Source organism: Dromaius novaehollandiae, chromosome 1 (genome assembly GCF_036370855.1).
Source record: "Dromaius novaehollandiae isolate bDroNov1 chromosome 1, bDroNov1.hap1, whole genome shotgun sequence".
Classification (NCBI taxonomy): Eukaryota; Metazoa; Chordata; class Aves; order Casuariiformes; family Dromaiidae; genus Dromaius; species Dromaius novaehollandiae.
The window spans coordinates 14036889-14325246 of record NC_088098.1 but is presented as its reverse complement, the minus strand read 5'-3'; the positions used below and the strand labels follow the sequence as shown (position 1 = coordinate 14325246).

At 36.7% G+C, this 288358-nt stretch overlaps 1 protein-coding gene and 1 long non-coding RNA gene across 5 annotated transcripts; both read right to left on the bottom strand.

The window, feature by feature from the left end:
* Positions 1 to 68984: 68984 nt before the first annotated feature.
* Positions 68985 to 74840, bottom strand: LOC135327462 (uncharacterized). Its single transcript, XR_010387612.1, has 3 exons — positions 74800 to 74840; positions 74196 to 74337; positions 68985 to 74022 (listed from the first exon to the last, which is right to left on the bottom strand). It is a non-coding gene; the product is annotated as an uncharacterized LOC135327462 (long non-coding RNA).
* Positions 74841 to 76976: 2136 nt separating this feature from the next.
* Positions 76977 to 270318, bottom strand: TBC1D22A (TBC1 domain family member 22A). Of its 4 annotated transcripts, XM_026095358.2 has the most exons (13): positions 270062 to 270313; positions 267016 to 267072; positions 264401 to 264741; positions 263133 to 263312; positions 237432 to 237502; positions 231977 to 232105; positions 230899 to 230961; positions 220103 to 220217; positions 192092 to 192201; positions 177790 to 177865; positions 156945 to 157072; positions 123465 to 123560; positions 76977 to 80280 (listed from the first exon to the last, which is right to left on the bottom strand). In XM_026095358.2, exons 1-13 carry the CDS (start codon positions 270121 to 270123, stop codon positions 80152 to 80154), a joined length of 1557 nt encoding a protein of 518 aa, XP_025951143.2. In that variant the 5' UTR covers positions 270124 to 270313; the 3' UTR covers positions 76977 to 80151. The 4 variants fall into 4 exon arrangements, with proteins under 4 accessions (XP_025951143.2, XP_025951145.2, XP_064362216.1 ...); XM_026095360.2 differs by lacking the exon at positions 123465 to 123560 and having other exon boundaries at positions 270062 to 270315; XM_064506146.1 differs by lacking the exons at positions 76977 to 80280; positions 123465 to 123560; positions 156945 to 157072 and adding an exon at positions 174350 to 174737 and having other exon boundaries at positions 270062 to 270317.
* Between the last annotated feature and the right edge of the window lie 18040 nt (positions 270319 to 288358).

Genomic DNA, 288358 nt, shown 5'->3' with positions numbered 1-288358 from the left:
CTAGACAATACACCGTGCATACAGAGGACGTTAGAACCTTTTATCAGTCGAGAATATGCAGGGAGAAAAAATAAAGTGTGTTTTGAAATGGAACAGAGTTTCATGTATGTGAGAAAAGATTAGCCCCTCTAACCAGTGTGCTCCTTTAGCAAAGAAGTTATCACTTACGCTAAGTGGCCCATTGATTAGGAGCATATTGTGGTAATAGCGATACAGGAAATTGTCTTGGCATCAGTTGAGTTTTCTGCTTACACATTCCATATTTTCTCTTTGATAGTAGAGAAGAAACACATAACATGCATTTCAGGACACCTTTTGCCCAATGTAGTACAGTACTTCCTACAAATCTTTATAGGTCGTCTAAGTCATTACTATCACTCTACCACGTCATAGTATTTTCAGCTATTGAATGTTAAACTGCAACTTCACAGACAAAAAGAGTTGATTCTACTTAAGAGATATTGTTCTTAGTTGAGACAACTCTTCTCTACTCATTTATTTAGGTGGAAAACTATTGTGACTTAATAAAATTCATTCAACTACTTCCATGAAAGCCCTGAGAATAAATACCGCTACATCCTTAACTCTCCTAACAGCAAGCCATTCCGAAGTTTAGGAATGCTTCATGATGGCTTAATTATTCTTGGCTTTGTCCTGAGCTACAAACTAACAAACTATCAGCTGACAGCCCTGAGATTTGTGGGATATGTTATAGTTGCTTTGCGCAGATATTCATCCATCCACATTTGGTAAACTTCAAAGCATTGTGCAATGTTAAAAATGATCTCTATTGACTTCCTCTCATTACTCAAGCCATGAGGCGTTTAAGATTTCCAAGATTTGTTGTGATACAGCATTGTACTTGCAGCTCTACCATCCTAGGGGGATTTTACCCTCATTTGTCTGCATGCACAGCTTTCTCATTTCTATACATAAAAATATTGTCTTTAGCTGTCCTAAAAAATAAATATTTAACAGAAATGAGATATGTACTGTAACTCTTTATCCTAGGGAATCCTGAAGTGTTTAATACATTTCAGTGAGTTCTATGTAGCATAATGGATGAGTTTCATTTAGATATAAAGTGGCATTGTAGCTGCCCGTGTTTTCCTTCAAAATTGCTTTTGAAAAAGCAGTCTCCTAACAGCAATGTCTGCTTCATACTTTACAAATATCTTCTTTTGCAAAGATATTATGTAGTTTAATTTTACATTTGCAAAGCAATGAACACTGTAGACACATACAATCTGACTAATTTAATACAAAGGCATATCAGTGACATTAAAATCTTTGGAACCTGGTATTAAATGTTATTTTAAAAAATACACTGACAAAAATATTAAATTTCCTAGAACAAATACAGCTGCTTCACAGATAAATGATACTAAAACACTGAAGATATACTGCAGTCCAAAGTGCTTTAAAGCTAACACTAAACAAGAACTGTTCACTATAATCTGTCTCAGATTCCACTGCCATGTTTATTTTGCCTCAAGCACAGTAATTTTCAACTTTTTTAATAATCACGATGTCCTTTTTGAAACTTCCTCTCCTCTGACTTCTACCTGCTCAGTGTGAGAGTCTTATTTGCTAGGTGGGAAATGAAGGATATTCATCATCCCACGACACCAGCTGAAGGGATCCTGGCCCCTTTTCTGGGAGCTGCTGGCTACAAATATCTCAGGGCACATTCTCAAGAAACATTTGTGTAATTGCTCCAGGATATCATACTGTTTATTATTTTTCAAACAAAATGTCAGTTATAATCATCCAGAATATTATCAAGCTGTCATGTTTGTAACACGTTGTGATAATAAACATTTTCATATTACCATCCCTAAAAAGTGGTGCCCTTAGTGTTTGAGTGAAGTAATAGTACTATTTTATTCTTTGAAATCTCCATAGTATTTATTGTCTGCTTTTTTGTAACTCAGATCAAATACATTTTATATAAATTAAACACTTAAGTATGTTGTGGAAGAGGCTGATATTTGCTTTTATTTTATCTGGTAAACAATTTTTTTTTTAATTGCAGACTGATCATTTGTTTCCTCAAATGATGCAGCCACGTGGGAAGAATACTTAAAACCTCATCAATGTCCTGAAAACGTGCAGCAGAAATATTACTGTTTCTGAGAGAGAAAGAGAAGAAACATCATAAAACAAACTGTCTACACTCTGGAAGTATTTTCAAAGCACTGTAAGGCACTCAGGAGGAAGAAGATTTTGATTGCAGATACTTGCTTTGCCAACAAATCTTTCAGGAGCAAAACCCAACCAATTAAAACCCCAAGCCATATTCTTACCTATGCTAAGTCACTTTTCACTAGCTTTCATTTTGCTAGGTCCCAGATGTTTTTCTTAAATAGCTATCCTGTTCAGTCACACCCTTTAACGTATCCTTCCAAATGCCCAGAAGTATCCCCACTACGTCAGGTACTGGCTGTATTCTTATCATGCGTCCTTCTTGTAAATTAGTTCCATTTGATACCGATGTTTTCCCAGGCATTTACTTCTGAAAGCATACAGGACATTTTCCAGTGGATCTTCAGATTTCACATCTGTATAGAAAAACTGAAATAACATTTTAGCTGAAGATTTATAGTTTAGTCTTTAAGTGGTAGATTTTCACTGATCAAATCTCCCTCTAACACGAGCAATCATTGCAGCTGCTGCTGTATCAGCTCATGACTTCAATTTCCTTCTGGATATCCTCACTGGCACATACCCACTTGGCAGGGCATACAGATTAATCAATTCAGCTCTTAGTCTTTTGCATTGTAATATAATGCTTGAGCTGGGATGTGCTGGGTTCTCACCAGATTTCCTTTCATAACTAGTCTTATCTTGCTTAAGATGCTGGACAGCCTTTTGGTCTTTGCCAGTGTGTCAACAAAATGTGCAACATCTAGTGTATTGTTGCAGTGCCTTTAGCTGTCCAAGTTTTCTTGTAACAAAGTTAGTGGCAAGTCCAAACAAGAAAATTATGTCTCCCTCACTTCTGTGTCCACAGTCTCAACTATAATGTCCTCAGTTAATGAACTCCATTTACTGCCCACTGCAGTTTTGGCCCTTGAACAACAGTGAGAAGTCATAACATAGAGCAGCTCCATCTCTGCTTCCAAATATGCCAGAACTAGCCTTAGGAATATATTACTTTTACATTTCTTCAGCTGTACCTGAAAGACAATGACTAATGCTGAAAATTGAGCAGTATATGCTGTACTATTTAAACAAAGCTAAAAAAGTTGCGCCTATCAGTGTTAAATGTAAAACCGGCCACAATATGCTATGGCCAATGTTTTTTTTCTCCTTAGAAGCTTCAGCTCTTTATCATGATCATCACATATGCTTATGTGTTTTAATTCCAGGCTTCTTTATGGCATAAGCAGGGTTATAAATAATGTTGCTTTGGCTTTCTGAGTGCTGTTTTAATAGATTGCTGACAATCAGCTATTACTCTGACCCTTTTATGGAAAAAAACAGAAATAGTGTTCTGAAGAGCAAGAGCAGAATGTTCACTTCCAGCTTTATTTTAAAGTGTATTTTGTTTTGAAACAAAGGAATAACTCCACGCACCAGTATGGGGCCAGCCAGCTGGAAAGCGGCTTTGTAGAGAAGGCCATGGGGGTTCTAGTGAACACCAAACTGACCCTGAACCAGCAATGCACCCTCGTGGCACAGGCAGCCAACAGCCTCCTGGGCTGCCTTAGGCAGAGTGTTGCCAGCAGGTCGAGGGAGGTGATCCTTCCCCTCTGCTTGGCACTGGTGAGGCCACATCTAGAGTGCTGTGTCCAGTGCTGGGCTCCGCAGTACAAGAGAGATATGGACATACTGGGGCAGGTCCAGCAGAGGACCACAAAGATGATTATGAGACAGGAGCATCTGTCACACGAGGAGAGGCTGCAAGAGCTGGGATTGTTTCACCCGGAAAAGAGAAGGTTAAGGGGATCTTATCAATATGTATAAATAGCTGATGTCATGGTGTAAAGAAGATGGAACCAGATTCTTCTCAGTGGGACCCAGTGACAAGAGACAATGAGCACAAATGGAAATAACGGAAATTACACTTAAAGTAAGAAAAAACTTTTTGGTGTGAGTGTGGTCAAACACTGGAACAGGTTGCCCAAAGAGGTCAGAGATCCTTCGAGATATTGAAAACCCCACTGGACAGTGTCCTGAGCAACCTGCTTCAGTTTACCCTGCTTTGAGCAGGGAGTTGGACTAAATGATCTCAACAGATGCCTGACAATCTCTGCGATTCTGTACTTTATAACATGCCGAGTATAATACGTGTGCAATCACTGACTTCTAATGAATACTAATTTGTTGTTTGCACTATAAAGTTGTTGTGTGAGGTAGGAAGACAGGGAAAGCAATGTGTCATTTTCTTCTTGGAACTCCTGAAACTATTAGTTTGAAGATGTTTCTTATTAAAGTGTATTCTTTTTCATAAACTACATTTTTCTAATTGACAGAGAGGGTATAGTGCCAAGTTTGCATAAATGGAAAGAATAATGAATCTGAATTTCAATCCTCTGGCTTACAACCTTACACAAAGATGTGCATTGCATGTATAAGCTTCTACTGAAAATCATATCTTTCTTTTCTTGTGGAACCATCTTCTGTCTTCTCATGGACATGTTCACCTGGGTATTTCAGTGCCCTGAAGTGGCTCTATAATTGTCATTATGTACCAAATCCCCAAAGCCTAAAATTGAATATGGACTTTCACATAAGTGCATGGATAAGTACAGGATACAATTTAGTAGAATATATCACTGTACTATGAAATACAGTGCCTCGTTTAGCACAAAGAGCAAATTCTAGTCTGAGATGCACCGGTGTAACCCTGCATCAATAGGCTTTCTTCAAACATCTAGACAGGTAAAAAAGAATAGAATTTTGCCCTAATGTTTATTTTATTTCTCTGTTTCCAATTTAGCTGCATATTATAGTCTTCCTCTCTGCTTCAACTGTACAAGGTTTGGGGGGGGCTTTTTTGGATTCAATAATATTTTTTGTGAAAAAAAGGGCTAGAAAATAATATTTTCTATGAAGCTAACTTCATAAAAGACAACTAAAACAGGGAGAAAACAATACTGGCTTTCTTGGTGAAATGCTTTATGTACATCTACTGCAGATGTAATTATACCATATTACTATACAAATTACCTTGATATCTGTAGGAAGTTTTGTGCCTGATAAAACAAAGGTCAAAAAATAAATATTATACTGCTACTGAGCAAACTTTTTGACCAGCTCAGTTCCTTGGTCTTCATAAACAAAAGAGACTAATAATTTTCTCTTCCATAATTTCTTCTTCCTCTTATTCATCCCTCTGTAATTTGATCTACTCAATATAGTTTTACATATACATCATTTTAATAGCACATTATTCATCATGGAAATATCTGCTTATGCTATGTCTTATAGTGCAACATATCATCACATGGCTTTACCTCAGGGATTTTCATTCTTATTATTTCCATACTTCACCAGTTTTTACACTGTGGATGCCATTGTGGTCTGAAAGCCTGTCACTGACAACGGGAACAAACATTTCAGCACCAGAGGCTGGATGGGCTGTAGCAAGACCCCCCATTTAAATAAAGTGTCTTGGAACTTTTCTTTGTCTTTTTGTAAGGTTTTCAGCTACAAGCAGTTTATCTTTTTGTCTCTCTACCATCTCTTGCAATAACGTCACTACGATGATTTCTTCATATCTCTTTTTCTAGATATTAAGACAACATTTTTGCTCTGTAAAGGACTATTAACTACATTTCATAATAATCTTTTCCTAAGCACCATTAATATAATTAACAGCCTGTTAAGCAAAGAATTATACCTTCAGCATTAAATAATAAATTGTAAGTTCACAGCTGGTAGGAGACCCTTTCAAGAGAAGCACTGCTCAAGAATACAACAACCAGAACTGTGAAAATCTGCTCAGTGATGGAAAACATTCAGCACCCATTAGAGAAGGACAAATGTCTTACTTAAATTGCTCTAAAAATGTACTTGAAAATATATCATGCTAAGCATCTGCACTTCCATCTGATGTTAGAGCTCTATCAGAATTGGTTAATTGTTCTTTTAAAGGATACTTCTTCAAAGGACATCATTTTGCTACAGTAACTATATATTGGGTCATTAACTGTCTTTCAGCAACAATTGTGTGATATTATGGTGAACTACTTGGAGAAACTTTAAAGCAGTGAACAAAGATCTTGCTGGACATTACCAAGAAGGTAAGGCAAAAGCTATCATGTCCATCCATCCTGAGGTATCTCCCTCTTAGTAAATCATTTGCTAATTGCTAGTAGCATCCTACAAGTTTCCTTAACATTGTTGTAGTGAGTGAGATAGCAAAGGGCTGTAATTCTCATGAGGGGTTTGTCATGCAAGTCTTAAGTTTATGAACTTTAATTTCCTCCACCCCCCATTTTAAAACACTTGCCACACTGCTATAACATATCAAGACTGAAGGAACATAGCTCAAGACTCTTTTCCACACACCCGGTGCCTTTTCTTATTTGTCTGAGAAAAGAACTGCCATTAGACCAAATTAAATCAAATCATGTGACGTCCCTCACTCAGCCCTTTCCTCAAGAGCTACCACAACAAAAGTTGCTGTGTCAAACTTCAGAATTCAGTACAGAAACAAGAAGCATAATCCCATCATTACAGGAACCATTAACAAACTGTTGACTACTAACACCATTTTAGAAAAGTCTAGGGGGCTACATGACTGTCAGAATGATTGCTACCACATCATCACAATGAGCTGCAGCAAGACAAATAATCAATACAGCTTTGTGAATTTGAGAGGAAGAATAGCACTGTCCATTGTGAGCTATCCAGTAGACTGAACACCCTAACACTTCTCCTGCAAGATATGAGTTGAACAAGTTATACATATCAAAAAATAATTTGCCTTTAACCATCCTTAACTTTTCCCAATCATTAAAACAATCAATTCCTATGTCAATCCAGAAATAATTTGTTTTGCATGAAAACTTTTTTCTGCTTCTCTCCTGAGCTGTCATGTTTCCCTGTTGTATGCCTTTCATTTCTTTAGTCTGGTTAAGCAGCAAGCAAGCAAGCAAAATTACTAGATTTGTTGGGGGTTGTTTGTTTTTTGCGGTCACCCAGTGTATGGGCAATTGAATGATGAATGCACAGAACAGCAACAAAATAAAGGTAGAAAAATAGAAAATGCTGCTTTGCGGTTTTAATTAATGACTTTTCTTTGGCAGTCACATGTTGGGCAACTGAATGCAATCATTTTGCTAAAAGGATGGGAAGGAACAAGACCATCTTCTGCTTCTAACCTCACATCAGACACCCTTACCCATGTCCTGCACTCCCAGTGCTGCTGTCATGGGCTACTTATCCACTTTTCCCACAGACACTTTCACCCTTTCGTCACTGCTGCTTGCTGGGAGTGGACCAAAATTTTAGCTTCTAACCTGCAAGTCCCTCTGCAAGTGTCACCTCTGCTCTGACTGTCACAGACTCTGCACGTGTGACGGCTCCTGGCACAGCTGAGCTCATTCCTGATTACAGCCCCCAGCACCATCATGAAAGCAAACATAACGCAGCCATGAACTGTAAACATCAATCCAGTAAGCGCAGTGCAGACAGCCAATACAAGATCGTAATTTACCTTAAATTTGGTCTCCAGTGTTTAAAAAAAAACACAGGAGAGATACAGAAAGCAAAAAACACCATAGAGAGAGGCAGAGTTTAGCAAGGTTCCCAATGTGCTGCAGAGCGAGCAGCATTGCATATCACTAGGACCTTGGATTTCCTAATAACTTCTTTGAAAGTCTTGCAGATCCTGGCTGTACATGTTCCCTGACGGTTGCAAGCTCATATAAAACTCCATCTTTGTGAGTTAAGCTTCCACTGTCCCCCAGCTCTTAAAAAGCAAGGAGAGGTTTTAATACTTAAAGGGATTCAATGAAGTAAAATCACTTTCCCCTGCTTCCACATTTCTTTGCCTGAAAATCCCAGACATTTGCTACACTTTCAGAAATCCTTCTTTAGAATTAGAAATGAAGGATGGGAAGGAATAAAAGGCCTAAGAACAAGTGACTGTTTCTGCTCAGACACACTGATGCCAGGTGGAAACCCTGAGAGGCTGGACCTAGTCTCACATGTCCTTGCATGGACTCCACTCAGTCCAACATGGAATGCCATAACAAAGGATTTGGGACACATCTCCTGAGACAGAAGGCCATGCAGCAAGAAAGTCTTATGGACAAGGAAAAGCTCAGGGTGAAATTTGTGTGTTGAGTTTTTTTGAGAACTTTTCTCCTTATATCCATCTCCATCTTCCTTATATGCAATTGTGTTAGAATTAACACATGTCCAATTCCATCTCTATGTATGCCAAACAGACAATTTAGCCTACATTTTTAGCATAACAAAATGAATATACACTTCTCCAATATCTGCCTTGTAACTACAAGAGCACCTGTTTTCAAAGATTTGCATCACAAATATTATTCTTTCACTTCAGTCCACCCTTCTTCCCTAAAGACAAATAATTGGATCTAACATGGAAAAGAATTTGAACATAAACCAGAGTTCATGCACACAGGGGAAATCATGAAGGAAACCAAAGAAAGGCTGACCATAGTGAATAAATAGCTCTTTGATACATGCTACAGAATGAAACAGATATATCGGCTAGTTTGTTAATACTTGTTGTCCAGGTAAATACAATGTATGTTTAAAAACGAAACTGTACTGAGGACAAAATATGATTTGCCATTAACTTTCAGCAAATCTGTCTGTGCAACCTGTGTTAAAATATTCTCATGCATCTTGACCTATAGTGATGCTTCAAAGTGGTCTATAAATCATTATTTCTTGATCATGGTACTATGGCTAAACCTTCCAGTTCACTGATATTATCAGTTACTGAGATTGGGGTCAGCTCCAGAGCAGAAGACTCTCACTGAAAACAATTCCCATCTGAACTGGGTAATGCACAAAGATCCTGAGAGGCTTTAATGATCAAAACCAACACCCCGGGCTGCACTTGGAGAGGCAGCAAGTCATTTAGGGTCTGATATACAAAGAAAAGATGTGGACTGTGCCAAAGAAAATAATATCCAGGCAGACCTATCCACTGACATGACAGCAGCTCTCGGTCTCCTTCCACACAACACGCTAACACAGAGCAGGCTGAAAAACTCCCTCACCCTTCGGTATCACACAGTTCCCTGCAGCAATGAACAGCTCCCATGACCCTGTACCACTCTTCTTTGGTCTGCCCTTTCAGCGGGAGAGGAGAGAAGTGAGGCCACATTTGCCCTAGAGAAGTCCCAGGCACTTTCTGTGGGGAGGAGGTGGTGCAATCCCTCTCCTTGTGCAGGTGAAGATCCCAGAGCAGAGGGACAGAGCCTAGCAGCAGCAATGATTCGGGATGGCAGCTCAGTCACGCACTGCCCTGACACCACCATGGGCCTCCGTGCAAAGCCTTGGAGGAAGGGGCACACTGTGCAGCGGCCCTGCTGGGAGTCTTACAGGTCTCAGTACTTCTGCTAAACCCCTAGACTCTGGGAATTCAGGCAGTTATGTCAAAATTTTAGCCTTACTATAAAAAAAAAGAAAAAGAAAAGGATTTGAACTTGTTGTCCTTTATACTTCTACAGTTCAAACACCAGTTTTCAAATATTTTAAAACTGCATGATTTGGGGAGCCTAACTCAGGTTTCTGAACATTAGGGTGTGCACATGGTAGACAACACAGCAGTGGGCTAGCTGCAGGAAAATTTGTGCTGATATTACTGAAACAGAAAATTCATTTGTGTAGAGGCAGTGCTAGGATGCTGTTAGAAGACCCAGAGGGCCGTGACAGACCAGTAAGTGTGGTTTAAGGCATTATCGCCCCATCTGTCGACCCCCGCCTTTTTCTCTCAAAAGTCAATGTTCCCGTATCACAGGCCTCAGAGGCGAAGGTACCTGCTTCGCAGCAGAGAGCTCACAGTCTGAGTTCATCAATGCTTCAAGCCGCTCACCCGCCGCAGCTCTGGGATGGAACACGTCTGCTTCTGTCACCCGGCGCTGGGGTAGTAACTTCCAGCAGCGAGGGGCAGAGGACAGCTGAGGGTGAAAACACTTTGAATCATGGCTGCTCAGTCTGACAGAGTCCATCTGTCAAAACCCAAAGTGAGAAAGAGAGAGAGATTACACAGGAACTGTTGTTGTTTTAAGGGGATATGTAAAGTAACACTTTCCTGGGAAAAATTATGTAATTAAGCCAGTTACTGTGCTTGGTATTTGTGCACGGTACTTGTAGCAGCACATTCAATTAAAATTAAATAATAGAAAATAAATCTCAGCTAGAGCACTGCCTGGATAAGTGCCCAAGCAGGAAGTAGAGTTGTATTGTCTGAACGATTTATGTTTATGAGCAATTCATGAAACAGATTTTCTGCTGATCCTGCACTTTTCACTGATAATTACAGAACATTTTGGGGGTGAGAAGGTGCCATTCTAACTGAAACAAATTTTCGACTCCAAACAAACAGGAGGTAGAAATAACCCTGTACCTTATCAAATTTTTAAGGGGAGAATAGTGTTTAAAAATTCATTGTCTGCTTCTCATTTGTTCTGAGGTCTCTTTACACTTTTCTTGTATCACAAATAGGATTTAAAATATATAAATATTAAATCTACACAGCTTTTGAAGTCCCTACCCATTGTCAGAACAGACTAAAGAGAGCACTGCACAAATCATGGCTTTCATTGTTAGTGTGCTGTCTTAAACAGCAGTGGTCGATGTAACCTAGAACCTCACACATGCTTTCCAGTTTTTCCACAGGCTTTTTAATTAAACCTGGGCAAGTCACATAATCTTTCATTGCCTCATCCCTGGGAAATAAAAGGTGACTATACCTTATCTTATCAGGATACTGAGAGCAGAAGATAAAAGGGAGGTCACATCTTCACATACGCATCCCACATGGTCACAGGTCACACATGGTTATATCTATACCAGTGAACTAAACAGGACCAGGACACAGGCCAAGTGCTGGCCTGCAACTCTCAATACTGTTAAACTGTCAGTCCCTAATGCAGTTCTGGCTTAAGGCAGCTTTATTCTCTCAAACAATGCTTAGGAATGGTTCAGAGGTGAGGAAGGGCAGGGACCTCTCTCAGCTGGCAGTCTAGGCACCACAACTCCTGTTTTATGGGAGCAGGGAAGTGAGAGAGCTTCTGCCCAGACACAATTCATGCAGTGTCAATTGGCCTCAAGATGAGAGACCTGCCCTGCCTATTTTATTTCCTAGTATAGACAGAGCCTGTAAGAACCTCTAATAAAAGGACATAGCTTCTGGTTACAGACAATATAAAAGGGAATCAATGGTAAGAGTCAAGCACATACTGTTGTTTGTCAATTTGACCTGTAATTAGATCCATATAGACAGATTCTTGGCTGAAGTCTTCAAGACAAGAGCAATGTTTTGCAAGTACAGCATAGTCTTTTCAGAGTCTGATTCTGTTGATACACGCTTTTTAAATGATTTTCTGTAAGACTAGATTCAAGGTCACTGAACTCAAACTCAGCAGCACAAGCCCATCTCTCTAGCACTGTATGTACTGCTTTGAGGACGTCTCCTGTTTGCACACTGGTGTGAGTCAGGCAAGCCAGACTGCTAAGAGATCCTTTTGAGGGACCCAAACCCCAACTGAGAAATTATCCAGGAAATGGACCTTTGGAAGAACTGTTGGTGAAAGACACAGTTGTGTAACAAAGCACTTCTCCAACAGAGGAATAGCAAAACTGGTTTAACAATGTTCTGATGGAAAATTTTGGCCTACTTAAATCAAAATTTTGGCCTACTTAAATCAAAGCATTTTTGCAGAAATGTTTCCACCTGATTTTACAAAAATAGTCTACTGGTTCCTTTTTGATGCAGCTGAAACTTTTCACTTTGAGAAATCCAAAGCATTCCTCCTGACTGTTAGTAATACTGTGTTTTCTGCATTGAATCATAGAGCTGGCAAGCTGGGAGTCACTTCAAGACAGACAGGTCTGTTTCTCTGCTTTTTAGGTAGGATCGACTATAAATACAGCATCCCTGGCAGATCTTTGTCTAATCTAGCCTCACAGAAGTCCATTACCTGTTCCAGAGTTTCATACTGCTTACCAATTAAATGATTATTCCTAATATGTGACATAAATTTATTTCATCATTTTGGAAATCTTATCCATATAGAAAAATATCTTATGTCCTTCCCCTCCACCTGAATATATGCAGTATAGTAGGATAAATAACATGAAATCAAGGTATTTGGTCCTTATTGAAACAAAGCACCTATCTGTTATAAAATATTCCCTAAACAATTTTTCAGAATCTTTTTCACAAGCAAGATTACAGTTTCACATGTTTGTTTCAATTTGGCACTAACAGAAATACAGAATTTCCAGCAGAACGGCCATCCTCACTTCCAGCTTATCTCTCATGTTTAAGCATGCAGGACTGCCTCTGTGCAAGTCTGCAAAGGGGAGCAGAGGCCATAGGGCACTTCTTCCGCTTTGTCTCTGAGCTGAGCACAGCCTTGGGGCGAGCTCTCAAATCTGGCATGGAGTGAGCAAGGAAATAAGGTCAGGAAGGGACCAGAGGAAGAGAAAAGGTTAAAGAAAATCATTCAAATATTGCTTAAATCCTGAAGACCTTATTCCCTTGCCAAAAACAGAATCAGTGAGAACAGCAGGGAACTCCCTGCAAATAGTCCTGAGTCTTGGCATGGGGAGAAAATTTGCTATTTACATGCATGTAGTCTAGAACATATCTGCCTCTTCCTTTTTGAGTATCCATTGGGAGTGCAACATTTCCCAAAATAGTGAAAATAGAGTGTTGAGTGAAATGACATAATAAATTCCAGCCATTGATTTTTATATAAGGAATCATCTTTATGTAAAGCATAATGTATCATCCGAAGTATCTCTCACTCAGTAATACATGTTATTCCTTGGTGATGGCAAGGAAGAAGTTGTCCAGGACATTCATCGACACTGTCACTGTGTCATTTTTCTTGTCTGCTGTGAAACCTGACTGTGAGGGATCTCAGATACTGGTTGAGGGAAAAACTGTGGGAGATGGTTGTTACAGGAGCTCATTCAATTGTGTGTGCTCTAGTCTTCTACTCCTATATGTGCTCAGACACAATTTATCTGTAGCAATCAAATAAAAGCAAACAGGGAGTTTTGGGGTCAGGATACTAATAGGGTTTTTGTAACTGGCACTTCTAAACAAGGTTGATGGAGCACTATGTGTATCATAAATAGGTTAGAGACCTGCCTTATGAAGCAATGCATAAAGGAACAATAGAATTTGTAATGAGTTGGGGCCCTGAGCTTTAGAGACGAGCAATGCCTCTTTGCCAATGCCCGACCCCCAGCTCAGGCTGAGGTGCTGACCGCGAGCAGACTCTGAGGGAAGACTGCCATCTGCTGAACCACGGCTTTTCACTGAGCTCGCCCACCCAAACGCAGCTTACTCAGCTTGGGAATCCTGCAAGCTCGAGCCTGCAGCCTAACACACCAGTGCAAGGCATGGGACATGCCGTTTCCCCTCTCCAGCCTTCTTTAAATATAACCTGAGTAGTTGAAATCTATAAAATGTCAGGTACATCAAGGTACAGAAACAGAAATCAGATCCCTCTTATATTTCCTGTTCTATAAAATAATTTCTTATTTATAGATTAGGGGGGAAAAAAACAGATAAACATACCTGTCATGGTTGGATTATTCTGAGAGTGATTAATTCAAAATGTAAATGTCCACATTTCTCAGCACCACTGCAAAGGAATGATCCTTCTTAATAAAGAACAAGAAATTGATCTCTCCTCTTCTAAGACTAGAAAGCATTACATCTGCTAAGCAATGTCCCTATTCATCAGAACAGTAACCTGCTGCTACATTATCTGGGCCGCAAGGGTGCTACAGTATTTTTTCATTCCATTATAATAAATTAGCTGCTTGGCTATTAACGTGCTTCATGTTTAAGAAAGATAGTCACCAACTCCTAACGAATCACAGCTAGTCTGTTATGTAAACTGTCTCAGAGTTCATTTAATTACTGCAGTGGCCAAGAGTTTAAATGAAACTTCCTCCGTCAGATATGCCCTATCAACACAGAGTGGAATCAATAAGGCTCATTTGAAGCAATTTACCTACCATCTTCTATATTACAGGCAGTGTTTGTATTCATCCAGGCAGTCTTAGTTTATCATATGTCCCTGAAATATTTTCCTGTTGATGCTCAGATGAATGAACAGCATCAAAACAATCTGAATCTGCTTATCTCTGAGGGAATTTCAAACCTGGGGATGGGAGGTCTATGGGGTGGAATTATGTAGGTCAACAAGGGCCACAGAGAAACCTTTGCATCAAGAAATAAGCAATTTCAGATTTACAGAAATCTCTGGAAAAGAAGAATGATACAGCTGTATAATGATAATACTGTAATGTATAACATATGTAACTAACTGAGTATTACAAATGATGTTTGAAACTCAAATTGACTCGTCCACTTCATATACAGTTTGGTTGCCAAACCTTGTATCGATAAGATGGAGTGGAGCAGACAAGGAAATAGCTGCTCCTGCCTGTAATAAGGAAACAAGTACAGGAGAATTGTTTCAGTACCACAGAGACACTGCCAAGAGGGTCTCATTACATTGTATTAATGTATGCATAACAATTACAGTGAGTCTTTTTGTTTGATTGTTCCAGCTGTTGAATACAATGTGACATTTCTGCCTACACTGCTGTATTCATGTCTACCGCTGAGGATAAAGGTCTTTTTGAAACAGCCACTAAGTTCAGCTAGAAAAAACTCCTGCCTTCATATCTCAAGCCAGCATCTGCATTATGCAGTTAAGAGGCTGTGGTAACTTGACTTTTTTCCTGTGAGATTTCAAATGAGATCTACTGTCTTATTTGGGGCTGTTTTTCATACCTTTCACTTTTATTTTACTATGAAAGTAGAGTTTTTTTTCTCGGACTCCTTCAAAAACCTAAACATGCAAAGGGTTGACTAATAATTTTGATCAGAATGTACTCTATAGTAGATCTCAATGTTGCAAAAAGATCAGTGCAAAAACATCTTCCTCCTGCCTAGGACAGCAACCTAGAAAATGGAAATGTCATTCAGAGGGAGATTTGCCAGACCTCCTCCCTCCTCCTGCTTGGTTTGCGTGAACTGGCTTCTTTTTGAACCAGGAAAGAAGACTGAGTAAATGTATTTATAGGGCTTGACTTCCTGGCAAATTTAGATGGAGGAGAACAGCACAATTTATCAGTAAGATTATCCTTGGTCTGCAACAATGAGATGTTTGCTAGGTAAAAATATTGATGGCATAAAAGGTGTGGTTGATTGAGAGGTTTAATGGTAAGACCCTTCCAGTTGCCATGATGGGACTTGGCAGCCCAGAAGCTCCAATGCATCTGATAGCATGGGCAAGACAGATGTGGAAAACTAACTGCTTGCTTATATGGAACTGGTTTCCTTGCCAAAAACCTAAGAGAGAATGAAAAGAAAGCAAAGGGTGCAAAAGCTCAAGTCCTGTGAGATGCTGACTGCCCGTTCCTCCACTCAATTCACTGTGAGTTATGGATGCTCAGCAGTTTGTGTTCGTGTCTTTTGCTACAGTTCATGTGTGAAATATTAAAAAAGAAAAAAAATCTTTCTCTGCCAGTGGTATCAGTCCAGCACCTTTCCTGAGTATGAAATTTGCTTGAAAAAACAATCACAAAACACCTACTGTTCAGCAGTGCCTATACACAGTGGGGTGGAACGAGAAGAGCGTCAGCTTTAATTTTAAATATGTTTGATTTTCACTCCTCGTATCATATTTTTGTGGCTATTTCTATATGATCACTTTCATATTTCCTGTGGTAGTGCCCTGATTTTTAATTTCTTTATTTCTCATTAGGGTACATGAAAGTTGATACAGTCAGTTCATAATGTCAGAGATTTGCAAATAAATAAGTATTTATGGACTTCAAAAATTAAATTATGCAAATGTAATTCAAGAAATTGTGAAGAGATGTATTATTCTTCTCACTGTATTATGTGCATCCTCTTTTAAAGAATTCTTTTCAACTGATATTATGGGCTTGATAGAGCATAACACTTCCACTGGAACCATCACAGTTTAATTATGTGATACCATGTGTATTCGAAGTATTTTTAAAATGGGTAGAATTTGCAACAAAAATCCATATCAAAACAGCTATTTGACCTGTGCAATAACCAGTTTTCAAAGTTATATAGCAATCCTATCCAGAAAACATCAAAATGTGCTAGAAAAAAAAGACTCACCATATGTGCATATTGCACTTAAAGCAAAAAAAGTGACGCAGTACATTCAGGGGCCAAACGTCATCTGCCCCACAGTCCTTGTTATTCTGAAAGAAACCCTGGTTACCAGCAGGCTGAATTCCATTGAATTCCATAAGAAGATCACTCATTTTTCACAGGGAAAGAGGAATTTTAACTAGCAGAAATATGAATTTTAAAAACTGGTATGTCTGACATTTTAGAAAGAAGTGTGGACTGTTTTCAAAACAGCTTGTCTTCAGAACAGGTGCAGTGGTGATGCCAATTCATGCCAAGACTGAAGGATTTGGGGAAAAGTTCTGAGTGGGGAATACTTTTTCCCCTTTATATGAAGTCACAAGTACCTGAAACCTGTATTTCTAATTAGAGAAACCGATACCACCATAAGTACAAAAACTACTTTTTGGCTAGAAATCTAATCATGCTGCCCATAGCCTTCAGAAGATATAGCAGACAGCATTTGTAAAAACAGTTAATAACTGTCTGACTTCAACCTTAAGTGGGTCTGCTTTTCAAAAGAAATCAGAGACGCTGTCAGTTTTACCATTTCCAGCAAAGAAGCTGAGAATAGGCAAAGCAACCTATTACTCTGGAAAATGCAGGCCATTATATATATATATATATTTTTATATATATATATATATATATATATATGTCTCCTAAAAATGTAATTCAGTAAAAGAAACAAAATATTAGCACGTCAAAGCCATGCAGCAAGGACTGGGGAACTGGTGCAGGGTGAATCATGCACAACTCTGCGTTGTTACGGCAGAGCTGGTGGCTGGAGCTGGTAAAGGCAATGCCTTCCCTCTCCCAGGGCAGCTGCAGGGGCCTCTGGCTACTCTGAACTGTGGCAGGGTAATAGGCTGGGGGTGCCAGGCTGTGGCCCTCGCTGCTTCTTACAAACCAGAAAGTGACACTGGAAGTGCTGCAGCAAGAGAGATTTATGAATTTCTTCAGGGCACAGATCCTGTTACCCATCTCTCTTCTCTTGGTTTGTGGTAGCTGTCCTGGCAGAAGTGTAATTTTTCATATAGCCACCTCCATTTTGATACAGCTTCTAAAAGGCACAAATTAGACCTATATCCATAATGGATAAAACAAAAGTAGACCTTCATAATCAGATAATGGATGCTGGGATAATCACAGTGCTCAATTATACAGCAGAACATAAAATGCCTAATGCTGCAAGAAGTTTCAATATTAAAGTATGGCTGTTACGAATGAACTGGACTTCTTGAAACTTCTCACTCTATGTAAAAGTAGCAATGCTGTATTCATAGCTAAGATGATACTTCCGTCAAATCGCCTCCTTTCAGTTAGCTATAACATGAATTAATTGCAAAATTCTTTTAACGGTTATTTATTCAGTTAGCTTTCAGCCACAGGAAAATTTTACAGTAGTGTTCCTCCCTCTTTTTTTATTTCATCGTGCATGTTATTATATTCATGAATTTTGGACTGGAAGAGGCACAGAGAGTTCAAAATGTTGACGTTCACCTGAATATCAGCATCTGTGGTGGTAGTGAATAGGAAGCTCTGGGCAGGATATCTAAGAAAGAAAATGTGATGGTTTCGACTGATGAAAGATGAGTTATCTGCTAAATCTCACTGCGGTGGGTTCCAGAGCCTCAGCAGTTCGTTATATTCGTGGCACCAGGGGTTACTTTCCATACACCAGTCTGTGGAAAGCAGTATGTACGGGTGGCTCAGGTGCTCAGTGTGATGTTGGCTCCGACTGCCTGCCCAGGAAGATTTCCCTGGGGATGCTGCACTGTACCTGGAGACCAAGCTCACTCTCCCCCTGCCAGCGCTGTTCAGGAGCAAGAGCTGACAAAGGCGTAAAGCAAAAAGCTTAAACTTCTGATGTAAGACTTACTGGGATTTGTTTGCCAGTGCTCTGAAGTGCCGTATTTGCAGCAGGCATCACAGAGGTGTCAAGGCTTGTTTCCTAGGAATCCTGTGCAAGATGAGGGATTCAGATGGACTTTTATGATCATAAATCATAAAAGGTACAGAAATGGGTGCAGGATTTTTCACTGATTCTTTTTTCTGTATTGCTGAACTACCTGAAATGCAGCTCTTTGATCATCTGTTAGAGCCTGAACACTTCTGGAAATAACATGTGAAAATATTTTACATTTTCACATATCAGTCGTTGTAGGAGAAAATTTTGAAGAAACTTTTCCCTAAAGTGATATGCAGAATGGGGTCCATCTCACCTAAATATGGCCATCTAAAATTTAGGCCTCTACTTTAAGCAAAGGTGTAAGCTCACTCTATAACCAATGCAAAGACAGAAGAACCTCCAGACAGAGATTTTCCCATCCTAAATTAGTTGGCAAAGCTGTCTAGTGCAGTGTGAGGTCATATTCCATATTAGGAGCTGAAGTGGGCACTAGAGGATTTATATTCTGCTCTAAAGTTTTGGCAAGGTACAAATTCTTAACCATAAGAACAAATAAGCAGGGCCAGCTGGAAACATTCCCATTTAATATTTTAATATGAATTTCCCCAAGACAAAATGTTTCACAGCAGCTTAAGAATTTTGAAAGATGTTTATTTGAAAAGAAACATTAGGAGGAAAAAGGGATTTTGAGATGCCTTCCAATAGTACAATTATTAGGCTGTGTGATAAAAAGCTCATCTGATCAGCACAGTCTATCCTGTCTCCTTATTAAACGCAATTTCTAGCTATTTTGCCGGGTGAGGAACTGTCTGCTCTGTGTCTAAGTGTGTGTGGAGGTCCAAAGGCCAGCAACTGCAGTGGGACCATGGGTCACAGGGCCCGTCTGTCTGCAGTGCCAGCAACTGGAGGCGGTGAGGGTATGCAGGGCAGTGGGTGATCGCTAGCAAGTATCAACCGGACTTGCCAGCGAGTAGGGTGAGTGGCCTTGGAGCCAGACGTGTGTGTGTCCCTGTGGTGAGACCATGGGAGGAGCTGGCTACCGAAGGGACCAGGGGTCCTGGCCGACTACTGGAAAGACCATGGAGTCTGGGGTCAGACTGAGAGACCTGCTTGCGTGCGTGTCTCTGAGTGAGACAGCTGGAGGAACTGGCTACCAGAGAGACAAGGGGGTGCAGGCCAACAGAGAGACCGTGGGGACTGGGGTGAGACCGTCTGCATGTCTACGCAGGAGGCAACTGGGAGAGCAAGGATCCAGGACCAGCTCCTGGGCAGAGACTGTGTCTAAGCCATTTACTGGAGGTGTCCACACCACATGTCTGTATGTGTGTAAGGGTCTGTGCCAGCCACCGGTGCAGGGCTGCGGGCCTCCTATGTCTGGGTCTCAGCAACGGGGGAGACTGGCGATCCAGGGGCAGCTACTGCATAGACAATATTTAGGGATATTTTTAGGGATATCGAAAAGTAAACTAGAAATTAACATTTTCAGTTCTATTCAAACAAGACACTTCAACTGACTCAAACATAACCTGTGGAATTTTCTGTCAAGTATTTCCACGTTTTTCTATATGGGTTTTTTTCTCCTGTTTTGAAGCAGAAAAGAAATAAAAACAGAGGCATAGTATTCCCTAGGATACAAAAAATCTACTTGTATTTATTGCCTTTGTCAAAACTTACCAGTAAAGTGACAGATTCTAAAGTATTTGCATCAGGAATAGAAAATGTCTGAATGCCTTTCGGAAAATAGAAGTTTGAGGACTAATTCAGAAATCGCACAGGGAAATTTTATGGCCTCAGTAACACCACAGAACAGGTTAAATGATCATGATGTTCCCTTCTGGCCTTGAAATGTATTAACTTACTCACATTTTTCCTGTTGATAGGTTCAGTGATACTTTCCAACTACACAGCTATCTGTGGATATTATATGGTAGGTGCATATAATTACTTCCATCTTACAGCAGCAAAAGCTGAGATTCAGAGGAGTTAAGTGACACGATCAGCATGCAAGAGTGCACTAGAACCCACATTAGACCTTAGATTTATTGACTAGCCATCCTATGTGTAGTCCATCAGCCTCCCAATCTCTGACAAGTTAGTTAAGTCCAGTGTTCCTTTTTCTCCCCTTCACTAAAATAAGGGCAATAACACCTTCTTATTTCTATTTACCTATAAAATGCTGTCAAAGGTGATTTCAGCTCATGTGGAATTCCTTAAGCTAGATTGAAGCAAGCTACCTGGGGCAACGTTAGCTGTGTAGCTGCATGTATCTCATTGCAAAATAATCACTTTAACACTTAAACAGCAGATTTTATAGCCTCGCTGCCATACCTAGTACCTGGCATGAAACCTGTACCACCTACCCGTACCGGGGTGGCTAGTTTAAAGCTAGCAGAGATAGTCTGAGGGGAGCTGAGCTGTGGCTGTCCACTGTCAGAGTGTACACGCATCCCAAATGCAGCTGTGAAGATCCGCTGCATGCTTTTTCATTTTATGTGCAGTTGGCAGCTCTGCTCAGAAACTCATGGATTCTTCAGGAGGTGCTATCATCATTTGCTTAGGCACCAATTGTATCTCTGATTGTCATGCTGGGTAAAAGTATTTACATTTTAAATGATGCATACTCATACAATATTCAGTATGCATAACAAATAATTATGACAAACAGTCTTCCTAATAAATAGCAGAGAGCAAAAACTCCTTGGAATTTATAATCTGAGAAATAAAGTTAATTGGATTTTAATACTTAATTAAGTCATTAAAAATTGAAGAACACTTTCTATAGCACATTTAAAAAATATATTTCATGTGTAAACTCTTGAAAGCAACTAAAAAAAACATGAAATGGAAACAACCTGCACTGACTCAGATTTTTACTCCCGAGCTGAATTCAGGGGATGGTGACAATGAGCTGTTTTACACCTCAGCTCTGCACTTTTCTCCATTTTACTCAATATCTACAGAAGTTTTAGGAAAAGCTGGTAGGATAATATACACAGCATTGATAGTACTATACAGGTGACAACTAGTACTGTGGGCAATTCTTTCAATCAGCTCTCCCAGTGGCAGCAGTGAAGCAGTTTCAGCAGTGAAGATGCTGAAATCAAAAGAACTGAGAAAGTATTATTAAAGAACTTGTCTCCTTCATAGCAAACCCACATATGAGGGGTATCTGCCCACAGAAAATGCATTTATCACACTGCCTTGGATTGTGTGACAAGTAGCACATCTGTAAAAATGTCTTTCCATCTTCCAGATAGGAGATTGTCCATCACTGCATTTTACATAAACCTAGCATGTTCTTCAGTCTGCTGAAATCCTACCAGGCACCTTAAATCACCCAGACAGCAAGCCTACCTACTAGATTCCCTTTTTACACTTGTCAGGTCCTTCTCTACTTTATCTCAGCTGTGCTTGCCCAGAAGTGCCTTTTTAGGGGAATGAGTCTTTTTTATTTAATTGGTGCTTATATGCAGATGAACAAGCACTTGGCTCCTGCCAAAATACCCCAGAGAACCCAAACAGTTAGAGATGGTCAGAGCTATGACTAACTTTACATCACATCCCAGTGACCACTTGCCTAATAATCTAATTGTAAGATTATCACACCCCTTTTCCAAGGTCAACAATGTTAGTTTGCTTATTCCATCCTTACACAGAAATCATTGTGTACCCCTGGTTATTTTTTCTGGGATTTTTTTCTTTCCTTTTTTTTGGGGGGGGGGGGGGGAACATTCTACAACTGATATTCTCTGCTAATGAAATCCTGAGATCTTTTTCAGTATATACACACACACTTTCTACATATAGAAAAGGAACACATTGAGATTTCTGTAATGACAGCAAACACAAAAGCAACTAACTTATTCTTTGCTTTTATTTTTGTTCTCTTATTTTGATTTCTTTTTTCATTTTGTTTTCTAATTTGTCTTATTTATATTGTGCTCAGATATTACAGAGATGTGGCACTTGGATATATGAGAGAAGGAAGAGAAAATCCAGGCTGGAGGAGGAGGAAAGAGATTTCTTGGTTGTTAAAACAACATTTAAAACATTTTAATATATTGCAAATTTTTCTTCAGTGAAGCAAGCCTGGGCTTTGCAAATTAACAGTGCAGTGAAGGATTCCACAGGGAGAGAGAATTAACGTGGAAGAATTTTGCATTTAAGCCAGAATTTTGTTATCTGTAAGAACATATGAAATTATCACGTATTAGACTGAAGATCTGCATACAAGTTATGCTGAGGATGCAGGGGGGAGCAATGGCACAAAAGGTTTTGGCAAGCCCTAGCATCTTGGGAAGAATGATAGCATACACATCTGACAGAACTAGCACATACATCTTAGCACAGAAACTTCAGTTGCTTTTTGTGGCCAGGATTCTTGCCAGTTGTCTCTTCCTTTAGCCACAGGAAAGAAAAAATCTTCGGTGTTACAATGTTTGTTGAATGAGGCACATAATTCCGTCTTTCACTGTACTCCTTTTCTCATAAGAAGCATAAGCTATTCTCAGAGTTCCCAGCTGAATGCAGCTCTGAGCTTGTGGAAAGGATTACAGAGCTTTATTTGAATAAAAGCTAGTAGTCACTTTTTTGTGTCTGTTATGATTGCTGAAATCACAATGTGTTCCTTTTTATGTATGGAGTAGGTTTATGCAACCATACACTGAAAAGGATTTCTCTGCCCTTGGCAAAGAAGAATATCAGCTGGAGCACCTCCTAAGGCCACGCAATTGAAGTACACCTGTCCTTAGACGCCGTAATCTTCCTCCAGTTCCGTAAAACATGTGGCCTACGTTTCCACATGTGCATAAACTAATGACAGGTGACTCAGATTCCAAATTACAGCTGTGGAAGCCAAGCCCTGGGCACCAACCCATTCTAATGCAAGCATGCCAAAATGACATTATATACCTGAGCCAAAATGGGATAAAAGACCCTTGAAAATACTAATAATTCTGACTTAATCAATGATTATTGCTCTTTTCAAGTGGAATTCAAAATTTGTGCAGTTGCTTTGATTTTCACTTTGTGTTATATCAAACACTGTTTTTGCTGTTACAGAGAACGTGCCATACTGCATTAACACTTCAAGTGCATAAGTACATTTTAAAAATTGGGAAAATGTATCTTTAACATGAGGAAAGGAACTAATTAATTCATTGCTATACTATCTTGGGAAGCTAAAGGCAATTCACATATGTCTGTGTCACTATAATAGTTTCAACTGAACTAATGATCCTTCTCCTAACCTTTTTTCAAGGTTGTATCAAACCCCTGGGTGCAACACCAAGCTTGCAGAATTCAGGTGAAGATGATACTGAGAGCTGAGATTCATGGAATAATCATTTCTTTCAGAAATTGTAGTTCTGTAGTGGATGGGTAGATTTAACTCAATAGGGCATTCCACAATAAGATATTTTTATTAAAACCTCTCTCCTTTTCTTGTCATGCCTTTTAATTAAGTCTGAAGCCTTGCATGGCTGTAATCAATGTACACTAAATAAGTAAGCAGGCAGCTGTGAATAAAACTGAAGGAAAGAAAGGATGTCATGGGTTTCTAAACAAAGATGTGACAGATTTACTGGAGGGAAAAGAAAATTGAAAGAGCAGAAAGAAAGATTATAACCCACTAGGATTCTCTGATGTTACATTCTTCTTTTCTTCCACTTCCATTCTACTAGAGCATGGGATGGATGCCAGAGATGCATCAAACTGTCCAAGTATAATTTAAGTAGTCAGGGAACAGATGTGCACAACAGTTTCTGGTCAATGTAGGGATTTTATTACCTGCCCACAAGCACTACCCACTGTGAAAACTGAATTTCTTGAAGATGCACTATATTAGATTATATCAACTTACATGTATTCAATAAGGTTGAATGACCCTAATCAACTATAATGTAATACAGTATCTCCTTCCTTCTCCATAATCCTCCCTCTCTCCAAGATTGAATAGAAGATACTTACACTGCCCAGCACTACAATGTGTTCTTCATATGCTCAGATACTTTAGGAATTTGACTTTGAATGTTAGCTACTTCCTACAGAGTGAACAGGTGGGAGGATGCTGGAAACTGAAGGCGAGCAACAGTTCTCTTTCCCTTTTCCCTTGCATGTACAGCAAAGGTCACTACTCTAACCCAGCTCTTACAGTTTCACATGAAGAATACAGTGTACCAGCTCCAGAAATCTGCCAAGGCTTTTTTCTCCTTGGTTTTTTTTTTTTTTTTTTCCCAAGAAAAGTAAGAAAATGGTCATTTCTCCAAGCTGACCATCAAAGTACACTGTTTCTTTAAATTTGAGAAGAAAAAGTGACCAGACAGTTAGGTGGGAGGCAAATGTCAGGTTTTATACATTAAACCCAATATATTGACATGATTGGAACATGTAACAGACACTAGAAATTACTTGAACATAGGAAAGGGTGACTGGAAAAATGCCAGTCAGTGAACCAAGTATATGACCTCAGCAGCATCAAATATTTACTATGCCTTAAGGAATAAGCTTATATAGCAAGGATTGAGCCTACGTATATGCAGCCTTGCTAGCTTTACACAAGGCAGTGCCAGTGAAATAGCTGTAGCTGAGTGGACCTTTGTATTTGACGTTTTTTTCCCAACTTCTCTGTAGAGTGGTCAGGAATACAGTAGAGGGAAAATATTTGCCTCTTTTCGATCTGTGGAAAAAAGCTATATATTAGAAAGCTTTGCAATCCTTATATATCTTTCACTGAGAATGTGCCATCATGGCTGCACTGCCAGCAGGACCAAAGTGAGGCAATTTTAAGCTAGCTAAGGTCTGTCCGAAAACGCTGCAATACAGCGTAGCCTCAGCCTTCGTTGTGGGTGGCCGAATACGAGTCTCTAGTGCCATAATATATAGACTTGGTGCGGCTGGCAGTGTATTTGACCTGTTTGTTTTCAACAGTTTCTTTAAGAAAGTGTTCCCTGATTGGGTTAATCAGAACTCTTGGGAGGAGACGAAAGGTTGCATGTTTCCTTGGAGAGATTTTGTGCATATTCGGGAAGAAAAGGTTCGAGAGACTGTAGGCTACGACGCATGTAAGAATCGCAGCACGGACAGACCTCAGATGTGATGGAAAGGAATTTCCTAGGACCAAAGGGGGCTGAGCAGATTCATATAGGCCAGAATTACAGTGTTAACTGCAGTAAAGCTTAGATGCAAGAACTCATTAGTAAGGATACAGTGGGCAGGGGAAGAGCTGTATGCAAACTTTATTTTTTTCTTTAACTCCCACTCTATGTTCCTTATTTCTTTTGAGCTTTTTTATTTAAAAAGTTAAATTCTATTTAAATAACAAAACTTTAATTAGTTTAAAAACTTTTTGCTCCTCTTTGAACATCTGACTTGGAGACATTCTGGGCATATTGACCTCACAGCTGTGGCCAGCTTGGGATACCATCTTGGCTATCAAAGAACAGCCAAACAAAATTAGGCTAATTGTCTGTCTAGGAATACAGCATTTCTCTGTAGAGTGGTCAGGAATACAGTAGAGGGAAAATATTTCCCTCTTTCACTTCTCTTTAGTATTCTATAGTTTTTTCAAACTATGAAAGAAAACTGTGTATTAGAAAGCTTTGCAGTCCTTATATATCTTTCACTGTAGTAAAGAGAAAGGCTATATACTTGTTACATGATTATCAAATTGCATATATGTATGCAATGTCTCTTTTGTAAGTCCATGATTTTGAACAGAAGGCCAACAATGTCCTTTGTCATGAGGGGGCATGCTGTACATACACCCATTCACATCTAATAGGTCACTTAAGTCCAGAAACAACAGTTCTAGTGGCTTCTCCAAGCACTGTCCCATCACCCAAGCCCTCTATGAAGTAACAAAATAAACAAGGTACACAGGTACTTTGGTACCTACGTACAAGGCACTTTTGCTATGTTTTCAGTGTTAAACAAGTAAAAATGAGGCACTATGTTCTTAAACAAGTGTTCCTGAAGTGAGTTGGAAAGACAAAATGAGGAGAACACTAAGTAGGCAATTCTTCTGTTCTACACAAAAAACTCCTCAAATGGACTGGCTAGGTAGCTAAGAAGAAAAAGAAAAAGAAAAAGAAATACAAAATGCTGAGCAGGATCCTTCTTTGCCTGCTTAAAATTCACTAACACTCAGAGGTTGTGTAAATGGTTCCACACTGTCTGGCAGCTATGAGGAGAAAAACAAAATATCATTTGCAGGTACTGTACTTCTCACATTTGAATAATGTACCACTGTGCACTAATTGTCATAACACGCAGTACAATATACAAAGAATTAAAAGTGCAGTATGTTCCCTCTTGTTCATATTTATGCTACACAGTTCAGGAATACACTTACACTGTGTGCAATTCATATTCTGTGCATTGCATGGCTGTGTAAATTATAGGTCATATATGAGATAGAGTGTGGGTTACACAGGAATGACATACATTCCACAACGCAACCTCGCATGACTGGAAGTGTACCATGGATGATAAGCACAGCAACTCTTTCTTCTTCCACCAAGCCGGTCACCACTTCAGCACTCTCTGGTCTCACAGCCTCCCACGCAGCCTTCAGTCCAGCACCTGAGCTTCGTACAGGTATGAGAGTCAGGCAGGGTGTTCAGGAATTCCTTTTAGGTAGCATGACAGGTCTCTTTGCTCAGCCCATAGGTATTTTGGGTCATCATTTTTGGGCTAACTCTCCTCACTCACTGTACTGGGTGCCTGGGCAGCTAACATGCCTGAAAGAACTGAATGAAAATCACTTAAGCCCAAGTTCCCCACTGGTGTTAATCAGAGCACTTCCACCAACTTGGGTGCAGTTACAATAGCTTTATACCATATAGCATCTGATTTTTTTTTTTTTTTTTTTTTTTTTTTTGCTTATTGTAGTCTGTAAAGATGGTGTTGTGTGAGACTGATAATTTTTTTAAGTTTTCTGTAAGGCAGACACATACTTCATTTTAATTGTCATTACTTTAAATTTCACATTAGTTTAGCTACCCACTTTCAGCTATCAACAAGATTGTTTTCCTCTCACCCAATCTGTGCATCTTTTGTCAGCCTCTGCCATCCTTTTTAGTTCCAGTCAGGTCAGAAAAAATGTAAAAGGCCTCCTAAAAATTTTCTCTCATTTCCTTAGAGAATATTTAACTACTAAATCTGCATAATTCATAGGTCCAAAAGAAATGTTTGTGCTTTTATTTAATTTTTCAAAACTGAATTATTCCTTCTTAACCAAGTTCGCTAGACAGCGCTGAGTAATAAAGTATTCTGGGCATCCAAAGAACAGCCAAGTTTAACACAGGCAATGACAAACAATATTGTATACAGCCCAAAAGTCTGGGTAAAAAATATATCTGGAAACTTTTATTTGAAAACATAAATCCTCTCCTCACAGTGTTTTAAACATTTTAGTTTTTATCACCAATGAAAAAGCTGAAATGTTAGTAGACCCGTTTATAATAATACCCTCCATTGGTTTGTATCTTTCAGTTGTGAGATTTGAAAAAAAAAATACATAGAATAATAAACAAAGGCACAGACAAACTGTGATATAACTATCACTGCACAGGGAATGCATGAAGGAGCAAAGACACAGCCCAGCTCTTGAGTCCCACATATCCAACTACTAGCATTGCTATAAATACAGAAAGATTTCTAAACCTCTGGAAAGTCAGGAATATAAATATGAATCACAATGGGAAACACCTTCTAAAAACATGCAGCTCCCTGTTTCTCTCTGTCCCGTACTTCTCTGATAAGCAGCTGAAGACCCCAAGAAGCAGGGGTGGATTTTCCCTATAAGTAATGGGGAAAGGGAAGCAAGAGCCCCAGTATATCTGCACCTGTATTATGTTCTGCTCTGACCTTGGGAAGAGTGTTTCTCTAATTGCTTTGCTGGTCATCGGTAGCACCAGGAACGAGCCAGGTAGGACGCAACCATGGCCTTCACACTGCTACGCCTATGGCCACATGCGTAAAACTCCCTGGGGTGCTGTTGTTGAAGCCAGCAGGAATGGCAGCACTGCCCACCGTTTCCCTGCAAATACAAGCCTACTCCCACACTGCTATCGACAGGAAATGTGGGATGGGAGGTAGAGGGCATTGCTCCTAGGCTAGAAACGGTGATGACCAGGACCCTGGCAGGATTTGGTCCTGTCATAGTTTTAGAAACTAGATGGCAGTGAATTATTCCTCACAACCTCTTTAAGCAGCTTCCACAATTCTTTTTTTTTTTATTGCAGTCTCTATCACACGGAGTTAGTTTGGGGAGAAACTCCTGCAGATTTTTTTTTTTTTTCCTGGTTGATTTCCCATACAGCTTCTTTTCCCTAAGGCATCATTAAGACTTACACACCTAGACAAGTTAGCATGTGTCAGCTAGTCTGGGGTGGTTTTCCACACATATCTTCTCAGCCCACGTCCAGGCAATTAGTTATTTTAACCTTCTTTCTCTGAAAGTTTACATTATGGAAAATGTCTTGCACTATCAGTTGGAGAAATGCATACAGTAACATCTTATCCAGCAGACTCTTTTGCCTTCTGTTATCCCAGTTTCTCTCTCTGCTTTTCTTTCTCTCCCCCACTACCTCCTAACTTCATGCCTACTCCCACTCTTTTCTCATCCCTCATCCATCTTATCTTATGCCCCTTCCTTTAGCTCAGTAGGGTTTTTCCTTCATTAAATGTGCATGCTACCAGGCAGACTCAGTCACAGTGAAGCTGGCATTTTACAAGGCCCCACCTCTGCCTTCTGTACATCTTCATTATATTGAGAAATTAATTATCTTGTTAGTTACATTATTACATTTTACGTTGACAAGTAAATCTTATTATAAAAGTGTAATGATACAATAAGAGATATTTTATTCATGCATTTAGCCCTCTCTCACTGACACTTAATTATATCTACTGCTGCATGGTGATCTAAAACATTAATTTGGCAAATCAACTAAAATCCTCCATAATAGACTGATTTTCTAGCCTGCTTTTAAGGTTCTAGTTTACCATATACTGAAATTACTTTAAACATGTGTCCAGCGAACCTTGGAAGAGCAAAAGAGAGCAATGAAAAAAAAATCTGTAAAGGGAGTATTTCTTCAAGAACTGCAGAGAAGAGCAAATCTGATCTAACATGTAGGATGAGAGGCTGCTCCTCAATTTTTCAGACCAAGTTTTGTGCTAGGGGATCTACCTTCACATGCATGCGAGCATGCCCACACACACGCACATGCTGGCCAGGAGGATTGTGCAGAGAGCCAGCCACCCTGCACCGAGGAGCTCGGGGGCCCTTGGGATCTGGCGTATAGCATCCAGGTTGTTCCTTTCAGGGAAGCAGCATCCAGCCTCCAGTCAGGCTCCTGACAGCTCCCTGCCAGCCTTGAGGCAGACAGCACCAGAGCCCTTCTCAGCTCCTGAAAGGAAAAGCCATAGGTTAGCCTCCTTGCCACCCAACCACGCATCCCTTATCTCCTCGTAGGAGTAGACGGGGTAGCCAGAGATTGCACAGAGCGCCAAGGCCAGACATCCTGCAGGCAAATCAGCCCTGGGGTCCACTTCTTCAATGGTCTGTTCTGCTCAGTGTCTTTGCTTCAGGAGTAACAGACTCCTGTACTTGACATTTCAGCTTGAGGAAAATAACTAGTTCAGTTCCTGAGAGTCAAAGTATCAAGTTAGGCAATTGGTAAGCAGCATTTTGTTCCAACGGAGTTGTGGAAAAAAATCTTTAAAAACTCTAATATGAATAGAACATAAATTCTATCAATAATAAATCGAGAGAATTTTATATAGTCATCATGATCTATTTTTAGAGAATTATATATAACAAGCTTGTTCTTGAATCCAGCAGGTTTGAAAAACATATTTTTATTAGATGCTAATAAAAAACATTTTTGCTTAGTAACTAAGAGACATATAATAGTGCCACAACTCAGAAATATCCGCCATTATCCCCAGTAATTTGCAAAATCAATACCTTACTGCATGAGCTACAGAATATGTCCTTGAGGGAACAATAAATTGAATTTACCTGGGAGCAGTGGTGAATATCACCCCAAACTTTCCTGGAACCTCATTTGTCACATATGATTTACCACTCTTTTTTCATTTCATAATGCAAGTGTCACCTGTTGGTCTCATCTTCCTGTAGAAAGCAAATTGCTTTGATGAAGGCCAATTTTATGATTTGGATAAAAAAGGCACAGATTGGTCATGATATTTCAATTAAGTGGGAAAAAGTCCTACATGAATGCCATGAACAGTATCCTTCCTGATAGCAGAGTATCTTAATGCATTGGCCCCAGATGGGAAATGTTTTCATCTCTTTGAGTTTTGCTTTAGGGATACTACAATGTAAGTCAGCTGAGAGGACTTAGTACAAAGCAGTGTTTCAGCTCTCCTTGCATAGACTTTAGAGAACAGCTTTGTATTGCCAATTATGCTATTATAGAATATCTAGAATTTTCCCTTCCCCTTCACCTTGTCTTCTCCAACTAAGAACTGATTTTGTCAGATATTGTATAAACTGCAGAATAAAAGCCTCCATGAATTACAGTCCAATTAACACAATATGCAAACAGTGAAAAGGGATGGAGTCAGAAGATTGGAGAAAATCCTCTGGTTATTATCTTAGACTATGAACATTACCAAATGTGGTGTTTGGAGAGAAGAGACGTGAGATAAAGGCAATAGATAAATGATTTTATAAAGGCTTGATGGCAGGAAATAAAGAGCACCATTGTCTGCAGAAGTGCTGAAAAGAGTAGTAGAAATTGTCAAGAATAAGGGGCAACCACAGGAAAAAGCATGAAGGAGAAGCTATGAAGGTCCTTCAGGATAAGCACCAGGAATGCACCATGACCGGGGTTGAAGGTTCAGTTTCGTGGATACTGACATTACAAGCTTATTTTTTTCTTTAAAAGAGAAGAACTGACATACAATCTCCTTGTCAGGTTTCTAGCTTTGTAGTTAGGGAAACAAAAATGTAAGTTTCCTGAGAAATTAATACAGTGAAATTGGTTTGCTTTTGCAGACAGCTCAAAGAGATTTGAACTCTGCTACATGCATGATACAAAAGTCAACTTCACTCACCCTCAAGGTTCCTCAAAATCCTCTCAGATAACATTAATTTTAGTAAACTAAGCACTCTGTGTAAAACCAGCACAGATATTTACTGTTCACGTATGTCTGGTGTGTAGAGCTGCCACATGTGATGTAAATGATCACGTTCAATAAAAAGCCTAACTACTCCTTCTCCTCCTCACCCACCAAAATTCTCTTGGGTGGAAAAATCAGATGTCCTCCAAAATGTCAAAGTGTTGCGCTATAATGATATTATAACAATAAATCTCTCTAATACCTTGTGCCACAAGATTTTTTTTTTTTTTTTGCTTTCTTCCTACATAAGTAATTTTTTTATTAAACACTCTTGACCATCACATAGTAATCTTTCTCTGAGAATGAACCACTGCTAATTCAACCACAGATCTTTGGGCCTTTTATGTCCTTTGACTACGAGCTGAGATGTCTTCACCAGAGCAAAGAAAATTTGAAAGATTTGTTTGAGTGTTTGTGTCAATAAAATTGAAGGCTAACATATGAAAAAGACTGAAGCAGCTACTGTCTCTCATATTTTAGTTCAATATTTCAATCTCTTCTGTTGTGAAGGTGTTAAATCTTTTCCTTTGATCACGATTTGTGAAGATTTCATTTACCACTTGCACAGGTATTTTTCATGATTCCAGAGCAAACAGAACTGTCCCTATGCTGTGGCCCTGCTGCAGTCTTCTGAGCTACAGTTTTGTTCAGTTGTGCCCAAGATACCCTTGTGGCTAATTGTCCAGGCACAGCGAGGGCCGGCTGCTCCCGACAGACAGGCGAGCCGGGAGCCGAGGGTAACCCCAGTGCCGGGTGCAGTCCCACAGGATCTGGTCACGGCGGGCAGAGCCAGGGGCTGGTAATGGGGTGCAGACGTGGCAAGCAATGAACCAGGCCTGGGGGCCGTCACCGAGACAAGATACCTACAGCACAGGGCCGAGGTCCATCCTGGGACCAGGCCAGAGACAGGGCTGGAGACTGGCACCCCTATGGCATCAGTGGGGCAGGGCTTGGGGCAAGGGCTGAGCTGAAATAGGGTCCTGGGCCATGGGCAGGGGATCTTACATGAGGCCAGTCGGGACGGTCAGGCCTGTTGGGGCACTCTGGGCCCTGACACTAACAATTTCAAAGGCTTTGCTTTCTGCAGAAGCAGCGTGTTTACCTGACAGGAGTATATATGTAGAGCTTTATGCACTTGAATCATCTTCTCTCCTAAAGGATGTTGTTTCCTGGTCACTTCCTGGGAGAATTAAAATTCATGAAGCTATCTAAGGCATTAATGTTAAGATTAAAGCCACTTCCACTTTTGGTCAACAGCTCAACTGCTCAAACTGCATTTGCAAAAGCAGGTACAGCACTGTGGAAGTCAGCAGTGGCTTAGGCAAATGATGCATAGAGCCACACTGACCCACTTCAACTTTCAGGTGCCCACTTAGGACCTGGTTTCAGTGACAGGTGCGGTGAGAAAAGAGAGGGGAGGAAGAGCACAGCATGAACTGGTGAAGCAATGTGGCAAGCCTGTTTGAAAACCAAGAGAGTGAGTGATCAGATGGCATTGGAAGAAGAAAACGAGAATAAAAAGGGATGACCTGAACAGTAGCTAGAAAAGGTGGAGAGGCAGGGCCTTGACTGACTGGTGAGAACCAGGTGACAAAGGGTATTGCAGCCTCAGAGACACAGAATTTCAGCAAGTGTCAAAGCACAGGGGCATCTTCAGAGGGTGGGACATGAAATGGAAAAGCACTGTGGTTTGTGAAGGGCTCTCGTCAGCACTCATCCCAGCAGATGCTCATAGCTCTCCGGATGCAAGAAGAAATTGGATTGCCCCTGCACAGCTAGACTGACACTTTTTATCTATCGTCCCCTGTAAGCACCCAGCGCCGTACCTCAGAACATTAGGCCAATACAGCTACAGCCTCCAAGGGGAGCAGGATTTTCACATAATTCAGCAGTTATGGAAGGACTCCATCCTACTCATATATATCCATATATCAGTGGCATGACGTGAAAACTTATTTTTTCCTGCCAAATAAAGCATATAATAACATGCCAGGTCTTACACTGATGATTAAGCCAGTTATTTGATCCATGGTAGTCTCACCTGGTTCAAGAGACTTTAATCATAAAACTCTTAAAAGTATATATTGAAAGGATATCTTAGGCCCTTTGTTAGTAAGGAAACAAAATGTAGATAGCATATATCCTAATGGCAAAACACAAACTGCAAGCAACTTCTGTTTACTTGTATTAAAAATGTTTAATTGTTTTAATAACAGGCTCCCTGACAAACTTCTCATTTGGATCTATTATCTTCCTCATTAGAATTCCACCGGCAGGGTGAGTACAAGGGCTGCTTATTATGCAGGAGTTCATTATCAAAATCTACCACAGATTGATTATCAATAAAGTGTTTTTCATTTCCTTAGGTTCATCACCACAGCACTCCTTTATTTATTATCCTTCCATTCTCTTTTCTTTATCTAATCAACCTGTGCTGAATCAACTACTAAGCACTCAAGAATAAATGGTTTCTTCAGTCTCATAAACACTAAAAGTCCATATGAGCTATTATTCAGACCAAATGTGTTATTGTTCCCCTAAAGATCCAATGTTCCTTTCATTTTTAAATACCCATGTATCAACAGTGTAATGATACCAAATTATGAGCAAATGCTTTTTCTGAAAGATATAGAAAACATGCTTCAAATACAGAGAAGCGCTTGCCCTTCTGATCTAGGAAGTCAGAATCAGTATGTGCACACTGGCACCCTCTTTCTCACTAATCCTGGAGAGCAAATATTCCTTGTGCTGAATTTCCACTCAACACATAGGAAACACTCGGGAGAGCAGGGCCCAAGAAGCTGCCTGATGCGAGCGGGAGTTCACTAACGAGATCGCCAAGGTTCAGCTGTCTGCAGCTGGTCTCTCCGGGTGCCTCTCTGATTAACAAGGCTTTGTTATAAAACAACACGTGGCATCTGAAGCTCCTGCTCATTTGCAATCAGTAAAACTGAATTACTCCAACCTCCTCCAGGGCTGTGACTGGTAGGAAAAAAGAGGAAAAAAAAAAAAAGGGCAATGTTTGAGCACCATCTTTTGTACATGAAAGTTGTCAAAGTTCATATAAATAAATTGTAGAAAGAAGCAGCTCTAGGCACTCTTTCAGTGGTTTAAAGGAAAACCAGAGAGCATTCTGTGCTACTACACACAATGAACACTACGTGCATCGCTTGTTCAGGCTCAGCACGCAAGATGAAACTGAGATGGCTGAAAAACTTGACTCGCTCTAACACAGCTGATTTATTTGACAAGGTAGTCACTTCCTTTGGGCCTTGTAGGTGGAGACGAAAAAAAGAGCTATATACTTCTCCCTACAAAGAAAAGGGGAAAAATCTAATTTCTGACCTATGGTTTCCAGGTAAGCTAGTTTTATTTACCTAACTTGTAATACAGTGTGCAGCACAAAATTATTTAGAGGGTTTTTTTAATATTTTGATCTTACAAATGATAAGAGTTTAATGATTCAAATGATTTAACTGCTAATGGGACTGTTCAAAATGCGAAGTGTGGAGAGTCATAAGCTGACAGTGGGCTTACACAGGGGTAAGTCTGGGGACGAGATTTCAAGGGGCTAGGAGACAAACTCCCTGAAGTTTCCTACCTGGCAGTCAGAGCGCTGTGACGGCTGGTTTGCCGGGGCCCTGCCTGCAGAAGGGACAGTCTGCCGAGCCGATGGGCCTGGGCTGATGCAGACTGACAGCTCTGCCGGCTGGCGAACGCAGCACACGGGAGCCATCTCTTCAAGCTGATGCAAGTGTCACTTAGCTTGGACTTGTGAGTGAAGCTTTAAAATGCCTGGGATAGCTGCATCAGCATGCCCGCCCTACACAAGATGGCCAGTTAGGAACTGGAGCAGTATGGCTGTAGGTTTGATGCCATGCTAGAGATTTACTCTTCTGTTTATAAACAACAGTATACAGTCCATGTGTTTTATTCAAAAAAAAGAGACACAGACACCCAGTCCTCCAGGGTCTGTTTATGAATGGGGGAGGAAAGAAAAAGCTATAAAGAGGCTGACTTAAAGGTTAAGTTCCTAAAATCTGTGAGAAACACATCTGGGAGCAGTACTGGATCTATCCATGGTATTCATTTAAGAAAACTTTTTACATCTTACATCTCAGCAATTCTCTCATCCCTAAGACAGGAATTTTAAGGAGACGAAGCTATTGCCTTCCTAAAAGCTATTTAAAGCTATCAGTCTGAAGCTATCTCTCTAAAGCTATCTTTTTAAAACTCTCTACTGCTGCTGTCTCATTCCCTGCCCCACGGTGGAGCTTCACCAGAACTGTCCCTGCAGTGATGACCTGGGTGTTTTCCTGCTGCAGGTTTAAAGAAATAACTTTCCTATCTAGCTGAGAAACTGTTCTTTTAATTTTAGAAATATAAGAGATTTTCTTTGATTTCTGAGCAGACTAGTATGACATTCAGCAAATACTATTACACAAGGGTAAGTGGAATCAGTACAAATCAGTGAAGAAAGGGGTTGGAGGAGCTGGTTGATTTTAGGTTTATGAGCTAAAGGTGAGCTGCAAAACCAGATGGAGTGGGTGAAAGTTTGGGATTATTTAATGTTCTTAGGAAAAATACAAAAGACAAGAGAGTGACATAAAAATAGAAAAACAGGGAAATAAAGGATCCCATTTCAGGCAAAGAACATAAAACCATTTTTTTTCTGGCTGTTTTGATTTTATTTAGGTAAATCATTGTTGGGGGGGTGTTGTAAGCAGATGTTTTCTCAACATTGAAACCAGTTTTCTCATACAATATGCAAATAACCTACACAATATTGTTCAGCCAAAATGTTGATGAAATTTAACCAGGATTAAATGCTCCTGCATAAAGAGAAAATACACAGTTTATACTAGCGGAAATAAGAACTGTAAACTATATAATCTGAAGCCTGAGGGCTCAAACTGATCAACACTAGAAGCCAAGGAGGATTTATGTCCCCTTATATAATACTGTATTCCTGTCTAGGTATTCTGTGAGCTTTTTCTGCCCTTTTTGACAAGCTAGTAGGCTTGATGAATCATTATTTGTTTTCTGATTTGCCAATTCCCATGTTCTTATAAAGAAAATAACATATGACAAGGTCAAGAATAGGAACACAATTATAAAAGAAGCTTGACAGATCGGATAAAACTTCTGGGGTCTAAAAAGGAAAAGCAAATAAGGAGTTTGAGAATGGACATTCATGTGACTACTAGGAATGCAAGTAGAAATAGACAGCTCCAGTCCCGGAAAGACACAGTTGTCAATGATTTGTCAGCATCAGAGAGAAAAAAAAAAAAAAGAGGGCAGAAGTAGGCAATGCTACCTGGTAGCAATCTAAGACATGAACTCTGAGGCGTGAGCTGTTTTAAAAAAGGCTGAATTTAAATGAAAGAAGAAAGGTGGGGTGCACTGCCTCTGAGGAGCTGGTCTGGTGTCTGAGGACAGAGCTGAAGCCAGTGTTCCAGCAGGTGCAGGGCTCTTCTGGAAAAGAAAGACTGGGATGAGTGGATTTGAAATGGGGAAAAATGGTCAGAAACGAAAGATTAGGAACCTGTTTCAGGTAAGCAAAAAAGTCTTCTTGAGTGAAATCAATTTGCAACTGAAGAAAAAATTAAGATGAACTGAGAAACATCAGGTTTTTGGACCAGGAGGAAAAACAGTTTAATAAAATTTAAATGGCACTAATACAGATTACAGAACATGAAAAAAGATTTGGGCCAACAGTGGGAGATGGGAGTACAGCAACAAGATGTAGAAGCAAGAAGGGAGCAGAGGCGAAAAGAGATGGTATTGCAGTCCACGTGCTAAAGTGGGACAGCAATTTTAATTTTTTGGTTTAATTTGCTATTTAATTTTTTGTTTTGTAGTTAGTGTTTTTCACGTTCCTTTGAAAAGTCTGTGGCTGGGTAGGAAGGCTGTTTGCCTTGACCACTGGACTTTGGCAGAAGAGGAATATTTCAGAGGGAGGGATGGTTGTTCCTTCTTTGCTCTCCTGCATCTTTTTTGAGCTGAGCAAGCTCAGTTGCTGACAGAGCCGGACAGCTGCAGAGGGACAGACACGGCCAACAGGGACCTGCAAAGAAGCAGAAGCTGGAGGAGAGGAGCAGTAAACAAACACGTAGTCAGCCCAAGGTTGAAGAAAAGAGAGTTTCCCAGGGGCCCAGCAGGACAGTGGAATTTGTTCCAAACCAGAAAGCTACTAAAATTTGCTAGACTGAAAACCTGCCCAACCCAGTACAGCAGGTAGATGGTAGAGATGGTAGAGATTGCTAGATCAATTAGAAGTTTTTGTCCTTAAACAAAACTGGGATCTAACCCTTAGCTAGATATTTAGTCTACACTAATTTTGTCTTAGTTACTGCTACAGAGGAGCCACTTTGAAGCATTGCCTTCATCTATATTTTCCTTAGAGAAAAACGGCCTGATTTTGCATGATTCATTGAGATGAGTAGTCCCACTGATTTCAGCAGGAATGCTTGGGTGAATAAATGTCTCAGAGACTAGGATTAAGTTTTAAGGAGAGGGGAGCAGTGGAGAGAGAGATGAGAAAATAAAAGCAGCTGTAATGGTGTTTCTGCGTGTTGAAAATGGCAGTTCCTACGGGGGCACTGCCCCGGCAGCAGTGAAAGGGAGGGACAAGAGCTGTCCTGAAGCAACAAAGGTCATGAGTCCTTCCCAGCCTGGAATTCCAGAAGAAAATCTGTAATTTTCTACACAATCCTGTGTAGGAAGATCACTGAGCTTTGCCCTGAGCTGTAAGTGGTATCCCATTCCCATTAGCAGAATGGGAAAAAAAAAAAAAGAAGAAGGCGGCTTAATTTCTAATTCCTCTACATGAGAGTTACTGCCAGCATGCATGTCCTGGCTCACAAGCCTGTCGTCCCGCAAGGCACCTGACCCCAGGGCCTGAACCTCTTACTCAGAGATGCAGCTTTGAGAAAGCCTCTCTCAGTCAAACGCAAAACGTCTCAACCATGATGTGACGGTATTATTATAGACGGCACTATGAAGCCTAAACTTCATTTGCTGGACCATTGCAAACTAACACACTTTTTCAAAAGCCCCCCTGTACACTCACGAGCTGGTGGTCACACCAGGGACACTACAGTAAGCTGATGCTTACTGGGTATGGAGGCAAACAGAAGTTCAGGCTCCTGGCACATCGTGGGGTGATGCACCAGCCGCGCAAGTGAAACAAGTAGAGGCTGTTTTCTGTGTTGAAACACAGTGTGGACACTTGTTAGCCTACACCGCAGCCTCTTAGCAGCCTGACCAGGAAGAAAGCCATTTAAGGACAGCAGGCTGCTATTTGCTGAAATGGGATGTTTCCAGCTCTATTTTGGCATGGATGCTGTTTAGCAAAGAATTGTGACCAGTGGATTGAAGATATACAGTAGACTATGATGCTAGGAAAAGTGGTGTATTAAACTACATGTGCATTGCATCAGCAGCTGTCTGTCTTCATATTATTGGGCCTTCCTGTGTCTGTTGGTGATTTTTTTTTAGCTGAGCAGTTATAAACACAGGGAGTAAAATTTAAAAAGGTACACCTGTATTGCACCAATAAAACTGGCAATTTTGTACCTAACAGGCCATACAAATGCACTCTCATGCTTTTGAGGATTTTCTGAGCACAAACATTATTATGGACCTAACTGAGACTGAAGTAATAAATGGCACAGCCTGGAGCTGTGGTTATCTATTTATATTAATAATCTTTCTTTCTTGAAAGCTGTATCCAACCTGTGACATGATTTCAAGGTAAAATTAAAAAAAAAATGTGTTTCTTCAAGTGGAGTTTGGGTTGATGCAGCCAGAGTTTTATGTCTGAAAGCTAGTTTAAATCCCCTACTGCAGTCTGAATTTCCAGGGAAACACTCTGCTTTGAACCTAAGATTTTTTCAGCTGGAGAATGGAATGAAGGAAGCTATAATAAATTGTTTCTACCCTATTAAGAGCTAAGAATCTATCAAGAAGCTGCAGCATGGGCCTTTCTTTTAAATTATGTAACATGCCATCTTTAAATATAAAGAAAAACTTTGTTCATGACTTGTCTTTCTGCCGTGAAAATGTGCAGTATTGCTGGAGTTCCAAGACACATAATTACCCACTGCAGGCCACAAGTTCACAAGTGCTTTAAGATGCCATTTGCCTTCACTGCCACTAAGAAAAATATCCTGCGGCTTCCTCCACTTCTCCCACCTGCTGTTGTGCCTCTCTTCCTCTGGCACGAGGCTACACGCAGCCCAGTGGCAGACCCGCGCAGGGAACTGATACAAGCTAAAGCAGAATTGAGGGGGGAGAAGGGAGAAAAAGCTCACTGGGCTTTTTTTGCATGACCAGTTTTACAGCACAAGGGTGAAGGTGATAAGCAATAAGGTCAGGAACAAGCCGGTGGGGAAGAGGATACCGCAAGACTGCTGCTTTGAGTGCCAGTGCTCTCTCATGCCTCCATACATGGCTTTAGGGCCTGCAGTGACATATTCCCTCTAGGATACATTCAGCACCCTCCTCTTTCCCTTCACCCCTGAAAAATCCTCAGAGGGTGGGGGCTTGCTGGGGTCCTCATGGTGCAATGTTGGCCTCAAGCATTTGTGGATTCTACCAAAACCACAGTGAAACTATATGCCCTTCAAAGTTTTCTCTTGTACACTGAAAACAAGCCTATTTGCTTTAGGAAAGGAAAATACCAGTTGTTTGGCATTTGATGGAAGTTAAGTCTGTCCTTCTCTCTTCTCCTGCAAGAGCAATTGGGAAATTACAAAGTAACTCCAGCCCAGTGGAAGACCTGTATGCAGTGTGGACACAGCCTACGTTGCATCCTATGCTTCCACAGCTAAAGCAATACCACATCCTAATTTCCAGTCTGTTCAGAAAACTTATTAAGTGAATATTTTGTGGATGATACTTATCACATTGTCTCCCATCCCTGCACATCAGAGCAACAGCACTCCTAAGGACTTATATGTCTAAGGAGGCAAAGCAGGATTACTATTTTGATAAATGTGCCATTTTACATAATTTTTTAATGGAGATGAGTTCAGAAAAGAGTGTCTTATTCTTCTACAAGATGAAATAGAAGGGGGAGGAAATATTCATCAAAAGCTGATAGGTGATGACATGCCTGTTTTGAAGTGGGCATTACCTGAGGAGAAAGACGGTGGTGGCATCTGGCCTTTGTTTCTTCAAGAGGGAGGAGGAAAAAGTGTTCAGTGAAGTAGAAAACCTGCACAGTGACTTCATTATGTCAGGTCAGTCATCCAGTTAGATGGACTAGGATAGTTAGTTCCAACAAGCCTTCTGACTAAACAGGTAAAGAAAGAGGTTACTCACCCTTGCAGGTCTTTTGAAAATGGCTGCAGGCATCTTGGATGCTTTTATGGACAGCTAAAGAGGGCAGACATCCTTGCTGGTCACATATAGTTAGGCAACTTGTTGCCTGGAAACACATCCTGATGGTTTAAGCACTATAGAGAGTCAATTAAAAAGCTGTCTTTGTTCCAAATTATAAGTATTCTCTTGTTTTCATCCTCTGAGTTTTTTTTAAGGCAACTGCTTTGTATTTTGTACATTATCTGTAAATGGACATTAAACAGATGAATTCCCTTAATGCTTCCCTTAGTAAATGGAAAAGATAGTAGGAATGGGTATTTGAAACAGCACAGCTAACTCAGCAGAGGTGTAAAGGAGTGAGTATCCTTTTGTCCATCTTTCTTGCCTTGATTGATGGAGTAGCAAAAAGATGTGGGATAAGGAAGAGATCACTTTTAAAGTGCCTGAAAGGTAAAAATGAGGAAAATAAAATAGCAGTGGAAAGCTATTAAGGGATGTGGCTGTGGGCAGCGCACTTGTGTTTGCATAATGGCTGTCCTTCAGACAGCATAGTCAGCATACTTGGCTCTTTATAGAACATCAGAGACTCTAAGGCTCAATTTAAAATAAAACTTGATCAAACACTATATGTAATCTATGCCTACCCTGAAGTGAAGGGGAGTACTCCTGAGGAATGAGCTATAGGCTGCTTCTGAATTACAAGTACTTTAGCCCAGATCACAAAGAGACAAGGTGCTCAGCCTCACAACCCAGTTTTTAGGAACCTGGCTCCCTATTTGAAGAAATGCCTCAGGAAAGGATCACAAATAAACCTGCCAAAGGGGAAGCCATTTATCTAGCCCAGAAGAGACAGGACTGTTTTTCCCTTTGCTCTCTCCTCCCTCCTTTCCATCTCCTCCGATCTGGAAGAGCCTGCCTGAGATACTCACTATCCAGGGGTAAATCTTTCTTCCCTTAAAGCAGTAGGCTTCAGCCAGCTCTTTTATGCAGTTGCTTAGTGTTTAACTCTCACCTAGGATGTGTGCCATTTAATTCCCTTCCTCTCTGCATATTCTGAAACACTGTAATTTCAGAACTGCCTCCCCAAAGGACACTCCAGACTGCTAGCCCAGGCTGAGGACACTCTCTGTCTCTCTTGCTAAAGATGGGTCACTGCAGCCATGGTTGCAAAATTAACTGGGGCACAAAGCAAGAACACAACAGCGACCCTGGATTACTACCTTCACACCAAGGGAATCTGCCAGGAAGGAAATGCCCTGCATTTCAGATCCCACTGTAAGCATTTTATAACCCAGCTAGCATTTTCTTCAAATGCTACATAATGTTATCAACAGCCTTCAGAACAGGACTGAGACTCAGGCTTTTCTTTTCCCCTCTTTCAAGTGAGGATCCCCATTTCTGATACAGGCCGTATGCTGAGAGCATGTCTAATGCATCAAACATCCATAGTAAGACAGATGGTACAGCATCTACTTTGTGAAACTTGAAAGGACTCAGGTGTAACACAGATGCCAAAAATACTCAATATTGTCAAATATAAGGCATCTGGGAGCACACAGAGGCAAAGTTTCATGTTCCTATACTATATAGGGTTGTGCAACAGCTGAGCAAAATGCTTTGGGATTTAGGCATCAAATTCTACTTACGTCCTTCAGAGGGAAATAGGATTTGATCCTCAAAGCTGCGAGTGGAATTATGGTTTGATACACTGTCACTTCTCCATCTGGAGCCTGCCATTATGACTTCCTTTGGGAATTCAATTTTTTAACATGTGGAAATGCAACTATAGAAGAATTAAACTCAGTTAATTTGCAGGATTAGAAATCAGTCACACGAGGCAGCCGTTTGTGGGGAACAGGTAGGTGTAACGCAGCCTTCAAAGTAATAGAAAAGCCTATAAACTAGCTGCAATATAGAGAAATGAATTAGTACCTGTTAGCTTATCATCTGACTTAACATTCACCCTTGGTGAGACACATGAACAGATTTGGGTGTTCCCTCACTCTGTACTGCAAAGTCCTATGCCTTGGGGCATGGGCCCCCTTTTCTGCACGAACAAGGAAATGGTATCTGGAATTGCTGAGACGCAGCATCATGAGTGATTTGTGACAAGAGGTCAGCTGGCTAGCCAAAAGGAAATGCTGAAGTGAAACCTTTACCTTAAATTCTTCATTCATGGAGCTATTACTGCCAAAAGGGCTTCCAGTGCCTGCAAACTTTGCTAGGGATTGGTACTTTGATCAGTCTTGAGAAACAGATCATTGTTTCACCTGTGGGGCTTTTTTGGTTGGTTGGTTCCGTGGGTGGGTTTTTTTAATAGGACACAGACTGCACAACCCCTCCAGGCAGCCCATTCCCCTTCCTAAATGTCCTCATGGGGAAAAAGGTTTTCCTTATGTCCGGTCTGAACCTCTCTTGTTTCATCTTGTGCCCATTGTCACTCCTTCACCCAGCACACACCCCTATCCAGAGCTCAGCTCCGGCTCCTCGATGACCCCCACCATAGTGCTGGGGGCTGCTGTTCAGTCCTCCCAAAGCTGCCTCTTCCCCTGCTGCACCAGCCCAGCTCCCTCAGCCTCTCCTCGCACGGCAAGTGCTCCAGCCCCGACCACTGACCATCGTGGTGGCCTTCCACTGAACTCGCCCCAGTTTTCCAAAGTCTTTCTAATACTGGGAGCCCAAAACTGGGCACAGTATTCTGGATGCAGTTCTTTTACATTTGTGCTTCCTCTCTTCTCTCCAGTACCCCCGCTCTATAATGCAAGTATTTGGGGGGGGAAAAAAACCACCTCCTCTGTGGTGCCCCCTTCCATTTGTGGAGCAGGCTCCAAAGCCACATCTCAGAGCTCCTGAAAGGGTCCCAAATAACAGGTTCACTAGGATGGGAAGATATGCACTCTGCATTACAGCTGGCCCATACAGCCAGGAATATAAGATTAAAGACTGTGCCTGACTTTTGTCTCCCAGTCATTCAGGAAAGAGGGAAGAAGGTGTTGTTTTTTTCCCCCCACTGCATTTCTTTGTTTTAGCTTGAACAGCTATTTCACGGAGTTGAGGTTTACTATTTCTCATCCAGTATAGTTTTGAAAGTCATGGCTTTTCTGGCTGTTTTACGTGGCTCTAAGCCTTAAGTTTCCTCGCTGAGATGAAATTAATTTTCCAACTATTGATCTTACCTTTTAAAATTTTTACTCTCTCTTTGAAGTTGCAGCCAAACGGAAATATTCCTGCCACTGAATGTGATTTCCTCACATGAAAGTTAAGCTCAGAGCATGCTGGTATGTAAAGGTAATGAAATCATGTCATCATTCGAGAAAAATCAAAGCCCTTACCATGTAACCTTATGAAAGAAGTCTCTGTTTTTCCTGTATAATAGTGGGCCAAAGTCTGTATTCTTGGCCTAGGTGTGGTACTACTTAGATGATGATAAACATATTCTGATTTCACATAACTTCTTAATGATTTTGTTTACTCTCTTACAGTCATTTTCAGCAGATTAATGATTGTTTTCTTTCTAGAGAAGATGATTCAGTAATAATCCTTTTGGGCCAGAGTGAAAAACTTACTGGATAGAATTGCTAATGTTTAGGTGAAATATTGCACAGGACAGAATTACAAATGAATGCCACATACACAGAGCTGAAAAGCCTGGAATTCACCTGATGGACTAGTTTGTACATTTACTCTGCTGTGGATGTGGGGAAAGCATTTAGAATCAGGCAGTGATCATTAGTTGACTATTAGACTAAGAGGTAAGAAATGTTGACTTTGTGGACCCGCAGGAACTTGTAATTAACTTTCTTCTATCCTGTATCAGTGTAACCATAATTATAAATTCATAAACAAGCTTACTGACCAAACTAGGTGGTGCAAATTGTTTCCCTGCACAGCAGCTCAGTAGCAGAGAGAGTGCTCTTCACAGAACTGAAGGAACGAGCAAGCGTAAAAGAAATTTTTCTAGAAAGGATTTTTTGGAGCTCTATTTTACTGTAGCTAGGACAACCTCTGCTTCTTACGGAACAGCCATAGCCACACAGACTTTTTAGATACCTAGCTTGATCCAGGCAGCCTGATCCAGGACCTCTGAGCTGGATACTTTACTGTCTCTATAACCAGTGGGGAGCATTAGGCATCCTAGTGCCCTCCAAAGAGCAGCTCAGATCAAAGGCAGCCCATTGAGGGCAGAGGATGCCTGGTCCCTCTGAAGACTCCTGTACAATAAATGAGATTGCCCTCCAGAGCCTGATGGTGTCGAAGGATGGGCACTGTGGTGTCTGAAGAGTATCTGCCTGTGATAGACACCCCGGATTCATAGAGCCTGGTCCGCAGCTGTGGACGGATGCCCTCTGCATCGTCGTCCCATGTCTAAGGAGCTCGGGGAAGGGAGAGTAGTGGCTTCCAGCCCTCCTAGCTTTCCAGGGGCTGAAGCTTCTGCTCCCTGCTGGGAGCCTCCACCCTAGGCCAGCAGCAGGACAAGGCAAGGGCCTTGCAGTCTACCCCTGCAACCAAAGCAATGACAGCATGCAGCTCAGACTGAGCAGCTGAGGGGGCAGAAAGTGAACGAGCAAGGGAGAGCCCTGCTTGTCACTTGTAAAAAGGGAGGCCCAGATTCGGGTGAAATTGTGCTCCACTAAAGAGCTCCTCACCCCTTCTGATCCCCGAGGCCAATGGCTGCAGGAATCATGCACATGACACTGAATAAAATTTCTCCATGAATTCCCAGTTAGCAGAACTTTGCAGAAGTACCCTAAAGGCAGGAATGCTGGGTAATCTGTAGTACCCACTGGATTTCAGTTTTCAGCTATCAGTTTTACATGGAAGGCATTCAGATTCTCCAGGGATGGAAAGCAATATAAAACAAACAAAGAAATTGTCTTTATCACTTCCTAAGCACATTAATTGCTGTAATGTTACTACAGCTGTTAATCCTCCCTTTAATAATGAAAAAGCCTGTCTCAAAACCTGTCTGACTTTTGTCTGTAAACTATCGCACTACAATGCTCTGGCCATCCTTTGATCTTAAACACAATGGGACTTTGAAAAGCAACAGACTGTCCATTCTTGCCTCAGAAGCTTCCTCTCTGATCACAGCGTTTCTGCCTGTAAAACCTCACTCCTATGCTGCCCTTGCAAACAAAGGTCCTGCCTTCTTTCCCTGTCTCTTCACACCTTCCATGACCTATTTCCCATCAAAACTTTTCAGAATGGTAACTAAGAAAAATTTGCAATTTTCCTTCATTTCACTTTTTTTCTTTCCTCTTTTGATGTCATTTTGGTGACATGTTGAACTCCTGACTCTCCTCTCAGCACTCCCTTCCCTCCCTCCGGCTCAGTGCTTACCAGCCCCTCCCCGCCTTGCTGCCTCCCCTAGTCTTTATGCTGTTTGGTTTATGATCTGAATGAATATAACTGCTCTGTTTAGGAAATAAAAAGATCACTTTTTCTTTTGAAGCACTTCCAGTGCTCATCGTACTTCCTCTTATTTCATTCCCTCTACAAAAGCCATTGTTAAACCCTTTTCTTTTCCAAAGTATACAGCTTTTTTGATTCAAAAATCATCACTTCAGTGCCTTTTCTTGAGAACTCTTTTTATCAGCGCTGGTATCTCTTGTCAACTCCTATCACATTTTCAATCTCCCTTTCTCTCAATAAAATCCCTGAAGATGTATGTCTTATTTTTCTTACCTTTCTTCTCCTCAGTGCTCATTCCAAGCAGGTTCCAGTGTTGCGCACAGTAAAGTTGCTGCTATCCTTCATATTTTTGGAGAAACTATTCATTTTGCCTTCTGAACATTAGTACATTGAAATTTGTTTCATGTCAGCTGTTCAGATTGATAAATGTGATTTTTGGCTCTGCAGAAACAAGCAATCTTGCAAGTAGCTGCATTCACCTTCCACTAATCTTTGGACACAGTTTATGGTCTCCCCCCTTTAAAAATGTCCTTATTGTGATTATTCCTCATATTTGTATGTTATTTCATCTCCATACTGGAGATTTAGCACCATTCCAGCCTGTAACTTATTTTTGTACTGCTGTCACGAAGCTTTTAGAGCTTAGCTGTGTGGGATACTAAGCGTAATGCTGCTTCAGAGCACTTAAACATCCACCAACTGCTTAGCATATGTGCAGTCCATTCAGACCGTAATGACCTGCTCACATGTTTAAATTTCAGTAGAGATTAAGTTCTTAGGTGGACCAGAGTTAATGGGCTCAGACTCACAGAAGTGAGTCTTATGTTTTCCTCTAACACACAGAGAAGCACGGCACAGAGCTGCTTGCTCTGATGCAGAGCAGAAAGTGTACATTTCAGTAAAACAGGACATGATACTCGCAGGAGGAGAAATATCCACCTGTCTATCAGCACTTTAAAAAGCAGCAGTCCATAGATGTACCAAGCCACCTTACCTGTCTTCTGTTGGATAATTCGCCCATGTCATTCAACTACCAACTCAGATGATACTCTCAAAATTAAACTAGACTTCCTATGCTACTGTTGTAACAATTTTCACATACATCCTAGCTTGCTTTTCAGTACAGTGGTCTGTTCCTTCTACAGAGGAAAATACAAGAGAAAATGCAGACTGAAATGTAACTTTGGAAATGAATAGAGTCCAAGTAATTATTAAACCTGATATAGGAATATATTATAGCTAGGAAAAGCATACCAGAGAAATTGGAATAAATTGGAAACTGGAAGGAGGGAAGACATTAAAAGGAAACTGGACAGAGGGAGGACGTTAAAGGGCATAGAAACTTACAGTGCAAGGGTCAAACTTACTGATGTGAATATCCAACAAATTCAAAAGTTATCCTACCACACATGATAAATGGTTAAAAGAATTTTATCAGTAAATAAAAATAATTATGTATCTCCCACAATGCTGTCTCATTTTCTGTTTACAAAAGCAGGTGGTTAATTCCCCTTGAATGTCAACTTAACGTACAAACTTGACAAGGAGTGATTGAGCTGTAGTAAGTTATTCCTAAACCAAGTCTTCTTCCACATTAATTTTATCTAATTGAATTTACTATTTTAAATATCTCTCCAAATTTCATGGGTACTTTATATTTTTATTCTTGATCAAGATATTAAACTTACTTTCTAAAATATGTTTCTTTACTTAAAATGTAAAACAAAAAAGAGAACCATGGAGATTCTAAAATTATTTATTCTCACTATCTTTCAAATAATCCACTATCTTGCAAAGAGTATGTAACAAAAGCTAAATCTAATCTTTGAAAATATGTGCGCAGTTTTACAACACTTCCAAAACACCAAAGCAACTGACTATTGGGTATGAATAATACATTTACATAAAAGATAATATTCTAGAAGATGATAGTATAAGATGAGTTTTTGGCTATTATTTTTAATCCTTTGTAAGTTTCTAAAAGGAATGGAAGGCAAAGTATTTATTGTAGATTTAAAGAATTAAGATACAGATAGACTAAGGCACTGGATTACTGACCACTATTGGTTAAAATGCCCAAGTTAAAATATAATTCCTCTACGGCCATGCAGTCGTCACTGACCTGGAGTTAGTGAAGACATCTGCATCTCTTAAGTCGCCATAAGTAAAATGTCCTAAGCACCTGGTGTTTTTATATATAAGAAAGTTAGAAATCTGACATGCGCATCTAACTCCAGGAAAATATTTGTAGCTGTGACTTCAGACTGCGAGAGCTTGAGTGGGCTCAGGGTCCAAAGTCACATGCGGTGTTGCAGAAAGTGTGGAGGTGCTTAAGATCCCTCTTCATCATGTGAGGGCTGTGAGCTTTTTTGAAGGTTTCTAAGAATCATGTTGAGAGCTTTGGCACAGAGCTCACAGCTGAGTGAGGGTGATAAGGGCCTGAAACTGTCCTCTGAGGACTTAGGCCCCATGCTCCAAACACGTGTGGCTCCAGTAAGGCTCACAAGTTCAAAGCTAAACATAGGATGACAAATTTGTCGGTCCAGGGCCTCCAACCATCTTCTGGAAAGAGCTGTGAATGTTCAGCTGAGTAGCAGCCGTGGCCCCGCCATCCCACACAGCTGCAGAGTTTGCAAGAGAAGCTGAAGCAGCTTGTTATAAAATGCTTCAAGCAAAACTAAACAGAGAAAATCATTGTAAGGAGAAAAGGGGAACACTTCAAACACAGCCTAAAATGATTATTCTGCAAATAAGTAGTGGCTTCGATCTCAGAAAAAATACCTATTTGCATAATGTCAGACATAGTACAGAGCATTGCATATTTGGACATGTAAAATAAGGAGAGCAAGGCCTTTGGAGTCACACACAGGAGAAACACAGCAAGGCTTAGCATTTCCCCCGGGCTGTCCTTGTGAAAGCTGCCTCCTTCCTGCAACCGACCCTTCAGCCCTACCAGCAGAGACACAGGGAGAAGGGTGCCCAGCGCACCTCCAGAGGGTTTCCTTTGCCTCTCCCCCAGGTCCTGCCAGGGCTGGCTGCAGACCTGCTGGCCTCTCCCTGGGGGCAGCAGTCCCTACGGCCACAGCAACATGGGTGCAAGCACAGGCCCACTGCCCAGGCGCCCTCCCTTGCCACAGTTGCTTCCTTCAGCTTCTATTTTCAGCAGGAAAAGTGGGGACTAAGTTGCTCGCATTTGAGAGCAGTTCAGGGAATATTTCACCAAGTTTCTTTGAAAACAAAAATTAGCTGAGATAATGATGTAAATAGAGACCAGTCAGACTGGATGACTTATTCCATCTTTCTTTGCAGCCACATTAATTTCTTGGTTCAGTGTGCAGCAGGCTTCGAAAATAGCCAGGTGTTCCCTGGAGGGAGCAAGGGTTTGGGTTTTGTAGCATACTCGAACGCAGTGATATCTCCAGCTCCTCTGTGCCACCCACGCTCGAAATCCTGGGAGCTGCGAGAAGGTGATGGTCCTTCCCTGGGCTGCAGGCGATGCCAGCACTACAGTGCTGTGGGCTGCTGCGGGGACGAGAGCCCCAGCCATGGCTCCGTTATCTTGGCCGGTGCCTCCCAGGGAAGGGGGGCCCCGCTCCCTGTGCTACCCAGCTCAGCATCCTTCCCACGTAGGATCTTACGTGGGAACAGGGAATGCTTCAGCCTCTTTGATCGCAAAGGGACTTTTTCTTCTCCTGAGAACTGTCCATCACAGGAAGAGTTTTACCACAGAGTTATCACTCTTTTACAAAACTGTGACTGTACTGATATTATATTTCCTTTCATTGGATGCTATCACTTGTGAAACCACCAGGAATGCAGGCTGAGCTTTTTTAGGGGTTGTCAAATCCAGCGGCCTGATAGAGGTGAGGCTGCACAGCTCTGTTCCCAGACCCAGCCAGCAGCAAGGCTGAGCATGTATTCCCAACAGGCACACAGACACTATATACACAATATGTGCAATATAACCATATATGCACTAGCCATAAAAATTAACACTGATAGAAACACAGAAATCAACACTCACACATGCACAAGCAGCACCAATTGCCTCATCCTGTTCCACTCTCTGGCTGATCAAGATCAAGGTCCATTAATGGGAAGCCTATATACACCTATATACAATGTGGATCCCCCTGTAGCTGGGCTTGGACAGCCTACGCAGCATCTGGCCCCTGGATCTCCAGTCTCTCCAGTCACAGGCACCTGGACATGCAAGAGCCAGAGGCCCGCAGTCCCGCTCCAGCTGTTGGTACAGACCCCATTGCTCACATGCATGCGCGTGTGCACACATGCACACACACACACACACACACAAACACACACACACACAAACACACACACACACACACACACACACACACACACACACACACGCTATGGATCCTTCCAGTAACTGGGCTTAGACACTCAGTCTACCCGGTCACTGGCCCTTGGATCCTCACAGTCTCCCCAGTAGCTGTCTTGGACCTCCTGGTCCCTCCAGTAGCTGACCCTCAGACCCTCTGGTCTCTCCAGACTTACGTCCACTTCAATACCTGGCTCACGAACCTCTCATCCTTCTCCCCAGCTAGTCTGGCTTGATATTCACTAGTGATTACACACAGACAAATGCACCCACACGAGGTACACGCACTCTGGTCTCTCCAGTTTCTGGCACTGCAGAAACAAGGCACCATGACCCATGGTCACACTCCAGTTGCTGGCACTTAGACCTCCACACACACACACACACACACACACACACACACACACACACACACACACACACACACACACACACGGGATAGAGTCCCTCACCTAGGAAAAGAGTTAGAAATGGAGTTTAATAAGGAGACAGGACAGATTGCTGTGATCAGGTGCAGGGCATAGCTGGACGAGCATCCTGACCAGCCCCGTTTACCTGCAACGAGCCCCTTTTTATCCCCACATCCCTCTATTTTCCCATGCTTGTTCCTCCCCAAACCACCTGGATCCCTCCTTTTCAATGTTCTCCAAAACATGTCATAATAAGTCTTGTACTAGCCCCAAATGCTCTTCCCTGCATCCCAGAGAGAGTCCCATACCCAAGGTGGTGACCACCTCCAGGGAGCTGCTCCAGTTAGTTCACAGTGATGAGTGATGCATGTCCCCCAGCCCGGCGGAGCTGGGGCTCTCCTGGGACAGCCCTGGGGCTGGGGCAGGGGCTCTGTCTCTGACAGGGTTACCAGGGTGCCCCCACTGCCATTGTGCCTCTCTGCTCCCCCGTGTGTGTGGACATGAGCTTTTTATCACATAACCTAACAAACTTGAATAGGTATCTGTACTTTGTGCTGAAATGAGAATTTCTGCCTCCGAAACGGCAATAATTGGGTGGATATTTCATTACTTCTGATAGTGGTGTGATCAGTGAAAACATGCATCTTTTAGGAATTTCTTCATGTATCTGCACTGTAGAATAGTCATTACTTGCTTTAGATGGGTTGAGATTTATCAGAAGGGATTAAGGAAAAGAATATGCTGGTTTTTACAGCTGTTGCCTAATGTCTCCGTTTTCTACTGTACCTGGTCATGTACTCCCAAACGAGAAAGAGCTTCTCTTTCAGGGCAACTGAAGACCTTGGTGATGAGATATATAAAGATGCTCTGCACTTTTTAGTATTCTACTTCAGACATGTTCCCTGCCAATTCTTCTATTTCCATTTATTCCACTTTTTCAAAGAAAAGAACATAAATTATTAACAAAAGACAGTAAGTCAAAAAAAATTTTTTGAATTGTTCCTGCTGGAATTGGTGAAGTTACACCAGAGATGAACTGCCAGAGATGAGCAATTTTTTTTTTTTAATCTACTTTGTATTAATGAAAATGCATATGCAAATTGTTAATCAAATCATTTCGGAAGCGGTATGTTAGTGTTCAGTGGTAGTTCTAGCTCATTACTCTGAGGCCATAATCAACTTGCAGGTTCTTGTCTTTCTTGCCATTGTAAATAGCCTGAAAGCACTAATAATTCTACAACATAGAGAAAAATAATAGTCTTCATGTATTTACAGTACAGATTTTGTTTCATCAGCTAATACCTGTTCAGGCTGTAATATGCTATTGCTCTTTAATCAACTTACCTGAAAAATGTATTAGTAAAAACATTAGCATGATTACTGAGGAAAACATTTTGTGAAGCTAAAAACACACTCTGAAATACAAAATTACATACTATGTCTCTCAACTTACTGAATCCAGTGGGACTTAATCTAGCTCCAGTAAAGTCAGCAGCAAAATTTCTGGCAAACTTAGAGGGAAAACGATCTCTACCATTAGTATTATCCGCTTCCTTTTCCTTTTCATCTGTATGCTGGAAAATACTGAGTTGGTTTCTGATTATATTATATTAAGCTTTAATAATAAATTAGGTGTTTTAGTTACAGAAATAGAAATATGAAGAGCAATTTGAAACAAAAAAAAAAAGATTCTTTTTTGCCAGCAGAGCTGGAAGGTAATTACTGCTGGAGTAAATTTTTTGTAAAAGACACTAGGAGAGAAAGAGCCTTCCAGAGTCACAAGTGGCAACTGCACACCAAACCCTCTTGGAATTTCCGTGGCCGCTGAACACTATCAGTACTTGTGTGAAAATCCCCTTGTTGAGGTATTTCAGTAGCTCTCATTAGCACTAAGATAGGTTATAACCTATTGAGCAAAATAAAACACTAGAATGACAGTAGCAATATTACATACGCAGCAATTGACACCTGTGATTCTGTGAAAGTCTAATGACTAAAAAATCCCACCATTACTATAGTGAAGTTAGCAAAGTCTGTAGGAAGCATGCCTGTAGACAAGTTTTAATTGATTATAAAGTGGCATCTCCTATGACTTTGTTGTGTCCTGAAGCAAATAAGAGTACTTAAAACACAGTGTAAAGTGTGTGCTTAAAGCCATGTCCTGCTAGTGCCTCCAGTGGAAGAAGATGACACTGACAAGGGGAAGCACCAGTAAAAATGCTGTGTTGTAGATACAAACTTCAGATGTTACACAGTAGGAAGCCATATGTGGTTCTGAAATGCAGTGATATATTAGATTACAAGAGTTAGTGCAGTTTAAGTAATGGAAAACATGCAGCAGCACATTCTGCAGTTATGAATCATTTTTCTATCATAACGATCATTTTTATTAGATACAATGCTAATTAAGCCTCTTTGCAGTTACTTCAGTTCATCTCATTATTAGCAGAAAATATATTACATTGTGAACTAGAGCCTTCCTCTTTCTCCTGCGGTGATCTCATGGAGATGCATTCATAATGAAGGACTCGAAGTGCCCGTTTTAGTAGCAACCTTCTTCAGTGAGCTTTCAGTGAGCATAGAGCTGTATAGGGAGTTTACTGGGCTCACATTGGATTTCCTTAGCTTCTGAAGCTGATAGCTGATATGCTTACAAGGCACAGGAAAATTGGGAAGAATGGGATAAAATATGAAGCATAGGAACCAGTGATGGTTCCTAGATTGCCATGAGCATTTTTAGAAGCACCTTCGGTGGGTGCTGGTGGACCTAAGGGAGGAGGAGTGCCACAGCCCACTCAGATTTCCTTCATGACTCGAAACACTAGCCGGTCACAGAGCGCCATGCAAATCAGACATGACCTGACACAGAATGATCATGCCACTCAGAGGGCTCACAAACTGAGATCAGTGCTTGTGCACCGGTTCTACAGGAATAACAGATCAACATCAGTTTTGGTATTCCACGTAGCACAGGGGAATAGCCCTGAATCATGCTTTTTTTCACAGGAAAGTCAGCCTGGCAAATGTACCTTATGCCATATCACACAGTCAGTGAATTTATAAGCTTGCCAATAACAATAAATCAGCTGCATCAAAGCTCTATAATAAAGAGATGGGCTCATTTTCCTTTTACTGTAAAATATTTTGTACATATTTGTATTTATTTAGTTCTTGTCTACTTTTGAAAGGTTGTCAGGAAGCTTGTTAGTAATTGACTTTGGAGCTAGGAAGTGGGAGGAGGTGTGGAACACTAGACTATCTCCTGTTATCTGGGAGGATTTAACACACATTTGGGATGATTCATCTCCCACCTCAAGTTTAACTGCTTGCAGGCATGTCCATTGTGGACATCGTCAGGACGTTCATGAGTTCAGCTTAGGAAGGTGAGAAAGAAAAGGGATTATAAATTTCAGTAGCTCAAAGAGGTGAAGGGACGAAAGAAGGTAACTATAGCTGGGAAATATCCTTAGTACACCTGGTGGGCTGAATCCCAGGGCTGTCAGGGATAGGCTGGTTACTAATAAGCAAGCAAGGAAGGGAATGAGTTAGTCATGCTGGTTCAGCAACAGGATAGTCTCTATAGGTGAAACAAATAGCCAGAATCAGACTCAAATGTATTCAGAAGAGGATGGGAAGGATCTGTGTCTGCCTACGAGCCTTTGATTTTTAACTGCAATTTTCTTCCCGCAGAGCTCTATCTTCTGTATTTTGTAGCAAGATATGTTCTCAGACCTCAAAGTCAGAATGGACGTTACCTCTTTCAGTCCATAAAATTTCACTAACTTCCTTCTGCATGGAACAATAACTGCTTTTCACTAAAACTGTGTCTTCTAGATAAACTTCAAAAGATGAACAATTCAGCACTCTGAGAGTTTGTTGTAAGAGTTAATCACTCCTACTGTCAGAGATCTGAGCTCTGTTTCCTACCTGAACTTATCTAGCTTTAGTTCCAAAGCACTGGTTCCTCATAGGCCTTTCTGTGGTAGTTCAGAGAGCTCTTTATTTTTCCTAGGAGGTACCTGCACACTCTAAGCAAGTCAATTCACTGTCCTTTCTGATAACCATAGAGAGCTCTTACAACCTGATGTTATTAAACATATTCTCCAGCCTCTAATCACATTTGAAGCTCTTTTCTGCAGCCATTTCAATTTTTCAATGGTTGTTGTAAAACAAGAGCATCAGAAGTATTCCATTATTTGTCTTGTCAATGCCCTAGCACTATTCATACACATTTGATGAATTTACAAAAAGAAATCCCCTTCTCAGCTTCACTTTTGTTAGGCTAAAGAAGCTGAACTCTTGTCTTCTAAGGCAGACTTTCCATTCCTCCTTCCTACTAGCTGTTTTCTGCACCTATTCAATCCTGAAATCTCCTTTCTTGGACAGGAATGACTAGAAATACACACAATCCTCTTCCACACTATCTTTCCCCCATCACAGTGCTTTTTGTTCTGATTGCCTGGAAGTCTTCATTTTTTCAAAAGCTGTTAAATTTGTGCATCTGGACCACATATCTTTTCCCAGTCTGAACTTTACATTAGTCCCTCTGTCTTTAGAATGTCTTTTTCAGTCATTCCATTGTTGTCCATATCTGCTACCTGGTATCCAGTGATAACCAGCAAGCAATCCAAGTGGGCTGAATGCACCAGTATGCCATGCTGGCACTTCAAACTGATATGCTAGAGAATTAATGAGACAGAATAGGGTTCTGCAGGGATTTAAGAATTCCCATTTCAACTGTCATTTACAGCTAAACAGAAACACATTCCTACCTCCAAAAAAATACCCAATGGTCACATTTATTCTGTCTTTCAGAAAACATGAACTAATTCTTGCTGTTTAGCTCAGTTATTAGACCTCAAAAGTCTAAAGATTTGAGCTTCACAGCCCTCAGACACAAAGAAACCTCTACCTCAGAGATTCACAGCTGCACCCAGGCAAAGAAAAGTAGTAGGAAAAAAGACTAAAAAATACACAAATAGTTTATTCCTTGCAGCAGCTTTTTCCAGTCCTCAGCATCTGAGGCAGTCTACTTGTTATTCATGGAATTAGTGCTCTGGGATGCGGTTGTTGCATAGTCAAGGTCATTTTGAAATGTGTGTGTCACCAGTAGGGGCACGCTCAAGCATCAGTGGTGCAGAGTTGAGATCATTTAGTGTGACTTCCCGGAGTGCACACATTAAGGAATCAATTTGGCTTTTGGCCTCGCTGCATTTAACTGACTAGTAGCTACTTACACAAACAATAAGAGCATCAGCCATTAAAAAGAATGTTGAGTTCCACTGTATTTTATTGGAGCAAAGTTTAAAGTCCTGCCAAAAAAAAGGGAGGGGCAAGAAGACATTGTTCTACTATTTCTGATGACTCTACTCTTCTAGACAAAGAGCATATAATAAATACAGTAAACCCATGTTTGAACTGAATGCTTCCCTAATTATTAACAGTAAACTAACATGTTCTGAAGGACTGTCAGAAAAAAACATCTCATTAAAGAAATGGAAGTTGAAATCTTATATGACTTAATGTCTCTGATGCCTGTTCCAAATTAATGCTTGAAGTGTCATGCTCAGCAAGTAAAGGGGCACACTCTTGAACCTATATTTTCAAATATCCTATAATATGACTTTGAAAGAACCCCTACTGTGGGACTCAGTGCAAAACCAGCAGCTGAGATCAATACACAGACTCAGAACTGTGCAATCCTGATAGCCCATTAAAGCAATTCCAAAATCAATGGAGTATTTAACAAGGTGCCAACGTAACTCCATTGATAACAAAATAGTGAGCCTGCTTTGTGTAACATGCTTGTGATAGATTTTTGCAGTGTTTTCTATTTCTGTGTATTCTTGAGGAAAGCAAAGGTGCTCCTGATACCTGGTAAATAGTGGTCTTCTTTCTGCAGGTCATCCTAAATAACAATGCCTCCCCCACTGTGTACGTGGCACGGCATCACAACCCAAGTGCAAATATTGTAATAACACCATTCTGCTAGACTCACCCAGAAACCAAGCCAGCCCTATCTATCAGTAGTTCAGATAGGCAACTCATTACCAAAAAGCTGTTGTTCTAATATGCTGACATCAGATATACCATAGCTACAGAAGGCATTGCTCAGAGCAACTTCTTCAACTGCAGCCACTTAGTTAAACTCCCGTTGAAGGAGCTATATGGGAAATTCCTCAAAGGTCACTTCTAACTTAATGTAGGCAGTAAAGTGGCCCCCTCTTAACATCCAGAATATGAAGCAGATGCCATGGCAGCAATACTGATAGAAGATTTCTTATCCACATGGAAGCGTGTGACCAGTAACCACTACGGTTTTGGCCCAAAGTGAGAAAGGTGATGAAGGAGCTGGAATGACATTACTTTAATCAACCATCTCAGTCATCCAATTTCAGCCAGTGATTAGATGCCGGTTCTTCCATAGCAAAGCCAGTATAAGAAGTTCCTGTTTCTGTTCGTTTATTCTTCTCCCTCACTGCAGTTTACTGCACCCCTCCATTGCTCACCTAGCTGTGGGGAACACACTCTAAATTGGACAAGAGACATGATATGAGCCTGAAAAAAAATCAGTAACTAGCAATCAAAAATAATTAACCTTGATCCTATTGCAGAGGTGGTTTAGATCATGGTAAACAAACAGCTGCATTGGTGCAATTACGCTGTGTGCCTTACAATGCAGCCTGGGTGTGGAAAGGCTTACACCACAAGAGAAAGTCTACATGGAAATATATCCTGAAAAAGCATGTGATGAGCAACCCCTCAGCCTGCAGTGCCCTCATATCTGGAGTGTTCAGCAGCCTACCGTCTCTTCCACCTTGTTCAACTGCTATAAAAAGCTGGAGTATACACTACAGTATAAATTAAAATGCCAGCAGTATACTGATGGACTGGGGAAATGTTGGGTTCACACTTAGGAAAAGCAGAATCTTTATTAAGTGGTCTAACCTATGGAAATTGTTGCCCCAAAGTGTGGTGTCTGCACACAGGAATTAAAGGTTGAAGAGAGAGAACAGAGAAGAAGAATAACAAAAAAGTGAAATTAGGAAGTCACTGGAAAAGGTAGGCACAACTTGCAACTGTTATTTCAGGCTTTTTATCTCAAGAAATCGACAGCAAAGCAGCAAGCTAAAAGGATAAAGCACTTGGGCTCTATATCCCAGTTCCAATCAATATCTGAAGCTGTGGTATTGTGCACCGCTCACTAACACAGAGATGCTTTACTCCTGTTCTGCTCTTTCATCTTCCTTTCCCCCTCTCCTTTTCCCCTGATCCTGATCATTTGTATCTGCTCCCTACCTTTTGCCAAGTCTGGTGTTCATCATGAACCTTTTTGAGATGTTTTAAATTCACTAATCCAGCAATTTATTATTTGGGGGGGGTAGGCACGGAGTAAGTTAAATTGGAGCACAGGGGGATCCGATGAGTGCTAAAACCAGCACAAAATAAGCAGTGAAAGTGCGTATGTAGAAACCACAGGAGAAAGTAATGGTGGGAGGGCAGGATACCATCCCATTTAATTTCTCATTAAATTGGCTCATAGGATGGGTCATGATGCTTCAGGAAAACATACAGAGGCTACCTAAACTCAGGTTCTTTTCAATAGATGTCCTCAAGGTGTTTTCAATGGGATAAGATGCTGAAGGTCATTCAAGGTAATATTGAATTATGGTCAAATTCTTTGGGTAGTCATTTCAAGAATCTGAACTTACCTACTGCCTGACAATAGTTATAAAGGCAAGGCACCTCTGAAAATCAAACTGCTTTTTTATGGTTGATAACATTAAATATTAGTATATTCTTAAAGTCTGACATTAAAATACTTCTTTAAGACTGTTTTAATACAACATAACCATATACAATGATCAATCAAATAGCTTTACAATGAAAAGATTTACTTGACCTTTTTATCATGTGGAGGTTTGCTTGAAATTGGAGCCTTGCTGTGTCTTTTTTATGTAATTGAACATTTTCACAAGTGACTTCTTCATACCTCTTAATTAAAAGGTGTAAGAGCTTTTTATTTAAACAGTGCAAATTCATCAAAATAAATAGCAACACAAATTGTCACTGAATTGTTGCACCTGTGTTTCCTTGTCACTTACTTATAGATCTGGAAAATAATGAAGATGACATTTTACTCTTCTTAACTGGTGCCATTGCAGATTGCCAGCCACGCTCCACTTATTCTCCTTTAGGACAACAAAAGAAGCAGTTTGTTTGGAATAATACTGCAGTTAGCATCTACAGCCCTGGAACTTTAAAGCCTATGAATAACCAAATTATTGTTTTACCTGTTCTTTGCCAATAAAAGTGTCCCTGCCTGTACATACCTTTTCTTCTCCAGAGCCCTAACAACTGTCTGCCAAAGGTATATCTCCTCAAATGAAATAATCCACTATCCTCTTTCTTGGAAACTATGTTAGTTGAAGTTATCATTATCTTTCCTATTATGATATTATTTCATTTCATAGCAAATTCATTTTATTGTCTTTATTTATTAGCATTTATTTATTGTTTTATGATTCTTCAACCTTCACATATTGCCTGCACCATAGCCTGGTGCAGTAAGTCCGTGACGAAACATGAATTGAATTTTTTGTGGCTGTAGGAAGAACTGTGTGTTTTGTTGGCTGCACTAACTGGGTGATTCTATGGGGACACCCTCACTGTCACTGCAGGATTTGAAGTGACAGGTGTTTAGGTGTGATGCAGATTCATCCTCTCATGACTGCACTGCCGAACAGCATGAAGGCAAATCCAAAGCTTCCAACAGCCTGTAAAACTCTGATAATCCTGCTAAGATTTACTGCAACTGTACAAGAAAGAGACAGGAGTGAGCCGTGAGATTAGATAAAAAAGAAGCTTTTTTTTGAGATAAGCAAGTCCACTCTGAAGGAAGAAAGTCTGTAATTCACCTTAAGCACCATCCAAAGAGAAACTAATTCCTTTCAAATGCAGGGTCAGGTTTTATGTGGAGCCATCTTGACCTGTAATCACTCTGGCTATGAATAAATATATGCACTGTGAGAAACCGTGGAGTGAAGATAAAATATAGTCACAAACACATCTAGTCAAACTCTCCTGGAGGTCTGTGGAAAGACTGCCATTGATTTTGATGAGATTTGGATAATGTCCATAATTCTGTCACTCAGCACAGGCACTTTTATTCAGGATATTTGGGTTTTCTGACTGTCAGAAAAAATGCAGCTCACATTAACATCAGCAGAAACCAAAAAGGCATGGTACTTCTGAAAATTAAGCTAGAAAATCTTTCAGAAAGAGGGTATGTTACCTCCAAATGAGTCCTTCTCGACTGGTGATGAACATCAGTTTAAGTGCTAGCTCATATGGGAGAAGGGTTTTCAGCACAGCTGGAAAAAGCATGCAGAGAATTTGTTAAGCTGGAAGTTACTACTTTTGTCCTTCCATGAGTGGCACTTTGTTTAGCATACGAATTCTGGAGCATTTATTGATGACAGCTGTTACTAACCAGTGGATCTGATTCCTAAAGTGGAGGGAATAAAAAATACATAATTCTGGTTTGCAAAGGTCAGCACATTAACAAAAGAGTTCCCTATTTCAGTGATTTCTATAGCTACCAACATAATGTCACAAATAGCTGTTTCCCAGACACATCAGCTATAAAACTGAATCCATTTCACAGTCTTAAGATCAATGGGCTAGGTTCTTGCTGGTGCATGACAAATAGGGTAATAAAAATTTTTAAATCATACTTCTGATTGCTCGAGCAAGAGAAAAGAAGAAAGGGAAAAAGGAAATCTCATTCTTCACTATTTGAAGTATTTGAGTTTCAACTTTTGACTAGACAGAGTTTATAAGAAAGTTGTGGGGCTTTTGAAGAGAGGCTAGAGGCCTCTATTTAAAGCAGATCAAACAAGAAAGTCATACTGATCCGCTCTGACCATAACATTTTTGGACAGCAGACCAATAGTTGAGCACAAAGTTGGCACTCTGTGTAGCTGATAATTTTCTGTTACAAAAGTTTGTGTCAGAAAATGTTCATAAAATGAAAGCAAAATCCATCAGGGAAACAAGTCGACATCTGTTACTCTTTCCAATGGATAGAAGCGAGAACCCAGTGGACCCTTATCTGTTGGGCTGTTTCCACTGGACTTTTTTATGATTTTCAGCTATTTTACCTTTACCAACAGCAGGAGGGACTCCTGCAGGGCTGTACACCCCAGCCACTCCACCACTCTGTTTGAATCACACAGCCCGGGGAGGCAGGTGTGCTGGGGGACCCCCACCGAGCAGCTCTGAAGCCAGGTCCCAGCTGGGCCATGCAGGACCAGGCGCTCAGCTCAGTGCAATGCCAAGCATCCCTCGGTATTGGCATCGCTCATTCCTTTGTCATTCACACTGCATGCCACAGAGCTTTCCTGGCTAGTGCTGGCCACTGAAGGCTACTTCTTTTTCTTGGACCTCTGCACTGTCACTGCTGAGAATAAGTACAGAGACCTGGGTCTGCTGAGGAGGAGCCAGTTCTGCTGACCTGAAAACGACAGTGCCCTGCAGTTTTGCCAGTAACTCTGAAACTACTCATAGTAAAAGGCAGGAAAAGCCAAAAGCAAATCCCTATACCAAATCCAAAGAAAGCAACTCAGCTGTCTGTAGAAACAGTTGGATAGAAATGAAAGGAAATGAAGCATGCCTCACACGTGGCTACTCTGCTTGCACGGCCCAGCTGAGAAGTTGCCAGACACTCCCAGCCCTTCTGTTGAGGACACTTTCATCATCCAAACTCCTGTCCTCAGTTTGTACTCTTGGAAGAAGATGGGGACTTAGGAAGTGCTGTTTTCACTCATAACCCAGTTCCATCTTTGGGTGTTACTCAGATTCAGAACCCTCCCTGATTTATTGTTCAAGCAGAAAGTATCTCTACCTTCCCTACACAAAACCATTTCCTGTTACAGCCACGTTGGAAATGTGAAGCCTCAGGAGGGTCTCATTGTGGTGGCCATTGTTATCAGAAGCAACCCTGTTTAGCTAAGCCTATAATAAAATGTTAACTCATTTTAAGAGCTTTTCCATGGATGGTAGGCAAAGACCAGAATAAACTTTTTCATATGTAAACTTTATGTTCTACATATACTTCCATCTTATTAATCACATTTGACAGAATGTCATGACCAGAATTGATACATGCAGTTTATTACTGACTTTCAGCTTAGGCAGGACAGTAAACACTTCCGAGATTACAATGCATTTGGGGATTCTTATATCATCCCCTCCCCTACAAACTTGTCTTTGAAGGGTACTACAATAATCAGGTAAAATTGCTGAAGATAAAGGAAAGCATCTTTTGCTTTGAAAACAGCATGCTTTCAAATTGCTGGTATGAAATATTGCAATATTTCAGTGGCATGTTTTTTACTTTTTAGCTTTAAGTTTTTCTCACAGTTCTGAAAACAGTTTTTCAAAAGATCAAAAATGACTGCAGGATGTCAATTAAATTTCCTGGACAGTGAAGGTAGACACTCAAAAGTTGGGGTTTTCAGGAAGCGCCTCTCAAATTACACACATGTATAAATGATGCAGCTAACTCAAGGCATGGAGGACAGCAATTTTGTGGCCACACTGCATGAATTAGTTGAGAGAAGAAACCTTTCAGTCATGTACACTGGGAAATTACTGTCTTTGTTTTCTCACAAGGTACAGAGATCCCTGCATTGTTTGCCACCAAAAAATTATATTTACAGACTATTTAGGAGGAGTAATGTACTTTAATTCATGAAATTTAGAGGAGCTGAAAGGTTTCTTTTTAAACAGCATTCTCTGTTGGCTGAAAGTTTTTACTGCAGACCGTAAGACATAGAAGTAAATGTATTCTGTCTCCAGAGCCTGAAAGCTAAAGTGGCAGTGCTGACATACGTAATGGTGATAATACAATGAAACTAGTCCGCTGTTCTTCTAATATGAGCTTAGAGATGTCAGGGCTGGTACTCTTCAGAGTAATAACATTGTACATTATTAAAGATAAGATCTCAACAGCTGCTTAATGTTAATATAAGACCCCAAATATATTCTGAGAGGCTCTGTGTCAGTCCAATATATGCACTCCAATATTAACCTGCAGTATAATTACCACCTTCTCTTACACTTTGAGAGTTTATTTCCTGTTTTGTCAGGCAATCATTAATCTCTTCTCTTAAAAAATAAAAGGACTGTTCAGAAATAACTCGTAAAAGCTACCCGCAGTTCTCCATATTTGTATTCGAAGGAAAGGAAAATTATTTTAGAGTCAGCTGCACCTCTATCCCTTTTCTAGTCTCTGCATTCATGCCCCTAGTCTTTACTTTTCCTTGAGTAGAATTCCACTATTCTTGCATCGTGAGACTGAGCACTACTGGAAACAGCTGTGAGTAGACTCATAAGTGCCTAATGCAGGATCTGAGCTTACATTGTAGCTGTTCACACACTCTGTGCTAGCATATGCTATAAGCAGCTATAAATTGTGTACAGATGTGTGCTGGAATTCCAGTGCAGCCAAACTAACAACACTGAATAACATCTCATATGCTTTGTAATTATACATAATGAATGTGCTGTCATATAACAGATTCTGTGTTTGTGGCAGGATTTATCCAATGGCTTTCACAGCAAGCAAAAAGAATTACTGTGTGACTTTTTAAACAAGATTTCTAATACAAGATATATGTGAATCGATGAGAGGAGACTGATTTCCAGGGAACTTTTTATATAGCAGGCTCTGTTTAAATGAACACACTAGCCAGGACTCACAAAAGATTGATTTAGGGCAGGTTTTGAAAGGCTGAAGACAAAAATATTCAAATATAATTAAAAAGAGTAAGTATGTAAGTATTGTCCTAATTGGAAAAATGAAGTAACAATGAATAGAGCGAAACAAAATAAAGGGAATGGGGGGAGCAAATAGAGAAAAGCCACTGTAAAGGCCAAGATGAAAATCCTTAAAGCACCTTTCCAGTGGTTGTTAATAATCTCTGCTGTCCTCTTGTGCAAAATTGCTGATTTGCATTTCTGTCAAATGAAGATTAGTGTGTTGCTATCTGGGTAGAACAAAGGCTGGGTATGGCTAATACCTTCATTTTCTGTTGCATGGAGAGGATGGGCAGTACTCCACGTTGCCCACTTGCCAGCTATGCCCTTTGCATGGGTCCAACACAATGGGAACACCTTCATCTCCTCCCTGCTGAGCAGTGGCAAACACGAGCAGATAAAGGCAGCCTGCCTAGAACAAAATAACACTTCTCTTCAAGCAGTGTGAACAATGTTGTAGAGAAAAAAGCAATAAAAAAGCCTGAACACACTCTTAAAATGTGAATGTAGATTAGCTGATAGAAGATCAGACTTCTGTGGTCTCTCCCTTTCCAAGCCTGAGTCTGAGCACGTGTTTTAAGCTGATCTAAATCAGGGTTGGTCTAGTCTTACCATCCTGCCCATTTCCAGCTATTCATGCCAGAAATCCCTCTATGGCACAGGCACTCATCTGATTGCACAGTGAACTGGTTTAAGGAGCTGAACAGCTGAAAACTTCTCATGAAATGAAGTGATTAGCTTTCAGTCAGGTCAGTTCCTGGAACAGGGTCAGCACGAAGTCAGAGAGATGCCAGGACTAATGCAAGAGAGGTGGCAGAGGCACGCAGCCTTGGTCCACAGGGAAACCAGGCAGGGCTACAATACGCTAGTCCTAGCCTGTCTTACGCTGCCATGGAAGCATACCCTCACTCCTCTCAGCAGGCATCACAAGCTGCTTTGCAGCCCCAGAGACACATGTGCATCCCTTTCAGGTAATAGAGGGAGAAGTTTTTCTTAAACTGAGATCTTTTGTGTTTCCACTTCCCCAAGTGGTCATCCTAGTCCAAAGAAGACTTGTAGGCTTAATGAGAATACTATTCAGTAGACAGTACTTGAAAATCATTAGTGAATAGAATCATTAGTTCTGACAGAGCTACAGCTTTCAAGATTCATCCTGCATCTGAGGGAGATTCGCTACATCAAAGTTAAAAAAATATTAATAAGAGAAATGAAAATAATTCCATTACAGTTTGACTTTACCTTGCATTTTTGTTATTCAGCTTAACATTTGGTATAGCTCTTATGCTTGCATTACACATTCGAGTGCATTTCTCCAGACATATAGTATTTGCATCATTTGGCAGAGAACATGAAAACCTAAATGATGATCAGACTTTCTAGACTGTGCTATTAAAGGGTCTGTTAATGGAAAACACATGCAGTTAAATCATATCATATTAAATCAGCAACATTCTTAGCCCTGAAGCATGGCATCTTATTATTTATTGACTGTTTATTCTTGACTCTTTGCACTTCTCCTATCTCATGAGGCCGATTAGCTACTTATCTGATGGTTATGTTTTGATGTCTTAACATCCTTTGGCTTAAGCTGTGCAGGTCATTTTGCCTTTATCCAAACTTGTGGTTCTCCTTGGTACCCTCAGAGTCTATCTTACGGTACTGCTACCACTCAACCCTGGCTGGTCTCCAGTCTTTCTCTGCTGCTAACAAAATGCTGAATACTCTCAGTCCTTATCTAGGAGAGACAGCTGCAGTTGTTCTTCCTAACTCAATTTCAACTGTACATTTCTGAAAGATTAAGTGCTATATACAAATTTAAAGTGAATCTTTTTGAAAAAATAACAATTAAAAACATTTAAAAGCTTAGAAGAAATAACACTAGGAAGGACTGTGCCTCAAAAATCCCAAGTACTATTAGCATCTCAACCTACAGATTGCACCTGTTAATGAGGAAACCTGAGCAAAACAGTTTTCTGCTGTGCAGTCCCACTGCCTTTATTTTGCATTGGATGCTATGCTCTTTACCTGAGACTTTTCATAAAGTGGACTATATTTCACCACGTTATGTGGAAATGTTTCCTGATTTTCTGGAAGGACTGGTCTGAATTACATGACATGCAATAATACATAGTGATGGTAAGGGTTGGCAAAACTCTGCTACCACTTAAGCAGCTCCAGTCCAGGATAAACTGTAGCAGGGGAGGAGGACTCAGTGACAAATTATGATTGGAGGAATTTTTGTAAGAGACAGAGTCTTTCATCTAAGTCCCTTAAACTTTACCTTAACAGAGTGTACTTGGTTTGGGCAATTTTGTAGCAACATGTAGCACTTAATAGGCTCATTCAGGAAAGCAGTGTAGTGGTGCAGCACACTCTTAAAAGGCCTGTGAGCCTCAAACATCAGCAGTGGTCTAGCACAGTGAAAGAATTGGGCTGCAAAATGACAGGCCAAAGAGCCTGGCATCAGCTTTCATAGCAGAATCAGTATAGTAGACTTGGTATTAAGTAGACAGTATACAGGGTAACTTGGCAAGAAAGTAAAATATGAAGTTAGTGTATCATATATGGACAATAATTCTGGCTTGAACAAAAAGATTTTTGATCAGATATTGGTTCTGGCCATTTTGATATTTTTTAGAGAAAAACAACATTGGACAAGTTGGTCTCTGTCCCAAAGGATTCACATTGCAAAGACATGATTAACTACAGTGCTAGGACTTTAGCTGTAAGACTTACCATGCCCCACTGCATTCCCAACCAGTATTCCCCTACTTAACAGATAAGGAATTAGTTTGGTGATTAAATTATTTCCATCAGATGCTCTCCTCTTTTAGCAATGCTGGTTGTCCTTTGTTATTTTATTGACCTCCATTTTCCAAGCCATTGCATTTCCAAACAGCAGTCTTCAGAAGCATTATCCCATTAAGAAAACAATTAGTCTGTACATTTTAACGTATCTGGAGCCTTACTGGGATTGGGTTGCATTTCTTCGGCTGTCAGCTTGTTTCGAGAGTTTTTTCTTGTCTTTGCTGCCATTTTAACTGATTGCTCTGGTTTATTAGGAGACGCACTGCTGTAGTTCCTAGGAGCAATGCTCATGTGCTGGACCTTTCTGCTATGTGAGGTGGTTTGCTTGCAGAAGAACAAGCAAGTTCAAACCAGAAGAACTGACACAAGCACTGTAGTGGAACTTGTAGGGCTAAGCTGTGTCTCTGTACAGACTGTGGCATGCTTTTCCCTCTGCAGCAGGGAGACAGCATTGCCTCGTGCAAAAAAGGAGCATGGCTCTTACCTTTCTTCTTCATAACACCGTTGGCCAGTATCTATCTTTGTACCCTAGGAACCACAGACACTTTAATTGGGACTCATTCTTACAATATGCATGTGCTCTTTTTGTCTCCTTCCCTTTCAATATTGAATCAAGTTTCAGACACAAAATCTGGCCCTGTGGCATTATTCAAGGTGAACAGCTGAAGGATTCAGATAGTCACTCTCTGAATGAGCTTGCAGAGGTTAAGTAGCCAGATTAGGAAAGTACAGGTGGGAACGCGATAAATCCCATGATCAGAGGCATTTACAACATGCTGTGGGACACTGCTTTGTGCTGTTTGTTGCTTGAGGCTGGGATTTTCAAATCCCAGTCTTTGTTGTTTTCCCAGCTTTGTTTGCTCAAGGCAAAGTGACTGTCGAATACCTCACATAGAGGACCCTACTTCTAACTGGGACATCTAGTAATATAAATCTTAAATGAGACACAATACTAATAGCAATGTATGCAGAATTATGTCATTCTGTTCTTGTTGTTGCGGTTATTTCACTATTTCTACCAGATGGCGGATGCTTTCAGTATACAATTTTCCAATAAAGAGTTTCAGCCCATATGCCACAGCGTAGCATGGTGTACACTGAAGGCCACATTTTGCCAGCTTTGAGTATTGTCTTGTAAGATCTGACCACTCCCTAAACAGGAATAGAAATGGCATGCTAGATTTTCCTCGTTCTGAAAACAGCATCATGGCAGGTTAAACAAATTTATTCTGACTGACTGTGACACTGAAGGAAAAGAAGTAGTTTCTGAAGACTGGCTTGTAATGTAACTCTCCCTGTATGGCATAAGATTGTGTGGACTGTGGTTATTTTTACCATCATTATGTTAGAGCTGGAGATTCGATCACTAAAGTCTGCTTTTGTATGCTCAGAAACAGAGAGTGCCTGCTCAAGGAACTGACTGATAAGAGTGCCGCTTCTGGCTCTTTGCAATTGTAGGATAAATGCGCCCTCCCGTGTACCAGCTCCGAAGTGTTTTCAGACATAGCATTTGCAGACCAGAGACACCCCTTTAGAGATCTGGCAATTTCTTTAAAACAACATTTTGTCAGATAGCAAGCCTGCCAAAACTCTGTTTCAATCATCCCGAATTTATCGATAAAGATTTTAATCTGGAAGAAATGTGGATGCTTAGATTTGCTAAACAGATAGCAATGAATATAGTGGGGCTGGCTCCCCCCACCCGGCTTTTCTGCTTATGCAGTGAACCCAAGTCAAAAGAAACAAATGAGTACATTCCCCAGCAGGTTTTGCTACCCCCAAGGACAGCCTGATAAGATTTTGTACATCCACCTTTCACAAAGGCAGTAAATATCTCTCGAAGAGAGCAGGTAGAGAAAGAAATATTTCAAAGTAACAGTCATTTCACATAAACTTCTTTGAAGAAGTGTAGCACCAGAAGTACATGCATAATTTCAGGGAACCACTACACTTTAGCTAGTATCACTGTGAAATCTTTTATTATATATATTTTTTGATTTCAGCACCATCCTCCCCTCATGAATTCACCATGGAACATTGAATCAAAATAGTGACCATCAGTATTTGTGTCCAACAATGTAATATACTGCATTTTTCAAGAGTTTTTGTGTCTTCCTGAAATATTGGAGCCTAACTGTGAAAGAGTGTTTTTGTTCATAAGGAAAAGCTCCTGGAGATAATTCTAGTTCAAACAGCAGAAGAGTTATGCCAGCTTTTTCTTTATATTTTCCCACAGAAATGGCAGGGAGTGGGAGGGGAAGATATTCATATTGCTGATTTTCATTTAGCTGACTAGTCTATCTCAGCTCTTAGAAAGTCTCTTTCACACAGTGATTTAGAGCAGGAAGTGGATTAGATGCTGTCAATTTGTCTATGTGTTTTTGTCTCTTCATGGTCTCTGGAAGAGGAGCTGATTTATTTAGGCAGCAAGCTGGTTCCTTAAAATTGGGTGGAGTGAATAATATTTTATTGGGTGACAAAATAGCTGTCTCAAAGGATACTTTGCCTTGTCTCTTTTTTTGTACTGCTATGCAGGCAGGAGCAAAACGATGCCATTTTAGGGGGGTGTAAGGTGGGAGATGTATTGGACTGTTTTCCTGAATTACCCAGTCATATGCATTTATGTCTTTTCTTGCCTTTTGGTACCTTTTTTTTTTTTCTCTTATTATTTCTTACTAATTTTTTGCTTCCCGAAAAAAAGAGTTGTATTTTTGTGGTTTTCAGGCTCTTTCTCCTCATCTCTTATTGTAGGTGGGAGATTCCAGATGTATTTTGCTTCCATTGATCTATTTTGCCTAGTCACCATACATTTTCTCATACTTCCTCTCCTTCTGCATTAATTCCCTTCGTGTTGTCTTAACTGTCAGTTTCTCTATTATTCCTTGTTCATGGAAAGATTTTCATAGCTTAGAGCTACTTCATTTCTCTAGAGAGGAAATTAATTTGCACTTTAAACATAAGCAACACTTAGTCTCCATTCAGAAACTGGCAGCTCTTATGCTGTGGGCTGCCTCAGATCTATCAGTATTTTTTCTTACCCCAATTTCTTATTATCCTTTAATAAGAAACAATCTCAGTACTTAAACCTGATTTCAGATTCCTTAAATTATACTCCCTTTCACTCAGTCCAACCATGAAAGACACCCACCAATTACTTCTGAAGTTAAAATCACTTGCTTTTCAATAAGCTAGAAGTTGATGCTGTATCACTTCCTCCTTCTGCAGCTCCTGTTAGTAAGTTTAGCCTTAAAAAATATAAGGAAACAAAAGTTTATAAAGAAGACTCTATGAAAGTGGAGACTGAAGTCTGTGCTATTAGTGAACACTCAAATACATTTACTGAGTACAATATAAAGTTACCACATAATATAAAGGACTAGTAAGATGCTTTTACAGTTCTAGCATTTAAAGTCCAATATTAAAGTCCAATATGGGATTTTATGGAAATTCCAAAAGCACATAGACATATTTCCCAGGAGATTTTTTGAACTGGGTTTAAAACAGCTGGTACTATTTATTAGTCATCAGTACTTGTCCAAGATACACATACCCATACAAAATGGGCCTCAGGATCCCAAACCAATACTGTTTGAAACCAAACTTCTATTTATTATAATTGTATTAACGTATTCTGCACAGGTACTGGCTGGATCCCTTGGTCAATTTCCATGCAATTACAGTGCATATTCCCTCCAAGCCATCACTTTCCTCCAAGCACTTGTCTCTAAAGCTTGGATGAAAGCTGGGGTTGTCTTGCCTGTCAGAAAGGAGTCTAACAACTAAATGAAAAGCTCGGAGCAGTTTAAGGAAGTGCAGGCAGTCATCCAGAATGAAAACATGTATTTTGATAACAGCCCTGCTCAGTCAGTCCTGGTGCAGTTTCCCCAAGATCTCCTGGATAATCTGAAATTGAAAGAGCACCACTGTTACCTTACGGAAACTTTCTACCCCAACCCCTCACAAGAAGGTTTTATGAAATAATATCAGCACATGCGAGCAGCAAGACAAAAGATCCACGTTACTGCTGTAGTGGAGCACTAACGATTCAGGTGGGCCAGTTGCCTCGCTGTGGGGCAGAGAAGGGGCCGGCTGCAGACGAGAGGCCGGTGCTGGCACCAGCCGCCTCCTAAACCCGACGCGACCCGAAGAGCAACTGTCATCCAAGACAGGAAGTGCTGTGTGCCCCGCCCCCAACTTCTGGCAGAAGTTCCGCCCCCAGCAGTCACATGTCTCACTCACCTGGAAGTCCTGCTGGTCACGTGACTGTGTACTTCCCCCTCTTTTTGCCCCTGGGGGTCACCATCTTGTTCGGGTTACAGCCCACGTGGCTGCCCTGTGATTGGCTGGCAGGACCAGCCCCACCTTCTGGTTTACCCGGAAGTACATTTTTGCTGCCTTGATGTGTTACCAGGGTTGGAGAAGAGCTAGAGGCACAGCTTCCGCAGAGCTGGGAGCCAGGCCTGCGGGTGTGAGCCCTCTCAACCCTCTGAGGGTTTGGAAAAGGGGATGTGTTAGGAATGAAAGAGTCTGCTCAAAAAGCGAGACAACATCAGGGTGGCTAGAACAAAAGAGAGATCTGAGAAAGGTTATGAGCAGATGCTCAGGGATAACATTTTCTGAAATTGTCGGAAGGGGACAGGTGCATCTCTTAATAGACAATGGTCATGAAGCAATCAAGGGGACATTTTACCCTGAAGAACTTCAAAAAGTGAATCCTGATGAGGACAGACACTACAAAATTGAGAAGATGATTGCTGCAAAAAGGTAAAGGAAGAAACAGCTGCTGGTGAAGTGGTATGGCTGGACCCAGAAAGTTAACATTTGGATAGAAGTTTCCAAGTCCAGGACAGCTAGTGATTCGGAGTGAAGCAAAGGAAAAAGAGTGGACAGAAGTTTCTACACCATGCTGCCCAGCAATGCCAGCGCCAGAATCTTTCCACAAAACCAGCTCCAACTTCCCCATATGGCTGGTGAGGCTCCAGGAGCTCTCAGGCAAGCAGGAGGTGGGGCTGACAAAAACACAGCACCCACATAGCTGAAGTAACATCAGCAAAGAGGCTGTCTTGAGATAGTGCTGCAGGGTAAGGCATGGCAATATACTTTGTAGAAAGGCTATTACCCATCCCTGCCCATACTGATGGAACATATGAACCATCTTATTAACCCCCACAACAAAGCTGCCATTAACTCTCCAGCAGTTGGCCTGATGTACAACCCTGTCATAAGGAAAACAAAGCTTAAAATGGATGAGTATCCTTACACTCTTAAAACTGGGGATCTAGCACATATTTTGAGGGCTTCTCCGGGGGCTGCTGCTAGGAAATTTCCCTTTGTGGCAGACATCCCCAGAGGGTTTAACTCACACTGCTTCTACATGGATCTTGTAGAGCCTCTTGGGGACTTTTTAGGTGTCGTTATTGCAGTGTTCCAGCCGGTGGGAATAATAATGAGATCATTATGGTGACATATGATAAGCTGCACTACATGCTGGTAAACCACCAGCACATGATCAGCACTGAAATAAAGACTGACCAGGGCAAGCACGTCTCATTTCACTTTGGAAGGTGATTGTGAAGCAGCATCAGAAGTCTCTTAATCCACGCCAAAAAGGCGGTATTATGACAAGAATTAGAATTATGGGGATCCGACCCAGCCTTGTACATGAATTATTAGAGCCCAGGATGGCAACAAACTGTCTCATTTCACAACAATAGAGTAACTCTTAAAGCTGTTTCTCCTGTGGATCAATAACAAGTTGCTGGCGGGTTGCTCATTTCTTTTTGTTTGTTTGGGTGGGTTTTTTTGAAAGAATGCATTCAGTTATGAAATAACCAGATCATGTTATTGCAGATCTACAGTTTCCATTTTCCAGAGTACTATGCCTGTATATGAAGTGAACACAGTTTCACATTAGCTTGTGGTCTGTGGCTCTGAGCAGGGAGGCAAAATCTCCTTTGGACATCTCTAAGTCCTGACTCCCTGGTGGATAACACCACCCTATCTGTTAGTTCCCTGCAGCATTCGGCAGTTTCCTCCAGGACATCTAGACATGCATGGGCCATTCTGTGAGGCAGGATCTTCATCTTCCTCTCTGTCTGGAAAACAGATTATACAGTTTGGATGCTACTTAAATAGGAAGAGTAAACTCTAACATTACTATTACTTTTAGTTAGATGGAATGGTAGATTGTCTTCTTTAAATTTTACTTAGCAGCCTATAGTATTTATTCACATAACAAGTGTTAGGATGCCAGTGCAAAGATCCCATTTTAAAATAAAGTAATTTGTCAACATTTCTTTTTTCACTCACTTCAGTATGCAAGCAAGGGCACTAAGTTTTATCCCTGGCTGTGCTACAGGGCTATAGTTTATTCACAGCATGAATGATAGCAAATAAAAACAGCAAGCTAATGGGCTGAGCTGCTATCTAGCTGGAGCTAAAGCATAGCTAAGTAAGGTTGATGTTACAGTACAGCAGCTGCAACAAACAAGTCAATATGTGTCCTTCAGATTATAGCTTATTTGGTATTTGTGTACTATCAAATTTGAGCTTCAGGTGTAAATTTTTGAAAGGCATTTGACAGAATTAATGCCTGATTCTTTCCAATTGTATGTACAGAAATGTTGCTTCAAATTAAAATTGTTAGCAGCTGCTGGACTTCAGAATACGAAAATGTAGTTTGAGTAATACTCCGTAAAATGAAGGGTCAGTTTCATAGACTTAAAAGTAACAATTTTTCTTTAGTTTATATGCAATCGCTGGACAATGTTGGAGATTTTTAGTCCGATGTTTGTGTTACTCTTAGGAGGAATTTCAGAACAGTTTAAATCTATGTAAGGATCTAACCTTTTGCTTTTCTTCATGATGGTGTATTATTCCACTTCCAGATCTATGATTTATTTATGGAAAATTCAGTCTAAGGATATTTCTTTCAAATCTGGGAGAGATTCAAATCACTTGGATATTGACAATGTCGACATCTAAATATGAGCTTATCGCCCCAGACTCCTGTTAGTGTCAGTGGAGGACAGAAAGTTTTAAGGTGCAGCTCATTGACATAGTTCAGAAGTCTACCTAGGGGAGAATTACACCCACAAATACCTGTTCCTCCCCACTGACTATAAAAGAAGCGTAAATGACATGCTCAGACGTAATGTCGACATTTGTGACAGACCGTAGACCTAGAAAGGTAACTTGCATAAACATGACAAAGTGATTACTTAACTAGCAGCATTAACTCATCCTGTCCACATACATCCTCCTGTTGGGTCAATTTTTGTCACTTACCTCTCCTCTTGTGAAATACTTTTTGGATTGGGGTGTCCTTTGCTGGCTACAGTTACCTGTCGGATGAATTGATCTGACAGCATAGTCTGTATTTTACTTTTAGAGTATTTCCATTAAGAAAACAAGTTACCACAAACATGCAGATTCTTGGTGGGGAAAGATGGTCTTTGATCTTATTCTGTCAGAGAAAACAGATGTAGTATTAGACAGCATGATTTGAATTATTAAACTTTTTATCACAGGGGATTACTGTGCACATCCAACAACTATCTTTTACCTTTGAAACATTTATATAAAGTTTCCTGAGTTGCCTCCATACTCAGAATATAAAGGCTGCCTTAGTGCTCTTACCTGAATGCGAGCATGCTTGCCACCCAGCTTTTGGTGACAGCAAAATGGTCACAAAGAAATGTATCCCTTTTGGTGACAGAGAAATGTTCCTCTTTTTCAAACTTGCAGAAAATTTTCCACCGATGCAATAATGGTAAAATATCTGGGGAAACATATATTAACAGCATGTTTTCTTTATTGATATGCCAATTTCATTCACTCCTGCATGCAAAAGCAGAGTTTTATATTTGCTTGAGATCTTATATTCTATAAGGTAGCAGCAAATCCTCACTGACGTCTTAGGAGAAATTCATATAGGACTACGTTTTTTCTCCAGATACATAATCTATTGTTAAGTTGAGCCTACAAGTGCCTCTACAAGCATTGCTTTGAGCTGGAGTTACTGACTTTGTTTTTAGACCAAGAGAGATGAAAAATTCCCAAGTCTGTTGAGTTGCCTTAGTTGTTAAAATGACATTTTATGAGCAAGATAGCCATCTAACTATCTATAATTCTGGACACCTTGTTACCTCATGTGAGCTCTCATGACAACTACGTATTTTGTGAGTATTTTTGATGCTGCTAAAATAGCGAAGGGAATTGATCACATGGAAGTCCTTCATACCGGTAGCAGGAACTGTTCACTGGAAATCTCAGGACCTTCTGTAGGAAGACAGAAATTTGTGAAAATAAATATTCTGAATTTCAAAAGCTGTGTGTCAGAGTCAGCAGCCTGAATTTGAGGATGAAGTTGTCCAAATACTCTGAGAGGTGCATTGCCAGGAAATCTGTTTCCTGTCTGGAAATTGGAAATTAATGGCAATAAACCTCTTTATTCTCCCCCCCGCCCCCCGAATTCAGAAAGGTCTTCATTCTCACATGAGGGATCTCTGAATAGGCATGGATAAGTGACGGTGGGATGAGAAATATCTGGAATAAAGTAGATTTGGTGCTCTCCAAAATTCAGATGTCACAGAAATGAAATCTGTGAGAAATGAAATTCTGGATGCTTCTAGCTAATTCTGTATCAGGAACAAAATGACTCTCCGTTTTGCAGTTCAAGCTTATAAGCTTATGCCTAAAGCTTAAGTTCCAAAGGATCTCAGTCTGCACTGGTGGCAAACTCAGGCATTAAAATTCTATGCTGAGGAAGCCTGTACACAAGCATACATCTGGAAACCCAGTTCAAACAACAATGCTCTACTGACAGGACACATTAATTCTCATTTAGAGGCTTGCAGGGAATTCTTTTGGCCAAACAAATCTAAGTTTCACAGCACTTGTCTTTGAGAGGCTTTTCATAGTATCTCTCTCAGTCTCTCATATCTTGCATGTCTCTTGACTTGACTGCGGTGTACATAAAAAAGCTTTTGAAACATTAGAAGGTTCTTTGACACAGTGCCATAGCAATTTATTTATTCCACTACTGCCTCAACTATACTCAGCTTAAGGAATCATATGCGATGCCAGATCTTAGCTTTAACTTACAAAAATGCTAACAATCTGGAATTAAATTGTTCAGGGACTTCACTCTCCATCATACACTGATTAGAAGCACTGGAGTTGAAGTTTTTTCACATATACGAGTAGAAGCTGATGGCAGGGTGTTCTCTGTGAGCAACTGTTGGACTGGGAGCTTTACTACCTCCTCTACTTTTCCCCATCTCCAAAGAATTTGGAGGAATTGATTGTTCCAGGCATCCTACAAAGCATTTTTTTCCCTCTCCCTTGTTTTCAAGGAGGAAGTGATCTGAACTGTGGGTCAGATTTCTGCAAAGTCCTTTTTGTTACACTTCACATTTAAATCTCTGGGATGCTTGCCCAGAATATGAGATATATTCAGAACTACTATACTTTTGTATGTGCAAATGAAGAAACAAATAGCTTTCAGCTATGTCTCCCAACACATGCCTTGTGAAACCCTCAGGACCTTTATTCCATCCTCCTTAATTTCTGCAGCTTTTCAAAAAGTCATTTAAGATCTCTTTCTTTGTAGATTGTCTGCAGGATCTGCAGATGGAGAAACACAAATTCCATTCAGGGTGAGAAACCAGCATGATTACAATTTGTTGTCACTCAGGCATGTAACAAAAAGATTGCCCGTGGCATTCTTTTGTCTCTTTTTTTTCCCTTGAAAGCCGTGCATATTGTTTAACTGTTCTGCTTTTGAACTACTAAGAGAAGTTATTAATTTTGCCATCCCTATCACGAAGCTTGTTATATTCTTTCACCAGCCCCTTCTCTTGATCTTAAATCATTGGAACTCTCCCTCCAGCTTCCTTGACGTAAGGATCTTGATCCTCTCCATACATGTAAAACATCATTCCTTGCTTGTTGATCTGCTTAAATCATTCTCCAGTTTCCAGATCTTATCAACCCTTTCACTGACTTTTACTGTTTCCCCACATTGAGCTGAAGTTTCTTCTTCTCACCTCCCAAGCCTACAAAACTCTGGACTTCCTCATTTGTTTGCTTTTCCCTTATTTCATACACTCCCCCCAGTTAATTCTGCTGTTTGGTCAAATTCTTCCTCATTCGCTTTTCATGGAAGATGCTCAGTACCTTGTATGTGTATGGTGTATGCAGAGACATGCCTCTGTAAGTTGTCTGCCTTACTAACTTGCAAAAGCTACAAGGACAGAGAGTTGCAGAAACGCAACTGAGAACAGAGCTTTTCCCATTGTGTTTGCTCATGTGATATAGGGTATAAAGACTGTAAAAAAATAAGCACACCTAAAACACACTTTGATGTAGTATGGAATGTGTTTGATGAAAACAATAAAAAAGCTTTTCCACTCTATATAGCACTTCATAAATATGTATTTATTTCCTCATCTTTCATCACTTTTACAGTTTTAGCCAGTGTCTCAGTGTTAGTATTTGTCAGAAGCATACAACTGAACTTTGCATACTTTTATTCTATAGTTCTGAAATTAAAAACAAATTCATGGGCCTTTCTATATGGAACCGAGCCAAAAAATAAGGTAACTAATTCCTTGTAATGAATTACAGACTTACATAAGATTTCAGACTTACATTTCTATCCTATCCCATGTATTGTATTTACATATTTGACTAATTTATTTACATTTTTCAAATACTGTAGTCATAAATCTGTTTATATTGTATATTGTTATTTTAATTTTTATTAGAGAAATTCTTCAACACACATTTAGGACACTATAACTTTCAGTATTTCACATCAGTTCTATGAAATTACTGGCTGGATTCACTAGTGATGTGTCAAGATGCCTCCTTCGTAAGAAAATACATTTTACAAAGGAATTTCATAATACTCAGAATCTTGAATTTTGACAAAATAAGTGCATGGGATGTAATAATGATAAAGTTATATCTTTTTCTCTGTAATATTTTGTTTGGAATAACTTTTTACCTGAGATGTAGAATTGTTAAAGTATAAGTTTTTTTTAATAAAATGAAATGATTTTATGTAAATTTTAAAGTATTGAAAATTTCAAATTTTACATAAATGTTGGCCTTCTATTTACTGAAAACGATTTCTATTTGTATAGATATATAAATATCATTTATATACCTATATCATTTTCTAGAGAATTCTATACATATATATTAATAAACATTGTTATTATATTAGGAAACATCCCACTATCCTTAAAAAGCAATGTGCTCAAGTACAATATTCAACTTCTGACACAGACACAGTAGTAAGCGTGACATCTTTTGGTAACATGGTAATACTTTCTTCCAAGGGAAGTAAGAGGTACCTGTTGAATTTGGAAGACATGGCAGTCAACTTAAGTGGACCCGGTGAAGGAAACTTTATGTATCCAGTCTCATAAATGTTACGCAGAAGCATCTGACACAGCATATGACTCTGGGTCAACTTTTTATGTTACACGTAACTACCTAAATAACATCTTAATAAAAAAAATTACAGAAAACCCTTAGAACATTGTACATTTAATGCTATGTGTCTTCTCTCTAGTCACAATAATATGCATTTCTATTAACAAATGATTGAAGATACTAAGTTTAACTAAAGCAAATGGTCATAAATTTCAGATTTCTTTTATTCTGTTATTGGTAGATACTCCGTTAGGCACAACATGACATTCTTTGTAAACATAAAGATAAATCTTGATACATTAGACCATAAATGGAAGTTACAGAAAAGAGTATACTGACATTTAAGAAACACAGAGCCACTACACACTGTAGGCACAAACGCAGTAATCTAGGAGGCCTGAACTTCTATACACTGGAACTAAGGACTCCAGCTGACTTCAGCAGAACAGAAACGTATCCTAGTCACCGAACCCTCCTGCTTCTGAATTAAGTTGGTATTTTCCAGCCTACTAATGATTTTATATCATTCTAAAATACAGCTCTCATATAATCACGTTGGTAAAAATGTATTCTATTTACCCTGAAACACCTAAGTAACTTATTAAAAATTTGGTGTCAAGAACTTAGGCCCCTAAAACAAGTAATGTAACTAACATATCTAGAAAGCTTTTTTAAAAAAATACGTAGATACATATTTTTTAAGGACTTGAAAATAATCTTCCAATAACATATCATAAGAGAAAATCTCTTGACGATCTTTTATTTCCCAAACTTAAAAGTGCACTACACTTTTGGTGCAACATTGTGCAACTCTAGAATTGAACTGAAGAATAACAGTTCTGAGCTCCCAGTATATTGCCTATTGCAACTTTCACCCTTAATAACCTATATATAGGGTAGGCACAAATTAACATGAGTTTATTTACATCCAACAGAGCAACATCAGAATCCGTATCTGAAAAGATTTCTTGAAAATAAATAGTGCACTTAAATTATGTAAGTTTTAAGAAATTATTCAGAATCTCATGATTATTGAAGAAATATTAATTTCACTCTGTAAAGTCACAGAGGATTTTTATCCTAATGACACAAGTGATCTTAGTATATAGTTACTGTTATTGTTATTAGGAACTATCTTCTTGTTTCCTCTGAATAATATGAGAAAAAGCTATTAAACAAATAAGCTTAGGACAGATGTATTCATTTTCCTTTTCTAAAATGCTAGAAATGGAGAATAAGGCAACAATTGAGATCAAAATGCATCTTGCTTTGTAAACCAAGCTTCTTAATATAAGTCTCTTAAAAGTGAACTTTCATACTGAAAAATTGTAAAGCCTTTAAGAAAAGGCTTTAATTATTTTAGCAAGACCTCATCTTTTATTTCATTCAATATTTTTAAAAAGACCCTCCAAAATATATACAGAGGGATTTATTTTAGCATTAGAGATGCATCTTAAGCTTTAAGTAACTCCTTTGTAAGGCAACAAAGCTTCTGAGGCATTCTACAAGACTTAGTAATGTTTAGAAAATGTTCTAATTTTGTCACCAGTTCCCATTGCAACCTTCTATTTTCTCATACTACAGAAGTATTCTAACTTCATTCCATAGAAAAAGAAAAGATGTCATGAGAATCAAAATGTCTTCTGAGACATAAGTAGATCTCAAAACACAGGCCTTGCTGTCTCAAATGGTCTTCATGACTGCAAAATTCCTTTTTTTCCCCACTCAAAATAAATAATTCTTATCACTGGCCAATACTGGCTGATAAAGTTATTACAGATGACACCAAAATAATCATATAATCATTTTGTAAAGCAATTTAAGTCTCAAGTACATATAATAATTGCTAGACAGAAATTACAGACTGTAATTCTCTCAATTACAGAAGGGGAAAAAACAAGAAATTATGTAGTAGACAAATGAACTCTGTTTTCACGTTGATCAAGAAAGTTCACTTTTAAGTTCATTCAATGTTTGATATCCTGCTGTGTCCATTTCTTTGGTATCCTGTTCTTATTTTGTAAATTTTAACAGAACTTTAATGGTCATCTTAATTCAAATGAGAGAAGAATGAACTGAAAGTGCAACCAGAATAACTGATGCCATAATACTGCAGAACATGTTGGTCTTAATTTCTGGTTCTATATATTCATTTCTTGTAATGATTGGGGGCATCCGCAAATGCAAACTTTAGTCTGTAGGCCTCTGCCAGGAGTACACTAATTTCTTCGTTTCCCCAGTGTATTGTGGGCAAATTCTGTAAAAAGATCAGCAATTCCTAGTTGGAGAGAAAAAAATGAAAAGGAAAATGTATTTTTTTCAAATATCAGTGTCACATCAAAGTAATACACCATAAGCAATCATTCATGTAGTACCTCCATATCCCAAAGACATCTGAGATCCCATTAGGTTAAGTGATTTTCCTATAACTTTTACAGAAGTACTTGCTATTAAAGTTCAGAAACCAGCTATTAATTGTACCTGAACTACAGTTATTTTCTAGTGCCCAGAAAAATTAAAAAAGTGAGTGAATCCACTTGTTTGGTACATATGAGAAGTGAAAGAAAGCTATACTGCCCCAAAGTGAAGCAGGTGCATTCTGTTTACCTGCATTTGCCCTTGTGTGATTATTCCCCTACAGGAGCCACCGATCATGGATGGATACTCCTTCTCTACGGTAGTCAGACACACAAGTCTGCCTACGTGACACATACAACCACATCACAGAACCACACATATCAGACTTTTTAAAGGAAAATAGTGTTACCACACTCATTTTATAACTGGCAATTGAGATACCCATAAGAACTGAGTCACATGGAACTATGCCAGAAACTGAATTCTGAGCTCTGTAAATCCAATCCATCGCTTTGACACAGGACCACTCTTCTTCTAGCTTTGCCACATGACTGACTTCCTATCCCAACCACGGTCTTCAAGTTTTCACATACCTATTGTTTTGTGCATAGCTCTCTTAAAATTCTGCATGTATCTTCCATGTTTAAGATCTTTAACCTACTTTCAGTTTGTAAAATCTGTAACTCAGATTACTTCAATATTCCTATGCTAGCTATGAACGTGAGATATACCAAACCTACATCTCTTCTTAAAGAAGTTGTAAAATACTCATTCTATTTTTAATTCTATATATGTTTCTATAACCTCTTTATTGGATGAGTGATAAGCAGAGAGCTACAGATAAATAAAGTTGCTAACTACACTGCATGTCAATATCAAAATCTAGTATTAGGTAACCCAGGTCAGACCACTGCATGAATGGAAGTGTTACAATTTTTTTCTCTAATTAGTCTTTTGACATGCAAACATGAAGATCTGACTTTCTGGTGCCGCTGCCTCCTAGGTATGCCACGTATATAGTACAGCAAATAATCATTAGTTATTAGCAGTTCAAATTAGTTCAGTTTATTTCAACATTAATTATGTAGCAATACAGATTAAATTTCATTACTAAAAGCAATTGCAGGTGATAATTTGAACTTTAAAAAGGTGCTAAAATGTGAACTCTTGCTTTCATAGGGCATGCATTTTATTGTAGCAATGTGGTATCAGCAGGCATACAAATGCCCTGATTACCAAAACTTGAGGACCTTATAGATCTGTGTTCAACTGTGACCCCCTGGACCAAGTCCCACTGATTCCACTTTAAAAGACCCTTCGAAAGGTTTGCTTGAAAAACGTTTACTTTCTATCCCATCACTAAATGATCAAAAGAACATTATAACTACCTTCTTTTGTTTTCATTTATCCAAAATATTTTTATCCTCCAGAGTAGGGAGTTATACAATTGGATACATGCTCAAAATCATGATCACTCACTCTGTCTGAGATTTTTCCAGTGACAAAAATTGCCCAATCACTTTAGATACTTTCATCTTCCCTGATATTCTCTGGAGGAGTCTCTGACATTGATGAAGAGATAAGCTGCTTTTCTACTTACACATGAAAATATATTAAATAAATTATGAATTCAGACAGTTGCAGTCAATTTCCATCTCAATTCCCAGTCTTGGTTTCCCTCTCTTCAGGTTTCTTGTCCCAAAATATTTTCCTACAGATCAATTTTTCCTCCTTCATGTATTAGGTTTAGGTAAAAATTTGTTTCCAAACTGCCTAAGCCCAGCGACAGAGGTAAGGAAGAGCCCACAGGGACAGGCCCTGAGTGCTCAGTTCTGATGCCTGGACAAAAATCCACAACCTGCAGCAGCACAGAGCTTCCAATCCTCATCTGTAGGGTAAAACATGTCAATTTTGAATGGAGTCTTGAAAGATTAACTACTAGAAATTCTCTCCTGAGTTCATGCAACTAAAAACTTAATAAAGCTTGTAATTGAACAAATTTGGGAAGTTTAATTTTTTTAAAATAAAAGCCCATAAACCCTCAAATGTCACCCAAAAACCACCATGAGCAAACATCAAGTTCATGCTTCAAAATTGCCAAGAAAAGATCACCCAGAGATTCCTTACGTCATGCTTTTAACTGTTTTAGCAAAAGCTTTCCTTAAAATTTAAGCTCTGGCAAAACAGCAAAAGGGAAGTTTTTGGATCAGTATCATCACAGCAAACTGAATATGGAATTTTATGATAGGATTTGTAAGACAATCTTAGAAATGTGCAACTGTTAAGCCTACTTGTACATTTTAGGTGCTCTATCTTTGTAGAAAAAATGCAGAAAGATATGTGAGCATATGCATATATACTACTGTATATTTCTGGATGAATACTCATATGTTTGCTAAGATTTGTTCTGAGTAGCAAGAATGAATAAGCAGGAATCTAATTAAAAACACAACTATTATCCTGCTATAAATCAGAATCCTGTGATATCACATATAACCACATGAATTCTTATTCTCATATTCCTTGTTTCATCCCTGGTCCCCCCATTTGCACTTGCTCTGATGGAAGACAGCTGTAGAAGCGCTTAATAAGGATTCTGTGATTTCTGGAAACAGTGAGCAATGGAGAGGAACATGGAATAGGGTTTTTTTGTGCGTGTGAGATGCAATTATTTTGGCTTCACCTATTTCATGGTATTACTATACTGAACCTTGTAAGATGAAGCAAGAAAGGACAGAAGTTAAGCAGTATTGTATATGTAATCATGAATAATAATTAGCAATACAGAAGCATCAAAATATCTCTACTACTTGAGAGAGCATATTTTTAATGAAGTGTTAACTGCCAAATTTCCCCCCCCTTTTTTTCATTTCTATCTGCTTATTTGACAGTTATGCTGATAACTGTACTTAATAAATCAGCAGTGTGGAATAGGAGGGCTGTGTAAAGGGACGATAAATGCCCACCTCTATCAAAATTATTATTATTTTTTTTTTATGAAGTAACTTGCTATCAGTTCTACAACATAGTAGCTAAATTCAGTTAGTACTAACACAGTTCTGTGAAATTAGCAGTTTTAATGTTTACAGTGCCTAGACTTTGCTTGGCCAGACTTCTGGTGCAAACTGGTACAGCTGATTTGTATCACTTGAGTAGTGTTTGGTTTTCTTTTGGGCTCCTGTTAAAATAAATGTAGACCTAACCAGTGGTCCAGCCCTTGGAGGACTGTGAGCTTTCTACCAGATCTCAGCACTCATACTTTGTAGAACATCACCTCATCAGATGTTGCAACAAACACCTACCAGTATAAAAGGTACTGTTAATCTGCTCAACAGCTACTGAATTAGAGCTGAACCATTTCAGAATGAGATTACAGTGCAAGAGTCTACTTCAGTCACATATTTGTCCATTATGCCAACTTGTTTCTATGGCAATTGTACATGTTTTTGAAGCTAGAAAATGTTGCTACAGACTCCTGAAACACAGAAAATTCTTGTAGATAAATGACTTCTGCTTATACATTCAGTTTTGAAGGCAAGGTGATCATACTGGTTATGCCTATCAGAAAATGATTACCATACTATAGTTTAATCTCTTAAAACCTTCTTCATAGCAGTCACTTTCACAAACATCTGACTGCTCAAAAAAAAAAAACTATTATAACCAGTCATCCATATTTATTCTGTTATATTTACCTTTTCAAAAGCACTGAAGGTGCATTATCTTACAAATCAACAGACCACATTTTCTAAAAAAAATTGAGTTTTACAGGTTTGTTTTGAAATGACCTATGGAGAACCAGACAAAATACATGATTTTCCTTCCAGGACACAAAGTGCAATAGAGGAAGAAATCAGGTGTTCCACACTTAAGGCTGGAAAACTCAAACTATTAGACTTTGCTTTTTGTGGCATATGAAGAACATCACCTCACGGAAGTTCACCTTTAATATTCACAACTATATGAAATTTAACAAGCAGCTCAAACAGAAAATTGGGCTTTTGCTAAGAATTAATTTAATATCTCTATGATTGCTTCCAAACTTACTCGTAATTTTCATCAGAATTTGGTATATAAATAAATGGCAGAGTAATTCATCAAGTGTCCAATTCATTTCTCATTGAAATGGGCATTTTGCCCACTGTTATCAAGGGAAAAGGACGATGCCTTAACTGCTCAACAAAGTAAGATTGGTACTGACTGCTGAATATGTGTTATAAATCCAAGTGAAGTAACAGGCCAGCACCAAGACACATTGCTTGAGTGATTTACTAAAGATGAAGCTTATCTTCCTGTGATCTATTACTTTACAGAGCTTCAAAACTGGTTCAGAGAAAAATTAATCTTACAGCTTGATAAAAATAAAAAGTAGAACTGGAAAAAACCTTCCTAAATAAAATTTTGTTATCTTTATCTGGTGAACATATTACTGCTGCATTTACTGTCTGAACATGCAGCAGTCTTAGAAACAAAACCAAAAAGCTCCCAAACCTGAGTCTTCATTGGAAGAAACGTAACAAACATGCTAATCAATATTTACAAGAGCACATGACAAGTCAATCTAAAACCGTTCAATTTAGCATTTTACATTTATGAAAGAGCACAGGTGACTACATGAACAGTGACTAAGGAGTATTAATTTATTTTTGATTATTATTGCCCTTTTTTTGCCAACAGATAAAGTAGGAGCCACTAAAATCCATGTGTAAATAAGGTATCCTTGCTAGCTGATTTAGTTCATTTTCCTGTCTACATACAGCATTAAAATATATGAAGCGATCTTTGGAGTATGATGAATCATGCACTTGAACTAAGAAAAAATTAATTGGTGATAAACTGTTTAATATATTTTAGAACAAGAAAAGTTTAAAAAGCAGTATTTTAAAAATGTTCCCACAAGATTAACATTTTCTGCATAATTTAAATGATACTGTGATGTCGCCTGGCTGGGGAATCTGTCAAATACTTCTTAGGTTCACTGAAATTATTCACCAAGGCTAAAAAAAGTATCTTGATGTTCTTTATACGTTTAATACAGTTAGCACAAATCATATCGTGTATTTTAGCGGCCTCATTGATTCCATTTTTCATAAGAAGAATCTGATAAGCATACAGAACAAATACCGCTTTTTTTTTTTAAATGAGAAGAATTGCACTGTTCTACTCTCACATCTGTTCCCATTGATCCTTACTTGTAGAGCCCATTATGTTGCAGAAATTCAGCACTTCTGAAAAATTAACTGTTAAAGGGGCAATATTTAAATACGGCTAGTAGGGGCCTAAAATACAAGAAACAACCCTGTCTTCTTAGGAGACTATGTCAGAAGAAATGATGGACCTATTACTTCATTTCACAGTTTAAAAATAAATTACTTAAAGTCCACATGTAAGTGTTTATTCATTTAAGTATCTTTCTATTACATAACAACATTATTTTACATAATATTTTACATAATATTATGAAAATATTATGTAAAATAATATTTAAATCTTCTTTAACAGCTACCAAAATTTAGTCATAATTTTGTGGTGATAGACTGTTTAAAAAAAAGTCAAAATTTACACCTGTGAAATGATACAGGACAACCAATATCAACATAAGGCTTTTCAACTGCATGACTTCCACATATTTTTTCTCCAGCAGTGTCTAGGAGATTATTCTTTAATGATCTTAACTTTCGTAAGACTGAGCTACGAGAATGACCATCTGTCATAACTTACACACAGGTGAACTGGCGACCTCGGGAGCCAAAAACATGAGCTAATGGACTGAGGTTCAGATGACTTGGGTCACCTGAAAGGCCCCAGATGGAGAACTGCAGCACGCACTCGTTGGTGGGTGACACCTGCAGCCTCTGTTGCGTTACATATGTAACGTTCACAAATAATAATGAACCACAAGAGTTAACTGAAAATACTAGTTGTAATGTAACTTAGCAAAGTCACAACAATAATTTTGACAATAATGCCACCTAGCCTTCACACAGAGCTTTTGAAATGTAAGGTGTTTTGGAAAGTTGCTCAGTATTCTTACTTCACTCCCATATAAAAATAAGGACAGCATGAAGTATCTTGCCCAAGGGCAGTCAGTAGATCATTAGCAGAGCTGCGGTTCCCAAAATCCCAGTCCAATGTTTGTTTATGCTTTGGCTGCATCTACAACAGATACAGAGTAGTCTAAATTACAGCCTTTGTATTTTGTGAATTGAGTATTCTAGTTTCACTGCACTCTTACTGTGCTAAATATCCATATTCATATCCTGTACTAAAGTCTATCTGTGTGAACTAGCCTGCCAGCACCAATTCAGTTCAATCTATATGCAGCACTGCTCTCTCATGATACAGTGTAAAAAGAGAAACAGACCCATTTCCAACCTTACTTCCTCCATGCCATTTAGGCAGTGACAGGCTTCTTCTGTACTGCAGAAGAATCATACATATTTGAAGTATATGCAAGCAATAGTTAATTCCTGACCTGTGGAATAACTTTGCTTTTATATATATATATGTATGTATGTATATATATGTATATAAAATTACTTACAAATTAATACTTGTTTCTTTTCACCTCTTTTTAAAATTTGTAAGAAAAACTTCCCAAGGGGTAAAAACATTAACATAGTAGGGAATGAAATGACAATCTGATTTCTTCTTTGCATCAGTCTTGACTGTCCAGATCTACTTTCAGACTTCACAAGTCTCCACGCCTAGGAGCAACATCTAGGGGAAAGAGGTATCACACATAGTAGAGAAGGATCAAGTTAGGTTCTGCTTAGGTAAGCTGGATATACACAGGTCTACAGGACTGGATGGGTCCTTTCCCAGAAAGACCCAGCAACATTATTGCACCAGGCTCCTGAGTTAAAGACAAATGCCACATGTTTGTATCATCCAGTTCAAAGGCAAGTGAGAAGCAGCCAGGGACTGGGCCCCACAACAAGGAGATGGACATCTAGGTCCAAACTTCTAAGGGTGGAGGAGGAGACATCTGTCATTCTGAGCCTAAGAACTGCAGCTCCCAATAGAAATGGTGGTGAACAACAATACAGAAAAAAGGTGTGCTGCATACAAGCTGTAAACTAGCTGATTTCTTCTACTTATCACTGTGCCTCATGTCTATCTTCCATCTCCATGCCCCTTCCCCTAGACCAGTTTTCTCTTTTCTTCTCTTTCCCCTCTCCCAACACAGGATTTTCCAAAAAGATGTAGGGTTGGCAACTATCCCATTAAGCCATACCTCAGCAAGAAACTAGGCATCTGAAATATCCTGGCAAAACCGGATGCAATGAACAGATTCTCCTTCTACTAAGCTTCTAGCAGGGGCAAAATGCCATCAAGTACTACAGCTATTAATATACATAAACCATTGTTGAACAGAGAAGCGCAGAGCACGTCAGTCTTCCCAGGTAAGGTTTGTTGCAGTGCTGTAGAACATCGCTGGACACTCTTCTATGGGAAGCAAACGGATGCTTTTCTGTATAGATCCCATTGAACTACAGAAATATCTATCTAAATGATTTCAATACACATTCCACTCAATAACCTGCTGACACATACTCCATTCATACCATTATTGTACTGACAGTTATTATTCTTGTTAATTAGTAAAAGGAAATGTCTACAATTGAAGAAATTGTTATTTAATCATTTAGTCCATTTCACAAAATAATAAAGGTATGTTCCGTACCAAGGGAAAGGAAGCATTGTTTATTTGGAGCAAAAGGTGATTTGGGGTTGGTGTAGCAGTGTTGTGCGGTCATGCTACAGCTTAACTATATACCAAACTGATTACTTAGTATGTTACTATGTATGGCAGAAAATAAAACAACTTGGGCATTTCAATATCCCCTTTAAGAGATTTCTCTTTTATGTTGATATATTCACAATTCTGAAATAATTCTCCATCACTTTTGACTATCAACAACTTACATACAACTTCACTTCTTACACTTCCACTATTTTATGTGCAATTGGCATGGTTCTATGTACATATTTTTGTAAAATATGCTAAAGTATGCTAAAGCACTTACTAGCGGCTATATAGTGCCATACATGAACTTTAAAAATGTCATTTTCCTTAGGTAAGTATTCAAGAACTATCCTAATCTCCATATAATCAAGAAAAGATAGTAGTAGACTTGCTAAAAATGCTGTGATACAGAAGTATGAAAAGTAAAAGGTCTACGTTTTGAGCAACATGGTAATAACACAAGATCTGAGAGTAACACTGCCTTCTAAGCAATGGCTGGTGTCAGATGTAAAATTATTGACATATTTCATCCAAGATCCAATATCTAAAAGAAAATACCACACTACCACACTACCAGATAATGTATCTCAAAAATAAGATATTTCCAAAGCCCTTATTCTTGAACTTCCTTGGTTTCCATCAAAATCAAAATGGTCAAGGTCTGTTCCTTGTAATCCCCATACAGTTCAATGCTTACCATATTTTAATCATACAGTTTGCATAAAATTTGGCAATAATACTGGTTATTTGGTAATATCTATAGATATTTATCTTCTCTCCCTATCCCTGACCCCACATGTCAATTCTCAAGCAGAACTACAGAATAAATAACAGATTGATATTTAATAACAAGGAAAAAAGTTATTCTAATGAGCAGAGCACATAAAGCACTCTGCTGTGATAATCAAAACAATTTGCTTTATATATTTGAAAATTCGGTTCAGACTTTTTGTCTGTGCATGTGTCTGTTCAATTGCAGTTTTCTGCAAAATGAAGAAACATTCAGAACAGAGTGTAAAGAACAGAACATAAAACCAGTGATAGAACAGTGTTTGTATTTCTAGCTAATACAGAAATGACAATAACTAAAGTTAGAATCAAACTAGAACACATTGAGGAAATTACGAGAGTTAGGTTTTTAATGTCTAAATTGAGAGCTGGTGTACTAATTTTATTTAAAAAGGTAGTCCTAAAATGTAGCATTTTTCTACAAGAATTATTAATCCTTCCTGCTGCTAGATGCAATGTAATTATGGTCTGAATACTTCTGGTCTACAAGAGCTCTATTTTGCACTAGTAGGCAGAACCTGCAATCTTACAGTATTTTATCATCATGACCTTCGCAATATTATAGTTTAGGACTGCAAATAACTAAATGAAAGGTAAGTTAACTTTATATGTAATCTTTGATTATTTAATAAAGAATTTGTAATAGCTCTATTTTGAATGAGAGCTGCATCTGTTACACATTACACACACACATAAGGTATATTACAGAACACCACAAAATTTATGCTGGCAATTTGATTAAACTGCTTCTTAATGAGAATTATTTGCACCTTCAAAAGTTGTGCTTGAACTTTTAGAACATACCATTTATTTTTAAAGAGCTAATAAGTGCAATACTCCTAAATTTAGAGAAAATATGGAGACAAGCTAAGGAAGAAACTAATTATTGCCAGAAACATTACCAATTTGTCTTATTAAATAATTGAAAATGGAAAGAAACAAATGCATATATGCATACATTCAAATTTTTGAAGTGCTGTTATGATTTTATGGGGAATTGTATAATGTGATGCCAGAGATAGCCTGGACTGGACTTAATGATTCAAAAACTTTTTTCCAACCATGTTTAACCATTATACAGACAACAGAAATACCTACTATAGGAATGATTTAATTCCCATTTCCCTCATAAAAGTCTTTTTCACTTGCTCGTACTTGAGATTGTGAAGAGCGAAAGGAAAAGGTGCCACAGATGGCCAGTATCAAGTGAGCATCCCTGAAGGACAGTCCCTCCCCTGGGCTGGACAGCCAAGGAGAAAGGCAGAAGTGCCAGAGCTATTGCCCGGCTGAGACCCTTTAGCTGCTGCAGTTGCCAGGGTGGTGACGTGCTGTGCAATGCTGACCTTTAATCATCTTCCCTGATAGTCATGATGAAGTAATATCCACTGCTCTGGGACTCTGCTAGGCTCAACCCAACTCCTCCTTCCGCCTGCTATCAAAGGAGTGACAAATGCATTGACTGGTAACAGGAAAATCCAAATCTCAGTGCGCGTTGCAGAGCACAGCTGACCTTGTTTAGCTGCCTTCGAGCTATGTTTTCTTTCTCTCTGCCCCTTGCTGTTGACATGTAACACACCAAATAAGTAGAGCTCTAACTCTGCCATGAGCTCTCTTTTCTTTCTTGAGTAGCATTTTTCTTTTTTCAATACACTCAGCAATATTCCCTGGGCTCTTGCCACTTCTTGTTTCTCCAGCTGTCCTATCCTACTACGCAGAGTTGCATATAATGAGCTGTATTTCTGGACCGCTGTGCATATTATTAATTAGCTATGTCTTGGAGTCGGGGCAAACATTTCTTTCCTATTGGGCACAGCTGGAGTTAAGAAAACTAAGATCTGGGAATCTAATATTAAAGAGAGGGTAGGAAAAGGTAATTTACTGAAGTTTAAGAAACACTTGCTGCAGATAAAGGTTAAGAGGCCTAACTGGAGCTGGATTCTCCTGCGGTAGAGCGGATCATTTGTGTTGCTTCCCGAGTTCGGAAAGCTACGTGACACGGGGTATGTGCAGCGCTGGTAGTGCTAGCTGAGATAATACAAAACCGTCTTGTTTGGTTTGTGGAAGCAGTATTACCTTCCTTGTTCACACAATTCCAAAAATTGTGGGTGAACTTAAACTTTGATAAGAAGATGGAGAAACACTGGTTTATCTATGTTATAGTAGAAGAATTTAAGCCTGAACTGGACACAGTTAAACGCCTAAGCTGGAGTGAACATGTTTTTCCTGTATCTAATGTTAGTCTTAAACGGTTGCAATTTGCTCCTGAAAATCTACCACATGGTCTTTCAGCTCAGCTGCATGCTCTAAGCAAAACAATCTTGCTATCAAAAATAATAAATACATGTTTATGCTTAAATATATGTCTATAGTATACATATCTAAATGGAGCCTTTCTACCAATCTTGAAATACTTCGAGGTTTCAACAACATGGTATATTTGAATGATTTAGGAGATTTATATTTTTGGCATGCTATAAATCAGTGACACTTAAGAACTCCCATTTTGAATGTGCAAGTTCACATACCGTGCCATCACTGGGGACCGTTCACATACCCCATCACTGTGGTGGGGGGAGGGAATCAATACTTGCTGAAATATTGAACATTTACCTTATTAAATTCAATGCCAAATTTGATTTGTTCTTGTACATTTCTTTATTGCTGATTACCTAAACTATGCATCCAGAATTTCTTCAAAAGACTCTTAAATTTTCTTTTCAAAGAACTGCCTATTAAACCATCATTCTTATCTATCTTAATTTAAACCTTTCTTTCGTACACCATGTCCTTTTAACCAATGGATCAAAGCATATAGAACACAGAACGGTATGAAACTAACCATAGACAAAAAGATTATTTAATGCTCTAACTAGATCTGTTGGATCTTAAAATGAATACTTAAAAAAAAAATTCTAAACAGGCTAAAAGTCAATTTCTCCTGTCACCAGCTTACACTCAGCCACTCAACTGCATAGTGATTCTCAAAAAAATGTATATTTTTTATTCTTCAAACACTAAATTTAGCCTTTAAGCATCATCAATCCTTCTATTCTTTCCCAATCTGAACTAGGAATTGTGCAGTTTAACCTGTTACTCATCTTTAAAATTACTGGTGATCCAAGATACACAGCCACAGACATCCCCAACTCACTGCTGAAATGCATTAGCTAATTCAATCTTCTACAGGCGATTTCCTTGACAGTACTGTTATTAGTTTGAAAATCTTCTCAAGTTCTCACAGAAATTCCTGCTAAAAATAGAGAAATAGCAATAGCTAGATAAGGCTTAGCTGCCACATTCTGAAATTGGTCAACAAGTAGGGCTGACAGCTCTCGAAAAGGTGAAAAATAGAAGGTGACGCTTTAACTGAACAATCTCCTGTTAATCTTCTGATAATATATGGAAATATACTATTCTTATAATTAACTTCATATTTTTAAGAGCTCTTCTTTTAAGAAGAAAGAACTTCACAGAAATGCAGCTGAACATGCTGAGAACAAAAGCTTATGAGAAGTTGATGGTCTGATCATTTCCCTTTCATGTTTTTCTTTTCATGACTGCTGACAAAGATTCCTGGATTCAGCATATTTAGAACACTAAAACAGCAATTAAAGTCCTGTTTCATCCTGTATGGAAGTCTTAGGCAAGTCATTAGCATCCTTAATTGTTAATCATAAAATATGTGGTTTTAAAAACCTGTTAGAGAAGTTGTCCTTACATTAGCAGAAGAGAAGATTTACATCTTCTTTTGTAAGGGTTTGCAGTTAACTTGATTCATGTGAAAATATATACATTCGTATGCTGTAAAAGTACGCTAAAGGATCGCATCTTATCTGATATAGTAGGTAGCCTGATGTTCCTCTTCTCAAATGAAAACAAAAACAAAAACATAAGTAATCTGCACTTTAGATCTTAAAAGAGTTGCTCTCTGCAAGGTTATAGACAAGGTTAAGGACATGGACTTAAAGACAAAGCAAGCATTGCCACAGAAATTAAAGATGTTCAATTCCATAAACAAACATTTTTATAATAGCTTTTCATTCTGAATTGCCTCAAAATGCTTCAAAATTATACGCATGCAAAATAGAAGTTCAGCCACAGATACAGAATACTCAGTACTGAAGGAAGAAGAGGAAGTCATCTTATTCAAACACTGAGGTATATCCATACCTCAGTCAGTCAATCAAACAAAAACTGCACTGGGTTTTTCCTTAATTTTTAACTACAATTTAAAAAAATCTCATATGAAACTTAAATATCCCTGGAAATGTCCAGGAAGATTTCACTGATTTCAAGTACACCGCAACTGGCTCCAGCACAAAGCAAAATGGTCCTGAACCACTCTGATTAGACTTTTTCGTTTTATGAAATATTGCTGGTATTTGGAGATGTGTATTTCTTATATACCAAAATATAAATTATAGCAAATGTTAAAAAGAGAAAGCCTTAGTTTATCACTTGTCAGTAGGCCCATGCAAAAAGCAGCAAATCAAGGAAAACAGATGTAAACATCCAGAGTAGATCAGAAGTCTACCTACTAAAAACAAAACAAAATAAAAAGAACCCAAAACTCAACCCCCCAAAGCCCCAAATCCACCCAAGCTTCCAACCTGCTGTACATATCAAGACTGCAACAATCACAGCAGATCTTTCTATTTCTGAAATGAATTGCCATGAGTAAGCTCCTATATTCTATTGATTTTCCTATAGTCTAACAAGAAAAACATATTTGTATAGCAGATTCAAATTTGAAAATTTACAATTCTGTCTCTCCACAAAGTCCATATGCTAACCACTCTTCTTAGTTTGGTTTTCCTGACCATAATTTGCCAATACATCTTAAATAGGACAGTTTGCACAGCTCCTTGCTTACATACATTGCCCTCTCTGTAATGATTTTTAAATCTAAATATCACAGTCAGAAGAGTTAAAAGGACAGCAAACAGAAAAAAGAAAATGACAAGATATCAACTGAATGTAATGAACCACATGGAGAAGAAAACATCAAAAATAGTACATATTTCAGACTTAAAGCAATTAGTATGTTTTAACAAATAGGTATTTCACACTGTAAATTGACCCGAGTAAAATCTCATCTTGTTTTAAGAGAAAACATATGTTAAGGAATGCTGATACAAAATTGCCTGTATATGCAACTTAACAAGTATTTCACAATGCATAGTGGACACTTAAGCTAGTATATTTTAGAACTAATAAAAAGCCCTAAACAAATTCAAGCAGACTATTGTCAGGATCCTGGGAATACAGGATCGAAACAGGCTATTTCCATCATGTTGCTCAATCACCCATACCACAGGAAGCCGTGTAATAGGTGTTTTGTTCTGAATAATAAGAAACCATTCCCCACCTACAATGGCAAAAATCACAAAATATTTATACAGTTGCTGCAAACTTAAAGATATTAATAGAGAAGACCAACACTTCATGGGTGGGGAGAGGAGAAGCAAACCACCTTCATGAAGGTGATACCACAGCAAAAGCGAAGGACAGATCAAGAATGTGCCCAAAGTCCTATGTCTTTACACTGGCAGGGAATCTGATACCTGAAAATTTCCAACGAAACCTGGGAAGCCTCACAAAAATCAATAACTAATCCAACAGTTCACATCGAGAATAAGCTTCCCTGATGAGCAAGGCACACTGGCACCAGAGCACAAGATAGGGGCTCATCCAAACTGCACAGATTCTCTCAATATACAAACACAAACAAATAACAAACAAACAAAAACACCCTTTCTGTTTCTTGATACTTTAGAGAAAAACACATCAAAATGCTTTTCCTTTGTAGCTGTTAGAATGAACAGTGCATCACGGGAGAAAAATGCCAGGTCAGCCTCCACAGACAACCTGACTAAAGCATTAATTCAAATAACACAGTATAGCTGTACAATATAAACTAAATAATAAAATTCATCTAAAACAGTATAAATACTATGCAACAAACATGATTCACAACTCAAGATGCCGTTCAGTCTCTGGGGACAAACAAGAAAGCCAAGCCCATTAATCCTACTATATCATACAATACCTCACATAAATGTATCAAGCTTTGTCTTAAAATATTTACTGTCCCTTATCTCCTGATATTCTATGTGGAAGGTGCTCCCAAACTTCACTTTAGCTAATGTTTTATAAATTAAAGTGGAACAATTTGCATCTCCTTAATCTTGCACCAAAATTACATTGTAACTTAAATCTCCACCCCCATTATTTACTGAGCCAAATGCATTCAATATAAGATATAGATATACCCCTAAGATATACCCCTCTAAAGCTTTGTTTTACATGGTTAAATATGTCATGTTCTTTCAATCCTCTCTCTGCTAGGGCATGTTCTTCGTTACCCAATCTACTGTTGCTTTTTTTTTAAAAAATATAATACTGAAGAGATTACAGAAAAGCATGCTCCCTTTGCCAAGCACATTATTCTCATGCAAGTCCCAGAGAACTGCAATTTTTTCAGAAGCATATGGACAAAAAAAACATATTATTGAGATAATGTAAAAACAAAAATTCTAAATGCAATATATGAAGGCCAGAAAAAGCACATAAACATCCTAAAACCCTAGGATTCTAAGATAATTAAAATACTAACACATTTTACTTGCATAATATTGGCATGCCTTTCTTACATATCAATGTACTTGTAAAAATAGTCATCTAAACGTTCAGCTTTGGCCTCACTAGAATTTGATATCAAATTTCAATGCAAGACAAAAAACCTCAAATTTCACTGAAAATATGCGTTTGCAAACCAACAGCTGAATGCAAAATTTATTCTTCTCTTATCTACAAAGAAACAGCCTCTAGACACAAACATGAGAAAAAAACTGAATGTTTTTTCAGTTCTGTGTATGACAATGGGCTAGGATAATCCTGTCCTACTGCTGATGTTAAGACTTCCAGATTAAAGTCCTAAAAGAGCTTATCCATGAGTACCTTTCTTTTGGTAATTCTACTCCATACATGTAAGGAAATAATCAAGGTTACACTTTAAAGCTTTATAAAAGTCTACATCACAAAAGCAGTGGGCCCTGTTGCAGTATCAGTTACCGACAGAATGGTTTGGCACACAAGGTGCTCAGGCGTTTGTAAAGCAACTCCAGACCTTCCCTCAAAGATCAGGCAAGGCAAAATGCTTAATTTTCCACTGTGCAAAGATGAATCTTCGTAAAAACCCAGAAAATCAATATGAAAAAAAGAAATACTGTTTTCATAACAATCATTTTAGCATGTGGCAGCATTAAATAAACTAAATTTTAATAGCAGTTTGTAGTATTTTTCTTAACTCTAGGGTTCTCAAGCCCATGCGGTTTCGTAAAAATTCAAACAGCATTAAAAAGGGTTTGTGGCCTTCATAGATACAGAGAAAAGCCGTGAAAAAATGTGAAAAAAGTGAAATCTAAAGACTCACAACCATAAATAAAAAAAAAAAAACACAGTTAAGGAAAATAAATCAGAACTGATTTTCTATGGAGAACTGGGCTTTTGACAAAATTAAATGTTTTACAAAAACTTCGTCTTGTGCACAAAATGTCATTTTGTTTCAACAAACAAACACGACTAAAAGGTGTTTAAGGGTTTAACCAAAACAGTAATAACATTTCTAATGGAAACTACTTCAGTGGTTTATTATGTGGTATAATCTAAATGTCTGATGGGCTGCTATGCCCACAGTGACTACATCTCTTATCTGTTCCTCAGGAGGCAGATGAGAGGAGGAATTCCTCTATTTATCACAGTAAACTCCAAGAGCACAGATTGGAAGAAGTAGCCTTTTCTTACAGAGGAGAATAAAGATATAAGTACATGAAATATAACTTTCAGAGGTGTATTACTGGTGCCAATTTTGATTTACTTTAATAGGGCATCCCTGCCAGCTGGCAGTTCAGAGGCTGCTATATGCTACGTTCTGTCATCTTTTCTTTGGGGGTGGCAATCTTTAAGATAGGACATGATAGACAGCAAAAGCTATTAGTGATTTCAGATGTCCCTTTTTAATCTGCTCTCCCATACAAATCAGCACCTGAAACCAAACATAAGTGTAACACCTGTGATGAATAAAAATTAACACAAAGCTCTGAGAAACCATTGCCTAAGGACAGAATGCAACCATTTACTCAGCTCACAGCAAGCAAATGCAACTGTGCAAAAAATGAATTAGGAGGGGACAAACTGCACCTCCTAATATATTTGCAAGGGGATATCTAAAGCAAAAAAATACTATATAGAGCAAATGAGTTATCTTGTGCAAAGATCTTCCTCTTTATGGCAGTTGAGAGCACTAACCAGGACGTTATGACAATAGTCAATCTGTTATAATGGCATTTCTGGAAGGATTTTAAACCTAATTTGTTTACAAGTAGATGACAAAACAATGGGCATTTTAATTCTTGTTATTTTTACTGTCTTGCTGTCGCAATGTGACAATTTTGTTGTAAGATAACAAAATCTACATGTACCAGCATTTAGCAAACCATAAGAGAGTATGGACTAGTGAAAGAAATAAAATTAATCCTCCTCCATCTGCTTGTCTCAAAGAAAGGCATGTGTCACTTCATCCTATTATTCAGCTCATACTCCAAAAGCTTTTAGTTTCTTTTTGTTCTCTTATCAGTAGTTTTGATTGAGTTTGGTAGTCAAGTGTACCAGCTCCTGTGATTTTAGTCTTCTCCAGGGTTACACTCTGATAAGGCCAATAACTGACATTGTTATGCAGCAGTTTCTGCTGAAGAAATAAACAGGGAAAGAAAACAGTTTTCTTTGTAGAGAGATGTCTCCAGTGACAGCTGTGAATTACTAACTAAATGGAAGCTCTGCCAGTGCATTTAGTTTAGCAGGTCACTTAAATTGCTCAGGAAGAGGAACAGTTTTTCTTTGTTCATGAAAATGCTTTTTATATTGAAATAGAGAGAGCACATAGATCCCTTTGTGGTATTTACTGAAAATAAATAAAAACGTTGTTTCATGAGAGAAAAATACCTTGTATTAATCAGAAAGAGCTTTTTCTGGAAACTTACAGGCCAGCAAAATCAGATTTTCATCATGTGGAGGATTTGATTTAAAACTCTGATAGCCTCAGCAAGGCTTACGGCAACCCTCTCCAGATCACGCACGCCAGGGGTCATATTCTTCCCTTCTTTTTAGCAGGGGTTGGACGAAACAGAACTCTTGACAACGCGTGCAGATGAGAGGGGACCTGAATTGTGGGCGGTGTTCCTCGTCATCTGGAAACGACATTGCCAGCCCTGTATGGGATTTGGTCTCAGGATCCTGAGACCCTTAAAGTTCTGAACCATTATGTTATTATATGTGGTGACAAAAAATGATGCAGTGATTACTCAGCAACTCTTGGTGCCTTTTTAGACAAAACAGTATTTTTTCTCTGCAACATGGCTTTATAGAGATCCACCATTTTAGACTTGTATTTTACAAAGGGAATATCACTTACTGATAGGCTTAAGAAACACACACTAAGTAACACAAAGGAAGTCATCTGAAGAACAAAATAACCAAAATTGCGAAGAGGCCGACCCTGGCTAAACTGGCACAGAAAGACATAACCTCTTTCCTTTTCTGGGATACTCATGTTATGATCAGCAGCTTGAGAAGACAGTACAATTTCTGAAATGAAGCGGTAAGAATTATGAAATGAAAACTGAGGTTCCAACACTGTGCTGGGGAGCCAGTAAGGATAACTGAAAGTTATTTGATGGGCTACAGCTAGGCAGCAAAATGTTTAAGAGGTAATTGTGTGAATGCAAAAAGATTTTACACATTTTAGATACGATGACTGTCATTGCAAAGTTGCATTTTAAGGCCAGTCCACTGTCTAATCGCTTAGGCAATTATATGCATTTCAGAGGCTCTTTATATCTAACACATGATAGCAACTAGATATTTTAGTGGGAGTATTATTTGTCAGATACATAACAGAAATTTGTGGCCGATTCCTAGAGTCACAGATGTTAAAGTCAGGAAAGATAATTACTTATCATGGTCTGACCTCTTCTGTAGATAATAGGAACAAAACCTAAATCCATTTGATTGTGTATAGAGATTAACAGTTTCTGGTTGGAGAAGGCACATTTTTTGGAAAGGCACTGATCTGAACTCTTAAGAGATGCAGAAAGCCCTGACTTATTCTGCTACTGTGTTAGGATTGTTAACTGCCCTTCACTATAGGCGTCTGTTTCTCTTGAATTAGTCTGGCTTCAGCTTGTTATCCTTCCCTCAGCTAAATTAAGGCAGTATCATATCTTTTTCCCGTCAAATTTCTCATATATTAATCAATTCACCTACTGATTTTCTTTTTGACAAATTAAATATATTGAGCACTTAAATCTTTCCAATGCTTCTTGACCATCCTTTTCAAGCCTTCCCTACTTTAAGTTTGGATATCAGAACTAGATGCAGTATCACTACATACAAAGGCAAAATAAGCTCTTCTATTCATAGATCTAAGGATCACATCACTCCCACGGCCCAGCATCATTCTGAGCGCTCATATTGAGATAACTGCCAGCAGCGACCCCTAAGATCTTTTCAGAAGCCATGCATCCTAGGAGACGGTCTCTCACTGCAGACGTATGACCTACTCTACTTGTCCTATATGTGTAAACATTTTTCATTTGGCTGTATCAAAATGCAGCTTGCTTGAAGAGGTCAATTTAACAAGTGATTCAAGATAGCTCTATATAACTGCTCTGTCCTCCCCCCTTTGACAGACTGGTAAATCTGGGCCATCCACAGATTTCCATCATCAGCTATTTTATGGCTACTTTCAAATACTAGTGAAAATGCCGAATAGCATTATGCCAACTACTGACTCCCACAGAAACTCGCAAGAAAAACATCCATTTGAACATGATTACCTAAAAAAAGATTGCTTTAGTCCTCCAGTCACTAAGCCATTTTTGTTGATACTGTTAAATGCTATTTAAAAGTCCAAAACAATATAGACCAGAGTATGAAATCATTAGCTTGCACATTTACCAACCAACATCAACAAAATACATAATAACACCAAAAAACAAAAAACAATTTTGTTGCCTTCTCTGTTATCAAACACAGATTCACTTTTCAGGAGTAAATATAGAAATAAAGCTTTTTGGAATGAATTAGAAAAAAATGTTTCATACTTTCTTATTAACTGGAAGTAATAATTAGGCAACTAACTGGATAAATAACAATAATTAGAAAAATATCGGTTAGGTAAATCTAATAGAAAATATTTATACCTATAATTAAAACTATATTTTTATTATCTTCATGAACATCGCAATATTATTTTCTTCCCACATACTGTTCTGATAGCTAAATAAAAATCTTCTGAGATAGGAACAACTTGCATGTTAAGAGCTTACCATTAAAAACCCATAATAGAAAATGAAGATAAAGCTCTTTTGTAGACAATATAAACATCTGTGTACAATAATGCTTACCATTAAGGGAACAAACTCAACACTAAAAAGACTTCTGATAAGCTACAAGAGATATAGATAGCATTAGCAAAAAGTAGATGAGTATTTGAAGTCTTCATAAGAGTAAGAATAAGTATCTATAACTAAGTATCTAAAATATATAAAATAATAATTTGAAATGAGCATGCAAGTGGATTTCTTTCTGAAAATTAAAGAAAACATCAATAAGAGTAGTAAAATGTCAAATTCTTTCATTACAATTTTATATTCATGGCCTACAATATATCACTTACTGGTAAGTGATCATGCTGCCACAAGGGAAATGATAACCCACTCAGCAAGACTGCAACAGGACAAGACAGCATCCTTGCAGCATCAGTGAAGCATGAGCTCAGTCTGCCTATGACGACTGGCACCACTGCAGCCCCAAAGCTACCTCATTTACTTCCTAACATTGTCAAGATAGCAAAGTTGCAGTACAGATTTGGAAAGCTGCAACAGTCCACTGCTGATTCATGCTGTTAAATCATGCTGTTATTACACTATATTTATGCTGCTATCACACTACTTTATTATGGGAGTCTTCATTATGGTCAGAGCCAGCGCAGATGAACTGTGTCAAGAAGAAACAACGCTTTCTTGTCTGTATTCAAATATATAAAGTCTACACTGCTGGTTAAATCAATTCCAGCAGTAAAGAAAAGTTAAGAGTTTCAGACATAGTCACACACAATTCTACTTCAGTGATTAAATAAAGTTACAGGTATTTTTTGCCAAATGAAAGATTTAGCTGTTAATCACATGAAGATGATATTTAAGTTAACACTGTATCAGGGTTTTTTTTTCTTTCAATCCAAAGAGTCTATATTTATCTGTGTTGTTTGTATCTTCAGGAATATTGTGGCATGGATATTTTTCTAGTGATTCTTATGGAGCCTCTTCAGCAATTCAATCTAGCAACTAGCATCAAATGACTTGAAAATGATTTCCAGGAACCTGAACAGCAGGGAAGGATAATTAATCATTCCCTTTCATAATTTCACCCTCTGGAGTATTGGCAAAAGCCCTTCTCATATACTAGGGAACCCAAAAATCATAAAAGGAGATAAACGATTTTATCTGCATAGTCAAAACTTTGAAGGCTTTATATTTTAAAGCCTGATCTGATGTCGAATCAGTGGACTAGAACATTTCTAAAGAAAATACATTCTATCAATCAGGGCATAGCATCTCAGCACCTTCATAAATACAGACAAAACAAACAAGGGGTAGATGATACATCATAAAACTTGAAACATTAAAAAAAATATTAGCAGTATAGAACATTTTAAAACTGGTAAGCCTTAGTATAATACTCTGTGCTGTCCCTAATTTGACTTCTAGCAAAGTATCAAAATCCTTAACTTGAATGAGCTCATGCTTTTTTTTCAGAATGAGCAGGCCAGGAAAAAGACATATTAAAGCTTGCTGGAGCATCGGTTGCATACATGACCCATTCACAGTATGGACACGTAACTGCAGCTACTTCTAGCGAATGCTGCAATTGCAGCTGTTTTTTCAAAGATTTGGACAATTACACTGTCCCATCTCTCCTCTCCCCTCTTTGCATCCAAGCTAAAAAATCTCTTATATTACACTAACATAATTACTATAACATTTAGTATTAGCTTCCAGTAACATTACCAACTACACGTAAGTGAATATAACAGTAATAGGGAACGCTACGCCATTGTGTCACCGCTCTCACAAAAAACAAGCTGACACACGTATCCTTTAGGAAGATAAATGCATGATAATCACTCAACTAATGTAATCCTATGTTTGCACTAAGTGCTACCACTTCATATTACAGACTGGGAAGTTAGGAAGCACAAACACTACTGGACTGATTTTTTTTTTTTTATTTTCCTTGCACTTTTCCCTTCATAGATATAAGCTAACTAGGAGGTGGAAGACCCACTGTTTTCAGTATGCATTTCTACCAATTTCTGTTGAACTCCTTTGCTCTTTAGTAGGTTTATAAAGCAGTCAGGAACGTCAGCAATGAGAAGGCAGAGAATTCGACTGAGTTTTTAGATATTCTGTGTTTAGAGAGATGAACTTCTTTCCTTCCTCTGTGAAAATAATAGTTGACTACATACTATGATCTTAACAAAACTGTATCATTAATATGTGGTAACTTTTCAACACAAAACTAAAACTTAGAGATTGACCCACAAAAATACGATGAATTAGAATAAGAAATAAGAGCTCAGAGATCACTTTCCAATTCCTCCTTATTCCAACCACTGAACAGTACTGTGCATTGACCACAATTGGTCAACTGGAGCTTAAGAAAGCCCCTACTGAAAATATTATATTTAGATGTCTAATTTTGACCAAATCTTTATATAAATTCAGTTAGTCATGTCATAGAGTATAATTTTGTATACTGAATAACTCTTGCTGAATATATAGACTTAGTCACTCTGAAATAGATTGGGACCTTTTCCAATCTGTTTAAATTTATGATATCTGTAAAATTACTTCATATATTTTTAGATCATGTCATTATTCCTTAAGTTAAATCTATATTTATTCTGCGTCTAGCATTCTCCCCATTAAGTCTGTAGAAATTGGCATTACGAAATAAATATAAAAACACTTACTAAGTTCACATTTCCAACATTTGTCATTTTCTCTTAGTCAACTCTGTCACTTTGGTTGGTATTCATCACATCACTTTCAGCTGAATTAGGTTCAATCTAATTTGTTGACAAATTGATACTCTGGCATTACTTTTCTACAGTGTCTTCTGTCATAAATGTATTTTTATCCTTAGGCTCAATTTGTTAAGACATGCAACTTTAGTGAAGACAAAGTATGATAATTCTGCAATTAAGAGAAACTCAATATTTACCCTGAAAAAGAAATAATTATGATGAAACCATTCAAGATACAACACGAATGTACTGTAGCAAAGATGAAGTCTAGACTTCAAAAGGAATTCGAATGGAATTGGCAAGGATCAATGACCTTCCCTCCACCCCCAAAAAAGAAAGAAACCAGAAAAGCAGTTCCAAGAAGTGCACTGTTCTTTTAACTGGGTGCTAATTTAAATGTCATGGTAAGTTATATATAACGTTAGGTGCTGTTTCAGCATGCAAATCATAGTTCGAAGGTGATACAGAGAGGTGAGAGAAGAGAGGTGATATATTAAAAAAGCACCGGCCTTTGCCAAATAGATAGCATAGACAGCCTTTTCTGCTTTGGATTATTTATTTATTTATTTTTACATGAAGGAAGATTAGGCACCTTTATAGTTTGCCGGTCTTAACATTTCTGTTTGTTATTTCATTTTCTATTGGTAGAAAGTCTTATGCAGTTTTGGTAGGACTGAAGACCAGCTCAGAATATAGAAACCAGTGCTTTTTAAAAATAGAGATGATGTTAGAATACAGATTTAAAAAGCTCAACTCATTTAATTTCCTGCAAATAACTTACCACGCAGTATTAGTATTGATATGTGTTAGTCTCATTTATAAAACAGGAAGAGTAAAACTTTGACATCTTGGTAAAATGTTTTGCAAATTATACTTGAATAGCTCTGCATATGTGCAAATATTTCTGGTTTTGAAGCCTTGAATTTATATTTTACTGTTTCTTACTAAGCCCAAGCAAATACGCTTTGAAAAGAAGTATGATTTTATTTATGTAATAGCTGTGTGCCTCTAGATCCCTGAGGTCCTACACAAAATATTCAAAAGACTATGCATTTTCATACAATTTAATTGTAGACAGTTACGTCTACTAAAAACAGAAAGTTGAACGTTTGTCAAATAACTAAGTCAAAACTGAATCATTATTCTCATTCACTTAAAGCCACCCAAAGACCTAGAGAAAAAGAACTGCTTTACGGATGAGTGAACGAAAATGAGTCATTATTCTGTGTGTGTCCCAACAGCATTATCACACAAATAATATTCATCCACATTGTATTTTATGCAAATATTTTTCAACTCATTCTTTCTTCTAGAATAAGTGAACTAGAATTCTATTTCTAGGATGATATAGAAGATGATTTTCAGATGCAATCTGAACTATTTAATTATTCTACCTTTGCACCTAAATGTAATTACAAAATTCTGCTGAAAACATTTTTTACAGTTTAGCAAAAGTTATTTAAATAAACTCATTGATACAATGACTAGATTTGTTAGAGACTGTCAAGAGTCCCCTATCCTTGAATAGCTTTTTTTTCCTTCATGTGATATTCTTTTAAAGAGTTGAAAAATGGAGCTTCCTACCTAATTAATTTCAAGTTACAGATTTAAGAATTCTAGTACCATATGACATTTTCATAAATTAGGATTCACTGCGCTGCTTGCACACTAGTACCGTAAATGAAATGTTTTGTGAACAGCACAGATCTGCTAATACCAGTTCCCCCTGCATGTTCTACAGTTGAACGCAACAAAACTGTCAGTCTTCTGCACCTTGGTACAACAGGTTTTTTGAGATTTTTTTAAAATTTATCATAACCCTGTAATATCTTGATATCTTGACAATATCATCTTGATAATGTTAGGAAACAAAATATATTATATGTGGGTGATATCAGTTGTAACAATGTCTACCAGTTTGTTTTTTAAAGCAACACCAAAAAAAAACCCCAAACATGTAGGCCATATTAAAAGCAACATTCCACAATTATATCATAGCACTAATGAAATCTCTCTCTGGTTTTTTTAATGGCCTGAATTGTAGTTGCACATTTCAAATAACCAATTTATAAAAAGTTTCTGACCTTAAACAGATAATGACAGTACAAGTAGCCAACTTGTAATCCTTATTACACATTCTACCTACACTGCTTGAAAAACTGTTCAACTTCCTGTTAATCTTTGTATTCACTTCTAATTCTTATATTAAGAAGTATAATTCAGCAAAGAATAAAACAAGACATTACAGCCAAGACAGAAACACACAGCATCTCTCCCTATCAAATACTGATCAATCAGCAGATGTCATTTACTTGATGCCACCAGTTCAGTGAGTGAAACTTGCAGAGTTTCTGGTTTGTAGTTTATTTTAACAACATCAAAACAGTAGTGCTACAAAATCCAGCATCAGTAACCACTGAAATATTTTGTCCTTTCTAGACTTTCAGAATATACCAATTTAAAAAGCAAAAAAAAAAGTACTGTTGTTCACTACAGCAAAATGCTGTCATTGATCCTTAGAGATCATAGGCTTGAATGTTTTAGGAACTTATCAGAATATATAGATCTCGAAAATAAAGTCTAAAACACTGACCATAAAGAAATGTCCTTTAAAAACACAATGATTAGACTTCATTCAGTCCAGGTCAGTCTCACATACTCCAAAAGTTGCATTTGCTATTCATTTTTATTGCTACATCTATTTATTGAGTGTCAGTTCATTCAGCAAGGACAACTTTGGACAAAAACAATTAAGTAAGGGACATTAAGCCATATTAAACATGTTTCAGCAATTAAAATAACAACATTAACAAAGACAATAGAGAAAAAACACTTTATCTAGCACAAATTTCATTAAGCAATTTCCATTTAAAAATTGAGAATGAATTCCTGGGGCAAATAGGAAAAGTTGACCAATGATGCTGCAAGGTTAATGGGATCAATCTAATCACACTCCAAATATGCATGTTTCAGGGAGCATCATGAAATAAAATTTTGGTAAACTGCTGAACTTTTACAGATATATGTAACACTAAGTAGTCAGCTTTACAGGATTAAAGTGTTAGGCGCCTACGATTTGCATGGTACAGGGAGTTTGAGGAAGAAATTATTAGTATACAATTGTCACTGGAGTGACCTCTAAAAGTTCTTAAATTCATACAACTCTCCACAGCCTATGTCCTTTGTAATCCTTTATATTCCCTTCCTCAAGAAATTCTGTTTCTGAAGAGGCTATTATGGCAGTTATTCAGGGACAAAGTGGTATGTTGGTAATACCTTTTCTAGGTTGTGCTGTTACAATGATTATTTAATTAGCCACTACACCAAGTGAATAGTAATGCCAAATTTAAAACAAATCAATAAAATACATTAAATCAATTCCTGGCAAGAGTATACAAAACACATAATGTGATCTATCAGAATAACCATAAATGAAATAAAAACACACTCAAAGCAAAATCCCTACACTGTTCACTCAGTTTCAGTAGAGGAACAAAATTAATTACTAAGAAAAGTTAATATTAACATTCTCAGAAGTAGATATTAGGCATCTGATTGTTTGTAGATTCGAAAATCGTCTTCCTATGACTAACATGTATATATGTTCCACCAAAAATGTATTGTATTCAAAGCTCTAATACAATATTCCTTAAACTCAAAGGAAGAAGAAAACGAATTTAGAGCTGAAGTAGCCATTCTATTTTCTCTTGGGCTAAAGCACAACATGCGTTATACACTAAATATTTCTAAAAAAGACTAACACAATAAAGAGTTTCAAACTCCTTTCTCCTCCTTTCTTCAGGGGAACCTTCAGTGATGCTCCAAATGATGCTCCCAATATCTCGTCCCAAATCTCACATCCAGATTTCCCATTTTGTTCCACATAAAGGGAGAGGGCCAGGAACTGTCATAACCAAGTAGCTACTGCCCTCTGAAGAATGAACGTGTACTAGAAAGACTTATACCTTTCTTTTCCTTGAAAACTGTTAGAGTTCAAAGGTATCAGCCTATCTTTCTTTCTTTGCTCCTGGCTGCTTAAGAGTTTCCGTCCCTCCTCCTTTCTGACAATGGTCTCTGATAACGGTCAGTACAGGAAATGATATTTGGTCTTGCAAAGACATATTCATGTCTTAAAGAAAGCTCATATTCAGTCCACTAAATGTAGGCATTTAATAGATATGTCTAAATTAGAACTCCAATTTTCCTCAATGCTATAAATCTTTATAATTGAGTGAAATAAATACTTCCACAGGGTAGGGTCACATCATAAGCGGCTGATTCACCCATGTCTTTCCACTGACTACAAAAGTAACTTAAAGTGACTTTATTTATAATTTAGACTTGGCTCATAGGCTTAAGTTTTAATGAAATAAAGCCAGTCCTAACTACATAAAGTAACCAATTTTCAATCTAACATGTCTCTGTAACATGAAGCATGTTACCACATAACATTTGTACTAAACTATGGACATAATTAACATTTTTCCTCCTAATTAAAAAACTAATATTTGATAAATAAGGAAGACAAAAAATAGTTAATGTAGCATATAATTGATTTAGCAAATACAAATGACTACACATTCTGTCATATAGTTGCAGCTGAGTCCTACTAATATATAGTATTACAAATTCAGCCGTCAATTACACTAAATCTGTTGTCAAATATTGTTTTGCATCAAAGAAGGCATAAAAGTTAATGAATTGTTGTATGTTGCATGTGAAATGCAAGCATGAAACTGCACTTTCAGTGTTTCCATTCAAACTTTTTAATTTGATGCATCATTCACAATTGCAACACATTCACCATTACAGAAGCAAACTATTCAGAGTAACTGAATTTTGAGCTTACTGAAGAAAAACACTGTCCAAATCTAATTTTCCAAATGGCATGCATATTTAAATGGAGAAAAAAACTAGACTCATTATTCACTATTCAGAATCATAAATGACCATAACCCTTCCAAATATGTCTGTTTTTAATAGTAAACAAATGTGGAAGTATTATACACTCTCATTTGTGTAAAAATGATTTACTTTCCTGTATATCCACACTGAAATTTTTACTAATTACTGAATTCAGTGTTAATCATTCTGGGAAAATTATTCTTTCTGTTTCATATTAGAGAGGCATTAGCATGTTACACAGGGTTTCAAATGCATCTGTCAACAAGAAAGAAGTAACAGTCTAATAGAGCTAATCAAGAAAAATACTGGAATCACAATATGTCTCTAGATTGCTCTGGCTCCTGACATGAGATTTCTTACGACCCTTGCTGTTCAAGCCCACTCTCCCACCTCTTTGCTGAAGAGCAGGGAACTGGCTATCACTGGAAGACACTTCTCTGTTTTCTTACCTCTTTCACATTTACTCTAGAAACCACTACTGCAGCTTTTAACAGTGATATATCTTGCTGCCTTTTAGATATTCTCGAATACTGTTCTGTGTTCTGGGAAGCAGCCACTAGGTACTAGGTTCCAGTACCTTGATTTTCAGATTTGTCACACTCCTGAGTAGTAACTGACGTGGTAAAAACAAGACACCTTGAAATGACACTTAATTCAGGTTAAGGTAAAAATGAGAAAAAAGTTGCTAAGTTTACACTGATAATAAACAGTACAGATATAAGTATTTATAAAACATGAAGGAAGGAAAGAAAAATAAATTTATCCTACTCATATCAAATCCAGAAGACCCTGTCCCGATTCCTATCATCAAGGATTTACCTTTCTGTATTTCATGCTGCATTTCTTAGAAGAAAAGTTTTACTGATGTAGTATACCAGCTTTGTGGAGGTGGTCTTCTTCCTGGGTTCTCCAAAGGTTCGATAACATTCAGTTTCTCTCCACTTTGGAATATATTTCTCTCTAATATGTTTGGGAGAAAGGCTTGGCACTTCTCCTGCTAAATTAAGGACCAGCTCACCTCAAGACTGAAACGTTTCTTTGGCAGATGAGGTGTCATCTTCTGTAGCTTACTAACCTATAATAACCACTTCTTGACTCAATGAGGGATGAAACTCCCCTTCCTCCTTTCGGAATTAACTGCATATCTTTTTTGTATGAAGTGTCCCTATTCACTATATGTTCCACTTCAAGCTATGCACTGGCAAGCATGGAGAGACATGGACAGAAGGAATCTGTGGAACTTATTATTGATTACCATTACAATCAAGAGCCAGCTACTCTTCAGACTGTAAAAGTTGTATAATGACTGACGTCCAGAAATTCATCTAACATCCATCAAATATTTTCTTAAGCAAAAATTAAAAAAGAAAAGCCACATACTAGTCTAAATATCTGCATTTTGTGGTCTCTTTTCCTTTGCACTGAATGACTCAGATTTACTTTATATTCATTACCCATTTCAAATTCAGTAGTCATTTTGAAAATTTCTTTCTGTTTTGGCAACCTTGCTTCATTATAAAGTAGGAATATTTTAAAAATAATATTCTCTAAAGTAGAAGATGGGTCTGTTAAAAACTAGACAGGGCTCTTGAGGTAAATCACAGCTGTGGTAACTAAGTATTACCTCTTGCTATAAGCAGCTAAATCTGCTACCCTCTTCTGCTACCCTGCGACCTCCTCTATTTTTGCTCAATTGCTTTGGACCGAGCAAGCCTCAGTTTTCACTGACTCCTGACTGATTTATCTGATAATATTAGGCTAGCTCATAGTACAGAATAACTTCTGAGTTTCAGCAACAAATATATATATTTTTTCTTTTGTAAGCTACTTACAATTCAATATAATCATACTATAGCTTGCAATTGCATTATATATAATTGTTCCAAAAAAATTTATTAAGAGACTATGACTTCTGGGAGATGGAACTAGATGGAAAGAGGGGAACAGAAGCAGATGTGCCCAGACTTCAAATTGAGATATGGGGTTCAAAATCAATTTAAATTACTGGTGGACAGTTATATGTTATTTCTAAGAAGTCAGACATGACTAATACGTTATTACTATGAACTCTTGGCCTATAAGCTCAAGTCTGAGAAAGAGAGACCAGTTTAAGTACAAAAATACACATTGTTAGCTGAATGAAATATAAATAAAAAGCAATTTTAAGATTTTTTTTTGAAGATTTCTATTCTCAACTTTGCACATGTAAAGTCAAGCTTTTGAGGAAAAACATAAAAATATACACAATAGAAAAAATATGCCTACAGAATTTCATCAGAAGAAAAAGGGCCATAGAAAGCAACACTGAAGCTTCAGAGACCAGAAAGGAAAGAGTGGTAGGAGTCTTATTTTCTTTTTCATGCTTTTAAAGCCATTTTCAGTGTTCCAGTATTTATATACTAGAACTGGTCAGAATCTGCCATAACTTTCTAGACAGAGGGCAACTCCTCCTCCTGGAACTACTACAAGTACTACTAGTTTCCTTGAAGTTAAAAGAAGAATGACATGCAGCTCTCCCTTATATTTTAGTTTAATATTGAAATATTGAGAAAATAATTTGTGGGGGCTACATTGATATTTCCAAGGCTGTAGGATAAAATGCTTCCCAAGTTCTTGCAGTATGTGACAATATATTGAATGCCTTCTAAAAGTTTTCACAGCAGGGAATAAAACCCTAGTAATGCTAGAAATCAAGCTCTTTATGTCTAGAAAGGTTTCAATGCTCACAGTATTTTTGTGTTTACCTGTTTTAATACATTCACAGAAAAGGCACTGTTGGCTCCCGTGCGTGGAGGAGTGAGAGCATAGGATTCGGGCCTCCACAGCCATCTAATCACAGCGCTTACAGAGATGGGGGCAAACGATCCTCTCTTCAAAGGCTACTACTCTGTTCAGAAGATCTGGGCTAGTCTAAAAGCATCAACATGAAGTCAAATCCTACCAGATCTTAGTTTACTTTGATTGTCAGCTTAAGGGTTTTTGGCCTGATAGTCAAAGCACTTCAGTCTAGCTGAGTTCGGCTTTGACCCAGTGTTGAGTCATAACTCTCGGGACATTTGTGATTCCCAGCAACAACACATACCACAAAAGCTAGGAGGAAGTATTCAGGCCGTGCAGCCTCTGTCCTCAGAGGCTTTCAAGACCCGACTGAAGAAAACCCTGAGTAACCTGGTCTGACCTCAGAGCCAACTCTGCTTCGAGCGGCAGGTTGGACCAGAGACCTCCTGAAGTTCCCTCCAGTCTGAATTATCCTGTGAACTTTTCTGAACAAATGCTAAAAGGATATCTATGGAATAAATCTAAAAAAAAAAACTGTGTTGAGAAAACTTACAATTTTGCTTTCCTTTCCTTGTTCCAACATACATTAAAAGATACAAGATAAACACAGCATTATACCAAAACATCCCCCAAAATGACAAATCAAGAAAACAAAAATGACCTATTCAACAATAAAAAAGTATTATGTTTGAAAAACCCACAGTCTCCAAAAACTTCATTAAGAAATCCATGAACACAAGGTACACGTAACAAGGCTTCACTACTAGAATACAGGTTATACAGCTCTGTATTTGCTATTCTCTTAAGTGTACTCCAGCTGCTGATAAACCTACGCTTAACTGAAAAAAAATCAGAATAGCGAGTCACTCTGGAGATGGATAAAATTGCTGGCAGGAAATATACTTGCAATTAGCTATTTTTCCTAGCAAGCAAATTTCATTTCTCTTCTCTGTTCTCTTCTCTTCAATACCCATTATATACTGGTCAGTTTTTAAGACACTAAGAAATATTACATAAAAAAATTAAGAAACACTTCTTTTTATTGTCTTTGCAATACAAACTAAATTTTTAGCACACTACCCACCAAGGAGCTAAATTAAAAATATATTTATTAGTTATGCCTCATACCAGAGGAAGTGGGAGAAACTATATTTTTTTAAAAGATAATGCAGAGAAAGTAACTATTTAAAATTTCACACCATAAACTGGGAACAAGATCACAAAAGACCCAGGGAACCCATATTACAACAGCTTATCAAAAATAGGTAGTACAAAAATCACGTTTCTAATACTTGTTAAGTGTTTCTAGAGTAGATAATCACCAGGAAAGATATTCATATTAAGCATTTGAAACCAAAGTCTATTATTCATGCAGACAGCAACATAAAATTGTACACATTCTTTCATAAGAGATCATGAAATAATACTACCTGGTCATTCAACATTAAAGAGCACATGAAGAAAAGAACATCCGTTAAGACACTAGACAGATACTATTCAAAGACTATAATTTGGCTCCCAGACACCACTATAGCCATCTACTAATCCCATTTTTGGGTGCAAAGTTACATTATTTAACTTGCGCAGCTGTAGCGAATACACATCTCTGACAGGTGCACAGAATCAGACTTGTGTTTCTTTAACACCCATTCTTTCATGTGATTTTAGCTCCCATGGAAGAACATATTTTAACAGAAATGTTAGTTCACATGAACAGTGAAAAAAACGTATACCCTAAATAAATGTAACAGTCCAAATGCTGACAAATGCAAGCTACAGACTCCCCTATCATTGTATACACAGTCTGTAATGTGGCAATGAAGAAAACCAGCAGACAGCAGACATAATAGTAAAGGGCCATAATCTTGGTACTGAGTTTGCAAGGCCTCAGGACTGAAGCTTGTCAGGCTTGTTCTGTCTGAACTTTTCTTCTATCCAATGCTAATTTGTTTTAGTTTTGTCTGTCTTTGCATAGTACAACCACATTTTTATATAGATAGCAGTGACAAGCAGTTACTTTATGTAAAATGAGATGTTTACAACTCTAAATGATGTAGCACAAAGAAAGACAAACCTGTTATGATAGCAGCAGCCCTGTGAAGTGAAAACACTGGATGCAGCATAGACGAATACAGGCATGGGATGCTAAGAAACAGGGCATAAGCTTGTCCCTGGAAACTCCATAGCTATAAATGATTCAGGCAGATCAGCATGGGGAATATATGTGGCTCAGCCCAACATAAAGGACAAAAAACAAACAACAAACACAAGTTTGAAGAGAGCTAAAGGCTTGAGCTTTTTTCAAGCTACATATTCCTCCTTGGCAACTGGGGACACCTAGCATCGTGATGGGGAGCAAATCCTGCACATTGGTAATGAGATTCACATTATGTTGTGATTCAACTGTAGAGTGCAATTGCTATACTCTGCTAAGCATAATTTGTACTTGTATTGTGATTTAAGTACATTGCTGCATCACTCTGCTAAATCAAAATCCAATGCAATTTCATATAACTTCAAATTAGTAAATTTTGTATTAAACATTAAATTCTCCACATTCAAAACATCTAAAAGACATTGGTCAGAAAGTATTGGACTCCAACACTAGGCCTGAAGAAATACAAGCCAGTAACTTTTTGGATGGCAAGAGCTCACTCAGCAGGGCCCATTACAATGTGCTTGAGGTTATTATTGTTTTGCTTGTTTGTCTTTTTACAATAGAGTGTTCTTCCTATATTTCAGGGAACAACAGGAAGCTAGTCCCTGGTATTTACTTGGATTAAAGCAGCATTATGTTAAAGACTGTATAAATAAAGCATAAAGGACAGCCACTACCCCAAAGATCTTATGGCTCAAGTCTAAAGCAAGAGACAGGAAGTTCATATAAAATAAAAAAGAAACAACACAAAACTGATCAATGGGACCATAAGTGTCTTTAACAGATCAGAAGCCTACTTGTCCAATCTATTCTAGGCATCACGGAAAAAGGGAACTTACATAAAGATCTAGAGAAAAGTAACTCTGAAGACCTGTATTAGGTGCTCCATTTAAGTAAAATGGTCAACACAAGAAATAACACAGATACTTTCTGGAGAACTGAAGTGTGATGAAGCTGCCACCACTGGCTGATAAACTGGCAGTCAGCATCTCAACACAGAATATGAGATGACACGTAAGGTGTTGGTAGTAGTCCATCAAAGGCCCAGAAAGCAAAGGCACCCAAGTTTTCCTTGATGCCATAGAGAAAAAGGGAGTTAAAGAAGGTGCAAAGCAAGAAAAGAATGATGGGCTGAAAAATGATCTTTACAGCTTCTACGCAGTCTGGATGAATACATATGAAGCAAAAATGTATTTGTCAAAGCCAAAGAAAAGGACATTGCAGTAATAAAGACATTGGATGATGACAGCATGGGTGAAAATGTCTGTTAGACAGACAGGAATGCCTGTATCTTAGAATCATGATGAAAAAAGTCTGCAAGACAGATTTCTTACTATAACGTGTTCAATATATTTTTACAGCTTAGCTAGGTCATTGAAATGATAGCTTCAAACTGAAAATTTGAACTAAATCTCTAATGTCCAACAGTTAAATCAATGAAGTCCAACATTACTATCAGCTTATGTTCAGTATGACAATTGCATCTGGTCCCTAATGTTTTATTTCTTTATCAATCTTTTAAATACGCTGTACATTACACTATTAAATTCAACAGCTTTATTTTCTATTAATATTTTAATTCTAAAAATGCTCAAAATCATGCTTGAATGTTTTATCACTTAACAGCATCAGTCATTCACATCCCTCTCATGAATCCAGCAAAATTTGAGAATTATAGCTGTAGTTGGGAAAATGAATAACAGTAAGTGAAAGTCTAAGACATGTTGATGAATAAGAAGGTCCTCATTACTTATATCTTTGATTACTGAAGCTTACATAGTACAAATTAAATGAATTTCACATTTTGCATTCACATCATAAACCAAACAACCACATTTAAGGAATATTGTATTTTTATCTGTATTAGAATTATCACTTTTTCCTCTTTTTTAAGATGATATCAGTGTTAGACTCTATAACAAAGAATATTTTATACCATCAAGAAAATATTGCAAGCCAAGAATTACCTTCATATCTTGCTGTTCAACCCCACAAAACATCACATTGGTGTACAATGGAAAAATTGAGTCAGGATTAGAAAGTCTTCCATTTACTGTCTGCTTTGTATATTGTTTTCTCCATTCCCCGTAAGTGAAGTAAAACCAGCTAATCTAAAGTAGGAATAGAACTGACTTTATACAGCATAAAGATGTGGTTAAGTCCAGAGAAGTCCATCAGTTCCATAGTTCTAACTATAAGTTCTAAAAAGTTCTAACTATAATTAAAACACTACCATTCTTTCCCACAATATTAACCTTTGCATTATAGGTGACTGGAAAGTACTTAAGATGTCTCTCTGAAAACATAAGATATCTTCAATGATGTAAGATATTTTCATTGCTATCAAAAGTGACAACTGAAATTTCTAAATTGCATGTAATATTTTTTGTCTTCAGGCATTACGTAGCAAATTTCAAAATGGGATCAAAACTTGCTAAAAAAAGCTTATGACGCCTTTATTCAGCAGGACAGAAGGTAAGCAACTATAAAGTCTCAGCAAAACAGAGTTTGATGATTCCCTCCTCCCCTTTAAGTTCCTAAAATCAAATGGTTTCTCTTGGGACACTGCAGTTTTTGAAAGAGTTGTCCTTCATTCTCTATTGTATTGAATTTTATCATAGTAAGACAAAAACAACTTAACAGGACATGGGCAGGTGGCATGAAACAATCTGTGGAAAGTCAAGAGGCTCCAATTTTATAAAGCATATGCATGGGACAACGTCTAAAAATTGTGTACTCTCTGTTGCAAATTGCTCAAGATTACACATAAAGCATCTGTTCACGTGTTTGTTGCCAAAACTTATGTTAACCTGCAAATTTTATGTTTCAGAGAAGCCCTACATTGATTTCTTATACTTGACCAGACAGCAGTGAGAACTTGTTCAAATAGATTAGAATGAACACAACTTCTACCATGACTTGATGATCAGCTTATAGTGAGAAAGTTAATCTGTTAAATTCTTTCAAACATTAAAAATATGGGAATAGCATCAAAGTTTTATCTGATTGTACATACATGATTATTTGAACATTTGGGAGCCTGAGCTATAGCAATTTTCTAGCCAACAAGGAAAACTGTAGCAAACCAAAATAAAGCTGGAACAAAAATGACTTTATCCTTGAGAAAAGGCCAACACTTCGCTAGAAAACAAAGAGTTTTTTGTCAAGGAAAACTGCCTTGTGGAATTATATTTGTTTTTGTCTCCTGTGGGCTGGGTGTCCTTGCTAAAGCCTATGCTCTGTAAGTAAGTGGTGTCTTACTATCATCTTGAATCAGAGTAGGTTATAAGAAATGCCATTGGTGGTGGTAGAAAAGAGGGTTTTCAACCAACAAACAAGATCAGTATGAAAATAAAGATATTTACATGCACCCGAGGCACTGGGCAGGTGTTTTTCCAAATTAAAACTTTTAGTTTTCTGCCAGGAGTTTTCAGTTTAAAAGTGATGCTTCTCCAAAAGCATTATCGGACATGAAGAATTAAGAAACAGCTTATAGGTATTTGCATATTTGCCAAATAGCATTTTCAGAAGAAAACTGTACATACTTTGCCACATTTTTATTTATTCGGAACTCAAAAATAGATAGATTTGAAAAAGCAATGAGCAATAAAACTAACACTGATGACTGTTAAACAAGTGTCACAGCTAATGGCACACTGAGATAACTGTGGGAAACTTAAACTTAGGAGAGCCACTGATTAAGCTGCCTGTTTTGAGACAAAAATACACACATACACATGAAGAATACTTTTTAGGCAATCAGTCCCCTAAAATTCTCATCTTTTCTGCTACATTTGGTTGAAGATATCACAAGATCAATGTTCACTGCTGCAAACAGTTCCGCGCAACTGTAAACAGAAGGCAGAAAATGGAAGAACTGTATTAAAGTCTCTGAAAAGGTACAAAGCATGTCTGCATCAAGCTGATTTATTACTCCCATTGCTTACTACTTATAAGCAAGTGATGCTATAAATGCTGCTTTTTAGTATCTTGCAGAGAAGAATGTGATAGACAGGCTTTGTTGCAGTCTCTGAATGTCTCATCTTTAAATTTTTGTCTCTACTAAGAACTAATTCATGATGATAAGTAAGTAGGCATATTCCTGTATGTTGCCAATAGGAATATAGAATTTGTATATGAACTATGTTCTGTTCAATTTAACTTATTTGTCCACAATTTTGAACAACTCTAACCACGTAGAAAAACTCTGATAAACCGATCTTTATTGCCTTTTTTCTTTTTTTCCCCAAGACATTCCTTTCTTGCTGATGAGAAATACCTAAGAAGTAGCCTGCCTCTACAATGTATTCACATTACTTGTACTGACAAAATTCATCCTTTATAAGCTTGAACATTTAAAGCAATCTAAAAACATTAATCACATTTCAATTCAGTAAAATGGTGATGGAGAATACTTCATCTCAATAAAGGTCAAGCCACATATTTAGGAGAACAATCTAATGTTCAGCTGCACTGATGTCAGTCTTAGCCAGACTGTACCACTTTTCACCTGCTGCGAGAAAAAATACTATATATGCATGGTAGAACAATGTGAAGTGATTAATGATTACTGATGAGCAGATTTCAAAAGGTTTGGAAGTAGCTTGATATGATTAGACTGAATTCTCTTTTTTTTTTCTTTTTGCAAGCTAATGTGCAATCTGGTAAGTGGAAAATGCAATTTTGAAATTTAAGAAAAATATTTGAAAGGTTTTAATGTTCACTAAAGCGTGGATATGCACCAAAAAAATCATTCTAACCTCATCCAAATGTATAAGTTCAAAAATAGTCAGGCTAAAATGTATATGCAGAAGGATTCTATTAAAGAATTTCTGGTATTGCCTCTTGCAGTGAGAGAAAACGTATCATGCAAATAGCATCGCCTTATATTTCTGGCTGCAACTCAGTGGTACACAGCTTTGTGGAAATTTAAATAAATTTCTGTTTCACATTTTACAGACTTAAAGAAGACCAATTAATGTTTGTTTTTATATCACTATTCACATATGGGACACTGGACCAAGAATGTCCCATCCAAACTTGGACTCAACTTTATTAAGTGTTTCATAAACACAAAATATTTTCATGTATGAAGATATTATAATTTGAAGACACAAACACCACAAATTACTATATTAAGAACACAGAACGAAATGGACAAACATAATGAGGATACAGTTTGGCTACAGCTTTAGACCTATAGTTCAAAGGCAGCATAATCTTTTTCTTCTCAAAGGGATAAGCTGACCTACCACACAGTCAGAGCTGCATGGACGAATTTACCGTCTGATATATCAGAAATTATTAGCACTGCAGAAAGAGAGAACCTCCTCCAATGATATTTGTGACAAGCAAGAAGAAAGAGACAAGCTAAAACAAAATAAAACAAAACACAATTTTGCTTTTTATAACTTTGTTTGATACCTTGCATGACTAATACATGTAGTTTAGCATGGCATAAGATGCTAATTAAAGCCCAATGCCAAGGAGAACTAAAAATTTCTTCATCTCAAATAAAAAAGGCCTCCATAGAGAAGGAATTGTTATGCCTCACAAAATAAGGTATGAAGTAGCCCATGAGAATTCATAAAGTAATTCTGGATACAAGCAAGCTTGTATCCTTTACTTTACTAATCTCATCATTTTTTTATTATTATTTAATTAAAACCTTTGGTCAGCCTTCACCTACTCATGGACTTGAGATGACCATACTAATTTAAAACAAAAGGACATTTTTCTTCCAGGGTATCTGCACCTTGGCGTCTATCATATAACATCTAAATTTATCAAGAAAATGCAGAAAGACTTTTTAACTACAAAAATATAATGGATTGTATTCTTGGCTGCTGTTTTCCCCAGGAAAAATAAGACATTGAATGAATGAACCTAGGGTACAGAATTAAGTATCCTATGTCTGCATACAAATTACTTCACTTTGCTAGAAGAATATAAATGACCTGAATACAGTTTACCTAATACGGAATTCATTAGAAGAGTAGTATTTCTACTTTTCCATTAGTATCAACAGCAAGAACGGGTTAGCAAAATGCTGGCTTGCCCTGAGGGAGATGAAGACATGTCTTCCCACCTTCTTGCTTAAATTTATTTCCTCTTATAAATCCAAATTTGAAAAGTTTTCTTTACCATTCCTCATCATAATCACCTTCCTTAACAAAAAACAGAACAGCAGTTTGGCACTTTTTATCTTCACCAAGGGCAGCTGTAAGCAAATCAGCTTTTGGAAGTGTGCTGGAAGACACACATGGCTATCATTTCTGGAAATCTGTCCTCGCAATTCCTGAGTCTTAAAGATACCAGATTTCTTTCTTTCTTTCTTTCTTTTTTAAACCACAAAATACCAAAAGTATTGGGCTGGTGGAAAGGACTGGTGCTGAAATTCAGTTAAACTGCTTTGTATGACGTGGAAGTACTGTGTCTATCACAAATAACAATATTCAGAAGAGTCATTTTACAGAGTACCTAGGTTTGAGAATTCAAGATATCAAACAACCATAAAGTTACAGGAAATCCCTTCCAGAAGTACAAAAATTACATATACACTTACACTATTACATACAGAAAGCCAGAACTGGAAATTACAGGGATACCACCTTGTAGATAAAGGAATCTGTACAGAAAGCTATCTGTGCAATATTTTATAGGTTTGCCCTGAGCACCTGGTCAAAGGTAATCACAACTGTTTGCATGCCTGTGTGGCAATGACTGGATAGAAGGAAAAAGTTAAGATTAAACAGGCGTAACGGTAGCCTTTCTCTCCTCCCTTCCCCTAACAATTGCAGGATTCCTGGTCAAATCAGATGAGCTGCCATGAAAGAGTTACTGGAAATAGCCAAATGAATCTAGAAGATGTGACATACATTTTCCGGTGAAACATCAACCTGACATTGACAGGGAAAATTCAAGCTTACAAAAACAGACAAGTGAACCGACTTTTTTCCTAGTTCTCATTAAAACTGGTATTCAAGAACTGAATGCCATACTGGGATAACTAATTACTGCAGCATGCTTTTCAGTCATCCTTTCTCCATCTGCTGAGACACAAAATTCTCACTGGAGGTGAAGATAGCACAGTGCTACTGGGAGGAAATCTTTCATCAGTCTTGCTCAAGACACTGACCCCTTCCTCAAACCAATTTCACTAATCTTTCTGTCGCTACTGAAATGCGCAGGATTTTTTCCGTCATACTGCTAAATTCAACAATGATCAGATAGTGTTTTAAGGGTGGAACATTTCACATCTTAATTCACTTTTTCTGATAATTTACAAATTTAGAGGGACAACTTTATTTAGAGAAGGTGTTACATTTCTTTTATTGCTCAGTATTTCACCTAATAAAAAGCTGAAGTCAAATTACAATTTAAAATAAACAACTTAGCTGTATGGATACTTTTATCCAAAACTATAGAAACATATGAATATCTATCCCTGTATAATTTGTATCAAATGAGTATTTGAAATTTAGCAGCTAATATTGCCCATTTATTTGAACCTTTAACAAATTCCTTCCTCAAATTCCTATTTGAATCTTTAACAAAATCCTAAATAGATTTTAATTTAAAATGTAAGGAGGCAAAATATCTGTTAAATTCAGACGTATGTCTATAAATTCAATATAAAACCATATATATTTACAATATTAGCATGAAACACATACTTCAGTGCTTGCACTCTCATATTTCATTGACAGTATGAAGTACATCAGACAATAGGTCTATATGCAAGATACTTAACATAGAACATTTATTTACTAATAACAGGCCTTCAATCAGCAGGGGTTTACTAATTTGTTTAACTTCATATACTGCAAATAGCTCCACCTAAATCACCAGGAGTCCTAAAAGCAAATCAAACTAAGAACATAACAGCATTGCAGTATCAGGGTCAGAGTTAATACATTTGGTAGTGTTCAAAAGACAAACTAGAATTCCTAATACACCTAATTCCATTACCTTTTTAGTTTTTATTGCTTTTAAGATGTTATAATTGAAAAAAAATCAGTATTTCTTGTACATAATTTCTTTCTCTACTTATTTACCTATTTCTCTCACCATCACTTATTTTATTTAATATAATAATACTTAGTTCTACAGATGTAAACCAAGTACCAAACAGTTTTGAGGTTGTATCATTTCATATGACTAGCCCACCCAACCCGACTCCTTTCACTGCAAAATTTTCTTTCTCCACTACACAACACTGCAGGGAGAAGAAAAAAAAAATCACGTACACACACACAGAGTCTGTATTAAGGAATTGCTATCATGAACATTTAGCATATAAGTCTATAATTAATCTGTTCATATGAAGAAAAATAAATAACAAATAGATTAACTGAGAGCTTAGGTTGCAGCAAGACTTTGTTCATCTACCTAAAACCTTAAAAGAAGGGAAATATGTTAAGAGCAAAAATTATTTTCCGTCACCCTCCTGTCTCTCATACTGGTAACACATACTTCATCAAATAATAATAAAGTGTTACATAGTCAAGTTCTTAAATACTGATCTTTGGTTCAAACTCTGCTCAGTGCCCCATCTGGCAGATCACCACACCTGACGTCCCACTGAGGAAATCATTCTGCCTTAAAATGCCTGTGAGATTTTAAATTCTACTGAAAGGGATCAAACAGATGTGGAAAAGAAACAAAAAGCACAAGTCTTCCCAGTTTGTACGAAAGCACCAGACCCTCAGGCTGACATTTAGGAGAGACTTGCATCATCTGTGCGGCAGGCAGAAAAAGGAATACAACACACACTATGGGCCACAGAGATTGCTGGATGCATGTTTTGATGATTCACAATATAATCTACGGACCACAAAATTTCAATGCAAAACCTACCGTGACTTCTGAATAATACGAATCATGTGCAACCTGAGCACTCCAGCAGCACATTTGGAACTTCCCAGTTTTCAGGTGTAATTTAACCCACTATTATTTTAGATAGCTACTTGGTAGACCAGGCAATGGGCTATACAGCTATTATTAACAAAGTGGAAGAATACCAGATTTTATTTTGGCCTGTGGGAGACAAGTATCATCTGGAGAGTGGATAACACTTCAGTTATTTTAAAAGGTCACATTACACAATAAAGAAGGCCAGACCTTTTAGTGATAACAACAAGATAGTGATAAAAGTAGCATTTGTCTACAAAACCTTGAAATGGCTAAGCGCATTTTTATGTGGTAAGTAACCTAAAGCTGTTTAACAAATAAATGTGTTCCAGAGTGTTCCTGATTTATATAATTTACACTCTATTTTAGTAGCTTTTAAGGAAATTAAACCATAAAGAAATAACTTATTACATGAATGACCAAATCTGAACATATTTAAGCAGAACAAAACAAACCTTCACAGTACTTTACCCTAGGATTATTATTTATTTTTAACATAGTTGTCCTGTATTTGCTGGGAAAGGGAAAAATGCTATGAGCTTTGGTAAAGGAAATCACCTCAAAAAAACTTAATGGGAACAATTATAGTAGAGAGGCATGGCTACCAACATTTAGGTTGTTTTTTGACAAAATGAGACAATATGATAATGTTAGGAGGTAGTATAAATCTCATTTGTTGTGTTGTACTCTTAGGCGTTAATTTATTGCAAAATTGAGCAACAGCAGTTAAAATGCTCTGAACAAATCACCTTATGGAGAAATATAAAATAGATTAAACTGATGAACAGATTTACACGATGGTGCATTTGTACAAGGCAACAGAGTTCAGTCAGCTGTAGGGAAAAGAAGCCAGTAACAGGACATTTCCCAAGAGCAGGAAATGGTGCAAACTTTGCAGCATGGTTTGCTCACAGTTGGCGTTTTTCGGGCCTTTAATTCCTTTTAGGTATTGCATGTGTATCAAAGTAAAGGTCAATCTAAAGTACCTCTGTGAAAGTACACCATCTCCAGTTCACAGATATAATTGAACTACACGAGTAGGCAAATTATTTGCCTTTTTACACTGTTAAAATCCCATTCCAAATTACTACCTGACATGCTCTTTGCTAAACAAATGTAAGAAAGGTTTTGAAACATAGGGACCAGAAATAAATACTCTTACAGGCCTTTTATTTACCATTGAGAACAGGCCTTATTTTAAAAGACTGCTTGCCTAGCATTTCTGAAAGAAAGAACATCATTTTGTCAGTGTGCTCTTACATTATGCAGATGCAAAATTATAAATAAGTAACTCCAGTGCAGCATTTAAGATTAAAAAAAAATAAAAAACAACCTCAAGTTACCTTTTCAGAAAATCTCTCTATGAAATACCAAAGCTTTTCTTATTGTAGTACATCTGGAAATCATCTTCTCAGTTTGAGCAGCAATTTTTTCAGAGCAGACAAAGAAAACTCATCTCTCACTGCTTACAGTCAATCACTTCAGGTTTAAACAGTTTTGGAGCAACTCTCTCAAACACTCAGACATCATCAGTCTTGGCGCAACTGCTACTGCTCTGTCATAAATTCATCCTCGTGTAAACCTATGAGCCTAAATTTAATAGATACCACCCTGTGCTTGAAAAATATCCCCAATTTTTTGTATCACAAAAATGTCTTAACTTACTTGAAAGTCTTTCTCTTCCAGTATCTGTTTCCTCCACCTGACAAGGAAGGCAGCACAGACGTACAAGTGGAAGTGAGAAAAACCCTCTGGTTCAGACTGAAAAGAAAATATTTCAATGTACAAAGTCACAGTTTTCATCGACATACATAACACCCCAAATGTATTTTTATGCCATGCAATACCAACTAAAATTCTCAGCTAAATCTATTTCTTTTCATATTGCAAATACGCTATTTCATCTGTGCCAAACCTATTCATAGGTATAATCTGATCCCAAATTAAGGTGAGGTACGCACTGTTTCTCAAACTTCAGCTCATTCTTTATAGATGTGTTTCTTCCATTTCTGTTTTTGTCCATTAGCTTGTATCCATCATGAAATAGTGCATTATCTAGTTCAACACTGAAGCGTGAATGTATGCTTCATCTCCATTAGTAAGTGTGGTAGTTCCATTTTATACTAATAGCTTTTTGATTACAAATTCTGCTATGCCAAATTATTAAGCATTTTATAAATATACAGCGTGGTCAATATTTGACTGACTGAGAGGTTCTTACTAAAGTAAAAAACAAAAAACAAAAAGAGCTCCAGTTCTACTCCTTGTAACACAACTAAAACCTTTCACAACTCAGATTTCTATACACATCTGCCTCTTTCTACTCTACTTCCAGTAACCACATACAGTCACTTTATAAAACTCACACTAGAAATTAAGTTTTCATGATCATTCCAAAGAGTTTAGACAAACTTGTGATTGTACTTTTAAAAGACTTCATTGAATAAGTTTTTTATTTCCCATTCCACTTGGAACTGAAAAAATAATTATGACATTAAATTATCAATGTGATCGCTGTGAACTAATGCTACATAAAATCTCATTAAAATACCATTTAAAAATAATTATGAAATTAAGCTACAGAACCTGACAAATGCAAGGTACTTAAATGCTGATATCTAAATAATCCATAAGATCTCCTAAGCACACCTTTTCAAAACAGAGCAGATGGTTTTTTTCCCATATTCGGTACTGGTCATTTCAGAATTGCATCTTATTGCTTAGGAAAAATAGTGTTCTACTCAAGTAAAGTAAGTGGACTGATACAACTTACTACTACATAATATTCATAAAGCTGTACAGTAAAGTAACCCCACTGCAATTAAAGGTGGAGAGGGAAAGGATTTCTCCGTCTTATCCTTTTCCTTTTTCTCCACCTTTGACAGATAAAAGTGCAGTTACTTTACTACACTATAGGAGGTTGGTACAAACACCATGGTGGCAGCTACAGAAGCTGAACATCATCCTGTCCACATTGATAAGAGAGAAGATGAGATAGTGCCTATTATTTTCAGGGAAGTGTTAAGTTTTAAAGTGTAGTTTGAACTGAAAATAGAAATGCTTTTATTTTGGAAACAGAAAAGGAATATTTTGATTATAAGATCCCTTGATATTTTTCCTTCTCTATGAAAACCGTACTTGAATAACATGATAACACATTATAAAATCCTGGGACAGACAGACAGAGCATATAATAATTTTAAAAAGACTTCTCTTTAGAGCTTGTCTTAATCAGCAATGTCAAAATAAAGTTCAATTTACAACATTAAAACTAAATTTTACAGAATTTAGTATCATGTATTCACTGCCATCCTCCTGAAAAATCCACATCTTTTACTTCAGCACTGGCATTCTCCTCGGAATGGAAAGTTAATATATGTAAAAACATAAAAATGTTATCTCAAGAAGACATAGTTGAAGGAAAAGTGGTGCTACCACCTATCACAGCAGACATTACTATGGAAGTATTTAAGAAATTCTCTCAACTCTAAAAATGCAGAAAGCCTATTCAAAGAAAAAAACCCCTCTTTCTACTTTATTCTGTAAACAAATTTACAGAACTTTCAAAGGCTGAATTTAAAAAAGAAAATATTGCTACTTTTAGAACTTTTTCATCTAAAAATGATAAATCAAGAAAATATTCAAAATGTTCTTAAATTAAGTCTATAAACGATAATTGTTTTCTAGTTTTTCTTAGCACTGAATTATAACTAATTTCTCACTTTTTCTATGAATTTAAAAAATGTCCTTTTTGGTAGTAGCTTTTAGTCATACATTAAATGTTTCTAGTATTGTGCAATACAGAATATGGTCTTGCAAAAGTGACAACTGTCTTCAAGACTGGACGGCAAACAGGATGGCAATGTCCAGCGAAATAGAGTGTGTTCAAGTCTACAATCTGTACAACAAAACATAATCATACGTAGACATGAATCACTAAGTTAAACAAAGGCAGTTTAACTCAAGCGACATGTCCCAGAAGCCTGACGCGGGGGCATACACTGTCCTTGGTGAAGAATTTCTGGCACAGTAAGAACCAGTTCAATGACCAAAGCTGGAGAAAAAGGTAGCAGCATTTGGTGAACTACACTCTCTGTTTAGATCTACTTTAGGGAATGGGTAACTGTGAAGAGGAGGGCATCGACGTAAGCATTTGCAATTAAAGAGAGAAAATAATGGTTGTGGGATGGAGGCTTGGACAGAGCCAGCAAATAAAGGTGGTTTGAGGTTGTTGAACAGAAAAAGAAGGGAACAGAAATGCAGGTGAAGGCAGATAAAGAAGAATAAAACTATTTTTGCAGATGTAGAAGTAGGAAGTTGAATATTCTAAAGGCAGGAAACAAAACAATACATCTTTCAAGATGATGGACAGGATGATGGGAGAGCAAGGATCAGACAACAGAAAAGAAAGAAGGAATAAAGACGACAGGTAACTAAGGAAATTACTTGCATTAAGATAAAAGTTGTCAAAAATTAAAAAACATTAACCAAAATAAATAGAAACAATACATGAAACAGGCCACACAATCCGTCCTGTTGTCCCAAACTCTGAATGAACTAAATCTAAACTACTCCTTAACAACTTTAAAAGCTTATTTTGAAGTCTTCCAAAAGAAGGACATTTCACAGCATCCTTAAGTAACACAATCCAGCATAGCTTCAAATTTGTCCCCATTATGTAAGTCATCCTTGCTATGAGTTCATTAAAAAATATTATTATTCAGGATATTTCATATATTGGAATATTTGTTATCCTATATATTGGATTATTTGTTATCCTAGCACAATATAATAAAGATTTAAATTTCTTTTATTACGTCACATGAGCAAGAAAGAGGGACCTGCAAGGAACATTTATTTTCCTCCAATGCTAGTATTAATATGTACTAATCCTCCATTTTCCATCCCTCTTAATTCCAACATTATATGTGTTCTTCAAAAGCAGAGGAGAAAAGGGGTGATGACTAAAGAAACGTGTCTAGAGACTGAAATGTTGCTTTCAAAGTCAATTTACAGTAATTGTCTCAAAAATGTTTATTTTGCTCTCTGTTACACTGACTCACAAACTATTTACATAAGCAGTCAAATTAGATAATCATAGTATTCCTTTTGTGACAATATTCTAAAATTCTCATTTTAAGCCCAAGAGTTCAGTCTATTATCATATAATAAAGAGAGTCCTTCCATAGCTGGAAAATCAAGAGTTTAAAAAAAATTAAAAACAAATACACTCAAAATTTTAATTATGAAAACTGAAAATATTTATGAAGAAATGCAGAAAGAATATCTGGAAGTATATAAAAAAACTTTGTTTTCTCTTGAAATTTTCCTCTTCAGCCTTTTTTTTCAATACAATTTTCTTCAGCTCTTTTAAATGAAACCAAATAGATTTAAATATGCAATTCATTAGAGAAAAAAATGCATATTCCCTATAGACTTAAAAATTCATCATGCTTCAGAGATAAGACGAAGCTACAAAGTATTTCCAATGGATAGTTTCAGACAGTTTTGAAAATTGAGTAAAACAGCTAATGCATAATTGCCTTTTCTAACACCTGCTACCTATTATACTTTTCCATTTGTAGCTTTTGAAGTTACAAATAGTTTGATCTCTAACTGTACAAAAATGCAGACTACAAGCTAAAAGCTATTTAAAATCAAATATAAACAATGACCTTGATTTAAATATTTTAGCAAAAGATCTCAAGACAGATATACAACCTTCCCAAAGACTTATTCTGAACATATTACCGACGACTCAGAGCACATTATCTAAGAACTATCTGTCATTATCGATAAAAATCATTTAGATTGTTAACACCACAAATATTGCATTGCCCTGCAAAAGCTGGATTTCCTCAGCAGCTGAGATGAAAGGGATTCTTTATACTGCACTCCCCAAACTTCTTGAATTAGACAATCACTGAAAGAACGTGCATGGCAAAACTTGCAGCACGACTAGACTGATTATTGTCTAGTCAACGATTAGTTTAACCTGCCTCCCATACCCTGGATACTTCAACATTTAAAAAGGATAATAACTCGTGGTATTATATTTGTCAATAGAATATGTGCAATAGTAGGTTATTTTTGAAGGACCCAGAATGATTAATGCTATGTGCTGGGATAAGTATTGAAAACACCGCATTTCACGCTCTCCTAATGGCTCACACTCAAGGACTTCCAAGCCTTTTATGATTACAGATGAATAAAGCAAATTATGCTGTTCATAATTATTACTCTATTACAAAGAACAGGCAGTCTAGTTGCAAAGATTGTTAAGTATTTTTTCCCAAATATCTAAGAAATCTACGGCAGAAAGAGAGAAACCAGCGCAGGAGCATCATGGAGAGTGCGGCATGTGTTGGCTTCTCCTCCAAAATTTGCCTTTTCCATGAGTCATGAACTCTGACTTCCTAGGCACAGATGCAATTTGCTATCAAAACTCAGTTTCTTGTTTTAAAACAGTCTGACAGTCAACACAGCACTAGCACATCACTAAGAAGTCCATCTAGCTAAGTGTCCTATCTCCAGCAGTGACGTGACCATTAGCAGATGACTAGAAAAGAGTGTAAAAAGAGTGCAATACCTCCCCAGGGTACTCTTCTGCCCTTCAGTGATTTCCTGCTCAGCTACCTCAAGACAAGCTGTAGAGCATTTGTATTTAATAGCCAACAACAGGTTTGTCATCAGCAATCTCCCCAAAGCTTTTTGCAACTGTGAAAAAAAACAATTCTTTGTCCTGTGGCAAAGAATTCCAAAACGTAAGTACATGCTATATAGCATGTCTGTTTTGAACCTCACACCTACTAGTTTTATTCAAAGCACTTCAGTTACTGCATTGACAGACAGTATGAACATCCATTCCCTATTCATTTTATTCACACTATTCATCTTTTTCCCCCTTTATATCTCTGCCATTTTCCCCTTTGTCTTCTTTGCAGACTAGAATTTTTCCACCATTCCTCCTAAACAGGTTCTGCCACGTTTGCTCATCCTTCTTAAGCATCCTTTCCTATATTTTTCCATTTTTGAAACAGGCTCCAAACTGTACACAGCATTTAAGATGCAGACAAAGCATCCATGTATATAGTTGCATAGTGAGGTTTGTTCTCTTTCCCTTTCCTAATAATTCCTAGCCTTTGATTTTTTTTTCTCTCTTTACTGACTGCTGCCAAGCTGACATTTTCCTCTTGCTCTTGAGTGTAAAAAAAGTTAACCTGAAGCACATTGTTGCACAGCTAAAATTAGGACTGTCCCCCTCCACCCTGCACAGCATCACTTTATATTAGTCTACATGCAATTCCACCTGTCACTTACTGCCCGGCTGGTCAGCGGCACCAAGTCCTTCTGCAACTCCTTGCTGTCCGCCTCTCACCTCTACTATTCTGAATAATAGGGTACTGTCAGCAAACTTCGTTTTCTCACGACGGTATCCTTTTTCCACTCATGACAGGGGAAACAACACAAAGCCTACGCACAAACTCCAGTAGGATATCACTTGTGATTTCCTTTAATTCTGAAACCTGCCTGCTCACTCCTACCCACTTGCTTTCTATCTTTCAGCCAGTTATTATCCATACGCGGGCACTCCCTTTAATCCCACAGCAGTACTTTTTTCTTTAATAGCCTTTTGTGAAGAATCCTGTCCACTGCTTTCAGAAATCTGAGCAGACTACATCAATCTTCTGCATATGCTCGCTGGCTCTTAAAGAATTCTAATATAGTGGTGAGGTTTAACTTCTCTTCACAAAAGTTATGCCATGTGATAGTTACTTATGGCGAAAGAATATTATGATTAACTTTAGAGAACACTATATTTTAGTGTAGTCTTCTCCCACTTCTCAGCTTTACAGTTAGTCATATAAATAAACTATGATTATCCTGTGGTGATAAAAATTTAAATTTTTGTGATGACATGTTAAAAAGAATTTTACAGTTATACATAAAAGTACTTATATAAAAGATACATTTTTGTTGAGTTGGCATGCTTTGGACTGTCTTCTATGATTGCTTTTGTTTACAAAGAAAAATCTCTGCAGGCTAATTTGTAGCAATAACGTAACATAACAAAGTTTATTAAAGTCTTATTAACAAAACATTTACAGCAATGTATTAAAAGAGTATCTAGTTCATGACTTAAATCAGTAATTTGGTTATACCATCAGGTTGTCCTTAAACATTACTCAAGGATGGTTCAGGAAATGCTTTGGAAAGTCAAAACATAAAGGAAAAAATTTGGTACAAAAGGTATGTTGAAAGAGCAGGGGATTCTGAGCATTTCTCACAGACATAGAGACATTAATTATTCCAGTTGTTACTATAAACATTAGTTCATTTAATTTCTCTGGGTCAAGCTTAGAAGTATAAACAGGATTAAGATGAAACAGAATGAAGTTAGTTGCCTTAGGTCTCATACTTAGTTCCCTGATGAAAAAAAAGTGCAATCTGTTCCACACTTGTGATTATTTTTTGTAATAATTTCACTATGACTATTCACAGGGGGATGAACCTAAAAGCAACAACTGACTAACAGCACTTGTCTAAACTATATCTAATCTGATAATAACACAGTAACAAAGTTGGACGATTTATGCTAAAAAAATTAAAATAAACCAATTTACAATCTGTAGGTAAGACCAAAACGTAGCTGTTCCTGATTCAAACGCCTGCCAGTTAATAAGAAGAATTTCTGGGCCTGTTTGATCCTTTCATTAAAACCAAACCTGATCCAAACAACTTCATAGCACTTGAGAATCTGTAACGGAAACTAAGATTTTCAGGTCAGAAAGATCTTGTAGAGCCAAAATACCATGGAAAAGTTATTATCTCAGCCCTTACTCCTCTTCCCCTTATAGAAGAACAACTATTTTTAAAAAACATGTACATCAACAGTATTCACATTTCCTGTTTCTGCTAAGAATGTTCAAAAGAACATTGTGCTACTAGGTCTGGCAAATTGATGCTGTGCACTTAATGCTGTGCTTCAATGCTAATGCTCTTTATTTTCCCTGAAAGCAGAAAGCACAGGCATATAATGCATTGCATTTCTTGCATGTGCATAAAGCTGAAGAATGCACTCCCTTACACTCCTTAGTCCTGAGTAAATTCCTCCATGGGAAGTGTTCGGAAGCCAGATCACACAAACTGGAAGAGGAAAGATGACGACGACACAAGCAATTGTATAGGTAAGCCTCAAACGTACACACACTTTGAAAGTCAAACCTTCTGGCTGTTTTCCAGATGAATTTATTTTGCATACTTAATTTACTCAGATCTTTTTTCTATAGGCTATAAGACAGATTTGAGTCAAAACTTCTGGACAAAATATTTCCAATGGCACGCACATCTGGGATACCAAAACTTAACGTACATCTATGTTTCATCTACATTAAGTGACAGAAAGAACATTTATTTCAAAGTGCTCTTTTATTTTAAGCTAGGCTTATATATGGGCTTCAATTATTCTGAAATGCTTGTCCAGCTGGAAAAATAGCTGTTTTGAAGCTTTCTTTTAATTAAGAACCTATTAATTATATCTGAAATTACTAATTTCATTTGAAATTAAATATTTAAATATTTAAATTCAATCTCAAGTAGTGACTTGACACTAATTAACTGGCCAAAAATGCAGTGAAAGAAATAAAGCTGTGTCACACTGGATTTTTTTCCCCTTCTGACTGCTCGGCAAACTTCAAAAACTGCTTTTATTCACAGAATTCTACTTAGAGATACGATTTACCTTACCAAGGCACACACTAAATCCAGATCATTGGTAAAAATACATTCCAATTGATTTAATTCTGAACAATTGCATTTTGAGGCAAAATATTTTCATATAAACGTTAACCTGCTTTAAGATGACTGTTGGTGTAAAAGGCAGGCACCATTTATTAGAAAAGAATATTTCAATTTTTCCTCCTATGAGAAAAACTTCTAAAGATCTTCATCGGAACCAAAATTAGATCATACTTCTTCAATAACCTGCTTTTAAAAGGCAAATGAGCACAAATAAGCAGTATGCCTAATATTTACTAAGCTAATTCCCTACTTCACCTTTTGAATTTCTAAACTGTTTACCTCATGTATCATTTTAATTATTTTTCCAGTTCATTCCCAGAGAACCTTGATGTTGGGAAATTAATTAATGGGTACAATACAGAAACTGTCAGCTTTGTTTAAACACAATTTCAGCACTGGCCTCATTTACATGTCTTCCTTTATACTAAATGATAGGATTGCTGATTTTTTTGCATTAAATTGCTGGTTCATTAAAAAGAATACAATCATATTCTTCTCTGCAGATAGTCATCAGTTATCGCATTTTGCTGAAATACACAAACCAAGCACAAGACAACCACTGAAGCTTTCAGCCCAGGATTTCAGAGATACTGAAATAGTCGTCTAATAGTTAATTGTTTGATTAATTGATTATAGCTTTAGCAAAAGACACTAAATTAGCTACTCAAAACAGAGCTATAAGGGAACTATTCCACTGAGTTTTTAAGTAACACCAAACAAATACGCCCATCATATCTAATCAGATATTTTCTGACAAATCTTCTGGTCTTCCTGACTAAGATGGTAAGCGGCTAGGATAGGGTAAACAGAAATACCAAAAAAGTAATTAAGCAGGATCTATGATCACCCTGTCCTGTCTTCCAGGCTAACAGAACCCTAATCACGATACAGAGCCAAGAACAACATACAAGTTTCTAGCACAACCCTTATAAAGATATTCAAGATACATGGCTTCTCAGAAGGACCACACCTGCTTTTTTATCCCCTTCTCTCACCATTAAACTATACTACAGTCTCCAAAATAGTGATAAAATCCCTAATTCCTGATCGCCAGGACTCCACTAGAGACGAGGAAGTAGCTGGAACCAGTGTTTTCCTCTACTTGCTGGCCTGCATAAATCTTAATGCTTCCTCATGAAGACACTGCTTTCTTGCAAATCAGAAGACAGAGACTATCTGATTAGTCTCTGCCTAGATGGCAATTTGGCTGAATGTTCAGTCTTGTCTGTTGATGATGATTTAATTGCACCAAGGGCTTTTTGTGACCACGTGACATAACACCACTCCTCGGCCTGGGCGCTTTGCATTTCATTCAGCTTTTATTATGACAAACATACTGATAATGCCACAGAAACTAAAGCAAGCAGATGCACAAAGCAGCTAACATTATCTCCGATGATTAAACAGCAGAAAAAATCCATAAAAACCATGAACAGAGTAGCCAGCTACTCTTCAGCCATGTCCAGCACTCAGGTATCATCACTCGGGCATAGCTGCATTTCTGCAAAACTGCAGCCTTATAAAAGGGCCGATGTCAAAAGCCAACAACATCACTCATTCCAGGTGTCTCATTTCTGAGTATACTCATTTCTGAAAAAGGGCAAGATGTTGCTACTATGGAAACAAGGGGGAAGCAGGAGTTGGTCAGGCACAGCTCACTGAGAGCCCACAGGAATATCAGCTGCAGATTTGTGTGTCCATAAAGGGGTGGAGGAACCACAGACAAAGAGCAGTGGCTGGGGGAAAAAAGTTGCAGCCCAGCTAGAATAAGTGAAATGAAGAAGGCATGTGTAATGAGTCAGGACTCAATACCACGGCATACTGAAGGGAATCCACAAGGTGGAAAACATCTTTACAGTGCATCCCTAATTCACATGGAAGGTATTCAAATATGATACTGATAATCACACATAAAACTTCAAGACATAAAAGTATACTGCAACTGTTCAAACACAAACTAAAGCAAATATTTAGCTTCAAAAAGTAAGAAAGCATGCAATGAAATATTTCAAAAAATATTTTATAAAAGTTTCAAAAAAAATCACATGAAGGTTTATAATTATGAACGTGTTATGTAAAAAGCAGGTGTGCTTGGTTATTTTAAAATAAAACAAAAGCTATCATTAACAGCAGAAAAGGATTTTTCCCTGAAACATGAAACTGAAGTTAAAACATACCTAAGAGACATTTTTCTGCACCTGCAATCTAAGCTTTAAAAAGTATCATTAATGAAAGTTGTTTATACCTTCCAGAAAGGACAGATTGATTTGTTTTCCACTAACACACTGGGTTTTCCACAGGTTTGATAAAGTACTATGAACAAAGGAAAAATCCATTTAGAAAGAAGAAAAAACTGTTTATTAACAAACAAGACTACAATTAGAATTTAAACTTAAAATGTTAAGAATCATGAAAATATTAATTTTAATTTTGTCAAAAGATATTTCAGCACAATGTATATGAAAACTTTTCAGCTACAAGAAAATCTATTCAAGGATACTCAGAAGATACAGTCTCTATTGAGCTGTCCTGTGTTTTATAATTTATATACAACACCTTTCAATAAAATCTGTTCTCCATTTACAGAAAGAAAAGAAAATGGCAGGCTGTTGCATTCATCTGGCTATTTTCATCCATAAGTTTTTGCAAAAGACAAAACAAAGAACTGACGTGACCATATTTAAATGCAGAAGCAAAAAAACCCAGACCTTCCAGTTGTTATCTCTATAGCTCTAACCTACTAGATCATATTTCTACTCTGAAACAAACTATGTATTTCTGCTTAGAATGCAAGAAAGCAGCTGTATAGCTTTTTATATCTATTTACCTTAGTCAAGGTATTATTTCTATTTCCTAAGCCACTAAATAAAACTTGCATTTTCAATGCTATAATACTATATATTTATTGTGTTTCATAAAAATACCATTAGAAACAAATTCAGAGCAAATATAAGTTGGAGGCATGACTTCCATTTATTACTTTTCATAATACCTTTTTCATTCAGAGGTATCAACGTGATCTACAGAATTACTGCTGTTGTTCTCCAAAGATAGATGAAGGGCAAAGAAATAACAGCATACCAAGTCTAATTATTGTCATCTAGCAACAACAACAGAAGATATATTAAAGTTATAGAATACAGTGTACAGTAATCATATGGATATTTATGAAGATCCAATTTAAGGCTATTCTGAAAGATTGTAGGTTTCACTGATCTGCTCTCAGTTTGTGTGGGCTATTTTTCTTTCCAAAAAAAGATGTCAGAAGGTCAGGAGGATGCCTCTGGAGGGAAAGGGAGATTCCCATAGGAGCAACTGAGGGCACTTAGGAAGGAAAAGTTCCAGTGATCATAGCCAAAAAGCAGAAGAAGAAAAAAATATACATATATAGCAAAGAACTGGGGGCCCACACCAACCAGAGCCAGAAAGACTGAAGAGAGGAAGCAGGAAGCAGGAGCAGGACTCAGAAGTGATGAAAGACCTCTGCTACAGGACAGAGATGACTCTGAAGACCTTGCTATGATTCGGAAACTCATTAAAGGCACACATACTGCAGTGTTTTGGTTTGGATCAGAAGTTTTCTTTTGTAACATATCTCACAATTATTCCCTTGTACTTTCACATACTGACTTGTGGCTTGCATTTCAGATCCACTCCTGTTTCACTACACTATTTGTTAATGTAGACAGCCAAAGTTAGAAATCAAATCTGGAAGCAAACCTACCCAAAAAAGATGTACTGAGGAGGGGAATAATTGCATATAAATTCTTTTTACTTCTGGTTCTCCCTTAACTACTCACAAAATTCTTTCTATTTAAGAAACTAAGTATTCTAGCTTATATTTAATAAAAACCCACCTTTAAGTGAGTTTGAAAGTCTTTCTGGAACACTTGCAAGTGGGAGAGGAGAGGCTGTGGTAACCCACCTCAAAGCTCCGGTCAACCTGAGGCTTCGTGTATATCCAAGGACCCATCAGAGACAGTACAGGCAGTAAGAGCTATTCTCTTGCACATGATAAGACTTCCTACAAAGTTTTTATATCCTCTATTTCCATCAGTTCTTGCAAGCATAATAGAAAAAAATGAGAGCCAGACTGGGAATTTGACATAATGCTTCCTGTATATTCTCTCTCTGCAAGAAAAGACAATCACACACAAATAAAATATTTTAGTTTCAAAAATGTTCAGCCAAACTAAACTGCAGAAGAGTCTGCAATTTTATCTCAGCCATCTGCTCAGTTTATAAGCAAAGAATGTTCCATATACTGGAATAAATTCTAAGCCTTCAATCTGTCTCCTGTCACAAGAGAAATGAAAAAAACCTGTGGATTTCCATTAATTCCTGAAATAGTCAATCATCTTTTGGAGTTCTGGTATTCAGAACTGGAGAAATAATACAGCCACAACTCTTGTTACCATTTAAAAACAAATTGAAGTTTTCTCAGGTATTGGTAAGCATTTATCATATAACTGTGAACAATGTGAAGCCAAATGGACACCATCATCTTCTCTCTAGAAGAAAGCATAGGTAATTCATAATTGTTAGCCCAACCTCTTCTTCATTATTCAATCTCTCTGAGAAAGCATGGACATGCACAATTGCTAGTCCAACCTCCAGCAGTAATAGTATTCATCAGTAATCTGCTTGTGAGCCTTTACAACGGCCCTACTACTTGACTTCAATCAGCTGTAAAGCTCCTTTATTCTGTTATCACATCAGCGCGAGGGACTGAATGCCAAGGACTGAATGCCCTCCAAAAGGAGCACGGCCATGCTGTTAGAATAGCAATGAGCCTCATCCGCTGAGCACGTTCTTTCACTCCCCCACTCTTGCAGAGGAATGCATGCATGGCAAAAATAAATACCTTTCAAGTGAAAATTCTAGGAAACTATCTATAGAATAATACACTAAGTAGAGCATATAACAGTTTAATAAAGGGAGTTTAAAGCTGATATAAGTGATGTAATTAATAAGACAGCTAAAACTGACAGCCGTTGTGTTCTATTTGTCAGAAGAAAAGGATGGGTTGAATAATTATTCTATTAGAAAGATATTTAGAATTTCAGTACAGAATATCTCACCTGTTAATACACAATTGTCCTGAACCTCTTTTTATTTTTGCTGATCAAAGGACCTAAGCATAGCTCTTGCTCATTATAATAAAAAAGAAAACATCAGGATGCAGATCCAAAAATGAATGATTTTCAATATTCTATTTATAATAAGTAGCATCTTTTGGTGGCTCAGTCTGTCCCCCTCCTATGCTGTTTACTGATGTACATGTTGCTTTCAACGAAACAAGGATTTTATTTAGTCTTTTGGAAATCTTTACTAATATGTCCCCAGAACCTAGACTACTGTGTGGTTACAGAGTTATCAGACAAACCCATTCTCTGATCAGCTACAAAATAGTATGTTTTGTCTAGAAGGATTCTTTCTACTAAATATTTTTAAAAGATTTTAGTCAAATTCATTTTCATAATGATACTGAAAAATTATTTAATAAGACAATCTTGCATGAGGAAAACTCAAGAAGATAGAGTGGCTGAATGAAGGAAAGGCATCAGCATATCGGGCAAACAGAACACAGCAACTATCCTGGGAACAACCATTCCCTTTTAAGACATTAAGTCAACACTGGACTGTAAGTCCAATAATTCTCTAAGTCCTATACTTCATGATCTCCAAGCAAATGCATTTTTGCTTCTCCTTTCTCACAGTCACCATAATATTCTGAATCTTCCCCCTCAACTAAAATTTTTATTAACATATTTTGAAGGCCCTAGAAAAAAACCTTCCTTGAATATGAGCGTACTTAAATTGTGTTTGAGTTAAGGATCAAGAGAAAGGATGGTACTGTAGACTGCAACAGCTTTAAGCTTGTATTACTCAATCAGAAGCAGACGATTTCAATAGTGCACTTCATTCCTCAGTCCATTTTTGAGCAAAAGGGAATACAATGAGGTCTCTCTACTGTAAAGCATCTGTCAGCATCAGCTCCTACTTGGAGAAGCAGAGAACAATCTTTGTGTCCCTTCTTAGGGAAAAGGTGTCGATGTAGCAAGTGAATGGGACTCCTGACCAGTGTTTTGAGAACATGAAGTAACATCTCAGCGTACTGCAGACATATTATAATTTCATGAGTGACTCTACTGATGACATTTTCTTGAGGACCTACAACGATCCAGTGAAATGTTTTTCCAGAGAAAGGTTTTAAATAGTCTCCTGTACTACTTAATCACACTTGTAAAAAGACCAAAACTCAGGATAAAGCTCTACAAAATTCCTTTCCTAGTGAAAATATACAGCTAAAATGTATTGCATCTGAAGTAGTGCTAGATTTTGGTACATAGTATTTTGGTGACACTCTTAAGCAAAGCATTGGAGAGAACTCTCAGCCAAAGAAGAGAGGACATCAAGGGAAAACAGTAAATGGTCCTTTTCTTATTACAAGTGAGCAACAAAACCTAATTACACAGGTATCCTAATAAAGAATAGTTATAAGCATGTGCAAGCAGTAAAATTCAACCCCATTTCATGTAGAAAGGGGCCTAGTAAGAATGACTGCTTCCAGCGAGGCCATTCAGACATCCATTGCCCACCCGCTCCCAGGTCAGCGCTGCAGCTTCCCATCTGTGATACAGGGCACGCACTGCTCAGCTTTCCCGGTGAACCAGGCCTGCCTCCAGCTTGCGACAGCAGGGATTTCAGCTTCTGAACTTTCCCATCTGCTTCAAGCCCTATGTCCTCCTTAAGCTTAACCCTGTCTAAAAAACAATAAAGCTGAACTAGAACAGGATCAAGGCACTTGACAGATCGCAGCTCCAAAACCCTCAGCGACAGAACAAGAAGGCACGCATGGTTCACACATGGTTTCAAAAAATACTGTTATTCAAACAAACAAGGCCGCCTGCACAGACGCCCAGCACGTGGGCCAAAATTATGACACATGCTTGATGAGCTACAGGACTCTTTTAACACAACATTAATGAACTCCTGGGCATCAGTTTCAGAACTAAGCAGGAGATTAATATAGCTTTTATTTTTCTGAAGTGTTACATCATGTCAATACTGAAAAGCACTGTCAGCCATATCATAGTTCACAAAGACACATTTATATTGAAATATGACTTTATTTATTCAAATTGATCAACTACTATTAATACCTTTCATCCATTCACCAGTTTTAAAATAAAGCTAATTGTAGTAGATTGAACCAATGTTAATACGAAAAATCTATTAAGAGATGGTAGCAAACTCTCTCAAAAAAACCACCAAAAAACTAAAAAAGACATTTTAATGTACCCAGAGATATACAGTTCACAACATTATCTCAAACGATGTTTTAGGTGCTTTATGCAAAATAGTGCAACTGTTGCCAAGATTTACTTTTTTTTTTTTTTTTTTTACAAGTTGAGTTTAACCTAGGATTACAGTTATTACAAATTTTGAAAACAGTGTCCACTGTAGCCCTCCAAATACTTTCTCTAACATAATCTTAATGCAATGTTCCTCTGTTTGCTGTTGCTCTTTTCTACTTTTTTTCTAGCGGATAACAAAATTTTCTGGAATTCTTATCAATCTCCCATAAAGAAAAACTCAATTTCACTCACTAGGAAAAAAACCCAACAACCCTCACACCAAAATTAGAAAGCTTATAAGGAAGCTGTTTTTAAGTATGTCTTTATCTTCAGGCTGAAAGATCATCAAACAGGAAAATAATGTTAACTTTGTATCAATCACTGCCAATAAAACAATCTGTCCTCAAAAGGAAGAAAAACAGAATGTCATGAAATGACTGATTAAGATGCTGCATTAAGAAAAGTCTACAAAATTATGTAGATCGGTTCTTTTTTTTAAATATCAGGTGTAAATTTATGTTTATCGTAGTGCTAATGAGCAACCGGTACGATATGGGTTTTCCCCTTAGTTATATATTTTCTTGCCAGTAAAATCCTTCTGAATATTCTCATTTCTAAATCCTTTTCACTTTTGACAGTGATCCATGCTTACTTTCTGCTGAGGAAAAGGCATAAAAGGCTTACGAGTTCAAATGTTTAATGGGCTTATGAAGAAGACTGTTGTAAGAAGGATTGCTTTGACAGTTTGATAAGATTAACACAATCAATCAGTTTCACCAACACATGTTGCCGTCAGAAATATTGGTATTGCAACTTTCTTAGTGGATGCTACTGCATTTAAATGGAAAAACCCCAACATCATGTCTTTCCAATGCAATTTTACATGGAAAATAAATGGAAGCACATTGAATGATGGCATTTATAAACACACTCCTCTCACCAAAAGAATACGTTAGTAAACATAAAGCATAACAATGTGTACGCTTATTTATGAAGATGCATGTATATTTAAAAAAAGAGTACATGAAATTTTTAAACTAGTTTACATATATGGAAAATAAGATTTGACAATTTTCAGAATTGCTGAGCTACATAGGGAAAAATGACTAAGTTGCAAATTAAAATATTTACAAAGTACTCTGTAAATAAAGCATACAGTATATTTTATGGCCATATGTTATATCGTAAATAAGTATATATAATGTTGTAGCTCTGTCTTCATTAGAAATACCAAGAAAGTTTAAAAACTAAACAACCGAGCAGCATATCTGGCAATTGATAACAGTTGATAACAACTGATTCAAAGAATTGCAGAAAAGGAAATATCTCTATTATAATTTTGCCTTCTTGGCTTTGTTGTTCTGGCAATCATAATATTATCTAAACACTGTTTTATTCCCCCTGCTTGCTGATTTTATTAAATCTTCTGGTTTAAAAGATCATCCACATTCCATTCGTAAATAAAATGTGCAAACTGGTGTAGCTATAGCACAAACACTCTGCCAAACCTTACAGATTTATAACCATCCTGTCCTAATCAACACCTTAGTACAGGAAAGAGCAGAATACCAGGTTAGTAGCCGGACAGACATTTTATATAGTCCTTAAGTCGGAATAAAGATAGGTCCTCCTCATTTTCAACTCTGGAGCTTGTGCAGGCATAGGAGATGGATGGAAAACACTATCTGTGTTCTACATCCCCGATGGGCAGGTTAAGAAGGAGCAAACAATTAGACTATAGCCTGTCACGATCAAGAGTGGTTGGGGAGGTCTTTTGGCCTGATGCAGCATGGAAGGTCTTACCTACACCTGCATATTTTTTATTAAAGAAGATATTGCTGTACTGAATGTGAGGATGCACAATGAAGATCAGCATAAGCAGTATTCCATTAAGTTTGCCTTGCAGAAGGCTAGTTACTCAAGTTGCCCAAAGGCAACTCACCCAATTAATTTTGAATGGGACATATTCTATTCATAAACAAAACAAGCATGATAAGTCATAAAAAAAAATAAAAACAGCATATTTTTATTCTGCTGTGCATCCTGTAATGTTTGTTAAATTGCCATGTAGCAGGAAGCTTTTCTATTCAACCACTATTTTCATTAATAATGATAATAAACAATGGACTAGGTTCTGATTTGTTTGCACAAAAACATGATGAATTTTATCATGTATAATGATACACAATGATTCTATCATGTTACAGCAACAACAGCAAAACTAGATATATTTGGACTTCCATTAGCTGAATGGTCAGGAATGACCACGGAACAAATGTGCTGAACTTTTTAATCTTTCCAGCAGATACTAAGATGCACTGATAAAACACTAGATAAAGACTTAGAGCTATCTGATAGAATGCAGTGATCACACTATGATAAGATGCACTCCTGGGTGTGGAGTAATGCCCACTTAATCCAGGATTAGATGAGCTGGAGGAAATTGGATATCTGAAATCTTGTGGCTGTGTTTAAATTAGGAAGTTATTCAGTGCGATAAGAGCAGATGAGATCAAAGCCATTAGTGCCGAGGCTTCTACAGCTACAGTAAATGCAGTTGGAGTTTGCATTTTACTTCAGATTAGATTTAGTCTTACCCCCCCTCAATGGAACATCTCCACCATTCACATGATTCAAAGTTATCCAGAGGATGAGTCTTGGACATGTATGTCTCATTAGGGGACACTATTGTTTGGTGTCACTTTGGTGTATATTTGGAAAAGAGCTTCCATTTAAATATACTTAGAAAGGAATTTAGTTTATTAACACCAAAAATATTCAGTGAATCAAACCAATGGTTGGCAAATGGGGACAATAGGGGCATTTGCTTCAGACCCACACTGTTATTCCAAACCAAAATGCAAATGAAGGCTTTTAGAAGTGTCTCAAGAGAATAATTTGGAAAAAAGTGTCAGAAACCAAACAACTTGGAAGATGTCAGCATATCAGAATAGGAATTGAAGAATTTGCGAGATTCACATGCTAATTTTTATGATAAAGATCACTTCACATGACTGAGGTCATGCAGCATATCAGTACCTGCAAGTGAAAAGTTGCAGCACTGGCAGGATGTCTATCAATACAAGATTCAAACCAGTCAGAAGTTATCATTTCCAGGGGTGGAGAAATGTATCTTTTAAGCAATAGCTGGTTCTAGAAGGAGAAAATATCTTTAATTTGTATTTGGGGGAACGGGGAGGGAGGAGGGGAGAGAGCTGCAATTAGAGGACTTGGAAACAGAGATAAAAGAGTTGGGAAATTGTCAGTGCTTAAGAAGACAGTGTAGAAATAAAAGCTAGGCAGGACAGAAATTAAAGCATTATGAATACTGTAACAGGAACAGAAAGAAACCTCAGTAATCAACTAAATGCAAGTATACTTTAACACTCTGCTAAAGTGGGATAAAGTGTCCTTTGCATAATAATATTAACGCCCTTCAAAATAATAGTAGCTAAATTCAATAGACAGCCCACAATAAATGTTTAAGAAAACAACGTACTGTTGAGTATGTGAGTTACCTGTTTTGGAATTTTCAATTTGGGATACTTTAAAAAGTCTGATTTCAAGACTAATTTCTTTCATAAGCCACTTTCAAATTAAGGTCGCAAAAGCATTTTTGAAAACCTCTCTCAGCATACGAGTGACAACCTTTAGCTATTGGCAACACACATTTCAACTTCTATCTCATTGCATGACCTCTAAAATATTTCTCAAATACCACGCTTAGTATGAACAAAGAACACTATATAGAGAGCGCCCTATTTCTCCCTCTATACTGCGGGACAACGTAGTTACACTACTTAACCCATGTGCCTCCAGCTCAATTCGAAATTTATCTCTCTTCAATTATCACCACAGCTGTGGCTTTCAAAAACAACAACAGCAGATGTTGAATCACTGTCTCTGAAAGATATGGATCCCACAACACCCATTTTCATTTCATTTGTAAACTATTTGATAGTTTACAAATTCATGAAAACAATATCACAGCAAGGTAATGATGCCGAAGGTTAAATCCTAAAGTTAAATCTTAATTCACACACTATGATTTTTAGTGAATGTTTTATATAAGCTTATTTTGATTTTTAGCCAATTTTTAGCCTCATAGAAATATAATAATACCCTGTGCAACATTGTTGGAGACAACTATTTTACTTGGAATGAACATAAACCACTGACTTACATGCACAAGTTAACAAACTGTTCTCTTACCCACACACTGAAAGTGGATTAGAAGGTAGCCAAAAAATACTGATTTCAGAAGTGAAAATTGTTTTTACAGACACTTTTTTTTAAATAGGGGAACAAAGTAGACAGAAAGAAAAAAAAGTTTGAAAGTTCAGAGGAAAAGAGTATCAAATTAATTCATTCATTTAAAATGTGCCAGTATAATTAGTAATAAATAACTAATATATAAATGACTGTCATATAGACAGTCTGAAATGCACTTTAATGCACTGAAATGCACTGAAATGAATTTTAACTAGGTGAGTCAGGTCAGAAATAAAAAAAGTGGATATGCAAATCATCAGCATAAAGCTGACAGTTATGTTGTAGAAAAGCCTCAGATCACCCATGAATAGCATGGAGAAGGAAAAGTAAAGAAGCAAGAACCCCTGGGAGACTGGAAGGGCAGAACAGCTCTGAAAACAGACAGTCAAGGGCAATCCAAGTGGCAGAAGAAAGCACAAGACCATCATGTATCAGGAAAACAAGAAAGGCCAGAACATTGAGAAAGAAGTAATCATTACTAGGACCAAAAGGATGAGAGAAACAAAGGAAGGTAAGGTTCTTAAATTTTCACATAATTTGAATGATGTTGTGCACTCAAGAAACAAACAGTAATTATATTTATTCCATAATCCTCCCACAAGTATCTATGCTAGCTACTAAAAAGCAGCTATTGTTACTGAATATATAACAGATTCGTTGAATACAAATTTGCCATTTCTATTTCTACATCGGCTTTTGGATATAGGGACTATGTCTTACACAATGGAAGAGTTTAAAAAAAAAGTTTTGACAGCTTAATGTATTTTCTGTGCAGACTGCTTAAGAGCTTTGTCATTAAAATATTCTGCACTGAAGCAGATCAGCTTAATCTACACACCTTAATCTATTAACCTTCAGTGTAGCAGAATGCTTTATAGTATAAAAATCTTGTCATGAATATGTACATACTAATTATTTTACCCATGGCAGTGGTGTTTCCCAGTTTTGTAAAGTGGTATCAACCTCAGATTTCTGACTTTCACAAGCCTGTTTTATGGTAATTTATTTTGTTCCTTATCCGGATGGAGTTCTGCTATTCATAAGTTTATTATGCGCAATAACACGAAGCATATATTCAATATTATTTCCAATTTTGTTGTTCATTTTCAAAAGTAACAAAATGCTTATATTTTTATTCAGCTGTTCATCCTAGAGCTATAAACACTTCTGATCCGATTTAAAATTTTTACTGTTCAAAGTTATATGTAATTTGGAAACGGTATGCATTCCCACATTAAGGTAATCTACATCAAATGTGTCAGCTATGAATGTTTTAACAAATTTGAAATAAGGGACCAGAGAACTGTGCAACTAGTTTAGATTATCACCTCACATTTGTTTAGGTCTTAACAACTATAACATATGAAAAACAGAGGGGAAAAAATGGTGGTCTTAGTTTAGTTGCTAGTGCTCACTTCCAGAAACACCAATAACTAGCATAACTATTATAATACAGCAGCAACTTAAGAGAATTAATTAGATTCCAGTTTTAAAATACTAAATTAAACCACGAAAAACAAAAAGCATTCAGTCTAGATCTACGAGATTTACAATCTGTTGGGAAGTTTCATTTACAAAGCAATTTAAATTATTTGGAATTGCAAGCAACCAATTTTTTGTTGTTTTAGCTGGCAACTGTCCATATTTTGGGTAGATAAATCTTACAGGATTGCCATGTATATATGCTATGTACATATACTGTATGGCATGTCTTGAACTTGCAGTGTAGTCTCGTATGACACACAACTGAAGCTTAGCAAGGAAAGGCTCTCTATGAAAAACAAGCAGCTCTGTCCTGCACAGGAGAGCTTCCATGCAATTTGCCTCATTTCTTTCTTTTTTTTTTCCTTAATAGTAAGCAATGGTAGAAAAGGTGAAACGTACAAGTATAATTTAAGCAGAATTACTTCTAACTGAAAAATCTGCAAAGTGGCAATTATTTTTTTTTATCTTGCACAAAATAAAGCTTAGAATGGCTTTGAAAAATGACTTTGCGTAAAGTTTTCAAAAATGTTTCACATCTAATAATAGCAATCTGTTTTTAAAGGAAGTAATGAAGGAGGCTTACTGTCAGGCCTTTTCCCCCATTCCACTCCCAAGTAAAATCCACAGAGATGTAAAACCACACAGCTGACAGCGCTTATCAGCTGGGATCTGTGCTTTCTCATGCATCATCAAAGCTACTTTTCACCAACAGCAAGTCATCCCATCCTGAACAAATGCCCTGAAGACATACCTACCTAGTTATCTATTTCTGAAGCCATCATTTGACTTAAAGAATTTTCATTATGGATAGCAAAAATGAGGGAGTCTTTCAACTTCACATGCTAGTTTTAGTTTGCTGTGCTGGCAAGGAGAAAATAAATCTAAAAATCAAAAATAAAGAGCATGTTAAACAGTTATTGGAACAATGTCATTGAGATAAATCAGGAGTAACTGAACTAAAACAGGTTGCAACACTTAACGATAGTGTATGTAGAGAATGACCTACTTTTGGCATGTACTGGTATCATTTATTCCATAGATCCAGCTTATCTGAATTTGTGTGACTCAAATTACAAAAATAATAGAACTAAATTCAGATCCTGTCAGTGGAGAGGGGGTGATACTTCCTGTGGTGCACATTCAGAGAGCCTAAGTTAGGCCCAGGTAGTCTGAGAGAATTCCTGTTTGACTAGCAGACAAATTTTGGAGTACTATTTTCAAAAGAGCCATACGCTCACCAGCAGCTGAAACAATAATTAAAGGATGGATAAATCTGACATATTTAGCTCACCTAGCCTACCTAGTTAAAGAAATATCTGGGATTAAAAAAAACATATTAATAAAACCAAACCACACAAGGCATTTTGTACAAGATTCTGAAAATTTTTTTTCTTTAGTCAAGAATATTTCTCCATCTATCCATGCCATTTTATACAAAATACTCAGGGCATAAGATTAGTTAACCTAGAAACTGTTGGCCTGCTCACATAAGTAGCAGTAATGAGGCAGTTTCCTCTTCTTTTAGAGAGACAAGAAAATAAATGGGGAAGTAGAACCAAATGATTAGTTTAAGAAACAACTGCACTAATTTATTCACTGCGTAATGGAAAGCCATTTATTGCCACACTGAACTCAGCAAAATGTCTTATATTTGAACTTGGTAGCACTTCACCTCTACACAGGCACCCTTGCTCTGACGATTAGCTGTTGTGTCTATGGTGCAGGGCACATGGGCCACGCTGTCTTGCTTACAACTCACATGAAGGGGAGATGTGGCTATGCAAAATGCCCCCCATACATGCAGACCTCCTACAGAAAAAAAGTCCATGCACAGGGACCACTTTATGAAAAACGTGATACATCCAGTTCCCCAACTGCTTTAAGGCACCATACGCATAGGCTGCTGCTGAAAAGGCAGTTTCACGTAGCCCTCATCACTTTGCATATACTTGTCAGACTTTGTTTATGCCAACGAGAAGGCTTATGCAGCCATGCAGGGAGCCAGATCGTTAAGCCGAACCAGGTGAAAACTTACCCAACAGAAGAGAAAAGTTTTATCGGCTTAAAGAAACAGTGAAACCACAGTTAGAATGAACAGCTCAGCATGTCAGCAAACCTCTTACAGACCACTTCTCAGAAAACCCTTTCACCTTTGGTGGTTCGCATGATTCGGCTCACAGTGGGGCAGGAAAGCATCAGACCAGTGTAAGCAAAGTGCAATAATGGACAATGGCAAATGCAGATATTCCTGCCTTTGCTTCTATTAGTGGCTGCTACTTTTAGATGCCCCATTTAAGTAGCAAATGTGGTTACCTTTCTCCAAATCAGTAGCAAGAAAAATGCCTTTTGAAAAGCACAGTATAAATTCTCAGTCCCTGACTTCCCAATCTGCATAGGCAGAAGCAAATGTGAAGCAGCTACTCTCACTACATCCTTGTTTAAAAGATCACTAATATGAAACTCATATTGTTAAAAAAAAAAATTAATAGGGTTAAAGAGCTATAAATCTTATGGAACTAAGTGAGCCAGCAGCTTGTATTTTCCAAAATGCTTCCCATTCTGAAATTCTGACTTTTCATATGTATAAAATTAAAAGTCTTTCAGTCTTAGCTGTTATTTTGTTCATAAAAGACATTTTAAATTCTCTCTTTCCCGAATTAACCTTAAAGTTTTTACACTTGGAAAAAAGAACAGGATAAAATTAGATGACTAGAATTTTGTGCTCCTTTACATAAATCAATAAACTAAAAATAAAATTGGCTATACAAATATTAGATACAAATCAGAGGAAACATTATAATATAGGAATGCACAATGTGCTAGTTGAGCCACAGAATACTATGAAAGCAATAATTTGTATACAGTTACTTTAAGAATACAAGTCCTCTTTCAAAATTTTACAGAGACATAAGCGAGTGATTCAAAGACTAAAGGAATATACAGAGACTAAAGATACTCATTTTAAATCCACCTTAGAAACTACAGAGAAATGTTACGGAAGTCTGACGTGTACAGAATCCAAGACAGGCACAACATTAAAGCGCATACAGATGTGAGAAAAGCAATTTTCCTTTCTCTCTTCTTGGACAGCAGCATGATTCTATTTCAGAATTTCTTCTTTGAGAGAGAACAATATTAATTCTAATAAAACCTTCCTTTAGAAACAATCATAGAGACTACTTCAAATTAGTAACGAAGCAGAACAAACTATTTTCTAGACTGTGTATAACCCTGGATTATCATCCTACTAGAGTCATGCATTAAGATGCTGATCAACAAAGCACTTTAAGTACACGCTTAATTAACTAAATTCATGAGTTGTTCTACCGAAGTCAATGAGATTACTCACATTCTTAAAGTTAAGCATAAGAGAAAATGTTTTATCTGATCCTCTCTATATTCTCAATCAACTTCCGATTTACCCACAGAAAATTGCCATCTATTTCAATAGCCCTGGAAGCTGCCTTAAGAAGTTGAACCTAGAAAACCTAAAAGCTTCCTTCTGTATATCAGAGTTTCATTGTTCTGTGCATCAACACAAAATCTAAATACCTTCCTCATAAAACAGTGGGCCACACTGAAACAGACTCCTTTTTCCTTCTTTAATTTTGCACATCAAATCCCCCCAATGCCAATGAAAGCTACCAAGTTGGTTAAAAGTCAGCCATAAACACACACATTTCTAATTTACATTTACTTAAATTATAAAAAGTTCATCTAGAATACATGTTGCTAACATTAAAGGAAGAGCTGACCATATTTTCAGGTGGCCTAGAATTTCACATTATAAATGGCCTTTTGAATTTTTGGAATTTTAATCCACTGTTTGAAGAAACTCAGAGAGCTTCAGTTCTAAGATTAAGATCTCTAAATTTAAGTGTGAACCTAAAAAGAGATCCAGCTTACCAGACACTGTAGGCCATAACGAATCTCTCTGCAGGCTCCTCTGACTTTATTGACATGGTCTCCATCAACTATAACAGAAGCTTAGATACCTAACACAGCCAACACACGCAAACACAAGCCCCTCTCAAGACCCCTACATTTTGGTTCTTACATCTCAAGCTGAACTCCACCGTTGCTATTCACAGTAAGCCACAGGTAGAAAGACCAGAGGCTGAAAACCTCAGAGTTCCAGATCTGACAGACCTTTAGAACCAGAAAGTCCCACATACTATGAGTAATCGGCAAACCCATTCAAAACCATGCCTTTGTGCCAGGCGATAATATCAATTCTTATGTGGAGGCATATTTAAGCATCTCATATTGGCAGCTACTGCCCGTTTCATAATTGCTAGTGTAAATGCATGTCCCCCAGAGTCTAGGTAGACACCACCATGCAGGCATTTACTCCCTAGAGGTAACCTGACACTGCATCCCAACCCTAATAGTCCCCAAGCTGCTCTGCTGTACCTCAAAAACCTAGCAGGGATACAGGAATTGCCAAGACCATTTCTTCTTGCAAAGCCAAGAAAAAACATGAAAACGAAGACAGGGCTAAGCAGATGAGACATATAAAGTGATATGGCTAAAATCCTGAATAGGAGAGGTGAAGGGTTGACACTGATACAAAGCTGATTTTTCAATTTGATAGTTCAAGGAAGACAACAGAGTGGGTTTCAGGGTTTTTTCTGTTCCTTGCTTTTCTTCTTTCATCCCAGTCTGTTGAGGCAAAGCATGCAGGACAAAATGAGGAAATGTGAGGATGTATAACTGAAGATCAGTTTGGGATCTGAATGTGTGAACTGTTCAGTGCAAGAGCAGAGCCCAGCTCAGAATCAGGACCCGCTTACTCTGCTTTCAGTGGTAACACTCAAACCAAACGAACCCTGGAATTTGGGAACCCTGTCTCCTGTATTTCCCAGTAAGAAATTGCAAAATATTCTCTAAATAGGAACAGCTAATGAGCTAGACTTGGAAAATGGACAAAAAAGTACCAGAATTACTATTATAATTCTGCAAATAACACTCAGCTTTCTTCTTTCCTACAAGAAAACCTGAGAGCTAATATAAACACAAATAAGGTTATGGAGGATCACAAATCAGGCATTCAAAAACTAAATCACTGTTCAAGAAACTTGTTTTTTTTCCTCTGTTGTGCACACCATCCTTATGTACATTAAAGACTGTACGTAGAGTTATATAAACAGTGCAAGTTAAGGTAGTCAAATTCTTTTTTTGGACAAACATTTTACCTTCTTTTAGTTTTATGCTATTTCAGAATGCGGTTAGCACAAGATAAACAATAAGAGGTCACTGCCTTAAGTGCTATCCCACCACAATATAATTGCCTGCAACAATAAAATAAGTCCTAATGAGGACAACTCTTGCCAAGGGGAGGTTGTCTTGGCAACAAAGTTATCCAGAAAGATAACTTTTCCTGTGGTAGAAGGTGAACAGAGTCAGTTGCCTGGCAGATTTGAAAAGTATAAAAACTTTTCACTTGTTCAAAGCCATATGTATCAGGAGTCTAGTGAGACAAGGGAAAACACCGCCTTGCTAAACACAAAAGGACCTAGTGACTTCCAAAGAAATGCCGAGTTAGAATAAGGATATTTTGTTTAAATAGGAACATGTTTAGATTGCTATGCTTTTGAGTAAAAGGTACAGATAGTCAGCCTCTGTCTCACATCTTCCTTCTGTGTCCAAGGATTAAATTTGATTTAAATCATACTTTAAGTTTACTTTTAAAGCATACAGTGTGAAAAGATATTTTTGAATTCTAGTAAAAGCGGGGAAGATCAGAGCTGGGCAGACAGGAGGGCAGTGAACTCAAGCTGTCAGGTAGCAATGTAGAAGAAATGTCCCCAAGAGAAAACAAAAGGTGCCAGAACCAAAGGGAAGGGCATGAGGGCACACTCCAAGAGCCTCTGATGCTCCTCAGTCCAAGAGCTGGTTTCCCTTCATGGGAATGGTATATGATAGGTGGACAAGAAAAGTCACTACCTAGTCCCATAGTATTTTTTAGCTTTATTTCCTAAGAAAATTAAACTTTCACAAACAACTTTACATCTGGGCAGGAAAGGTTATGTCTCCCTATGCCTGTCTCCTCCACTTCAGAAATGTTTAACTCACTAGCCTGCTTCAAACAAACTGGCAAATGCCTAGAAATCGCAAGGATATGATCCTACCTATGTCTTAATAATTGGATATTAAACATTCAGATGTCCAAATCCTTTTACCAAGGTTGCTAAGCAATACCCTTTACAAAGTTAAGCTCTTACAGAACAAGATAGAAAGCGTTCATGAATTAAAGTATGATTAAAATACAAGAAACAAAGGACAAAAATAATAGGTCAGGATTTGTGTATATTACTTAATGATTTTGAAAAGGAATAGTTTGGTAGCAATCCAAAATAGCAGGATAGCTTTTACTGGTAAAAAATGAAATTGGTTCCCCAAAAGCTGCAGAAAGCACTCACATTACTGAATAATAAAATGGCAAATGAAATTCAGTCTGGATAGTCACAGAAATACACACAGAGAAAGACAACACAAAGCACACATACCTGATGCTGTATTTTACATTAACCACTCAAAGGCAAGTTGGACTAACTATGAACAGATACCTGAAAGTGCTCAATACTCAAAAAGGCATGAAAAGTTATATACACAGAAATAAAGAAAACAACTTCTTCTGACTGTATGAATGCATAGCATGCCCACAACGTGAAGAGGTTTCCATTTAGCATATGACAAAAATAATATACTATATCTGTAGTCTTCCACAGAGAAGAAAGATCATCACAGAAAGGTCATGAAATGGCTATTATACGTACAGAAATTCTCATCTTGAAAAAGGGATGATAGCATAGAAAGACATAAAACAGTTTTGAAACAAATGGTGTGGAAAATGTGAATAGAGTGATTTGACACTATTTCTCATAATCAAAGAAATAAGGGGAAATGAATTCATCAAAGGAGGAGATTTTTTTTTTCACACTGCATAAAGAAAGTGCAAAAATCAGTGCCACAGAATGTTTCAAAAAACAACAGTAAAATATGTTTAAAACAGATTAAATATTTAATAATGCTTGTTGGACATTTCTTAAATACATGACGGATAGGGATATAAAAATAGCCTAAATTACTGATAAAGTTTCTGACTGCTCAAAGATGGGAGGGTACAAACTGTACCTTCCTGGCTCTTCTACTCTCATTCTGCTTAGTCTTGCCCACTTGATCTAACCTAGTTCAAAGATTCTCATGGTCCAAACCACATTATGTTAAAAAAAAACAAAACAAAAAAAACCACCACTAGGACAGTGAGAGACCTTATGCTCTTGCTGAAGAAAAGAATGTGAACAATGCCTATTTCATATCATAGAAACAACATGAAAAAGAGATGTTAAAAATGCCATAAAAAATATTCAGAGCTTCTGGCCATGAAAGTAAAACCCGCTTTCAGTAGTGTCTTTCAAATCTCTATCATCTCAGCTGACTTAGGCTTTGACTGAGACTACAGGAATAAAAACAACTTTCCTGTATAGATTCTCTGGTGTCTGTTGAGAAATAAATTCCTGTTGTAACTGTGATTTTTTTTTTTTTTTTTTTTAAATGAACACTAATCACAGGACAACTCTATTGGAAACCAGACTTAAATCATCTCATGTTCAGGGAATTAGAATCTCTGGTTGATTCCATATATAAACTGGAAACACAGGAAAAAATTAAAATGTTCTTGTTGGAATATTTCTTAAATTCCAGTGACTGACTTTGCCAGGCAAGTAACATTCTTATATGTAGCTTTCTTGTGTGCGTACGCACAATTTATGTAGCCAAAATTTTTTTAATATGTCTCTAGAGTTAAGCCTCTACCTTTAAATTTGTATAAAGAGAAGATATTGGGCAGCTGCAGTTTTTTGTGAGTTTCTATAAAATATTTATGTCCTCTGCAAAAAAATATATATATATATATTTTTTAAAGAAACCACAGTTTCAGATCCAGATAAATGTTAAAACCCTATGAAAGGCAAAAGTCTGAGCAAGCTTTTAACCATGGACCTTCTGTCAGGGTCTCTTCAGCAAATTATGTGCTGCTTTAGATTTATTTACACAGAGAACCTGAGGGATGAAAGGCAGCACAAAAAGGCAAGCAAGAACATCAGAGTAGAAGAGAAACAGCATAGGGAAAAATACAGGCATTACATTCTACATGGAAAGTAACTTAAAAAGAGAAAAAAGTATTGAAATGCAAATGAAAATTCTTATCCCATTTCAAATGTAGTCAGTACAACATCTTGTATCCAGCTGACTGCCTGACACTGATGGCATGGTTAGAGACTGCCTTCCAGCTCCCAAATGCCCAGCAGTCACACACAGTTTAGAACTCAATTTATTTTTCTTAAACCATGTTTAAGACACAGGTTTTCTTCCTGATAGTTAAAACTAAAGACTATACCACAGTTGGCCTACTACTATACGTGGAGCAAACGGGTATCTCCAGCATTTCTAATACAATACACTGAGCCTTTTAAGTCAGAGACAGATGCCAACAAAGCCATTGTTTCAAATGCACCAAGAAGTCTTTAAATCAGTGTCAGGAACCCCCTCTGGAAAGGAACAAATATAAAACTTACTTCCATTTCATAAATGCAGAAAAATGTATTAAACACTGGTATATTCTGAAAAATTTAGCCATCATATTAGCTCATTTTACCTATTCTTTATGTGAAAAAGATGACAACATGCAGGGTAAAAAGGCAGAAGATAATAAAAAGATAAAACTGAGGTCTTCTATTACACTATTTTAGCTTGTGGAACCTTGTACATATGACAAAGTCTATGAACATTCACATAATTCACTTCCATAGACTTAGAACGCGAGTGTCTTGAGGGAACTTTACCAAGCAATTTCACTTTTGAAAGAACTTACAAGGTAATGACAGCATTTACTTTTAGAAAAATAAGCAAAAAAAAAAAAAAAAAGAACAAGCCCAAGTCAAGTGAAAAAAATGTGATAATTCACTTTTGTTAAAATGCCATTCAGGTTAAAGAATAAATCGAACTAAATATTTATGGCTAAGAAGATTTTACAACACATCCTATGTAAGCAAGATACGTAATTCTTTATTTTTTCTACTTTGCAAAGCTCTGCTATAGAAGACAGTGATATAATTTTAATGGATTTCAGAGATACAGTTTTAGAATACCAGAGTATTTACTTACGTAAAAGGGAAGATTCAGGAACCTTTCCAAAAATTCTTCCCTCAAACATAATTAGCTCAAATACAGGTATTTTCAATTATATGTGCAATGACTCACTTTACGGAGCATAACAAATAACTGATGAATCCAGAATTAAATGAGACAGAAGATAAGATACTGGCTAGAGTACCTCTGTTACCATACAAACCAAGATATAGCTGGACATCATTTAAGTGTCCAATCCTACTTGCCCTGAAGTTCCTAGAACTGCAAAAAATATCAACCAGCAGAATGGCATGCTGACAACTCCAAACAGCAGCAGTGACCTACCACAGTAACAGCAGAGTATTAAGTGTGCTGTCATGCCCCAGAAGCCCCCCCCACCCCGCTCATGACAAAATGAGCTCTGCTCTGAGCACAAGGCATTGCTGTGGAAATCCAAGGAAAAATCCCAAATTTTCTTACTTTCTTGCCTTAGGACACATGAAGTAGCAAAACCAAGCCTGATAACTGCATTATTACCCCTTGAGTACGTTCACAAAAGCAATGAAACATCTAGTAATATTCAGGCTCTCGCAATTATTAGTAGCATTTGTCCTCCTATCTATGTCTAGAAAGCTAAAGTTTCTTTCAAAAATATGGTTGCCTATTATGTATCTGTCTCTACTAATTTTAAATACCTCTCTCAAATCCAGCCTCACAGGTCCTAGCTAGACTCAGCAAAACTTCTTTACCAACATACCTCTAAAATGATATTCTGGCCGATAGCAGGCTTTACAGTTAAAAACATGAATCAGAAGATAAAGCTAACTGAACAAATTCCATCTCCAAATCTTTTTTTCCATTTGGAAAGTGGCAGTGTGAACATTGCCAATACAATTGCTAAATGATTATGTTAAAAATTATAAGCAGCTTAAATGGCTTAGTGACAAATTATTTGTGCAGAAATCAATAATGTTACTGCTTAACAGGTCATCACAAACTTTACTAGCTCTTGCAGTTACATTGCATTTATTAGTCTTATTATTGGTATTGGATGAGAAGAAATTTGATAAAAGCACAAATGAAATCTAATAAGCAATTTGTAACATTGTTTTACGTTGTTGCAGGTGACGACCTTCTACATTAAGATATCCTTACTGGTTTAAAATACACTATTAAACAAAAAGTGCACATGGAACAGTGTACTAAATAACAAAGCCTAAGAAACGATAGAGATCTGCTGCACATACTGAGTCAAAACAGAATAAAAATTACTGCTTATGCAGTTGTTTAATATACAAAAAATAAAGTCATATGGTATGAGAAACTTTCATTTAAAAGATGTACTTCGAAATCTCATGTAAATAGGCAAGTATTTTGTTTTTAAATACTATAGATGACTACTGTAATACAGCAATATTTGCTCCAAGCAGGAATTAAATAATCAGAACCTCAGAAATATCAAATTATGGATAAAGATCCCACTGAATTGGAGCGTGACAGTTGCCTATGGACTAGTGATAACAAGTGATTATATTCAGCATGGCAATAATCTAAGAAAGTAAGATAAAAGCTTGGTCTTTCAGAATAAATTTCTAAAAATCACTGAGGAATTACAGTTCACATATCAGAAGCTCAAAGTGAAGTTTTGGCAAAAACAGCCAATCCTTGGATGTATCTGCGTAGTGAACCGGAGCAAGGGAGAGATTTTATATCTACCTGTACAGCATATTGATGAGACTAATGATGAAGTACCAAAGGCAGTGCTAGAGTCAACATGGTAAAAAACTTCAGAAGTTCAAAATGCTGCTGCAATGGCAATAAAAATTATTCAAAGACCAGAGAAACTAGCTATAGTGAAACACTTAAACAGCTCAAACTTTTGGTTTATCAGAAAGATCTTAAGTGTAACTACTTTCCGCTGGAAGAAAATACCATGTACTAACAGATGTTGAAATGAATAATAGATTATTCTCAGACAATAACGGACTATTATCAGACAATGGAGGTAATATGGAGTAGGAAGGGACCCCAAATGGAAGCGGTAATCAAACTCAATTCAAAAATTTGTTGAAAATAAACAACCAAAAAAAAACTTGTAATGACAGACTACCAGGAAAAGTGATAGCTTCCTCACACCTTGACATTTTCATATCAGATTTGGATCTTTCTAGAAAACACACTTTATTGAAACAACTTGTTAGACTCATTAGAGAAATAACAAGCAATTCGTAATTCTCTGTCAGAGGTCTGAATGGATGGTCTAAATGTACTTTCTGGCATTAAGGTCTACAAAACTAACTAAACACTGCTGCATAACAAGCAGTTGTAAAGACATTATGACTCTTTATGAGACACAATTATGAGTTACTCCAGTTACTCCTATGTTTACTAAAGTAATTCAGTTGAAATTTCTCATTAATTATTTTTATACTTTCAAAAATTTTTTTAGTTAATTTTAACACCAGACCTACTAAACAGGAGTGCATTTCTTAAATGCATATTTAAAAATTGCAACCAGAAGTTACTGGAATATCAAGAAACAGAATTAGGAACAGGAAAACCATTTTTCTCTGATACGAGTTTTTTCACTTGCCCACTTGGCAGTTGGGCGTTAAATTACTGAGGAAAAATAATTAACTCAACAAGAGTTCAGTAGCAGGAGGAGTCTAGTCTGGAGAAATAATAAGACAGAAGACATGACTGAAGGATGAGCATTGGGAATTGGAGACTAGAAACTAGCACTGGAATGAGCAGCTAAGCAGAAGGACAGGAAGATGTCTTCAATTTAATCAGTGCCCTCCACTGAGTCTAAGTAAAACTTAATATTTTGCTTTTTGCTGAAGAGTTAGGAGAGGGTATTAATCACTTCAATACTATAAATTGTGATGATATCAAGTTTTGCTTGTTTTTTAAGGGCAGGATGACTGAAGGTATGAAGTTTTTAAGTGGTAATGATCATTGAAGACTTTTTTCCCCTACTGCTATTATTCTCAGATGACACTGATACAAAACATTCAGGAAAGTTAACAAGCAAAAAAACTTATATGCCCAAAACATAGCATCAGAGTTCTGAATGTGTAACAGTAGTGCTTACTTGGTATGTGTCCCATAGCCTGATGGTACACCGTAAGGGGACTTCTCTCATCAGCAAGTTATTCATCCAACGGAAAGCAAACTGCAAGTATTTCACCTCATGCTGATCCAAGTGCCTATGAACTTGTTCTGAAGATAGAATAAACAGGTATTTTAGTGCAACTTTTCTGCAGTCCATAAATATCAAATACACTGTCTGAAAAATAAAATACTTTTCCCACCCCAAGCAGATAAAATTTGGTGGTGCATACACATTCCTACAACTAAGTGAAAATCCAAAAACTGGAATGACTAGTTAAGCATTACACTGGATTTAGTTTTCTGCCTCTAGATGGCTTAAACAACTAAACAACTGCTCTCAGTCATGCTATTTTAAATTCAGGTCACTACTTTACAACATACCACAAAACAAAATATAAAAGGTTATAAAGTGAAATGATGAGTGATATATATCCTAATTAATTTCTTAGACTATAATTTATTTATGGCAGAACTACAACCAACAAGGTTTGCAAATATCATAATGCTTTTCAAAAATAATGTGTTGATAATAAAAACGAGACAATAATAAGTAACATAAAAAGGCAGAAAAATATGTTTTCCTGAAAAGTACATCTGAAGGATGTATATATGTTAGACAGGAGAAGAAAAAAAAAAAGTGTTATGAGACAAGGAAGAATTCTGGTCCATTACAACAAACATTTAAGAAATAGAGTAAGCAAGTTTCCGCAATCTGCAGCTTAACCAATTTCTTAGAATAAAAAATAAACATAGATAAAAATCTGTACAAATCAATGATTTTTAAAATATTACTCACAAGCACTGTTTTTACTAAGTCATGTTTACTATTTGAAAGCTGGGATAATCACCTACACAGGATATTTCTATAGCTAATAGAATTAATACATCACTGTGGCTTTTATATGGAAAGCAGAATTTCCCCCCAAAAAGGATCAAAGACATCCTGTTAATACATTTTAGCTAAGAGGCTTAAGTATTATAACAGCACGATGGAAATTACAACTACAGCTGACATACAAAATGTTGGTGTCTATTTTGGATGAACATATGACAAGGACTCTATGCTAAGGCCTAAAGAAGGCCTTATTTCTTTACATAATTTCTTTATATAATACATTCTTTGCAGATTTTGCTGCCCATATCATCCTTCATCCATATTCACAGAAAATTTTCTGCTAAAACAGTGAGTGCAAGCTGAACTTCCAAGTTTTTCATTTCACATTGCTCAGGAAGAACTAAAAAGGCACTAAGAAAAAACCAAATGAACAAAAAAGTCCCAGGAGTACAGTAGCACTGTCACAAGGAAACACGGCATACAGATTAAGGTAGCAGAAGTTAAATTATACATTACAGCAGCTGGTTAAAGACTTTTGGAAAACATTTGAAACACTCGAATCCTTCTGACTAAGTGCATGGGTAGTCAGCCTACACGACCAAATTTGCTTCCCGGGGCCTCTCTGTTGAAATAAGTACAACAAAGAATAAAAGAGAGCTCTGAACATGCAGCACAAACCTAGGGAACAAAATGTCATTCAAGTCAACTACAATTAGATTTTAGCCTGTCTCTACAGGACTGTAGGTGGCTCTAATAATATCAGCCTAACAAAATACTATTTTTTGTTATTTAAAACTTTGTCAGACTTTAAAGGCCTAGACTGAAGTTATTCATTCAATTTTTTCTCAAGACAGTTTGTGTGGATACAAGAAAATGTCAGCCAATATGGTACAGATGTTTCAACATGGAAGAAAGTAGTAAAACCCTTTCTGATATTAAAAACAATCACAGTGAGCTTTCTGAAAGAAAAAAAAAATCAGAACAGCAATAATAGGTCACACCAAGGCCCATCTAGCGCAACATCCCGTCTCCAACAGTGGCTAAAACCAGATGCCTGTCAAAGTGTGGAAAGCAATGGTATCTCTCCAGTGCATTCTCAGCCTCTACTTACCTGTGGCTCAGGGCCCTTCAATCAGACCTGGTATCTTTTTTTCTTTGAAGTAGTATTCTCCTATTATACAGACAACCATATAAAATTATTTCTGTACTTTTTACAGTTATCTGTTACTTCTCCTGTGAACTTTTTAAAATTCTAATTATATATAAAGATTTGCGAACCATCTTTAAATGATTCTTTTCATTTCTGTACGTAGCCCTAACCAAGTAACTAGAAATTGCTGCTATATAATAGACTGAACTATTACTGCTACGGGATGTGAAAAGGTAGAGAATGAGGGTAGAAAGGCGACAACAGTGCACTTTTAAGTGACCGCATCAAGCCCTGGATAATCCCTCTCCTTCTCAGTCACCATGCATACAGGAAAAGTACTCCTGCATTACTAGTTTATCCTGTGCCTATAAACTTGCATTTAATACTTTTAAAAGAAAGAACGGTGTGATCCATGTTCCACTATCCATAAAACCTCCAAGACCCACTGACCCTTTCATCCTTTCACTACAAACTTAATATCCTCGCATCCCCTTCATCCCTTCCTTCCTGGGCTCTCCACAAGCTACTCAGCTCACGTGCTCCGAGGATGTAGCCATAGCCAGCCCTCCAAAAGCAACAGCTACCTGCTGGATTTACTCTGCAGCCCTTCCGCAGCAGCATTACTAATTTGGGTCACTTTCTTCTCCATCAACAATTGAGCTAATAAAAGTTGTGGAATTCTGCATGGTTGGAGACCATCGTCCCTCTGTAAAATGCTGATGAAGTAAGTTTTCAGCCTGAAAAGTTACTGGAAGGAGGGACGGACATGGTAATGGCATACGCCCTGTTGCCTTAGAGAAATAGGCTTAAATATAGACTAAGGCAATTCATACTTAGAAGTCCACATTTTGAAGACAGTACAAGCTTCAGAAGCTCTCGTATTTTCATTTTCCACATGGTTAGATGCCTTCATGCCTCACAGCCGCTAACAGCTATTCAGGCAAAGTGCAGAATTACTACCATGCATCTACCTTTGCTCAGGCAAATTTACCCCAAAGTTTAATATGCTAAAGTAAGATACTATGTTAATGTTATCTTAAAATATCACATTTAGATACCTATACTGCAGACTACTAACTAGATAGCCCACTACATCAAGCAGGATGCAAAAAGTCAGTTTTATTTTTAACCGAAGCTTTAATTCTCAAATACTACCTACCACTTTTGTTCTTCACATAGCAGAAACAAATCTCACTTGATTACTTGCAGCTATTTAAAGTAAGAACTATAAACTGTGTCAATTGTGATATTTCAACTACAGTTTTTAATAGCCTTAATGAATTTTGTGAAAGTTGCTTTCTACTCTATGCTGAAAAATAGACTACTAAACTCTATGCATTACATACAATTGAGATAAGACTGGAATAGAAAATGCATCAACTGAAAAGGCTCATTCTTTCTACTTTTAAGTAATTTTGAGTAGAAGCTATTTTACTGATAAAGGTAATTTGGAGAGTCATAAATCTAAATTTAAATTTTCCATATCAGTGGAAATAAGTATGTATATGCAATGAACAAGCAAGAGATATAATTACTGTCAACTTTCAGACTTCAAGTATTTTTCATAAAATACTTATACTGCAGTTTCTGAAAATAAAATTATGCCACAGTTTTAAAAAAGATAGTCCTTATAAAAAATGCAAAAGAATCAAGAATTATATTTCCCAATAGTTTCAACAAATCTACACACAGAGAAAGTATTGGTGAAGCAGATCTTCTGATTAATATAAAATAACAATGCATTCTGAAGCAGTATACCACTAGAAAAACTTAAGTATTTCATGCACTATACAAAATGCATTTATAATTATTTAGAATTTAAGTAAACTAAGAGAGGAGGGAGAGACCACAGTCACAAAACTATATTACTACATGTATCAACTGATAAATCCAAGAGGAAAAATGAAAAGAACCTGCTACAGACTGCCAAGGATTAGCCTTATCACTATTATTATTATGTAAATAGGACAACACTCACTTCCACAGTCAGATATGCATTAATCTAACAATGGCTAAAAGCTTTTGACATAGGAGAATATCACAAAACTTTAAGCATGCACAACTTGCACTTCAGCATGAGCCTGTGATTTTACAAAGAGAGAAGCAGACTTTATCTTCTTAGCTTCCATCAACTGCTTTCAAGAAAAATGAGGAAAGTTTGAGACTCAAATAACTGCATCCAAGAAATATTATGAACCTCCAGTTACCGGTAAAGCACAAGAAACTAGCTACCAGGAGGATGGGAGAATATGGTGAAATACTAATAAGATGCTACAAATTTCTACTGTGCTATCTGCATAACAGCTAGCCTTAAAAAGTAAGTAAGGAAGCACCTCTAAAAATGAGGTGTGTAAATATGAGGGATTTGTAGAGAGTGTAGAGACATAAATCTTATTATTAGAATTAACACTGATTTCAAATGAAGGTATCATTTTCACTAGCATCTTATACTGACATCCAGTATGACTTGGATCTTTAGCTTCTTAGGTACACTTGACAATCCCGAGTCTTTACTGCCAAAGTGTGTGAGGTCACTGCTCTATATCAACATATTGAGGAAACCTATTTGATCTTTTCTTTAACAAAAATAAATGAAGAAACAAACTCGTGCCATGGAAAGAGACAATTAAGCCAATCAAAACTGTGTTAAGAAATCTATTAAGAATGCATATTCCTAGACTAAAAAAGAAAAAGAAATCCTACATTAAAAATAAAAGAAAGAAATGCTACTTTTGCCTTGTATGAATCCAGAAAAAAGAAATAAATCTATTTCTTTAGAGCCAATTTTATCTGGGGTCTATTGACACTAAAACATTCTATTCAATAGTAATTTATTGAGTGGCAGCACAAAAAAGAGTGATCACAATCTAGATATCCTAGCTGTTCATTTGCATTATTTAATATCTGTGGAACACTTAAGATTAAACTTAAGTCTGAGTATAACAAAATACACCTGATCTGAAAATAAATACACCACCTACATTTATCTTCTCCTATATATACATTCTCCGGCATGTTTATATTTCCAGTTAAATACTAACACAGGAAATCATATACATACAAAACTATGAAAAAGCTTGTCTAAACATGTCACCTAAATAAAATCAAATTTGATTAGTATTAGCAGCAACATTATAAAGCTTAAGGAAACAGTCTATTGAGCAAATTTCCAATCAACAAATAAGCCTACAAGATCACGTTAGTATTAGACAATGCCTACTGTTTCAGTTGTGTACTCTTCTAATAGCTGGTAGTTCAGTATTTTCAGTTCTCCTGACCACCTCTGTAATATAGATGCAACTAAGACCGGAATGTTTAGAAATGGTATATAAAAAGATAAAAGTTGCCATCCTTGGTTGATTAGTTTGTAAATGTTGGCTGCTACTCAAAATGTGGTGATAGTTTAATAGAGGCAGACTGCAGCTGGAAGGAAAAAAACAAAATCAAAAACAAAGTAATCCTGGAAAGATGCAGTACATCCAAAGTACCCACGTTCCCCCCACCCTTTTTTTATTCCAAATTTGGAGTCTCTGATCTTTTCTAGCCTTGCATTTTAATTTAAATATAGATAGGTAATATTTTTCTTCCTTATCTATTTTACTACATGGAATTTGTGTTAGAAATTCTAGAATGTAACCATACATTTGTTTAAAGGTATTTTGGCAATTAAAGGCATCTTGCAAATTTTTGAATTACTGTTCTGTTGGCAACACTTACTTCATACCTTCATTTAAAAAAAGATAACAGTATTTTTCTCTGTAACTTTAAATCTATATAAAATGTTATCATCTATCAAAATCTGGGTTCTGAACAACGCAAACCAAAAATATAGATAAAATGTTGTAGCTGTCCATATGATTTTGAATACATATGGTATACTTGTAAAAGCATCTGTATTGAAAACTGTGAAAAAAGAAAATAACTACAAGCAATTTACATGAAAAGCAGTAGAAGTAACTGCATTTTCTCTTCTACTGGAAAAATAAAACTCTCTTTCACCAAAAAGATAAATGAAATACACCAAAGAATTTGAGAATGAAGGATGGAAGGGAAGAGAAGAGGAAAATTGATAAAACATTTTTTAAAAGTTGAGCAGCCTTCAAATATTATAAAATAATACAGTTAAATATAGCACAGCTTAGAGATGAAAAACATGCAACAAAATATAAATTGTCACCTATCAAAATACAAACTGTTTTCTGTATGTACATTACTGAGTGTACATAAATGTCCTAGAGGCAGTCCTTGTATAGCAGTGCACACGCAGTGCCTGTACCACCTTCTTGGCTCTGTGCTATGCACAAACATACGGGGACCACGCATGCTTTCTAGGCTTCATCCTCTCAACTGCAAAAAGTGTCCAGGAACGCTCAAAAAAAAAAAAATCTAGGAATGAATAGCAAATGCATGCACAGAAAAACCATTGTAGAGAAATCCACTTTCTTTTTTGAGTGCCACTCCAAATAAAATAAATGTACACATACATATATAGACATATGTAGTTTTTTTCCACAACACCGTAGATAGCAGAACAATCACTGGATCATACAACTGGAGATGCTCGTCCAAGTGAAGCACTATGTTCCAAAACGCCTGAAGCATTATTCAGCTGTTGCAAGGTATGAATTTAAACTTTGAATGACCAGCCGGCAGGTGCAAGAAATAAGTGTTAGCCCATAGCACCTCTGAGCTATTGCAGAGCCCTGATCATTTATGAGGGCTCCCATTGGAGACAGGCAACAAGTGCCCGTATAGTCAGTTATCTGGTTTAACAGTCTCTGTTCACAAAGCCAATCCCTTATCACTTCTCATCCACAGACATGAACAGAGATCTTCTCCAGCTTCTTTTCTTCTGTAAATAAAATGCCAGAGCATGCTTAACAAAAAGATTTGCAGTGAGGCTTTGCCTCTGTAAATCTGAAAAGACGAACAAGCATATTAATTTTAATCAAATTTCCTTCTAAGAAGATTACGAAAAGTTTGGCAGAAAACCCTACAGCAGGTCTGGCATGTCTTGCTGGCACTTGGAACGAGCTAACCTCAAGGTGGCTCACATCTGAAAAGGGATGTGACACACTCCATGATGGACCAGCTGTATGAAGCAGCTCTGCCTGCCCACAGCCGGGTTTAAGGCCTTATCCGATAAATCAGGCGAGAGGCATGTATGACGCCTGTCCTCAGATGGGCTTCCTAACAGGCGCGTGGGTCTCACAACACCTCACTGCACTGCTTGGTGCCTGAGCAGAGGTCTAGAGCTCCCAGATCACCAAAATGAGCTCTCCAAATAAGAACAAGTATCTGTTGTTACTTATCTAGATGACAGAAGTCAGGTAAAACACATTCACATGCAAACTTTGCTTAAGGTTTGCTGACAGCAGAGGATGAACTTTCTAAGGAAAGCTGATCAGTACATTCACTGAATGGAAACCACATAATCGTAAGTGAAGCTTGGTGCATATCCATTTCAAATCATAAAGGCAACTCCTTGGTCCAGGACAACCATGCAGAAACTCATTCTGACACTGAGCCAAGACTGAAGCAGAAACAGCTCTTCCACCAACAGAATGTAATTTTGCTGGATGTTCTGGAAGAAGGAAGATCCAAAATAACAAATCTTTTGCAATAGATTTGATGAGATCAGGTCAGATTTGGGGTATTTTGTAGCCTGTGAATCACCATATTTAATTAAGTGTTCTGTAGGATATTACAAACTTATTCTGACAGAGTACTCTTCGTGAACTCAACTGTAAATTTAATTTGTTAAAATTCTCCGTGCTATAGCCAGTCTGAAGGAAAACACAATATAAAACAAAAACCACAGTCCATTGTGAAAACAAAAATACTTTCACTAAGATGTTCCAGTCAGTACATGAAGAAAGCATGCTGAAAACAGAGATGTGAACCAGTCCCCCTTTTGCAAAGGCTGTTTTGCTAGTACCAATGTCATTATCTTGAACTGGAAATTGAAGTAATCTGTTTAAAGGTAGATATCTAGTATCACTCTTCTCTTTTTTTGGAGGGGGATAACAGAAAATGCCCACTACAAAATTTTGAACTGTGTAGCTGCCAGAGTATGTATAACACTCATCTGCTGGTGAAAGAGAACAGGTAAATGAAAACGAATGGAAATGATAAAATTGGAAGGTGTAGAGTAGATATAATCTTGCAGGACTGGACTAGCACAGACTAATTAGAAGCAATCAACTGTTGTGTTAAATATATTAAAAAGGAAGAGGGTAAAAGCATGCAAAGAAGAAGTTGTATTAATCTGAAACTTTCTGCAATATTCTTGAAGATTTTATTTTGTATTGCAGGTAACAACAGTATGAATCCAACTGACAGTATCTGCTAAGCACCAATATTTGCTCTGGCACTTCTGAAGGTTGTAGCAACTCACAGACTAGCAGTACCCTGCATGCAACCAAAGTATAGGTATGAAAAGAATGTGTTCTATATGAAATACCTGAAAAAGCCCTAAAATTAAGAATAGCTTTTAAAGTATGAAAACACCCAGTTTTGATATTGAAAAGGTTTATTCCAGGTCCCAGCAGGTGTAAGATGAATCTCATAGGGGAAAGGGAGTTCTTTTCTCATTAGACCACAGGTCCAGCTCATTTATGTAAAAGTACAGTGCCTTGATTTTGTGAAAATTCAAGTTTTAGGTTAGAAAGGTGGGCCAGGGTCCCCATTATAGTGGAAAAAGCAAGGAAGCACTATTTAAGGTGCTTCTTTTGGTCTTGCTGGACTAGAGTCTTGCTCCTGACTAGAGATCAGGCATCAGTAACAGTATCAATTTTATTTTCAGAATGACTTGAGAAAATAAGAAAACTAAAAAACCAAGGTGACAGCTGATTTTTAAATAAGTCATAACAAACTCATAATTATTTTCCATTATTGGACAAATATTAAACAGCTTTTTTACAACTGAAAATCATGACAAATAATCAAGAAAAATAATCTTTCATTTTACCTTTCCATGCTTTCATTTCACGTACTTTAAATGCTAGTCAATGATATTCACACTGTCAAAAAGATTAGTTTTCCATTCAAGAAATGTTTTAATCATGAGTGACAAAATGCAAGTAATTCACAAGCTATTTTGATTTAATTAGTAGCACAAAAATGTAACCAAAAACGCAATTTCTCAAACATCTTACAGATAAAAATGTTATTCCCCAAAGAATGAAATACATGATTACAGTGATATAAATTCTATAACTTTTTTAAAGACTTTTCTTTCCTTAGAGCAGTAATTATAGATTTATAGCCAGAAGAGACCATTACGGTCATCTGTTCTGACTTTGTGAATGATACAAAGCATAGAATTTTGCATAGCATTTTCTGTAGAAAGCTTACCGCATCTTCTCTGTTAAATACTTAACTTCTATAAATGTAAAATATGAGTTTTAACAAGTCAATAGACATTTAACTCTATTTTATCAATATGTGTATTTTATTGTAAATATAAAAAACACTAATTGTTAAAATTATCTGAAATGCAGTTAGCCTAAGACTCTCTGAACAATAAATAGGTCTCTTAGGGAAAGAAGAAAAACAAGTGCATGTCTTCATGAAGATGCAAACAATTCTTGAGGACAACACAAGAGTAACTCCTCTGATACCAATCCAAAATGAACAGAAAAATGAGCCAACCTCTGCAATACAGCTAGATACAATCTTGGAATTACAGAAACATATGGAAATCCCAGAAAGCAGCATATAATTAAAATCAGGATTCCCCTTCCAAAACATACCAAATAAATACAAATTTTATTGAAGGGTTCGTAACTGCTTGCTCTGAAACAGTCTTCTGTGTACAATTATTTGTCTGTGGAAAGGCTGTTTCACAGAAAACACCATGAGAGTGTCTGTGGTTTTTATTTGCAGTTTCTTTAAATTTACAGAAATTTCTGAAGTTAAAGCCATTTTATGCTGGCAGATGGTTTTTTCAAAACAACATAATTCCTGGAGTTTAAAATGTTGTTGTTGTGAGTGTTGTTGTTTTATTCCCCAGTAGTATGAGATAGTTTGTATTCTTCTTGGAATTTAGGACAAGAGTATATGGAACCAGAAAAGAAATAGGAACATTTAGTCTCTGTAAACAGAGGAGTATTTCAGCAGCCTTTAGTCTCTAAGAGCAATGACCATACAATATTAGTTCATTGAAGGAGTCAAGTGAGATAGGTAAGTACACTTAACATCTCACATGGCTAAAAACTGGACTGCTGTGATCAGCACATCTCTTACAATGTATGAGCCTGTCGTATCACTTCTTCTCTGGATTAGAATGAAGACAGCTTTGAATCCTTCTTGTTTTTTTTCTTTAAGATTCAAAGAGAAGAAAACTTATTACTGAGATTCAAGGGCACAATTCAAATTAGAAGACAAATAAATCCTTTTTTCTGGGTCTGAATATGAAGATAGACAAAAGATTGCCTTTTATTCCTTCTGGACTATCTCAGGGACTTGAACACTGATGGTCCAGAGGGGCAGAGCTGTATATTAGACTTTTTTTAAAGTTAAGGTTGTTAAGATCTCAAACATCACTTGTCACTGTCATTTTCATGCAGAGTAATGTTTTTAATGTTGCATGAATGTGCACTGCTCCTTAAAGTCTGAAAACGTGCTATAGAAATATGTTAGTGCTCCCAATTTCAAACAGCCCTCTAGTGTGATTTTCTTCTTTCTGGACTGTACCAATAAAGCAAAGTATTATTTTCTCATAATTCAGAAACTAATCTAATAAAAGCTAAGCCAAAGAAAGTGAACAATATGAAGCAATGATATACTTTAAAAAATAATTTCCATGTCTATTACAAAGGATAATCTCCACTGTCAAATTCTCTTTGTTTTTGTATTAGTCACCTTGATAATTTTAAAAAACGACTGTCATTGCAAAGATATAAAAATCTTAATCAATGACCTTAGAGATAATATAATACAGGCACCTAAGTGTGAAGCATACAACACAAATGAACATACACATAAAATCTACTGCAGAATTATCATTTGAGCTTTCTTTTTTTTTTTTTTTTTAATTCTTTGACGACTACCTCTGAAGGTTCTGTATATGAAAACATTAATCTGACAATCATAAGAAAGTCTTTTGGTTTAAAACAAAAAATAGGTATTTCTCTGGCAGGTAATAAACAGTGAGGAACATATTGGAGAGAATACTATTCAGAGCTACGAATTACTTAGGAAATACTCAGAAACTTCAGCAGTGGCTCAAAACATTTTATTCATGGTTTTTTCCTTAATTAATCTTTGCTATTAAACTTTCCTTAATATCTTTCTAGACACCTTTTAAAAAACTGATTAATATGCCAATGTGATCCAAGTTTCCCCTCTGCCTTGTCCTCATCACTAAGACAGAAAAACTTCAGCAAGTTTTCAGCTGCAGAATTTGATAGCTAACTGTCCTTTCTTTTAGAGAACAGCTTTGAAAATCAGTTGAATTTAAAATCCAGAAAACACTTTTCTTCCTGTGTCAGGTCAAATGCAACCTGAGATTACTACTCATGACTGACTTAATTCACTCAATCTGACACTTACTGTTGATCTGGAAGCTTCATAACATAGGTTATAGCAAATTCATCCTTAACTTAAAAAAAGAAAAAAAAACTGTGGCAAATGGTCAAAATATCGCAACTCTGCAATTTCATTACCTCATGGTTGATTAGATTTTTCTCGTATACCTTGGTGCAAGCATTTATCTTTTACTGGAGATATCAGATTTCCACTTATATTGTGCCACTGAGTACTAAAAAGATGATTTTTTAGAAAAGAAATCATTTAGTTTAATCTCAAGCTCATTCATTTGGAATGTTCTTGCAAGTCGGGAATCTGCCTGACCATTAGACTAAGCACAGTAAAATGCCACAATTTCTGTGATACTGAGATGGCAATGGTGATGTTTCCCTCCTTGTACGGTATAGCAACTTCTTGACTTCAGAGAAACCGTCAGGATCCATTACACGGATGAGAAATTATGTAGAAGCTGAGTAAATAGTGTAAATTTTCTTCATAATGCTGTGACTGAGTACTTGACTAACAGTTTCCAAGTTCTACTAAACTTCACTGTTTTCTTAACTGCACAAACCAACCAACTAGATTTTATTCTAATTAATGCAGTATTATAGCAAGGATTTGTTTCTATCTAGTTGAACTTTCCAAAGGTGTGGGGAGCTATTAAAAAACTACTGTAACATAAATAACACACTACGTACTTTACAGGAACACTGCTTACTTTGCCTGGTGTTATGCACAAGTGGTGTCCCTGCACACTTCATCTGTGAGATGACAATCTCCTCAAAAGCAGGGACTCCTTAAGGCTGACCTCTGACTTACCACAAATATTTGATAAAAACTCATTATCATAAGCATGGCTTGCAAGCTTAGCAGATGTCTTTAGGGAACAAACATCCTTTGGTCACTTTAGTCCCCAAACATTCTAATGGTCATCCATATTTGTCTTCTGTAATTTCGCAGCACAACATTTTGTTCAAGTCTAGACAAGCTCTTTTCATGGTCAACTGATCGACATGCAGTGTACACAACTGCACGCACTCAGGCAGGGACTCCTCTCCAACATTACCTACCACCAGCTGGCAGGGCCAAGCAACAGTGCTCTGCTATAAATTCCCTGTGAAGTTTCAGTCAATATAGCAGTAAAAAGTCAAAATCTTACTTGGCCTTCTAATACTCCTAGATTCTTTAAACATTGTAATTTCCTCAAAATTACGGCTTTAATGTACTGAACCTTGCTGACTGAAAGAATGAACTTTGTCAGCAGTAACGGATGGCCTTCTTTTTGACTACTCTACCTACCAAAAGCAAATTTTGAAATTCACTATGTCTCTTCCTTTTCTACATTGTTCAAAGCTAATACGCCGACAGGAGACAGAGGTAAGAGTTTAGAGTAAAACCTGAACACCAGCTGTTGCCAGATGCAGATTAAGCCTTGCAACCAGAGAGAAATCTCCTAACTGGAATGAATGAAAGTCTGAACACAGGTAATTCTGTCAAGAATACCACAACTTAGCAATTAGTTACCTATACTAATTATTATTGATATACACTAATAAGAAAAGCAATTCCTGATGACTGAACAAGACACCTAGACGGGTCTTGGGTAATAAACACAGTAATTCCCATAGAACTTTCCAATGATTTAACATACAAATGTTGCACATTTCTGCCAAGAACTTAATTTCAGATGGTAAATTAAGCCCAAAAAGTATTTAGAGAAACTTACTTGATAGTTTTGATACTTTGATAATCTCTAAAGGATATTCAGCTTCTGTGCTGACTGAATTTTTTAAACTGCAGAGAAAATTCTTTTTGCTTTTTGTTTTATGAAAATCTGAAGTTTCTCGAAAAGGCAAAATATCAACCAAGACAAATATGTTTTCTTACTGCAAAACTTATTAGCAATCTGTTCAATATAGTGTTATAACATTGGTTAACTAATTTGTTTGGTTTTAAATTTTTAGATCTTGGGTTTTCATACAATGGAACTGATGATGAAACTATGGTAGTAGGTGACATTTCATCAATCTTCGCTATGTATTCAATCATGCTAGTGATTTCTAAAGTACAGTTACAGAATACTTAATTGTGTGTGCAAAGTTATGCTCATGTTTAATTATATTGAAAAGCATTGTACTGACACCTACAATTTGAAACTAAAATTGTTTTCAAGTATATAAAAAAAGTTTAATTGTAATAGTAAAAAAGACTTGTTTTCTTTATATAATATGGAAATGTTCTGAATTGGAAACAGAACTAAATTTTTTTAGAATTTGCTGCTACTGTTGAAAATTACAGTGATTAATAAGGTCTTTCTCTGTCAGTCCATCTTTATACACCAGCTTGGTGCTGAAGTGCTTAAAAATCTTGTAAGCATTCCACAATTATTTTAATTAATTTGTGCCACATAAGTGCTTCAGTTTTTCATCTTAGCAATGCGATCTTATTTAGCTCTTCAGTATTTATTTTCATCTGATTTTATGATAACAACTATATTATACTTTAATCCACTCTTAAACGTTGCTCACTGCGCATTGTAAGTAAAAGTATGCTTTAACAGAAGTATTAAATGAATAACGTTATGTTTTACCATGACGATTATATTTGTGTGCTATTACTGAGTTCAGAGATCTTAGCAAGATTTAAGACCAATTGTAAAATCGATTGCAACTTACTGACCTGTATAAACAATTTAACTTTTTAATAGTCAAAGACTTATTATTTTCATGGTAAATTAAAATAATTAATATGATGCAAAATTTAAAAAGTATTAAGAAAAACAAATACTGTGAATGCTCACAGTTATGATTTAGGAAAATAGTCTACGGAAGTCCAATGAATACTACTTTAAAGTAAAAATGTCTGACCAAACCTATTTCTCACTGCTATTTATTGTACTTTCAATGTTCATATCTAAGTTCAAGTTCCAGCTGGAAATATAGGCTGTATTTTTAGCTTTTGACCTCCTGTGTTCAGACAGATCTGAATAACATGCTAAGGACAAACACGGCATTGTCTAGAATTCTCCTGCGTTTGTGAAATAATTACTTTTTCTTGCTTATTACTAACTCTTTTGCCTCCTTTTTGTTCTGGGTGCCCCAGAACTGTGCTTTCATTTGCAAACTGAGGCAACTAGCTCTCCCTTTCTTCCCCCTCTGGCATGTATTTAGTGCTTGTGCTTTTGCTTTGGGATCAGCCTTGGCATTTTTAGTATGAGAGTATCACTTGTACCTTTTATGTATGAAAAGGATATTTTCCTCAAAGCCCTAGCCAGTAGCTGTATGTTTAGTGAGCTAGATGGGGAGAACGTAGTTTGGTAATATTTTTGGCCTTGTGCCAGTCTTGCTTTCATTTTGTATCACTCTTTTTAAGGCCTTTTTTTTTTTTTTTTTTTCCCAATACTTTTATTATAATGCTTACAAGGGATTAATTTACCCAGGTATGAAAAGCAAACTAATTCTGGCCCAAGGTATAGTCAGTTTGTAAATCTTCCATATGGATCCCCACTGTTACTTCAAGCACAATTGTGTGTGCTGCTGAACACTCTGCAGTAACTCTATGTGCTGAAGAAATCCCATGTGATTTCTGAACATTTAAAACTCCAAAAAAACCCCACACGACTTTTAGATCCAATGCTCCAGCTCCTCAGACATTACAAAGGATGATTCCACATACGCTAATCATATTCAAATGGAGGATGCTTTATAAGTATCCCCAACTAGACTAAGAAACATGACACATAAATATCAAATACGGTATCAGACAATCTTTTAGATGCAATTAGAGCAAATATTTCAAAGTATACACAGAATGGTGCAATTAAATAAGCACTTTCACTGTGTATAAATAAAAATACATACAAATGAAAATTTTAAAATTGACTGGTTTCATAGAGGACTTGCCTTGCACATATGTATACAACAAATATTTATATATAAAAATCACATTTTATTTTTTATGTTGTACATAAAAATATGCAAAATACAAATTAAAGGTCATGAAAGAGAAATACATTATTACAATTTGCTTGGCTGAAAAGTCATTATGTGTGTCATTATTCACAGAAGTGCAAACATTTGACCAACCAGGACATTTGTATCCCAAGACAGAAATAAATAAATAAATTACAATTAATGATGGTAAGATTAATTTTGCCAGAACACTAAAAGAAAGCACTTTATCGAATTTGCATTCCATTCAAAGTAAATAAAAAACCATTTACGATATGGCAGCAATAAAAAAAATAGGAGCTGTAAAATCTTTAATATACTATGCTTTCAAAAGGACAGCAGAGAACATTTTAACTTCAACTAGACGTAAGCAAAAATACTTTCCCAAACAGTACAATGATGCAATGATTATTAATCTACCTTTGAAATAATTAGAATGAAATAAATTTTTGAATCCTTTCATTTATCCCTAAAAATAACTTTACTGTTGCACAATTTATAAAATTTTTCTTTTGTACAATCTTACGTACTGTATTTTCAATATATTTTTCAAGTAAAACAGAAATTGTCTCAATTAAAATATCATGTGTAAGAACACCTTTAATTAAGATTGGTTTTTTATATAAAAATGCTCAACCTTCTCCAAAACACTATCTGAAGCTCTAATGTAATTACCAGATGTTTTTCACTAAACTGAAGAAGCTGAGACTCCCAAGCACAAAGCTAGCCAAATGCTAAACGTCAGGAAAGTCTAAAAGCCCAAGTCCTGAATTAATTTCAGCATTCCTATACCTACACATTTCTTTGATTTGTAGCCTAAATGAAGCAATACTAGAACATAACATCCCATATAAGTCTGACCTTTAACAAACCATGAGATGGTTCATGATTTACAGTAAAAAAGCTCCACTGCCATATTACAGGAAATAGAAAAGATAATTAGTTATAGCAGATATTTTATATTATTGAGTTATCTACTGATTCTCCCTCTCAATGTTTTTCTGTAATTCATAGAACAATCTAAATGACAAGAACAACGAGATGAATGAGATTGTATGATGCTTCTATCTTCAAATTCCATGTGCTCTGTAACAAAGTTCTATTAATAAACTCATAAAAATTCCATTGAACACATGATGCATTAAATGCATCTTCTGGAGTTTAAACAGGCAGAGATTATCTTTAGGTTAACAGAGGAGCACGGCTGCTTAAGGTCTACTGCAATGTTCTGCACTGTACACACAAGGACAGTTACTCTGAGAGGAGTTGTGATCCATGAGACCGGGGTAATGAAGGTTGCTTAAATCACTAACATAATGCATTAACACTTTCCAAAGGGCAAGTATCACTTTTCATAGGCTGGTAACCCATCATGATTAGCAGGCAAGCTGTACAAGCTTCATCCACTCAAGCAGCTACTTACTACGTTTAGTTTCTCTTCACCATTCGCTTACTCAGGATCAAGAAAATAATGTGGCACAGCAATAACAGGAATATTATTTTCTTGTACAATAACCTTAATTGGCAATTAAGGATATTTACAGTAGACACAAATCATGAGATTCCTTTTTAAAACCAAAAATCTTGAGTTCACACCAATCATGTATTTGCCTTTAGCTACAGTATAGCAGACCCTCTTTATAAATAGAGAAAAGTAATAAAGACATGGAGAAGAGTAAAGCACAAGAAAATATAATCAAGCTATACTGTGCTTCCACCAAAAAGCCAACCAGCTCACAATCCCTGTCTTTTACGCATCATCACCATTGCCATTCTAACAACTAAACCTTTCACATATATTCATATGCACATATGAATGTATGTTCATATATTTTGGTGTATTTTTCTCACAAAAGAGAGGAACTGAGAGGACAGACTTCTAAAGCAACAGACACAGGCCTAAGAACATTGAAAAATGCATACCTTATTCAAATCAAAGCTTTGTCTGGACTGCTGGGCTAAACCGGTTATGAACAGCACTACAAAGTCTAACTGGTTGCCAATAATTTGTGGCATCACTCAGCGATCAATACCGGGACCAATACTTTCTAACGTCTTTGTTAATGACATGGAGGATGGCACAAAGTGCACTCTCAGCAGGTTCATGGACGATACCAGATTGGGAGGAGTGGGTGATATGCTGGAAGTCAGGACTGCTATTCAGAGGAACCTTCACAGGCTGGGGAAATGGGCTAACATGAACCTTAGGAAGTTCAGGAGAGGCAAATCCAAACTTCTTTATCTGGGATGGAATAGCCCCATGCAACAGCACCAACTGGCTGGAAGGCAGCTGTAGATCTGAGGGTCCTAGTGAACAACAGGTAGTACCCGAGTCAGCAGTGCACCCTCACAGCAAGGAATGCCAACCATAAACTGGACTTAATTAGCAAGAGTGTAGCCAGCAGGTCAGAAGAAGTGATTCTTCCCCTCCATTCAGCACTTACGAGGCCACATCTGCAACACTATGTTCAGTTTTGGGACACTACAAGAGCAAGTGCAGTGGAGGGCAACCAAGGCGGTTACGGAGCTGGAGCACACATCACACAACTGGCAGAACTGGGTTTGTTCAGCTTTAGGAAGAAAAGGCTATGGATGGATCTTAATGCTACAACTACCTAATGGGAAGATGTAGAGGAAAAGGAGACAGACTCTTCCTGGGGGTCAACAGAGACAGAAAAAATGGCAGTGGGCATCAGTTCCATAAAGAGAACTTCTAATTACTATTAGGAAAAAAGCATTTTAAATGAGGGTAGTCAAACTCTTCAACAGTGCCCAAGGAGGCTATGCAATCTCCATCCTTGGAGTTACTCAAAACTCAACTGGGCAAGGCTCTGAGGAGCCCAAATTAAGCTGGCCCTGTCAGCTTGGCAAGGGGTTGGCTGAGAGAGTGTAGACAACTTGACTTCTAGAGTCCCCATCCAACCTAAATGGTTCTAGGATTCTGTAATGTCAAGTACATCCTCCAACTCTTGCAGGTTGGTTTTTCAAATAACAACAGCTTTTTAAAATACTTCACATTTTCCATACATTTTTAATAGAATAACAATAATGAAATTTCACTCACTTTGAAATGTTATATTCCCCACTGTTTTTTTAAACGAATTTCCTTTAAGAACTATTATATACTATAGATATGTCATATGGATTACATGCGCTGTAAAATATATATACACTATGAGACAATCAGTTTCTTAAAGTTAGGATTTTGTTTTGCTTTCGTCAACTGCACTGCTCAAAACAGGAAAGCAATTTTAAACTACTCAACTATATGGACAGTTTAGAGTTAATGAGGTTAATTTAAGATGTTACTTTCTAACTCTTTATGAAAGAATCAACATTAACTAGCAAACACTCCTGATCTCTAAGCACATGAAAAATGACATTTCTAGCATAGAAAGGGTATTGTTCATTACTCATTTTCATTTTTAAAAATCCTTGGCCATTACCCACAGTCGTAGATACTGACATGGTCTGCTATAAACTATAGCTCACAGTAAAGTATGCGTTGCATTGATAAATTCCTGCTTGCTTCCTCTACTGAATGCTATACACTTTAGGCCAATAGAAGTATTGAAGAAGAAATTGTGCCCACATTTAGTAATGTAAATAAACAATTACATTTTTTGATACAGAACTACTTCAACAATGTCTTCTTAAATACGGTCCTATTAAAAACCCCACCAAATTGTTTTAAATTAGATAAAAATCAGGGATGCACCCTTTACTCTCAATTCAGAGTCTGGCAAAGGAGAGTTGAAGAGAAAAGATTTGCTACAACTTTTTTTTTCTTTACACTTTAAAGTCTTAAATATAATGCTTTCCAAACCTAATCGACTTCAGAAAAGTTAGTTAACTATACCACTGAAGCATTAAAGGCTCAAAAAAGTCTTCAGGATTTCTTCCTTTCTTAGAGGCTATGTTTACTAAACAAAATAATGAGTTTGATAATCAGAATGATATTTTTCATCTAAAACACTTGGGTTTAGAGAACTTAATGTAACTGCTTCCTGACAATCTAGGAAGTCTATTTTTTAGGCATTATAATTACCTACTTTATTTAATATACAAGTAGCTGCTTCTACAAATAACTGAAATGAAAACAGCAATACTAATGTAAACATAAAAATAACACATATAAAGAGCCACACTGCAAGAAGTTGGATTGTTTCTGAAGTAACAAAATATACTATTTTAGAAATATTTTAATACAGAACTTTGCTTTTGTAATGTATAACCCATAGGGCAGCAATTCTCCTAGGTTTTCATATTCATTTACATTTAAAATAAATATGTATACACAACTGAGTTTTATATAATTTACATTTATACTATAACACTACATAAACACTGTTTTCCTCCCTTATTTTTTTGAGCATTAAAAATTTTAACATCCTAAAAGAGCATAAAAGAGCTATATCAAATATTCAGGATGTAAATATGTACAGGCCAAACCAAAATATGCTACAGTAAGCACTGGCACAAGGAAAGCTCACAATATTTATAATGAAATGATGGAATTAATCTTTTCAAGAAGATTATACAGTATTAAGCTATAGAAGAAATATTTTTTCCTATCTCATCATTGACAGGCTAGTGTCACAAATATATGCTTGGTACTGCTTGGCAACATTTTGTTAATACTCTGTTCATTAATTTAACAAACTATCAAGAGAGTATGTTTAGAATGGGCAAGCATTATCTCTTGCATTTCATTTAATTAAAACTCTGCTCTAGCAATATGACAGTCAGCATTTCATGAAGGGAATTATTTTAAGGATGAAGGTAGAAAATATTTCAAAGTGCCCTGCTAAAACATGAAAGCATAATCTAAAATTACCCCTTCATACACTGTAATTTATCTATAATATTAAAGATGTTATTTCCAGAGTTCATAATTAATTGGATTCCACAGAGAAATTATTCAGGCTTTCCAGATACCAAAGCGATGCACAAAGGCACAAAACATAGTGCCAAAGGACAACCATAAACAACCACTGCGACTCTCTCGAATTACAACAATCGTTGAGCTTAATGTGAAACGAATACTGGCTGCCTTTTGTATGTGGCCATTACTCTGCTGCAAAGAAATTGCCATCGAATTTTGATTATATTGCCTTAATAAAAAGTAATGAAAGTGGCTCATGCTCTAGTGGCTTTCTTTTAAATGATACACGACAGTGATCTTGCAAAGGCCAGTATGCCACAAATTGACTGAGTATGACAACTCATCTGAGGAAGGCTACGTTCCACTACCACGATAGGTAACTGTAATGATGTTGGCTTGACTTCTTGCAAACGTTTTAACTAAACATTTTCAATAAAACACCATTTGGAAATTAGGTGAGCTTTTAAGACTTACCATCAATCCGACTAACAAGTTCTTCCAACATTTTCACTTTCTTTTGAATCCCTGGCTGCGCAAATGTGTAGTTATCCTAAAGAAGAGACCATATACAAGTGTAAGTTCCTGAAAAATTAAAATTTCTTTTCCTTCAATTACTTATCTAAACCGATATATTTCTCTACGTTTGCTTAAGTTATGTTTTGTTTTTACATTTCCTATTTCCTAGCATTCCCTATTTTTATCAGCAAAGCTCCTCTTCCTCTATATTTCTGTTTTCACTTACTCACTTTCACAATTTAAGCCATTTCCCTCCCCCACTTCTTTTTTGGTATGCCACAACAGGCTCCCTCCATTTCACATTCCTCATTTCTTGAGGTCACTAGACACCATAAGTCAACTGAACTACTATCTGCCTCAACTGCCATGGCAGCAAGTTCCAGTTCACCTACTAAATACAGAATCTGTATCTCTTTTATCTAATCTCATGCTAATTTTGTCAAGTGTCTTCTATTTCTTGTCTTGCAGAAGAGTTGGGTAACAATTCTACATCCAGCTTATCCACTTTCGTCATATTTAGACCTGGATCATATCCTCCTCTAGCTTCTTCTTCCCCAAAATACAGTCACAATAGTTTCTCCTGTGACAAAGGCCTCTGCCCCACCCTTCCCATAAACTTAGTTGTCCTTCTCTGTATCTTCTTTTATTCTACTACATCCTTCTGGAGATGGAGACACCAGAACTGTACAAAGTATTCAAGCTATATGGAAAACAAAAGTTTATACAGCAACAAAATGATGCTCTTGTTTTGTTCTCAGTGTCCTTTCCGATGATGCCCAGTGTTTTGTTGCTTTTAGGGCTGCTGTTACATGGTGAGTCAATGATTTTAAAGAACAGTCAGGAATGACACTAATATCTCCTCTGAGATGCAACTCTAGTATCTCCTTCTTGAGATATAACTGTCAGTTCTAAGTACAGTGTGGGCACAGTTTAGATTATTTTTCTCTAGAAAATAATTAAGTCCATGCAGAATGGACAAAATAAGAGCTTGACAAATAGTCTGATTTGTCTGAAGTGAACTAGAAGGCTGCTAGGGGGCACTGGAAGATACCAAAGAGGAAGTTGGGTTTTGGATATCCCATGCAGTATCTGTATGGAGCTTCAGGAAAGAATCAAAGAGAAAGGAAACACAAGATGATAAAGCAGACATCCAGCAGTCTGCACCGAGGGGAGTCTTTCTCATTGGAGAAAGAGAATGTAACATAGAAAAGCGTAGGAAACTTTCCGCACAGCAACGTGAAGAGAGTGATAAGACAGGAGAAAAAATGTGAGCTTAACCATGACCTTTGGATCAGGTCATGATTAGGCCATTCTCACCACAGAGAAAGCATCTTTGTTACAGAGCACAACTGCTTTTCCTCACGTTCTTTGGCCTGAGATTCTCTCCTCAAAAGGTTGTGCATGGGCATGTACAAGCATGAGCATGCAGAATCCCTGTTTTCCTTTCTGTTTTCTGAGAAACGAGAAAGATGCTTATAAATTGAGGACAAATCTCCAGTCCTACTTTCCTGCTTTCTAGTCAGCAGCACAATAACAGATTGTCCCTTAACCTTCTGTAACTGAATACATTTCCACATAATCATGCCCCCTAAACAAAGACTCTCACATTAAACTAAGACAGAAGCTAGAGAATACTTTTTTTTCCAAGAAATTCTGAAGTGCTGTGATCATTTGTTCCTGACTATAACAGTCTTTAAATAATTACAGTAAAGTTCTCTATTGGACTAACAGTAGCACTTTCACAGTTTGATAATAGAAATAAGTGTACTAACCAAAACGGTACTGACCAGAAAGCAAGGACAAATCATCGAACTTTCCACTGGAAATAGGCAGCCATTACATCTTGTTGGCATTGTATCTCAAACAGAACCTGAACATCCTCTATACTGCAACAAAAGGTCAAAATTGAAAGACTGAGAAGTCTCTCAGAAAATCTAATCCACCATCTTCTTATTTTGGTAGCAGAAAAACTATCTGGGACTTTCATATGAGTCTTGCACATTCCTAGATTAGAGTCAAAAATCACATCCAGGATGCAACATCTTTAAGAAACATTACATTCATTTTATTCACAGAACCGCATTCTAACAACAAAGAAAAGTGGGCTTGGGGGAATTTTTGTATACTGATTTAAGTTACTATTTCCAGAAGTAATACAGTGATCACAGGAGAGCAACAACGTACTGAATGATTTAATTTATAACAGATCTTGTGTAAAAGTACCTTCACACATTTAACAGCATAAATCAACCCATGGCTAAAGACACTTTCACTTCAATCATTACACTCTCTCAGGCAGCGCAACTCCCAACTGTGATGTACCAAGCTGAAACTTTTCTTTTTCTCAAAGCACCATTTATTCCATACACCTCGAAATGCAGTCCAAAACTGTTATCTTGGATTGTAAAATAGTTTGTTCTTCACTGTATCTTTTGCCTATTTATTTTCCTATTCAGTCCACTATTTCATCTGCAAATGAACAGTCTGGAGTCACTCTCTTATTTGTGCTAACTCATCTATTTGGAAAGATCCTTGCTGGCTAAGTCCTCCCTCTTCTAAATAAACTATGTTATATACATTCCCTTCTATAGTACTTGTAATTGACTTTCCAGAGTCTGTGAAATAGAGAAGGATTTTGTAAATGTAAAAAAAATATTCTACTAGCTAGTATTCTTACTCCTTTTGTGTTTCTGGAAGAAAAAGCTAGTAACGTAGATTTTAAAAAAATGTAACTCATGAAGTGTATGAGTTATTTCTCAAGGCAATACAGAATTAAGGTGGTTAAGATTTAAATTCCTCTATCATACAATTTAATTGGTGCTATCAGCTTTCAAATTCGGCATAGCAGTTCTTCAGAAGAACAAAGTTATTACATACAGCATTGACAACTCTTTTTACAACACCCTATGTTTTCAGTACAGTTTTTTTCACTAACCTTTGTAGGAAAAAAGTGCTCCAATATTCAGTTCCCCTACTTACTTCCCTTCACACCTGCGTGGAGGAATCTTTTGCTACACATCTTTCAGGTTTTCGTTATATTTCCTCATTTATTCCCTGTGTAACTTTGATCATCTCTATTAAGCAAAAGATGAACTCTGAAAAAGTCATAACGAACTGAAAACAGGATTGTCTTACCTTAACATAACTTCAGCAAACACTTAACATACTTATAGAGCCTTACACTTCTGAACACTGTTCTGGATGCACTCCAGTAAGTATTAACATAGGATGGAGCATGCATGAGTACACAACAGAATCTATGGTAAACATAAAAGATTTCTGCATTGACATGCAACATCTAAACTGCTTGATGTTCCCTTCATATAGCTTGCAACATACTTTCAGTGAAGTATGCTAACCTGCTTTCCAGCTGAATGGTTAATTTCTAGTTCAGTCTCCAACATGTAATTAGATTCACCTTACATTACAGAAGGCTAAGGCTTCACAGTATCATAAGGACTCAAAACTTGCTACACTCAGATCTTTGTGTTAGCAGTCTGTGCTTATTCTGTATAATCTAGTATACTCTAGCTTTCCTGCACATATAATTAAAAATAAAAATGCTGTCAGACCTAAAGAGAGACACTTTCAACCTGTTCTCAATAAATAATCTTTACAATTTAAAACAAAATATTTCAAGTGCAGCCCTCATTCAACATGATAAAACACATTAAAAAACTCAAAAATCATAGCCTACTTTCTTGTCACTACACATGCCACAGCACTGACAGCTGGCTGTACAAAATACCTCTGACTTATGATGGAACGCTAGGAAGGATGTAGATACTTTTTAAGTGTATGTTAAAAGTACTTCCAAAGCAACTGTTAAGTAAGCTCTACATATCTCCATGTTATTTTAACTTTAAACCTCTTCTGAAATACATACTACAGATAATTGATACGGATGAGTCCGTAATACATCTGAGAATTCTTTTCTTCTCAGCTTCTTGAGTTTTTCAAATACATGTGAAAAAAGGGATGTAAAAAAGTTTTGGTGAACATCATCCGTGTGCGCACATGTGTGTACAAAATACTTGTTGAAATGTATTGTATACACACACACGCGCGTATGTATCTCACCTATATTACTTTTTCTACTCATTCCTCAGGAAATATTTTCAAACATCAAAGAGCAACATTTCTTATTATCCTACACATCAGAAATGTCAACATTTCAGATTCTTTACCCTTCCCCACTGATTTATATTAGTTAAGATAGAATTTCAGAGTTTTAAGAAAGCTTTCCAGGATCAGAAAGCGAAGCAAATTTGGAGCTCTCTAAGCTCAGAGCCTTGGGGAGACAACACCCTCTGAACGAGGTAGTAGCCTTTACTGCACTACTTAATATATCATGCGTATGACCTTTACTACAGTTTTCATTATGAGAGAATATTTGCAGGTTTTGGTTAAAGACAGTCCACATCTTTTTCTTTAAATAGGTGATGATGGGATAATTTTACAGAGATGAAGGAAGCTGAAGAGGGAGAGGAAAGAAAACAACCTTTTATGTCATCAGTGAAGGAGAAAAAGAGCCAGCCAAGTTGAAAAGAAAAAAATCTGTCAATAATTTAACAATAATGACTTCAGCCAGGTGTAAATACAGGTACATTGCTTCTCATCTTTTCAGGTCAGATAAGCTGATCATGAGCAATTTACTGATGAAATTTTCAGTTTGCCTTTGTAAATGGTTCTGATAGTTTCAACACACAGGCTTCATGTGATTCTTCTCTTTTTTCCAAATGCAGTTTCACAATCGAAGCTTTTAAATATAATGAATACATCAAGCAAACTGTGTACTGCTTACACAGACCTCTGGTTTCTCTACTGATGTATAGTCAAGAATTCCTATATGTCAGTTTAGGTATGTTCAAGTATATTACCATATGAACAAAAAAAGACTAAGAAGTAAGCTTTCTGAATTTGTATATCTTTCTCATTATATCAGAAAGTGGTATTCTCAATTTAAAATTTTTAAACTGATTTAAGTACTTCACTTATTTCTGAATCTTCTAAGTGAACTCACCTTGTTATCTGTCAAAGTTAGGCAAATGGCAGGGGGGAAGCAGGAAGGGAAAAGACACAAGACACTAAGATACTGAGAACCACCCTGCATATAAACACCATCAACAGTAGACATGGGTTACCCAAAACACTTCTTGGAAGTTTGAAACCTCAGGTTAGTGATTACAGTATAGACTCAATCTTAAATGTAGTCCAGGAGAGAAAGAGCACACTCAAGAGCAAGCACACATATATATTTCGGATCATATATTTTGCAGATATTCCATAATTACTCCAAGATATCTTCTGCACAATAAAAGAGCTTTAAAGTCTTTGTAACAGTTAAGCCTGACTTTTGAAACCTTAAAGTTTCCTAAGCAGTAGGAAAGAGTTCTATGAAGCATTGTAGCCCAAAACTTTCTACACAGAAAAAATATCTTTTTCCTATATAAGATGATGGAAAATATAACACTATTAAAAACTAGGTACTGATTCTCATATTGCGTTATAATATTATCCATAGATCTCTGAACCAGAGGCCCAATCTTCTACTCAGCTATGCAATCAAAACTCAGTTTTATGCAAGTAGAAGTATTATCAGCTTCAGAAACTGTTAAAATAGCAATAAAAGAAGTGCTCAAGAGAGATTTTTGGATTATGGCCTAGGCCGGATGACCGTTCAAATCTGGATAAAAGCTAGAAATCCTGAATGAGAGCACTTACAATCCCAAAAGTTGATGCTGTAAATTTTAGCCAGAAGACAAAATATTTTATTGTAAAGCATACTGCTAACACTGCATATTTCATAGAAAACAGAAAACAATATTTTCTATATAAATATTCAGATCTGATTACAAATACACCTGCTGTCTTGAAGAAGTTATTTTTGAGAAAAGGCTAGAAAACTGTAAGCGTCGCCAGCTTCCAAAGAAATATAGGCTCCATACGAACTTCTGAACACACATCTCCTGAACACAAACTACAGTCCTCAGGACAAATCCCACCGATGCTCTCAATTTTGTACTTATCACCATTCTGGCAAAGAATGTGGCCTATTGTTAAAAACCTAAAATTGGCTATATTGGATCCAACAATTGGCTATATTGGATCCATGAACAAGAGAACTCAATAGCAAACAGCTCTAGATAAGCATAAGCGCAAGACAGCATGCAGTGATATATTTGCAGCGTTCTTCCACAGTTTCCAGTTTGCAGTGCTGGGGCTTTCCTCACGCAAGGTGTCTTTGTAATTAAAGCTGTTCAAAGATTTTTCTTCAACCAAACTTCAAACTGTCCAGGTTTTAAACTCATGTAAAAAGTTATGCATCCTTTGACAAGTAGCTCTGTGGCTTAGTTGCTTTCCATCTCTACTGATAGAATTGCTTAGTGATAGGCTTGAAAAGAAGAAAAGAAAAAAAAAAGTAACTACTCCCTCTTCACCTTCTTCACACAACTCTGCATTTTAGAGACTTTTATTGCTTAGCCAAGTTGTCCAAGATGAAGAACTTAATCCAAACTGTTCCTCATCTTTGATCACCCTTCTTTGTCCCGCTCCTTTTTTAAACATCCAATCCATCATTTTGAAGTGAGATGGACAGAAGAGATCAGAATAGCACAGAGCACACCAAACGCAAGCTCATCTTAAGTTTCAAAAATAGCAAAATGATGCTTTCTCTTTTGAGAGCTACTTATATTACCCTTCTCCTCTCTGAGTAAGGGACAATGCTTCTACCATGGCAGCTTAGTTTCTTTAAGAACTGTTGGCAAAGGTCTTCGTCAAAACGCATTTTGAAAATGCAATTAAACTGTAAATTTGTTCACAGGTTCACTGACTCTTTCAGAAAACCATCAGATTTGTCACCCATTACAAGACTTATGTAAAATATTCCATAGTATGGATTTTATCCTTTAACCATTAATTCTATTTCTTATTACAATTTCTACACACTTCACTGAAATGCACGCTTAATTTCTTGGTCTGTGTTTTTATGAATTCCCTTGAAATCATTTTCAAAAACTAATGCCATATTCACCCCCTGCCATTCTTCCCATACCAAAGCAGCTTTGGGCATTGATCTTCCTGTTTTAGATGCTTCCTAAGACTAGCCATTAGTAAAGACGCTCACAGTACACAGGCACAGACGTATTTCAAACTGAGCAGTTAGCAACTGCACTGGAAATTCTTACAGGAGATGCTGATTGACAGTATCTTGGTGATGCATTTGACTCTCAGACTGAAGGGACAGAATATAAGTCCTCTACTGGCAAATCAAACCACTCAGGAATTTCGAGAAGGTCCTAAAGGATCTCTCACTCTCTGGAGCTGGTGCCAAAACCAATAATTTTGTTGTAAAGTTTATTGTTGAGGCTTCTTCCTATTATAAAGTTCAGTGGCTTTACAAATGCTGAATTGAAAAGCAATGCTTCTGACTCGAAGCACAATTTACACTTGCAAAGTAGATACTGCTGCTATATAACTCAAGCTCATTGTTAATGATAGTCTCAGTGACGACAAGTTTAAAGGATGACTTATTCCAAAAATCTAAAATGCTGACATTTTTAATTCTCAGTCTTTGTTATATCAAGAGATTCAGGATCTACGCTGAAATAACGTACTATTTGTGCAAGGCTAGCTCATCAACAACCAACACAAAGACCTTGACCACTCAAGCTAAATCTACTCAGAACCAAACAGGAAGACCATCACAGGCATGCTTTTTCACATTTAAATTTTTCAAAGTTTTGAACAAACAATAGGAGACGTATTTTAACTAGTGTCGCATCAAAAGACCAGGACTAATATAATGATTTTGTTAAGTACAGTTCAACACTTAGTAGTAACAGCGATTCTACTGCCAAAGCTGGTGAAATAACTTCCTAGCATGGTAATAGGGTTCAATAAAATATTTTTTTTTCCCTTCAGGAACTGAGAAAGTCTTTAAAGAACTCTAAGAAGAGCAGCTTCAAACAGGCCTTCAAAGATTTGAAGGTCCTTTGGAAAAGGAAAGTCACACAGAATGACACTACAGTGCATGTGCTTTATCCTCAAACACACACATTAATAGCATCCATCCAACTTGCGTATCCCGCAGAAGAGAGTTATCTTGAATTGAGAAAGATAAAAAAATCTTACAGAAAAATTTCTAGACTCTTGTCCTACTTCAAGTATTTTCTTTTCCCCACTCCAAGTTTAAAAAACATTAAAACTAGCTATATCTAAACTAACGAATTACATAAAGAAAAGATAGGAGTAGGCATTTGAGCACAAATACAGAAAAGATTCTGGATAGAAGCGCCTGCTGGGGCATGCTAGTATTTCAGAAGACTTTAGTCTCAGATATGGGACCTGGCAAAGTAAAAGAGAAATACCATTCAGGTGTATCATTTGAGAAGTAATTACTAAAAATGTTGAAGTTGCCCATTTGTCATTAGAAGGAAAGCCATTCTGGAATCCTGAACAGGTACAAATGCCTACACTAATTGCAGAACGTATTTCTCAGAAGCAAATGACTATAACTTGCTGATTAACAAACTGGAAAAACAAAAACAAACAAAATTAGAAAAATATAAGCAAAAATAGAATTTAAAAATAATTATAATTAAAATTAACAAAAATATAGAAAATTAGAATTTAAATAATTAAACAAAATTAGAAATAGCCTTATGGAAGCCATTGATATTGAAAAAATAGGAGTAAACCCTAGCTATTGTACATACATCAGAATAGAATGCCCGGTTCAACACTAATCTCCCTTTGGGATAAGACAGAGTAGTTAGCAGTCATTAGCAGTCATCTTTATAGTTCCATATAGTATCATTCATGAAACCATTACAATACAAGTTGCATTTTCATTCTAAAATAAAAAGCTGATGCTTTTATAAGTGTTTAAAAACATGTTTCTGATCAAACAATCCATTCTGAACCTTTTATTTTCCTTAAAGCAGTTGCAGCTTAAGGAAAAAAGGAAAGACCTTACTTTGCCACTCCCAGGATGCAACTTGGACAAGACACTAACATAGACAGAACGGTTTGGATTTCCAGAAATTAGTAAACAGGAATTACCGTAGAACTTGCATCTCACAAGTGCAGCTACAGCGATAGTGGCTGCAAGACCTGTCACATAGCGTGAGTATGCAACTCAAACATTACAGAACTAAGTAGAGAAATAACCAATATTAGCACTTCTCAAAAATCCTGACAAGATCTCAACGTTTCAAAAACTGCCTGACAGTAGGACCTGTTTATGCAGTAAATTGAGCATGGCAGCAGCATATTCTTTCAATATCAGCTACTGTTAGTGAGGACTCTGAATACTTTTCTCTGGAGGCTGACCTATCAGTAACAGCGTATGTCCACATTTTCCCTGAACACATCACATTCTTCAACCTCTATTCACCTGGGGAAGGTGGGAGGAAAGGGTATTTTATCCATTTATCCAGGCTTTCCAGAAGGACTGGCCTGATACATATCTAGAAATCCTAGACATCATTGCTATCATTGCATCTACACAGGTGGTCTCTGCAGTCCCTGTGATACAGAAGCTTGACATGGGCATGAAGGCATATACACGATGCATGCACTAGTTTGTACGACAAGACAGATGCACTGACTCACACTACGCATTCCTTATGTACATCTGTCTTGGTTAAAGAACCCTTATTCCCGCACAACAGATCTGCCATTTATCGTAGCCCTGGCTAGCTGAAGCTAGTTCAGCTATAACTACCTAGCTATCCAGATGAAATGCAGACATAACCAAGAAGCTTGTAAGAATTTAATGAGCAAAAGTTACAAAGCAAGTTATTTTAGTGCTATTTTTTCTTAAAAACAAAGCACAGACCTTTGAAAGATTTTCCAAGCAGCATAAAGCCACTCCATCATCCATTTATAATCCACACTTGAGGCACACGAGAGCAAAAACTTTTCATAACTAAACAGTTAGAGAGAACTCTACAGGATTGCCTTTGCAACCCATAAATTCTGCTATTTAATCCACCATAGAAATAGCTAATATACATCTCAGTTCACTTCAATCCTCGGAAATGAATTATCTCCCTTTTATTCTAAAAATTCCCAGGCCCTGATAAATAATGATATTAATATTTTATTGCTATTTTTAATACATGTGGTTAGACCATTATGAAATGCATATATTTCCCTTTTGGTTATTTTATTACCATTACAAGTGAACTTAAAATGAAGAGTTATACCCAATTTTATGTATGAATTTTACGTTTGTAGGAGGCACAGATCAGCATGAACTTTTTATTTGAATGTTAATAGGACTCAGTTGAGGAAACTGTTATAAAGGATGATTTAGTAATAAAAAAGCTAATTAAGATAGATGTATGGGAATGTCTACTTAATTAACTAGAAAAACTACTTGTGGGATAAGTTCTGTTCTTCTCATGTCCACAGCCAGTATTTCTACAGGTAAAAAACGCAGAAGTATACATACATCATCTACAGTTCAGAAGTGTTCTGAAGAAGCATGATGAATTGACGTCTGAAGGATTTTTTCTTTTCAGTGTTCGAATTTGAAAGGCAAGATGAAATAATTTTGGTAATAAACCAAGCATTAAAACTAGAAACACGATTCTTACTTGATATATGAATGTATTAAAATACTATTACATAGATTTCAGGTGTGAAACTATCAAGTAATGTGTTGAAAATTATCAAAAATGGTGATCTTATTTAGATGTATAATGGCATATGGCCACACACAATTTTAGAAACAGGTTTTACAAATCTCCATTAGAGCATTTTGCAACTCTACAGGTTGGATACAAACTGGCTGGGAGGAGTTTTGTGGGGACCAGTGGTACTTGGTAGAAAGCAAGCTGAGCATAAGCCAGCAGTGTACCCCGGCAGCAAAGGCAGCCTCCTGGACCAGTAGACCAAGCAAAGTGATTACCCCCACTCAGCACTTATTATAGAATCACAGAATCACTGAGGTTTAGCAGGCTCCTCTGCAGATCGTCTAATCCGCCTCCACTCCCCTGCTCAAAGCGGGGTCAACTAGAGCAGGTTGCTTAGGACGGTGTCCAGTCTGGTTTGGAATGTCTCCAAGATCAGAGACTCCACAACCCCTCTGGGCAACCTGTTCCACTGTTTAAACACCTTTGCAGTAAAAAAGATTTTTCTTATGTTTAAATGGAATTGCTTGTATTTCAAGACCACATCTAGAATATCCATTTTGGGCCTCCCAGTACAATAAAAATATCAATAAACTGGAGCAAGGGCAAAGGGCCATCAAGATTCTCAGGGGCTGGAGAACATGCCCTGTAAGAGGCTGAGGGAACTGGGGTTGTTCAGCCCGAAGAAGTGAAGTCTTCGGAGGGACCTGAGAGCAGCCTGTCAGTACCTATGTTATCAAGAAGACAGAGACAGGCTTTTTAATAGTGGTGCACGGTGGGAGGATAAGGGACAACGAATTGAAACAGGAGGTTCTGTCTGGATATAGGCAGCAGCATTTTCATCGCAAGGACAGTCAAGCATTGGAACAAGTTGCCTACAGAGGTTTTGCACTCTTCACCCTAGTAGATTTTCAAGACCTGACTGGATAAAGCCCTGAACAATCTGGTCTGAACTCACAGTTGACCCTGCTTTGAGGAGGAGGCTGGACTAGATGATCTCCAAAGGCCCCTTCCAACCCAAATTATCCTTTGATCTTATGATTTTAAAAGTTCTTACGTGTTTTTCTGAAATAAGTAAGAAAAGCTGAAGTGAGGTGTAATGTTTCTGGGACAAAAGCTAGAGATTAAAATGCAGTACGTGGTCATGAAGCACCAAGGAGGAAAACCAGTACAGCATATCATCATCCAGAACTGACTGCTATAAAACATCATATATAACTATAGAGTACAAGGTTAATTGACACACTAGAAATACAAATTTATATTAAAAAAATCTCCATTTAGAGAGATTTCTATTTAAATCAATTTTTTTATTTCAACTAAGTAAGTTTTCTAGTCTGAAAGAGTGATAAGACATGTATAGCCACTTAGGAGCCTATAACCAGAGAGAACAAAAGAAAGCAGCAGCCCTGTGATACAAGATGTTCAGGAAACAGGTAAAATTGTAAAGTATGCTGGAGACTTGTATTTCTTTATCCAGCTTTCTTCATTTCAAGTAGATTTCAAGTTCTGGTTATTATTTTTCATATGTGGTCAAATATTTTGAAATGTAGCACTTTCGAGATTGAAATAAGCGAAGCAACATCTTTTAAAGAGGTCAAGATGACAAATTGACTATGCTTTTCAGTGCTGTTATACAAAAAAACTGAGCTACCACTCATTTGACTTTTAACCAGGACAAATACATCTAAAATACCCTCAGGCAAGCTCTCTGTTGACTCAATTTTTTTAACAGTTTTGTCAAAACAAAATGAAATTTATGAGTTTAATTAGTCAGTGGCCTTTCTGCAACATACCTTACCCAATGAAACATTCATATTAAAAGATAAGTGATATCAAAGAATATATCAAAACACTTTAAGAACATAAGTGCCAAAAGATAAGAAAAATCTATCCCAAAAATACTATCAAAATAAAGAATCTGGATGACATTAACTTAGTTTCACTGACAAATATTGTTTAAGCTTATAGGAATTTTTGTTCCTATTTGCACTTTATGATCATTGGAGGACATGATTGGAGGACAGCCTTTTTCCACACACCCACACATAAAACCTCCATGGTCTTCTCTACATTAAAACGACTTGGAGAAAGCAAATTTCTAATTTTTAAGCAGTTGTCCAAAACATTTCAAAATGAAATCAGGAAGGTTACATGAGATATATCAAAAGGATGGAATCCAAATAGCACCACAGAAGCACATTTCCATCACCTCTTCTTTTAAAGAAATGTTAGGAATGAATCAACTAAAATTATTTGCCATCCATGTAACAATTTCTACCATTATCAAAATAATACTGAAACAATTTAACAGAAAAGACCCTCCTCACATATCCAAGTAGCTCATTCGAAACCAGGGAATAATCAGAAAGAGAAGGTATGAACATCGCTTAAAAAATGAACAAACAAAACAAAAAAGATAAAGGAGGAAGGTTTTAAATATTTGTAAACATAACTTATTTTCTAATCAGCTCAGTAAAAACAAATGAACCCCGATTGCAAACATCTGCCTACCAAACATAGCTAAAACAATTCTTCCTTGCCAGTGCAAAGGAGAAACCACCACCAGTTAGAAAGCATCATATTTCCATCAAAGGTTGATTTTGGTCCTATAACAATTCAGGAATTCATTCTGAATGTTGTATACATTCTGTGTTTCCAAGATTGGTTTATTTTTGCTTTCTAGTAAAATTCAGAATGATTACCTTCAACGATACAGATCTGAAAAACAGATAATAGACGGACACTATCTGATGCCTTTTACAGCACAGAGCCTATAAAAGTTAATTCGGGTAACTTCGTTGAAAACCGAAAAGTACAAAGTCTACTTTATCATGGGTCAGTATCATGGCATAGTGTTTTACAATGCTAAATATAAAACACAGGTATGTTTGGCCTACCATTTAATTTATGCTAGGTTGTACAGTTTCCACCCTCACCTAAACACAACATGTTTAACTGCATATTTACTATTCCTTGTAGGGCCTTCTAAATCTTAATAAATTTATATGCCAACAAAGAAAAACACACATACATATAAATCACCCATTCTTAGTCTGTTACTTGCTTCATTTAACAGAGAACTGTGTCCATACTTATAGTCTCTGCATGTCTAAAAAAAGCAAACCACTCCATGAAGCAGTATAAACATCATATGCATTTTAAAAGGATGTTTTAAAAATAAGATAATTTCAGGAGGAATTAAGACAGTAATTGTTTAAAAGTTGCTATATTAATGATTTAAAAACAAATAAAGAAGTCAGCTTTTCATCAGCTCAGTGAGGGCATCTTACTTGGAGACTTTAGCAAATATTCTCCACACTTGCTGACTGGGATGCATAATTCTCTGGAATTGGAGATTTTGACTATGCTCTCACATATCATATTACAACGAAACACAGACATTTTATAGGGAGAAAAAAAAATTTAAAAAAAGTTCCACTGGGTTTTTATTTTATTTTTTAACATTATTCCAAGCTTACAGCAGATATCTTCTGCTGGAGAAACCTACTTCTCCTGTTTTTCACAGATGCACTGTGTTTCAGGACCTGTAAAGTAATTCAAGGCTTTGACCTTGATTAGTTATCTCCACTACTTAAAGGCAGGAAAAATCAATTTACCTGAATGCCATCAAGCAACTTGCTCATGCACCAATAACTGTCAGCTTCTATGTTCTGCAGCACTTCTTCAGGCAGACTGGAAACATCAAAATTTTCCACTTCTTCTTCTTCTGTTTCAGAAAAAGAGAGAGAAAGACAAGTCAATGAAGAGTACAGAATAAATAAAGTAAGGATGAAGAAAATAACTGAAAATAAAAGACGACTACTGCTCATCTTCTAGTCAGTAACTTTAACACACATTTCCTCTAAGATGAACAAAATGAATCATTTATCGCTCAACTGTGTCATCTAATGACTTTAAATGTTAATGAATACTTAATTTGTTGCAGACTGTGACAATCTCAAACCATGTCTGGTTAATCAGAATTTATATATAATAAATTACTTCATTCTAGACATTTCACACCTGAAAAAGGATTATCAGAAGCACTATAAGAGGCCTCAAGCTCCCTACGAACAATCTCTGCAGAACATGTGTACGTTTGCATCGCACACGGTAAAATTCTGACAGCTCTCTGGGAAGAACACGGGCAACGGAGATAGCGAGAAATGACTGAAGTGAAACAGATCACCAGCAAGAAAAATAAATATATAGAGCAAGAAACCTAATTCAGATTAGACAATTAACCTAGGTGATGTACGCTTGACAAAATTAATCCAAACAAAAGTGCTAGCTTCACAGCTCAAAAACAAGACTACAATGAGGGAAAACTCCTCCTAAGTCCAGAAAAGGTAGCAATTCATCATCAACATCAAAATTTCAGTGAGTCCAGTATAACAAAAAGAAAATTTGAAGATATACTGGACTTTCCCAGTGACTTACTCAGAGGAAGATTGAAAATGACTAGATTTAGCATAAAATACTATGACTATATCTTTTTTAAAAGTCAGTTTAGGAGGACAAGAGGTTTCATGTGAACCTTTACAAAATTACCATTAAGCACCTAACCCCAATTAGATCTGCCATGTAGCTAAAAGAAAAAAGAAGAAAAAAAGAAACTAGCAAAGGAGCCTTCTTTAACAAATACTTGAGAAATGAAAAGCAAGGATGAATATTCACATTAATTTAGAAGAGAAAACCAGACAGCAGAAAAGAAAATCAATGCATCTTCAACAGGAACAAAAGTGTTTGGTATTTCATATATACTTTTACTCATATAATGTTTTTATAAATTATACTATGTTTATTATACTTTCATATACCAGCTCCCCAGTGAAAAATAAAGTTAATGCTTAATATTTTTAATTTAATTTTAATTTTCATTCCAAAATATATTTGGCAATCACATTGTGATGAGAAAACCAAATAAAAAAGATTAAGGAAAAAAAAAGAAAAAGCAAAAACGAAATGGCACATTCTTTTTCTGTCTCCCATTCTCTTTCTGCCTCCCAATGCCTAAAGTAAAACAATAAATGAGCCAGAATTCCTTGTGTTTATATAAACTGCAAGCAACACTGAACATTTTTCCTCTTGAAAGAGGCACTCTTCAGGCACTCCATCAGTAAATACTTCCTGAAGGAATAAGATTATAGCTGCTTCAACTACAGATGTTTTGCCATTTTCCCATCTCTGAGCACCTTTTCTTTTTGTGATACTGCTGTCGTATTTCTGAACAAAAAGGAAGCTACAGACCATAGCAGTACACAATAACTCTTCTACAGGTGGTTATGAAAAGGTAGCAAATGCAAAAAATCTTATTTATCTTACTCTTTCAAAGTCTACCATTTCACACTGTATTCGCATACCAGGATTTAAATCAACAAATAAGCTTAAGATTCACCTAACCAGCTGAACATCTTTCCTCCCTTCACAGCCAGTGTGGAAAAAAGCAAGTTACAGAATGAGATAGCTAACACAGTTCTGAAGTGGACACCTAAAATAAAGCAGATGAATCACTTCCCCAAAGGTTCCTGTTTCTCCACGTGAGCTCTACCTCGAGCTTACGACGACCACCTCACAACGCAGGCCGCCAAACCACAGAAAGCTAGAAGCAGCTGACGTAAGCCTGACTGCCCACCAGAAGACTTCTCACCCTGCGACTGAACTACCTGTGACAATCAAAAATCACTGAATGTGAGAAAGGCAGTTTGAGAAACAAGGCTGAAGGTACTTGAACTGCAAAGAAACTCTAGCATTAATACTTTGCAAAAACCGGATTCTGATTTTTCTGTCAAGCAAGTACTCTCAAATTAGACAGACAATAGCTTTTTTTTTTTTTTTTTTTGGCAAGAAAGCAGAGCATCACTTTTCAGAAACTTTTCCAATGGTTCCCTACTGCTTTTCATCACTACAAGTATGTTCATCAAGCCCAAAATTGGATGTCAGAATAGGCCACTCTGAAATGGACTCAGGTCTGACAGTAAATTCTAAGTCTCATTATTTCACGGGAAAAAAAAATGTATTAGAGATGGAAAGACAACTATTATCAAGTTGTTTCTGCTCTACTTTGGGTGATCTTGGAAATCAAAAAAATTCATATAGCATTCAGGAAATCATCCAATCCTTTCACTAAAAAAATTCAGTAAAAGAAAGTCCCTAAATATAATGTCACAGACTTCCATGCATAACCAGATGGAGATGAAAACGACACTTTTAGGAAGTACTCATGCAGTTTTTCTGTTCTCACAAGCCTATCTTCAGCAAAGATATCCAAGAACATTATGCTTTTCTGTAGCATATATTGATTGATTCCTAGCATTTTCATAAGCATCTTAACCATAAAATAAATATTCGGGATTTTTTATGATATGTTCTATAAATATACAGGTTACTTGCAATCCAATTTTTCATTTCTATTGTGCTTCACATGCATCTGTAGTAAGATGGTCTCTTCTAATGTCAGAAGATGAAGTTTTGAAATACAGAAAAAACCTCCTAATGTGTAAGACAACACAGTATATTTTGACTATATACTAATAGCATTCACCTTGTGTAAGATGACTGTCTCAAACTTTAGCTTAGAAACTGTATATTAAAACATTTCAAAGAGTAAAATCTAGCTACGCAGAGATATGTCAAAATATATTTTCTGTTGTGTCTGCTAAGAAGCATAATTTTTCGATATGCTAGAATATAAGTATTTTAACCAGTACTTCTTGATTAAGATATTGTAGATGCTCAAAAGGAGCTACACCATGGAAGCCACCCATATACCAAACAAACATGACAGAGCCTCATAAAAGCCACAAAACAAGTAAGCGCTCATGATCTGCAATAGTTTCTGCTGCATCGGTATGATCTAATTTGCTACACTTTATTGAGAAAGTTCAAAACTGACTCTGATTATTTGAGACATCCTTTTTCCACACTACAACTGAAATGAACACGAGCCATTCATTTTCAATACAACTTCTTCAAAATAAGGAACATCTGATTGGCGCAATAACATGCAAAATATCAGTTTACATATTTATCACTTATTTCTGTAGGGACATAGTGCAAAGTGCTTTTTCTATGCAATTTTAAGAAAAAAATCAAGTTGATTGTTGCATAGATTTTCTTTTTGCTTATTTGTAGGAATAAACACATTAGAGACATTAAAAAAGAAAGAGTGGAAAGGGTTTCAGGACAAACAACAGAAAAAGCAAAAAATAACTATCTAAAAAGTACATGAGATGAAGTATTATTTCAATTTAAGTATTGTGTTGGAAAACAAAATTGCAAATTGCAGTTTTAGATGACTTTAAATTTTTTTTCAACGAGTTAAATCTGAACGGACAGTAATATAAAGATTAAATAACAAGAGAATGGGGAAAAACAGCAGGCAAATGTGTATATGTATCAATATCTGGGTAAAAAAATCACTCCATAAAAATTCCCAATTACAAAGTCTCACAGCAACATTTCTCATTTTCTTCAGTTTCCTGTGGAGATTTTTATCGTGTTATCTATGTAATTGTAGAAGACAGTAAATAGTTGCTTGGAGGAAAATTGCTGTAGCATGGAGTCAATGACATGCTGATTCAAATGCTTGTGTTGCTGTAAGCATGGTATTAGCTGCTCATTCCCAGTGTATGCTTCTGAAATCTTCCACAATGTGAAAAGAACTATTAACTTGTTCTAAACAGCTTTAACCGGATCTCCTCAAAAAGGCAGTGGCATAGGAATAAAATTAAAAATTTACAAGTTACAACTTGTTATACCTTTATTTCTCCAACTACTATAAAAAATAAACATGTGAAACAGCTAACGTCTTGCCTCCATTAGAAAGAAAATACAGGTTTTAACAGGAGATTAAGACTAGTCAATACTTTTGGTGGAAGGTGATCAAAAGGTAAAAATTAAATTCTTGAAATATTTGAATCACACCTTTTCTATATAGATCATGAGCAAACATCTGCCATTACAGACTGATGGAATCATGTACTATATGAATTTTTACATTAACTAAAGAATTAGGAAATTTTAACTTTGGAGAGAATTTTATTTATGAAAAAGCCACGTCCCAATTTGAAGATTAAATATTGAAAACACATGAGATTAAAGTGGAATAGTACTACTGGTGCAGCACTCTCAATGCATCCCCATAGCCAACTGCGTCCAATAATCCCTGTCCAAATACAACAAAGAAAAGGCGGGCCGTATTCAGATTTTATCCACACCTATTACTTATACCAATTCTCAGTCTTTCTAAAGAGGAGGAGGAAAAACAATGACTATAACCTGACAAAGTTTTACTGCTTCACCACTTCAAGCAAGCTTAAACAAAACCCATTCTATTAAATAAAGCATACACGCTTTGAAGGGAAACGTGTTTTCAGTGCAAGCAGACATTTAATTGCCGCATTAATGTTGTAATTTCAGCCCTGTATCTTGACATGCTGTCCCAGCACTCAAATTCATGTAAAACTCAGATGAGTTCACTAGAGCAGGAGGTAGGAGCCAAAATGCATGGCAGTATAAGAACAAGTCAAAGGGAGAAGCCAAGAACAGACGTGTAAGGGGATCATTAAATTATGCTTGGTTTTCTATTCTTTTATATATAATTTATAATTTATATTAACACTAGAAATGTTATGTTTCTGAACATCCTAAAATCATTCTCTGTTTTGCAGCACTTACTTACTTAAATATATTTCTTGTCTAATGTACAAAAAGTATTCCAATAGTTTAAGACCAATATAGCTTACACAGAGCTTATATAGCTTTTACAGAGGTGCAGAGAAATCCATTATGACACTTGGACACCTCTCTATATAAATTTTGTAGAATTAAAGTATTATTTTGTTGTAAACTACTGTAGTAGTTAGATCTTCAGATAAACCTAACTTAAAAATTAATAGCTAAGTAAACAAACTACGAAAACAAACAATTGTGTGTGGAGGTGAACAGTAATATTCCCATATCTAGATCTTATACATTCCACTTTGAAGCACAGTTTTCAAAGATTTATGAAGCAGCTATTCAGCCATTGTTGCATTACTGCAATGTTTTTCTAAAGAGATCAGGATATAATAGATCATTTAAGTGTAAATTCTTAAAGTAACAATTAACTAATTACAAATTCACATAACCACATCAATATCTCCCCTTAAAAAGAACCTAATTATGCATTTATCAGATAGATACAGCTTTTGAGCTGCTAAGGACTGATTACTAAAGTAAAAGCTTCCCTTTCTTTGTGACACTACAATCACAAAGATAAAATTAAATAAATAAATAGATAGATAGATAGATAGATAAAAGGAATTCAATCACCTCATCAGTCCAGGCTCCAGTAAACACGACTTTAGTGCATTTAATTCATTCCCATGTTATCAGCCATTTTGTCCCACACAAAGTGTATTGTTGACTTGTCTGTTATAATACTGTTAATAATCTTACTTGTGTTCAGTGGATCTGTCACGGTTTCCTAAAGATCTAACAGGAAGCAGAGCAAATACCTTTATATATATCATTATAAGATTAATGCTTCTAACATCATTCTGTTTTAATCATTTTACTTTATTAATATTAGTTCTGAAAATAATTTTACATATATGGATAACGTTATAATCTCCTTTGACCTGGAGAATAAGAAAAATCGTATCTTCTATAAAAATACTGTAAGCTTGACTCCTCTGACCTAAATTTTATGCTTTCAGAATTGTAAGTACTCTCAAATTGTTTTATCACAAAAGAGTAAACACTCCATGTATTTATTCTCTAATTCCAGATTCTTCTTCATAATAATAAGTCATTGGGAGACTTCATTCAGTAGGCCTGCACGTTTGCCAGCAAGCTTTTTCACTCAGTCTTTCGTGACCAGGTTTTAATGGCGAGACTATATATTTTTGCTAAAAAGTCCAAACTTCCCCTTAATTCTTATTCATAAGCCATTGCAGGTGTCTACACAGAAATAGGTCTGCTTTTTTTCCAAGAATGATACATTTATTTGAAAAATAAGGAAATTCTTAGCTCATGTTGCAAATTAAAGAAAAGACATGGGCTCCCCACAGGCTGCAGACAACTCTGAATACATACCAACAATTCAGATATGAGAAGTATGAAAAACACCTTTAGTGCTTCAACACTATCACCAAAATACAGAGCACCAAAGAGAATCAAGTAAGCCAGCTGCCAACAGAAGGTCTTTGACCCACAGAACTTGCACAATGCCAAATACAAAACTGGCAACTCTTACACAGGTGAGAAATCTGCCCAATAAATACAATTTATATCTAGAAAAAAGCTTTAAGCCATATTTCTGACTATGACATTATTGTGAACTAACAGTGTTCAAAGCTCATAAGATGACAGCCCTTTTAAAAATATATATTTTTAGCAATAATGAAGAACACAATGTTCAGCACATATTTTTTTCAAATAAATCACTTCAATAGATTTGTTGTCATCAACCAAAATAGATTGCCAGGGAGAAATGACACGTGATACAAAATTATACAAGTATTAGGAAAGGTTGAAGGCTACAGATACCCAAATATAAAATAGCTTAAAATGATCTGTTGCTTTATACCTCCTACCATAGTTTGTCTTATTGATATTCTGTATTTTTGAATATTGAGGGTGAGAGTAACTTACAGTCCTGTGCTTATTTAAAGTAAGGTAGCATGAGACAATGTAACATACAGATTCCAGTTGAATACATTCGATCATCTGGAATTCTTCATGCATTCTCTGCAGGTTTTAAAAACAAGAAAGATTTTAGACAATTGCTATTTTTTTCCTACCTAAAACATACTTAAAACCAAGCATACCATTTTTACTTAGACACAATACGGGCTAGTCTGTAAAAGGCTCAGTGTTTTTTAAATGCTGCGAAAATCATTGCACAGTTTCCATATGAAAACAACAAAAAGTTAAAACAGTGTAACAGAACTCCAAGAAATAGAGACCTGAAAACACAACAATTTGGTTGTGAAACATATTCTAAAGCTGTAATAATCAAATTTTACAGTATGGCCTTTGCAGCTGAAAACAGTGGACACTTAACTAGAAAAATGTGTATTTTGTAAAATAGTTGATGCAGGAGGGTATGTGTTTAATCTTCCAAGAAAAAGGGTGCAAAATAGATTACTGTTCGACTCCCTCTGCCAAACAACTAATAAAGTGGCAGTCATTTGCACACTTTCAAGAAGCCAGTCAGTTACGTTCAACCAAAATTTGTATTACCGAAGAAAGTCATTCAGCAGCTTGAAGTATCAGCAAAGAATGATCAAAGTCAAAGACGAGGATTCATCAGTTTCACCAAGACCTTGCGACTAGATTCCAGTACTACTTAATACTAACTTAGCTTTAGTAGTAAAATGGAATGGAAGTACTGTTACGCAACATTTAGGTTTTATTTACAGGATTCAAAACATGAGTGAACTACCAAAAGAAAAAAGAAAAAAAAAAGAAAAAAAAAAGGGAAGTTTCGGAATTAACTGGATAACTCTGCTAGCTATTTAACATTCTCTACACAGAATCCCTAAGGTGTTTGCCAGCTATTAGTATGAAAGCTCAGCTTATTCCTTATTCAGCAACGTTACCTAAAGATCTGACCAACTTTCACCTCTCCCCCATGCCTTAGTCCTATTTATCTTTGCGAGTAGGTAGCCCTGAGTTGACTATTGCAGTCATTCCCTTGTGCCCCGGCTCAAGCTCTCCTTTATGCTATACTAGAATTGCTGCACTACGCTGTGCATTTGGTCAGAAAGATCTTGCTTTAAATAAGTCAACCATAATGCTTGAAACAATCCCACTGTAGCAGCTTGCAACTTGACACATACTAGCTTACCTGTTTCTCAGGTAAGATTTGAGGCATCTCCTTGTTGTCATAGCTAGATTCTTATCTGTACCAGCCCCAATGGTTTAAAGAACTAGATTTTGTTATCTAACAATCTAACATTTGTCTCCACATCATCATACTGCTTTAAGGACAAAGAAAAACTCAGATCTGCAAGCTTTCTGCATGCTGTTGTTTTGGTTTTTTCTATTCTACACTTTTGTTTTTACCTTTTTTATCTGCAGTTCACAGCTGGATCACTGCCCATTCTTCTGTTCCCTCAGTAGAGTATACCAAAAGGAAATATTCTTTTGTGCTAACTGAAGCAGCAGGATCCCACCTCTGAATCTAGGCATCCCATCAATTATAAATATTTGAAGTAACTATAAGTATGTGCAAATAAAATTTATTTGCAATATTCATAAATACAAAACATTAAAATATTTACCAAAGCAATGTGATCTCATACACAGGGTCTGTATCTAGTGAGAGATGTGATTTGTTAGCATGCAGCCAAAGCAGAGGTCTGCTGCACCCATGAATTACACTAAGCAAGTTAGTACGAGCATGTCTTGAACCCACTAAAAAAACCACTAAAATAGCATAAACTGGCAACAGTGCATAAGTATTTTGTAACATTGTAACATTACTAATATCCTAACCAACAACAAGCATTTGGCAACACAGCTAAGCATAAATATATATATATCACACAATCTCAAAGGGCATGCAGACTTGTGGTATAGCTGTACCAACAGAAAAACACATGCAAGTAGCAAAATCTGCAAGATACGAACTAATGACGTAGAGCTGAAAGGAAAGATGGCTGTCGAAACCAAAATAATCCTGTAGAACAAACAGAAAAAGACCTAGCAAATATGCAATCTTGCAATTCGCAAGCCTAGCAAAATCAAAACAACTTCTGGTCCCACAAATGACATGAATGATGTTAAGAGCAGATGAGATCATTCCCTTTCTTTTGGGGAGAAAGGAGCAACAGACACTAACAATGAAGGGTGAAAAACAGGGAAAAGACACCCCCTACTCCATTCCAGCTTCCCTCATCGAACCAAGCCTAACTCACCTTGACCTTGGTGATTAAGACCAGCAAGGACCAGAGCCATCAAAGCCAACTACACAGCTGCAGGTCTGCGGTGCTTAATAGTCACAGCTAATTTACGATAAGTTTGGTAATGACTGATGGAACAGGTATTGATAATAATTAAGAACTGACATTCATTAACAATACACATGGCCAATAGTTAATGTAGCAAAGTGGTGTTTTGAAGTTTGAAACTTGCCCAATTTCTCAGTGTTTTAAACATTCCTATTACAGCAACCTCTAATTATCAGAGACAGATAGACACACACATCTGCACACGCAAATGTGCACATAAACACATTCATAATTATATACACATACACATAGTCAGTTGCAATATTCAATATACTAATCCTTTCCAACAAAGCATAAAAGACCATATTCAATTCCCCATGCCTGGATGACATATTAACGGTACTATTGAAAGTCCGTCTGTACTATCACAACAAAAGAATCAACTGATCAGATTCAAGGAAGCTTCAAATGATTCAAAAGAGACTACCTACAGATCATACGAGAACAGACTACAGCTGATTGTCCTGAGGGAGAACACAGAAACTAGTGATACAATACACCTTCATATTGTATACTACCCAGCCTCAGCCGATGAAGGTAAAATCGCAAGGAAAGTAAGATTTAGGTGTGCAAGTCATCTGCGAAGAATTTCTTCCTCCACACCACCCTTCATTGGTAATGTTGCTATGGATAACTAAATAATGCTTTATTTTGATGAATAAAAAAATCCTCATGAATATTGACTGTTGGTTCCATAGCCAAAGCCTGTAGCACAGAACTACTGAGGACTACCCAACTACTACTACTGAAAACTTTGTGTCAAAATGATCTCATTTACAGTTAGGTTAATTAGAGAGTTACACAATGACAAGAAGAAACACAGATGTGTCATGTGGAAAGGGACACTCACAAAAACATAAGCAGTAAGCGGTATGCATAACAACAAATTTTAATGCCTCCAAAAAATAAAAATGCAAATAATTATATTTCTATAGCGACATCACCTACTTAGGTATGCATCTTGATATTGTACCTGACACTCTTATATTCATTTAAAAACAGGTCTGATGACAATAAACCAAAAAATCCTATTAGAGAAAATTTACCCAGCTCAATTTCAAAATAATCAATTTGTATTCATTTGTATTGCCAAAAGAATAATTTGCCAAAATATTTCATTATATATGATTCTTCTGACGTAAACGGAATCTAAGAGTGAAGTAAATAAATATACTGTCAATACAACAAACAAGAGTTAACATTAATTTTTCAGGACACTGTATATACTGACTACCATACCTAACAGTTTATTGAGAAGACAAAATTTCAGAATTAATATTGTTTGCACAAGTACTATCGTAAAGTCTGTCGGTTATAAATCAAGTTTATGAGTTTTGGGGGGTTGTTTTGTTTTGTTTTTTGCAATGTAAAGTAACCTCTGCAGAAACTTGTACATTTGAAAGAACTGCAGATGGATTTTGCTGACAGCAGTGTTAACATCTGATGATGGTATTGTATGAATTTCATACAGGAATTTGAAGTCATATCTAAGACGAGATATTTAAGGCTTTAGATAAAACTAACTGATTTTTAAAAACCTTGGAAATTCATACAGTGGCTATTAGCTTTCTAAAGAAAACAAATGTTGTAAGATTGAAAAACAAATATCAGGCTGCAGCTTAAATGGGAGACAATAGCAAGAGAAGGTCAAAAGCAAACTAGTAAGGTCAAACAACTTTAAAACGAACCCCAGCCACAAGGGACTAGTAATTAGCATCCAATAAGCATCATAAGCACAGGATGCTGATGAGCACTCTCTCAGAATGCCTGATAAGCTTCCTGAGAAATCCAAAGGTGCTTTGAGAATAGGAAATAAAAGATTAGAGGTTCAACTTTCCCTCCAAAATGCATTGCTTTAATTACTTAGTTTGTGCTTATCACTTTAATTTTTTAAGCATCAAGCCCATGTATACACACACAAACATACACAGAGTGGGACAAGAGTTAAATCACAGTGAGGTCCACTAAGCCTAAAGCAAGCCTCCGGAACTGGCCTTGCAGAATACACATAAGGCTGGAAAACATATCCTGAGAAGAAAGAAGGAAAGAACTGAAATGCTTTAATAAGACAACTAAAGAGAGCAACAGTAACAGTCTTTAAATATGCAAAAATGTAACCACAAAAAAAAAAGAAATATTTAGGTCTAGTTGGCGACAAGACAAAAAGTAATGTGGTTCGATTGCAACAAGAGAGATTTAGATTACTAGATACTGGGGCGCTGAGGGCAGACCTCACATCTATATTCCAACACTGACAACAGCAGAAACTAGAACAGACTAGATAGAGAAAAAAAACCACCAGTAAACGAAACTCAGCATTGTGCCCATTTTTGTGCTGGAAGTTTTTAAAATGGTAGACAGTTTTGGTCCTAGATACACAGATCCTAACTAGAGGTAGGAGGTAGACTGAGATAACCCTTTCAAGCCTCTTCCATCACCCTATGACATTTTTGCTCTGAATGTAGTATTTGTGGAAGGGGGCAGTGATTACAAAAAGACCCCAAAATTTTCCCACAATGACAGATCTAGTGAAAAGGGCATACAAATAAAATAAAACATACTAACTGTGCCAAGATCAGAGATTCCCACAAGAAGATACAAGGGTATCTGTGCAGATAGATATGTGAAAAACTTTCCTATCAAAATAATTTTATTAGTGTACTGCATCTTAAGAATATTTTAAAGGGATCTGAAATTTTTAAAGAGATGATAAGTTCAACATATGAACTGCTTTTTCCAGTCAATATTACTGATCATGTTAAGTGGAAACACATACTCACTTTTAAAAAGAACACATTAAAAAAAATACATCATAACAAAAGCCAAGGAATTACACTTCACGGAAAACATATATAGCTGTTTACAAAATACATAATATTTTAATCTCACAAAAATATTTATAGAAGTAGTAATAGAAGAATTACACAACAGTAAGAGGAACTTGGTGAGACATATCTAATGCTCACTCTGTTAAAATGTGTTTTTACAGGACTACTTTAAAGACAGCCACTCTAGCACTTACTGCTGCTATTTACAATCTCCCAGTGAAATTGCAGCCTGTAGCAGAGAAATACCTCTGCTTGCTTTTATCATGAGTTTGCATCACTTTAAAAAAAAAAAAAGAAAAGAAAAAAAAAGACATATTGTATAGGTATTTATCACTAAGACAAAGAAATAATCACACAAGACAGTAAAATTTCTCTCTAGAAAAAACACAATCTAGTCGAAAATACCACAGCATGGTTTCTTTATACTCTTTTCCTGTATTAATGTAAGAAAGGTAATGTATTTTAGTACAAATCTAATTTAAAGAAAGTAAACTTTTTCCTTACACTGAGACATGAAAGGCAGAACATGCAACCCAGTTCAGAAAGATGTCTTTAGTGACAGTACAGTTTGCAACTCCATAAGTTAAAAAAAAACCCATGTTTTTAATCAAAATTCATGTGCTATGAAAGCATTAAACATTTTCTGTTAGCATGAAATAAGGCAATTAAAACAAAAAAATTGTTTGGCAAAAATTTTGATTTTTTGCATTTTCTTCTTAGCCACTGTGCTTAAGTATTTAATTTTTTCACTGTTGCTTTATACTTTATTTTCTACAGCTTAAAGTAGAAATCCAAAATTTTGGATTTCCCAACTTAACAGCAAGTCAAAAATTCCATGCTTATGAAAATCAATTTTTTTTATTTACTTGTCTATGTTAAACAGAAGTTTGTATTTAAACTACAAGCAAAGCCTATTCCAATTGAAGTTTCAGCCTATAGACTTCTGACAACTGTATTTAAATTGGTCTGAATGTTTTGAAAGATTATTAACAAAATAACAAAAATACAATTAAAGTTTAAAGTATTGATAAATCTCAATTTAAAAGCCTTCTTTTAGATCTTGAAACACTACTGACGTTTTTGAACAGTATTTGAATTTTATATTTCTGACAATTTATACAGCCTATCATCATTACTTAAATAATTATTTCCCCTTCAACTTTTTTCCGCAAGTTCCTTCATAATAAACACGAAAAGTTGTGATATTTGGATGCCCAAAGCCATTAAGGTCATTTCCTAATCTGTCGGAACACATGCGTGAGAAGATTTAGATCTGAAAGTATAACCACCTCGGTGCTTCTTCACTACAGAAGGATAATCATTAATTATAACTATACAGAGACCACGGGGAGAGATAAACAAATGCACATGCCAGAACTAAAATATGCAGCTCCCTTTGGAATACATTTCTCTCCCTACAGTTACATTAATTGCAATTAGCTCTCTCTTTCTCCACAATTCTTTCGTTTTTACACCTGCAGAAGTCTTTTGGCTTCTTTTCAATTTCATTTTACTGCTTCCACCATTACTCAGGTTCTTATTTGTTCTCATGACCCAGTATTTCCAATTTGCAGTTTCAATTAAAATGCCTTTCAGTAAACTCTCATGGCTTCCTCAGAGTGCAACAGTCTATTAGTTTTTAATTTCTTTCAGAAATGAGACAATATAATCTACAAAAGATATTTTGATCCTCCTTACTTTTTAAGGTAGATTTCACATTATCAATTTAATTTCATGTTTAAAAATCTGGGAGTGTATTCTGAGCATCGTATTATAATACATCTCCTCTAGACAAATGCATTCCTGAATTCAGAAACACAAACACTGATGCAAAATCAACTTTTAAAATATATAGTTAAAATGCATGTCAGTGATCATATTTATCCTCCTTTTCACCTAGTAGATCTTACTAAAATAAAACTTTTGTTAGCAGAAAAATTTTGTATATGTGGGGAAAACAAGTCCTTTTCTCTCAACTACTTTTTAATGCACCTTACTGAAAAACACAGAAGACATACCAGCAAATAGTTGAATAATATAAGCAGATTGTGTTTAAACAGACGAAATCGGAGTTAGCTGAAAAAACGCAATACTTAAGTCAAAAAAGGAAGAGTTACAATTCAATTATTGTGAAAGTTAATGACAGAGATTTGAGTTTGTTTTGATTTTTTTCCTGGAAAAGTAGAATAATATTTAATATAAGATAGGGTACAAATAGATACATAATTGTAGGCCAGAAAAAAAATCCGTATTAACCCTCTAAGCTACATGAGGCACTTGAAGTAGAACATAGAAGCAAGAATGTGGATCCCCATCTGAAGAACAGTAAATACTGCTGTGGAAAAAAAAAAAACACCAATGAACCAATTGTTAGTACAACCTCATAAGCTGTCTTGGAGAGAATGGAAATCCTTGGCAGCAGTGAGATGATGTGAAATAAGCTTTCAGGAAGAACAAAGACAGCAGAGACAACCTGTAGTCTATAAAGACGTTCTCTCACCAGCCAACGGGAACAGAACGGAGAATAGTATAATTGTGCTACTTCAGCATTATTATAACTCATATGTTTAATCATGACAGAAAATTAAGATAACAACTCAAAGGTCTTGAAGACTTCCTCTAGTAAAATACAGGAGGTAGCATGCTGAATAACTCAAACTGGACAAATCTCTCATTAAACTGAAACTATATACTCAGAAAAAAGGAAAGGCGGGGTTTGTAGGATGAATGAATATCTTGTTAGACCAACTGATTTAATTGGGAGAAGAGCACTAAACAAGTTCACAGACACAAAAGCCGTTTTCATGGTCTATAAAATGATATTACCATTCTGCAGTTTTATATAACAATGTGACTATTCTAACGAATCTCAATAACATAAGCATTGTAATACACAGAAATAACCTCAGTAACTTCAGGGTATCAAAAGACAGTGAACTGGTAAAACCTGAACATTTAAACAAACATTTTGTCTCATATAATAAAAGCTAAATTATTCTTAGACAGGCCTATCATTTTATTAATTACAGTATCTGACAATAAGAAACAAATTACGACAACAGTGAGACTAACTCCTGTGTTGACTTGGGGAGGATTAAGATCCCATTTTTTCTTAAATGAGTTGGAATGCCCTTCTCTTGAAGTGTTTAATACAGCTGACAAATAAGATGATGATGTAAACCAAATAATTTCAGAAAGGAAAGACTGGCATTGGCTAATGATCCATCTCAGGGTGGCCAGTAGCAGAAGCTCTCCAACAGCATGCAAGAAACATGGGAGACATACACTGATCCTTTCTCCTGGTGAGGGATCACAAAAGCCGAAAAAATGCATGATGTATACACACCAGTAATCACCAATGACAGCTAACATCCGTGAACTTCTCCAGCCTGTCTTTTTAACCCCTTTATATTTTTAGCAACTGAACCATTACTACAAAAAAAGTCCAGCCCTTTTATTCTTACTTAATTCAGTTTAGTGCCTGCTACATCCATTGCTCTAGTATATGCTCAAGACTCACTCCTCATCCTCCCCCTACCCTGCAATTCATAATTATTCATCACTGTCTCACACCTCACTCTGCCATCCCTTCTCCAGGCTCCTGGCTATCCAGAACTGATTCAACATATAAATGCAGCACTGAATTACAAAGTGACATTTAGTAACAGTAATATTTACAGTTTTGCTTTCTGTTCCTCACCTAATGATTCATGAAGATGACATGAAGCAGGGCTTGTATAACCGAAACTTTGTTTTTGCAATTATACATTGCTAACTTCCATGCCTCCGGCACCAGAGTTAATTTAAATAATAATTTAGGTATTTTAAAATATAGGTCAACAATTTCACAATTTAATTTTGTTAGAAGCCTTGGGTTAGTCCCCTTTCAGCTTGACAACTTCTTATTTATTTAGGGAAGTGTTCTAGAAATCCCTTATAGTAAAGCTTCACTTTGAAAGAATTCCTCTGATTTTGTCCATAAGACAGAGTCTGTAAGTTATTTCACAGGAAACACCTAAACAAAAAGATCCACACAACTCCCCTGGTGCGGGATGGCATCTCATACACTACTTTTACACCTCTGTTAGGCTTCCTGGCTCTGATGTGGTCGAGTAAGTTTTTATTCCCCTAACATGTAAAAATCACTGAAAAAAAGATGTAGCTTCCTGGGTTTATAAGTTCCTATCCATTTTTCTGATTTGGATGCTGTTTCTGCTTTACAAAAGTCTTCACACTATAGCTTTACTCTTAATAACAAATCAAGGCTGGGCCATACATCGTAACATACTGAAGATTAGTATTCTGAACATACTCTTCATTCAGGGACGTGAAAAAAAGAAAACAAAGATTAAAAAAAAAACCCAAACCCCACTCATAGATGCCTTCACAAACGGTAACGAGTGGGACAGATAACAGGAAGCTGTAAATTTAAGGAATATAATCCAGTTACATTTGCCCCAACAGCCATGAGAAATTTTCATACTAGAACAAGACATTACATAAGGAAGAGTAAGGAGGTGAAGATAATCTTATGCCTCCAGACAGAAATACGTAGATAAATATTGAAACGGAGATTACTAATTTTTCAGTTACTATTTTATGTCAACAAATATTAAGATTGCAGATTGTCATTTAATACTCTATTTAACAAGAAAGCCAGTCACATATAGTAGCATCTTTAAGGCAAAAATTATGAATTCAAATCCTGGTACCTGGAAGTAACTTCTACCAGTCAACCGAAAATGTAAGTTGGATAAATCCTCAGTTTGACACTTACTTAAATCTTTCAAGTAACCTATGTTTGCTTCATCAATAGTTGCTCTCACAGCCTGTCTTCCTTACACTTTTTTTTTTAAAGCTTGTCACCAGTACAGAGATCAGAATACATTAACTGTTGCTTATTGCACTTTCAATAAAAATATTAGAGCATGGTAGTTAGAAATACCATTGATTTGAAATACCTATTTAGGTACATTAAAATGACAGCTTTGGGACTCAAAGCACACCTACTTAAGTAAGTAGGTGCCACGCTGAAAAATGCAAAACATGACAAGTACAAACACCACAGATATTTTCTTTATTACATAAAAGCTCTTACTTTTTATTTAAAGTCTTACAAAAAAACGCAGAAGTTTGTAAAATAAATAGTAAAGCTTCCGTTAAAAAAAGAAAAAAAAAAACACACACACATTTTCCCATCTCTTCTCCCAAACAGAGGGAAAGTTAGCCTGTAATACAATGATTCTCCTGTGAAGCAATACACATAAGACATTCACATTTTTAAGCTGAAATGCCTCAGTAACCTCTATTCTACCCTGAGCATGCATCCACCATAACACCGTCCATTTTGCCCAACTTTTTGTTCTATTCCTCATACTACCACATTTAATCTAACTCAGAAATACAAGTCTTAGGAGTAGCTTTTAAAAACAGGGTAAAAAGCTTTTTACACTTTCCTAGTGCTTATAAAACAAATGGCTCAAATTATATCCAGATAAACAAATGAGATTACACTGAAGAATTGTTTTTAGACAAATATATTATTTCAATTTATTCTAGGAAACTTATGAAATTAGTACAAGCACAAAGGAATAGAGCAAATACTTTCCAAAGTTAAAAGAAAAACATTTAAAGCAAATAATCTGCTTCCCTTATCAAATAAAAGCCAATTAGAAAAATTTTAAACGCCAAACTATCATGAACTTGAATTATTTTAATCCAATAATTTGTCCATAGAGCTGTGCTGAATAAATATAAACCACTTTAGAATTATAAAACTCAAAGACAACAATATTTGAAAATTGTTTAAACAGACAAAAAGCTCCAGGAGTGCCTAGACTGTAAATGGTAGTATTATAAAGCAATGGAAAAATCCTATTAAGGTTTAGCAAAAAGTCTACCATACACTTCAGAAATAAAAAAAAAACAATCAGGTTCAAATTAGATGCAAAAAATGATAGTTATAGAAGCTTCATAAAACTCTAACAGATGAACGCAATTGTGATGTTTTTTCTTTCTTTTCATCTAGACTTGAATTCATATTAATAATTGGAGTACGAAAGAATGAATGCAACAGTGAAATTCATCTAATAGTAGATGTGAAGCATTATTACTCTGTTTTTATACAGGTCCTGTGTAATTTATTTTCCTTGTGTACGTTGCATGAATTAGAACACACAGAGCTTCGGCTCCATGAACTGAGTTCTGACATGTCCTGGAAACTACTAACCTACAGAGACTTTCTGTTAATGATTGTTTTGCCATACATTTTTTTCCTCCAAAACCAGCTTTTATTTATTTTGCATAGCCTTTTTCTTGCATCAGTATTAACAATTAAAAGAATTTGTGCTTTAGTTATGTGGATTGTTTTTTCTTTGAAGATAGTAAAAAAGACTAAGCCATTATGAAACTTCAGATCTTTTTTCCCCCCCCCCAAGTGAGTGCCTCATAAGACACTATGAACACTTAATCTCACTACTCAAAACATTAATTTTCTCTCAGATAAAGAAATATCAAGCAATTCAACAGTTGGGCAAACTTATTAGAATTATCTCAATGTCTTTTTTTTCCCCACTTTTGACAGCATCTGTTAATTGCAACCAGAGAAATCAACTTTAATTAGGCTTACTCCATTTCAGATAGATAGGAACCTTTTCTGAAGGTATCAAAAGAAAAGTTATGATTAAAATGAGTTAATTTTTCAGTGGCAGATACTAAATTTGAGAGAACTGTCAACAACATCCTATTTCCTCAGCTTCCCCTGCTCATGCTCATAGGAGCTAGTCAGCACAATTACTACTATACTTCTGTAATCACACTAAAGAAAATATTTTATTACAGTCCATGCTTTATTCACAACTTGCAAGATTTGCTAGTTTATGAGAATAAAAATTCTGATTTTGCAATTTGTATGGTTAAGCAAATGGATTCACAATAACATAATTTTGTTTCAACAGAGGTTATCAAGGCAATTGTAGTTATTTTCTCCATCCCATCACTATGAAAGTAATATGTAACTGTCATACTTTGAACATTTGGTTTTAAAGAGCTATTGAACTACTTCAAAAAAAATTAAACAAGCTGAAAGTAATGACTACAGCTATAGCAATTCTATATATGATAAGAACAGCAAAGAATGCAGGTAAAGATTAGGTTGCTTTGGAAAGCTTAAACCTTTATTCATTTTGTCCAGAAACGCAGAGTTCTAAAACCGATGAAGTCTCAAGCAGTTAGATCTTAAGGTTATATGGAATACAACCTCAGGTTCTTAAACAGCAAAATCGCCTGTAAGACTTACCTAAACAACGCAAATAATTCCAAAACAAAAATCTCTGCATGTTCAGAAGAGTCTAAACAAAGACACAGATCTTGAAAGCAACTAGGAAAAAAATTAAGTTTGTGTTTCAATTTTTTTTTTTCCAAATATCCTTGAAGTGGCAACTGGTAATTAAAAACTTAAATTTACAGTCTTTGGTTATTGAAAATATCCATAAAAACTTGTTTTCTCAGTCTCAAATCTTCCTCCAAAACATCTGTTAGGTAGACCATGCCTCCAGCATTTTAGACGAACTGTTATAATTAGCTTGGAAGTCTGACAGTATATTGGAGAGAGAAAAAAAACAAAATTGAAAGAAAAATCACTAGAAGGATTCATTTTGTAAAAACAGCACTGTCTACTGTAATAACAACCATGACCCTGAAGACAGTAACAGAAAGTAAATACACTAGAAAGACAGACTTCTCTACCATAACCCACATCTGCCTGTTGAGCTGTTTTTATGACTCCTAACTTGCTACGTGAAAAATAAGCTGAATTGCCAAAGACTTATCACAAGGCTGCAGTTTAATAACACAGCTAAAGGACTCTAAGAGCTACCTGATATTAAATGCAGATATTGCTTCTCCCTTCTTCCCCAAAATGCTCGTATGCCCACACTGGCACTGATGTTCAACCGATCCTGAGGTGATCGCAGAAAGTTAAATTACTCATTTTATTGTGTAGCTAAGTTTCCTACCAGTTTATCTCCCTGAATTGATCTACTGTACCACAGAAATGCTGACCAAAGAGAGACTACAGGAATGCATGTTCAGGGCTGGAAAAAACGGAAGCAAAACTACCCATTTTGACAGCAGTTAGCCCTTACTTAACTGTGTGCTCTCATTTCAGTCTAACCAAACTTGATTTGGAAATACTCAAAACATGCAGCTTCCCTGTTAAGTTTAAAGAGCAGTGAAATGAAGCTGGGTATGTTAACCTCTTCAACCCACAAAGAAGATCTGGAAGAGGATGGCTTGTATCACTAATTATACAGTTTACAGAGTACCAAGCCCTTATTGGGAACCCAGATACAGTATTGCATAAAATATATATATAGTAATATATTATTACCCCACTACACCAAACTGTTACTTACTAGCAGAGCTGTGCTCAGTTGCCCATTATTAACACCTTTTCAAGGTTACTATACTCCAAGAACTGCCAGCAGCACTAACTAGGTTGGTAGAATCAGCTAAAAATCTACTGATAAAATGCATTAAGTTAAATAACCTCATTTTGACTAAAGCAGATTAAAAGGGAGCTTATGCAGACAGATTTAACTCTCACATCTGACACAGGATGACATCAGTGACTTGCGGTAGGTTAAGCAACTTGGGAAAAAGCAGTAGGGAACAAACTGTCACAAGCAAGCCACAGACAAAAGCGCATACCTGTGTAAAGCTCAACTATACTCACCCTAGGGCTTTCACCTACAGTAAAAAAAAAAAAAAAAAAAAAAAAAAAAAAAAAAAATAGTGTGTCCTTAATGGAAATGGTTATACAGCTATAAGCCAGAACCAAGTATTCAACTACAGGATCAAATGGCAACTAAAAGAAATTTAATATTCTAACAAGTCTTGCTGAAAGCTGCAACAACTACATTTTCCAGGTAAATAATTTAAAAAAATCCAAACACAACAATCAAAGGATTAAAAAATTAAGACATTTACTGTTATTTAGTCCACCCATTAATCAGTTCTCTCCCAAGGCCTGCAGGTGTATCTGCTCTCTTTCATGCTCCTCTCATTCCCTAACCCTTTACAGAAGCTAAGCATGAGGCTGTCCTCTCAGTCCTACTCAAATTATCCTTATGCCTTCTCTTTGCAAAGTCTACAATAGACACTGCTTTATTACCCGACCCTCAACACAACAGTATATCGTGGCAAGCATTGCCGGCTGACAAACAGTTCACAGCTAGTTATTTTCACAAGGATTCCCCTACTTGGCTGTAGTAAATAAACACATGTAAAAGAGTAAGATTCTTTGCCCAATTAAGCCTGAAAAACTGCATTACATACCAATAAAGAAAACTACTCAGAAGTTTTGTGTATGGTTCATTTTTCTTAAGTGAGACATACATAAAAACAAATGAACAGTTTTAAAATATAATCTAGGCAATTACTTCAAAACACTTGCTCTTATAAAAATATAGACCTAAATTTTAGTGGTTTTCTCCTTTGATGCAATTTAGTTTACCTGGAAGAAACATGTTTTTACTTTACAATACCTCAAAATATTTAAACAGATGAATAAAAGTTGTGAATTGAAGAATGACATGCACGTACTTGACAGAGGCTATTTCAAGTTTCAGTGCTGAAGCAGGAATTAATTTTATTTTCTTACATTTAAAGCATTTACTGAATAATGTGAGAAGTCCAGGGTAAAATTCATTATATGTATAGGACCAATCACTTCATGACTTTTCATGTGATGAGAGAATGCTTTAGAACATTCATGAGAGTAATTCTTCATGCAATTTTACATTTATTAAAAAATTAGAAGTTATCAAGACTCAAAGAATTTTCAACTAATCAGCAGTCCTTCATGAACCTATGTCAAAACATTCTCAGACAACCTCACATCTTCCTCCTGGTTGCACTAGCAGTAAGGAGAAACCAATCCTGCAGGACAGAACTTCACAGAAATTTGCCATTCTCACTTTTGTGTTCTTGTAGGAACAAGATTTTAGTGGCTGCTGCTACCCCACACCCAAATCCCAGCTTCCTCATAATCCATAGCGAAAAGGGAAGAAGCACACAAACTAAACTCAAAGTTGACCAATTTAGTACATCAGATGCCAACGGCAGCCAAGTTTTCTATTCAAGGCGCACATGAAGGAAAATCATCTACACTACAAAGCTCTGAAACTGGCTGTTGGTAGGGACACGAAAAAAATAAAATCTACAGATTATATAAGAAATAGCAACAGATTCATGATATAAACTGGGATGATATTGACAGAACCTGCTTAACATTGCCATTTCTTGCATTACACAGAAAAAGCTTAGAAAAATAACAATTGCTCAGAATACACTGCTTCTTCACAAGGACCAATTCCAGCATGGCTATAATCAGCAGAGACTGGAAACTGCAGTGACTAAAACAGGGCAGTTAGTCCTTTCTACATAAAGGAAAGGTTGGTTCCAACTCAGGACTTCAACAGGTGGCACGTAACAAAAGATATAAGAGGAAATGAGGACTACAAAAGGGTCTCAGGAAGCTCCTAAATAAAATAGAAGCAGCCAGATCACAAGAAACAAACAAGATAAAATAACAAATGGTGATATAGCTCCACAAAATCTATTTAATAATGAGCTAGGAAACACCCTGTTAGGACACTATTCCAGCACCTATCATTCCCAGCTGCTTCCACCTGCAGTCAAAAATCCGTGCTGCCACACAACACAGACTTCTATACTAAGTGCTCAGCACTGTGGGCAGGCACAACACAGGTCTCTGCTTACTTGTGACCTTCCTCCCCCTCTCCATGGTGCAAAGCAGGAAGAAGGCATCATCAAGATCTAAGAGCAAATTTAAGTCCTGTTTATTTTATACATGCCATTACACAGTCCTCCTTTTTTTTCCAGCTACTCCGCACCACTTTCAAATACTTTTACCAGTCAGTATATTATCAACAGGATAAGAGTAGGGGAAAACATACCTAAAAATTGAAGAGAATAATGATGGTATCTCACAGAAAGCTCAATGCTGAACAATTTCTGTCTCGTTATACATATGTATATGTGCATATTTTAAGTGTTTCATTATACGTGAAAACAAGGGAGGGAGCTTCACAGAGAACAGGCAGGTAAGTTAAGTTTCAGAACACTGAGCTGATAATTAAAGATCTGCAACATTCACTGAGGCAAGCATATAATGCTTTCTAGTCTCACCTTGAACAGGGAATTGGGTTTCCAGTTTTTTAAAGATTTTAATTCATATGAGTTTTGGGCAAGTTTTCATTATTGTTTGCTCGCAAAAAAAAAAAAAAAGTAATATTTCTCCAAGGAACATTTTGTTTTTCATTTTTATGAAAATTATTTTTCATTTTTATGAAAATATTAGTAAATTTCATTGAATGCCTTGGATATTTCTAGAAAATGTCATGGAAATTATTTAAAACCACTGAAATACACTTTTGTATACATAAACTGTGCTACTGGAAATTTGCATTAAATATAGGAGATCTAATGTGATTAAATGGGACTTACAGCAGTGAATTTTCATATCTTAAGAATGACAAAATATTCTGAGTAAGTTTTCATGCAAATTTTTCATTCATTTAAAAACAATGAGGAAGAATTTTCTTAATACTTTTAGCAACTTGCAAGAAATGTTAAAACATCAATTACACTTCATATTTCATAGTGCTTTTATATAAATGTAATTTGTATAAGTTTCATAAATCATTTAAAATGTGTAAATAAACGTATTTAATACAGTCTGTTGTACAAATATACACATACTTGAACAAAAAATCATTAAAACAGTGGAAGCCTGTTATGCAGTGCAATTCTAAAAAATTTTCTATCAGAAAAAAGTTCAAGAGCATATAAAAACTGCAAATAAACTCTTCATTTTTCAAACACACAAGCCCCTCAAGTTCCTGAGTGCTGTCTTGTGAGTTTTTCCAATATTTCTTTCCTGGTAAACCTGAAGAGAGCAAGGATGATTCTGACAGCCTCCAAACACATGGAGCTCCTATGGGGGAGAGTGTCAGTGGGAAGTATCCAGTTATAGTTCTTTGGTAAAATTCCATGCTATCAAAACAATTTGTTATTGTCTCAATGTTGACATGTCATGCTTTGTCTCTTAAATACAGTAACTACGAACATCTTTTATCTTTTCAGCTTTATCTCCTCCCAGTCCCAATGCCTGAGCCCTATTTCTAATTCTCAATGACTAGAGAATTGGTGGACTCTGATAAGAAAGGTCTTGGGTGCAGCTTGTAAAGAAAAAAGAAAAAAAGAATGTTAAACAAAATTTTACTTTCTAACCCTGTAGCTACAGACAAAATCTTCTAATGCCTGGAGCCATTGAGTTAATATCCTTTACCCTCTATGCTTACTGCCTCATCACTCAGAAACTCAGTTTTATGCACATTCTAAACAGACTTATTTACAGCTTAAAAATTACAGCTTTTTTCCTTAAAAAGGAATTCTTAGCTAAAATGGCACCTGTTCATATTCAATAAAGGCTGAGGAATTACCTCAGATATAGCCATGCTACAATACTCTGAAACATTACTCCAATTATATTATGAACATCGTAATTTTAGGTAAAGCATTTATCAAACTACAAAAAAAGCAGATTAAATGGTTTTAAATTTAATTATTTGCTTCAGATATGCTGAAAAGGAAGGAAGGAAAGTAATAACCAGTACGAAATCTCATTTTAAAAACAAGATGACTTCCTGCAATACATGAGAGGGGATGGAAAAAAGGTAAGTGAGGGAGCTATAGCAGATGGTGGCTTTTCCGGGGCTAGAGAAGCTTTACATGCTTTACATTCTCATAACAACATTATTTTGGAACTAAAACCAATCCCAATCCTGTTAGGATTTGGAGTTGGAATTCAACATCTATCCATCATGGCAGTACTGACTGAAAGAAAAAGAAAAAAAGAAAACAACACTTCTAAGTAACAGATGTATATAATGTCTCTTATAAAAGCATTTAAAGCATTAATTACCTCAATCCAGACTGAACCATAAAAACAACTATGACTTAGGTCTTTATAAAAAAGATCCATGAACCTAATTTCTAACATTCAGATTTAAATGTAGGAAAAAAAAAAGTTACTACACAAGAAGGTTACCCCTTCCAAACATTATCTGTATCTTCAAAAATTCTTCTATGACACTCTTCCCGTTATGCTATACGGATGTCTTTAGAAGAGCAGAAAGACTTCCATAAATGTCACACAATTATTAGGTCAGATCAAGGATTATGGACTCTCGCGCAGCTGCCATAAAGCCAAAAAAAAACCATGGCTTTCTTTCTATCAGTAAATTTGACAAAAATGCAGTTGTGTGTAAACATTATCAGGGTATACCACAAGACAATCTAGTCAGCACAGATCTATTATTAATGAACGTATAAAATCTTAAATAATCCTTTGGAATGTCTCTTGTCCTTACAAGGTATTACTGGGTAAATATTAAATACACTATATAGCTTAAATATTTTTGTTAGGAAAGATGTGATACTGCACTATTTAAGCACAATTCTTACTCTCAGTTTTGAAGACTTCTACAATCTTATTACAACGCTCAGGGTGTTTGATGCGCTCCATGAATTTTCTGTTAGTTTGAAATTTAAGTAAAACACGCTGTCATTCATAGCAACTTGAATGCATCACTCAGTGTAACTTGAATATACTAGAAAGATTCAAATCAAAAAGGTAAAGACAAATCTTTGAATGTTTTTATATGTCACTGTGGGAAGTAACTGACATTTAGCCAGGATTACTACTACATTCAAGAAAATATTTTCAGTTCAGTATTATTTTCAATATATACATTTTAGCTCATATATGAGCTTTTAGAATACAGTTTCCTGAGATTTATATATTTTCACTGGCAAATATTGTTTCTGACTGTTAGTTTTTAAATTTGCATTTCTTCACTGAACACTTAAGGAAATAGCTAAGTTCTCTGATATGAAAATACTGACAAGCTGACAAATGCATTAGCAATCACCATGGTCTCCAAATGTAAGTTGGTGGTAAAGACAAACTTATTTACTATATTAATTAAATGGTCTATTTAACATGGAATATCAATTCTCTAATCACATCTCATTTGAACTTCTTATTTCAATTAACAACCCTAAAGTCTACTAGAGATCCTACTGTTCTACGATCATTAAGAACATTTTCATTATCTGTCAAATGAGGGAGTAAGAGGCAGAAACTGCAAGTACTCTCAGGAGTAGGCCTCTACCCTACTTAGGAGATGATTAGGGAGTAAGCAGCAGTAGTTCTCATTAGTTGCTTAGCAATGAAATGTCCTATGAAACACCAAGTGAACAAAACTACAGAGGTGTTGCCACGCAAATGAGTAAATGGATCATCTTTCATTCAGTCAAGGATAATCTGTCCTCCCTTAAATCTAATCAGTCTGGATTAAGACACCAATGGGTATCTCATATATAGAAGGTGGGAAATTAAGAACCCACTATATATAGCCTCACTGAAGTAGCAAGACAACCTACTGCTCAAGTTGACATACAAGCATTGTTAATTTCCATTAGACGTATATATGACAAAACAGAAATGCAAGGAAAACAGTTTTAATTTGAGTCAGATTAACACTGCCATTTTTACTGTTTAACCTTACCTTTTATATCCATACTGTTATAACCAAATTGTTAATGACTTTTCAGTACACACAGAAAGCACAAGAAAACAGTATTGGAATTTAATAATAATTATTTTGTCTCACAGCACTGGTTTACGCCAGTGGTGAACAGCTGGTTTAGAATTAGAAGTTAGCTTTTTTAGTATCTAGCCTTAAGAAATGTAATATACACTTATAGCAAATTTAAACAAAGTTATAAAAAAGTATTTGGATGTACCGCAATTGCGGAATTCAGTCCTTAGATTAGCCACATTCTTAATGTCCATTAAGACTTAGATACTAAGCTATAAATTTAAAATATGAATGATATCCTCATATGAGAGAGGAGTATTTAATCAGTAAAGTTTCCCAAATAAAGGATTGCAAAAACAAATAATTGCAAAAAAGTCCACAAACTCAACAGAAACACAGCTGTTTCATATTAGTAACGTGAGCCTCAGAAAAGCAGAGTTCTTAACTAGAGAATTTTAGTTACTTTCTGCCTTAACGTTCAAGCCCTGATTTCAGGTTGCAATCTATTTGACCACAGATCTGGCTGCATAGGTCCTCTCTTCCTGAATTTCCCCCACACTCATATAAAATATTTCCTTGTTTTGAAGGTGGTAGTTTGGGGGTTGTTCTGCCCCCCTATTCACCAGGTCATTCCATATATGTAATTTTACCTCATCGGACAAACAGATGAATTGGAGGAGAAAGAAGAGAGAATGAAGCCTCCCATGAAGAAGAAAGCATCAGGAATGGTGGAGGGGGCACTTCTTAAACTAGATACGCAGTTAAGAAATTATAAAATGGAAGTAAAGGCTAGATTGTCTTTCTTTCCCCAGCTTTCACACCTCACAAAAATAAAATTCTGTCTGCAGCTTCTACAATTTCTTTCTGAACAAAGATCTGAAAGTTTCCTGAACTCTATGGACTATTTACACAAAATCTGATTACTTGTCGGTATATATTTGCGAGCTACTTAAGAGAACTATACAGATTTATAATTACAAAACTTTATAATAAAATTCGTATATTGAATTATGCTTTGATTAGCTAATCCAAATTGTTATTCATATTAGAGTGGAGGTGCTGTTCCAAAGCCATTACCAATTCTTAATTAGTGTTATAACAAATCTTACCTATATATTCACAAACGAAGACTACAAAAAAAGGAGTAACAAGATCATTTATGCCCTGAACATATCCGCTGGCTGGATGACGTATAGCCCAGATAAACAAAATTCGTTCAAAGATCTGAAAAAGAGTTAAAGAAACTATCAGGCAATTTATCAAGCAGTAAGCACATTTTACAAAAGGCACTTGAAAAGTATACAAGGACAAATTTAATATCATACAGTTAGTAGTATCAAAATATGCATACAGAAGCCTAAATGAACACTGGTTTTCATAATTAACTGCCAATGTTAATTAAGTTTCTCAGTTATTTAAAATAAAGCATTTTCAGGGTATTAGCAATGTTAAAACCAACCTTGTATATAATTCAATTACGCTAGCTACAACAAAGTAGCACTTTACTCACTGGAGTTTTTCCAATATGATAAATTTTTTCTTTCCTCAAGAGGGAGGAAGATTAAATGATCTTTCCATGACCCTTTACCTCTTTGAAAGAAATATTTTATCAACATAGTACGTATTTCTTCCCAGATAACAGAAAGAAGGGTTCTATATAGCCTAGATATTTTTTCCATAGTGTGCCAAAAAAAAAAAAAAAAGCTAAGCTTGCCTAATACTGCAGTGTGAGGTTTCAGACTTCAGAAGCATGTACAATTCAGAAACATCTGAAAACCAGGAAGTGTAGAGGTAAGGTAACCTCCTCCTATATCACATAACCATATAAACCTTTATTCCCTGAACCCTTTGAACTGAATGTTGCTTAGGATCTGCCAAAACTCCTGAGGCCACAACCTATGCAATCTGAGTATGGGAAGCACAGCATGAGAAGAATACAGGGCAGGGGAATCACTGAACTTATCCCTAACACAATTCAGGCCTGCGACACATTGCATTTATTCATAGCCATTTATTTTTGAAAGTGCTATATGCCTTTAGAAGGCTGCAACTGAAAGTCAAAGATGTTATGTGGCTTGCCCTAGTCACTACTTGTTCGATCAGGTGTAACCTTCTGAAGGAAAGCAAGCCTGCTCCTTCTCTGGCAGGTCTGCCAGAGCACAGGGGCAGGCGAGCAGAGCAGAGAAAGAAGAGCTCACCAGACTAAAGGCCTATTGCACTCTTAAGGGCAGGCCTCAGAAGTAATAACAGAGAGAGCCTTTGCAAGGACCCCAAGGAGATGCGTAGAGCTTGCTTGCAACCCCAAAAGGCAGTGAAGACTCAGGCTTCAAGCAAGCCTGGAAGAGGCCAGCCCTACAAGGACATGATAGAAAAAAGAAGTTTAACTCATGAAGCCTGGTTTATTTCTATTCAATATCAAGTTTTCCTTAGCTTAAGAAGTTACTTATTCTAATTTATGTTTAAATAAAAACCTGTTCTTCAGTTTAAAAGCCCTTCAGTTTTAAAGCCTTCCTCAGGTAAGGAAAGTTCTAGGCAGATGCGACTCGTAAACCTGGGTGCCTGAGAGTCCCAGCACAGGCTTGCATGTGAGCTGGCTGAAGCTGGAACACATTTGCACTTTTTCCCTCAAAGACAAATCCCAAATATCAATATCTATTCTCCAACAGAGTTTCTTTGGAGAATCAGTTTTCCTTAATCTTCAAGTTAATGGCTCCCTGTCATGCACAGGAGCAGACTGCTGAAAACGCACAGAGCAACAGAGAGGGTGAACGACAATAGAGGTGCAAAGCTCTGCTGGGCACTGAAACACAGGCCTTCATGTAGCTTGTGCCTGGTTCACTACAGCTACATTTAAAATAACTGTTTTTAAACAGTCTCATCCACATTGGGAATTGTGTTGGGCACCATAGAGCTGAAGATACAAAGTGGCAGGTGACATTAAGATTCAGTTAAGTAGGTTTTGCCCAGTGTACTTTCAGTTTTGAGGCAAAGATTAGCCAGCACGGGAAATACTAATTTAGTACATTTTCCAAAAAAGTCTCCTGCTCCCATTAGCCAGGGATCCTTGTTCCTTCAGCTATAAGTTCTACTTGATGTTAGATCTGTCACCTAGAATAACTTTCTCATGAAGTATATTAAACATAAAAAACACCAAGCTCAAGCTCTACTGACCAAGGCCAGTGGGACCTCATTGTCTAGCAGCTACCATAATTAAGACCCTAAGTTCTGCTTTTCTTGTATAAGTTCACAGCTTGGTTTTGCATTTTATGCAATTATACTTTAATAAATAAGAGTTGTTTATGCCAAAACTTTTACCATTATTGGAAAACTGCAATTCTATCTAGGTTAGTTAAGTATTTTTCCTGCTTCTGTCAGCTGGTACTTTTGAGTAATACTATTTTTTTCAGTATTACCAATGTTATCATTCTCAGTGTTTAACTTCACACAAAGTACATGTATTAAACACACTACAAATGCAAATAACTGTCTTTAAAACAAATGCCAGGTATACATGATTTAAAAAAAACTAAATAGCAATTGCTGAATGCAGCAATAGCATTAGACACTAGACTAAAAAACTTGCGTAATGGGGTTATGAAAAATGGATAGTACAGGCAATAAAAATAAGCATGTAGTGGCAAATGAAAAAAATTAGTACAATGAATTACAGCAATGAAAATAGCCTTTATAAAAATGATTTTAAAAAACCAGCACTCTTAAGGAAGGCACCTTGTCCCAAGTCAAATTTGCACTACCAGGTTTTTCCTTTCCTCAGAAACTGATAATATTCGTAATTTGCACTGCAAACTGAAATGCCTAGGGATTTCAAAGCATTTTGAAAATCTAAGGATGAAAACTAAGGTGTGCATTTTTTATTTTATTTTTGTTTGAGTGGCAAGGATCACTCAGCAATTGGCATACCAGATTTAGTATCCCCAAATGCATCTAACCAGAGATTCAACAAATTTGCACTGAAATAGCGTTTTCAATTTCCTACCCATTTTCATAAAGTTTAATTTACTGATATGTATCAAAAAAACAAACATTGAATACCTGAAAGGCAGACTGATTTAAGTTTCTATATAGCACTCAACACTGTGTTCAAATAGTAGTCATTAAAAAGGTCACTTTCCCAAAAGGCTTCTATCTTGATTTCTAAACTAGCAACAGAAACTAGAATTACTTTTCTGATATGAACTGCTACATCTCATGAGATGTCATTACCAATGAATTATTCTCCTTTGAATTCAACTCTCATTCATGATAACAGTAAGAACTATATTCATATACATAAAAAGAAGAATTAATGAGTTTAAATACGGATTTTGAATACCTGTAGATTTTGCCACCTCAAGGGAACTCCAAAATCCCCAAAGCTTTCATAATGAAAGCTTCTAAGAATTTACTTTTTGTTTCTCAACCTACAGAGGTAGGGACAATTTTAACTTATTTTTCAATCATGTGTTGTTTCCTTGAAATCTCTTCTCTCATGTAATCCAAACATACATGTTAAATACTAGCTGTTTGGACAAAACTCAATTAAAGACAATACACAAATTGACAATAAACTACAGACTACCCCAACTTGACTAATCAAGTTTATTTAACTTACACTTACATTTTTATAATAAGGTATTTATAACAGATAACTTCAACAGACTTGACTGAGCTTGATATGGGAAGACCTCCAACATCTCTCGCCTTCTCTTTGGGAGCCAATATTTCTTCCTAACCCCTTACATCCTCTTTCCAACTTTTCTTTTTTCAGGATCCACACAACTCCCATAAATATATATATATATATGCTTAAAATTTACTTGAAAAGGAACTTATAATAATGAGTTATTTCCACAGTGTCAAATTGAAATCAACTTTTCCTAAACTGAAGCATTTTATTCCTGAAAATTAAACTCCAAGAACAGATAAGAAAATAGTTTTATTCACTCTAGTGGAAAGCCTTTCGGGAGCAAAGAAAGATACCACTAAGAACAGGCACAAAAGTCCTGTAACATCTGAAATAGTAACATTTGGAAACTGATGTCAAAAGACATTGTTAGATTCAAAAACCCATTGTGTTTTCTGGTCTCTCAACTAGCATTTATTTCCAGTTCTGTCACCTACAATCTCCTCTTCTTTCTAGGTGCTTTCTAGTGGCCATGGGCAATACTAATATTATAGCAGTATCATTATTCTAAATCTCTACAGTACCAAAAATTAGTAAATACAAAACCTATCACAATAGCCACATTATGCCACCTTTTGAACCTAGTATGGACTCGCTCTAAAACCTCTTTAGCTTCTTTAGCTCTTCCCATCTCTCCTTAGAAAAGGGAGAGTGACCCTTCCTCACCTGGGGCCAGCAACATCTTCCCTCTCCTTAGAAGGGTGACAGCCCTGATCACAGCAGAGCAAAGCTTCTGGCCCTGTGGAGCCACGAGGAGCATGGTGATCCTGGGAGTATAAGGGATTAGGCCGTGCTAGGCTCAAAAACCCACAGAGGGAGAAGGAGCAGCACAGGAGAAGTTGGATGTTACCAACCTTCTAGCATAAGATCTTCAAAATTTCACAAGAGGTTGTGAAGCAAGATCGTATCTTCCCTCCCCAGCAAGATCACACAGAGAGGAAAGGGAGAGACAGATACAGCCCCCGCCCCGGTACTCCAACCTTCTGGACAGGCAATTAGTAGAGTAGTAATATCATCATAACACATGAAGGTACTGTGATAGTTTAAGGTGCAGGGTACTGATGGATTGTTAAGAACTAAATCATATCCCTTTCACTTCTTTCCAACTTACATATTCCTAGATTTCGCCTTATGCCACTGACAGCTGCTATATACCCTTTTCACACTCTTCTGCACCTCAAGTCTACCCACTCCCAACTAACAATGTTATTAAAATACACTTCTACTTTCCTCTTTTTTCACAGAATCACAGAATAGTTGAGGTTGGAAGGGACCTCTGGAGATCATCTGGTCCAACCCCCTGCTGCCACATCTTACTCCTTCAAGCTTTCTTCTCTTTTTCCTTCCTACCAACTCACCAAGGGAGGAAAAAAAAAGGGGTTGGAATATGCGAGATAGAGGGGATAGGATATGGATAGAGGATTTGTTGGGTGGGTTTTATTGTTTGTTTGCTTTTTAAAATGACACAGCAGAAACACTGATCCCATGCCATATCTTGATCCCACCTGATGGACATATATCCATCTACTTACACCACAGCTACCTATCTACTGTGGAACTTGAGGATTCTATGCCCAAAAAACACTCATACCCTACTTTCCCCTTTTCCTACCTCTTTTCAGAAATTGGGAGAGAGATCAGAACTTCTAGAAATGCCTAAATTTCTTATTCTTCAAACTCTGCCATGTAGAAAGATAAGGCTATTATTTGGCTCAGTTTTATTAAGTACTCAAGCTAAGAAAACATAAGCACAATCAGCAAAGCAGGGATATCAGGCTGTATGTTACTTCCAATAAATGAAGTCAAGGAGCTCTATACATTAAATTGAATCACATTCCAGTTTTAGTAATTTTATATTACTTGTGAGAATTATCACAGTTTCTAGAAAGTGTGGATTTCAAATACGTGATGTCATTCTAAGCGTGAAGCACACATACACTTCTTTTAAGACACACATAACCATTTAAACATTAGAAAAGCACACCTCTGGACAAGTTTAACAAATGACTAGAAATAAAAGCAACTCCAATTTTATTTTAAAAAGCCTGCAAATGAGACCTCAATAACTCACATTTAAATTACTGTGCTACCTGAGCAATGTTGTTACCTGCCAAAAGACAATAAAAGGAGAAAAGCCCTGAATAGTTCCACATGTTTAATGAGCACACAAAATCAACTCAAATTGCATTCCAGACTCAATCTTTACTGAACAATATTAGCTATTGAAGTTCTATTGATATATAGAATTTTACTTCGCAATAAGTTACCTACATAGTTACCAACATACAATATTTCCTGTTTATTTTAATTACTCTTAAGCAATAATAAGCAAAGTGTTTTATTCTGGCAGTGTCTCCTAATGAAGTTAACTGTCAGCAGCTTCATTAAACCAGGCTATTTCTAGATACAACTCAGTCACAAAAATTCCCTCTTGACTGTGACTGCTAATAAAAAGTGTCAGAATAACTTTTTTTCATTTTTTAAAATACTCTCAAAATTTATATATAAAGTCCTTAGCCCTAAGTCTATCATTCAATCAAGAAGAGACTATAATCATCCTTTAACTCAAATTCCTTTCAATGTCATCTCAAAATAATATAGTATGCTATCCTCCCATACACACTGAATATTTAGCAAAAGTGGTCATTTAATGGAGGAACACCTGAGCCATATCTTCATTAATTATCAGTATAAAATTAGAAGCGTTAGAGTAGATGTATTATTAAATATCCCTGGTAAATATAACTGTTGTGTTCCTAGCATCTATGCTCAAATTTGCATCTAGGCACTTGCTACCTTTTCCATAGACTTAATAAAAATATTAACCATCTCCCAAGAGCAGTCAGTTGTACAAAAACATCTTACTTCATGCATACTCAGATAAACAGAAAACAAAACTAGTCTTAACTCCTACAGGTTTCCATTTCTATCTGACATCAAGATACTGACGCTACCCAATGGAGGACGGACTCAAGCCACAGAAGCAAAGTACATCTCATTCTTTTACTCAGTAACACATTACTTCTAAAGAAGGTCTTTGGAGAATATTTTTTGCGGTTTTTTTTTTTAATCATGTTTTTTGACTTCTCATCCAATTAATTTGTTTAAAAGAACGGACATTCACTATGCAGACCGCAGAAAGAGATGTTTATCTGCAAATTGTATTTCAGAGTTGTTTTAAACTTGCTTAAGTAATTTAGAAATAAATACATTGCCTAGTAGTCATTTTCAAAGAAATACTTCATGTAATTAATCTTCCCCTAAAACAACAATATACACTGATTTTTAGACCAGAGAAGTAAAACAGCTTCTAATTCCTTCACTGAAATATAGAAAAAATTTAAACATTTTGGGGTATTTTTCCCCCAACTAAGAGCTACAAAAACTGAATCGTACATCTAAACCATTGCTTTAAGTGATGACTACAGATACGATCCTCATTGAAATCCTGAGAACAGTTTAATCATGCAACACAAGGAAGTGTAAAAACAAAAAATACAAAACAAAACCCTCTATGTTGAATGCAAATAAATCTTTATAACAGTTTAAGAGACTAACGCTGATACACTACATAAGTTTCTTTTCTCATAGAAGTATTTGAGAGATTCTGTCAAATTTTATTTATTGGTTCATTTCTAGCTACAACACAGAAAACTGGTCTCATTCATTAATAGCTTCTTTTTGTTGCTAGTGTTCCCTCTCCTATCTCTTCATGTTTCTTTCCTTCCTCCTGCCTTCAATACTAAGAAAGAAAAGTACCACTGTGTAGGAGGCAGATGCAAAGAAGGATTCTTACACTTCTTGAAAGAAATTGGCATAAAAGGAATTTTATTCTAAAACAGTTCTTCAGCACATGTAGAGGAACATTTACATTAAATAATTTCATAAACTGAAGAACAAGCGGAAGCTAGTTCTGTATTTGATTTCTCATATCATCTAATGTACTACTGGATGTTCTGTCCAACTCTATAAGGACAGTAACAGAAACTACACAGAAGCATATTTGAAGGTCTAACTGGAAACATTAGAAAGTAGAAGAAAATGAAGGGAAAAAATGTTTGAAAGAGGACTGCACCACTACCTGGACCATTTATGACATGTATGCTTTACAAAAGAGTTTAAAAAAAACACCTCTGCCATCTAGTTATCATGCACACTTCAGGTTTTGAGCGCCTAAACATATCAGAACATGAATCCTGTTTTCTGCAAAGTGTAAGCAATGCATAAGACCCCTTCAGCTCATAAATAGATAAGGAAGCATACATTATTTATTTCAGCTTCCTCTTCAAGCAATTCTTTGGTACTCGGTGCCTGTCTTGTCCCCAAACCTATCGTTAGTTTATTTCACCTTTCTGTGAACATTTCATGCAAGCATTCATATACACTATTCCTCATCTAGCTACAATTAGACTGTAGTGGAATTGTCAAGTTGTTGTAATTAACTAGTACCCATACTACCATACCCAAACTATTACCTAGTTTTTGCTATCATTGACTGAAAATAGAATAAAGTGAATTTCTGATTGACTTCTTATAGGATATCTTTTAAGTAAACACTAGTCCATCTACCACTGTGAACAGTCAAGGCTTGATTTCTCTTGTCCATCCCTACAGTCTCACTGCTGTTTCAAACTTGCTCTCCTCACCATTCACATGAAATGTCACAGCTACTTAACCTCTTCCTTTTCAACTCCCTCATTCCTTCAAAAACATAACTTTCCAATTATCCTCCTGCTTGCACACTACTTCTGCTCCTCTTCTGGCTAAGTGTGTTTGTTCCTTCACTAGTGCGTACTTGTACTCTTATTGCTGTCTCAATTTGATGCACATGGTTCTCTCTTAATATACATGCCTGTGTATTTCAAAATGTCTCTGGTAATATAGATAAAATTCTAAAATTAGATTTATTATATTATGAAAATTTATTTTAAAGAATGTGCAAAGATGCCAGGACAGATGATGTCATTTGGCAAAAGCTTTTTTGTAATACCAACTTTTACTGATAAAATTAATTATCTAAAGAAACTGTTTCATATATATTTTGTAATTCTTACCTTTGTAATATAATGAGATGTTATTAGGAGTTTAGGCAAGATGAGTGAATTCAAACAAGAAAAACAACATTATGAATTAAAAATGAAAATTAGTAGTAAAGACCAGAGAACGCATTTTTAATTTAGATTTACAACACTGATCTGTGAAAGTACTAAATTTTCATACTGTGTTGATTTCCTAACCAGTTTGTATTTTACCTTTTATATAATTACAATTTCTTTAATTTCTTTAAAAGTAAGCATATTAGTTCATACCTCATTAGAATAATATTAATCTATCAGTCATTTCCATCTTTTCTTAAAATCTTTGAACAGCAAGTTATTGACTAGACTTTCTGTATAAAAGCTGTTTTAGTTACCCGTACTGTTTTTCACCTTTTTATCCTCTTGCTATAGTTTTCTTATAATTTAAATCTTACTTGTATTTCTAAAAGACATCAATATGCGGCAATTAACATTAACAGACAAGTTATTATTCTGAATAAATAGTTGAATTATCTTAACATTTACTTCACTGAAAAAGTTCCCTGAAATAGTATTATTAAAGGAGTCCAGTGCTAAGGCAATAAGGCTCACACCACAGGACACATTGTATGAGGTAGCATTTCACGTCTTCTGACCTTCATCTTGATAATTTCATAGGCCCACTGCTCACCTTTTTCACTCAAATAATGATTTCACAGACCTTTAACAGTGTCTTCCTCTCAACCCTCCTTCCTCTCAAGTCTTTCGCTTTTTTTCTTTGCTGGAGAACGTGAATCTGTTTAATTGTTCCTTGAATCAAAGCCAAGCCATACCTTTACTTGTCTTTATAATCTTCATTTGTACACCTTTTTTAATTTTACTTTATCCTTTGGAGACTGAGAATCCACAACAGTACACAGTATTCAAAATGCGAGTGCACAGAAGACTCGTAAAGTAGCTTAACAATGTTTTCTGATTTGTTCTCTATTGCAACATAATCATTTTAATATTGTTTGTTTTCTGATTGCTACTGAGCAAGACTGCTACTGAGCAAGTCAGTATTATCTGTCCAAGAGCTGAACACTAATAGCTAATGCAGCAGTGCCCATCCCTGTATTAGCTCAGTTAAGGTTTTCTTTCCTTTGTTATTCATATCACTCCATATCTATCCGTACTGAATTTCTTCCGAAAGCTTGTCACCCTGTCCCTGAGTTTTATGAACTCCTCTCATGACTATTCACAGTCAACCTTAACTTTGAATGGCCCAAATAACTTGCTACAGTCAGTGAATTTTGTCACTTGACAATTCAACCCATTTCCAAGCTGTTTACAATTATGTTGAACAGCAAGACCCCAAGAGAAGTTCTTGTGGGATTCCATTACAGTCCAAAAATACAGATTCCAAATCAATTAATATATTTAACATTTGTAATTAATCATTGTAACTTCATTATGACAGTATAAGAATTTAAATACTGTATTCATTATATACAAAAATACAAAGAAGATTTAATAGTGGAGTATGACAAGGAAATTAAGATGAAAAGCAAAATGAAATAAGGAACACAAACTAATCATGCTACACAGACAGAGAGACAGAGACAGAGACAGAGACAGAGACAGAGACAGAGACAGAGACAGAGACAGAGACAGAGACAGAGACAGAGACAGAGACAGAGACAGAGACAGAGACAGAGACAGAGACAGAGACAGAGACAGAGACAGAGACAGAGACAGAGACAGAGACAGAGACAGAGACAGAGACAGAGACAGAGACAGAGACAGAGACAGAGACAGAGACAGAGAATTTCCAAGTGGAATATCCTATGATAAGAACTTCAAGACCTTGAATAATTTTGGCAAGTACACAGAACCATAGGAGCTCTACTTTGGACTACTTCAAAACACATTATTATCAAAATATAAAAAACGTGAAAAAGAAAAGAGACTCAAAGGTGCAAGACAGGAGAAGAAACTGACGAATTCAACGCAGAAGATTAATGAGATGTCGCTCCTGTTACCACTCATGTCTTCATTGTTATTCTTAGCCTGCACTTATATATCCTCATTTTCTGGTCTTTTTTAGACTAGTTCTCAATTCAAATTGGTGACTGTTGTCAAATTAATAATCAACACTGTGATACCAGATTCATTACTAAAATGAGTTATTTAAAGAAAATTATTATTTAGATATCATTCTTACCTCTGTTACTTTGGGCTGAAGTCTTAAAACTTCAGGACTCATGCGTGGGATATCTATATGAATCTAATCAAACAGAAAGAATAATACTGTAATAGGAACCAACAGCATACTTTTTAAATAAACAGTTTAAACAGTCCTATGGTCTTCCAGGTTCATGGTTATAATCCCATTGTATCCTTGTTTTAGGAATAACATAGATTTGCATTAGTTCAAAACGTAGGGCGAAATCTTGAAGCCAATTTACAACAAAATAATAATAAAGAATACTATGTCCTTTCACACAAAGATCCTTCTACCATATTTTGAGGGTTTGCAAATTATAGTCCTTCTGGCAAGATTCCTCCATTACTTGAAGGCACGTACATCTAAAAACGTATTACTAGCTGCACGTAAAACAATTTTCAGCTGACACTATCACAGTCACTCTTACTACTAAAGACCAAGCTTGAAGTAGAAGATAGATCTCCACTTCTTCTATCCTAAAGAAAGCTTACTGTCAATTGCTTACTCTATAATAACAGATAGAAATTATTCATTCTAACAAAAAACTCTAAGAAAAATAATCTAATTATCTAGGGAAGCAAGTCTGACATACCTATGTCTATGAAACATCCTACTCAGTTTCAACTTCAACAAAACTATGCAGCCAGTAAGAAACAGTCACTGTTACACTTCCCCTGCATTATCCTCTCAACCACTTGAAGGAGAGTCTGAGCAGAAGATGGGTGCTTTGAAAACCCTACTACATGTCTTAAATGGAAAGCACTAGTACGGCAGCGTGCATACCATGACAAAACCTGCCATTAAGACTTCAAAATACAGAAGATAAAGTATATTAAATTTCAGACCAAAACATTTAATATTTCAATACAGATTTAATTAATTTTGCTCCTAAACGGAGGAAAATAATTGGTTAGCTGATTGCCTACTGAAAGCATAGCTGATTGCCTATCAGGTAAGATTAAAGAAGTAAGAGAGAAACAACAGGAAACTTCAACAGAGTGTGGGGAGGCAGGGGAGAGTTGAAGTTCTCTAACAGATTTAATGCAGGTGAAAGTCATTTCAATAGGTGTTGTACCTGTCTATAGGTATCTTGGTGATTTTCATCATTTCTGGAATCATAGTATTGTTCAACAAATGCAAAATATTCCTTCCGTTTTCTTTGTAAAGTGCTTTCTCTTCGGTCCACATTTGCAGGAAGATAACCCTGAAAAACAGTCAAATCAAAAAGATATTACTCTGCCTTGCAAGAAGCACAGTCAGCATTCGATTATATGGGACAGCAAAGCTAATGAACTGATTCAGTACAAGGCAGTCCTACATGGATCTAAGCAATCCTTTAGCAAATCAGTTATCATTCAAACTGAATACAAAATTCAGATGCCAATACCTTACTAAAATCAACAGTTTTTTAAGAAAAGTTTTTAAGTTTATCTTTCACCTTTAAAAAGAAATTTATGATCAAAAATACTACGATGTTTGCCTTTCAAAAAAAACCCTCAAACTAAATAAGTACAGGAAACTGTAATACTATAAGAGTTCATTAATTCCTACTGTCCCATGTGGTCCTTCTTTGAGGCATTACTTTCGATTTTAAACAAAATGCATGCTATCTCAGTTGCCTTGGATTAGAAATGATATACATTAGAATATGTATTTATGTTTCAATTATGATTAAAATCATAACGCACTGGAGTATTTCCTCAAAAACTTCCAAAACATTCTAGCTATTCTTTTCCACTGTTTCAAAAGAGAGAAAAAAAATGAAAGCTTAAATTTCACCTCAATAGATTATTACATTTCTATTTCATCACAGAAAAAGGCTCAACAGCATCAGTAACTGAACTTTTAAATGTAATCATAGCTATATATCTCCTTAATTGCTTCTCAAAAGCAAATTATATTATATTTTCCACTAGGTATAGGAACATTAAGGGAATTAAACTTCAGAAAGATAGGGTTATGCACTGTTCTTCAAGTACAAAAGCCATCTTATTGGTTCTTTATTGGAATCATATCCACACATATCAGAAAATCCACAAAATCCACTGCTGTTTCTTCTACAAAAGTCCATTGCCATTTTCTTCCTATGTCCAGTACAATCCCTAATTCCGGGATCTCAGGCTATCTTCTAATTAAAAACAGCAAGCTCAGGCTTCACTTTAGCATTTCATGAAAGCAAGCATCATGAATGTTATTAAACGTTCAGTTATTACATGAAGCATTACATATTAGAAATATATATTTTTTAAACACCATTATTCACATAACTGGCTACTGAAAAGTTTCCTGAATATTCAGAAACACGTAATGCTTTCTCGTAAGCAGGCTAATTTCAATCAACACCAATATCCCATAACATCACAAAAAAAAAGGTTAATTCGCATCAAATCCATATTTTACATATATGAAGGGCTTGAAAAATTACTTAGAAAAAATATTCTAAACATAGATGGCTTTAAAAACGTATCTGGCCATCCAGAAGACAATATAAAAATTTAAGAATCACATTATTCACTATTCAGCTTTCCTTCCACAATAACGGCTATTGTCATACTAATGGGAAATAATGTAACAGAGAAAGTAAATTTATCATGTCAGTATCCTTAAAAAAAAAAAATCCTCATAACATCACAAACTTTGACACTAGAAGTGCAGGACATATTTGCATTTACACAATGAGCCGTATCCAGTGCAAGTAACTAATAATAAGCTACGCGTTTTTCCAAAGCAACTTGCTTGCGCAGGCCTAAACAGTGCAAGCAAAAATGTTAGTCAAAATTGTTAACATTTCTGCTTCATTTCATGAGAAATGAATCAGTACTCTGGATTTTTGAAGGGGAGAAGAGGGGTTAGTCTAACACTAAAACTGTTTGTTGATGCAATAAAATTAAAGATTCCAAGAATAAATACGCTAGTTCCATTACCTTCCCACAACAATCCAACATAATCTCCCATTTCTTTAACTTCTACTTTGCTCGACATTTGGGGAAAAGCAATAGTAAAACATCAATAGCCTTTTTGTAGAGATGTCTATATTAAAACCATTAAAAATGGTCATACATTTTAATTTCCTCCATATTTTAAGAACCATTAGAACAAGTACAAACTGAATTACAGTTCAGATACCTTAAAAAGGTACTTGTTGGGCAAGACCATCTCTTTTAAGACATACTGACTTGCATCTGGTTTCCGGTATTTTAAATTGTATCAGCTTAACTTTTCCCTCAAGATAGTCTAACATTTAATATCCTGTCCTAGTGTTTTGTTAAGTTAAATATTGTATTCTGCCCCCATTTATTCTCAACCATTAGATTTTTTTCTGCAGGATATGTTAGTCCCATTAGAAAAGAATTCATTTGTGAGATCAGATGCGATTGTCCCAAGGATACTGACTTTTTCTCAGCAATAGTCTTTTTGCCTGTTAAAGAACAGCGAATTGAAACTGTCTAGAGATAGCTGCTTAGCATGACTTATATAAAATTTGCTTACAATGAGTAGCTAAATTTGCTGAAGCCTTAGGCTGCACTTGGATAAAGTAACGAACCTTTACCTAGTTTAGTAAAAAATAGTGCCTCAGAGTTCATTCAGGCTGGGAAGATAAGGAAGCCACACGCAGTGTGCGTTCCTGTGTCACCCACTCCAAAAGGGAAGACGTCAAAACAATGAAAAATAAGACCTTGGGAGACAACCACCAGACCCAACAAGAACAGAGGTACAACCGTCATCAGAGACTGCAAAAAACAAAAATAAGGAGAAAAACAGCTTACCTAAGAACAACAATGAGACCCAATGAGGAGCAGGAGACCCCAGACCAAAAAAATTACTATTGGTCTAACTACTGCATGAGGGGTGGGAAACTTAAGTTGAAAAAACTATAATTGCCCAGGATTTGTTTTTGTTAGGGTCCCTCTTTGGATGCACCCAGCTCGAGCTGTAATTACTGCACACGTGTCATTAAAATTTAATTATTTAATTGGTTTTGATTTGGCTCTGAACTTTACTTGCGGGAACCTAGGGTCGAGCCCTGTTGTGGTGGCCGACAAGCCTAATTTCCATAACATTGCCATTATTCAGTTTCGGAGATTGAAGTAATCTTTCAGGTGGACATGTCTTGTTTCCTGTTCACTTTATAAATTAGATTTCATTTTTAAAAGTTGGAAGGGCTTGCAACATATCATGAGGGCATGAATTGGTGGAGAGTTTAACCTGTTTATTCATTAATTTCCCTTCAAAGGCTTTGGCAACCATATATTTAGTTTTGTTTTTCAAAAGAGAACTGAGCCTGAATAGTTCTGCTTGCTTTCTAGGTACAAAATGCCTAGCTTTGTTATGTTTTATCATTTATTTTTATAAATTGTTACAAGTAGACTTGTTAATATCAGCAGTCTTTCAGCATCATACTGATTTTCAAATGCTTTGTTTTGGAAAAAGCTGTTTGATCAAACACATATGTTAACATTATTAAATTTCTGACTATGTAGTAAATCTTTCCGCTGATCAATTTTTAAAATTGCATTTTAAAAATTTCATCTTCAACGCTGATTTAATGAATCAGGCAATGACCTTCTGTCTCCAATAGGAATCATGCTCAGTCCCCCGAATAAATCATGGTTTGGGCTTTTTAAGTAAGACTTCCAAGCAATTCCAAGACAAACACCTCCACTCTTATCTTAGCTCTAAACTATGCTTTGGGAGGGTTTTGGTCTTTTTTGTTTTTGCAATTGATGTTTAGCTAAAGCAACTTTGCTTTTGTACATTTATTTCTTCTACAGTTCCCACTCCAGCTTATAACACAGTAAGTTACAACACTACACATTGTATCAGGTATATTACCAGTAGGTAGCACATATTTAAGCAACTAATGTAACTACAAACTAACTATTAGGAAAAAGAAAAAAAAATTCTTTTTTTTTTTCCTCTTTAAAGACCACAAATGGTCAGAGCACCACTTCTTCCCCACTTCTGAAAGAATATCAAATAAGCTGCTGCCTTACAGTAGAGAAAACAGATGGTTACTAAACGACTAATCTTCAGGTTTCCAAAATATATTCACTAAGGATCACTTAGTAGATGAGAAATCATTGTAAGAAGTACATAGGAAAATCCTAACTACAATGCCTGTAATGAGAGACTGACAACTTTCAAAATACAACTAGCTGCTTAGAGAAAAAGAGTTTTGGAAGTCTCTTACTCAAAAAAAAAAAAATCCACTTAACTTTTAGAGCAAAAATCTCATACAACTTTGAAAGCAGAATTAATTAGATTGCATGCTGCATGTTTAATTTCAATTGCAACAGAATATTTTAATATTCACCATTAAGAAGCCGCACCTGCATTGGCATTAGAAGGAACTAAGCTACAAATTTATTGGAAGTCATTAGCAAGAAAGACACTTTCAGTCACTGGAAATCAGACTCAGTACTTATTACTCCTGAAGTAAATACTTTGCATTCCCTGTTGAATTATTCTAAAAAATGGAAAGCTATTTAAGCCTACACTCTGAAAAATTCAATAGTACTAAACTGTTGTGTGTATAACTCAGAATTTTAAGGAGTTCTTAAATGTGTCAAGATTTGCTGATAAAGTATCTTCTACAATCTCTAGAGAGCAGGCTGCATGAGATATTTGGTTCTTTTTGATACAAACATCTTCACAACTTTTTCTCCCAACCACGTACAGAGAAACAATAATGCAAATATTGAGAAAAAAATCCAGTTTGTAACACCAACCCAACAAAGCCTTCATTCCCACACATTTGTGTTTCATGATTGCTTGACTGAAATATCTTAGCATACTGATCTATGGTACTTCAGTCAATCTATTTCAGAGCTGTTACACTTCCGACCTCCTCCTACCTCTGGCCAAGGTTCAGAGAGCTAAGCCAGCCAAAACATCACCCTATAAAAAAGTGATTAGGTTCTTAATCAGCTTGAATCTCCCTGAACTGACTCAAGTCTGATGTGGCAGGAGAACCAATGCCACAAGGTAAAGGCTAAGACCATGGTAGTTCAGATTTGTTCATCTTAAACTGCTGTAGAAAAACAGTCTAAAGATGCACAAGCTCCCATCATAGCTTTTCTTCAATACAGTATTTATCTTTTCTATGAGTCGACCCTGGCAGTTGCTTAAATGAGTAGTCAGAACGAAGTCTTCTCTGGAACATCAATAGGTTTTCCTTCCTCGTCCGTCTGCCTATTTTCAAGAAAACTGCAGGAATTTACTTATCTTTGAACTCTCCATCATGCTGGCATATTTGGTTGAAACAGGCCATTGTTATCACATAAGCCTTGCTTTCATAGAAAGCCAGGCTGAAGAATAAAGATATACAACTGACATGATTTACTACTACTTCTCATTCCCCTCCTTCCAGTTTGACAAATTAAGCTTGAAATTGAGCAAAGAATAGAACTTTCATTGCAGTTCAACAACAAGACAAAATGTTTTGAAGTATCACTAATGGATTACAAGTCAAGCAAAATTATCTGCAGTGACTGAAAAAGCTATTATTGCTAAACACAAAAAACACTTACTGAAAGAAGCTTCCAGGCAATCGGACGAACTTGTTTGGGAATTCCAGACCAACTCAGTTTCCGTAATTCTTCTATTAAAAGAAAAGTATATCGTGAGAAAGAAGAAAAATATTACCAAATAACATTTACAATAATTATTATGTCTTGTTATAAGTCCAATGAAATCAGTTATACAGCATTTCTAAGGAAATAGGAAGATACAGCACAAATGCTATCTACAACGCAAATAGGCACCAAGTGCAATAAGGTAGCTTTCTGGAGTATTTCCCAGCATTATTTTTAATATACATGCCTCATTAATATGCAAGAGATACTCAGCCTTATTGTATGGATCCTAACTTATACAGATCTTACACCACTTATATAGATACTAATCAAAAATGCAGTAAGCAGTTACATAAACAGAATGATATTTCATGTTTGAATACTGGAACTGAGGTTATATTTTCATTCTTCATGCTGTACTCCTTCCTCTCGAAAGTGTACTCCTTTCAAACACCAAGTGTTTGAAAAAAATCTGTGAGCCCTCAGTTCTGGTCCCTATTTCCAAAACTACTTATTTTATATTTGACAGACTTACATAGGTACAGAATAGTTAGGGCAACAGAAATTAGCAGGTAGGACCTACAGTAGCACTGCCATAATTGCTATTACTAAAATTCAAAAAGCTGCAGCATTAGCAGGATTAAGCCACAAGATCATTACGAATGACAAACAGTAAAACAAGAAATAAAAGTGTTACAGTCCACTCCATGTTTCAACAGTCTTACTCAGGCACACAAGTAAGCACACTGACCTCAACGGGCTTGAAAGCAAGTTTATGGTTAGTAACATCAAGCTCTCATACTTGTAAAGTCTTTTAGTAAGGTAATACATAAACATTAAAATTCATGTCTTCATAACATTAGCTGCTCTCTTACAAAGTATGTGATCATCCATAACTAATGTTAGCTCCCCAATTCCACATATCCAACAGGAGTATGTTTCCAAAGGAAAATATTCACAAGAGAAAAAAACACAGGAGCAGCAGCTCTGCCTGACTGATAAACATAAATGAGCATATGCACTAAGCTATGCAAAGAGAAAGGTAGATCTATAATAGCAAGCAATGAAAATATTGTATTAGTTGTGGAATGTTACCATTAGCAAATTATTTTCACATAACATTTTCAACTAATTTTAAATCAGGCAGGAAAGCATACTCAACTGAAACCAGTGCAATACTTCACAAATATATTCAAAAAAAGGACTCTGTTTTAAAAGTGTATTGACACAAAATAATTAAAGCACACAAAAAGAATTCTTAATTGGCAATTAAAGCTCCTCAAAGGAGCAACAACTAAAGAAAACAAAGGACTCCAGGAACCTGGAGTATGTAGTGTATTTTCTTGTCCATCATCTAAAAATGAAGTTATTTGATATTAAGAAGCTGAACTTTTACTTTAGCTACACACTACCAAAAATGATTCTTACAAAATCCACTTCATCTTAAAATGCAATAACAGCATTAATATGAAGTTAAATAAATCATGACAAAAAATTTCCACTTGGATGAATTCATACTTCTATCTCTTCACTTACAAAACTACAGAAAAAGGAAAATGAGCAGGAGGCAGAAATGAAAGGCTGTTATAGTCATAAGTAGATGACTGATTTTAGGATGGCATTTCAAACAAACCAGGACTATCCCAAACAGACATGAACTTAGCAACAAGTACTGAAGTAAGAAAAACATTACAGTACTAGATATATACATAAGTTCAACAAATTATCATTTCCTTTCACTTTCAGCAGCAGGCTCAGCCAAGTCAACAGCAACTGCACAGAGATCTCGCTCAGAACAGCCAGGCCACATCATCGAAACCCAAGTAACACAGTGACCAGACACTGCCTCAATAGGCTCAAAATGCAGCAAAAAATAAGAAAAGGAACAGGAATTAAGAAAGGTGATTTTAAAAGCCCATCATGTCAGGGCGTTTGGTATCTCCGTTTCTCTAATCATGTTTTACTATCAGTCAACATGGCAGGTATGGAAGACTCCAAAAGTCTTCAAAAATATCAAGGTCTTAACTAAGTTGTTTTAAGCAATCCAGTCTATAACGTCCAGTTAAGCAATCCTATCCATTGTGCCTGCATTTAACAGCAGATGTGACAGATTTAAACAAACCAAACCAAAAGAAATGAATATGAAAATGTCTATCACAGGTCCTGAATCAAGTCAGACGAAAAAGTTAATTTTCTTATGATTACAGTGAAATTGTCTTCAGTCTATACACTTCAAAATAAGATTGTATTTGAAAAAATAAGTTTCATTAATAGTAGTTTTTCTTGTCTCAAATCCTTGAAAGTTAGAATACACTGACACAAAGGAAAATTTGAAAGAAAAATCTAACTTGTTTTTGATTTAAAATCATGGTTTGTAGTTTTGCTTTTAAATGAACTATTTTATATCTTTCCTATAAAAGAAGAAATATAAAGGGGTCAAAGTGAGATCTTGTTATGACAAGAGCATGTAAACAAATCAAGGTTATTTACTATCAGTACAAATTATATTTATTAGATTTATGTTACTGTGTAAATATACCAAAATTATCAGAATACCTAACAATTTAAGAATATCATATTGAGCATCGTGAAAGGTATGTTGAATCCTATACCTTGGGCATTCCAAAGACTAGAATACCAAATACTAAAGGGAAGAGTAGAAGAACAGGTCAAGTATGAAGTGACTTATTTGATTTCCAGTAACCTAAAATTTAAAGATTCCTCAGCCACTGAATAGTATTTGCACTACTGCATTTAATGGTCACTAAGAGACCTATCTTTCCTGAACTTGTCTAATCATGTTTGAACCCATTCACACTTGTGGCATTCACAACATCCCATGGCAAAGAACTCCACAACTTATTATGCGTTAAGCAAAAATCCTTCCTTTTAATGTCAGACTGACATGGAAGCCTGACTTATTTCCCATTATTCATTCATTACAAGAAATCCCTTTCCAAATTTTTCATATCATTCATGACTTTACACATCTCTTTTTTCTCCTCTCAGTTATCTCATCTCCCAGCTAAAGAGCACTAATCTACTTTATGCCTTTTTACAACCACTGCATATTTCTGGTGATTTTTCGTCCCATTCTTGTACCTCTCCTACGTCTACTATAAAATTTGTATTTACATTCAAAGATCTCCAAGAATTTTAGAAACTATGCATAGGTATAGGTCTATTAGAACTATATATGGAAAAACTAACTGGGACCTCTCGAAAGACTGTACAAAAGACAAGTTTCCTAATGAAGTCCTAGACTTCAAAAAGTCCACACTTCCTATATGAAACTCTAAAATAGTCAAAATATAAAAATTATGCTCTCAACTTGGGAATTCTTAGGTCAAATGGACATCTGACATCAAATAAACATAAGCTACAAAAGATTAATGCTGAAGATTACCATTCAACTCTTTATAAGTGCAATGCAGTGAATTAACGTTGCTTTCAAACAATATGTATCAGTTATCGAGTACTGAGAAGTGGACACTGAAACAATACAAATATACTGAATGATCAGGTTTTTACTGCATATTCAATTTAAAAGTTGATCTAACAAAGCTCAGTCTTTCAGAAGGCAGACTTATCAATGAAGTCTAATATTAAAAATGTTTCAAAGTATTCTTGTTTCAATATAGAACTCAACTTCAAGAACATACTATTAATCTTTGGAAAAAGTGTGTCATTAAAATGTCTCCGTACTATCTTCACTTCAGCATGCCATTGGCCTCACAGTAGTAATTTGATGATTAATCCTTAAATTAAAAATAGCAATTAAAAAACCTTAACAAAGCCTACAATTTGCCATTGGTATGAACATTTTTTCCTTTACCATTTTCAAAACATTAAATATCCACAGAACTTAAGCATTTCCGTAGCTTCCCATAAGTTCTGAAAGCAGCCTTGCTGCAATTTAAAAGGCATAGCATCAAAACTCCTGGCATCTGTTGCAAAAGGATCAGAAAAATTTCTTCAGGACTTCCAAAATCCATCCAGGCATAAATGCTTTCTCCACATATGCTTGACTGTTCTTCACTATGCACCTGGGACTTCTGTATGCCTCCCACCAGATGGTGAGGGCACAGCTCAAACAAGCCCATCCAGCCATCACTAAGGCAGCAGCTGCACTGCTGTGGGACAGCAAAAGGGTCATCCCTAAGCGCATCCCCCCAAGCCTTCCTTGGGGTTTGCCTGCCTGGGCTCAGGGCCAGATATGAGACAGTGCAGCTGGTGACCTCGAACAGAGCTGTTGTGAAGACAGCTAGAAGCCTCCGCGGGGGCTGCCCTACCCTCCCGTGGGAGCTGCTTTTAAGCTGAGGCTCTCACCCTTGGCTCCTGCTGTGATATTGTAGCTGTGTGCCCAGCCCAGAACCCCACTGATCCATGCACACACCATGAACCACAGACTTGACTTTCCAGCTTGACCTTGGACCTACCTTGCCCTGGACTCGGCTGGGGATCTGGACTCTTGGTTAAACCTGGCCGCCACCAGGGTACTTGCTCTGCTCACCTTGCTTGGGTGCCCTGTGACAGCCCCTTGTTGGCATTGGCAAGGCCACTGCCCCTGCCTGCCTTGCTCGCAGGCTCTGCTCCGGCTCACTTCCCCTCAGGGACAAGTCTGCCCTCGCTGCTCCCTGGCAGCAGGGCTATCAAGGAAGAATTTCCGATTTTCATGGCTCAAGAATGATTGAATTACTAAAACACAGAGCTGTAACAAATTTTGAACCATAAAAAACTGTGTTTCAGGCTGCCTGTAGACTTCAGAAAGCAGCATGAACATTCCAGTTCAGGTCATTACCACTTCCGCTGCATATCTTAAGCACAGCATTTCTTCTCTGTCCCTGTGTGTTTGAGCTGCCATCCTACTTCTTACACTGCTCTGTACCTGTATGCTGAAGAACCTCCCAAAAGGCCCAGCCTCAATTTGGCAAGTCTCATCTCATCCCTGTTTCTTAACCTTCAAGATACAGCTTGCTTTATTTAACGTGGCTTACAAAAAGTTTGAAGAGGCTGAACAAATTCAAGATAATCATCAGAACTGCAGGTGAGTAAAATAGTAGAGCAGGCAAAAAACTTTGTAAAATCTGAGAAGATATTTGAGCAGTTTATGAAAAAGAACATCTGACACAGCTACCTCATACAGCAGAGCCCAGGTGTTGTCCACCTAGGAGACTAAACAGCCATTTTTAATTTGAGAACATAATAAATACATCTGATTTCTAAGTCTCACATGTACCTGGATGCTTTATCTTAATAATCAACAGATCTATGCAGGATCCATAGTAGCTCATGATTCAGCTATATACTTCAGTCATCCCTGCTCCTCCCTTATCTATTCCACAAATAAGTTTCCTTTGGTTTTCCCTCAGATAAAGAGAAAATCCTTCCAACAGAGATTTAGTTTTTAAATAATTATGCATAGCAACTGCTAAAGAATAAACTGATCCTACCACACATTTTCATCTAGAATACACTTGTATATACTATTTTGAATGCTTAGTTCATTTGCAAGGGTTAAAAGTTTAATTTTCAAAATTTTCTGAAAGAGGAAATCACATGTTCACTGGTGGTAAATGGATCTGTCACATCCTAACTGTAACTTCCCTTTGCTGTGTGTTAACCCACTGTTTGCATTTAAGAGATCATGCTTAGTTTCTTTCTGTGGAAATTTGGAAGTTTTTATTTTTCCCCACATATCTAAACAGTATCAAACTTTGAAACACAGTCTATACACAGTATTTAAGATCCCCACTGAAATTTGATTTAGCTTGAATTAGTAGACAAAAAAAAAGCTATACACAAAAGACTTTCACGATAAAAACAATGTTGTACATGCACAATTCAACAGAAAAACTAACTATGCATTTTCCCCAAAATTTGCATTTAACACTTGTGATAAATTTCACAAGAGGAAATTCATGGAAGCAGTTCTACTGGTCTTCTGAAGAGAAGACACCTTTATAGTTGCATATACTTCTCTGAACTGTTAGAGAAAAGCACCCCAGATAAAATCTTCCGGCCATGAATAAAAAGTTAACTTTTCAGCACTGTCATCAAACTTATCAGATAGGTATTCAATAAACATTGGCTTTATAAGATAGCAACACAACTGGTAGAGAAGCTAGTCTGCATATTATTCTACAGCAGACATCCCCTCTCATATATGTTTTTTCAAAAGACAATGTTCACAACAAACATTACAAAGGCATTCAATAAATGATGGTGGTAGTTGAACATGATGCGCCCATAAGGTAACAGAAGATTTCAATTTTTGCCTGATAGAAGGGATTATCTTTAATAAAATCTACATAGAGTATATTCAGAGTAGCTAGAGAAAAAGGGACAATGTAACAGATGAAACTCTGCTCTCAAAATGGAGTAGAAGTTCTTATTTGTAAGAGAAAAGGCTCAAGAGTATAGCAGTCTTCTGCCCTGGTTTGCATTTCTGATGTAAACATAGTTACTACAGGTGTTAAATTACTTTAGGCAGAACTGCTGAAACTGGTCAAGGTGCCACTTGAAATCACTTCCATGTAATGTGCCCAAAACAAGTAGATTTATTTATTTCTGTTAGCCAGCACAATGAGGAATGCATTCAAATTTGAATGCCAGTACGTGAACTGGTGCTTTAACTTAAAACAAATGTTAATGCAGGACATTGATATCAAAATACTGCAATCCAAACATGAATAGGTTTACACTTATTAGAGTATATTTGACTAAGGTGGAATTTAAAGACAGTCAAAAAAAAAAAAAAAATCCCTCAACTCCGGTTTTTCTTTAACTGCACATTTTTACTACAACTAGCCTGTAAAAGCAAAGCTGCAAGAAGATCAATGTAAAAGTTATACCCAACATTAATTCAACCTTCTTGAGTTAACAGAGTATATTTCTGGGCTTTCTTTTAGTTCAGGTTTGTGTGTGTAGTTTAATTCAGTATTTTTTTTCTGTTTAAACACATTAAACAGAACATTTACAATATGCAACTTGGACAAATTAAAAGTTGAAAGAAAGCAAAAACTAGCTTCCAAACTACTGATAGCCTATCCATCATGTCTATGACAGTCAGATAAATATACTACCTTGCCATTAACATAACTTCCTTCACTGTAACTGATTACCTTTTAATTTCTTATTTACATTCCATCCCTTTGCAACATGATACTTATTTAGAGCACGTATCGCTTACACAAAAATTTAATGCCAGTCCTTCCCTTCCATCCTTTTTATTGACAGAGGCAGAATTTCCCCTGCTCTCAAACCTGGAATTATATACACACTATCAAGCAGAAAAAAAAAAAAAAATCAGAGCTCATTTTACCTGTATGAACTCTGGAACCAAAAATGCAGGGCAGCTTCAGTGAAGGGAATCCAAAGTTGGCAGCTCAGACCCATTTTAGGTTCAAAGATCTAGATGTTCAGACTGTTCAGCGCCTTGCCAAGAGCCACGACTTCACATAGTCTTGTGCCAGAGCCAACAGGCATACTGCATGGGTATCTCAGCAGGACAGCTCTGTGCCAGCTGGGTTCATTGCCTTAAATTCCTCCTAGCTCAGACATTCCTGTCCCATGAACTCTTTTCCTTTAAAGTAACTAGGTACTACAGGAAAAGCATCCATCTACTGAGGCACATACAAAGTAGTGCTAAAAATGTTGCTGTCAACTGCTTTATCCAGGTTCCCTAACAGTAACATCACTACAAAAACAAAGAAAAACCTTTGTCCTTCTAACACTAATTTCTTAACCTCTACCTCCTATTTACAGATCAGTCCTCTGAGTTTCATTTGCCCATTTCACCTTCTTCTCCAGATTTCTTCTTTCCCTACTTTTCTCTTTTCCAGCCCTTGCATCTTCACATTTCGGCCGTACTTTTTCCCATACCAGTAACTGAAATTCCACAGCTGTCTTCCTTCCTGGCCAACAGAATTTCACTGAATAGTTTCAAAACCTTAAACTATTAACTAAAAAGCGGTACCATCTTTAAAAACAGAACCATTGGTTAAAATAAATAAATATGGGGGGGGGGGGGGAACACACTAAATCATTATTTAAAATATGTCCAAAGGAACCTGTTAAAGAGTAAGCTTTTTTTCTTTGCCCCAGAATACTCTCAGAGTTCCAGGCCCCCTTACTTTCTTCCCTATACCAACATGTAAAAATAAATTTAACAATCCCTTGCATCACAGATGTTTTAACAGTTGTCTGTTCAAGACAGAAATTCAGGTTTGGGCTCAGAGACATATTGACAGCAAACCCAGAGAGACTGGTTGATGATATACTGAGGAGTGAAAATAAAAAGCATTTCTAAAATCAAAACACTAAGGGACATCTGGAACAGCGAGAAAAGCCACTGACTGATTCTGAAGAAAACCTAAGATCATGGAAGATCCAAAAAAGTATGCAACAGACCTGTCATGGCATGCAGCAAGGCTAAGATACTGAACATAGCTGGACAGGAACAGGCTTCAAAGGAAAAAAAAAGAAAAAAAAAAATCATCACAGATGGACACTGTTGGGGTCAAAACCAAGAAATACGATTTTTTTTTTTAACATCAGAAAAAAGATGAGAAACAGCTTGTCACTTTAAAACAGAACAGAAGTCTGAGAATATGATTATTTAAGGTGAACTTTTTGTTCTTGGGGATTTGTTCTTTACTGGTGATGGGTTTGTGGGGTTGCATTTCAGGATTTTGTGAGGGGAGGGAGGTGGTGGTAAGTAGAATGAAGTACAGAGAAATACCGGAATTGAGACATTTTTAAGTGGTATTAAGTGACCATCTTTAGAGGATCCTGATATTTGGCCTTAAATAGAAACTTATCTAAAAACAAAAAAGGTTAGAACAAAATCTTTGCATTCCAAGAGCAGAAACAGCTAGTTTCATTATAGACATCTGAGATACAAGAACATAGCTGCAATTAAAAAGCAAATTTGTAAATTTATACACTACAATTTTAGGTCATTCCAGTTTAGTAACTTTCTCTATATAGAAAATGGATCCATTAATCTGATTTATAGGCAATTCCGAAACAAAAGCAGACTAGACACGATTCTAACATTGCAAGCTCTCAATGATTGTCAAAAGCATGAACTACCACGTATTATTATAATATTGACAATGAATGACTGGAAGAGTCATAAAAATGACAGTATAATTATAAATAATATTTCAATACCCATCTTGTTATGGGGCAGTGAGTCCATAACAGGCCTGGAACAGGCATTAACACAGCAGTATGAGGATGCTTAACCTGTCAAGGTACTCCATGGCCAACGAGGGAAGCTCCCTGCCCCCCCTCCAGTATATGCAACAAATAGAAAATAAGTTGCAACTCAGAAACTGCTCTTGTTACTATCTTGTAGACAGATTTCCTTTAACTGGGGATAGCCTGAATTGTTATGCAGTTCCAAATAAGACGCAGATCCCGCAAAGCTGGGCTTCAAAGGCCTGCTCTTTTTAGAAGAAAATCTAAGCACTGAGAGTAAAAATATACATCAAGAACAAAGTGTTTTTGAAATGATTTTCAAGGAATCAGCCCCAACTGATTTTCATTGTAGAGTAAATAGATTTATTTTTGAATTTCAGACTGATCATCTGTTTACTCTATATACAGCTTCAAAATAAGGTGTTTAAAACAGTGCTTATTTCTGTCTCAAGTGGAAAAAGGGTAAGGATTGAGACTGAAAAACAGAATACACAAAACATTAGGTGAAGAGAAAGCAGACTATTCATTCACCTTTGACTTCAGGCTAGCTAGTCTACTGCGAGTAAACAAAATTTAATGAAGCGTCTTCCATTTACAACTGCTCACTTTCTCTGAAGAAGAGCATCTTGATTCACAGTCAATTTTAAAAAGAACACATCAAAAAGGGTATAATTACGCCCTCAGCTTTTTCAATATCATTGATTTCACAGCCAATATTTTATGGGATTTAATTGAGAAAAGGTTGTTGATATGTGGCATTATACCGATCCTTTGTTTTACTTGATACCTAAAACAGCAGGGATTTGCAATCTGATATTTTCATCTGTCCTGCAGAAATATGCAAAAATAATGCATAAAAATAGAGATGATGCTGGTAACTCCCAGTCTCCAGCCATTTGTCATTCAGACAGAAGGAGCGTTTTTGTATTTAACAGCTCTCTACAGGTTTTTCCTCATGTACCTAAGCCTTTCGAATCCATATAAACTTTCAGCAGCCATTACATCCTGTGACAAGGAGCTACATAACAAATAGTTAACACTGTGTGAAGAAAATCTTTTGAGCCCAGTCAGATTATTTAGATGTTCCCACTTCTTGCCTTGGAAGAAAGAGTGAAAAACTGTCCTCCACTTTCTGCAAACCACTCACTATTTGTGGGACACTTTGTGGGCTTGTTCCCTCTCTGCCATGCTGAAGAATCCTAGCCTATTTAACCAGCCCTGTACAGAAGTCATTCCACATCTTTAATCACCTTTTTCTAACCCTTTTTTTTCCTACAGCCTTTCTCAAACGGGGGGTGAAAACTGCACACACTATTCAAGATGAAGGTTGATCAATGACTCAGAGCAGCATAGCAATGATTGCAGTTTTGTTCCGTTTCTTTGCTAACAATTTCTAGCTGGATTCTAGTTGAATGAATACCATCTAGCCCTGGCAATTTTGTTCATTTTCCCTAAGTTTTGCAACATAAAACTTTTATTTGAAACCACTCCTCTGACCGGTTCTCCATAAAGTAGGATTCTGGGCTGGAAACCTCTTCACATTCTTCCATACTGAACACGAATTAGAAAAAAAAAATCGTTTATGTTCGTCTGCCATAGGCTTACCTTCTTTAGGTACTCTTTTTATACCTGAATAGTATACTGGTCCTACAGAATCTTTGGCAGTGCTTCCGCTCCTGATATATTTGAGAAAAATAATTATTGCTAGTTTTTATACCTTTTGCAAGTTCTCTCTCAAACGCTCTCTCTCTCTCAAAAATAGACATGCTTCCATGCACTAAGCCTGACAGGATTTGTATTCTATTCCACTCTCCTCATCCAACACAAAATTTTACCTTTTTAGTGGATCTCTTCTTACATTTAATACCCTCCCTTACTTTGTTGTCAGGTCATACAAGATCCCTTGAATTTTCCCAAGCTTTTGTTTCTGTTTTGCTTTTATAGGTGACATGGCATTTGTTTTCGGTATGGAAACAGTTGGACAGGCAGATGACTGCATATTTGAGAGTTAAGTCAATGCCATCACACAGCTGTTAGTGCTGGGTACCTGATAATTACATTTTTTCCCACAGACATGAACTGCTGTCCTATATTCTCCATAATTCCAGCAGCTCAGACTACACCAAAAGTCATATAAAATTTGGACTTAATTTTTCACTACAGTGAGTTTCACAAGCATTTTACCAGTGGCAAATAGTACACAATATAACTGAAAGAGGCTAGCCAACAATTTCTATCAGGTGTAGTAGCAAGTTTTCATGACTGTTACCCAAAAAGCAGACTGCTTGACCTTTACACATGGCAGCTGCTAACGCATACACTCACAGCATGCTTTCCTCCGATGGTTCAGCTACACCAAACCAGGGGCAGAGACAAGAACCCTGCTCTTTCCAGCAAGAACTACAAAAGTAGGAATAAGGCTGTTCCTGGCACTCTCAATATCATAACATAAACTGAAAATGCTTCTAGTAATGAGAGAGGCAAGAACAAATGAAGCATGTGCATAGATTACCATTTTAAAGGTACATGTAAATTTTTCTGACAAAATTTTTACTGATAAAATACATGCATTACATATATATCATATTTGAAATACAACCACAATTTCTACAGCAAGTGTAACAATGTTTTTAAGATGGGCTTTATTCTTAATGGTAGGTCACTTAGTAACATCAAATGGTAACAAAGTCGGGGGGGGGGGGGGGGGGATCAGCCTTTGACCTGTGACACAGCTTTTGAACAGATCAAGCGCAACTCTGAAGTCAGTTGTACATTATGGATCAGCCATAGTGGCTAGGCTGTTACATGGGAACTGCTGGTTAATCTGAATCCTTACTGTGAGCAAAAGCAGGCTTCAACAGCTCAGTTAATACTCCCTGGTTGCCCTGGGTCTCAGCTCCATTACTTGTGATAGCGCAGCCAATTATCCCGCCCTGGCAAACTGCTTCCAAGGTTTCCTCATCCTTTGACTCTACAAGACGTGCCACATTTGTTTAGCTACATAAAGATATTGATGTGAAGACGTGCTACCTTGGTGCAAGATGTGAACTTCTCTTACTGAAAAATGAATCATTTTATTAGCAAATTATTTCTGTTCAACTTCTCATTTACTACTCAAAACATTTATCTACAGCTAGAGATTGCTAGAATGGGGTACACCAGGCATCACAGAAACATGCCATAAATCAAACATGACAAGGGAAAAATTGCATCACAGAAAAAGGGTAAAACTCTATTATTAAAAATTCTAAAATAGTTGCCTATCAGTTTGTCTTGTACCAGAACATTAACACAATCACAATTTTTAGCACAAAGTACAAGACAAAAGCAGAGTTATAGCTAAAAGATCAGCCTTGCTTTGCTTTTTTAATTCCTCCCATACCATAGGCATCACCTGAACAGCAATGTGGTTAAAGCCTTCTGCTGACTCAGTCTATGGTTTTCTGCAATTAACCATAATTTCTACTAACTCCTCTTAAATAAGGCAATCTGTAGCATCTCACACAATGGTAAATATTAAGATACAGAAGAATGCAGGGAAAACTGGCTGTAGTGATGATTAAATTCACTTGGATTCTTGTTTCATTCCTCTCCACTTTTTCTCCCCCTGCCTTTAACCTTCGGGGCACAGCACAGCAACCTGGTCATCGCTACAACAATGAAACACAGTTTCAAGATTTTAGATCAGATTCAAAAATTTTATATTGCATAGACAAATATGATTGTTGAGTAAATTAAAAGACATTAAAGAACAGCAAGATACTTAACAGAATATTTTCAAAGACAAGTGGAAATTTAAGTATCTACTTCATACTGAACTTCAGTGGAACCATTAGATACTTTCTACAACTCTTCAAACATAGATGTTCAGATTGTGATATCAGAAACAAAAGCACTGATACCACTAATAAAAACTAATTAGATTTATATACACAGATGAAAAAAGGGGGGGGGGGTTCTTTTTTTTGCTGCTTCTCTTACTTTAAGAAAGGTATAACAGTTTCATGATTATTAACATCATTGTAAGAAAAGGGGCAAAAAAGTAGAATTTCTCTAACATTCAAATTAATAACTTGAAAGATCACATGACATGCCAATTTCTACATTTTTATTTCCCCCCCCACACTGTTGGATTTCACATGAAAGGCCTTGAGTCAACTTTTCTCGTAAATCAAGATGAAATTTTCAAATATGGCATCAGAGTTAACTAAAAAGCTCCGAAGTCGCCAAGTTATCCAACAGTCCAACTTGCCACTCTGGAGGTTGAGGAAGTTAAAAAGGTCTTTGATTACTCTCCTGCTCTCAAAGAACATTCTCTGTGAACTACCATGCTAGCGACATTATCGCCATCCAGTCCCATAAATGCAGTTTTAGATCATTTTCTAAAAGCTATGAAAATAGGATTCAAAAACTCCTAATCCTAAAATATTTTTACTTTTTCTTTTTTTCCTCACTTTTTAATTAGCTTGGAGACACCCTGACCTTCTGTTCTTTAAATAGCTTCCCTTCCAAGTCATCCCAAGTGCACAAGTACTGACACAGATCACAGAGGGAAGCCACAAGAAAAAGTTCCTTAGACATAAATAAGGTAGCTATAAATAAAGCCTCAAAGGACACTTCACACAGTATATTTTGCATTCTGTGAACAAGACTTCAGGCAAAAAGTTACCAGGTATGAACTGCAAAATGCATATTGACAGAGTGCCACCAACAAAAAAAGCCTCTACTATAAAATCCTCACTGTATCAGAAGAAGTTAACATCGAACACTAGAAATGAAATTTGATATCGACTGAGGTTCCCAGATGTGAACTTTGTTGTTGCTGAAATTCAAATTTTTTAAACTTTGCCAAAACTTGCAATTCCTTGGACAACAAGATGATGAAAATATTAATGATTAGTTGACGAACTGAATGACAGAGGCATGCACTGCCAACAAAAACTGATAAATGGTAGCAATTTTAAGCCAGAATGTCCCTCAAAGGGGAAATCTAGTCTCACAGAGCGTTAAATCAGTGTTGCCTGCTATGGGTCATACACATCAGACGGCTGTAACCAAACAAAATATTTCATAATGTTTAGGAGAACATTATGCATCACAATTGGTTCCAAAATAGATAAACAGTTGAAAAACCCCTTGGTTTTCTTAGTTATAGCACATTAAAGTACCTTTAAAAAAAAATCTAAAGTTTTGCAGTATGTAACATACCTATGCAAAACTATGACTAGAAATGCAAATATGTTTACACCAGTGCTAAAGAGTGAACTTTTAGATAGTATTTTGAAAGAATGAAGAACACTGACACAGAGAAAGGCTTAAACAACACCTGAGAAAAATTATATATAGTACTTAGTGTAAAACACACATTACCTATGTTAATACACAATGTACAAATCTCCTCTGACCAAACGATTTCCAACAAGGAAAAATATAACTGGGGTCTTTCTCCAATCACAGCCTCATCTCAGCAAGCAACCTAGGCTCATTCCAGGTCACCTTAAGTAAGCAAAATCAGTAGAATATGAAGGAACCAGCCACAAAATTTGTCTGCATAGCATCAAACACCGTAGCAGAACCCAATGCTCAACGTGAAGACTCTGGATGCAGGGTGTGTTCAAATTCTGAAATTCTTAACTCTTCCATCACTGCTAATAATTAAGGCAAAGAATAAATACAAATATCCATTTTTACTTGATATAACTCCTTTGAAAGGAACATTCCTATAACTCTTGTTCAAATGCAACTAGATTCTTTTTTCCTTTAGCAGTTTCTTTTAAAAAAAATCTAGTTAGTAATACCATTAATTTTGTCCAGAAAGATGGGATTCAGTGCAACAGCATGGCAGGGAAGGAAAGTGGGGAAGATGCAAAATTTTTTGTTAACTAAAGGCTTCCTCTACATTGATTTCTGTGACTTTTACATAGCTGTATGAATGGCTAATGTTTTACAAATAAACTTAAGTTTATTTGTTCCTCCAAACAAACATGAATTTATCTCATGAAATAATCATTCTCTCTCCTCCAACCACACAGTAAGTTTATTAATTTCTAACTGCTTAGGATGTAGCATTATAGAACTACAGATGAGAAGATGTAGCTCTCAAACTTGGAAACTGATGTCATGCCAAAAGCTATTTGGCTAAAGAAGCCTACCTCATAATTGGCAATCCTTTAAATCAAGGCAATAGAAGAAACCCATCCTTAACCAAGACTTTGAGAATACTATTTAGGAAAAAAAAAAAAAAAAAAAAAAGTACCTGCAGTTATATTTGGAGCTTGTCCTCAATATAATACCTAATTTAGCATTAAACTATTTGTCATTAGTTGAAGTGTTACATTCTCCCTAGTCAAAGAGTAATTTCAATTTATTGTCATTACACTAACTCCTTTCCTTTGTAGATTTCCCAAGGAATCAGCTGTCCTAGTTATGAGCTGGAGAAGGCACTGCTCAGCACAGATTCCTACAGAGAAGTTTTAATGCCACCTAGAAATCGAGCACACATTTTCAATTAAGATTTTACTGCAAAATATCATTGCTTCAATATAATTAACATTTTCTCAAAATTCCAGAACAATAAAGTACCCTATTATAAATTACTTTGAAAACAAGAAGTTATAAAATAGTCACAGATATTATTACTTGCCAAAAACATAAGCTCAGAAGTAAGTTCATCCTATTGGTTCAGTTCTGAAATAAGCCAGACCTAAGAGCAGTAGTTGTAAAACCCTGCCTCTAAGCCCTGTCACAGATTAAAAGGATATTTTCAGAAGCAACACTTCAAACCCCAGTTATCACTCTTTCTTTCAGCTGTCCTGTTTTACATAATTCTCTGACCAGCAAGTATCAAAATATTTATCTCCTCCTATAAATTTTAGGTCAAAAAAATCTCCATTTGCAAGCACCAGCCAAATGTCACTTCTCCTTAGGAGAAAATATTTAATTTTTGCAGAAACACTGATGGGTTAGTATGTCTAACTATGAAGGGATAATGTGGTATGTAATTGCCTCATATTGACATAACTCATTTAATTTTGGGGAAAAAATCATTTTATTTGGCTTACTACAATACAACGAGTTATATCTTTCTTCTCTGTGAAGAAGAAAATATTTAAAGCTATCATTCTAAAAGAAATCTTCAGACACTATCCTTTCATTGCAGTGGATGTAAAGATTCATTATATTCCATAAATGTTTCACAAAGCATTCTGCGAAGGAAATGTGCCATTAATTTACCAGCTTTCTAACCCCAAGAGCTGTTACTTGAGCTATTACCCATTATACCTAAAACACACTAGAGGAAACAACCAAGTCTACAAGTGTTTTTCCTGGAACTACAAGCTCATCATTTTATCAGTTACAAACAAAAAAGTGTAAAATCATTATGCTAGAAACATTAAAGGAGTTAAAAATTTCTCTGTATGCATTATTCATTTTTGATACAGCTGTTATTTCCCTGAGATTATTGTAAATCACTATGTGAAGTGATGGCCTGCATGAACAGCTACACAGTAGATAAAATAAACTAGATTTACATGTTTTATATTTCTATAACATAAAATCCTTGGATAATATAACTACAAAAAGCTGGAAAAGTATTTCAAGAGCACAGATTCACAGAACTGCAGCTCCCCCAACAGCACGTTACAATGCAGGCAGTACATACAGAAAATAGCTTTAATAAGGGGCTTGTTATTACTATGGCAACCATAGCAACTGGTTTCCAAAATGAATAATAGCTCTGTTAGGTACTTCATTAAATTTTTTTTCAAGCAAACACTGTCCTTAATCTTCTCAATGGAACAAAGAGTTATTCTGAATGCATGCAGAAAACAGAAAATAAAGTCCAATACAATGTTGTAAATACAGGGTAAGACCCTTTTCGGGACCTTCTTTAGGAATGAACAGGCAAGTGTGCCTTGTCAGCTATTTCATGCAAACAACTGGAGAAGCAGAAGTAGATGAGGTTGGCGTTAGAAGGTAAAAAACAGCATGTGAACAGAAGATTAGGAAAATAAAAGCAAAAATAAGATTAATAAAACCACTAAGAAAAAATTGCAACAAGTAAGGATAACAATGTTAATTCTCAAAATAGTTGTTGGAGGACAAGTATTCTGGTAGAAAATTTTAAATAGCATTACAGTTTTTCATAATTTTCCTCCAACATTCAATTTCTGTGTATCACCAACTATTTTTACCTTCCCTTTAAAGCCATTGAAACAGCTTCTAACAAACTTTCTTTACAGAGATAGAACAGGAAATACCAGTTACAACACCAGTAAAACAATTTTCCCGCTTATTTAAAAATAACAGTATTTTTGCTCCTATTTGGGCAGAATATGGAACATTAAAAAAAAAAAAAAAACTCTCTCTCTCTCTCTGAGTAGAGAGCACTTCTTGTTCTGTTTAGCGTAGATCTCCAGATTTTGCTGTCTCTTAAGGAATCATGAAAGAGATCCATTTTTTTGTGGACAGGTAACAGTTAACTCTGAACCACTGTACGTCATCCTCTTGTTTTAATCTCTTTTTTAATACAAGATATTCATATGGATTTGGAACAAATAACTGTGGCATAAAGTTATTAATTGTATTATTAAAGCTTCATACTACCAAGAAAAGGATCTTACAAAGCAAACTAAGTAAACAGATATAAGAAACATTATTGCAATATCTACATTCAAATATACAGTCTAACTGGTATTAGTTATCAAAACATAACCCAACAACTCTTTGTAATTTTTTATCACTAAATATATCTAAGGTAACTCAGTGTGCCTGGTAAGCTATCCAATATCCTATTTGAAACCATTTTGGACATTCACGTGGAATGGCAACATTAAACGGGTTCTGTGTTTATGTTTTTCCTCGACTTTTATAGAACTAAGCTTTATCATTTTATTAGGTGAAGGGAACATATCATTACTGCTGGATTTGTTTCTCATGAAATTATTTTTTGACTTTCATTGTGATACTATAGTAGAAGAAAGGCACAAATAAAATAACCAGGATTTATAGATACATGTCTAGATACGCACCCAAGCTACAGAATTCATGCAGTTATTTTATTCACAAGATCTAGCACTAGAGAGCTTCCCCTGGTAAAAATCTGTAATTCAACCTTATTTTCCATATAACAAACAAAGACATCCTTTCTTTCTATCACATCCCTCAATATCTTTTGCCTAGGAGGAAAGCTGCTAATAAACTCCATAGTTGTGCAGAACACAGCGAGAATCCTGATTAGGCAAAGAATTTCACATGGGATACTCTTAGCGAGCTGGAGTTACGCTCTTGGATCACCACCTCCATATGAATTCAAGGCTGGCTTGTAAAAGTTTAAAAAAAAAATACACTAAGTGTACAGTGAGCTCCCCCTACATGCAAAGCAATATAAGAAAAGGGAGATTTTAACTATTAAGACAAAGAACCAAACAACCAACAGTAATTTACTGAGACAATACAGTCTATTTTCCATTTTGTTTTAATGGCTTTTCTATAAACTATTTAACACTTAGAAAAGAAGTTAAAAATAAAGAGGTACGGAAACTATCTACATAGGAGGTACTATACCAAGTCATGAATTCCAGATTTAATTAAAGCAAGACTACGAGACCAAAGATCTCGCAAGAGAAAAAGATCCAAAGGGCTATCTTTTCAAGCTAAATCACCATGGCCCAAAAATGCTATCTGCTTATTTAAAGCAACCTTGTCAACACACAAAGATGCAATCAAATTAAGGCACACAGCAAGTAACAGTAGGTAGTACAAGACAGCAAAACTGTCACTGAGTTTAAACATGGGTAAATCAGCTGAAATATTAAACAACTGGTAAAAGAAGTGGGAGAAAAAAAAATAGGCAATTTTCCAGTACAAGGAAGATACTAGAACACAACAGGACAGAAGTTAAGGACTCTTTCCATAGCACAGTAAAAGGAGTCATTAATAGTCAAAAACAAAATTGTCAGTAACCAGCAATGAAAATCTGACAAGTTTATCAAATAGGGAATATAATGTCTTACTATGTCAATACTTATTATGTAGTACAATGACAATTATGTCAACTAAAAAAAGTCTTGACAAAAGAGAAAGATATTTTCAGAGAACAACTATGCAGAAATATCCTTTCAGTAATTATTTCAATATGATATTATCATCCAGTTACAACAATGAAAAATTATGATTAATATCTTTAAATTGAAAAATCCCTGTAAAGCCGCAATCAAAATAAATGTAGATTATTACATAAAACTACAAGTTATGAGACCAAGCTATGGAAAATAGGAAGACAAAATACTAATCCTGCAAAAAGCAATCAACATAAGAAAGCATTTAAGGATACCTAACATGAACTTCTTTTGAAAGATTTTTAATTAGAAAAAGAAGAAAAATGGTCTAAAGTCTACTGACAAAGTACTGACTTTTATTAGTCTTGAGTATTAGCTGAACAGGCAAGCATGTTTAGCAGATAGACTGACTAGAACAGGAATCAGAGGATACACCTCTGGGTGGTAACAGTGTGAAAAGATAGATATGATTAGTGGCCTGTCACACGAAGCAGTGGTAGGACACGTTTTCTTCGCTTTATACTACATATCAATGAACTGGAAGAAGAATATGCACTAAGGTGATCAATTACAGATGATTCAAAACTGCAGGGGGCAATAAAATTCTACATGACATGGAAGGACCAGGAACAGAGAGAGATAAATGGCTACGCGGTTCAGCGCAGAGAAATTAAAGATAATAAGACTGGGAACAAAATTAATCAAACTCATTTCAATTAATATATTTTGCAAAGTTATTGAATCTTTTCAATAACATTAGTTTGGCAAAAAGTTTTAAAGGATGTAACAGATAGCTGTTATAGATTATGACCCATAAAAGAAACAGGTGATTGCTGTGTTCAGTCAGGTTTAATATAGATCCCAGAATGCATAAACAACTGCAAGCATCAAAAAAAGGAATACCTCCTTTTCAGGTTGCTTCAATAATAGAGATGAACGCTGCAGTGGAAAGAAGATAAATCTGCTAATTTTCCTCCTAAATCTCCTATCTAGAGAACCACTCAGGTTCCTGTACTATAATAGAAGGAGGCAACTAGCTATTGTTACAAAATAATCTGAATTTTCACCCTTTGAGAAAATTCGTGTGAAGTTAAGGCATTAATTTTTATTAACAGATTAATCAAAGGTTCAGCTATTCTTTATATGTTATTTAAGTCTTTACACCATTACCTACTACAATAGCAAATGACTGGCTGGGAGAGAGCACCACAGGCAGAGGTATGTGGTGCTCTCTACAAAGAAAGGTTTTCATTTTAGCAGTTTTGTTAGAACTAGTAAAAAGCACATATGGTTTGAAAAAGGGTAATGAGACAGAACTTTTGATGGTGAATATAGGATACAGCAATATTAGTAACTTAAAATAGGAATGATTTACCATTTTCATGGGTGTATTTATGTACTTTTTATTACTTTTACCAAGGTAGTATGCTAAAAAATATGGTAATTTGTTCAGATTGTAATACATTGTGATTAAGTAGAAAGAAAAGTCATTTTGAGATTTAAAACAACAGAATATCTTAAAAGACAACTTGTTTTCACTTTGAAGTATTTAATATACATGTACTACACTGCATAACATTACAACGTTATGAAGTTATATTAAATAACACAATACCGTACGCTGTCGGTTCCCCAATGTCAGAAACGTATAGTCAAAACAAATAATCTGCATATTCATTAGCTCTGTGCGTGAAAAAGGCACAAAATTAGTTGTTTTGAAGATAAGGAGTATTCTAACAAGCCATTCTTTAAAGTAACATCACAAAACCCATCATATGCCTGCCATGTTGAGATTACCAGCATGCAGTAACTTGCTGGGAGTTAGAAATTAGTCTGATTTTTATCAACATAGATCACTTATTTTCTTATATTGTTTTTGCTGGGCAAACACAACTCTCTAAAACACTGTGCAAGACTACTTAAAAACACACATCCAACAAATTTTATAGAACTAAACCTGATTTGGAAACTAGACAGGCATAACTGTACTGTCCCTCATAAACGTAAACAGTAATCTGTTGAAGGAGAGAGTTAGAGAAAGTTCTCAAAGATAGCTTTCCAATGCTGTTTCGTTAAAGTCTCATCCCTCCCCTTAAAGCAATCAATTGTTTGCAAAAGATCCTGGAAGCAAAATGAAAAGAGTCCATCTCTGTTCAGTAATGCAAGGTCTACTACAAGGAAAGCCAAGGCCTGAAATGGAGTAAATCTACACTGAATTCACTGCAAGGCAAGAATAGGCATAAACCAAAGAGAGCACTGTAAATTAATCTCTTTGAGTAACCTGGCATGCGGTACCAACACTGGAAGACCATGCAGACACATAGGCCCTACAATCTATTCAGTGGTTGTCTACTAACCATCTCTGCACTGCCATCTCCAGACTGATCCTTCTTCCCGAACCTGCAGCCAGAACACTTCAATACGATCTACTTGACATGGGCTGGCCCCAAATCCTTCTCTAACTAAAACTGCTTCTTACAACAGGTCCCTTCTACCAGCACACATTTTTTGCCATAACAAGATTCAGCTTGCACAGTAAGTTTCCTTCTGTAATTGTAATTTTATGAGATTATCTTCCCATTCTTCGCGTTATATTAATACTTGGAGGTATATTAGTACGGTTTTTGAATACTTCTCTCCTGCATCATGAATCATTTCTAGAACCGTCATTTCTACAGAAACTGGGGGGTTTCTTTGTTTTTGTTTTTCATATAGCTAGCTATTTTTGATACCCAATTTACATTACACTTTTCCCATTTACACGAGAGGTAACAACAGCTTAGCAATAGCCAAATATAAAGTGCTAAAAGGAAATAAGACATTATCTGCATCTACTTAGCACACAACAACAAAGATGCCTGCAGGATAGAGTAGAAAAGTGGATTAGGAGGACGTAAGGGAGGAATCAGAACAACTACAGAGGCAATTAGAAACTACAAGAGTGAGTTTATTAGTTCAACTCTCCAAAATATATATTAAAAAAAATCAGTCACAAGCACTTTTGAGCCATAGACATAGGCTCTTTATTCATTAGTAAGAGTTAAGTAAACGAATTAATTTCTTTTACTTCTAATAACTATATTCAGATGCACACAGACAAGAAAATATCACTCACTGGCAGTTCTGGGCTTTCTTCTTCCTTTTTTAGTTCACGTTCTTTATTTCTTCTCATCTCAAATTGTGTTCCACTCTTATAACTACTGGATAAAACTGTATACAGAAACTTTGAGATAGGTGCTGTCACTATACACTTATGCAATAATCACGAGAGGATTCAAATCCTGACTACTGTATATTTCTTATATACTATTTCATCTAGTGTGTAACGCATGGAGTTGATGGAATCTACTTATTTCTACAGCTTCACAATATCCAATCAAAGCCAGACTCCAAAATCCACTAGCAGACTTCAATGGCTAAAATAATCTGCACTTCCCAATTTATATGCATAGTCCATCTTTCTGAGAACTCTTGAGCTTTCCAGTGAAAGAGAACACACACTTTCACGCTCTCTAGTTGGCATACAAGAGTAACATTGCATTTTACAATACATTGGCTGGTGATTATTCAAGTGTGACTGGAACAGTTTCAAGGTCAGTTGTACTACTTTGTGTTCTTAGTCTATGTTGATTTCTCCCATTTTTGATAGGGGAAAAGCCTTGAGTTGAAAACGTGCACGTCATTGTTTCAGCTCCACAGCTTATCATCTCATTTTTCATATTGCTCTGGAAGGACCTGTCACATAATTTCTCTCAACAATATGGAAATCTATCTCAAGAAAACAAAGTCAACGGGAATGTTCTGCTGCTGTTACTACTACTATTTGCCAAGCAAAGACAACATTACTATATAAGATCCAGAAATGAACAGAAATTTTTGCTAAGAAGTCTTCAGGATGACTGCCTGCTAATTCAGACCACCATGACAAACAGAACCCAACCATTTGTGAATGTACCACAAAACGAAGAGACCCACACATGCCACAGCAGAACATACATACGCACACAAAAAGAATGAGCCAGCTACAGCAAAATAGCTACCTGTGACCTCTTTACTCACTACAAATCTTATCTTGGAGCCCAGTATCTAGCTCTACCTTAGCCCATTTTCAGCATTTTCCGGAACAAAAAACTACAGTGTTTCCCAGACTGCCAACATTATTAAAAATCAAAAATCCTTTGTAAAGATCATTTTTATTGTAACATGGAACTAGAACAAACATCTCCCAAAAAATGAATATATAAAAATGAAGGAACACCAGATTCTTATAAGCTGCATATATGGTCATAGGCCTACACACGTATGTAACTATATATACATACACATACATGTGTATATTTACACACACACACATATATATACATATGCCTACAAACATACACCCACACCTATATCTCCCCTACACACACACACACACACACACACACACACATATATATATTGCAGAAGCACTACCACCACATGCAGCTTTATGATCATCAAGAATTTGTCTGTGGGCAATAAATAGCTCATTTTTAACTAAGATAGATCATATAAAATATGATTATATATCATTATATACCTACTAGGAAATGCTACTAGAAATATCCTAGCTACAACCAAAAGCCAAAACATGTGCATCAAAAATTCAAAATTGGACTTGTGAATTGTAATTCACACTAAACATCAAATTCTGCACTGTTTTAAGTTTGTATAGCAAGAGAATCAATGAGCAGATGTAGAAAAGACATTATTTTGTGGCAACTGTTTCAAAAAATACTGAAAGGATATTATGTTTCACACTTTAATAAAGCCATCAATAACTATATTCAAATTTTGTATTCCTATTCATATTCCTATGTGAAATTTAGGAAGTTCAATACAGAAGCAAAATGAAATTTATATTAGTTTAAAAACAATAATGAAAGTCTCACTTTAGCCACAATGACTGTAATCCTAAGAACAGTGTAAGTTTTCCTTCCCTCCATTCCAAAATATTTTACCTTTACCTTTAAATTTGACTAGCTGGGAAAGTATTTCTATCTAATAAGGTATTAAAAGTCAAATGGATAGGTTTAAACTTATCTTAACTCTGACTTTTTAGCTTTTGTAACCAAGTTTTGTACTACGACAACACTCAAAAAAAATAAAAAAAAACTAATTTTAATTTTGATTTTTAACATCAGCCACTACCACATAGCCCATAACATCTGTCAGATCACGAAGGAAGAAAAAGTGATGTTGGATTATAATTTTTAAGTTTATATGAAATATGGAATTTTTAACAGCTCATAGTTTATTCACAGTTCCATTTTATCAGAATGTCCTATAACTCACTGAAGTATTAAATCTGGTCTAGTTGGAAACAGTACTGTTTCCAAAGTTCTACTCTGCTGGCACCAATCTCATTAAGACACAGCAGAAAAAGAAAAAAAGCCACCATTGATAACACTGTATTGAAGAAGCCTCATGACAATTACCGTACAGAGAAGCACCAATTCAAGAACTACAAAAACGCAGTTTCTACTTCCTTCCACAAGTGTTTCCTGTAGATATCTTCCAACATGGTCTAACTCAGTCATCTTGTTTATTAATTATTTTGACATAAACTTACACTGCTAAGCGACTAAACAAGTTATCTAAATACAGTGTGTTATTTCTAGTCTCTCCAGATTTTCACTTGGGTTGCAGAACCACTTGATTCTGCGATAGCCTCTTAGCAGAACTAGCTGTAACTTCAGCACTGAGCCCTGGAAGCAGTCAAACACTGCAATACTCATTTTTCATACTCCAGGAGTGGTTTTAATCCAAGAATTATCAGATCAGCACTTATTTATATCTATCTTTCAGCAGTTAAAATCTAATGCACAAAAGGAACAGTCTGTTATCAGACAATAAAGTTGTTTTTACATGAACATATTGTCAGCATTCACGGATTATACCTAACTACTGTATCAGCTCATGAACATGAAGAATGCTCACTGCAAAGGCAGGTAGTAATACTTCAATGCCTAATCATTTTTTGCATTCATTTTTATAAGCATAAAAATCACTCTTATACGGCATGCTGTTCCATTATCAGGCAACAATACTAAACTCAGCTAATTCAGCTTTTGTTTCTTCTCCAAAGGTTAGTCCAGTAGAAAGAAATAATGTGAGATAGGACAGAACATGTAACACCTAGGTCATACAAAGAACGCATTAGTAGGATGCATGCAACTGCATATTACAAGAATAAATAAAACAATTATATTTTGTCCTTCTTTTACAAAGTCAATTCTATGTGTCAAAGGGATTATATTTTAACTAAATCATTAGGCAAAACAGTAAGTCAAACAACAAAGTTTGAGAGAGGCACAACAGCTACTTGCATGGAACTCAGATTCTTAGATGATTCATAGATACTCACCAAGATCTGTGTTAGGGCCAGCCAGTAGCTGCTTAAATTTGTCTAATCGGGATGCTTCTCTTTCAGTTAATGCAGGAGTAACTGAGGTATTATAGTCTGTCATTCCACTCACCAAGGGAGGCGTGGAAGTTTGTGGAAGGGACTGTGATCTCTGCATGGAAGAATTTTCACTAGCATTATCTGAAGGGAAAAAGCAGTGAAGGTTAGCCTCAGGCAGTGAGGAGGCTACTAATAACTTGAGTTTATCCTAATTCAGTGAATTTACACAGAATTACATTTTGGAGAAAATTCTCTCAAGTATAGCTCAAGTTTTGAACTTCAAATGACACAGGATGAGCAGGAGCAGCATTCTTCCTTCAAATAGTGTTCCACAATTAAAACACATCAATTAGAGATCATACCTTATTTAAGCATTAAATCATATTAACAGTAAGGAAATTTATTTCTAAAATCCCAATACTATTGAAGGGTGCTTCCCCACCATCACTACCATTGTTAAAAAAAAGCTGAGAAATCATTGCAAGAGGTTACTTTACAGTTAATAGGGAAAACACGGACCAGATCACATGAAGATGCACTTCCCAGTCCACATGAATGGTTTCTCTCATTTTTCAATATACTTTATACAGTACTGATCTCAAAAGAAAGTAAAAGTTAAACACCAAGAACATGAGAGTTACTGTTCCAAGGTATTTAATAATTACAGTATACCTGCACCCTACTTCCACAAAGCCTACCTGTACAAGAAAGAACATTATCAAAAGCTTCATATAAAAGGAAATGTTTGCCCTGAATGTAGAGCTGAAGTTTTGGTGAAGTTATCAAAAGGGAGGCAAGATGAACACCACCATAAGATGTTACTGAACTAGATTACAATCATTTAATAATTCCCAGGGTCTTCAACTAAGACATTTGTAACATTTGTTTGAGAAGCATTTTAATAATAAGCTTTTCACAACTGTACATTAATTGCATATTTTGATGCAGCTAACCATTAAAATATGCTCAATAGTACAACTTCCTCACAAAACTGAAGATGTATTAAACTGAAAATAAAAAAGGTAAGTATTATTCCCTCCCCCATGTATTTCTCACACACCTACTTTAAAGTTCAGTATGACATGGAGCATCTCCCTCAAATCAATTAATATTGATCATCAATATTTTCTTCTGGTATTAAGAAAAGGTTAGGAATGGGTTAATTCCCTAAAAGGAAAATACAACTCCCTAATTTGATTTTCAACATCTTTTTTCATTTCTTAACATACCTGATGAACTTGATGTATGACCTTCACTGACTGATTTAACAAGCCTATTATCACCATATGCAATTGAAGATAGCTCTGCAGATTCTACTTGTTTTTCTTCCTGTAGCTGTTCCTCCTGCAATTTATGCTGTTCTTGTAATTTGCTGTGATTCTGAATTACTTTGTGAGCTGTTTCCATGACCACTTCAGTATTTAAGTTTTCAGCAGCTATTGCTAAGAGTTCATCATCATCATCCCCAAGATCCCAAGCATCACTTGTGTTACTTTCAAATTCTTGGAAGGTGCTGACTTTCTTTAGTTTCACTGGAGTGGTAGGTGGTTTTGAACCTGTTTTTATCAAGCTGTTCCAAAAAAAAACAAAACAAAACAAAAAAAACAATACTTAAAGAACTGGTAACAGAGTAAGAGATACACAAGGATAGGCCAAATAACCAGAAATACGGGCTTGATATTCTGTAGGTAGCAACTACTCAGCTCCCTCCATACATATTGCCACTGCTTCCAACCACGACAGCATACAGTGGAAAACTTCCAAAATGGAGACAAGTAACCCCACTCTCCTTGATTTTTAATGGAAGCTGAACAGATCCTTCCCTCATTTGTGTCTTAAAAAATACACTTTTTCAAATTTGCAATTGCTGCTGGATAAAAACTAAATAATATATTTTTTCAACAGGTCCAAAAAGAATAAGAAACAAAAGACCAAAGACAAATAAAAAGAATCTTACTGGAATTATTTATAAGATAAAAAGGACACATTTTAGTTTTCTTACTTCATGAACTCCTATAGAGGTTTCAGACTTTTCAATGCAACTGCTGCGTAACAGTACATCAGCAGTAATCAAATCATCAAGTCTAGTCCTAAGTCATCACAAGCAATCACATAATGTAATCACTGTCATAAACAAATCAAGTTCCATTAGATCTATCATTCCTCTCCACTCAGGCATTCTAGCAAGAATCAGCTTCAGAAGTTTATTCTTCTTATAGTCAGGATATTTCTCCCAGTTACTAGTTTAAATGTACCCTGACAAGCTCATAACCTTTTGTCCCTCTGTCAAAGTGCAGAGGACAAATAGATGAACTAAGTATCTCTCCTTAGCTTGGCACCTGTCCTCATTTACAGCAATACAAAGCTATCGTATCTCCTTTCGGTCTGCAGCTAAATAAGGCATTAAGCTGAGTCAGTCTCCCAGTCTCCTCTGGGGGAAAAAAAAATGCCATTCACTTAATCATCCTTTATGATCAGCCCTTTCTTTCCACCCATACTAGTTAAATCTTTTTCTGTTAAAACAAGACAGCCAGAAACATCATTGGCAGCCAGAGACATCATAAACAAAGTTTTCACCAAGTTCTGATACAATGTCAATAATGTTACTGTTGCATGTTACTGGGAATCTCTTTCTCCAAGGGTCCTACAACTTCTGCCTTTTTCCCTGACTTGTCATTATCATCTAAAACAATAAAGTCTTTCTCCTCTCACATCATCATTTCAAGCAATGAGGTTTCAGTCTTTGTTCCTGGGTCTCTCTGTATAATTGTACGTTTTGAACTAAATCATCCCATATCTTTTCCTTCAATCCTTAAGGTCACATATTTCAACTGCCTTGTTTCTTGTGACTTTCCAAACCAGCCCCTGAAAGACTCCACTAGAAGTATCACCTCCAAGCTAATACTTTTCCTTCAAACATTAATGTTTTTCCTCATTGCCTTTAGTGACTCATTTACCAGTTGTACAATTTTCCCAAAATTCTCATTCAGCACCATTTTAACAGTAATGCTGGTTTTAAACGAGCTGTGACACATACCAGAAAGCCAGAAACAACTTTGTCCTTGACAAAGGTTAAAGCAAACTCTTTCCAAAAAGATTAAAAAAAAAAAAAAAAAGGAAGAGCAAAACTTAAAAAAGCAGAAGCTGTCAGAATGCAGTAATTCATTTTGCTAGACACCTCAGCAGGAGATGAAAATTGTTCATTAATTGCATTAATTATGGGTCATTAGCATGAAAATTATTTTTTGGATATTAATGATTTTTAATATAATTTTGCCATTTTCATGTATAGGGTGTTCTGATATCAAATAATCATAATTTGAGACAATAAATTTTTAAATGACTTCAAAATCTCTCCTACCCTACCTACAATCTTTTCGCTCACCAGCAAAACACTCACCTTTGCCTCAAAATGATCTATACTATAACCTGAATCACTTCAGGACTGGTTCTTAACAGCTTTCTTCTTTAGATAGAAAAAGAATTAGGCAGCCCATCAACAGGGAGATGCATACAGGAAAGCAGCTTATACTTGAAGAGTAAAATTCACCTGCTAAATTAAGATTAGTATTTACCATACAATTTTAATTTATAGGGCACTGCAAACAGATAACAAAAAATCGCAATCTTTTTCAGGCAAAACATTGAACAGCTTATTTGCTGCTCTCAAATGGTAAGAATCAGGAAGTTACAAATGAGCAGTTAGAACAAAGAAGTCAAGATTATAACAAAAATTGGAAAAGAAACATTAACAAGAGCTTTTTAGGCAACAGGGAAGAAAAGGAGGAAAGCAGCTAGAGGACATACAAATTACCATGCATACTGGAATATTAGGCTAACTTACGTTCCATGTAATAACGGATCGAAAGGCGGATGCTGAGCTCCATACACATGTTGGATACTAAGGGAAAAGAAAGAGAGCTATCACAAAAATAAGACACAAAAAGTTGAGCATTTTCTTAAGTAAATAGTAACCAATAAACTGAACTAAAAGAGGTTCCAGCAGTTTTCCATTTCAAAGAACCATGCCACCAAAAAAAAAAATGCAATTAAAGTATATACTAAAAAGTAATTCAACAAAATGCTACACTTGCCAAACAGAATCTCTTTTTAAGGGCTAGGCAAGCTTAGTCTGACTTATTTTTTCTGGCAAAGAATTAAAACAAGAAAAAAAGTTAACTCCACAATTAAAATCCACACTGCTTTTGAACTCTTTCGCATTTCTTATTTATCACTTCTTCACTTACCTCTTGCCAGAAATAAAATTAAATCTTTACAGACAAGATTTTGAGAAGTTTTATCTCTCTATGTCCCTGTGGCCCAAAATCTAATAGGTCAATTCCTAGCAGTTATTAAAGCACAAGGCTAGGAAGTTTAAATAAAAAAGACACAATATACAAAAGATGGTGTTTTAGAGAATCTAAGTCATGGGAATATTAAAGAAAAGCACTTTGAAATAACTAAGCTTGTAACTACAGATTTGTTTATTACAATCTCAATATTACAAAAATGCATGTTATCATGTGAGTAATAAAACGATCTCTTCAATATAAAAGTTAATTTTGTAGCTGAAACCTGGGAGGAAGCTATTTAAGACAAAACTACACGGAAAACAAAGCAAGCTGTGTGGCTTTATAATACAAAATATAAAATTACACAGATTATTGGTATAAAACTCTCCTCTTTTAACAGGAGCAAAGTACATGCAATGCTATAAGGTTTACCAAAACCTGTACTAAAAACCACACATAAGGAAATAAGCATGACCTCATGACAAATCAAAGCCAATCTCCAGACCATAAACATAAACAAATCCAATCTTGGTAAACTGAGATGGAACAAGCCAGAAAGACTGCAGTCATAATAAATCTTAGAAGGGGTTTAGATTTATACGAAAGAGGCAGTATTAACAGTTGCAAAATTAACCATAGAGATGACTGAGAAGTGTGGTTCACAGTCTGTTCGACTGTTATGTAACCTCATGCAAACCAAGAAGTCAATCCACTGTCAATCTTCCCATATGACTGTATGCCCTCCACGGTCAAGTGTCTGCTGGCACCTTTTTGAGTGCTATGATCATCAGAGTAAGTGTCACCACTCGCTTTCCACTTTGGCAAACAAAGGGATTCTACCTTTTCCTTCAGACACTCTAAGAATGAGCAGGAAGGGAATCCACCCACACTAAAAACAACAGCCCCCACCACCACCACCGCCTTCTCCACTGCTTCCCCATTATTGGAAAGTGCCTGCAAGTTACCTGCAAATCAAATAACTGGAACTATTCATAGACATATGTATATACGGGAGGAGAGTCAAAGATATATTTCACTCCCAAAGGGATTTAGTAAAACTACAGAGTAAGAAGTTGAGGAAGACAAAAACAGTCAGATGAGAAGAACTAATTTGTAACTAAAGAAACAAAACCACTACTGATTAGTGCTTATGGATAACAAAGACTGGAAGAAGTTAAACCATGACCAGAACTATTTTGCTGAATTTAAGTAAATAACAGGAAGGGTAAAGTTACCTTTACCTCAGAACCAAGAATACACATCATTCTTACAGAAAGAATGTAAGAAACAGAAATGTACTCTATTGTGTGGGCAGCTTAGGGATGGGAGCAGGGCTTGTACTGTTAAACACAAACGTGAGTTCCGGGGCTGATGCAGTGGTCAAAAGGGCTAAGGAGATTCTTGGATGTATTCGCCGGAAAATTTTGAATAGGAGACTGTTTTTGTAGCTCTTAGCATTGATCAAAATGACTTGGTCTACCATTCACACTTCAGGAAAACAGTTGAGAAATTGATGGTATTTGAAAATAGACTGCATGGGAAACTCCACTTTTTAGTAGTCTTACAAACTAAAACTATTCAAATTCATAAAGAAAATTTTAGCAGTTAATTAATCACTGTAAGCTTTGGTCACTGAACAAAAATAACACAGTTTTCCCATTTTTAATAAGACTTGATAACTAGAAACTGAGACTACACTAGACACAAAGCTTTCTATTTTTTTAAGTTACTAATTATCCCCACGAGCTTGAAACACTTTTCCAAGTTTGTGCACAGTTTGCTGTAATGAAAATATTTTTGTTCATAACTGTTTTTTTTTAAACATGCTTTTGTTAGCCTGCACTGAAAAGAAGCAGCACATCCACTCAAGGAGATTAAGAACCATTAATCTCTCCATTTGTCACTTGGAAATTTCTCAATCTTCTCAAACTTTGGCTAGTAACAAGGACATAAAATCCACCACTCAAATGGCTTGCATGTGGAAACCTGAATATATTGAACAGAAGATATGGTATAGAACTGTAGAACAGCTGTAGTTATTGCCTTGTCATTAACAAAACTGTTTATGCTTCCTTTTTAGCTATGGCCTTCAATTCAGCACAACATTTCTTCTCTCTCACCATCCAGTCATTTCTTACACAGGACCTATTCAGAAGCCTACTGAAACACCAACTCAAAAAGCCTCTGTTCACCCACTGACAACTTTCTAACACAAGTGAGCTTTATCTAAACCTCACGGAGACAGCCAGTTATCTTTGCTAAGATAAACGGAGTAGCCTAACACCGAAGTATTTCAGGCACTGAGCTAACAAGGGAAAACCCGCGGCGGGGCCCAGGAGGCCCGACACCAGCTCCCCAGCTGTGAGTTACAACCACGTCCCTCCCGGCGACGGCTCCCTTCGAGGCGAGCGAGGCTGCCGCGGCCCTGCGCACCGCCGCTCCCGGGGGCCAGCACCGCGGCCCTGCCGGGGCGGGCGGGCAAGACCAGCCCCCGCCGCCGCGGCCCGGGCCGAGCTCACCCGCGCGCGGGCCACCGCCGCCCGCCTCGCGCCCAGGCCCCGCGGCGCCCCGCCGGGACGGGCCCGCCGCCCCTCTCACCTGCCCGGCACCTTCGCGCCGCTCCGCTTCCAGAACTGCTTCCTGCCCCCATCGCTCGCCATGGCGGCCGTCACCTCATCTCCCCCGACAGCGCGGCGCAGCGGCCCCTCCGCCCCGTTTCGCAGCCCCGACCCGCTGCCTCAGGGCTTACTCCCCCCCGGGCCCCTCCACAGAAACGGGACAGCGCGCCGCCATCTTGGGACTAGGAAACAACCCCGTTCCTCATTCGCCCACCAGGGCTGCCCCGCGGCTCCAGCCAATCAGAAGTGCGGGTACTGCCGGGCGGGTCGGATTCGCCCAATGGCGGTTAGCGAGTGCTGGGCGGCCGCTGCTGGGGGAGACCGGGGTGGCGTCCGTCTTGGGTGACGGAGCCGCCCGCCCCTCCTGTAATGGCGGCGGCCATGGAGGCGGTGCTGCCGGCAGCCACGGCCGCTCCGCCCCTCGCCGCGGCCGGGAGCCTCGGCGGCGCCTGGGAGCCGCCTCCTCGCCCAAGCCCTTTCCAGCGTTGTGCCGGGGCGCTCGGTGCCAGCCCGCCGTGGTGCACCGACCCCCTCGCGGCTCCGGGCTGTGGTCAGCCGAAGCGTTTCTGTAAAGGCGGTTTTACTTCGCTCTTCTCTGATGCTTGCAGGCGTTCAGCCCTCTACGCTGAGCCGGGAGGTGTGCGGTGGGGTTCACTCGGGGTGCTCTTTGTGAAGAAGGCAAAATTTGCCCTGCCGATGGCAGGATGCGTGGATGAAGGCTGCAGCAGGAAAAGGGCAGATTTCTGTCAAATTGGAATTAACGTGGTTTTATACAGATTTGTCCACTTTAATTTTTCCAGTTACATAATCACTAAAAGCAAAATTCCTTATCCTGTTACCCCCCCCCTTTTTTTTTTGTAACTTTTGCGACCCCAATACCCTTTCTGTAACTTTTTTGGCCTTAAAGTTCTCTTAAAGATTAGGCTTCATGTTGCATCCATATTTTTTGTTTGTTTGATGTGGTACAAGATGGAAGGGGTTTTTAATTATTTGTAGAGCTCTCAGCAATACTGATCCAAAGGCATCTCGCTTTGCTGCAAACTAAATAGACTCCTTTTTACACTACTTTTTGGAATATGGTTTCTAAGAAACTAAATGCTGATTTACAAAGGTTTTTTGATTCATCCTAATGGTGACCTAATTTAATGTGTGTCTGTGGACAGGGAACATTCTGGTGTAATTAACTCATAGTTGATGTGTAGTATGAAGCCAGTTCTGTAACCTAATATTCATCCATTATGCTATATTTCAATCACAAGTTTCTTATTATGAATAAAAAATAGTGACTGAAGTTTTCTGCCTCCTTTGGGACTTCCCTTGGCAGTTATAGTCTAAGAACTGACAAAACTAAAATCTGTTTCTTTAGGAGATCTCACAAGATCACGGTCCACAAGTGAAGATTGCATGTCCCAGAAATTTCAATGCTACTTATAGATGGATATCCTATGGGTAGTATCCTCTTCTCTATTTGTGTCCTTTAAATAGGATCCCTATTACAGGTTCTGAAAATATAAGCATTTTGTAATATGTTGGGACCTCAAGTATCAGCAGCTTTAACAGAATACACTAGAAGTGTAATGAAGTATGAAGTACACCCGTTAGGTAAGGTAAAAATTAAACCTGTATGGTCACAAATGAATTATTGCTTGGTCTAAGCTAGTTAAATTTAAATTAGACCCATTGCTGTCAGTGTACAAAAAAGAGCAACTTTTGATTGTGTCAGTCAAATAAAAACAGTGATAAATCCATAAAAGACACATGCTATCATTAGCCATAATATCATTGTTGAGACTATATTTCTGTCCTTTTATTTGTTGATTGTTGATACAAGTTAAAGGGAAACTTAATTAGTTTTAGCCTAGGCCATCTGTACTCTTTGTAAAACTTTACCTGAATTCTGAACCAAAGCCACTTAACTTTTGTGTAAATCCAGTGCAGCCAAATGGAACTTCCGTTTCATTTTAAAAGTGGAGGATTTATTGAATTACATAGTCAAGTCAGCACAATGTTCACAGTATTATTTAATTTTCATTACATTCAGTGTATCTTAAGTTGTGCCTAAATTTTCAGTGTGGTGCAGAATTTTATACTGGAAACTCAGAGCTGTTGCATTGATTTGTTCTAGTGAGTAGTCCTGATAAAACTGACCTGCAAATGGAGCTACAATGGTATAGTGAAGATTAGAAAGTACACCTTCACAAAATCTCTGTCAGTGTTACTGTGGAGAGTTTCTGCCAGTTTAGACCCTCCTTGGGACTGAAGTCGTCCAGAGTTGGACCGGGCCCTCTCTGTTGCTGACTTTCAAAAAGACAAGGACACTATTTTCATTCACTTTTCATTCACTTTTGTATTTCTTTTCATTATTCTGTGTTTTTATCTCTGACCCAAACCTGTGTTGCCAAGGCTGTGGAGATGGAAAGAATATGAAAGGAGGAACCTTTTGAGACCCCATCAGGCAGTATGTTTACAATTCTTGTCTATCACTTAAGGTGATATGACCACAAAGAATATGTCCTTGAAAAGAACATAAGAATCGTAACAAGGTAAGTTCATAGCTATACATTACTTGGAAAGAGTAGGAAGCCTGAACATGTATTTTAGCAGTGTTCCTGTTTAAATTTTTAGCCCCACCTCAGGAGTGTAATGTGCAGTCAGGCTCTTTATTACATTTGAGAGGGAGATCTGCCAATGTTTGGGAGCTGCTTTGGTTATACAGGTAGACTCTTCTGTGGAGGTGCCGTGTATGTTCGAAAAAGAAGCTTTTCTGATGACATATGGGAAAGCATAGAGTGATTCTGAACAAAATTAAGCTGACAAAAGCACTACCATGATAACTTAACTACATTCACACCGGAAAGATTTACTGATAAAGCTGTGTAAGCTAGGGAGTGTATTCTCTCATGCTTATCCTTACATCACTGTGTCAGCAACGCTGTATAATGCAGAGCAAACTGTAAGGTGTGGTTTCAAGTGACTTATTCAAAGAGATAACAAGACTCTGTGTGTGTACATATTTGTTTGTTTTAATTAATGAGAAAAAAATAGACTGAAGTGAAATGAGTCACTTCCATATTGAAGCATTACTTTCTGCACATATTTTTGCTGCTTCATATAACTAGTGGAAGTACTTCTGAATGTAGCCTTCTAAGTGTGGCTGATCAGTGTAAATGCCCTTCTACTTAGCCATTATTATACACCTTCTTTATTGTAAATATCATGGGAAAAGTAGCTTTTTAAGAGAAAACTGAAAAAAGGGAGTGAGATTGCTGAGCAAACTAGCTCAAGAACAGCATTCTGTGCAAAAAGGAAAGGGTAGTACAAACAGAGCCAGTTATACTAGAAAAGACAATAATCTCAGAGGGTACAATACTTTGACAAAAGGACACAGGGGCAAGGCAAGATAAATGGGAAAAGTAGTCATGTAGAACCATAAATGAAAGAACAAAGGGATGTTATAAAAGAGGGATAGCCAATAGCTAGATTGAAAGAGGTTAGACATGGTCTGGTAAATCACATATTCGCACCAGCTGTTTCTGTGCAGTGAAGAGTAAAAGTGTGCATGACACATGGGTCAGGAGGAGCATATGAGTCCTATGGACAGAGAGAAAAAGTCCATTCTCTGACACACTACAGGGAGAAGCAGCAAGATTTGAACAAAACCTGAATACTGAATGTGAATAAGAAGTGTCCAAAAATGACAAGTAAATGCAAATTTCAATAAGTAAAAGGCAGTCTAGAAAAGAAATGAAGAGGTTTGGAAGCAAGGGTGATTTCAGCTTTGCTCCTGATTGGCTCAACCTGATGGCTGGACAATTAGAAAGAGATTCATAAGACAGGCTGAAATGTAGGTTTGGCCCAAATTAGTTTTTTTAGTATTTGAGGAGAGATGAAATCCTAAGATTATCTATTGCTAAAAGGTGGCCTTACATAAAAGGTAAGACCAAAAGTATAATACTGGGAAGCCCTGTGATGTATTGATGTATTGATTTGTAAGCCCCACATGAACCCCGCTGCAATGAACCAGGTGACAGAGTACAGATGAAATGGGACCCAGCTACTAGGAGTAAAGAGGTTGGAATGAGAACGGGAAGGAAAGAATGTGAAAGACCTGAAAAGCATAGTGGGACAACTTTTTAAGGTGGGGTTGTTCTAAGGAATGCTAGTCTATAGAGTAGACACCTAAGAGAAGAGTTTGTGATCTGATCATGGTGAGAATCTAATTACTGCAGCAGACTATGGTCTATAGATACACTTCTTGATGAGGTGCTGTGAGGAAAGCTGGCACCCAAGAAAAGTAGAAAAGTTAAAAGGAGAATATGACAAAAGGAATACTGAAAGCATAGCCAAAGATAAAGGAAAGCAGCAGAGTCTCATGCAGGCTAGAGGGAGTAGTCTGAATAAAAGCAGAAAGATAAGGAGAATGAACATGAAACAAGATGTGGTACTTGGAGAAAGTCAGTGTGAGCCCTTCAGCTCTCTGTAGTATGTAAGCATTTCAGGTGAAAAAACATGGGATAACTTCATTTGGGAGATGAGCAAAAAAGGCCAATCAGGAGGGCAGTGCTGAAAGGTGGAAGAAAGCAGGAGAAGAATTGACATGAGAGAGCTAATGGCCAGGAGAAGTCATCACTGCAGACAGACAGAAGTCATCATAGCATTTTGTAACTTTTTCTCTGCAAGTGACCTTCTCTGTTACAAGTGAATTGAACAGGATCTTGAAAAAAGGGTGGACTTCCAAAAATACACTTGCAGTGACAGTGCCCAGGTGTAGAATTATGCACACTCTGTATTAAGTAACAGTGAAAAAAGAGTACTGAAACAGAAAGGAGCATAAATTTGTGCTGTTCTCTGGATAAATGTCTCTGTCCCTCGTTTCTCCTTCTACATGAGTAATTGATGTGAGTAGGTTTAAAAATCTGTGATTCACTAAAATACCAGTAACAGTGTTCATGTTTACGTTTAATGAATTTTTTTTTAGGTGAAGATTGTTTCTTCAGACCTGGAGAAAAGTTTTCTCATCATTATTTACTTTTTGGTGATCCTGTGGTTATTGTAACTGCTGATATAGACCTAGACTGATGTGTGGTATATAAAACCTATGATGAATCTGCATGTAGACTTTCTCCTTTGACCCTTCTTCAGTGTCGGAAACCTACGTTTTTTAAGTACTTTATAAAAGTGATGTTTCTCCTCCTTGTATCTCAAATCTTCCCATGTACTGAAGAGGAATGGAGACATGCTACCACACAGAAATTTTTATTTTGATCTTCAGCAGATCTTTTCGTATGTTAGAGTGCATAAACACTTTTGAAATTCCTTTTGTAGTTTTTCCTTGGACATCTATACCTAATTTGAATCTACCAGAGACTTCTCTTTTTATCCCTCAAACCCAGCCTTTTTCATGCCTTTCATGTCCGTGGGTAGGATTAGTTCTTGTTGCTGTTCCCTGAGGACAGCAAAGCCTTTACTGTGCTATTCAACATTTCTCTCTCAATTAATTTCTCGTTGATCCAATTGTATATTAAAAGGTAATTAAGTCTCACTGTTTGCTTTTTAATCCATTTCTGGATTTCTGTGTCTAACAGTTGAAATGTACGCTTAAACTGAAAACAGCCTTCTTCTCTCTTTTTTTTAGTGTCCCACACGCTTTCAGAACTGAAATCCTATTAAAATAATTTGTTGAGAAAATCATTAATGGATATAGTGTGTTCAAATAGCTTAGGGTGAATGATAAATACAGGGTAGCATACAGACTCACAGTTGGCCTTGCAGTATGTTACAGAGTTATCATTTCCAAAAATATCTTCAGTATAGTTATTATTCAAGTGAGTTATATCAATATCATGGTTTTTTGTTAAAAAGGAATAGAATTTGTTACTTTAGAGGTATGTTTATGTTAGCTCTCCTTAATTGTTCCTTGTTCCTTGAATTTTTATTGCTGTTTGTGTTTTGTTTATGTTTTTTTTTAAGAGCAGATGTAAATAAGAGTGATGAGTGTAATGAACATAAGGCAGTAGGAGTTCTAGTAACAGGATCCTTTCAGCATGCTTTTCACTAGCAAAGAATGAGTGCTACTTCTGTTATATTGTTGGCTGAGTTACGCATTTTACTAGCAGAAGTATTGGAAAGGATTATGATTTATTAACAGAACAGTTGAAAGCTTGGTGGAAGAGACATAAGAAAAATTGCAGTGCAAAGAAAACAACAGTAACGTCAGAATATTTAGATGAAAAACATTATGAAATTTAGTGTAGACTTATTGGATAAAGTAACAAAATAATTTATTATACATTTGTTTTTAAGTTTTGCTGCTCCTTATACAGGAGGATTAGCATACCATTAACACTCTGTTAATGAATTGGATTTACAAAGCACTCACTGGTTGAAGATGGTAAATGTTTTTCCAAATTTAGATACTTTGCTGGAAGTGGAAGAAAATCAAGACCTTTATCATTTTGTACTTTTTGCTTGAAGTTCAATGTTGCTACCTTTTAGAAAGCAGTGGAGAATAGTACTAATTTTTCTGCTAAGGGGAAAAAAGAAAACAGCTCAGGAAAAGTAAGAGCGAGAATGAAATGTTTCACTATTCATATGACTTTCTTGTGTAACACAACATGCCCATCATGTTATAAAGTAATAAAAGAAAGATCAGCTTAGCTTCTGACCTTGAAATGAAAATTTGCAATTTCACTTGAGTTATCTTGACAGTTGTTTCCAGCCTGGCAATCTTAGTGCAAGAAATGAACTAAGAATACAGTTAGAAGACCACCAGAGATTCCCTGAGTTTTGAAGAGAGGATGATAGGGCAATCTCAGACAGCTTCTCAGAAGTCAAAATCATTCTAAAAATAAAGCATTTAAAGGATTAATCTCTTACAGTGAAATCCTGAAGTACAGTGGTAATGATTCTGGTATGTATAGTTATTAAAATAAGATTTCAAAAGTAGCTGGAGGAAATAAATATGTTATATGTCATTTTTTGAAAACCTCTCTAACTCTGAAAATCAGCCATCAGCTGCAGAACAGGAACAATATAGAAATACTAATCAAGCTTGAAAACGTCTGGGTTTTCTTCCTTTTAGGTTTTGTTTTGAGATAGGAAAGATTTGTAGAGGGAGGTGGCATCTTTTTTTGCACAACCTTTAAGAAAAAAAGTCAATAATTTCTTTTAAACGGGAGAAAAGTTTTATAAATATCATATGACAAATACTTCATGTCACACCAATGAAATTTTTGTTCCCACATTAATAATAATGCTAGAATTATTAATATTGCTAATGTCAAGCTGATTCCATACCAACTTTACTGTCTATAATAAATGAACTTTTAAAATTAATTTTTATGTAGCAGGCTTCTGTTTGGATCAATTCTTAGATAATGCTGGCCAACATTCTTATTAATGCTCTAAAAATTCAAAATCACTGATGATGTACATTTGTAGGTGGCAAAAATTTAGAGCAGTAAGTAATGATGATGCCAATCACTACGAAAGGAAGTAGCAGAGTCATAACAAGATTTAATGGTTGGAAATTGATACTAGAAAAAGCTAAAGGGAAATGCCATCTAAAGGGTGAAGATTAGCAATTGCAGCATGCAGGAGGTGATGCAGCAACTTCTCCGTAAGTTGATTTCTTTAAATCAAGGCAGGATGTCTTGCTGAAAGATATGCTGTAGTTCAGCTACATACAATTGATGAGGTTTGATAGGGGGTTTTACTATGTGAAAATCTATGTTCTTTATGCAGAAAATCAGAGGAGATGATCATAACAGTTCCTCTGGCTACAAAACCTATGAATTGCTGTAAAGGCTATTCCCTTATGAATTTCTCCTTATTATTCATCTCTCTTTTGATTTTTATTACTCAAACTCTCTACAACAGAAAAATAATTACATTACATTGTTTTATATATTACATATGTATATGTGCATATTAGATATAGATACTTAGTTTTATACAGAAATCAAACTGGAATATGGTTTTGTTGGCATATCACCAAGAACAGTGATTTTTTTCTTTGTGACAAGAGGAAATTTAATGGAACAAATTTATTTAAATTGCTGTGTCTAAAAATTAGCTTTTTGTATGTTTGCGCACATGAAGAAAGAGGTCCACCGCTACATGTTTTTTAGCCCATCTAAGATCTAAATTGCTGTCTGGAAATGTGCTCGCCTCTTTCAGTGAGAAGTCAGGAGGCTAGGCTCCTGCCATACGCCTCATGGGAGGTATGGGCCTCTTCCTTAGGAAAACCTAGTTTTTGTGCCCAGATAGTTTCTTCATAGCTGTTAGATAATTAGCCAGTTGAAATGTGAACATATGTGAGCAGTGAAGGAATAAATAACCACAGCAGCTGCTATGTAAGTTCTTTATAGTATTCCAATTTTCTGTTACAAACTGTGCAATGCTAGAAAGTGTCTACTTTATTTCAAAGCTAGTAGTTGGCCGTATGCACAAAAACAGTAAGATTAATGAGAAAACTATTATGGTAGAGAAATAGCAGTCAGTTTCCATCTAGTACTTAGAAATGATGGATCTAGGATAAAACTGACTTCAGTAGGCTGTAGTTTAGGCCATGATGTTTTTCATGCTATGCTTGTCTTTAGTAGTTTCAATTGTTCAATAGCCTTTTAGTATCAAACTTTGTTTAGGAAAATCTGTTGTGTTTTATAACTCAGGCTGAAGCTTGAAGCTTCTGTGCTTTTGTTTTCACTCATTTCAAAATGTAAAAGAAGTATTTATATGAATAAATCCTTGCTTGCATTCGGTTTCTCCTTTCTAGAACATGAAGAATTGTTGGTCAGCATCGTGCATCCCTTTATTTCTTTTCAGGATGGCCAAGCACGTTTGGAGAGGACTGAGATGTCCATGGCTCCACTAAAAACATTATATAATCATCTCAGCAAGATGCTGTAATGCCAAGAAAAGATCGATACATTGAGGAATAGCTGCTGGCTCAAAACCAAGGTGATATTTGATAACTACTTGGAACATTTTCCAAAGCATTTTCCATGGTGCGAAACTTAAGGGATCTGATTTGTCTCTCTGCGTAGGGAAATGAGTTGACTCATCAGTAAAAATGTGTTTGTCAACCTCAGCTAACAAGAAGCATTGCCAGGTTAGGCTTCAGCCTTTCAAAGATTTCAGTGGTATACTCTGTGAAAGAAGTACTTCAGATACCAACAGTTAAATTCACTGGGGAAGGGAGGAAAGATTTTAGTCTTTTTCTTGCTATTAACACTAGACAAGTCTAGCATTTAGACCTGTGTCATATGATTCCACATCCCTGGAAGCTCTGTACTGCACAGAGTGCAAGGGCTTGCAGCCTCACAGCGGCTTGACTGGAAAAGTGTATTGTGTCCATGTTCTAATCTTTCCATTCATCCCAGTCAGCTTCCATGCCAAATTTTAGTGCCAGTGCTACCAACTATGTTCACCTCAGTATCTCCAGCTGTGCCCAGTCAGGATAGCCATAGGCCTCTGGATCAATGTTTTGTGAAAGGCATGAGAACTAGAGCTGAAGAGCTCTCAGTTGAATAAATTGTCTAATAAACAAGCCTAAGAAGAGATTAGAGTTGTTCAGATTGCTAAAACAACATTGCTCTGCATAATATAACTAGCCTACAATGATCAAGGGCTATGCACCTAATGAAAAAAAATGGATTAAAACAAGAGCTGGTCAAACCATTTACTCTTTCTATCCTCCCCATGCAGTCAGAGATGATTTTAGCAGAAAGACTATATGGAAGTCATGTAGCTCCTTATAAACAGGCTGTCATCCAATGGGAAAACACTTCATTGCTAAACATTGCAGCTTCATTTAACCCTGCTGTTGGCACAAGTCTTAAGTAGCCAAATTTGAGAATTTAGATGTCCAAAAAATAATTATTTTTGTGAAAGCTTTTTCATTTTTAATGGAAGAGGAAAATAATGACTCCAATAACTTTATAGAAATAAGAAGAAAAGGGGAGGGCTCACTCTCTTTCCATGATATACAGATGTGCTTATCTATTTTGACTTTAATTGTCTGTTTATACTCTAGTTGGTAAAGACTCAGTAGTTAGTGCAGTTTTGAACTCTTTTAATAAATAGAAGTTGCTCGTTGGTGATATCATAGGAAACAGATATTTGCCTTAATGAGAGGCAAGCTTAGTAATATCAAATCACTTAACACTTCTATCATACTTATTCAAGACAAATTGCTCAAATTCTGGAAGAATTCATGTCCATATTAGCTTAATTTAACAGCTAGACACTGCAAACTGGGTACCACTCTTGAAATATTGGTTAAAACATTTGGATTGTAAAAGTTTCAGAACCATTGGCAAAAATGTTGCTTCACCTAATTTTCTTCATACCTAAAAAATGCAAAACCTGCTTTTAATATGTAAACAATGGTGTTCTCCACATCTGGAATGCAAGAGCAACCTGACCATTCACTTCACCTTAAAAGAATTACTCAATGTTTGTTTGCTATTTCATTTCTTTCCACAATTAAGTCATATGATCTTTTCCTTTGGCTGAAGAAACAGGCAAACAACTTTGTCAGTGCTGTTGTGAAAAGTCTTTCATAGCGTCCATCCACTCCTTGAACTTAGTGGAATTGTTCATCTCTTTCATAACAAGGAAACAGGATCAATGTCCGAGACATCTTTTACAAGACTAGGAGTCCTGCAGAAACGAGCCAGCAGTATGCATCTTTAGTGCTCTGCAATGTCTAACCTACCACACACCCTTTCTTTCCGCTAGCCCCACTGCCACCTGCTCATTTAAATTGCATTGCTGTAGATTTTTCTCTACCAGGTACTCCTCAATATTGCACATGTACAATGCCTGCAAGAAAGGGAAACTACATGGTAGGGTTTCATGCTGCTCTGAAGAACACTGAATTTTATAAACCCTTTTCATACAGATGTGCTGGTTTCTAAGGATCAAAGCCAATCTTTGTCTGAAACATTCTGAAAACTTTCACAGCAGCCACAAGAATAGTCTTCTGTGCTTTTGAGAGTTGGTTGGGCTTCATTACTTGGCCTTTTTGTGTTACAATTAGTCTACTTCATTTATCCTGTATTATGCAATAAAGTGAACCCCTTATTATAGCACCACTTTTTATGCAAGTGGTGCTCACTATCATTTCCTTAGCAGTCAATGTTTTTTCTCCTCTAACCAGCAAAAATATCCCATTCTGGTTATTGTCCCTCATACAAAAGTATCATCAAAGCCCAGTCTCTAGTTTTCTGTGTATGATTTTTCCTTTTGGAATGCAGGGCACGGATCAGGAGAGTTCCACTTGTAGAGAAGGACACAGGGCCTTCCTTGTCACCAGTATTTTTATCCAATACACTAAACAGGGTTTTGCAGATACTGTTAATGCCTCTTCAAGAAAAAAGAGCAAGCAGTTTCTCCTGAGGTTGCTATTATTAGCTCATTATGAGATTATAATGAGAGGTCTCCCTGGAGTCTGCCAACAAGACAGCTGTTAGAGTAGATGAGTTGGTACTGCTCAGCGCTATCATGTTTTGGTAATCTCATTCTTGAAGATGATCCTTTGCAGTATGTCCAGGCCTCAGTCAACTGAAGAGCAAAGAGTTCTGGCATGATGTTTGAACTTGACTTTTTTTGTGTGTCAGCATGACCACTGAGCAACTACTGTGAACCTGAATTCTTGCAGCCTACCTACTGTGATAGTAGCATTAGTGTATTAGGAGGCACAGTCTGTTTTTAAAGTTACTGCAAGATTGAACAACATTAAGATTATCATTGAAAAGTGATAATCTGGGAAAGGAGAAAAACAGTCCTTCATGAAGTTTGAAAAGTACATCCTACTCTGCCCCACACTCAGAAGTGCAGCCCTTATGTGTAAGTCGCTGATTAGAGGGGGGATTTCTGCTCAAGACAAGTGTGGAAATTTCTGCATGTTTGTTTACCTATTTTTTAAGATTTTTTGTCAGTTCATATCTTCCCTATATTTGCTTTCTGGAAACTTGACAACAAAATACTGACTTAAAAAGGATTTGTCCTAATCCCAGTGCTATGATAGTTGGACCCATACAAACCCATACAACAGCTGCTTGAGTGGCAGTAGTAAAAACTGTGCCAAATATATTCAGCTGTTTACTTTTGAGATATGTAGTGCTGCAAGGCAGATGGCCTCCAGTATTTGAAATCTGAGGAAATTCCCACTGGGCCTGAACCCAAAACACTTTTTTGCAACCATTTGGTGGGCTTTTATTTCTGTGGTCTTTTAAAAGGCTTATGGTTTGCAGTCTCTCAACACTCAGGAATCCAGCTGAGCTGCTTCACAGAGTGCTGTTCGGTTTTGCTTGGTTGTAAACACAATTCAGCCACTCCCAGCTGTGTTTTGCCCACTTACAGCATTGATTAATTTCCTCCCAAGACTTCAGTATAAAAGTAATCTGCACTGAGTGATGTGCAGCACTTCTGTTCCTTTTTGGTACATTTTTTAATATCAAGGTGCTGAATGCTTGTTTTTTCTTCTTTAGAATTTTTAGAAATATAATGTCTTCCCATTTTTATAAGTGGGCTGAAAACAAATAGGCTGAAAAATGTGTTTTTGTGTAAGAGGAAACTTTTAAACTGTTTGAACACTACTTGCTGCATATTAATTAATACATAACAAAAAGGTGTTTGTAAAATCTAAGTAAAAACTGCTTTTCCTCTTAATTGATCATTTTTCATAAGCTTGGTATTTCTATATGTATGTGTTTATTCTAAGCTGGACTCAGGGCACTTTAAGGCGTAACACATAATAATGCCAGTAAAGGGTAAAAACATTGACTGTAGATTGGAATGCTGTAAAGCATTGGCAGACCCAGCACTTTCAATTTTTGTTCAAAATTAACATGGATGCCAAAAGTAGCATCCTCCACACACTTCTCATGGCAACTGCTGCAGTTCAAACTAGTGGTCAACCATATGTAGAGGTCAACAACAGTGCAGCCTGAGGAATGATGAAGTATAATCATTAAACAACATTTGTGCTGAATTAACGAAGTGGTTTATCAGTTCCTAGGTAAAGGTTTTCATCAGCTTTTCCTTAGGATTTGTCATGCAGGAAAGGTCATAGGATATTGTAGTAAAAGAAAGAAAGCTTCTGTATTTGAAACATGTTCTGACAAACCATAGAACTATTTTTAAATTTGCATCTTTTTGCATCCAAGAGAAATATCTTATCATCTATTGAACATTCATTGATTTTATGAAAGCTTTTGCCATAGTAAGCTGATTCTGAAATGTTGAAATGAGCTGGACTTTGAATCATCACTGAAGGATCTAAGTGAGAAGGCTTCCCCCCTGCCCAGTAAAGGTCAATAGAATTCCTAGCCAACCATTTTCCATCAAGGAAGAGTAACAAATAAGATTGCATTTTAGGATCTGTTTGTGCTATTTTGTGCATTTCTGCTAGATAGTGCCCTAACACAGTCAACACTGACTCTTGAACAGTTCTAGGCTCCAAGAACTCATATAAGTTGTTGATTATGCACTAGTAGCCTGCTCTGAACAAGGTATTCAGTTGTTTGTCATCCAATTTTCTTCTTCTACAATCATTTTTCAAATATTGATGATTCCAAGGAAAAACTTAAGATTATGTGCTAACAAAGAAAATACATAATGCCTTCCAACTCATTGATATAAATAAACTTGAAATTGACATTCTTATGAATTTTGAATATTGCATCAGAGTGAAAGTAGCACCTTCACAAAATTAAAAAGACATAACACTACCATGTTTACCATACTGCTATATGACCCAGAGATTTTGCATAGAAGATATACCCACCATTTGGAAAACTGCCAGGATGGGATTCTGTGTACTTGCTCTTAATGAAATGGTCTGATACCTATGAGTGGACTCTTTCTTTTTAGCCACGTTCATTGAATGATTATTAAGCCTTTAGGAATCAAGTCCCAGCAGCACTGGCAGGTGTGGTTTGGATAGACAGCACGTAAGTACCCAAGCAATTCCCATACAATGAACTGGAACATGCGAAGAGGAAGATGGTGGATAAGATAATACTTCAAAGATACCCTAAAAGTACCTTGACTGAATGCGCTCTACCAGCTAATGCTTCTGGATTCTTCTGGATCCTTCAGAAAGATGAGTCTTCAGCACAGGGTTAAGAATAGGCACACATGGTTTTGAATGATAATGTTGTGAACAAGAGAGGTGTTCAAGGGGAAGGATGCAGCACAAGAGCAGCATATTGGATTAACTGGTACTGCTAACTCTGAAAAAAAAGGGTGCATGTTTTGCATAGATCTACACCTACCCCATTACGACCATAGTGTCTTTGCCTCTGAAACTGTGACAATGATGATGATTGCGATCCCATAGAATTGCTATTTGACTAGCTGCCCATTAGGCCTTTCAATAAAATAGATAGGAAAGCTACCAGAGATTCTGTACTGTCTATATAAAATGGCATAAAAGACCATTCGAAGATATTTGTTGTAGAAGTGGACTAATAGGCAGGTGTCTGTGGTATTACTGGTGCATCAGGGAAGAACAAACCATGAGACAAGTTAAACAGTTAAACAGTCAAATACTGATGCAAAATATGGCATTTTTAGAGATTCAGTCCCAAATGGATTTGGGTTTACAAGGTTTACTTAGGCATGATTATAGCTTCACCACTGCAGCATTATTAAAGAACAGAACATGTTAATTTTGTGTTTAACATAAGGTTTTTATATTAGCTGTTGTCTCTCAAAGGTACTGAGGTATATCTATATCAACTTAAGGTCATTATAATACAGCCATCATTTTGCTTGTAACCTGTTTGGTTTTTTGAATACTTATTCTGTAGCAGGAACTTGAAATGAAGTCCTGAAACTATGAGAGACCAGGTAATGGACATTGACTCCAAATTGCTCTATCCTCTTTGATAGAAAGGAGGTCTCTTTTCCAGATGGCTATGAAGATTTGGAGCCCATAAAGTCCTCAGGTGAAGCACAAAGGCAAGTGGAGGTGGGAGAGGTTTTTAAAAATTAATATGTTCTAAATCATGAAAGCCATTTAACCAAACAGTGACACTGATAAGATTATAAAAGTGGCCTGGTCTAATGACCCTGAGCCAAATCTAAGTACAGTGTAAATAGGTCTCTATTAGCAATTTGGTTCAGAGCAGTAATGCAGTTTTGAAGCAAATCCCTTGCTTTTTCTACATACTGTGTTTTGGTTCAGTTCTGAGAACAGTTTTGGTACCCATGAAATAGATTTGATTTGGAAGGAAACTAAGCCAGAAATCGCTCTAGAAGTGCTGCAGCACTCTTTAGGGACATTAGGTTCCTGACCTATTTGTGGCCTACACCACCAAAAGGTCTTCCAGTGTGTGCCTATCACTTTTCCCTGAGCTTTGAAGCATCTACATGGTGGAGATGTTTGCCCCAGGAAACTAGACTACATCTAAACCAAAGTAAGCCTCCTGAGGCTCATATAATGCAGGTGTAAGGAGCCTTAGCACCAATCACTTTGGTCTACTGGTTGCATTTCTAGTAGTGGAGGAAATGCATCTAAAATGATTACAAGTTCTCCATGGCTAAGACATTAATTCTGAGATTTAGGTGACAAGGCTGTGAGGTCTCCCCACTAAAAAATGTTGTCAGACATGAGGAGTGATGTTCAATTGCCTAAACCTAGGTGTTTAATACTATTTCAGATGCTATTGGTTATTCAACCTAGCCACCAGGTGCTGCTTTAGAGAGTATAGGTCTCTGCCGGGGCGCTTTATCCTATCTGCTTGTCCCACACAGACATCTTGGCTACCAAAAGGCCTCTCAATTGACAATAGGCACCTCATTTTAGGCAACAAGATCACATCCAGGTCAGTACCTAGGCATGTGCTAAAAAAAAAAAAGAAAAAAAAAAAGTCAAACAAAAAGCTAAAGCTTTGAAGAAAAAACTCCAGAAGTCAGACCAGGTTAGAAATCGAATGGATTTCATGGCTTGGATCCATTCACAACATTTTGATGAGTATCCAGAAAGTAGGACAAGAATAGGCAGTGATGGAGACAACCTTTTCTTTTGTCTGCTTTACCTGCAGGTGTTTATGCCTTTCTAAATAGCAAGCTACTTTTTTCTGCATTTGGAACTAATTTTAGGAGGCAGCACTCTAACACTCTGATTAGGCTGTTTCTCACTTTCTGTGAAGCAAACAATATATATTGTCATATATCATATTCTCTGTACAGCTAAACACCAGAGAGAACAATGAAAGGAGAAAGGAGAAACTTTTACACTTTTAACATTTGCAAGTGAGATTTCAAAGGTAAAGAAGTCTAACTGCATTATGCTTTCCTTATTCTCTGATGTGTAAAATGGTGAGATGTTAGTGTCATCACACAATGAATTTGGAGATTCAGCAAATACTTTTCCACCTGGCTCTACATGGATGCATGCACACATGCACACACTTTTTGGTCATATTGTCTTCTGAGAGAGAATGGAATTAATATCTTTGTTCAGTTTTATTTTGCCATTACTCATGTTACTTTTTATCTAGTAGTATTAAGAGAGTCATCTTGGCATTAAGTTAGTTATGTAAGAACAATTTGTATTTTCCAACCCAGCTTCAGTCTATATTGCTGTTGACCCTGCAATGCATGTTTCTCTTGGATGCTATCAGAACCACACAAAACATTGCCTGTCTTCTGAAATAGTGCATTGTGAGTGGAGTTTTTGTGTTGGGGAAAGTTTTTATCCCTTCCACTTGTGTTGTGTTTGTAGTTCAGAGTGTCAGTCTCTCTTGAGCCTGTGGCTGGGTTTTCTGTTTTTACTGAGCAAGTCCATAGAGCACTTCTCTATTTCTCTCTCCCCAATTCATGTTCTATTCCACAGCGTTTCAAAATGCTTCCTTCCAAAACCAGATTGATTTGTGATGTTGCGATTATCAAGCATATGTTATAATGGGTAAATCACACATGTTTTCTCAGTAGCCAGAGGTTGCTGGCTGTGAAAGACATACATAGCATTACATCAGTTGCTGACCTAAGAATTTGAGTCATAGCCTCAAAATTTACTAGAAACAGCAAAAGAAATAAAATTTTGTACACGTCCATTTTAGACTGAATATTTAGTTCATCTCAGTACTTCTTCTCTTATTTCTATTATATCTGCTGTTTCTGCCCTTCATAGGTTTATTTTATACCCATTCTACAGTGACAGAAGAGGAAGTTTCTCATAGCTAATTCCATTATGAATGTGCTATTAGTTCAAGTCTCATTAAAACATTTCCTTTTTTAGTCAAGGCAAAGAATCCGTCATTAACAATGTAATTTCTTTTCCTGATGACTTGTTCTTATGGATACAACCATAAAAGCAATTGGTTTGAATGGTTTGCAGCCATGTTCTTTTTCAAAACATTGATTACTCCTAATTGTCATATTTTAGCTACAGCAGTTTATAATTATGTCTTTCAGAGTCATGATTTTTGCAAAGCTATTCACATTAAGCAGTCTGGAGATAGTTTGGACATGACTGATTTTTCAAAGCATTGCAGTAGAGTTTGGTTCATAGTTCTGACTAAACCCGGTGTAATCTTTTGAAAGATTGATTGATTTCTTTCATCAAAATCTACAATTTCTGTAACTTGCATTTAGAATGACACACAGACTATAAGATGGTGTGCTCCTGATTAATTTGTCAGCCACCTTGCTAGACAAACAGATTACAAATGTTTATACGGTGCACCTCAGTCTTTGAATTCTCTTTTCAACATAGTCAGAACTATTCCCAGCATGACAGGCTTCCCTTTGAACAGCTATAAGTCAGGTACAACAAAGTTTCTCAAACGTATTTGTTTGCTACAATTAAATATTTAACCTCAATTATGAAAAGATCCTCTTCATTTTCCAGTGCCCTCTTGCTCTCTTGTTTGGGTTACCTGTATCTGAATTTATGTTCTGTTCTTAGCTTTCCTTCTAATTCTGACATCAGATAATTACAAAGAGAAGAAGCCAATCCAAGTCAACATGCATGCTGAGATGTCAAAAGGCAAGGTGCAGAAATAGCTCTACTTTGCAGGTTTTATGCAAAGTATTGGCATGTATTTGCATTCCAGTATCACTGATTCAGACAACTTCATACCAGCTGTCATCATCTTTACTACAGTATTCAGCTGAAAAACAATCAAAGTAAAAATTACTCTATTCAAACAAACTGCTTCAATCCATCTTTGATCTGATTGTTCAGGATCTCAGTCTTCGAGAAAGAATTTCTCTTGCATTTCTAAGCACTTACTTTAAGTTTATACTTTTCTTTTAA

Bases quoted from the DNA above. Each gene is read 5' to 3' on its own strand.
- TBC1D22A (XM_026095358.2), bottom strand. From the start codon at position 270,123: ATGGCGAGCGATGGGGGCAGGAAGCAGTTCTGGAAGCGGAGCGGCGCG. The intron at 220,218-230,898 runs GTAAGAATGATA...ACTCTTTTTCAG, and splicing joins TTCAGCCCAAAGTAACAGAG to ATCTTTGAACGAATTTTGTT. The intron at 192,202-220,102 runs GTAAGATTTGTT...TTTCTGAAACAG, and splicing joins CTTCGTTTGTGAATATATAG to AAGAAGAAGAAGTGGAAAAT.